The 288,358-nt window shown below is 39.1% G+C and overlaps 1 protein-coding gene and 1 long non-coding RNA gene across 3 annotated transcripts; both read right to left on the bottom strand.

Annotated features, from left to right (window-relative positions):
• Positions 1–4,341: 4,341 nt before the first annotated feature.
• LOC108868544 (secreted RxLR effector protein 161-like) lies at positions 4,342–4,965 on the bottom strand. The gene has a single exon (XM_018651896.2). It carries the CDS (start codon positions 4,963–4,965, stop codon positions 4,342–4,344), a length of 624 nt encoding a protein of 207 aa, XP_018507412.2.
• A 15,913-nt stretch (positions 4,966–20,878) lies between these two features.
• Positions 20,879–22,510, bottom strand: LOC125473468. 2 transcript variants are annotated; one of them, XR_007255344.1, is made up of 5 exons: positions 22,151–22,510; positions 21,858–22,055; positions 21,639–21,722; positions 21,445–21,507; positions 20,879–21,358 (listed from the first exon to the last, which is right to left on the bottom strand). It is a non-coding gene; the product is annotated as an uncharacterized LOC125473468 (long non-coding RNA). The 2 variants fall into 2 exon arrangements; XR_007255343.1 differs by having other exon boundaries at positions 21,858–22,047; positions 22,151–22,506.
• Between the last annotated feature and the right edge of the window lie 265,848 nt (positions 22,511–288,358).

Here is a 288,358-nt window from a genome sequence, read left to right as displayed (position 1 = left end):
TAGCTTGTTTTCGTGCATTTATGTTGTTGTTTCTTAGTTCTTTAAGTGTTTTAAATCATTTTCGTATAATTTCAGGTTCTAAGGGCTAAAGGAGCAAAGAAGTGCATTTTGGAGCCTTTTGGAGCATTTTTGGGCCAAGAATGGATAGCTTATGCTTGGAGCCAAAGTGTTGGACAAAATTGAAGCTTTGTGTGCACTTTAGAACATAAAACAAAGGGCCTAGCCCAATCAAACAAAGCCTTAGAACCAGAAATTCCCATGCCAACACATAAACAAAGCCCTTTGACATGCATCACATGCATTTTCATCACATTCTCACACATGCATTCACACACATTTACACAAACAATGAGTAAATGCCGTGACTTCCCCTTCATTCCACCTAACACACATGCATTCACACACATTTACACCTAACACACATGCATTCACACACATTTACACCTAACACACATGCATTCACAGACCAACAACAATTCCTTGCCGTGAGTTCCTTACAATTTCAGCATGCATTCACATACATTTTCAGCTACATATTCACCCACTTACACTTTAAATCATTTAACACATGCATTCACACACCAACAACCATTTTGTGCCGTGCATTTCATTACCTTTCCAGCTTCTTTACACAAAACAACATGCATTCACACACAAAACAGCATGCATTCACACTCATTGCCGTGCATTTCATTACCTTTCCAGCTGCCCATTCATTTCCAGCTCTAACTCTTCATCATTGCAGCCACAAACACATTAAACAAACATCCATTCACATCTCCACTCCTCCTATAAATACCCTTGCATTCCATTCACCAAATCATCTCATTTTCCATTGCAATACACAAACACTTCCCCTTCCATTTCTGTGCAGTTTTTCTCCTCCATTGCAGCCACTATCCAACCACTTCCCATCCCTCAAAAACACTTCATACCATCACACAACCTATCCTTAAACCTTGTGCTACAACAACGAGGAAGAGAAGAGTGCCTAAACGTTCATACAATTCAAGTTTTGAGTTGTTGGAATGTTTAGGTGTTTCTTTGATTTCAAAGTTTCATTTTAATTCTCTTTGTTTTGTACGTATAAGGAATGGAAGAGAAGAGTGCTTAAACGTTCATACAATTCAAGTTTTGAGTTGTTGGAATGTTTAGGTGTTTCTTTGATTTCAAAGTTATGAGGAACTAAACCCCCTTTAGCTAGGGGGTGATTCGAAACTATGTTTATATTTGCAATATGAATTGATTAACTTTCGTTGGAATTTCATAAGTTGTGGATTCAATTTGTTTAACCGTTTGATTGATAACTTATTTATGAATGTTTATTAAGAATGCGCGCTTAATTTTCATGCATAAATATGACACTAGAATATAAGTGAATTTCACCTAATCGTTATGAACTTATATTCACAAGTAGTGGAGGTTGCTTATAAACAATCGCGTTAAATGAATTCTTGGCATGAGTTTCATGCTCATCATAGTAACGAATGCCTCGTCAACACTTATAGTTTTCATAATGCTTAATGATCTTTGATTGTATCTTTATTGTGATGTTCACGTAAAGGACTTTTGGAGAATGTTGTGAATTGCGTTGCGCAAACCCATCCAATTCATTAACTTAAGGAAAACTTGACGGTTAATTTAAGCGGACCTAATTAATCCGGAGTGTTGAGTTTCATAATTTATCGAAAGACCAACTGAGAATCAATCTTGTATGCATGTATAACATGTGTGGAGAAGAACCCCTTAGCTAGCCTTCATTCCATTCATTCCATCACAAATTCATATTTACATTCCGCTTAGTTTATTAACTTGTTTTGTTATTTCAATTTTCGTCAAATCAAAACTTCCCCCCCCTTTACTTTCTTGTTCTTTAGTGCTTAGAATCTGTTTAGTTTATGTTTTAAAGTATTTTGAATCAAGCCATAATCTTAAATTCGTCCAAAATTAGTTTTGAGTCTTTTGGTTTGTCTTAATGTTTTAAATTTTAGTTTTGCATTCTTTGAGTCTAGTTTAGTGTTTTATATTGTTTTTATGTTCTTAAGTCAATTTAGAAGGTTTTAGCAAGCCCTCCTAATCCCCGGTCTAGAACGATCCCTCACTTATCCATTCTACTACATTGTCAAACGAGGGTTTAATTTGAGTGTCAAGTAAATCTCGCATCAGCCAGGGCATAGTCCTTCACGTGATGTTCACCTCCCACACCTTATGCTCACCTTGGATCCAAGGTGGGTGCATAGTTCTGTCGTACAGACCAGTACAGGTGGTTCCGACTCGTAGGTAACCCGCGATTATTCACATAGTCTTCACATGATCGTAGCACTTGAGCGTACTTATTTACACCCAGTCCTGTTGTACAAACCACTAGAAGTGGTTCCAACTCATGTGTAGGGACATGTGATGAGCTATGGGTCCAGCCGTATAGGCCACGAGAGGTGGATCCAGCTGACATATTATTTGGATATGTGATGCACTATGGGTTTAGCCGTACAGGCCACGAGAGGTGGATCCGGTTGACATATTACTTGGATATGTGATGAGCTATGGGTTTAGCCATACAGGCCATGAGATGTGGATTCGGCTGACATATTACTTGGATATGTGATGAGCTATGGGTTTAGCCATACAGGCCATAAGAGGTGGATCCGGCTGACATATTACTTGGATATTGATTGATGAGATATGGATGAGTCGTACAAATCACTACAAGTGACTCCAACTTATGTACTAGCCTTGATTGATGAGATATAGGTGCAGTCGTACAGGTCACCATAGGTGACTCCGACTTACGTGCTAGTATAGGTTATTAAGCACATGATTATTTATATTGCTAATGAGATGTTGTGTCGTGGTATACTTCTGGATTTGCTATTAGTATACTTTTGATTTCATACTTATACGTAGTATGATTTTCTAGAAACTATATAGGTTTTACAGCGAGGGGTTACTACCTTTGATAATTGAAATGATTTTGAAAATCTTTGTGTTTCTCACTCACACTTTCTATTTTTGCACCCCTCCAGGTTCTAGTAGCAAAGTTTTGTATCGATGAGGAATTGTGACACTCCCCAGTTCAGGTGGCTCCTTATGATAGTATAATTATTATCTTACCTCACTGTACTTTTCTTATGCTCTGTATCACGCGTGAAATGGGTCCAAAACCGCTCACCACGCACTCGTGTATATAGGCACTTTTAGGTTTAAATTTATTCGCATTTTACACATTATCACACTTTATGGCTTCGTCACCTTCCAGGTGTCGGCCAGCACAGCTCGATTCGGAGTCCTAGTGGACATTCCGGGTCGGGGTGTGTCATATTTAAATTGAAAAATGTTGTTAAGATTAAGAAAACTTGCCAAATTATTTCCTATATCAACTTAGAAGAAAATTTTATGGAGTGAGAGAAACATGAATCAACCAAATTAATTACAAAACGTGGAAATTCTGAATTCTCATATAACAAGCGATGCATTTAGAATATTAGTCCCTTTTTTATTTTTTTTATTTTTGTAAAATCATTAATCCTCCTTCAAATCTACATATGTTTAATTAATTATGCACATTAAACATGATAGAGTTTATGTTTTTGTATGGGCATGTAGTTTTTATATTCGCAGATATCTGTATGTACTATGGGTATGTAGTTTTTATGAAGTATCAGAGCACAAATCAAAAGAAATCAATAAGATTATGATTTTTTCTCAGAAAGCATGAAGAAATGAAGGTGCGAAGAAGACGGAGAAATTTCTCCTTTTTGATTCTATTCAGCTATAACTGAATTGATACATCTAGAAGCATAGAGTTGGGGGGGGGGGGGGTGAGATATAGCCGTTTGAAGGCGCACTCACTCATCCACCTCACACACTCATGTGCACAACACATGCTCATTTATAAGTGAGTTGTTATACCATGTGACACACATCTAGCCTATTAGCTTTGATTTAATCTGAGCCCTACATTACAAACTAAGAACAACTATTTTGAATTACAAAGGAAAACAAGAAACTTGAATCAGAAGGCAGCTGTAAAGCTTAAACATCAACACTCGCATCTAAGCCGGCAGCTAATTTGACTCCTAGCATCTCTTTGAAATAATTGAACTTTTCCTTTGGTAGGGCCTTAGTCAAGATATCTGCCATTTGTTCTTCAGATTCGCAATAAATAAGCTCAATCTCATTTTCTTGTATTGCATCTCTGATGAAGTGAAATTTTCTGCTGATGTATCTTGTTTTCTAATGAAACATAGGATTCTTAGCAATAACTATTACTGAAGTGTTATCACACATTAGCACAGTAGGTTCAACCTGTTCTTCCCCGAAATCTTCCAAAACAAATCTCAATCACTTGGCCTTAGATGTTGCTTCAGCAGCGCTTACATATTCAGCTTCTGCAGTGGACAATGCCACTGTGTTTTGTTTGATTGATGCCCAAGAAAACACATCTGAACCAAGATTGAAAGCATACCCTGATGTGTTTTTCATGTCATCAATACTCCTAACCCAGTCACTGTCACAATATCCAATAAGAAGTGCTGACTTTCCTTTTACATATTCAATGCCAAAGTCCATAGTACCTTGAATGTATCTCAATACTCTTTTTGTTGTTCCCATATACTTCTTACTTAGACCATGCATGAATCTTGCCAAGAGACTAACACCAAACATTATGTTTGGTCTAGTGGCAGTAAGGTATAGAAGGCTTCCCACCAATTTCCTATACTTAGACTCATTTGCAGCTTCACTTCTATCATTCTTGCACAGCCTTTCATTTGCTACAAGTGGTGTTCCCACAGATTTACAACCCTTTAGTCCAAATTTCTCCAGCAACTTCATTGCATATTTCTTCTGATGTATGAAAATGCTCTTCTTGGTTTGTACAACTCCCATACCAAGAAAATGGTGCAGCAATCCCAAATCAGTCATCTCATAATGCTGCATCATGTCATTTTTAAATTTGTCAAGCATTGTGTCACTATTTCCAGTGTACACAATATCATCAACATACACAGAAACTATGAGAATCCCTGAGTTTTCACCCTGATAGAAGCATATTTAGGCGACTTACTTAGCTTGTTTTCGTGCATTTATATTGTTAATTCCTAGTTGTTTTAGTAGTTTAAGCCATTTTCGTGTGTTTTTAGGTTCATATGGCTAAGGAAGCAAAAAGATGCATTTTGGAGCATTTTGGAGCAAAATTGGGCTTGGAATGGATAGCATATGCTTGGAGCCAAAGTGTTGGACGAATTTGAAAGCCTTGTATGCACTTTGGACATAAAACAAAGGGCCTAGCCCAATCAAACAATCCTTTGAGCCATGCAAAACCTCTAGCCCAATCAAACAATCCATCAAAGCCATGCAAAACCACCATCCACACACACTTCACACAATTAACAACCATTGCCGGGCATTACATGCATTTTTAGCATTCCCCCTTTGAAATTCCACCTTCCCACTTCATCATTGCACCACATTCTCCCTCTTTTAATCCACATGCATTCATCATCATTCACCCTAGCTTCAGTTCACATGCAAACACATGCATTTCTAGCACAAAGAATCCCATTGCCGTGCTCTTCACTCCCATTTCCAGCTTTTCCCTTTGCATTTCCCTTTCATTTCAGCCACATGTATTCATCATTGCAGCCACCATTCACTCTTTAATCCACATGCATTCACACACACTTCACACAAACAACATTCACATGCAAACACATGCATTTCCAACCACAAACACATCCTAGCCGTGACTTCACATTGCATTTCCAGCTTTCCTTCTCTTTGCAGCCACACTTCCACATGCATTCCCTCTTTTCCTAGCTGTTTTTCCATCATTATTTCAGCCACATGCACTCTCAATCATAACAACCACATTCACTCTTAAACAATCATCCACATATTCTCCTATTCCCCCTATAAAAACCCATGCATTCATACACAAAAACACACCTCAAACCAACAAAAAAACTCATCCAATCATCCATTGCCGTGCACTTCCTTTCAATTTCAGCATTTCTCTTCCATTTCAACCACTCCCCAACCCTCCAAAACACTATCCAACCATTCCTCCATACAAACACCAATCCAAAACCTATCCTTACACCTTGTGCCGCAACAAAGAGGAGGAGAAGGGCCTAAACGTTCATACAATTCAAGTTTGAGTTGTTGGAATTTTTAGGTGTTTTTCTTTTCCTTGATTTCAATGATTAAATTTATGTATCTTTGTTTTGTACGTATGAGGAACTAAACCCGCCTTGGCTAAGGGTGTATTCGAAACCATGATTATATATGTGAAATAAGTTGATTACTTCCAGTTATCGTTGCATAAGTCGTGAATATAATTTGCTTAACCGTTTGACTTAGAACTTATTCTTGTTTGTTGATTGAGAGTGCACGCTTAATTTGCATGCTTGAATTTGGTGCTAGGATATAAGTTTGTTTCACCTAATCATTATGAATTTATATTCACAAGTAGTGAAGGTCGCTAGTCACGATCATGTTAAATAGATTCCTGGCAAGAGTATCATGCTTTTCATAGTTACAAATGCCTTGTCGATGCTTATGATTTCCAAAGAACGTAATGATTCTAACTTGTATCTTTATAATGCTGTTCATATAAAGAACTTGTTAGGAATAATTTGTTTGCGATGCATATTCATCCAATTCAATGATTCTAGGGAAATCTGAAGGTTAATTTAAGCGGACCTAATTAACTTGGAGTGTCGAGGTTCATAACTCAATGAATTGATAACTGGAAAGTGATTTGCGTTGCATATATTTCATGTGTGGAGAAGAACCCCTTAGCCATTCCATCATCCATTGGTCTATCATAATTTGTCTTACAATTTGTTTTCTTTACAATTTGTCCATTTAAATCAATTTCATCCAAACACAATCCCCCTATATTTTGTTTAGTCTTAGTCTTAATCTATCTTATTTTGAGTTTTGCATTCTTTGAGTCTAGTATAGTGTTTTAAACTTGTTTTTACGTTTTTGAGTCAAATCCAAGTGATTAACAATCCCTCCTAATCCCCGGTCCAGAACGATCCCTACTTACATACTTACTACAATTGACAAAAAGAGGGTTTAATTTGTGTGCGTATAATTCTCTCATCAAATTTTGGCGCCGTTGCCGGGGATTAGCAACTTTGCTATCTCTTGGATTGTTTTATTTTCTTTTGTTTTTATTTTATTCCAGATTCTTAATCTTGTTTTGTTTCTTGTTTTAGGTATTAGTTTATGACTCGGAGTTCTCATCCGATTCGTGAACATATCTCGGGCTTTGACGCCGATTTCGAGCGAGAATTGAGACGAAAGAGAAAGAACCCAGAACCTAGCGAATCAAGTGAAAGCTCCGAGTCCGTTTCTGAATCTGAAGAAGAGAAACCCAAGACAACAGTGGGTGAAGAAGAGATGGCAGCGGACAACCGAACAATCAAGGAGCTTTCCGCTTCGGGATTGGACAATGCCGCACCCCTATGTATTCAATATCCTAGGGCGGCTCTAGACAAGACCGATGAGTTCGAATTGAAGTCAAGCTTGCTGCATCATATTCCTAAGTACCATGGGCTGTCCATGGAAGATCCAAACAAGCATTTGAAGGAGTTTGAAGTTGTATGCTCAAGCATGACACCCATTAATGTTGATGGGAATATTTTGAAGATGAAAGCTTTTCCGTTCTCTCTTGTGGAAAAGGCTAAGGATTGGCTTTATGAATTGGCACCCGGGACAGTGACTTCTTGGGAAAGCATGAAGAGAGCGTTCTTGGAGAAGTTTTTCCCTACTTCAAGAGTCATTCTCTTGAGGAAGAAAATTAGCGGAACCCAACAAAGTCAAGGAGAATCTTTTCTGGCATACTATGAGCGTTTTAAAGCCCTTGTTGCATCATGTCCTCAACACCAAATGAAGGAGGAGCTTCTCTTTCAATACTTCTATGAGGGCCTTCTTCCCATTGAAAGGCAAATGCTCGATGCTTCGGCGGGAGGTGCATTGGTGGACAAAACTCCTATGGCAGCCAAGACCCTAATTGCAAACCGTGCTCTAAATGCACAACAATATGAAGGACTTGGGCAAAGGGACCCCCCACGGCAACAAGTGAATGAGGTAAGTTCTCTGCCCGAAATTCAATCCCAATTAGCTAACCTTACTTCTATTGTTTCTCAGTTGGCCGAGGGAATGAAGATTCATGGACCAAGTGTGTGTGGCGTGTGCTCTATGCAAGGACATGCCAACGATCAATGGCCTAAACTCATCGAGAATGGAGGATGGGAAAGCGCCAATGCCATAGGTTATCAAGGCCAAAATCAGCAAAGAAATGATCCGTACTCAAATACATACAATCCGGGTTGGAGAGACCACCCAAATTTCAGATGGAGAGATGCACAACAACCTGGCCAACAAAGTGGATTCCGACAACCCCCGGGTTTCTTTCCGAGTTTGATGGGGACATTATTAATTTTAATCTTTCTGAAACCAATAAATATCCAATTGAGGACCATTCTTGTTTTGCTATTGACATTGTGGATTCGTTGGCACAGATGCATTTGGATCAAATGAACGAAGATGCACTCGAGGTAGCCTTAGTGAACGAAGAAACCCGGGGGTTGTCGGAATCCACTTTGTTGGCCAAGTTGTTGTGCCTCTCTCCACCTGAAATTTGGGTGGTCTCTCCAACCCGGATTGTATGTATTTGAGTACGGATCATTTCTTTACTGATTTTGGCCTTGATAACCTATGGCATTGGCGCTTTCCCATCCTCCATTCTCGATGAGTTTAGGGCATTGATCGTTGGCATGTCCTTGCATAGAGCACACGCCACACACACTTGGTCCATGAATCTTCATTCCCTCGGCCAACTGAGAAACAATAGAAGTAAGGTTAGCTAATTGGGATTGAATTTCGGGCATAGAACTTACCTCATTCACTTGTTGCCGTGGGGGGTCCCTTTACCCAAGTCCTTCATATTGTTGTGCATTTAGAGCACGGTTTGCAATTAGGGTCTTGGCTGCCATAGGAGTTTTGTCCACCAATGCACCTCCCGCCGAAGCATCGAGCATTTGCCTTTCAATGGGAAGAAGGCCCTCATAGAAGTATTGAAGGAGAAGCTCCTCCTTCATTTGGTGTTGAGGACATGATGCAACAAGGGCTTTAAAACGCTCATAGTATGCCGAAAAAGATTCTCCTTGACTTTGTTGGGTTCCGCTAATTTTCTTCCTCAAGAGAATGACTCTTGAAGTAGGGAAAAACTTCTCCAAGAACGCTCTCTTCATGCTTTCCCAAGAAGTCACTGTCCCGGGTGCCAATTCATAAAGCCAATCCTTAGCCTTTTCCACAAGAGAGAATGGAAAAGCTTTCATCTTCAAAATATTCCCATCAACATTAATGGGTGTCATGCTTGAGCATACAACTTCAAACTCCTTCAAATGCTTGTTTGGATCTTCCATGGACAGCCCATGGTACTTAGGAATATGATGCAGCAAGCTTGACTTCAATTCGAACTCATCGGTCTTGTCTAGAGCCGCCCTAGGATATGGAATACATAGGGGTGCGGCATTGTCCAATCCCGAAGCGGAAAGCTCCTTGATTGTTCGGTTGTCCGCTGCCATCTCTTCTTCACCCACTGTTGTCTTGGGTTTCTCTTATTCAGATTCAGAAATGGACTCGGAGCTTTCACTTGATTCGCTAGGTTCTGGGTTCTTTCTCTTTCGTCTCAATTCTCGCTCGAAATCGGCGTCAAAGCCCGAGATATGTTCACGAATCGGATGAGAACTCCGAGTCATAAACTAATACCTAAAACAAGAAACAAAACAAGATTAAGAATTTGGAATAAAATAAAAACAAACGAAAATAAAACAATCCAAGAGATTAGCAAAGTTGCTAATCCCCGGCAACGGCGCCAAAATTTGATGCGAACATTATGCGCACACAAATTAAACCCTCTTTTTGTCAATTGTAGTAAGTATGTAAGTAGGGATCGTTCTGGACCGGGGATTAGGAGGGATTGTTAATCACTTGGATTTGACTCAAAAACGTAAAAACAAGTTTAAAACACTATACTAGACTCAAAGAATGCAAAACTCAAAATAAGATAGATTAAGACTAAGACTAAACAAAATATGGGGGGATTGTGTTTGGACGAAATTAATTTAAATGGACAGATTGTAAAGAAAACAAATTGTAAGACAAATTATGATAGACCAATGGATGATGGAATGGCTAAGGGGTTCTTCTCCACACATGAAATATATGCAACGCAAATCACTTTCCAGTTATCAATTCATTGAGTTATGAACCTCGACACTCCAAGTTAATTAGGTCCGCTTAAATTAACCTTCAGATTTCCCTAGAATCATTGAATTGGATGAATATGCATCGCAAACAAATTATTCCTAACAAGTTCTTTATATGAACAGCATTATAAAGATACAAGTTAGAATCATTACGTTCTTTGGAAATCATAAGCATCGACAAGGCATTTGTAACTATGAAAAACATGATACTCTTGCCAGGAATCTACTTAACATGATCGTGACTAGCGACCTTCATGATAGGAGCATATTTAGGCGACTTACTTAGCTTGTTTTCGTGCATCTATGTTGTTAATTCATAGTTGTTTTAGTAGTTTAAGCCATTTTCGTGTGTTTTTAGGTTCATATGGCTAAGGAAGCAAAAAGATGCATTTTGGAGCAAAATTGGGCTTGGAATGGATAGCATATGATTGGAGCCAAAGTGTTGGACGAATTTGAAGGCCTTGTATTCATTTTGGACATAAAACAAAGGGCCTAGCCCATTCTCTCTTAAACCAACCCCAAGGCCATGCATTTCCTTCCAATTCCAAAGCCCACAATCACTTCAAAAGCCATGCAAAGAACCATCCATTCCATAAAAAACAATCCATCAATTCACATGCAAAACCACCATTAACACACATGCACCCAAACAAAGCCAACCTAGCTAACCCTACATGCATTCTTTATGCAACTCTTCATCATTCCACCATTCATTCTTTATTCCACAAACAAGTCACATGCATTTCCACCTTCCTACTTCATCATTTCACCACATTCTCCCTCTTTAACTCATTTCATTATTCATTCACTTTGCATTCATTCAATTCCACCCCACATGCACCCTTTATTCTTCATCATTGCAACCATGGCACATTTACACCAACAAAACAACTCCCATGCCATGGCCTACTCATATTCCCATTTCCTTTCCAACATCTCACATGCATTTCCACCTTCCTACTTCATCATTTCACCACATTTTCCCTTTTATTTCCACATGCAATTCTTCATCATTGTAGCCACAAACACCTTAAACAAATAGCCATATACATCTCCACTCCTCCTATAAATACCCTTGCATTCATTCATTCAAAAATCATCGCATCTCATTCACAACACAACACTCCTCAAAATCATCCATTCTCCTCCCTAGCCGTGAGTCTCCCTTAGAATCCAAAAACCATTCTTCCAATTCCCCTCCATTTCATCCATTTCCATAATCCCCCAATCCATTCAACACACCAACAACATCCCTTAGTCCTTGTGCCACAATAAAGAGGAAGATAAGAGGGCCTAAACGTTCATACAATTCAAGATTGAGTTGTTGGAATGTTTAGGCGTTTCTTTGATTTCAATGTTTAATTTCAATTCTCTTTGTTTTGTACGAATAAGGAATGGAAGAGAAGAGGGCCTAAACGTTCATACAATTCAAGTTTGAGTTGTTGGAATGTTTAGGTGTTTCTTTGATTCTCTTTGTTTTGTAAGTATGAGGAACTAAACCCCCCTTGGCTAGGGGGTGATTCGAAATATATGTTTATGCTTGCAATATGATTTGAGTACTTCTAATTACGTTTCATAAGTTGTGAATTCAATTTGTTTAACTATTTGATTGATAACCTATTTATGTATGTTTATTAAGAATGAACGCTTAATTTTCATGCATGAATTTGACGCTAGAATATAAGTGAGTTTCACATAATTGTCACACACTTATATTCACAAGTAGTGAAGGTTGCTAGTCACAATCGCATTAAGTTCAATTCTTAGCATAAGTGTCATGATGTCATAGTCACAAGTGCTTTGTCAATGCTTATAGTTTTCATTGAACGTAATGATCTTTGATTGTATCTTTATTATGATGTCATGTAAGGAACTTTTGAAGAATGCTTTGGGTTGTCGTATGCAATCATCCAATTCATTAACTTAAGGAAAACTTGACGGTTAATTTAAGCGGACCTAATTAACCCGGAGCGTTGAGAATTCATAGTTTATTGAAAAGCAATTAGAAATCATTTTGTATGCAAGTATAACATGTGTGGAGATGAACCCCTTAGCTAGCTTCCCATCCATTCATTTCCGTCAAATCCATATTTACAATTTGTTTTATTTCCAAGTTTCCATTTTTAGTTTAAATTCGTCCAAATCCAATCCCCCTTTACTTAATTGTTCAATTTAGTTAGAAATCAATTTAGTTTGTGTTTTTAAAGCATTTTTAGTCTTTTGGTTTGTCTTAGTGTTTTAACGTTTAGTTTCACATTCTTTGAGTCTAGTTTAGTGTTTTATCTTGTTTTTACGTTTTTGAGTCAGTTTCCAAGAGATTAACAATCCCTCCTAATCCCCGGTCCAGAACGATCCCTACTTACATACTTACTACAATTGACGAAAAGAGGGTTTAATTTGTGCGCGTATAATTCTCGCATCACTTCACTACTTGTGAATATAAATTCATAATGATTAGGTGAAACAAACTTATATCCTAGCACTGATAGGAGCATATTTAGGCGACTTACTTAGCTTGTTTTCGTGCATCTATGTTGTTAATTCATAGTTGTTTTAGTAGTTTAAGCCATTTTCGTGTGTTTTTAGGTTCATATGGCTAAGGAAGCAAAAAGATGCATTTTGGAGCATTTTGGAGCAAAATTGGGCTTGGAATGGATAGCATATTTTTGGAGCCAAAGTGTTGGACGAATTTGAAAGCCTTGTATGCACTTTGGACATAAAACAAAGGGCCTAGCCCAATCAAACAATCCTTTGAGCCATGCAAAACCTCTAGCCCAATCAACAAGCCTTAGCCACATGCATTCACATGCATCACAACCCCAAAACCATCAAGAAACACCCATTCACACACACATGCACTCACATGCATTCACATGCATTTCCACCTTCCTACTTCATCATTTCACCACATTCTCCCTCTTTAACTCACATGCACCCAAACAAAGCCAACCTAGCTAACCCTACATGCATTATTTATTCACTCTTCATCATTGCATTCATCACCAAAGAACTCCCCATCATTGACATGCATTCCCCCTAATTCCATCCATCTTCCACACCTTTCCAACCTAGCCACATCCTTTAATCATCCCCCCTTTAAGTTATGATTTTATTTCCTAACCCTACATGCATTATTTATTAACTTTTCATCATGCATCCACATTCATTCCAACACAAAACACACACATGCACTTATTCTTTCATCATTGCACCACCAATTCACCCACATGCATTTCCAACCATTCACACCCCTTTAATCATTCTCCTAGCTATCATTCACATGCTCTCCCATCCATTCTCTCCCTATATGTTCCCTCCACTACTCCTATAAATACCCTTGCATTCATTCATTCATTCATCATCTCATTTCATACACAACACACCACAAACACTTCCATCTTCTCCCTAGCCGTGAGTTTTTCTTCCATTTTTCCTCCATTTCTTCCATTTCCATAATCCCCCAATCCATTCAACACACCTACAACATCCCTTAGTTCTTGTGCCACAATAAAGAGGAAGATAAGAGGGCCTAAACGTTCATACAATTCACGTTTGAGTTGTTGGAATGTTTACGCGTTTCTTTGATTTCAAAGTTTAAATTCAATTCTCTTTGTTTTGTAATATGAGGAATGGAAGATAAGAGGGCCTAAACGTTCATACAATTCACGTTTGAGTTGTTGGAATGTTTAGGTGTTTCTTTGATTTCAAAGTTATGAGGAACTAAACCCTTTTTAGCTAGGGGTGATTTCAATACCATGATTATTTATGTAATATGAATTGATGAATTCCGGTTATGAACTCTTGATTCGTGAATGCAATTGGCTTAACTATTTGATGATTAACTTATTTGTGTTTGTTGATTGAGGGTTGACACTTAATTAGCATGCATGAATATGTGGCTAAAGTTTAAGAAGGTTTCACATAATCGTTACTAACTTATACTTGAAAGTAGTGAAGGTCGCTTGTCACGATCGCGTTAAGTTTAATTCTTAGCATGAGTAACATGATGTCATAGTTGCAAGTGCTTTGTCAATGCTTATGGTTTTCATTATTCTTAATGATCTTCGATTGTATCTCTATTATGATGACATGTAGGGAACTTTTGAGAATGTTTTGGGTTGTCGAATGATGCCATCCAATCCAATAATATAAGGAAAATCTGAGGGTTAACTAGTGATGTCACGGTTAATTTGGGGCATTGTCGTTCATAATTCAATGAAGGAATAACTGGAAATTGATTCATATGCATAAATATCATGTGTGGAGAAAGAACCTCTAGCTAATTCACCAACCATCTTATTTCATCAATTACATTCTTGTTTCGTTATTTCAATTTTCATCAAACCTCAATCCCCCTTTTGCTTTAATGTGCAATATAGTTAGAAATCAATTTAGTTTGTGTTTTTAAAGCATTTTGATTCTTTTGGTTTGTCTTAGTGTTTTAACGTTTAGTTTCACATTCTTTGAGTCTAGTTTAACGTTTTATATTGTTTTTACGTTTTAGTTTAAATTCGTCCAAATCCAATTCCCCCCTATTTCGTTGAAGTCTTAGTCTTAATCTTTCTTATTTTTAGTTTTGCTTTCTTCGAGCATTAAATAGTGTTTTATATTGTGTTTTTATGTTTTTAAGTCAATTTAGAAGGTTTTAGCAAGCCCTCCTAATCCCCGGTCTAGAACGATCCCTCACTTATCCATTCTACTACAATTGTCAAACGAGGGTTTAATTTGAGTGTCAAGTAATTCTCGCATCAAGCACCAAATTCAAGCATGCAAATTAAGCGTGCACTCTCAATCAACAAACAAGAATAAGTTCTAAATCAAACGGTTAAGCAAATTATATTCACGACTTATGCAACGATAACTGGAAGTAATCAACTTATTTCACATATATAATCATGGTTTCGAATACACCCTTAGCCAAGGCGGGTTTAGTTCCTCATACTTACAAAACAAAGATACATAAATTTAATCATTGAAATCAAGGAAAAGAAAAACACCTAAAAATTCCAACAACTCAAACTTGAATTGTATGAACGTTTAGGCCCTTCTCCTCCTCTTTGTTGCGACACAAGGTCTAAGGATAGGTTTTGGATTGGTGTTTGTATGGAGGGATGGTTGGATAGTGTTTTGGAGGGTTGGGGAGTGGTTGAAATGGAAGAGAAATGCTGAAATTGAAAGGAAGTGCACGGCAATGGATGATTGGATGAGTTTTTGTGTTGGTTTGAGGTATGTTTTTGTGTATGAATGCATGGGTTTTTATAGGGGGAATGGGAGAATATGTGGATGATTGTTTAAGAGTGAATGTGGCTGTTATGATTGAGAGTGCATGTGGATGAAATAATGATGGAAAAACAGCTAGGAAAAGAGGGAATGCATGTGGAAGTGTGGCTGCAAAGAGAAGGAGAAAAGCTGGAAAATGGAATGGGATGCACGGCAAGGTGTGTTTGGGGTTGGAAATGCATGTGTTTGCATGTGAATTAAAACTAGAGTGAATGATGATGAATGCATGTGGATTAAAGAGGGAGAATGTGGTGTAATGATGAAGTGGAATGCTGAAAATGTAAGGGGATGCACCGCAAAGTAGGGAAGTGATTGTTGTTTGTGTGAAGTGTGTGTGAATGCATGTGAGTGGCAACTAGGTTGAATGAAAGGTGAATGAATAATGAAATGGGGAAGCATGTGAGTGACAACTAGGTTGAATGATGATGAGTGCATGTGGTTGAATGAAAACATGTGAATGAATGAAAATGTGCTAGGGTGTTGAAAGGTTTTGCATGGCTTTAAAGTGATTGTGGATGTTGGAATTGGAAGGGAATGCATGGCCTTGGGGTTGGTTTAAGAGAGAATGGGCTAGGCCCTTTGTTGTATGTCCTAAAGTGCATACAAGGCCTTCAATTTCGTCCAACATTTTGGCTCCAAGCATAAGCCATCCATTCCAAGCCCAATTTTGCTCCAAAATGCTCCAAAATGCATCTTTTTGCTTCCTTAGCCATATGAACCTAAAAACACACGAAAATGGCTTAAACTACTAAAACAACTAGGAATTAACAATATAAATGCACGAAAACAAGCTAAGTAAGTTGTCTAAATATGCTCCTATCAGTTTTTGAGTTTGATGATACATGCTCCACGGCATTCAAGCACTTAAAAGAGGCTCTCACTTCGGCTCCCATTATCACACCTCTAGATTGGAGCCTTCCATTCGAGTTGATGTGCGATGCTTTGGACTATGCAATTGGTGCTGTTTTGGGGCAGCGAAAGAACAAACAACCTCATGTTATTTATTATCCATCTAGGACACTAAATGATGCTCAACTAAATTACTCAACCACTGAAAAAGAATTACTTGCTGTGGTATTTGCATTAGATAAGTTCCGATCCTACTTACTTGGTACTAAAGTTATTATCTTTACTGATCATGCAGCTCTCAAATATTTGCTCACGAAAAAGGAGGCCAAGCCTAGACTAATTCGATGGCTGTTGTGAAGGAAAATTTATGTCCTTACTAAGAGCATGTAAAGAACATTTGAATACATAGGCAAACTATTAACAAATTAAAGTAGGCATGCATCCAAAAACAATTCATAAAACCCATGACTTTCAAAGCCTAGTATATGGTGAACCATAACTCTTTAACAACATTAAAGAGAAGAAAGGATTTAGAGAATCATTACCCTTGTAGCTCATCCTCGATTACACAAGGGATTCACCCAAGTGGAGGGCCTTCAAGTCACCTCCTTTGCTTCCTGAGGATTTAAGGATATGTTCTCCAAAACACCAAAAGCTTGATGTCTCCAAGTCTCTACACCAAAGATTAATTGTGAAGATAAAAGTGGATGACTTAGGGGAGAGGAAATTGCTAGATATCCCTCCCTAAGTGGCCGGCCTCCCTTGTTGAAAATAGAGAGAATAATTTCATCAAGAAAAACCCTAACAAAATAAAGTTATAATTTTGAATTTATACTTCATTTCTTGTGAGTGGCAAACTTGTAATTAACACAAGTTTGGTATCCCTCACTATTAATGGCCGGCCTCTCTAAGTGTTTGGGCTAATTGCCCATTTTGTTTTAGTTGTCATACAACTTAAACATAATGGGCCTTGTGGACCAAAACACTTTTGGGCCCCTAAACCCAAAACCAACTTAGAAGTCCAATACGAACGTTTCGTATAATTAATTAACTAATTAATTAACTTTGACCATACTTCAATTAACCATTTAATTGCTTATCCATTTCATTTAATTACCTCACTTTCATCCTTACTCGGTGTACGATCCATTAGGTTCCAATTAGTGAGGCAGTGGGCGATGTTACTCTTAACTATCGATTGTGAATTTAAACCATATTTCAATTCTCCCTTAAGATTAGTGTTTGCTAATCTTTAGGGCTTCCACAAACCATGAGTGACACCTAGCAGCATGTCATGGTTACCCAAGCTAAGTAGAAGTGGTTGGAGAACCTATCCAGTTACAACTACAATGCAATACGGTCATTCTCTAATACAATACTCTTAATCACATTGTTGAAGTGATAGTTTGTTTCATGTCTACTATCCAATGTGATACTTCCCTATATGATTCGCTTGAATAAGATTTGGAACAAACTTCCTAAGTCATATTCATATGCTTTGGCCAAAGACTCTCGAATCATATCTTAGAGTATTCTCCTTCCACCATGGAAGGTTAAAGATCCCTTGTTGTGCATTCATATGCCTACATGACTAGATAGCTTGACCCCAACCATGCCGTGGACACTCCAAAGGAATGCCATTTGACACGATCAAAGATCAAGGACCTAACCATTAGACATCTATGATGCCTCAGGTCAAAGGACTACTTTGCATATTGTAACCATCGAGTTCTTACATGACATGTATGTTTGAACTCTCTTTTGATCATAGTTCAGTGTACTCGATTACTCTTTCGAGCACCTATGTGTTTGTCTTAGTGTCCAACACTAAATGACTTGAGACTTGTCATATCCCATACTTGAGTCGACATAACACATACTAACCTTAGCGGATTGTCAATGCCCAATTGGCAACCCTATGGCTAGGAACGTTTTAGGAATGAACATAAGAGAAAGGTCTCGAAAATCTAACTTACTTAGATCACTTATATCTTAGATCAAATACATTCCTTGGATTCCCTTATTGCTTAAACACAAGATACAATAAATAGTGATTAACAATAAGTTTTGCCCTCCATTAAACATATAAAAGTTTAATACATTAAGTATTCCAAAAAGCTATTACATCAAATGAGTGGCTTTGTGGGCATACTTCCAACAATCTCACACTTGCACTCAAAGCCATCCTCCCATGTATCTAATACCCATCTTTTCCATATGGCGGTCAAGTTGGATTTGAGACATTGGCTTCGTTAGTGGATCTGCTACGTTATCGGCTGAAGCAACTTTGAGGATGTTGACTTTCCCCTCGGCAACATATCTTCTAATGATATTAAAGCGCCTATCAAAATGCTTGTTCTTTTGATGTGCTCTGGGTTCCTTGGCTTGAGCTATCGCCCCACTATTATCACAGTACAAAGTTACTGGTGATGTAATGGTTGGAACCACTCCAAGTTCAGTGATGAACTTCTTCATCCAGAATGCTTCTTTGCCGGCTTCAGCTGCAGCGACATATTCAGCCTCTGTCGTGGAATCAGCAATTACACTTTGTTTCTTGCTTTTATAGCTGACAGCCCCACCATTCAGAGTGAATACATATCCGAAGTTGGAACTTCTATCATCGACGTCAGATTGGAAATCTGCGTCTATATAGCCTTCCACTCGCAACTTTGTCGCTCCTCCATAAACGAGGAACATGTCCTTAGTTCTTCTTAAGTACTTAAGGACCGTCTTAACAGCTGCCTAGTGTTCTGATCCTGGATTAGATTGATATCGACTAGTAATGCTCACAGCATATGCGATATCAGGCCTTGTGCATATCATAGCATACATGAGACTTCCTATGGCGGAAGCATAAGGAATAGTATTCATTTGCCGTATCTCTTCAGGAGTCTTAGGTCCCATGGACTTAGAAACGTGAATTCCATGTCTCACAGGAAGAAAACCTTTCTTAGATTGTTCCATCTGGAACCTACTTAGCACCTTATCAATGTACATAGATTGGGATAATGCAATTAGTCTTCTGGTTCTATCACGATAGAGCTTTATCCAAAGTACATAAGATGCATCTCCTAGATCTTTCATGTGGAAGGTTTTGGACAACCACACTTTTACAGAAGAAAGTACTGCAGTGTCATTCCCGAATAGTAATATGTCATCTACATATAATACTAGAAATACCACTGCATCCCCTACGACCTTTTGATAAACACAATTGTCGTCTTCGTTTTGAGTAAAATCAAACGATTTGATTTCAGTATCAAAACGAATGTTCCAGCTCCTTGAGGCTTGCTTAAGTCCATAAATGGACCTCAGAAGCTTGCATACCTTAGTCTTTGCAGACTTGGACACGAAACCTTCTGGTTGAGCCATATAAAGCTCTTCCTCTAGGTAGCCGTTCAGAAAGGCCGTCTTCACGTCCATTTGCCAGATTTCATAATCATGGTACGCAGCTATAGCAAGCAAAATCCGAATGGACTTAATCATGGCTACAGGAGAGAAAGTTTCTTCATAGTCAATCCCTTCTCGTTGCCTGTAACCCTTGGCTACAAGTCTAGCCTTATAAGTCTCCACGTTCCCATCAACGCCTATCTTCCTCTTGAAGACCCATTTGTTTCCAACAGGTACTATACCTTCTGGAGGGTCTACAAGAGTCCAGACCTGATTTTGATACATGGAATCCATCTCGGATTTCATGGCCTCTTGCCATCTCTTTGAATCAATGTCGGACATTGCTTCTTTGTAGTCCCTAGGGTCCTCCTTTGTGTCATTGTCACCCAGAAGGTACAATTCCGCAAAGTCATTGTCTAAGCCATACCTCTTAGGTGGCTTACTAACCCTTTCAGATCTACGTAGAGCTTGGGGTCCAGGAACAGGGTTGTCAATATGTCTTGTGCTTGTTTGTGTTTCATCTTTAATCTCATTAATTTCCATCGTTTTACTTATAGTTCCTTTGAGAACAAATTCGTCCTCTAGAAACTTAGCAGTTTTGGCGACAAAGACTTTCTGGTCGTCAGGATGGTAGAACTCATATCCCATAGTTTCTCTAGGATATCCCACAAAATAGCACCTTACTGATCTCGCTTCAAGCTTAGTAGCTTCAAGCTTCTTGACATATGCTTCACAACCCCAAATCTTAGGGCTGGTTTGGTATTGCTGTGCTTTGAAAAAAAGCTGCTTCTGTTGTGCTGTGAAAAAAAGCGGCTGTGAAAAAAAGCCAGCAGAGTGTTTGGTAAACTTTTTTGTGAAAGTGCTTTTGGAAAAAAAAGTAGTATGATAGTGTTTGGTAAACTTTTATGTAAAACAGCTGTGACTGTGTAAAATGACCAAAAAGGGTATAATACTAGATGTGTCATTAATTTAATTTTCTTAACCAATAAAGGTGAATTACTAAATATACTTTATTTGTAAAACAAACATATTTATAAACTTTATCTTAAATATTAATTAGTATGACAAACTACTTCAATTGAAATATTTTAGACTGAATAGTTAGAATTCATTACTACAATATTGTTAATGTACTTAATAGTAATCTAATTAGATGCATTCATCAAACTTACCGCTATTCTATTTCTTAATAACGAGCTCAACTCGCAAATACAAATAACGAGCTCAACTCGCAAATACAAATCATCCAAAATTACAGGGGAATAAAGAGAAACTGAAACAAGTGTGGCTTCCATCTGCACTACTTTGGCTGTAGAGGCACAAGGACGATCCCTCTCTCTCCCTATCTACAGATAAATATATCTTATAACTGCTGTTCAATGCTTGGTAAACTTCCTGAGGACTTCAAAGTAATCGGGGAATGTTTTTCTGGTACAACCGGGATCCTTGATAGTAACTGGAACGTCTCCACAGGCAGCAAGAGAAGTAATAAGCATATGAAGGTGTGGGAATGGCTGTACCAAATACTAGTACAACAGTAGAGGTGCTTATGCCTGTTCAAGTATTATCGCCAAAGGATTAACCATTATGTTCATCAAAACAGTACTGGAAATCAAACACTAGTCAAATATCGACTTACTCTTCTCGACAGCAACTCCATTGCTCTTGAGACTCTCAGCAATTGTGATCAGAGTAGGAATGGCTGTACCAAATAACTTTCACAAATTAGAACAAAATGCTGAAACTTGATGCAAATTAAAACCATGGCTGCTCTAATTAACACTAAGAAATCTGCAGTCAATATTGTCGGAAAAATAACATAAACAAATATACATGGAAAGGAGGAAGATCGAACAAGTTGTCGGTACCCATTCCCAATGCAGAGAGCTCAACTGCATTGTACTGCTTGATGTACCTCTGCAACCGAATAACAGATTCAAGAAAGCTCCTTTAGAAACATCCAAACCCACCAAATATATGCATCAAAACTTAATACAAGCAAGAACTTAATACAAATATATGCATGTGTTTGCTCAGTCAGTAGGTGCCCACTTTCTAGTTTCTGCTCTTGGGCTTCCATTTAAATCTCGAATTTTGATCTGGGTCTGAATCCGATTTTGCTTTCTCTGTCTCTGTGACCCGGTTAGGTCGTATTCGGATCTCCGGTGGTTGTTCACGATGCTTCGTTTGTACGGACAGGCATGGATCTCGTCGTCTACATCGATTTCGCACTCTGTTTCCGCTGATTCGCTGAAAGTTTATTAGTTTTGTGCAGAGAGCAGCCAAACCCTAACCTAAAAATTAAATTAATAGCAAAAATTGAAAGCAAGTCGAGTAGTTGGTACCTGGAAGGCGACGGCGGTGTGGCGTTGAGAGTGACGGAGAGAAACGAAAAAGAGGAGGAGGAAGAGGTGCAACGGCGGGAGGGAAGAGGGTTTTTTGTGATAGAGAAAGAGAGAGTGCAGAGTGTAGGATCGGGAGAAGGAGAAAGGAGAAAGGAGGGGGCAGTTTTGGTAAATTGAAAAAATTCATTAATGGGGTACTGTAGCTCCGCGTTTTGGAAAAATAAGCGGCTTCTGGAAGCTGCAAAACGCAGCTTCCACTTTTTGGCTTTTTTTCATGTGAAACTTTGAAATTAAGCTGTTTTGAGATGTTTACCAAACACCAAAATCCTTACCAGCTTTTTTTCATGGTAGCTTTTTTAAAAAGCACCTCAACCCCAAACTGGGGCTTAATGTGATTAAGACTTGGCTTTCTTCCATGCCATATCTCATAGGGCGTTTATGAAACTGATTTGGAAGGTACTCTATTAAGCAAGTAAGCTGCTGTATATAGAGCGTATCCCCAGAATGTTACTGGCAGATCAGCGGAACTCATCATAGAACGAACCATGTTCATCAAGGTTCGATTTCTCCTTTCAGAAACTCCATTAAGTTGTGGAGTTCCCGGTGGAGTCCACTGTGATATTATTCCATACTCTTTGAGATAATCTAGGAATTCATTACTCAGATATTCACCCCCTCGATCTGATCTTAGGATTTTTATCTGTTTCCCAGTTTGCTTCTCAACTTCATTCTTGAATTCTTTGAACCTTTCAAAGGATTCTGACTTGTACTTTATAAGATACACATAGCCAAACCGAGAGTGATCGTCGGTGAATGTGATATAGTAGGAGAAACCTCCTCTTGACGTAGTAGACATAGGTCCACATACGTCAGTGTGGATTAACCCTAGAATTTCAGTGGCACGCTCTCCTTTCCCAGTGAATGGAGATTTGGTCATCTTCCCTTTCAAACAGCATTCACAAGTACCCATCTGGTCATTACCTAATGGGCGGACATATCCGTCTTTCGACATCTTGCGAATCTTTTCAAGGTTCACATGTCCAAGTTTAAGATGCCACATCCTTTCTTGGTTAACTTCTTCTCTAGCCCTTTTGGGTTTTGAGGTATTCCCGCTTTCAATACAGTGCATCCCACTATTCGTCTCTAGGTGAAAAAGTCCCTCTATCATATTACCAAGAGAGATAATACGACCGTTCAAGTATAAAGTGCAACTCATTTTGTCAAACAATACTGAGTGCCCATCTCGTAAAAGCTTAGAGATAGAAATCAAATTCTTTATACATGAAGGAAAATATAAACAATTTTTAAGTTCCAGGACTTCCCCAGAGGGTAGGTTAAGCATGTAGGTGCCTATTACTTTTGCAGAGATTTTAGCGCCGTTCCCAACTCGCACAACCATCTCCCCATTGCGCAGTGCCTTGCTCCCTGCTAGTCCCTGTATCGTATTACAGATATGTTGACTAGCACCTGAATCAAATATCCAGGAATTAGAGCTCACTGTAAAAGCACTCTCTATGACAGAAATAGTCTCTTCAAAAGTTCGTGTCATAAGGCTCGCAATGCGCACCCTGTATTTCTTCTTCCAACGTCCATCTTTTCCACAATGAAAGCATGTTCCTTTGGATTTTCTTGCCTTCTTCTTATTTAACCTTTTCCTTGTGTTTTCATTCACATTCCCACTGTCCCTTTTGAAACCTTTTTCAAATTTACAGCACATGTCAATCATCTCGTTAAAAGTATGATCGAATCTATTCACTTTATAGTTTACAAAACTTTCAAGATCTTGAAAGATCTTTCCATCTTTTGTCCATGTTTATGGACCGATGCCCCTTTTGCCATTTTGGCATTTAATAGATTACAAACAGTTGAGAATCGTACTTTACTAGTCTCAATGTCATGCATCTTATGCAAACTTTCAACCATGGCACATGAAGTGTCCATGTGCTTATGTAGCTTCATAAGCTCCTCACTAAGTGAAGTGAAGATTAAGCATTTGGCTTGTAAGTCATCCTCATAGCGTCTTGCATAATCATGACACTCTTCCTTCGAAGCTAGTTTCTTAGGAGGTACATGAGGAGGGGATTGCTTAAGCACATACAATATGTCTTTCACCTTTGAGACATTCTCAATGTGGCGATACCAAGCAAGGAAACGTTGGCCCCTAAGGCCCCTTTTGTCAAGTATAATGGTGGGTATAATTTTAGGCATGTCGTTCACTACATAACATAACAGAAATCGTATTAGATTGTTGATAAACTACTTGATTGGGTCTTGAATCAAATAGTACCACCCACTATTTTTGGCAAATTCCATATCCCTCAATAGAATCCGAGAGTTATATTTGAACTCTTAGCGGGGTATGGGAGACTCACCATTACCAAGCCCACCTCACGATGATACGATGTTGGTTAGCAAAAATAATGATGAGAGAATAACGCTTTATTCATTTACAACGTTTGTAATTTCCCATCTTGTTTGGCCTCTAGAGAATGTTTCCTCACGATGATACGATGTTGGCACCATTGCACTTAGTTAAGTTATTCCCACCATGCTTAGTTCGTGTAGGGGTTCAAGAATAACCTCACGATGATACGATGTTGGCTATCCTCGTTGCCTACCTCACCACATCATGTATGTACATATGGACTCCTCCTGAATGTAAGCACATACTTTGAACTTCCCCATGATAGGGTGAAGCCGGTGTAGGAGTCACAAACGATTGGAGTCCACCACGGTGGAAGGCTTACGAAGAGATGTTCAAAGCATCTCTCGCTTATCAACTTAATATCCATTTTATTTGAGGGAGTGATAGGAGCATATTCATGCAACTTAAATGGCTTGTTCTCGTGCATTTACGTTATGTTTCTTTAGTTATTTTAGTTCTTTATGCTTCTTTTGTGTGTTTTCAGGATTATAAGACGTGTTTGACGAAAGGATGCATTGTGGAGTGTTTTGGGCCCTTTTTGGAGCACTATGGGGCTAGGGATGGATAGCTTATTCTTGGAGCCCAAGTGATGGATAAAATGGAAGGCCTTGTATGCACTTGAGGACACAAAACAATGGCCCTAACCCAATTACAATCACATTGCCATGGGCTCAACACAAACACCATTCCTTGCCATGCAAGGGGGAGCAATTTGGGTCCATTTCATGCACTTAAACCCTAGCCCAATTACACACCATTGCAGCCAAATCCATTCTTTGTCATGCACATTCACCACCAATTCAACCACATGCACTTATTCCTCCATCATTACACACCATTGCAGCCACATGCACAAAACACCATCCTTGCCGTCCAAACACATTCATTTCCCTTGCCATTTTCAACCATCACACTTCATCATTGCAGCCACCATCCATCCTAGTTGTCAATCACATACTTTCCCATTATATAATTCATCCACATGCATCTTTAACCAACAAACAAATCAGCCACAATGCATCAAAACATCCCATGCCGTGACTTCCTAGCCAATTCCAGCTTTTCCCTTTACAATTCACATGCATTCCATACTTTTCCTAGCTGTTTTCCATCATTATTTCAGCCACCATTCACCCTTTATTTCACATACACTTCACACAAACAACATTCACATGCATTCACATGCATTTCCAACACAAAATACACTCAAAACCGTGGCCACCTTTGCATTTCAGATTCCCATTTGCATTTTCAGATTTCCAGCTTTCCAACCTAGCGAAGTCACATGCATTCATTCATAATCATTCACCAAACATTCAGCCACATTTCCACCCACCTCCTAGCTGTCATGTTCCCTCCATTACTCCTATAAATACCCTTGCATTCATTCATTCATTTTCGATTCCATTCACAATACAACACACAACACAAACACACATCCCTTGCCGTGCATAACCTCCCATTTTCTGTGCAGTTTTTCTCCTCCATTGCAGCCACTATCCAACCACTTCCCATCCCTCCAAAACACTTCATACCATCACACAACCTATCCTTAAACCTTGTGCTACAACGAGGAAGAGAAGAGTGCTTAAACGTTCATACAATTCAAGCTTGAGTTGTTGGAATGTTTAGGTGTTTCTTTGATTTCAAAGTTTCATTTTAATTCTCTTTGTTTTGTATGTATGGAAGAGAAGAGTGCTTAAACGTTCATACAATTCAAGTCTTGAGTTGTTGGAATGTTTAGGTGTTTCTTTGATTTCAAAGTTATGAGGAACTAAACCCCCTTTAGGTAGGGGGTGATTCGAAACTATGTTTATATTTGCAATATGAATTGATTAACTTTCGTTGGAATTTCATAAGTTGTGGATTCAATTTGTTTAAACCGTTTGATTGATAGCTTATTTATGAATGTTTATTAAGAATGCGCGCTTAATTTTCATGCATAAATATGACGCTAGAATATAAGTGAATTTCACCTAATCGTTATGAACTTATATTCACAAGTAGTGGAGGTTGCTTATAAACAATCGGGTTAAACATATTCTTGGCACGAGTTTCATGCTCATCATAGTAACGAATGCCTCGTCAACACTTATAGTTTTCATAATGCTTAATGATCTTTGATTGTATCTTTATTGTGCTGTTCACGTAAAGGACTTTTGGAGAATGTTGTGAATTGCGTTGCGCAAACCCATCCAATTCATTAACTTAAGGAAAACTTGACGGTTAATTTAAGCGGACCTAATTAATCCGGAGTGTTGAGTTTCATAATTTATCGAAAGACCAACTGAGAATCAATCTTGTATGCAAGTATAACATGTGTGGAGAAGAACCCCTTAGCTAGCCTTCATTACATTCATTCCATCACAATTTCATATTTACATTCCGCTCAGTTTATTAACTTGTTTTGTTATTTCAATTTTCAAAACTTTCCCCCCCTTTTACTTTCTTGTTCTTTAGTGCTTCGAATCTGTTTAGTTTGTGTTTTAAAGTATTCTGAATCAAGCCATAATCTTAAATTCGTCCAAAATTAGTTTTGAGTCTTTTGGTTTGTCTTAATGTTTTAAATTTTAGTTTTGCATTCTTTGAGTCTAGTTGAGTGTTTTATATTGTTTTTACGTTCTTAAGTCAATTTAGAAGGTTTTAGCAAGCCCTCCTAATCCCCGGTCCAGAACGATCCCTACTTACATCCATACTACAATTGTCAAAAAGAGGGTTTAATTTGTGCGCGTATAATTCTCGCACCAGGGAGTAGTGTTGGGCTACATAAAAAAAAAAACATTTTAATCATATTAAAAGAACATGGGCCTATCACAACTATTGGTCCAAGTTAATATGAATTAGTAGCATATAATACTCCCACTGTTTCGTTGAAATAAGCGAGACTATATGGAATGATGCGGGAATTATACGCACTCAAATTAAACCCTCTTTTTATCAATTGTAGTAAGTATGTAAGTAGGGATCGTTCTGGACCGAGGATTAGGAGGGATTGTTAATCACTTGGATTTGACTCAAAAACGTAAAAACAAGTTTCAAACACTATACTAGACTTCAAAGAATGCAAAACTCAAAATAAGATAGATTAAGACTAAGACTAAACAAAGTATGGGGGGGGGGGGGGGAATTTAGTTTGGACGAATTTAAACTAAAATGCACAAATTGTAAAGAAAACAAATTGTAAATACGAGTTTGACGGAAATGAATGGATGGGAAGCTAGCTAAGGGGTTCATCTCCACACATGTTATACTTGCATAAAATGATTTCTAATTGCTTTTCAATAAACCATGAATTCTCAACACCCCGGGTTAATTAGGTCCGTTTAAATTAACCGTCAAGTTTTCCTTAAGTTAATGAATTGGATGATTGCATACGACAACCCAAAGCATTTCCCACAAGTTCCCTACATGAATTGCATAATAGAGATAGAAGCAAGAATCATTAAATTCTTGAAAACCATAAGTGTTGACGAGGCATTCGTTACTATGATTGCATGAAACTTATGCCAAGATTTTACTTAACGCGATTGTTTATAAGCAACCTTCACTACTTGTGAATATAAGTTCATAACTATTAGGTGAAACTCACTTATATTCTAGCGTCATATTTATGCATGAAAATTAAGCGTGCACTCTCAATAAACATACATAAATAGGTTATCAATCAAATAGTTAAACAAATTGAATCCCCAACTTATGAAACGCAATTAGAAGTAATCAAATCATATTACAAGCATAAACATGTATTTCGAATCCCCCCCTAGCCAAGGGGGGTTTAGTTCCTCATACGTACAAGATAAAGATAAGTAAATTTAAGCATTGAAATCGAGGAAAAGAAACACCTAAAAATTCCAACAACTCAAACTTGAATTGTATGAACGTTTAAGCATTCTTTTCCTCTTCTTTGTTGTCGCACAAGGTCTAAGGATAGTGTTGGTGTGTATTGTGTATGGATGGGAATGGTTGGGTAGTGTTTTGGAGGGTTGGGGAGTAGTGGAAATAGAAGAGAAGAATGATAGAAATGGAATGGGGAGGCACGGCACCAAGGTTTCAGGATGTGTTTGTGTTGTGTTGTGTATGAATGGAGGTGTGGAAGGAATGACAATTGAATGAATGTTTTGTGGCTGCAATGGATGCTTATTTATAGGTGGATGAATGATGAAAAGAGGGAATATGACAGCTAGGAGAGGATGTGGCTGCCATCATGAAGAGTGAAGCTGGAAATGCAAAAAGGAAAGCTGGAAATGGAAGGATGCACGGCAAGGGTGTGGATGTGTGCATGTGACGTTGTTTTGCATGTGAATTAAGGCTAAGGTGAATGATGAAGAATGATGTGGATTAAAGAGGGAAAATGTGGTGCAATGATGGTGTGGGAATGGAATAATGTGGCTGCAATGGTGGTGTGCAATGCTGGAATTGAAAGGATACACGGCAAGGGTGTGGATGTGTGCATGTGACTTTGTTTTGCATGTGAATTAAGGCTAAGGTGAATGATGAAGAATGATGTGGATTAAAGAGGGAAAATGTGGTGTAATGATGGTGTGGGAATGGAATAATGTGGCTGCAATGATGGTGTGCAATGCTGGAATTGAAAGGATGCACGGCAAGGGTGTGTTTGGTGATGAGTGCATGTGTTGGCAGATTTTTGCATGGCTTTGATGGATTGTTTTGATTGGGCTAGGCCCTTTGCATGGCTCAAAGGATTGTTTGATTGGGTTAGGTCCTTTGTTTTATATCCTAAGTGCATACAAGGCCTTCAATTTCGTCCATCCTCTTGGCTCCATGGTTAAGCTATCCAATCCATGCCCAAAAACGCTCCAAATAGCCTCAAAATGCACTTTCTTGCTCCCTTTGCCATTAGGACCTAAAAACAAACGAAAATAGCTTAAACTACTAAAACAACTATGAATTAACAACATAAATGCACGAAAACAAGCTAAGTAAGTCGCCTAAATATGCTCCTATCAAATTCCCCCACACTTAGCTTTTGCTAGTCCTCGAGCAAAACAAAACAACAAAAGAACACGAAACTAGACAAAACGAACAAAACACAACCTACACCTTCCAACATTTGCCTCAGGGATTTCCAATGCACATGACATGTTAAAAATCATCATTCCCACAGATTTTAGCCATCTTTACACTCGAGTACATGCTTAATCATAGTCACTACTTACTGGTTCACAAATAACCACTTAAAACGATGTTTTGAATGTAGTAACATGCCTTAGTGAATTTGCTCAATTCCTTACAAGATATGCACTCAATTTTCACTCAGATTTTCTAACTACACACCCTAATCTCGTCATATGTGAGAAGATTGATGTAAACATGAAAACGAACACTCACATATATGTATCACAAAGAAAGCACTTTCTGGAGTTAATAAGCATGTTTAGATATGATCTCATGAATGGAATGCTACTACTTAGATGCGAGAACCAGTGACACCATATGCTCATACCAAGTTCAAACTCCACAAATTGAAACACATAACACTCAAGATTGAAGTCACGGGTTGTAATGGGGCTTGGGGTGTTTGCTAACAACGAAAGGATAGGGAAAACAAACGTTCTTTAAAGCAATAGTAAGCAACATAATGAAATTGAACTTAGAATTCCCCTTAGAATGCAGAAATCAACTTTTAATCTTAAAGGGAAGGTTCAAGCAATCAATTAGGGCCGAATTCAACGTTTTGGACCCTTCCTTCAACAAACAACACTTGAGAATTCCCCAACACATCTTTTCAACTCTTTTTTTTTTTTTTTTTTTTTTTTTTTTTTTTTTTTTTTGCAATGCCTCATTCAAGACTTTTGGCACACCCATATATCAAGAATCCTTCCCCCACACTTGTTTTCTGCAATGCAATGATCAAAAGGAATTCATCTTGAGTTATGCTTTTACTACGCTTCAAGAACAAAGGTATGGGTGGTCCTACTTTAGGCTAGGTGAGGATAATTGTGGGTTAACAAAGAAAGTAGGCTACACAAGGCTCAACGGGGTTAAATCCTACAAAAAAATGAAATAGGGAAATATGGCAATTTGGCAATTTGGCTTTGGTGGTGGTCACTACACAACTTCTTCTTGAATATGTGTTATGTAAATCAATAACATACTTTGAATGAAATGGGCATGAGTTCTAGCATTTGGAACTATATGATGAAACGCCTTCTAAGTAGTAACCAAGCAAAGAATAATGAGATCATGCAACGACTTTGGAAAACAATAATGCACAGATTTTAACTCTCCAAATAACGTTTAGGCTCAAGCCTCACAAGGTTGTAGCGTTTGTTTGAGTTCCTTCCTTCAAGCATGTTACAAAAACCAATTTTTCTTTTATGATTGCATGTGAAGTCATACATTATAACCATAACCAAGCATATACCAAGAGTAAATCAAACTTTTCTCCATGTTTATAACTCTTTTTAACAGTCATGCAATTAAAAACCAAATCCTCATCATTGTGTTGGAAGGTGACCTACGACACAAACACACAAAAACGACTCAAAACACTCTTTTTAGGCTTTTCAAAACATGTTTTTCAAATTTTTTTATGTGATTTTCGGAGTTATAAAAAAAAACACACTAAAACATTCCAAATCAGTTTAAAAACATTTTAAAACAGCAAGGAACAACACTTGAAGTTATGGGTGATAAAATCCAACGAATTTGCATCAACATACTTAGTTACCCCCCCCCCCCCCCCACACTTCAATCAAACATTGTCCTCAATGTTTTAAGCTTAAAACACACCAAACAAAAGTAAACATATAAAAAGCAACTAAACATACTCAACATGGCAGAATGTATCTAACAAAGAGAAGAGTTTAGGGATGCAAATCTGGAATTGGAGTGCTTTCTCGGCCTTCCTTTGTTGAATGCATGGGCATGATCTTGGTGATTCTACAAGCTTACTCTTGAACTGGGCTGAAGATTCTTTTGGTTTCCTCCAATCGTTGATTTTCCTTTGTGCTACTCTTGAACTGAGCTAGAGGATTCTGACACATGGCAGGCAAGCACGAGGTGGAGGTGATGACCTGTTTCTTTGTTCAATCTTTCCAATTCGTATTGAAGAGGGTTAGAGGATAACTCAGCATATGCAGTTGTTGCGTTTGCTGACTATCCACAAGATTGATGTTTCCTCGTCACTCGTCTTAGCTGTTCTCCAAGCCGATGTGGACCCTTCTCTGGAAATGTATCAACCTTTGAAGATGACTACTCGAGAGCAACGCTAGGTAAGCAACCAGGGAATAGATTCCAGGTAGTTGGTTCCAGATCAGAAGACTGACTCCAAGTGCTGGCTGATTGCTCACTTTACCTTGCCATGCGAGTAATAACAAGGACAAAGGAAAGGACAGGGAAAGAACATGATATGAGATACCTTTGCTTTCGCCCTTGATTATATGAGATACTTTTGCTTTTGCAAAAGCAGCGAATGTCTCCACATGCTTCGATCCACCGTTTCCTCTTGCCTCCTTTGTACTCCAGGCATTTGGTATCTTCTTTGGGGGATACATCCATGGTTGAAAATGTGTTCTCAAGAGAAGGAGAAAACTGAGCATGTTTGAGAGGGTTGGTTGCAGCTTACATTTTCGGCCGAGAAGGAAAGTTGGGTGTATGCCTTGCCATGAATGTTGATGTATATAAGAATTGTAATGGCAAATGGCAGTGCGGATGCGGCAATGTCCTCCACGCGTCTTCTGAAAAGCCGGGAGCTTTTGACAAAGTGGCACGCGTCTTCTGAAAAGCCGGGAGCTTTTGAGAAAGTGGCATGCGTCTTCTGAAAAGCCGGGAGCTTTTGACAAAGTGGCACGCGCTTTCTGAAAAGTCGGGAGCTTTCGGCTTTGTCACCCACGTTTGTCAGCAAAAGTGTGTAGCTGCTTTCTCGGCCTCCACGCGTCTTCTGAAAAGCCGGGAGCTTTTGACAAAGTTACACACGCTTTCTGAAAAGCCGGGATTGCGTCTGAAGAGCTGGCGATCTTTACGCCGGAAAATCCGGCTTTGAAGAGTGGAGTCTCTTCATTTCTGAATCGGTGAATGCCTCTTCTTTAATAGAGGTGATCGATCACCTCTTGCATGCACACTTTGAAGATTGCCCAAAAATCGTCTCCGGCCCGTCGAAATTTTACTCCATCCTTCTCTTTTAACTTCTTGAAAAATGGCCAGCTCATCTAACCCATCGAACATTTGCTTAGATTTGAGTCTAAGCAGTGATCCGGTCGCGCCTCGTCAGGGTAAGGTATGGTGCCCGTCTTTCTTATCTTCTCATGGCCCTCTTACAGGTGAGGACTCTGTGATGACGGATGCAACAACGGCTACGATAGTAGCTCAGAACCTCCTCACTCCAAAGATAGTCAGCTGCTTTCAGGACGGTCCGATGAGTTGGCCGTTCAAGAGTCCCTGGCTCTCAGTGTTCAGTGCGCTGGCTCTGTGTCCAACATGGGCCAACGCCTACTTGCTTGCTTCCGTCAGGTTGAATCATTGATCGCGGAGGTGGAGAGTCTTAAGCAAGAAATCAAACAACTTAAGTACGAGAATCGAAGTTTGCACGTGCTTGCCAACAATTATTCGACAGGCATGAAGAGGAAGCTTGATGAGCTTGATGACCGTCAAAGGCTTGCGGCTTTCTTCCAGAGGCACCTCTTTCCTGCATCATCTAGCATTCCACCAAGGATTGGGAGCTTGAATGATCTATCTTCGGTGCCTCCCGCTCCTATGCCTCTTGCTCTGATGCCTTCTGCTCCGATGCCTCCTGCTCCGAGAGACCCTTGTGAAGGCTCCATCTTTCTGCCATTTTTTTTTTTTTTTTTTCACTTGTAATCTCTCGGAAATCAATGAACAAGCTTTGTTTTATTCACTGTATTGGGTTGCCTCCCAAGTAGCGCTTTCTTTTACGTCTTGCAGCCGGACGGTACCTCCGTTTAAGCTTGACTAGGTTCCACGGCATCGAGGGGTACCTCCTCCACGACATGCTCCTCAAACGTCTCGTAATAGGGCTTTAATCGATGCCCATTCACTTTGAATTCTTGCTGCGTCCTTGAACTTTTGATTTGCACTGCACCATGAGGGAACACATTAGTGACAATAAAAGGACCAACCCACTTAGAACGTAACTTACCGGGGAATAATCGAAGACGAGAATTGAATAACAACACTTTCTGCCCGATTGAGAAGGTTTTGCTTCTAATCATCTTGTCATGGACGGCCTTGGTCTTCTCCTTGTAAATCCGGGCATTCTCATACGCTTCATGCCTAATCTCTTCAAGCTCGCTCAATTGTAGCTTCCTAAGGTTTCCAGCCGCGTCCACATCCATATTGAAGGTCTTGACCGCCCAATGTGCCTTGTGCTCAAGCTCTACGGGTAGATGGCACGGCTTGCCATAGACTAGCCGAAATGGGGACATACCAATGGGCGTTTTGTACGCCGTTCGATAGGCCCATAGTGCATCCTCCAAGCGCAAGCTCCAATCTTTTCTATTCGGCCCAACGGTCTTTTCCAGGATTTGCTTGATTTCTCGATTTGAAACTTCGGCTTGGCCACTAGTTTGGGGGTGATAAGGTGTGGAAACCTTATGCATCACGTTGTACTTCTTGAGCAATGCTACAATGGTACGGTTGCAAAAATGAGTCCCACCATCGCTTATGAGCACTCGAGGCATCCTAAATCTAGAGAAAATGTTAGATTTTACAAAGTCTGCAACAACTCTAGAATTGTTAGTTCGGGTGGCTTTAGCTTCCACCCATTTTGACACATAATCAACGGCAAGTAAAATGTACGTAAAACCAAAAGACATAGGGAATGGACCCATAAAATCAATACCCCAAACATCAAAGATTTCAACAACAAGGATTGGGGTTTACGGCATTTGGTCTCTTTGGCCTATACTTCCGGTCTTTTGACATCTATCACATGTTAAGCAAAAAGCCCTAGCATCTCTAAACAATGTAGGCCAATAAAAACCACTTTCAAGAACCTTAAACGCTGTGCGTTGTGTGCCAAAGTGTCCACCACATGCATATGTATGGCAAAAACTCAAAATGGAATTAAATTCAGATTCATGCACACAACGACGCACAATTTGGTCCGGGCATATTTTCCACAAATAAGGGTCATCCCAAACATAAAAATGTGCATCCTTTTTTAATTTATCACGTTGAGCCTTGCTTAAGGTGTTAGGAACTTGCTTAGACACCAAAAAATTAACTAAATCAGCATACCAAGGGTTACTTACCTCAACGGACAGAAGTTGTTCATCCGGAAACGTTTCTAAAATGGGAAGGTCTTCTTCTTCACGCACCATTCGACTTAGGTGGTCAGCCACAACGTTCTCACTCCCTTTCTTGTCTCGAATTTCAATATCAAACTCTTGGAGAAGAATGATTTGAGAATTAATTGACACTCAAATTAAACCCTCGTTTGACAATTGTAGTAGAATGGATAAGTGAGGGATCGTTCTAGACCGGGGATTAGGAGGGCTTGCTAAAACCTTCTAAATTGCCTTAAAAACATAAAAACTAAATTAAAACAGATTTAAGACACTTGGGAACAAGGAAATAAAAAAAAGGGTTTTAGTTTTGACGAAGTTGAAATAAACAAACAAAATGCAAAAATGGACAGATTGTAAACAAGTGTTGTGAAACAAGATGGTTGGTGAATTAGCTAGAGGTTCTTTCTCCACACATGATATTTATGCATATGAATCAATTTCCAGTTATTCCTTCATTGAATTATGAACGACAATGCCCCAAATTAACCGTGACATCACTAGTTAACCCTCAGATTTTCCTTATATTATTGGATTGGATGGCATCATTCGACAACCCAAAACATTCTCAAAAGTTCCCTACATGTCATCATAATAGAGATACAATCGAAGATCATTAAGAAAAATGAAAACCATAAGCATTGACAAAGCATTTGCAACTATGACATCATGTTGCTCATGCTAAGAATTTAAACTTAACGCGATCGTGACAAGCGACCTTCACTACTTTCAAGTATAAGTTAGTAACGATTATGTGAAACCTTCTTAAACTTTAGCCACATATTCATGCATGCTAATTAAGTGTCGACCCTCAATCAACAAACACAAATAAGTTAATCATCAAATAGTTAAGCCAATTGCATTCACGAATCAAGAGTTCATAACCGGAATTCATCAATTCATATCACATAAATAATCATGGTATTGAAATCACCCCTAGCCAAAAAGGGTTTAGTTCCTCATACGTACAAAACAAAGAGAATTGAAATTAAACATTGAAATCAAAGAAACACCTAAACATTCCAACAACTCAAACTTGAATTGTATGAACGTTTAGGCACTCTTCTCTTCCTCGTTGTTGTAGCACAAGGTCTAAGGATAGGTTGTGTGATGGTGTGAAGTGTTTTGGAGGGATGGGAAGTGGTTGGATAGTGGCTGCAATGGAGGAGAAAAACTGCACAGAACTGGAAGGATATGCACGGCAAGGGATGTGTGTTTGTGTTATGTGTTGTGTTGTGAATGGAATGATGCATGAATGAATGAATGCAAGGGTATTTATAGGAGTAGTGGAGGGAACATATGGCTGTTTGTTTAAGCATTTGTGTGGAATAATGATGGAAATACAGCTAGGACAACATGTGAAAGCTGGAAGTGCAGAAGGGGAGCAAAGGGAACCCACGACATTGAATGTTTTGGTGCATGTGTTGCTGATTTGTTTGTTGGGGAAGCATGTGTTTGCATGTGAATGTTGTTTGTGTGAAGTGTGTGTGAATGCATGTGAATTAAAGAATGAATGGTGACTGAAATGATGAAGTAGGAAGGTGGAAATGCATGTGAAATGTAAAGGGAAAAGCTGGAAATGCTAAAGGAGTGCCACGGCATGGAGTGTTTGTTTGATGATGATGCATGTGATGGGTGGGAACAAAGGAGGAAACATGGCACAAAGGTGCTTGAGTGAATGATTGAATGTGCATGTGGATTAAAGAATGAGTGGTGGTGTAATGATGAAGTGAATGCATGTGGAATTGCAAGGGCCACGGCAATTGTGAAATGTGTATGAATGGAGTTGTGTTGTGTAGGGTTTTAATTGAATTAAAAGCCACAGCAAAGGGAGAATGGGAGTGTGGTTGAATGATGAAGGAATTAGTGGTGCATGTGCATGTGTTTTAGGTTGTGAAAGCATGTGGATTAGGTGGAAAGAGGTGGGTGTGCATGTGAGTTGAAATGCATATGTTTAAATGGTTGAAATGTGGAGATGATTATGAGTATGATAAGTGATAAGTGAATGATATGTTAAGTGATAAATGAATGATATGTTAAGTGATAAATGAATGATATGTGGTGAGTGATAAGTGAATGGAAGTGATAAGTGATAAATGGACTAGTTTAAAGGGCTAGGGTTTAAGTACATAGAATGGGCCTAAAATAGGTTGGTTTGCATGGCATAATATGTTTGATTGGGCTAGAGGTTCCATGGCTCAAAGGATTTGTTTGATTGGGCTAGGCCCTTTGTTTGATGTCCCCAAAGAGCATACAAGGCTTCAATTTCGTCCATCCTCTTTGCTCCATGATTAAGCTATCCAATCCATGCCCAAAAGTGCCCCAAATAGCCTCAAAATGCACTTTCTTGCTCCCTAAGCCCTTAGAACCTGAAAACACACAAAAGAAGCATAAAGGACTAAAATAACTAGAGAAACATAACGTAAATGCACGAGAACAAGCCATTTAAGTCGCATGAATATGCTCCTATCAAACCCCCCCACACTTATCTTTTGCTAGTCCTCGAGCAAAACAGAATAAAAACAAATAAACAAAACGACACTAAACTCGTAAAACACAACCTACACCTTCCAACAATCGTTTCAGGGATTTCCAATGCACATGACAAGTTAAAAATCATTATTCCCACAGAATTTAGCCATCTTTACCCTTAAGTACATTCTTAATCATAGTCACCACATACTAGTTCGCAATTAAGCATTTAAAACCATGTTTTGAATGTAGTAACATGCCTTAGAGAATTTGCTCAATTCCTTTTAAGATATGCACTCAATTTTCACTCAGATTTTCTAACTACACACCCTAATCTAGTTATATGTGAGAAGATTGATGTAAACATGAAAACGAACACTCACATATATGTATCACAAAGAACACAATTTTTGGAGTTAATAAGCATGTTTAGATATGATCTCATGAATGGAATGCTACTACTTAGACGCGAGAACCAGTGACACCATATGCTCATACCAAGTTCAAACTCCACAAATTGAAACACATAACACTCAAGATTGAAGTCACGGGTTGTAATGGGGCTTGGGGCGTGCGGATAACAAAGAAGGGATATGGAAAACAAAGGTTCTTAAAGAAATAGTGAGCAAGGCAATTGAATCAACTTAGAATTCACTTTTGAATGAAAACTCAACTTTGGAACAAAAAAGGAGACAATTTAGGGCCAGAATTGGTGTTTTGAGCCCTTTCTTCAATCACTCATTCTTTCAATTTTTTTTTTTTTTTTTTTTTCAGCTCTTTTCTTTCTTTCTTTCTTTTCTTTTCTGTTTTTCTTTTCTTTTGAAACTCAAAACATACTTAAGAACAAGCATTCCTTCCCCCACACTCATTTTCTTGCATAATGTAACTCAAAAGGAATTCATTTTAAGTTATGCTCACTATCTTTTAAGAACAAGGGTGTGGATTGTCCTAAACTAGGCTAGGTGAGGATAATGTGGGTTGACAAAGAATAAAGGCTAAACAAAGCTCAACGAGGGTAAAACTTACAACATATACGAAATATGGGAAGTGAGGTTATTTGGATATGGTGGCAACTACACAACTTCATCTTGATATATGTTATGTAAATCAATAACATGCTTTGAATGAAATGGGCATGAGTTCTAGCATTTGGAACTATATGATGAAACGCCTTCTAAGTAGTAACCAAGCAAAGAATAATGAGATCATGCAACAACTTTGGAAAACAAGAAATCACATATTATACTCTCCAAAGAACGTTATAGGCTCAAGTCTCTCAGGGTTGTAGCGTTTGTTTGAGTTCGTTCCTTCAAGCATGTTACAAAAATGAATTTTTCTTTTATGATTGCATGTGAAGTCATACATTATAACCATAACCAAGCCTATACCAAGAGTAAATCAAACTTTTCCCCATGTTTCTAACTCTTTTTAACAGTCATGCAATTAGAAATCAAATCCTTATCATTGTGTTGGAAGGTGACCTACGACACAAAAACGACTCAAAACACCCTTTTTAGGCTTTTCAAAACATGTTTTTCAAATTTTTATGTGATTTTCGAATTTTTAAGTCAAAACACACTAAACACACTTAAAAACAGCAAGAAACAACATTTGAAGTTATGGTGGATAAAACCCTACGAATTTGCATCAAAACACTTTAGTAACTCCCCCACACTTAAATCAAACATTGTCCTCAATGTTTAAAACATAGATTCACACAAACATAAGTAAACACACAAAAAACAACTAAACATACTAAACATGGCAGAATGTAGTTAACAAAGAGAAGAGTTTAGAGACGCAAATCTGGTTATAGAGTGTAAATTCCATCTTCTCCTTGGTAATTGCATTGAGGCTTGGATCTTTATGATTCCACAGGCTTACCCTTGAACTGCGCTGATCTTCCCATCGTTGATTTTCCTTTGTGCTACTCTTGAACTGGGCAGCAGGCTTCCTTTGGTCTCCCCCGAAGGTCTGAGCTTACTCCTTTTATCTGTTTCTTTGTTCAATCTCTCCAATTCGTATTGAAGATGGTTAGAGGATAGCTCAGCAAAGCTAGGTAAGCAACCAGGGAATAGAGTCCAGATAGACTCCAAGTGCCGGCTGATTGCTTCTTTCACTTTGCCATGCAAGTAATATCAAGGACAAAGGAAAAGACAGGGAAAGAGCATGATATGAGATACCTTTGCTTTCGCCCTTGATGATATGAGATACCTTTGCTTTTGAAGAGGCAGCGAATGAATCGACATACTTCGATCCACCGTTTCCTCTTGCCTCCTTTGTTCTCCGGGCCTTTGGTATCTTCTTTGGGGGATACATCCATGGTTGAAGGTGTGTTCTCAAGAGAAGGAGAAAACTGAGCATGTTTGAGAGGGTTGGTTGCAGCTTACATTTTCGGCCGAGAAGGAAAGTTATGCGTTTGTGGGTGTATGCCTTGCCATGAATGTTGATGTATATAGGAATTGTAATGGCAAATGGCAGTGCGGATGCGGCAATGTCTTCCACGCGTCTTCTGAAAAGCTGGGAGCTTTTGACAAAGTTGCACTCGCTTTCTGGAAAGCCGGGAGCTTTCGGCTTTGTCACCCACGTTTGTCGGCTAAAGTGTGCAGCTGATTTCTCGCCTTCCACGCGTCTTCTGAAAAGCTGGGAGCTTTTGACAAAGTTACACACGCTTTCTGAAAAGCCGGGATTGCGTCTGAAGAGCTGGCGATCTTTACGCCAGTAATTCCGGTTTTGAAGAGCGATGTCTCTTCAATTCTGAATTGGTGAACGCCTCTCCTTTAATAGAGGTGATCGATCACCTCTATCTGCACACTTTGAAGACTTCCCAAAAAATCATCTTCGGCCCATCGAGATTTTCCTTCATCCAACCCTTCTCTTTTAACTTCTTGAACAATGGCTAGCTCATCCAACCCATCGAACATTTGCTTAGATTTGAGTCTAAGCAGTGATCCTGTTGCGCCTCGTCAGGGTAAGGTATGGTGCCCGTCTTTCTTATCTCCTCATGGCCCTCTTACAGATGAGGACTCTGTGATGACGGATCCAACAACGGCTACGATAGTGGCTCAGAACCTCCTCACTCCCAAAGATAGTCAGCTGCTTTCAGGACGGTCTGATGAGTTGGCTGTTCAAGAATCCCTGGCCCTGAGTGTTCAGTGCGCTGGCTCTGTGTCCAACATGGGCCAACGCCTTCTTGCTCGCTCCCGTCAGGTTGAATCCTTCATGGCGGAGGTGGAGAGTCTTAAGCAGGAGATCAAACAGCTTAAGTACGAGAACCGAAGTTTGCACGTGCTTGCCAACAATTATTCGTCAGGCATGAAGAGGAAGCTTGATAAGCTTGATGACCGTCAAAAGCTTGCAGCTTTCTTCCAGAGGCACCTCTTTCCTGGGTCATCCAGCGTTCCACCAAGGTTTGGGGCCTTGAATGATCTATCTTCGGTGCCTCCCGCTCCTATGCCTCCTGCTCCGATGCCTCCTGCTCCGATGCCTTCTGCTCCGATGCCTCTTGCTCCGAGAGTGTTGCCACGTAGTGGGGCCTCACGTACACAACCTTTGTAAAGGCTCCATCTTTCTGCCATTTTTTTTTTTTTTTTTTTTTTTTTTTTTTTTTGTAATCACTCGGAAATCAATAAACAAGCTTTATTCACTGTATTGGGTTGCCTCCCACGAAGCGCTTGCTTTTACGTCGTGCAGCCGGACGAGTACTCTCTTCAATCTTCATTTGAGCCCACGGAATGGAAAGGAATGTCTTCCACCACTTGCCCCACACCATGCTCGTAATATGGCTTCAACCGATGCCCGTTCACCTTGAATTCTACGCCATTCCTTAAGCTTTTTATGTGGACTGCACCTATGAACTCCCGCTGCATCTATGTCCATGTTAAAAGTCTTCACGGCCCAATGTGCCTTGTGCTCTAACTCTACGGGCAAATGACATGGCTTACCATAGACGAGCCGAAAAGGTGACATCCCAATGGGTGTTTTGTACGCCGTAGGATATGCCCACAGTGCATCATCTAAACGTAAGCTCCAATCCCTCCTTGTTGGTCCAACGGTCTTCTCCAAAATTTGTTTGATTTCTCGGTTAGACACCTCGGCTTGGCCATTTGTTTGAGGATGGTAAGGTGTGGAGACCTTATGGTTGACATGGTACTTTCTTAGCGACGCCTCAATGGTCCGATTGCAAAAGTGAGACCCTCCATCACTTATGATTACTCTCGGCATTCCAAACCTAGCAAAAATGTTAGTTTTCACGAAATCTGCAACCACCTTAGAATCGTTAGTACGGGTGGCTTTTGCTTCCACCCATTTAGAAACATAATCAACGGCTAGCAAGATATAACCATAAGATGGAGGGAAACGCCCATGAAATCAATGCCCCAAACATCAAAAATTTCAACATTAAAGACAGGGGTTTGCGGCATTTGGTCCTTGGTACCTATGTTACCCATTCGTTGGCAACGATCACAAGACATACAAAAGGTTCTAGCATCCCTAAATATAGTCGGCCAATAAAAACCACACTCTAGAACCTTGAGGGCAGTGCGTTGTGTGCCAAAATGACCACCACATGCATATGTGTGACAAAAACTTAGAATTGAGTGAAATTCAAAATCATGCACACATCTACGTACAATTTGATCCGAGCAATACTTCCACAATAAGGGTCATCCCAAACATAGAAACGTGCATCATTTTTAAGCTTATCACGTTGGTGCTTGTTTAGTTCATTTGGAAATTGTTTAGCCACCAAGTAATTCACTAAATCTGCATACCATGGTTCACTTACCTCAATGGATAGCAGCTGCTCATCGGGAAAAGTTTCAGGGATAGGTACGGCATGTTCATGCTCCTCGTGGATCATTCGGCTTAAATGGTCAGCCACTACATTCTCGCTTCCTTTCTTATCCCGGATTTCAATATCAAATTCTTGAAGAAGAAGAATCCAACGGATAAGCCTCGGCTTTGCTTCCTTTTTCGTGAGCAAGTACCTCAAAGCTGCATGATCAGAATAAACGATTACTTTAGTACCAATTAAATATGAACGAAATTTATCTAAAGCAAAAACCACAGCTAGAAGTTCTTTTTCCGTCGTGGAGTAGTTCAATTGGGCATCATCAAGAGTCCGAGAGGCATAGTATATGACATGCGGCCGCTTGTCTCTTCTTTGTCCTAGAACAGCTCCTAATGCATAGTCAGATGCATCGCACATGAGCTCGAACGGAAGGCTCCAATCTGGAGGTACAATAATGGGGGCCGAGACTAGCTTCTCCTTGAGTTGGTTAAATGCCGAATTACACTCTTCATCAAACTTGAATGGCACATCTTTTTGAAGCAATCGGCAAAGAGGGTTGGACATCTTGGAGAAGTCCTTGATAAAACGCCTATAGAACCCTGCATGGCCAAGAAACGAACGTACCTCTCTAACCGAAGTAGAAGAGGGTAAGTGACGTACAAGGTCTATTTTCAATTTATCTACTTCAATTCCTTTTTCTGAAACAATATGTCCTAAAACTATACCTTGTTTCACCATAAAGTGACATTTCTCCCAATTCAAGACAAGGTTAGTTTCAACACATCGTTTCAAAATTAAGGTCAGATTATCCAAGCAATTATCAAATGAACTCCCAAACACACTGAAATCATCCATGAAAACCTCAATGATCTTTTCAACAAAATCGGAAAATATACTTACCATACACCTTTGGAAAGTGGCCGGTGCGTTGCATAAGCCAAATGGCATGCGACGATAAGCAAATGTTCCAAAGGGACATGTGAATGTGGTCTTCTCTTGATCATCCGGGGCTATCACAATTTGGTTATATCCAGAGTATCCATCAAGAAAACAGTAAAAAGCATGACCGGCTAACCTTTCGAGCATCTGGTCGATGAATGGCAGAGGAAAGTGATCTTTCCTAGTCATGGCATTTAGCTTCCGGTAATCGATACATACTCGCCATCCAGTCTGAATGCGTGTAGGCACGAGCTCATTCTCATCATTCTTGATAACAGTTACTCCGGACTTCTTGGGAACGACTTGAATTGGAAAGACCCAACGGCTATCGGAGATAGGGTAGATCACTCCGCAATCCAAAAGCTTGATTATTTCCTTCTTCACCACTTCCATCATCAGAGGGTTGAGACGGCATTGAGCCTCTCGGGATGGCTTAGTCCCCTCCTCAAGAAGTATACGGTGCATGCATGTGGTAGGGCTTATTCCTTTAATGTCGACCAAAGTCCACCCTATGGCCGTTTTGTGTTCTCGCGGCACCCTCACAAGCTTCTCCTCCTCCATTGCCGTGAGACTTGATGAAATGATGACGGGCAATGTTTCGCCTTCTCCCAAAAACACATACTTCAAATGGTCCGGCAACGGCTTAAGTTCAAGTGATGGTGCCTGAACAACAGAAGGTAGCATCTTAGTGGAAACTGAATTTGAAAGTGAGAGTGGAACCTTACCATATTGTTGTGGCAATGACTCAAGGGCTGCCACAACCTCAATTATTTCTTCACTAGAACCCATGGCAAAGAATTCCTCCTCCTTGCCGTGACCTTGCATTGGCCCAAATCCGTCATTTTTGCACTCTATGGCCTTAGTGATGGTTGTTTCCAGGGCGTCCTCGTTCAATTCTTCAAGGTATACCTGCGCCAAAGAATCGATAACATCAATGGAAAAACAAGAATGGTCATCAACGGGATATCTCATAGTTTCAGAAATATTAAAATCAATCACTTCCCCATCGAATTCCATTGTCAAGGTGCCTTTGTATACATCAATCTTCGTTCGGGCCATCTTCATGAATGGCCTACCAAGGAGAATCGGCAAAGATGTAGAATGGGCTGAATCCTCCATGTCTAAGACGTAGAAATCAGCCGGAAAAATTAAATGGTTCACCTGCACAAGCACATCTTCCAAAACTCCTTTTGGATACGCGTTAGAACGATCGGCCAGTTGTATAATTACACCATCTTGTTTTAATTCACGCAAATTCATAGATGCATAAATAGAATAAGGCATGACATTTATGGATGCACCTAAATCAAGCATGGCATGTTCAAAACGATTATGTCCAATCACACAAGGAATCGTGAAACTACCGGGGTCTTTGCACTTGGTAGGCAGTTTACGTTGCAAAACAGCGGACACATTCTCGCTTACCTTCACTACCTCTTTGTTTGCCTTTCTTCTCTTTGTATTGCATAGGTCCTTGAGGAATTTAGCATACTTTGGAACCTGTTTGATTGCATCGAGAAGCGGTATGTTCACTTGCACCTTCCAGAACGTTTCAAGAATGTCCTTCTCGTTTTCTTCCTTTTTTTCTTGCATGAACCTGCGAGGAAAAGGTACATTGGGCAGATTAGGACGTGAAGTACATGAATTTGAACTTAAATTACCTGATTTGGCCGAGTTAGGGTGATTGGGGGCCTGCGGCATTGGGTTTTTCACCCTTGCCGTGGGTGAGCTAGACACTTCCTCAGGTTGTGTCGTCTCTTCATCTACTTTCTGGGCAGATTTGGGATTGTTGGGCTCGGTCCCAACTTCTTTTCCACCCCTTAGGGTGATGGCCTTGGCGGATTCGAATCCTCCCTTTGGATTGACTGTGGTTGAGCTAGAAAGCTTTCCTTGCTCTCTAATCTGTCCAAGGAACTCAGAAATCTGCCCTATTTGTTTCTTCATATCCATCATCTCCTTTTCCTTATTTGCTATCTGGTTGTTTTGATTTTGCAACCCCTGCGAAATAGAGGTTAGTAATTGCATAGCTTGATCACTTTCCAAGGACGTACCTGAATGAGATGATGCCGAAGGTTGTTGGGGTTGTTGGGGTGCATACGGCTTGGAATAAAAACCAGGGGGGTTTGGCCTAAATCCTCCTTGTTGGGCAGCTTGTTGTGGCTCCCTCCATTTGAAGTTTGGATGGTCCCTCCATCTGGCATTGTAAGTGTTCGAGTATGGGTTGTTTTGATTTTGTCCTTGGAAACCAATTGCATTGGCAGATTCCCACCCACCATTCTCGATTAGTTGAGGGCACTTGTCGGATGGATGCCCTTGAATTGAGCACACGCCACAAACTTGGTGTTCTTGTGCTTTTGGACCAATCACAACCTGAGAAACAAGAGAAGTAAGATTAGCAAGTTGTGATTGAATTTCAGAAATAGCACTCACCTCATTTACACTTTGTTGCCGTGGGGCTTCCCTTTGGCCCACTCCTTCATATTGTTGAGCGTTGAGCGCTCGGTTGGCTATGAGAATCTTGGCATCCCTTGGTGTTTTGTCCACCAATGCTCCTCCCGCTGATGCATCAAGCATTTGACGTTCGATAGGAAGAAGGCCCTCATAGAAATATTGAAGGAGAAGTTCCTCCTTTATTTGATGTTGAGGACATGAAGCTACAAGGCCCTTGAAGCGCTCATAATAAGTCGGGAATGTCTCACCATGATTCTGTTGAATACCACTAATTTTCTTCCGTAGGAGAATCACTCTCGAAGTAGGGAAGAATTTCTCCAAGAAAGCACGCTTCATACTCTCCCACGAAGTCACAGTTCCTGGGGCTAGTTCGTAGAGCCAATCTTTGGCCTTGTCCATAAGTGAAAATGGAAAGGCCTTCATCTTCAATATACTCTCATCCACAGTGACGGGGGTCATGCTCGAACAAACCACCTCGAACTCCTTCAAGTGTTTGTTGGGGTCTTCCATAGACAAGCCATGGAACTTCGGAATATGGTGTAACAAACTGGATTTGAGTTCAAACACCTCAGTCTTCCCCTCTGCAGCCGTGGGGTATTGGATACAAAGAGGCAATGCATTATCCAAACCTGAGGCCGAAAGCTCCTTGATGGTTCTATTATCTGCTGCCATGGCTTGTTCTTCTTCAAAAATCTGATCCGTGGGCTCTTCTTCTACACCTACTTTGTCTTCTTCAAGCCCAGGTTGTGGTGGAGGTTGTGGTGGCTCTTGTTGACTCCTCGTTCTCCTCAAAGTGCGTTCAAAATCACCGTCAAAGCTCGAGATATGTTCACGAATCGGATGAGAACTCCGAGTCATAAACTAGTACCTAAAACAAGAAACAAAACAAGATTAAGAATTTGGAATAAAATAAAAACAAAAGAAAATAAAACAATCCAAGAGATTAGCAAAGTTGCTAATCCCCGGCAACGGCGCCAAAATTTGATGTGAGAATTAATTGACACTCAAATTAAACCCTCGTTTGACAATTGTAGTAGAATGGATAAGTGAGGGATCGTTCTAGACCGGGGATTAGGAGGGCTTGCTAAAACCTTCTAAATTGCCTTAAAAACATAAAAACTAAATTAAAACAGATTTAAGACACTTGGGAACAAGGAAATAAAAAAAAGGGTTTTAGTTTTGACGAAGTTGAAATAAACAAACAAAATGCAAAAATGGACAGATTGTAAACAAGTGTTGTGAAACAAGATGGTTGGTGAATTAGCTAGAGGTTCTTTCTCCACACATGATATTTGTGCATATGAATCAATTTCCAGTTATTCCTTCATTGAATTATGAACGACAATGCCCCAAATTAACCGTGACATCACTAGTTAACGCTCAGATTTTCCTTATATTATGGGATTGGATGGCATCATTTGACAACCCAAAACATTCTCAAAAGTTCCCTACATGTCATCATAATAGAGATACAATCGAAGATCATTAAGAAAAATGAAAACCATAAGCATTGACAAAGCATTTGCAACTATGACATCATGTTGCTCATGCTAAGAATTTAAACTTAACGCGATCGTGACAAGCGACCTTCACTACTTTCAAGTATAAGTTAGTAACGATTATGTGAAACCTTCTTAAACTTTAGCCACATATTCATGCATGCTAATTAAGTGTCGACCCTTGATGCGAACTAAGTAAGCACACAAATTAAAACCCTCTTGTGACAATTGTAGTAAAGATGCAAGTAGGGATCGTTCTAGACCGGGGATTAGGAGGGATTACTAAATCACTTGGAAACTGACTCAAAAACGTAAAACAAACGTTGAAAACACTAAACTAGACTCAAAGAATGCAAAGCTAAACAATAAAACACTAAAACAAATCAAAAGACTCAAAGAATACAAAACGCTTATAAACACAAACTAAGACACTTTCTAACTAAATTAGACACTAAGGTAAAGGGGGATTGTGGTTTTTACGAAAATAAACTAAATGCAACGATTGTAATTTAAAGGCAGAATGTAAATATGAATGTGATGAAAATATGGATGAATGCTAGCTAGAAGGTTCTTCTCCACACATGTCACACTTGCATACACTTTGATTTTCAGTTGGTCTTTCGATAAATTATGAAACTCAACACCCCGAGTTAATTAGGTCCGCTTAAATTAACCGTCAAGTTTTCCTTAAGTTAGTGAATTGGATGGGTTAGCGCAACGCAATTCAAAACATTCTCCAAAAGTCCTTTACGTGAAAAGCACAATAAAGATACAATCAAAGATCATTAAGCATCATGAAAACTATAAGTGTCGACGAGGCATTCGTTACTATGGTGAGCATGAAACTAGTGCCAAGAATTCATTTAACGCGATTGTTTATAAGCAACCTCCACTACTTGTGAATATAAGTTCATAACTATTAGGTGAAACTCACTTATATTCTAGCGTCAAATTCATGTATGAACATTAAGCGTGCACTCTCAATAAACATACACAAACAAGTTATCAATCAAACAGTTAAACGAATTGAATCCAACATTCATGAAATTCCAACCAAAAGTAATCAATTCATATTGCAAGCATAAACATGGTTTCGAATCACCCCCTAGCTAACTAGGGGGATTTAGCCTCTCATGTTCACAACAAGAAAAATACAATTGAATTTAAACATAAAGAACAAAGGATGGATTACACCTAGAACGCCCAATGAATCCACTTGAATTTCTGCGCGTCGAAGCTCCTCTTTCCTCTTCTCCTTGCTGCGACAGTGAGGTTAAATGGTGTTTTTGGTTGATTTTCTGGTTTGGGAATGGGTTTAAGGTAGTGTGGTGGTGCGGCAAGGTGGTGGAGTGATGGAGGAGGTGTGGAATGGAGGGAGAATGTGGAGGAAGGCTGCGGCAGGTTATGAAAATCTGTGGAAGTGGCTTGCGGCTGGAAATGAAAAATATGTGGAATATGCGGCTGTTTGAGGAAAAAAAATGGAAGAAGAAAAATGTAATGGTGGCTGCGGGATCAAGTAGGGTTATTAGGGTGAGAATGGCTGTGTGTATGCACGGGATGATGGCAGGAAAGATGGGAAAAAGTGGCTGATTAAAAACTGGAATCAATGGGATTTTGCGGCTAAGTTAATTAGGGTGAACTGCCATCTTTTTGGGGAAAGGCACAGACTGGTAGGTGTAGAATTATGGAATGCACGGGTTTTTGGGTTTAATGGGATGGTGGCGGCTGATTGTAAAAATATATGGAAGCCATGTTTTGGGATTAAAATTAGGTTAAATGATGAATGCGGCTAAAAGCCAAAAAGTGGGATAATATGTTGCGGCTGTTTTCTTTTTGGTTTATTAGGTCATTGATAGAATAGAAAATATGAATGAATCAATTAGGGTGAATGTTGATTATTCATGGGGAAGGCACGGATTAGAGGGGAAGAATTAGGGTGAATATTAGGTGCGGCTAGGTAGGGAAATAGGGCTAGGGCCTTGGTTTTGTGTCCTAAAGTGCATACGAGGCCTATAAAGTGGCTAGAAAATATGGACGTTTAGAATTAGGAAAGGTTACCAAAACGGGAAACTTAGGGTCAACTTTCCTAAAATAGGAAGCCTTGTTTGAGTAGGATTCTTCGTTTTGGTAAGAATTCATCGTTGGCGTAGGAATTCGTCGTTTCTTCAAGTCTTCAACTCATTCATTCCTCTTTCGCTCCAAAAGACTCCAATTTGCATCTTCTTGCACACTTTGGCCTTATAATCTGAAAATACACAAAAGTGGCCTTAAACACTAAAACAACTAAGTAAACACAACATAAATGCACGAGAACAAGCTAATTAAGTCGCATGAATATGCTCCTATCAAATTCCCCCACACTTAACTTTTGCTAGTCCTCGAGCAAAACAAAACAACTAAATTAAACAAGACGAAACAAAACAAACAAAACATAACCTAAACCTTCCAACGTTTGCCTCAGGGATTTCCAATGAAACATGACATGTCTAAGATCATTACACACATAGCTTTTAGTCTTCCTTCCCCTCGAGCACATACTTAATCATAGTCACCATTCACTAGTTCGCATTTAATCAATTAAAACACATTTTGAAAGTCGTAACATGCCTTAGAGAATTCCCTCAATTCCTCACTAGTTATGCACTCAATTTTCACTCAGATTTTCTGACTACACACCCTACACTAGTTATATGTGAGAAGATTGATGTAAACATGAAAGACTATTACTCACATATGTTATAACAAAGAACGCAATTTCTGGAGTAATTAAACGTGTTTAGATATGATCTCATGAATGGAATGCTACTACTTAGATGCGAGAACCAGTGACACCATATGCTCATACCAAATTCAAACTCCACAATTGAAATGCACAACACTCAAGATAGAAGTCAAGGGTTGTAACGGGGCTTGGGGTATTGGCTCACAAGGAAAGGTAGGGATACACAAAAGTTCTTTAAGCAATAGTAAGTAAAGTAATGAAATTAAGACCTAGAATTCCCTTAGAATGCAGAAATCAACTTTTAAACAAATAGGGGAGATTCAAACAACTCTTAGGGCCTAATTCATTGTTTTGGGCCCTTACTTCAACAACCAATACTTTGAAACTCTTTTTTTTTTTTTACTTCTTTTCAACTCTTTTTCATTCATTTTTTTTTCTTTTCTTTTCTTTTTTTTTTTTTTTTTTTTTTTTTTTTTTTTTTTTTTTTTCTCGTGCCTATGGCACATAACTCACATCAATAATCCTTCCCCCACACTTATTTCCTGCAACACATTAATCAAAAGGAATTCATTACTTACTATGCTTCAAGAACAAGGGTAAGGATGGTCCTAATCTAGGCTAGGTGAGGATAATGCGGGTTAACAAAGAATATGGGCTAACACGGCTCAATGGGGTTAAACTTAAACACAAATGAGTGAAGGGCACATGGCTGTTTGGCTTTGATGGTGGTCACTACACAACTTCATCTTGAATATGTGGTATGCAAATCAATGACATGCTTTGAATGAAATGGGCATGAGTTCTAGCATTTGGAACTAAGTGATGAAACGCCTTCTAAGTAGTAACCAAGCAATGAATAATGAGATCATACAACGACTTAGAAAACAATGATGCATAGATTTTAACTCTCCAAATAACGTTTAGGCTCAAGTCTCACAGGGATGTAGCGTTTGTTTAAGTTCCTTCCTTCAAGCATGTTACAAAAACTGATTTTTATCATTTGTGATTACATGTGAATTCGTAAACTATAACTACAACCAAGCATAAACCAAAGAGTATATCAAACGTCCAACCATGTTTGTAACTTTCTTTAACCATCATGCAATTAAAAACCAAATCCTCATCATTGCGTTGGAAGGTACCCTACGACAAAAACAACTCTTTTTGGGTTTTTTCAAAACAATTTTTCAAATTTTTATGGGATTTTCGGATTTTTAAAACAACACACTCTAAAACACTCTAAAATAGCTTAAAAACACTTAAAAACAGTGGGAAACAAGTTTAGACATGCTAGGTGGTAAAACCCTACGAATTTCATGCACAAAGTCTCAAAACAGAATGTTACCCCCCCCACACTTAAACTAAACATTGTCCTCAATGTTTTAGACACAATTAAAAACACAATACACATAACATAAAGTAAGCAACAAAGGAAAGGGTTTAGGGACGCAAATCTGAGTGTGGAGCGATTCCCAAGTTCTTCCTTTGTTGATTGCATGGGTTGCCTCCCACGAAGCGCTTGCTTTAACGTCTTCCAGCCGGACGAAACCTTCTTCACTCCTTACTAGGGCTCACGGAATGGAGGGTTATGTCCTCCACGGTATACTCCTTGACATTTCTCATAGTACGGCTCGATGAATGGGAGGGGATAATGATCCTCCCTGCTGGTGGTATTTCGGTTCCGACACTCCATGTAACTGCTCCCACCACCTTTATATCGATTGGGCTCCTGCATCAACGAAGGTAACAACCTATTAGTTGAAATAGGAATTGAGACTGGAATTGAAGACTTACAAAAATAATGTGGTGAGGGCTCAAAAGTGGCCGCCCTATCAACAATGTTTCTATTTGAAGTTTCGGCCATATTTGGTGGTTGTAGGGCAATCACTCCAAGTTCTTCTCCAACGGTAGTTCTCAATACATCCTTCGTGGTAAGTGTGGATCCTTTCGGCCCTTTGTCCTTAGACACATCTACAACAAAACAAGAATGGCTATCATTAGGAATCTTAACAGAATCATAAACATTGAATTTAATTATGTCACCACCAAACTCCATTGTTAGTGCTCCCTTGGCCACATCAATCTTCGTTTGAGCCGTTTTCATGAACGGACGGCCTAGCAAGAGTGGCAATGATGGAGCATGGCTCGAATCCTCCATTTCTAAGACATAAAAATCTGCAGGAAAGATGAGATGATTGACCTGCACTAAAACATCCTCAAGGACTCCCTTGGGATAAACATTAGAACGATCGGCCAGTTGAATTATAACGCCATCTTGTTTTAACTCACCAAGGTTCATCGATGCATAAATGGAATATGGCATGACATTAATAGAAGCACCTAAATCTAACATGCATTGTTTAAATCTCGTGTTTCCAATTGTGCATGGGATAGTAAAGCTCCCTGGATCCTTACACTTTGGGGGCAACTTTCGTTGCAAAACCGCTGATACATTTTCACTCACTTTCACAACTTCTTTGTTTGCAATTCTTTTCCTAGTTGTGCATAACTCTTTTAAAAACTTTGCATACCTGGGCACTTGCTTAATGGCATCAAGTAAAGGAATGTTTACTTGGACTTTCCGAAACGTCTCCAGAATGTCTTTTTCCTGCTCCTCCTTCTTTGTTTGCATAAATCTGCTAGGAAAAGGAACATCGGGTGGAACAAAGTTAGAATTAATCAATTTTGAACCCAAATTACCTTTGGTAGCCGAATGGGATGAGTTAGGTGCATTAATGTCCCTAGGTAGTTGCGGCAAGGGTGTTTGTACCCTTGCCGTGGGCTTGCTTGCATCTTCCTCTTCATGTTGCAGCTTTTCATTCTCGTTATGACCTGTTTTTGATGTAGGACCTGCCCCAACTTCCTTACCACTTCTTAGGGTGATTGCTTTAGCTGATTCGAAACCTCCCTTCGGATTTGGAATGGTGGAACTAGGGAGTTGTCCGGGATCTCGAAACTTACCTACAAACTCGGCAATCTGCCCAATTTGTTTCTCAAGTTGATCCACCCTCTTATCTTGGTTTTGCATAGCCTTCGCTTGATCTTCCTGCCCATTAGACAACTTAGTTAGTATCTTAATAAGTGTATCATTGTCTAAAGAGTTACCTGAACTTGTTTGGGCAGATTGTGGAGGTGCTTGTGTGGGTGCGAATGGCTTGGTGAAGAAGCCCGGAGGTTGTTGCCTAAAGCCCCCTTGTTGTGGTGGTTGTTGGGGCTCTCTCCATTTGAAGTTTGGGTGGTCTCTCCAACCCGGATTGTAAGTGTTCGAGTACGGGTCGTTCATTGGTTGGTTTTGACCCTGAAATCCAATCGCATTGGCGCTTTCCCATCCACCATTTTCTATGAGCTGTGGGCACTTCTCCGACGCATGTCCTTGGATCGAACACACCCCGCATACAACTGGTCCTTGCATCCTCATGCCTTCGGCCATCTGAGACACAATGGAGGTAAGATTAGCTAACTGGGAATGAATGTCAGGTGTGGAACTTACCTCATGAGCTTGCTGCCGTGGTGGTCCTCTTTGGCCTACTCCCTCATATTGTTGAGCGTTCAACGCTCGGTTCGCGATCAAGACCTTGGCCGCCATGGGTGTCTTGTCCACCAATGCTCCACCCGCCGATGCGTCAAGCATTTGTCGTTCAATTGGCAGGAGCCCCTCGTAGAAGTATTGCAGAAGCAACTCCTCCTTCATCTGGTGCTGTGGACAAGAAGCAACAAGAGATTTAAAACGTTCATAGTACGTAGGAAAAGACTCACCATCTTCTTGCTGGATTCCACTTATCCTTTTTCGTAAAAGGATGATTCGAGAAGTTGGGAAAAACTTCTCCAGAAAGGCCCTCTTCATGCTCTCCCACGATGTGACGGTTCCGGGAGCTAAATCGTACAACCAATCCTTGGCTTTGTCCATCAAAGAAAATGGAAAAGCCTTCATCTTCAATATACTTCCGTCAACGTTGACGGGAGTCATACTTGAGCACACCACCTCAAATTCCTTTAGGTGCTTGTTCGGATCCTCCATGGACAACCCATGGTACTTCGGAATATGATGGAGCAAACTTGACTTCAACTCAAACTCTTCGGTCTTCCCTTCGGCCGGTGGGGGATATTGGATGCACAAGGGTGCTGCATTAGCCAATCCCGAAGCGGAAAGTTCCTTAAGTGTCCGGTTGTCTACGGCCATGTCTTGTGGCTCCTCAAAGATCCCTGCCGTGGCCTCTTCTTCCTCTTCTAGGCCTTGTTCGTCAAACTCAGGTTCCGGGCTTGGCGGATTTGATTCGTGATGCTTCTTCCTTCGTCTCAAAGTCCTCTCAAAGTCACTGTCAAAGTCCGAGATACGCTCACGAATCGGTTGAGAACTCCGAGTCATGCACTAGTACCTAAAACAAGCAAAACAAAACAAAATCAAAAACTTTAACAAAATAAATAAATAAACAGAAATTAAACAATCCAAGGGATTAGCAAAGTTGCTAATCCCCGGCAACGGCGCCAAAAATTTGATGCGAACTAAGTAAGCACACAAATTAAAACCCTCTTGTGACAATTGTAGTAAAGATGCAAGTAGGGATCGTTCTAGACCGGGGATTAGGAGGGATTACTAAATCACTTGGAAACTGACTCAAAAACGTAAAACAAACGTTGAAAACACTAAACTAGACTCAAAGAATGCAAAGCTAAACAATAAAACACTAAAACAAATCAAAAGACTCAAAGAATACAAAACGCTTATAAACACAAACTAAGACACTTTCTAACTAAATTAGACACTAAGGTAAAGGGGGATTGTGGTTTTTACGAAAATAAACTAAATGCAACGATTGTAATTTAAAGGCAGAATGTAAATATGAATGTGATGAAAATATGGATGAATGCTAGCTAGAAGGTTCTTCTCCACACATGTCACACTTGCATACACTTTGATTTTCAGTTGGTCTTTCGATAAATTATGAAACTCAACACCCCGAGTTAATTAGGTCCGCTTAAATTAACCGTCAAGTTTTCCTTAAGTTAGTGAATTGGATGGGTTAGCGCAACGCAATTCAAAACATTCTCCAAAAGTCCTTTACGTGAAAAGCACAATAAAGATACAATCAAAGATCATTAAGCATCATGAAAACTATAAGTGTCGACGAGGCATTCGTTACTATGGTGAGCATGAAACTAGTGCCAAGAATTCATTTAACGCGATTGTTTATAAGCAACCTCCACTACTTGTGAATATAAGTTCATAACTATTAGGTGAAACTCACTTATATTCTAGCGTCAAATTCATGTATGAACATTAAGCGTGCACTCTCAATAAACATACACAAACAAGTTATCAATCAAACAGTTAAACGAATTGAATCCAACATTCATGAAATTCCAACCAAAAGTAATCAATTCATATTGCAAGCATAAACATGGTTTCGAATCACCCCCTAGCTAACTAGGGGGATTTAGCCTCTCATGTTCACAACAAGAAAAATACAATTGAATTTAAACATAAAGAACAAAGGATGGATTACACCTAGAACGCCCAATGAATCCACTTGAATTTCTGCGCGTCGAAGCTCCTCTTTCCTCTTCTCCTTGCTGCGACAGTGAGGTTAAATGGTGTTTTTGGTTGATTTTCTGGTTTGGGAATGGGTTTAAGGTAGTGTGGTGGTGCGGCAAGGTGGTGGAGTGATGGAGGAGGTGTGGAATGGAGGGAGAATGTGGAGGAAGGCTGCGGCAGGTTATGAAAATCTGTGGAAGTGGCTTGCGGCTGGAAATGAAAAATATGTGGAATATGCGGCTGTTTGAGGAAAAAAAATGGAAGAAGAAAAATGTAATGGTGGCTGCGGGATCAAGTAGGGTTATTAGGGTGAGAATGGCTGTGTGTATGCACGGGATGATGGCAGGAAAGATGGGAAAAAGTGGCTGATTAAAAACTGGAATCAATGGGATTTTGCGGCTAAGTTAATTAGGGTGAACTGCCATCTTTTTGGGGAAAGGCACAGACTGGTAGGTGTAGAATTATGGAATGCACGGGTTTTTGGGTTTAATGGGATGGTGGCGGCTGATTGTAAAAATATATGGAAGCCATGTTTTGGGATTAAAATTAGGTTAAATGATGAATGCGGCTAAAAGCCAAAAAGTGGGATAATATGTTGCGGCTGTTTTCTTTTTGGTTTATTAGGTCATTGATAGAATAGAAAATATGAATGAATCAATTAGGGTGAATGTTGATTATTCATGGGGAAGGCACGGATTAGAGGGGAAGAATTAGGGTGAATATTAGGTGCGGCTAGGTAGGGAAATAGGGCTAGGGCCTTGGTTTTGTGTCCTAAAGTGCATACGAGGCCTATAAAGTGGCTAGAAAATATGGACGTTTAGAATTAGGAAAGGTTACCAAAACGGGAAACTTAGGGTCAACTTTCCTAAAATAGGAAGCCTTGTTTGAGTAGGATTCTTCGTTTTGGTAAGAATTCATCGTTGGCGTAGGAATTCGTCGTTTCTTCAAGTCTTCAACTCATTCATTCCTCTTTCGCTCCAAAAGACTCCAATTTGCATCTTCTTGCACACTTTGGCCTTATAATCTGAAAATACACAAAAGTGGCCTTAAACACTAAAACAACTAAGTAAACACAACATAAATGCACGAGAACAAGCTAATTAAGTCGCATGAATATGCTCCTATCAACCCTCAATCAACAAACACAAATAAGTTAATCATCAAATAGTTAAGCCAATTGCATTAACGAATCAAGAGTTCATAACCGGAATTCATCAATTCATATCACATAAATAATCATGGTATTGAAATCACCCCTAGCCAAAAAGGGTTTAGTTCCTCATACGTACAAAACAAAGAGAATTGAAATTAAACATTGAAATCAAAGAAACACCTAAACATTCCAACAACTCAAACTTGAATTGTATGAACGTTTAGGCACTCTTCTCTTCCTCGTTGTTGTATCACAAGGTCTAAGGATAGGTTGTGTGATGGTGTGAAGTGTTTTGGAGGGATGGGAAGTGGTTGGATAATGGCTGCAATGGAGGAGAAAAACTGCACAGAAATGGAAGGATATGCATGGCAAGGGATGTGTGTTTGTGTTGTGTGTTGTGTTGTGAATGGAATGATGCATGAATGAATGAATGCAAGGGTATTTATAGGAGTAGTGGAGGGAACATATGGCTGTTTGTTTAAGCATTTGTGTGGAATAATGATGGAAAAACAGCTAGGACAACATGTGAAAGCTGGAATTGCACAAGGGGAGCAAAGGGAACCCACGACATTGAATGTTTTGGTGCATGTGTTGCTGATTTGTTTGTTGGGGAAGCATGTGTTTGCATGTGAATGTTGTTTGTGTGAAGTGTGTGTGAATGCATGTGAATTAAAGAATGAATGGTGACTGAAATGATGAAGTAGGAAGGTGGAAATGCATGTGAAATGTAAAGGGAAAAGCTGGAAATGCTAAAGGAGTGCCACGGCATGGAGTGTTTGTTTGATGATGATGCATGTGATGGGTGGGAACAAAGGGGGAAACATGGCACAAGGGTGCTTGAGTGAATGATTGAATGTGGATGTGGATTAAAGAATGAGTGGTGGTGTAATGATGAAGTGAATGCATGTGGAATTGCAAGGGCCACGGCAATTGTGAAATGTGTATGAATGGAGTTGTGTTGTGTAGGGTTTTAATTGAATTAAAAGCCACGGCAAAGGGAGAATGGGAGTGTGGTTGAATGATGAAGGAATTAGTGGTGCATGTGCATGTGTTTTAGGTTGTGAAAGCATGTGGATTAGGTGGAAAGAGGTGGGTGTGCATGTGAGTTGAAATGCATATGTTTAAATGGTTGAAATGTGGAGATGATTATGAGTATGATAAGTGATAAGTGAATGATATGTTAAGTGATAAATGAATGATATGTTAAGTGATAAATGAATGATATGTGGTGAGTGATAAGTGAATGGAAGTGATAAGTGATAAATGGACTAGTTTAAAGGGCTAGGGTTTAAGTACATAGAATGGGCCTAAAATAGGTTGGTTTGCATGGCATAATATGTTTGATTGGGCTAGAGGTTTTCCATGGCTCAAAGGATTTGTTTGATTGGGCTAGGCCCTTTGTTTGATGTCCCCAAAGAACATACAAGGCTTCAATTTCGTCCATCCTCTTTGCTCCATGATTAAGCTATCCAATCCATGCCCAAAAGTGCCCCAAATAGCCTCAAAATGCACTTTCTTGCTCCCTAAGCCCTTAGAACCTGAAAACACACAAAAGAAGCATAAAGGACTAAAATAACTAGAGAAACATAACGTAAATGCACGAGAACAAGCCATTTAAGTCGCATGAATATGGTCCTATCAAAGAAGCATCCATCTAATTAGCCATGGTTTAGCCTCCTTTTTAGTGAATAAGTACCTAAGAGCTGCATGGTCAGAAAATACAATCACTTTAGTGCGAAGTAAATATGAACGAAACTTATCTAAAGCAAACACAACGGCAAGAAGTTCTTTTTCCGTGGTAGAATAGTTTAGTTGAGCATCATTGAAGGTCCTAGAAGCATAGTAGATGGCGTGGGATTGCTTATTCTTCCTTTGACCCAAAACAGCCCCTATTGCATAATCGGATGCATCACACATGAGCTCAAAAGGCAACGTCCAATCAGGCGGAAGGATGATAGGTGCTGTGGTAAGCTTGTTCTTGAGAAGTTTGAATGCCTTCTCACACTCCTCGTTGAACTCAAACGTCACTTTTTTTTGCAGGAGACGGCATAAGCGTTGTGCAATCTTGGAGAAATCTTTGATAAATTGCCTATAGAATCCTGCATGTGTTGGAAATATGCCCTGAAAGTCAATCTTTGGAAGAAACCTTTCAGGACAATGAATTGATGTATATATGACTCTTATACATCGGAAGGCAAAGATACTAATTAGGACTATCTCAAAGAACAAAATATGTCCTAAATAGTGAATCCATGGACAATGGATCGATGGAAGAAGTAACCTAATGACGTTAGATTACAGAGACCTTCTTCTCATAACCATCATGTCCAAAAAGGTTCCTGGTCATAAGGATTGTCGAAGGGATACTGACAATCCATAGACTGGTACATACTATGTCCGCTTCAATTGGAAGGATGGAAAGTCTCATCCCATTTGTGTAGCGACACTAAGACAAGCATGTAGGTGCTCATTAAGGGAATGAGTTCACTGAACACAATCGAACGAGAGTACTTGCATGGAGGTCTACTCACATGTCAAGCAAGTAACTCTAATGGTTGGAATAATGTAAGTAATCCTTTGACCTGAGGCATCGTCGTTGTCTTGTGGTTAAGTACTTAATCTTTGATTATGTTAAAGTCATTCCATTCGCGAGTGTCCAAGGCATCGTTGGGGTTAAGCCACTTAGCCATGAAGGCAAGTGAATGCGCAACAAGGAATCTCTAATCCTCGATAAGAGAGGATGAATACTCTAAGATATGATTCGGGAATCTTCGGCCGAAGTATCAAGCGTAATAAAGGAAAGCGTTCCTATACGTCTCAAATGAATCGTATAAGAAGGAATAATCACATTAGGGGTTTGACATTATAAATCCATACCCTAGTAATGTGATTGAGAGTATTGTTTTAGAGAAGGATCGAATTACATTGTAATTCCAACTGAATAGGTTCTCCGAATAACTTCTACATTAGCTTGGGTAGCCATGATATATGGTTAGATGTCACTCATGGCTTGTGAGTTCTTCTAGATGATTAAATGTAGTCATTAGAAGGAAGGTGAATTAAAAGTAAGTTTTAATTCACTAAGTGATTGGATAATCAATTGGATTGGTGCCAATCACCTCACTGGCTTGCTAATTAGAACCTAAAAGATTGTTCACCAATACACTCTTGTAGTGAGTAACTAATGGATGAAGGAAATAATTAATTGGATTAATTAAGTGTTTTGATTAAATTAGAAAGTCTAAAGAAATCATAAAAGCGATAAAGATCGTCTTGGGCTTAAAGAAACGTTCGGGTTTAATTAGGCCCATTTGGGCCAAAACCCATTGGGCTTTTATTCAAGCATTGGATGACTTGAAATAATTAAAAGCCCAAAGCCCAAACCAAACACAAAGGGCCGGCCACTAAGGGAGAGATAGGTTAAAATGTTGACTTGTTTCTTTTGTCTATAAAAGGAACTTTATAACATTTTGATCATGATGGTTTTTGTGTTCTAAAATAACAAAAAGGAAAAAAAAGAAAAGCTCTCTCTCTTGAACACAAAGGGCCGGCCACCAAGGGAGTGATTTAGCTAATCATCTATACACTCTTTTGGTTATTCCTTCATCTTTCTCATTACAAAGTGGGTGAGGATCTTTAGAGGTTTTCATATCTTTGGAAACTTGAAGAGAACCTAGGAGCACTCATTCTCAACAAAGTGGAGGAGGCAAGGAGGGAGGTTGGGCTCAAGGAGTTCAAGGAGCCAAGAGCTTGGAGGTGGTCAATCCTTGGTCTAAGATCTAGATCAAGAGGTATAAAACTACTCCTAAACTTTGTTCTTCAATAAATTGTTTTTGATGCATCATATATAAACCTATGCATCTTGAAGGGGATTTGAATGACTATAGCTTTGATAAAATGTATGACATGCTTCCGTTGCTTTCGTATATTGATGCGAGAATTATACGCACACAAATTAAACCCTCTTTTTGTCAATTGTAGTATAAGTATAAGTAGGGATCGTTCTGGACCGGGGATTAGGAGGGATTGTTAATCTCTTGGAAACTGACTCAAAAACGTAAAAACAAGATAAAACACTAAACTAGACTCAAAGAATGTGAAACTAAACGTTAAAACACTAAGACAAACCAAAAGACTCAAAATGCTTTAAAAACACAAACTAAATTGATTTCTAACTAAATTGAACAATAAAGTAAAGGGGGATTGGATTTGGACGACTTTAAACTAAAAATGGAAACTTGGAAACAAAACAAATTGTAAATATGGATTTGACGGAAATGAATGGATGGGAAGCTAGCTAAGGGGTTCATCTCCACAAATGTTATACTTGCATACAAAACGATGTCTAATTGCTTTTCAATAAACCATGAATTCTCAACGCCCCGGGTTAATTAGGTCCGCTTAAATTAACCGTCAAGTTTTCCTTAAGTTAATGAATTGGATGACATCATACGACAATCCAAAGCATTCCTCACAAGTTCCCTACATGAATTGCATAATAGAGATACAAGCAAGAATCATTAAGCATCATGAAAACTATAAGTGTTGACGAGGCATTCGTTACTATGATTGCATGAAACTTATGCCAAGAATATGTTTAACACGATTGTTTATAAGCAACCTCCACTACTTGTGAATATAAGTTCATAACTATTACGTGAAACTCACTTATATTCTAGCGTCAAATTCATGCATGAAAATTGAGCGTTCATTCTTAATAAACATACATAAATAGGTTATCAATCAAACAGTTAAACAAATTGAATTCACAACTTATGAAACGTAATTAAAAGTAATCAAATCATATTACAAACATAAACATAGTTTCGAATCACCCCCTAGCTAAAGGGGGTTTAGTTCCTCATAACTTTGAAATCAAAGAAACACCTAAACATTCCAACAACTCAAAACTTGAATTGTATGAACGTTTAAGCACTCTTTTCTTCCATTTCTCATACGTACAAAACAAAGAGAATTAAAATGAAACTTTGAAATCAAAGAAACACCTAAACATTCCAACAACTCAAAACTTGAATTGTATGAACGTTTAGGCACTCTTCTCTTCCTCGTTGTTGTAGCACAAGGTTTAAGGATAGGTTGGTTGGGGGGATGGAAGTGTTGGGAAATTATGGAAATGGATGAGGAGTGGTGGAAATGGAAGATGGTTTTTGGATTCTAAGGGAGAAAGGAATGTGTTTGTGGTGTGTTGTTGTGTTGTGAATGAGATGATTTTTGAATGAATGCAAGGGTATTTATAGGAGGAGTGGAGATGTATATGGCTATTTGTTTAAGGTGTTTGTGGTTGCAATGATGAAGAATTGCATGTGGAAATAAAAGGGAAAATGTGGTGAAATGATGAAGTAGGAAGGTGGAAATGCATGTGAGATGTTTGTGGAATAAAGAATGAATGGTGGAAATGTGAGTGAATGATGTGCATGTGTGTGAATGCATGTGTTGATTTAAAGAATAGGTATGCATGTGAATTAGTTTGGAAAGAGGTGGGTGTGCATGTGAGATGAAATGCATATGTTTGAAATGTGTAGATGATTATGAGTATGATAAGTGATAAATGAATGATATGTGGTGAGTGATAAGTGAATGGAAATGATAAGTGATAAGTGAATGGAAGTGATAAGTGAAAGGTTTGATAAGTGATAAATGGACTAGTTTAAAGGGCTACGGTTTAAGTACATAGAATGGGCCTAAAATAGGTTGGTTTGCATGGCATAATATGTTTGATTGGGCTAGAGGTTTTCCATGGCTCAAAGGATTTGTTTGATTGGGCTAGGCCCTTTGTTTGATGTCCCCAAAGAGCATACAAGGCTTCAATTTCGTCCATCCTCTTTGCTCCATGATTAAGCTATCCAATCCATGCCCAAAAGTGCCCCAAATAGCCTCAAAATTCACTTTTTTGCTCCCTAAGCCCTTAGAACCTGAAAACACACAAAAGAAGCATAAAGGACTAAAATAACTATGAATTACCAACATAGATGCACGAAAACAAGCTAAGTAAGTCGCCTAAATATGCTCCTATCAAACTCCCCCACACTTAACTTTTGCTAGTCCTCGAGCAAAACAGAATAAAAACAAATAAACAAAACGACACTAAACACTTAAAACACAACCTAAACCTTCCAACACCCGTCTTAGGGATTTCCAATGCACATGACATGTTAGAAATCATCATTCTCACAGATTTTAGTCATCTTCACACTTAAGTACATTCTTAATCATAGTCACCATATACTAGTTCACATTTAAGCATTTAAAACCATGTTTTGAATGTAGTAACATGCCTTAGAGAATTTGCTCAATTCCTTACAAGATATGCACTCGATTTTCACTCAGAATTTCTAACTACACACCCTAATCTAGTCATATGTGAGAAGATTGATGTAAACATGAAAACGAACACTCACATATATGTATCACAAAGAACGCAATTTCTGGAGTTAATAAGCATGTTTAGATATGATCTCATGAATGGAATGCTACTACTTAGACGTGAGAACCAGTGACACCATATGCTCATACCAAGTTCAAACTCCACAAATTGAAACACATAACACTCAAGATTGAAGTCACGGGTTGTAATGGGGCTTGGGGCGTGTGGATAACAAAGAAGGGATATGGAAAACAAAGGTTCTTAAAGAAATAGTGAGCAAGGCAATTGAATCAACTTAGAATTCACTTTTGAATGAAAACTCAACTTTGGAACCAAAAAAAAACGGAGACAATTTAGGGCCAGAATTGGTGTTTTGAGCCCTTACTTCAATCACTCATTCTTTCATTTTTTTTCAAGCTCTTTTTTCTTTCTTTCTTTTCTTTTCTGTTTTTCTTTTCTTTTGAAACTCAAAACATACTTAAGAACAAGCATTCCTTCTCCCACACTCATTTTCTTGCATAATGTAACTCAAAAGGAATTCATTTAAGTGATGCTCACTATCTTCTAAGAACAAAGGTGTGGATTGTCCTAAACTAGGCTAGGTGAGGATAATGTGGGTTGACAAAGAATAAAGGCTAAACAAAGCTCAACGGGGGTAAAACTTACAACATATACGAAATATGGGAAGTGAGGTTATTTGGCTATGGTGGCAATTACACAACTTCATCTTGAATATGTTATGTAAATCAATAACATGCTTTGAATGAAATGGGCATGAGTTCTAGCATTTGGAACTATATGATGAAACGCCTTCTAAGTAGTAACCAAGCAAAGGATAATGAGATCATGCAACAACTTTAGAAAACAAGAAATCACATACTATACTCTCCAAAGAACGTTATAAGCTCAAGTCTCTCAGGGTTGTAGCGTTTGTTTGAGTTCCTTCCTTCAAGCATGTTACATAACTAATTTTTTTCTTTTATGATTGCATGTGAAGTCATACATTATAACCATAACCAAGCATATACCAAGAGTAAATCAAACTTTTCTCCATGTTTATAACTCCTTTTCAACAGTCATGCAATTAGAAACCAAATCCTTATCATTGTGTTGGAAGGTGACCTACGACACAAAAACGACTCAAAACACTCTTTTTAGGCTTTTCAAAACATGTTTTTCAAATTTTTATGTGATTTTTGAATTTTTAAGTCAAAACACACTAAACACACTTAAAAACAGCAAGAAACAACATTTGAAGTTATGGTGGATAAAACCCTACGAATTTGCATCAAAACACTTTAGTAACTCCCCCACACTTAAATCAAACATTGTCCTCAATGTTAAAAATCACACTAAACACAAACAAACATATAAACAGCAATTAAACATACTAAACATGGCAGAATGTATCTAACAAAGAGAAGAGTTTAGAGATGCAAATCTGGTTGTGGAGTGTTCGTTCCATCTTTTCCTTGGTGATTGTAGTGAGGCTTGGATCTTTGTGATTCCACAGGCTTACTCTTGAACTGCGCTGCTTCCATCGTTGATTTTCCTTTGTGCTACTCTTGAACTGGGCAGCAGGCTTCCTTTGGTCTCCCCCGAAGGTCTGAGCTTCCTCCTCTTATCTGTTTCTTTGTCCAATCTCTCCAATTCGTATTGAAGAGGGTTAGAGGATAGCTCAGCAAAGCTAGGTAAGCAACCAGGGAATAGAGTCCAGATAGACTCCAAGTGCCGGCTGATTGCTTCTTTCACTTTGCCATGCAAGTAATATCAAGGACAAAGGAAAAGACAGGGAAAGAGCATGATATGAGATACCTTTGCTTTTGCCCTTGATGATATGAGATACCTTTGCTTTTGAAGAAGCGGTGAATGAATCAGCACATGTATTTGTGGTGCTGTTTCCTCCTGGGTCATCTGTACTCCAGGCATCTGGTATCATCTTTGGGGAAGAAGAAAGAATGGAGTATTTCAAAAGGCTTTGCTGGGAGTACGCCCTCAGAGGTGAGGAAGAGTTGGGCATTTTCTTCAGTTCTGTCTTGCCATAAAAGATGAAGGTCGACATATATAGGGAATTCAATAGCAAGTGATGATACTGTTCTTTTACCGTTGTCGACAACCATTTTGATCCCGCAAATCCGGCTTTTTGGAATAGTGACGACTCCTCGATCTTTGAAAACGCCTCTTTGATAAAGCTCCACGCGTTTTCTGAAAAGCAGATAAAGCGTCGCCGAACTTTGCGCTTGTCGGCTAAAGACGTGTAGTTGCGATGATGGCCTCCACGTGTTGAACGCGTTTTCTGAAAAGCCGAGGAAGCGTCGCCGAACTTTACGCATGAACTTCCGGCTTTTTGAATCGGTGGACGCGTTTCCTTGGCTTTTTATAGAGCTATCGATCACCGCCAACTTACACACTCTGAAGATTTCCCATTCTTGAAACTCGTCTCCGGCCCTTTGAAAATCTACTTCGTCCACCCCTTCTCTTTTAACTTCGTGAACAATGGCTAGCTCATCCAACCCATCAAACCTTTGCTTAGATTTGAGTCTAAGCAGTGATCCGGTCGCGTCTCGTCAGGGTAAGGTATGGTGCCCGTCTTTCTTATCTTCCCATGGCCCTCTTACAGATGAGGACTCTGTGATGACGGATCCCACAACGGCTACGATAGTGGCTCGGAACCTCCTCACTCCCAAAGACAGTCAGCTGCTTTCAGGACGGTTCGATGAGTTGGCCGTTCAAGAATCCCTGGCTCTGAGTGTTCAGTGTGCTGGCTCTGTGTCCAACATGGGCCAACGCATTCTTGCTCGCTCCCGTCAGGTTGAATCCTTGATGGCAGAGGTGGAGAGTCTTAAACAGGAGATCAAACAACTTAAGTACGAGAACCGAAGTTTGCACGTGCTTGCCAATAATTATTCAACAGGCATGAAGAGGAAGCTTGATGAGCTTGATGACCGTCAACGGTTTGCAGCTTTCTTCCAGAGGCACCTCTTTCCTGGGTCATCCAGCGTTCCACCAAGGTTTGGGGCCTTGAATGATCTATCTTCGGTGCCTCCTACTCCTATGCCTCCTGCTCCGATGCCTCCTGCTCCGATGCCTCTTGCTCCGATGCCTCCTGCTCCGATGCCTCTTGCTTCGAAAGTGTTGCCACGTAGTGGGGCCTCACGTACACAACCTTTGTAAAGGCTCCATCTTTCTGCCATGTTTAGACACAATTGTAATTTATCGAAAAAAAATCAATGAACAAGCAAAAGTTTTATTTACTGTATTGGGTTGCCTCCCAAGTAGCGCTTGCTTTAACGTCGTACAGCCGGACGAAGAACCCAATCACTCCAGGATATGTTCACGAATCGGATGAGAACTTCGAGTCATGAACTAGTACCTAAAACAAGAAACAAAACAAATTTAAGAATCTGGAAAAATAAAAACAAACGAAAATAAAACAATCCAAGGGATTAGCAAAGTTGCTAATCCCCGGCAACGGCGCCAAAATTTGATGCGAGAATTATACGCACACAAATTAAACCCTCTTTTTGTCAATTGTAGTATAAGTATAAGTAGGGATCGTTCTGGACCGGGGATTAGGAGGGATTGTTAATCTCTTGGAAACTGACTCAAAAACGTAAAAACAAGATAAAACACTAAACTAGACTCAAAGAATGTGAAACTAAACGTTAAAACACTAAGACAAACCAAAAGACTCAAAATGCTTTAAAAACACAAACTAAATTGATTTCTAACTAAATTGAACAATAAAGTAAAGGGGGATTGGATTTGGACGACTTTAAACTAAAAATGGAAACTTGGAAACAAAACAAATTGTAAATATGGATTTGACGGAAATGAATGGATGGGAAGCTAGCTAAGGGGTTCATCTCCACAAATGTTATACTTGCATACAAAACGATGTCTAATTGCTTTTCAATAAACCATGAATTCTCAACGCCCCGGGTTAATTAGGTCCGCTTAAATTAACCGTCAAGTTTTCCTTAAGTTAATGAATTGGATGACATCATACGACAATCCAAAGCATTCCTCACAAGTTCCCTACATGAATTGCATAATAGAGATACAAGCAAGAATCATTAAGCATCATGAAAACTATAAGTGTTGACGAGGCATTCGTTACTATGATTGCATGAAACTTATGCCAAGAATATGTTTAACACGATTGTTTATAAGCAACCTCCACTACTTGTGAATATAAGTTCATAACTATTACGTGAAACTCACTTATATTCTAGCGTCAAATTCATGCATGAAAATTGAGCGTTCATTCTTAATAAACATACATAAATAGGTTATCAATCAAACAGTTAAACAAATTGAATTCACAACTTATGAAACGTAATTAAAAGTAATCAAATCATATTACAAACATAAACATAGTTTCGAATCACCCCCTAGCTAAAGGGGGTTTAGTTCCTCATAACTTTGAAATCAAAGAAACACCTAAACATTCCAACAACTCAAAACTTGAATTGTATGAACGTTTAGGCACTCTTCTCTTCCTCGTTGTTGTAGCACAAGGTTTAAGGATAGGTTGGTTGGGGGGATGGAAGTGTTGGGAAATTATGGAAATGGATGAGGAGTGGTGGAAATGGAAGATGGTTTTTGGATTCTAAGGGAGAAAGGAATGTGTTTGTGGTGTGTTGTTGTGTTGTGAATGAGATGATTTTTGAATGAATGCAAGGGTATTTATAGGAGGAGTGGAGATGTATATGGCTATTTGTTTAAGGTGTTTGTGGTTGCAATGATGAAGAATTGCATGTGGAAATAAAAGGGAAAATGTGGTGAAATGATGAAGTAGGAAGGTGGAAATGCATGTGAGATGTTTGTGGAATAAAGAATGAATGGTGGAAATGTGAGTGAATGATGTGCATGTGTGTGAATGCATGTGTTGATTTAAAGAATAGGTATGCATGTGAATTAGTTTGGAAAGAGGTGGGTGTGCATGTGAGATGAAATGCATATGTTTGAAATGTGTAGATGATTATGAGTATGATAAGTGATAAATGAATGATATGTGGTGAGTGATAAGTGAATGGAAATGATAAGTGATAAGTGAATGGAAGTGATAAGTGAAAGGTTTGATAAGTGATAAATGGACTAGTTTAAAGGGCTACGGTTTAAGTACATAGAATGGGCCTAAAATAGGTTGGTTTGCATGGCATAATATGTTTGATTGGGCTAGAGGTTTTCCATGGCTCAAAGGATTTGTTTGATTGGGCTAGGCCCTTTGTTTGATGTCCCCAAAGAGCATACAAGGCTTCAATTTCGTCCATCCTCTTTGCTCCATGATTAAGCTATCCAATCCATGCCCAAAAGTGCCCCAAATAGCCTCAAAATGCACTTTTTTGCTCCCTAAGCCCTTAGAACCTGAAAACACACAAAAGAAGCATAAAGGACTAAAATAACTATGAATTACCAACATAGATGCACGAAAACAAGCTAAGTAAGTCGCCTAAATATGCTCCTATCATATATAAATTTTGAATTGTATATGCATGCTAGTCACTAGAAATCCCACATAAATCTCATATTTTCCCTTCAAGTGGTATCAAGAGCCAAAGGTTTATGTATGATGTGTCCTTTTAGATTTTATGCATATGGGTTTTAATTTTATGTATGTCATATTATTGCTTCATTCAAAATATGTTTATCTTTTGTTTTTTCAAAGTGTTGAAAAATTGTAAATCAAAAGTTGAAAAGGATATGCAAGAAAAAGTGTTTTTGATGCATGAATGAAGTGTGAGTTTAAATTGTTTTTCATTCAAAATATGTTTATCTTTTGTCTTTTCAAATGTTGAAAAAGGTGTATCAATAGTTGAGAAAGATATGTATGCAAAAATGTTTTGGATGCATGAATGAAAAGAGGGTTTAGAAACAAAAATTTTGGGGTTTTATTCCTCAAAGGGGGTTCGGCTAAATGGGGATTTTTGTTAGTGTTTGTGTTTTGTTTTGAACCTCACACACACACTTTGAAGCTAGAAAGTAGTGATCTTGTCACTTTTGTTTTTTGGGTTTGAAAAATCACCAAGAACATACAAATCTTGAAAATATGTTCATGGTTTTGTTCTTGGTGTTCATGGTTTGGTTTTTTGGTGAAAATGGTTTTACATGCATTGTTTTGTGGTTATGGATGATGTACATACCATCCATAGCCTACACCAAAATTTAAATTAATACCTAGAATTGTCTAGATATATATTTCCATCATTCTTTTTCCCTAAAGTCCTTAAAGCAAAAATAAGTGACAAACAAGATATATTCTTTTTCTTCTTTATGTTGAAATAATGTAAGGTGGGTGAGACCTACCCACCTTCTCCTTAATATGGCCGGCCATTCTTAATGGATTACCCACTTGAGGGTCCTTTTGTAATCATGAAAAGTTTGGTTTTACTTTTAGTATTTATGGTTTGACCCCTAACTTTTTCATATTTGCATTTAGACCCCTACTATTTAAAAATTGAAATGTTTGATTTTAATTTTGTTTAATGTTTAAACTCATCATTGAATTATGCCCATGTGCACTAAATCTAATTGTTTATATGTTGCATTCCATTTGATTATTTAATATGATTAAGTAATTAGAAAATGGGTGACTATGGACTTATGCCTTAAACGATAATTGAGCTATGAGATAAGGCGCTAAAATCAAATTGTTTGAACCTTGGGAATGTGTTTTAATTACTGTTTCAATTGGACCTTGTCACGTTTCGACATTAATCTATCTCTCCCTCTTAGTATGTGTAATTTGTAGGAATTTGTACAAATCGGTTTGTAATTCTTATTACTTCTTAATCTCTTTTAGTTAGTTGATTCCCTCTAGTGCTAGACTAGAGTTTCTTTAACTATTGGTAAGGAGACATAACTAAAAGAGGGTTTTGACATGAGATTCAAGATTAAATGGGTCCAACGCCCTAATAAGCAATGAATGATTGTCTTTCATTTCTAATGGCTCAATGAAAATGTTTTAATTGGATTGAAAAGCACGTAATTAAAATGACACAACCTCCCCGAGATCTTATTCAACAATGTTGGCTCGTTGTTGCAATAACCCAATAAGTCCATGGTCATCCAAGAGCCTAAGATAACTATAAAGTCCAATTTCAAAGGATTGCAAAAACCGTAGTAGTAGTAGTTACTTTCAATATTTGAAAAATTCGTTTTTGATATTGATTTGTTTTTCTCAAAACAAATAGTGGGAGTATCATACGCTACTAAACTATAATGATTTCAATTAGTAGTTATATATATCTCCAATATTTTGAAAAATGTTTTGATATTGATTTGTTTTATGAAAACGAATAGTGGGGATATCATATGCTACTAATTTCATTAACTTTGGACTAGTAGTTGTAATAGGACAATTTATTTGAATATGTTTAAATAAATAAAATTGATGAGACCTTAAAATCCCTCAACCAACAAAGAATATTAAGTTGATAAACGAGAAATGTTTTGAACATTTCTTCGTAGGCCTTCCACCGTGGTGGGCTCCAATCGTTTGTGACTCATGCACCGGCTTCACCCTATAATGGGGAGGTACAAAGTATGGGCTTACATCCAGGAGGAGTCCATAAACATATGATGAGGTGAGTGTAGACAACGAGTATGACCAACATGATATAATTCTGAGGTTGTGCTTGAACCTCTACATAAACTAAGCATGGTGGGAATAACTTAACTAAGTGCAATGGTGCCAACATGATATAATTCTGAGGCATACATTCTCTAGAGGCCAAACTAGATGGGTAATTACAAGAGTTGTAAATGAATAAAGTGTTATTCTCTCATCATTATTTTTGCTAACCAACATGATATAATTCTGAGGTGGGCTTGGTAATAGTGAGCCTCCTATAACCTGCTAGGAGCTTTCTTTGAAATCTCCTGGATTCCATCTTGAGGGATATGGAATTTGCCAAAAATGGTGGGTGGTGTCATTCGGTTTAAAGACCCAAATCGTGTGACTTAATCAACAATCAAACTAATTTATTTTATTGTTTATGTATTTAGATATGGTTGGAAGCACGTTCGTGAAAATACTCGACAAACATTGCCTAGAGGGGCATAATTTCCCAACCTGGTATCGTAATGTCAAGATTCTCCTAACATTGGAGAAGATTATTTACGTACTTGACAAGCCTCTTCCTGACATACCTCTTGGCCCTGAGGCCACAGAGGATGAATGTGCTAAGTATGACAAGCACGTTGAGGATGATACACAAGCCAAGTGCTATCTGTTGGCTTCCATGAATGAGGAGCTACAGAGACAGCACGAGGGCATGGACAGTGCATTTTCCATAATACTCCATCTTACAGAGTTATATGGTGAAGGGACGCGCAACCGTCGCTTTAGCACTGTCTGTGAACTTGTGAAGACCAAGATGGTCAAGGGGGCTCCAGTGCATCTACATGCACTGAAGATGATAGGATTCATTGAACAACTGGAGAACCTAGGTACTCCACTTGACGGGGAATTGGCCTAGGACTTTATATTGGCTTCTCTTTCTGATTCATTCTCACAGTTCGTAATGAACTACAATATGAATAAAATGGATAGTACTCTCTCTGAGTTACTAAACATGTTAGTAACTGCTGAGAAGACTATGAAAGAGAACGTTGTAGGGACTGTTGCAGTAGCCTACAACAAGTCATCCTCTTCCAATCCTAAGCCGTATGGCAAAGGAAAGGGGAAGGAGATAAAGTCTCCCACTCCTAAGCTGAAAGGAGGAGTGAAGAAAAAGAAAAAGGCAATGGAGCCCAAGGGGACTTGCCACCACTGTGGAAAAGAGGGGCATTGGAGGAGGAATTGCAGGTTTTACCTTGCAACTCTTAAGGACAAGCCACAAGGTATGGTTTATGTTCTCATCTTCAATTCTAATTGTTAGATCTTCTAAATATTTATATTTGATATAAAGTGCTAATCACTTGTATAATTGTATATAGGTGGAGGAGCTAAGTAGAAGAGGAACAAGCAAATAAAAGAGTGGAGAAGGGTTCGGTCACCATGATTTTGCTTACTACTTGGGAAGTTTGTTTAGGCATTTAAAGATTGTCTTTAAACTTTCTTATTGTGTTAAGAACTTATTATGTGGCTTCATATGATGGAAGACCACTATTAATGCCTAAATGTTTGAAGGTACTTAAATAAGTCTCTAAATGTGTAGAGCTAATTCCTTTTAAGTTAAACATTGTGAATGTTTGTGTTATCATATTAATGTAATGTGATGAATGCCTTCTAATATATTATTTCCTTAAAGTAGTGTTATGAATTGAATATTGTCTTGTTGTATCCTAGTTGAGATACAAGATTTATATCACATTATAATGATATAAGTAATAAGAAAAACGTTTTCTATGGTTATCACTTAAACTACAATAATCAAGGTCACTCTTGATTCAATTAGTAGTTTTGAACAACTAATTGGGCATTCTTAAAATTGTTTTAAAATGTTAAGTGTGTTAGTGATTAAAACCAAGAAAGAAGTGTCTAAATCTATAAAAAGTTTAAAGATTTTAATCACTTAATAACAAGGCATCAACTTAATGAAGGTTGAAACAGATGAGGTTGAAAGGTTTTAAAGCTACTACACAATGTCCTCTACTCGTATATTTCACGTTTATACATTTTTGAATGTATGAAATTATTTCTCATTAAAGTCATAAGAAATAGTGGGAGGTGTTAAAATGGATATAAACTTGAATATGATTGGTTTATAGTTGTCTAAATAATAATAATATTTGATTATTATTAAGAGTTTGAAATTTTAATTGTTAAAAGACTCAAGCTCTTCAAAAACGTTAAAAATCTATGTTGTGTAACATTCTAAAGAATAGTCTTTGAATGTTGGTTTCGTCAACCTAGCATAAAATGGTTATATGTTGGAAGTTGTCCATCATTCTCTTTTATGAGAACAAGCTAATAACAAAGCATATGGACAAGTTGATGAAACAAAAGGGAATAGTTTCAAAATGAGTCACAACATATAGTTTAACAACAAGACAATCCAAATTCGTCACCTCATGGTTCAAATTCGTCACCTTATGGTTCAAATCATAAAATTTAATTTAAGAAAGCATTTTCCTATATGATAGAAAATTATTTTCATATGTGTCATAAAATCACTAAAGGGACACATGTATGGACTTGTGAGTAGATATCCAAAAGTGAAAGACCATGGGTTATCACTTTAAGATATTACTATATCCCAGGATTAGAACCAAAGCAACTGATAGAGTATTATTGCCTTTAAGAAAGGAACATCAAAGTGGGACTTTGGAAGCGTGCATTCACTTAGGTTACGAACCAAAGTGAAAATAACCCATTTTAACAAATGGAACTTCATAATGGATGAAGTACTAATCATATGAATGTATTGTTAGTATCGTACTACAATGGTCTCAAGGTTGGAGCAAAGTTTGTATAAAGTATACAAACGAAATATATGTCGATATATTGTTTTAGAAACTGCTTCAAAAAGGTGTTTTGAAAGGAAGGGGTTCTTTTAGAACCAATGATTGAATCCAAACCATAAGGTCGTTAGTAGGATACTACGACATAATGGGGCGATAGCTCAAGCCATGGAATCAAGGTCTCATCAAAGTATTCAAACACAAGAAACAGACATCATCAAAATGTTTTTGGAAACATTTGATAAGTAAATCCCTTTTAAATTAAAAGGTGATTAATACATAACCAAGTTAACCTACGAGCATAAGCTCACTCAACTAGCATGTATAAGATACACTAGTGATTGACTTTAGTGCAAGTGGGAGATTGTTGGAAATATGCCCTGAAAGTCAATCTTTGGAAGAAACCTTTCAGGACAATGAATTGATGTATATATGACTCTTATACATCGGAAGGCAAAGATACTAATTAGGACTATCTCAAAGAACAAAATATGTCCTAAATAGTGAATCCATGGACAATGGATCGATGGAAGAAGTAACCTAATGATGTTAGATTACAGAGACCTTCTTCTCATAACCATCATGTCCAAAAAGGTTCCTGGTCATAAGGATTGTCGGAGGGATACTGACAATCCATAGACTGGTACATACTATGTCCGCTTCAATTGGAAGGATGGAAAGTCTCATCCCATTTGTGTAGCGACACTAAGACAAGCATGTAGGTGCTCATTAAGGGAATGAGTTCACTGAACACAATCGAACGAGAGTACTTGCATGGAGGTCTACTCACATGTCAAGCAAGTAACTCTAATGGTTGGAATAATGTAAGTAATCCTTTGACCTGAGGCATCGTCGTTGTCTTGTGGTTAAGTACTTAATCTTTGATTATGTTAAAGTCATTCCATTCGCGAGTGTCCAAGGCATCGTTGGGGTTAAGCCACTTAGCCATGAAGGCAAGTGAATGCGCAACAAGGAATCTCTAATCCTCGATAAGAGAGGATGAATACTCTAAGATATGATTCGGGAATCTTCGGCCGAAGTATCAAGCGTAATAAAGGAAAGTGTTCCTATACGTCTCAAATGAATCGTATAAGAAGGAATAATCACATTAGGGGTTTGACATTATAAATCCATACCCTAGTAATGTGATTGAGAGTATTGTTTTAGAGAAGGATCGAATTACATTGTAATTCCAACTGAATAGGTTCTCCGAATAACTTCTACATTAGCTTGGGTAGCCATGATATATGGTTAGATGTCACTCATGGCTTGTGAGTTCTTCTAGATGATTAAATGTAGTCATTAGAAGGAAGGTGAATTAAAAGTAAGTTTTAATTCACTAAGTGATTGGATAATCAATTGGATTGGTGCCAATCACCTCACTGGCTTGCTAATTAGAACCTAAAAGATTGTTCACCAATACACTCTTGTAGTGAGTAACTAATGGATGAAGGAAATAATTAATTGGATTAATTAAGTGTTTTGATTAATTTAGAAAGTCTAAAGAAATCATAAAAGCGATAAAGATCGTCTTGGGCTTAAAGAAACGTTCGGGTTTAATTAGGCCCATTTGGGCCAAAACCCATTGGGCTTTTATTCAAGCATTGGATGACTTGAAATAATTAAAAGCCCAAAGCCCAAACCAAACACAAAGGGCCGGCCACTAAGGGAGAGATAGGTTAAAATGTTGACTTGTTTCTTTTGTCTATAAAAGGAACTTTATAACATTTTGATCATGTTGGTTTTTGTGTTCTAAAATAACAAAAAGGAAAAAAAAGAAAAGCTCTCTCTCTTGAACACAAAGGGCCGGCCACCAAGGGAGTGATTTAGCTAATCATCTATACACTCTTTTGGTTATTCCTTCATCTTTCTCATTACAAAGTGGGTGAGGATCTTTAAAGGTTTTCATATCTTTGGAAACTTGAAGAGAACCTAGGAGCACTCATTCTCAACAAAGTGGAGGAGGCAAGGAGGGAGGCTGGGCTCAAGGAGTTCAAGGAGCAAAGAGCTTGGAGGTGGTCAATCCTTGGTCTAAGATCTAGATCAAGAGGTATAAAACTACTCCTAAACTTTGTTCTTCAATAAATTGTTTTTGATGCATCATATATAAACCTATGCATCTTGAAGGGGATTTGAATGACTATAGCTTTGATAAAATGTATGACATGCTTCCGTTGCTTTCGTATATAAATTTTGAATTGTATATGCATGCTAGTCACTAGAAATCCCACATAAATCTCATATTTTCCCTTCAGCATGGCCAAGGAAAGAACGAACCTCTCTAACAGAAGTAGGAGAGGGTAAGTAACGTACAAGATCTATTTTAGACTTATCAACTTCAATTCCTTTTTCAGAGATGATATGAGCCAAAACTATGCCTTGTTTAACCATAAAATGACATTTTTCCCAATTTAAAACAAGGTTAGTTTCCACGCATCTTTTCAAGATTAAAGTAAGATTATGCAAGCAATCATCAAATGAGTCCCCAAAGACACTAAAATCATCCATAAATACTTCAATTATCTTTTCAACATAATCTGAGAATATAATTATCATGCATCGTTGAAAAGTGGCTGGTGCATTGCATAAACCAAATGGCATACGACGATATGCAAAAGTACCAAATGGACAAGTAAAGGTGGTCTTTTCTTGATCATCCGGCGCTATGACAATTTGATTATATCCCGAATAACCATCAAGAAAGCAATAAAAAGAATGACCGGCTAACCTTTCAAGCATTTGATCAATGAATGGCAAAGGGAAGTGATCTTTCCTTGTTGCGGTATTTAGCTTCTTGTAATCAATACAGACACGCCAACCTGTTTGGATACGGGTTGGCACAAGCTCATTCTCGGCATTCTTCACCACTGTCACTCCGGACTTCTTTGGAACACATTGCACCGGTGATACCCAACGGCTATCAGAGATCGGATAAATCACTCCACAATCAAGAAGTTTGATAATCTCATTTTTCACAACTTCCATCATTGGAGGGTTGAGACGGCGCTGAGCCTTTCGAGTTGGTTTAGCCCCCTCCTCTAGAAGTATGCGATGCATGCACGTAGTCGGGCTAATTCCCCTAATATCGGCCAAAGTCCACCCAATGGCCGTCTTGTGCTCTTTCAACACTCGGATCAACTTCTCCTCCTCTATGGCCGTGAGTGATGAGGAGACAATGACGGGCAATGTCTCGTTGTCTCCCAGAAAGACGTACTTTAAATGATCGGGCACTGGTTTAAGCTCAAGTACGGGTGCCTGAATCACTGAGGGTAACAACTTATTAGTGGAAACTGAAATTGAAATTGGGTTAGAAGGCTTACCATGGTGTTGAGGTAGTGACTCAAGGGCAGCCACTATCTCGGCCTCCTCCATACTTCTAGGCACGGCAAAACTAGATTTTTGCCCAATTCCTTGTGCAATTGTTGTTTCAAGTGTATCCCTCTCCAAAGAATCGAGAAAATCCTGCGCCAAATCATCAATTATATCAATAGAAAAGCAAGAATGATCGTCCTTAGGAAATTTAATACTTTCAGAAAGATTGAAGTCAATGACTTCCCCATCAAATTCCATCGTTAAAGTTCCTTTAAACACATCTACCTTGGTGCAAACTGTTTTCATGAAGGGTCTCCCTAATAGAATCGGCAATGGGGTGGAATAGGGTGAATCCTCCATGTCAAGCACGTAGAAATCCGCTGGAAAAATCAAGTTACCAACCTGCACCAAAACATCTTCCAAAACACCCTTTGGATATGCATTAGAACGATCGGCTAATTGAATTATCACACCATCATTTTTAAGCTCACCTAAGTTCATAGATGCATAAATAGAGTATGGCATAACATTAATCGAAGCCCCTATGTCTAACATGCATTGTTCAAACTTAGTATTACCAATAACGCACGGAATTATAAAACTACCCAGATCTTTGCATTTAGGGGGTAATTTCCTTTGTAACACAGCAGAGACATTTTCACTTACTTGAACCACCTCTTTGTTCGAAATCCTTCTCCTTGTTGTACAAAGTTCTTTTAAAAACTTAGCATACCTCGGGACTTGCTTAATCGCATCAAGGAGCTGGATATTAACTTGAACTTTTCGAAAGGTCTCTAGAATGTCCTTCTCGGCTTCTTCCTTCTTTGATTGCCTAAACCTGCCAGGAAAAGGCACATTTAGTGAAATAGAACTCGAAAAAGTCGAATTGGGACTTACCTTGGTGGTTTGGGACGGTTTAGGAGGACTAGATGAATTCGGCAAGGTTTGGTTATCCTTGGCCGTAGGCTTTGCTCCCTGTGCTTCTTCTTTCAGCAACTTGTCCTCCTCGTCTTGACTTGATTTGGATGTATTTGAGTCCGTTCCAACCTGTTTACCACTTCTCAACATGATGGCCTTAGCGGTTTCAAATCCTCCCTTTGGGTTCATATCGGTTGAACTGGGCAATCTGCCTTGTTCTCTAATTTGCCCCATAAATTCAGCAATTTGACCCATTTGCTTCTCCAAATTGTCCACCCGTTTGTCATGGATTTGTCTCTCCTTATTTTGAGTTTGTACTTCCTGCGTCAAAGTAGTAAGTAACTTAACAACTTGATCATTATCCAAAGACATACCTGAGGTTGTTGGGGGCGGATTCCACTTGGTTTTGATTAGGGACGAATGGCTTTGTATAAAAGCCCGGTGGTTGCTGCCTAAATCCTCCTTAGGGTTGTTGACCTTGTTGGGGGTCTCGCCATTTGAAATTCGGATGATCATGCCAACCGGGATTGTAAGTATTAGAAAACGGATCCCCACGTGATTGGTATTGGTTGCCATATCCCATGGCATTGAGTGTTTCCCACCCTCCATTCTCGATCAATTGTGGGCACGTGTCCGTAGGGTGTCCTTGCATGGAGCATACGCCACAAGAAGCTACGGTTTTGACTTTTGGACCTTCCACCACCTGAGAAATCAACGTAGTAAGGTTAGCCATTTGATTTTGAAGTTCGGTTATGGCACTTACCTCATTGACTTGGTGTTGCCGTGGGGGGTCTCTTTATCCAACACCTTCATATTGTTGTGCATTATGTGCTCGGTTGGCAATTAGAACTTTTGCAGCCCCCGAAGTTTTATCCACCAATGCACCTCCCGCCGAGGCATCAAGCATTTGGCGTTCCATGGGAAGGAGTCCTTCGTAGAAGTACTGAATGAGTAGTTCCTCCTTCATTTGATGTTGTGGACAAGAAGCAACAAGTGATTTAAAACATTCATAATAAGACGGAAACGATTCACCTTGATTTTGCTAGATACCACTAATCCGTTTTCTCAAGAGAATGATTCTTGAAGTTGGGAAAAACTTCTCCAAGAAAGCTCTTTTCATACTATCCCAAGATGTAACCGTTCCGGGTGCTAATTCGAAAAGCCAATCCTTCGCTTTTTCCAAAAGTGAGAATGGAAAAGCCTTTATCATCAGAATGTTCCCGTCGACATTTATGGGTGTCATGCTGAAGGAAAAATTTTGTCCTAGCTAAGAACATGTAAGAACATTTGAATACATATGCAAACTAATAACACTTTAAAGTAGGCATGCATTCAAAAACAATTCATAAAACCCATGACTTTCAAAGCCTAGTATATGGTGAACCATAAGACTCTGTAACAATATTAAAGAGAATAAGAATTTAGAGATTCTTTACCCTTGAAGCTCATCCTTGATTGCACAAGGGATTCACCCAAGTGGAGGGCCTTCAAGTCACCTCCTTGCTCCTTGGATCTTCCTTGTGATTTTCTCCCTTTTAGTGCTCCTTTTCTTCTTTGAGGATTTGAGGATTTGTTCTCCAAAACACCAAAAGTTTGGTGTCTCTAAGTCTCCACACCAAAGATGTTGTGTGAAGATGAAATGGATGACTTAGGGAAGAAAGATTGCTAGATGTTGCTCACCTAAGGTGGCCGGCCTCTATGTAGAAAATGAGAGAATAATTTTTGAAGGAAAATTTGTGAAAAACATGTTCATTTAAGCAACATCAATAGCATGCAATTAACAATTAAAGGCGGAATCATGCTTGTATGCACTTAAAACAAAACATTTACCCATGAAATTCAAAGCCTAGTAGATAGGTGAACCAAGACTCAACTCAAAACAAAGTGAGTTGAGAAGTCAATACCTTTGTAGATTCCTCTTTGCATAAGCAAAGGCTAATCACCCAAAGAGAGGGCCTTCATTCCTTGCATCTTGGATCCATGGATTTGGATGGATGAAAAGGTTTCTCCAAGTTCCCAAAATTGAGAACCTCTAAGTCTCCACACCAAGGTATATTGAAGAAGAAATGAGTGACCTAGAGGAAGTAAGATTGCTAGCTATTCCCCTCTAGATTGGCCAAAATTTTAGAGAGAAAGGAGAGCTTGTGTTCTCATCCTTTCCCCCAAAAATAACCCTTAGTAAATTTTAGGCTATAAAGTCCTTTATATAGTCCCTTCAAATAAGTGACCTAATGGACCAAAAGCCCTATTCTTTTACACATGGCTAACCTATAGGTTTATTGGGCTTTCAAGCCCTTTGTTTTATTCAAGTTGTCATACAACTTAAGTTAATGGGCTTGACATTCAAATCCCATTGGGCCTTGCGGCCCAAAACTAACCCGAGGTCTTTAACGAACTTATTCGTTTGATTAATTAACATATTAATTAATCCTTGCCATAAATAATTAAACCATTTAATTATTCTTACTCATCTCCGTTGAATCTTCAAACTCTACCTTACACGGTGTACGATCCATTAGGTTCCTTTTAGCGAGGCAGTGGGCGATTCAAACTCTTTCAAATCGATTGTGAATTGAAACTTACTTTCAATTCTCCCGTTAATGATAATACACTTTTAGGGCTTCCACAAACCATGAGTGACACCTAGCAGCATATCATGGTTACCCAAGCTAATCAGAAGAGGTGGAGAACCTATTCAGTTTAGGATTACAAATGCAATACGGTCTTTCTCTAATACAATACTCTTGACCACATTGTTTGGTTTGATAGTTTATTCATGTCTACTATCCAATGTGAATCTTGTGCTTATATGATTACCTTGAATGTGATCTGGAACGCATTCCAACATTTCATTCATACTCTGGCCAGAGATTCCAAATCATATCATAGAGTATTCTCCCTCATACAGTTTGAAGGTTAGAGATCCCTTGTTGCGCATTCACTTGCCTCCATGGCTAAGTGGCTTAACCCCAACGATGCCGTGGACACCCTGATAGAGTGACGTTGACATAATCAAAGATTAAGGACCTAACCACAAGACAACTGTGATGCCTCAGGTCAAAAGACTAATTTGCATTATCCCAACCATGAGTTCTCATGTGACATGAATATGAGAACTCTTCGTTGATCGTGTTCAGTGAACTCATTCTCTATTGAGCACCTACGTACTTGTCTTGATGTCACACACACCAATGACTCGAGACTAGTCACTCTCCCTGAAAGAAGACATAGCACGTACTGATCTTAACGGACTGTCAATGCCCAATTGACAATCCTATGATCAGGAACGTTTAGGATGTGTCAACGAAAGAATGGTCTCATGAATCTAACTTCTTTAGATCGCATTCTTCCAATCACATATTCCTTGGACTTATCGTTTAAGCATATAACATTTATATTAGACGGCTCAAACAATAATCTTTGCCCTTTAAACTACATTAGTTTGAAATGTCCGTAAAGTATCATCATATGATTGGTTTTAGGGCACATTTCCAACAATCTCCCACTTGCACTAGAGCTAATCAGCTTAGTCATCATTGATGATACCTCTTCTGTAATTCATTTCATAAATGGCTGAGTAGTAGGCCTAGACAATGGATATCTATATGTTATCCATAGAAGCAACCTTGAGAATAACGACGTCACCATTATACATGATTCTCAATCATGTGGTTCAGTCTCTCATTTGAGTTCGGACCTTGATGAGACCTTGATTCCCTGGCTTGAGCTATCGCCCCATTAGTGTCATACACTTTCTGGTTGGAACCGAATGAAGAGTTCATGAATGAACTTTCCCATCCAAACAACAATGTTGTAAGCTTCTATATGGCAATATATTTAGCATACATGATGGAACACATTAAAGTCATTTACTTTTAACGTTTCCACCCAAATATCTCTTTAGTCATAATAAAGAGATATCTCATTATCACTTCATTCATAATGAAGAGATATTCTATGATGAATTAGATTCATAATCTATTTCATTTACGCTTCCATTACGTTACTCTAATTCTTCCTCATTCTTGAGGAATCCATCCTTAGTATTTCTCAAATACCTAAGGATTCACTTGACAGTTGCCATGGTTCTGATCCTGGGCTTGCACTGATATCATCTTGTACCGTTCTAGGTACGACTTATATCAATGTTTTCATACAATATGAAATACATAAATCACCTTTCTGCGTATGCATAAAGGATTCTATTTACGCATTATTTCTTTGGGAGTCAAAGGGTACATTCCCTTTGAGAAGAACAACTTCCTAGTCTCACTAGAATTGTCATTCTAATTGAAGTTTATCATCATATGAGAAACTTCCTAGCATCTTTTGTCTATTTTAGGGATTGATATAATCCAATTATATCTTGAAATCTATCATTATAGATTTCCATCCCATGTATATAGACTATGTCTCCCATATACATTCTATCATTATAGAATGTTTAAAGTCATAACTTTAACGATGAAGAATTCCTTTCATTTTCAAAATTAATATATATCATGTATATATATATTCTAATTTAGGAATATGATCAACTCCCACTAATCTTTTGTAAACCTAGTAAACAAAAGATTCATTTACATCTTTATGAGAAATCAAACAATTGATCTTTTCTCATAAGACGCTTATAGCTCCCACTAGCTTGCTAAGATCCATGATGGATGGATCTTCTTACAACTAACATGTCTTAGAAGTATATATCATATATATGGGTAATTGATAATGTCCAACGAACTAAATCTTATTTATGTTCATTCTCTTCCTAATGGAGAAATTCATTATCTTATGATGCTACTTTCCTTGATATTTTTCAAGGAAATTAATCTAAAGTGTTACTTTTTCCTTGGATCAAATCTAAGGAGGTAAATACTTTAGACGTCTTACTCATCTACTTACATTTCTTGAATTCTTTGAAACCTTTTGCAAAGTATTCGGACTTATGTTTATTCAAAATAAACTATAGTCCAACCGAGAGTGATCTTCGGTGAATGTCATACAACATGAGTAGTATTATGTTATGGACAAGTGCCACTAACATCTAAGTGAATTAACCTCAACAACTTTGTGATTCTTTCTTCTTTCCAAAAGAATAAAGATTCGAACATTTCGCCTCTATGCAATTTTTAACAAGAAGGTCTTGGATCCGGATCTAACGATCCAAAGCATCCATCTATGACCAACTCGTAACTTATGTTTTAGAGGTATCACAACTCAGTTGGGATTAGTCACTACCTTGCAACCTTTTGGGTTTTAAGCATCATCGTATTCTAAACAGTTAAACTACCACATCATCTCTACTATAGAGACAACCAATTAAATTACAATAATCTAATTATTGATTAATAAAGAACAATGTTTTTGTCAAACAAAACATTTATCCATCTCTACTATAGTGACGGATTTAAGTTCCTTAAAATTGGAATGTAAAGACAATCTTTAGTATTTTCCAATTTCTTTGGTAGTTCATATGAGGAAGTAAGTACAATCCGCTTTCGCAGAGATCTATATTCGATTCACGTTTGGAATGTGAAGTACTTTCTCTTCTCTCATTAATCTTCTACTTCTTATTAGCACACTTTTACAACAATTGTAAAACATAGTTACTAATACGGAATCAAGCATTCAAGTAGAAGAACCAACTGTTTTGAACTATTTCAAGAACATATTACAACACCTTCGAAAGGTGTGTTCTTGACACTTGCAAGACATTTCTTGCAAATACCCCTTCCAATGTCCATCCTTTCATAAAGAAAGTTTGTTCCCTTGGAGTTATTTTGCTTTCTTCATTTGACTTCCCTTTTGATTACAATAGTCATGGTCCCTCAACTCCCACTATCTCTCTTGAAACTCATTTCAAATGTGTTATACACATCAAACGATTTGGAGAGCGTGCGGTTATTGTTCACTATATAGTTTACAATAAACTTAGTGAACCATTAGGATAGGGACACAAAGGTGAAGTCCTTGCCTAGTTTCCGTCTCGTTAAGTGGTTTAACACTTCAACACTCAATGATTCAAAATCATCATAAGTCCATATAAATGGACTATTTTTGTCAACCAACTATTATGTTCTAATCATAATAACAAACTCTCAAGAGTTGTTCAAGGCAACTCTCATTTCTTCATACAACAATTTGTAAGTGAAGAATCATGGCACATAAAGTGTCCATGCCCTTGTGCTTACTTCTCAAGTTCCTTATTCGTGTAACAAAGAGACAAGCACTAAAGTTTGTGTTGATTAAGGGTTGTTCAAAGCAACTCTTATTTCTTCATACAACAATTTGTATTTGAAGAATTATGACATTAAAAGTGTTGTCCTTCTCATGTTAGACTTATCTAACATATTCTTCCAATGATACATTATCAATAGGAAGATTGTGAGGATGAGACTACTTAGTTACATCTACAAGCCATTAAAGACAATCTATGGGATTGTAGAACTAAGTCCGGAAATTAAAGCGTTCGGTTTTTCTTTGTCAAGTTTTGGATAGCGTTTGCAAATATATTGGTAAACAAATACATAACGAATATAAATTGATTGATTTTAAGCCATTTGATTCGGGTCTTTAAATCAAATAGCACCACCCACTATTTTTGGCAAATTCCATATCCCTCATCGGAATTCGAGAGTTTTGGAGGAAACTCTTAGTAGGGTATGGGAGGCTCACTATTACCAAGCCCACCTCACGATGATACGATATCGGCTAGCATTAATAATAATGAGAGAGTACGCTTACTCATTTGCATCTCATGCAAGTACCCATCTTATTTGGCCTCTAGAGAATGTTGCCTCACAATGATATGATATCGGCGCCATTGCACTTAGTTAAGTTATTCCCACCATGCTTAGTTCATGAAGGGGTTCAAGAATAGCCTCACAATGATATGATATTGGCCATCCTCGTTGCCTACACTCACCTCATCATATGCGTATAGACTCCTCCTGAGTGTAAGCATGCACTTTGTACTCCCCCATGATAGGGTGAAGCCGGTGTACAAGTCACAAACGATTGGAGCCTACCACGGTGGAAGGCCACGAAGAGATATTCAAAGCATCTCTCGCTTATCAACTTAATATTGGTTTGTTGAGGGTTTTAGGTCTCATCACATATAAACATACATTTTAATCCAATTAAAACATTTTGATCCTATTACAACTATTGGTCCATTTGATTGATTTAGTTGTATATAATACTCCCACTAAGCTTTTAAAACGGTTTTTAAAGCAAGAGTATATGATACTACTAACATAAGGTTTGCATTCATTGATGGACTATATAGTTGCCTTAGGGCCTTAGGATGACTATGAACCTTTGATTCGATTCAAACACGAGCCTAGTGTTGAATCTCGGTCTAGGGATGGAGATTGATTTTAGTTACGCGTTTAATCACATTAAGGCGTGTTGTCTTATTGAGCGTTGGACCCAACTACTCCAATTTCATGCATATCAAATAAAACAAGAAAGGAGTACTTCAAAGTAAATAAGAGCTTATGCTCTTTTACAACAATTGATCAAATCAAATTACTTTAAAGTAAAGAAGAGCTTATGCTCTTTTACAACAATTGATCATATCAAATTACAACCAAAATTTAATCTACACATTCCCATGGTTCAAACAAATTTGAAACGGCCTTTCACATAGCTCAATTATCGTAGGCTAAGGTTCATAATCACCCTTTCTTTAATTAATTAACGCTTTAACTAATTAAACTTGAATGCAACATTTTCATTTGGTTTTTGTATCCATAGAATTGATTTAAATGGAGCTAAATGAAATGAAAATCCAATTCTCATTTAATGAGACAAAACAATTTTGTTCTCTACCTAATTTGGGCCAAAATGCTATGACCTCAACTTGTTTGGGCCATAGTGCAATTAACCTCAACTTTTGGGCTATTTTGCAAAAACTTAAACTTTTGGGGTCACTTTGTAAAAACACAAAAGTCCACTACTTCATGTAATTACAACTAGAACCCAAAATTTTCCACAAAAAATAAAACTTCATTAAAGGAGCAAAACAATTTGTCCTTTTAGTGATTTTGGACCTTTACGTAAAAACGTAAACTTTTGGGTCAAAATGCAAATACACAAAAGTATCAAAACTTTATATAATTGCATGAAAGCCCCACAAGGACCCTAATTGAGTAGGGTGGCTGATTTTGAAGCAAAGTAATAAAAAAAAATTTCAAAGTTTTTGTAAGTGGGGTGTGTTTAATGGAATAAATCATTACACACCAACCCACTAAAATTTCTTTAATTTTTTTAAAATAAATATCTAATATATTTAAACATAAGAAATATTTCAAAACAAAAACTTTATGAAATAAATCAAAACTTTGAATCAAAACACCAAACCTTTTGTTCTTGGCAAGAACATATCAAGAACAATGAAGAACATTCATGAAAACCCATAAGAGCTCCATGAACATTCTTCACCCAAAAACATACCAAAACCACTCAAACTTAAGGGAAATAACATACAACCATACTAGGGTACATAGGGGTTCCAAAAGTCACTTTAAAACACTTTTAACAAGTCAAACAAGAACCCAAAATTCCACCCTTTGGATTTGGCCGAATTTCCCAAAAAACATGGCACCAAATTTTAGCTCCAAAATTCATGCTCATATGAACTACATCTACAACATTTGAGATGGCAAATTTTCTAACAAAATTTACATTCAAAGAAGCAAGAATAAAGCTTGTAACAATTACAACATTCAAATCATAAACTATGAACTACAAAACCCAAAAGGATTCACCAACTACTAGACTTAGGCTCTGATACCACTTGAAGGAAAATTTGTGAAAAACATGTTCATTTAAGCAACATCAATAGCATGCAATTAACAATTAAAGGCGGAATCATGCTTGTATGCACTTAAAACAAAACATTTACCCATGAAATTCAAAGCCTAGTAGATAGGTGAACCAAGACTCAACTCAAAACAAAGTGAGTTGAGAAGTCAATACCTTTGTAGATTCCTCTTTGCATAAGCAAAGGCTAATCACCCAAAGAGAGGGCCTTCATTCCTTGCATCTTGGATCCATGGATTTGGATGGATGAAAAGGTTTCTCCAAGTTCCCAAAATTGAGAACCTCTAAGTCTCCACACCAAGGTATATTGAAGAAGAAATGAGTGACCTAGAGGAAGTAAGATTGCTAGCTATTCCCCTCTAGATTGGCCAAAATTTTAGAGAGAAAGGAGAGCTTGTGTTCTCATCCTTTCCCCCAAAAATAACCCTTAGTAAATTTTAGGCTATAAAGTCCTTTATATAGTCCCTTCAAATAAGTGACCTAATGGACCAAAAGCCCTATTCTTTTACACATGGCTAGCCTATAGGTTTATTGGGCTTTCAAGCCCTTTGTTTTATTCAAGTTGTCATACAACTTAAGTTAATGGGCTTGACATTCAAATCCCATTGGGCCTTGCGGCCCAAAACTAACCCGAGGTCTTTAACGAACTTATTCGTTTGATTAATTAACATATTAATTAATCCTTGCCATAAATAATTAAACCATTTAATTATTCTTACTCATCTCCGTTGAATCTTCAAACTCTACCTTACACGGTGTACGATCCATTAGGTTCCTTTTAGCGAGGCAGTGGGCGATTCAAACTCTTTCAAATCGATTGTGAATTGAAACTTACTTTCAATTCTCCCGTTAATGATAATACACTTTTAGGGCTTCCACAAACCATGAGTGACACCTAGCAGCATATCATGGTTACCCAAGCTAATCAGAAGAGGTGGAGAACCTATTCAGTTTAGGATTACAAATGCAATACGGTCTTTCTCTAATACAATACTCTTGACCACATTGTTTGGTTTGATAGTTTATTCATGTCTACTATCCAATGTGAATCTTGTGCTTATATGATTACCTTGAATGTGATCTGGAACGCATTCCAACATTTCATTCATACTCTGGCCAGAGATTCCAAATCATATCATAGAGTATTCTCCCTCATACAGTTTGAAGGTTAGAGATCCCTTGTTGCGCATTCACTTGCCTCCATGGCTAAGTGGCTTAACCCCAACGATGCCGTGGACACCCTGATAGAGTGACGTTGACATAATCAAAGATTAAGGACCTAACCACAAGACAACTGTGATGCCTCAGGTCAAAAGACTAATTTGCATTATCCCAACCATGAGTTCTCATGTGACATGAATATGAGAACTCTTCGTTGATCGTGTTCAGTGAACTCATTCTCTATTGAGCACCTACGTACTTGTCTTGATGTCACACACACCAATGACTCGAGACTAGTCACTCTCCCTGAAAGAAGACATAGCACGTACTGATCTTAACGGACTGTCAATGCCCAATTGACAATCCTATGATCAGGAACGTTTAGGATGTGTCAACGAAAGAATGGTCTCATGAATCTAACTTCTTTAGATCGCATTCTTCCAATCACATATTCCTTGGACTTATCGTTTAAGCATATAACATTTATATTAGACGGCTCAAACAATAATCTTTGCCCTTTAAACTACATTAGTTTGAAATGTCCGTAAAGTATCATCATATGATTGGTTTTAGGGCACATTTCCAACAATTTTCACCCAAATTCAATTAGAAAACCCCTAGGATGAAATGGCTATAAAGATGTCTTTATACCACCTCACAATGGAGTGGCAAACTTGCAATTAAGCCAAGTTCACTACCCTCCACCCTTATGGCCGGCCTCTATGTAGTTATTGGGCTTAATTGCCCATTTTGTTTTAGTTGTCATACAACTTAAACATAATGGGCCTTGTGGACCAAAACGTTTTTGTGCCCCGAAGCCCAAAACTAACTTAAACGCCCAATACGAACGTTTCGTATAATTAATTAACTATTTAATTAATCTTGACCATCCTTCAATTAAACCATTTAATTGCTTATCCATTTCATATAATTTCTTCACTTATATCTTTACTCGGTGTACGATCCATTAGGTTCCAATTAGCGAGGTAGTGGGCGATGTTACTCTTAACGATCAATTGTGAATTTGAAACCACATTTCAATTCTCCCTTAAAATTAGTGTTTGCTAATCTTTAGGGCTTCCACAAACCATGGGTGACGCCTAGCAGCATGTCATGGTTACCCAAGCTAAGTAGAAGTGGTTGGAGAACCTATCCAGTTACAACTACAATGCAATACGGTCATTCTCTAATACAATACTCTTAATCACATTGTTTAAGTGATAGTTTGTTTCATGTCTACTATCCAATGTGATACTTCTCTATATGATTCACTTGAATAAGATTTGGAACATCTTCCTTAGTCATATTCATATGCTTTGGCCAAAGACTCTCGAATCATATTTTAGAGTATTCTCCTTCCACCATGGAAGGTTAGAGATCCCTTGTTGTGCATTCATATGCCTACATGACTAGATAGCTTGACCCCAACAATGCCGTGGACACTCCAATAGAATGCCGTTGACATAATCAAAGATCAAGGACCTAACCATTAGACATCAATGATGCCTCAGGTCAAAGGACTACTTTGCATATTGCAACTATTGAGTTCTCACATGACATGTATGTTCGAACTCTCGTTTGATCGTTGTTCAGTGTACTCGATTACTCTTTCAAGCACCTATGTGTTTGCCTTAGTGTCCAACACCAAATGACTTGAGACTAGTTCATACTCACGCTTGAGTCGACATAACACATACTAACCTTAGCGGATTGTCAATGCCCAATTGGCAATCCTATGGCTCGGAACGTTTTAGGAATGAACATAAGAGAAAGGTCTCATTAATTTAACTAACTTAAATCACTTGTCTCTTAGATCAAATACATTCCTTGGATTCCCTTATTGCTTAAACACAAGATACTATAAATAGTGATTAACAATAAGCTTTGCCCTCTATTAAACATATAAAAGTTTAACACAATAAGTATTCCAAAAAGCTATTACATCAAATGAGTGGCTTTGTGGGCATACTTCCAACAATCTCCCACTTGCACTCAAAGCCATCTTCCCATGTATCTAATACCCATCTTTTCCATATGACGGTCAAGCTGGATTTGAGACATTGGCTTTGTTAGTGGATCTGCTACGTTATCGGCTGAAGCAACTTTGAGGATGTTAACTTTCCCCTCGGCAGCATATCTTCTAATGATATTAAAGCGCCTATCAAAATGCTTGTTCTTTTGATGTGCCCTGGGTTCCTTGGCTTGAGCTATCGCCCCATTATTATTACAGTACAAAGTTACTGGTGATGTAATGGTTGGAACCACTCCAAGTTCAGTGATGAACTTCTTCATCTAGAACGCTTCTTTGCCGGCTTCAACTGCAGCGACATATTCAGCCTTTGTCGTGGAATCAGCAATTACACTTTGTTTCTTGCTTTTCCAGCTGACAGCCCCACCATTCAGAGTGAATACATATCCGGAGTTGGAACTTCTATCATCGACGTCAGATTGGAAATCTGCGTCTGTATAGCCTTCCACTCGCAACTCTGTCGCTCCTCCATAAACGAGGAACATGTCCTTAGTTCTTCTTAAGTACTTAAAGACCATCTTGACAGCTGCCCAGTGTTCTGATCCTGGGTTAGATTGATATCGACTAGTAATGCTCACAGCATATGCGATATCAGGCCTTGTGCATATCATGGCATACATGAGACTTCCTATGGTAGAAGCATAAGGAATAGTATTCATTTGCCGTATCTCTTCAGGAGTCTTAGGTCCCATGGACTTAGAAAGGTGAATTCCATGTCCTACAGGAAGAATACCTTTCTTAGATTGTTCCATCTGGAACCTACTTAGTACCTTATCTATGTACATAGATTGGGATAATCCAATTAATTTTCTGGATCTATCACGATAGAGCTTTATCCCAAGTACATAAGATGCATCTCCTAAATCTTTCATGTGGAAAGTTTTAGACAACCACACTTTTACAGAAGAAAGTACTGCAGTGTCATTCCCGAATAGTAATATGTCATCTACATATAACACTAGGAATACAACTGCTTCCCCAACGACCTTTTGATAAACACAATTGTCGTCTTCGTTTTGAGTAAAACCAAACGATTTGATTTCAGTATCAAAACGAATGTTCCAGCTCCTGGAGGCTTGCTTAAGTCCATAAATGGACCTCTGAAGTTTGCATACCTTAGTCTTTTCAGACTTGGACACGAAACCTTCGGGTTGAGCCATATAAAGCTCTTCCTCTAGGTAGCCATTCAGAAAGGCTGTTTTCACGTCCATTTGCCATATTTCATAATCATGGTACGCAGCTATAGCAAGCAAAATCCGAATGGACTTAATCATGGCTACAGGAGAGAAAGTTTCTTCATAGTCAATCCCTTCTCGTTGCCTGTAACCCTTGGCTACTAGTCTAGCCTTATAAGTCTCCACGTTCCCATCAACGCCTATCTTCCTCTTGAATACCCATTTATTTCCAACAGGTACTATACCTTCTGGAGGGTCTACAAGAGTCCAGACCTGATTTTGATACATGGAATCCATCTCAGATTTCATGGCCTCATGCCATCTCTTTGAATCAATGTCGGACATTGCTTCATTGTAGTCTCTAGGGTCCTCCTTTGTGTCATTGTCACCTAGAAGGTGCAATTCCGCAAAGTCATTGTCTAAGCCATACCTCCTAGGTGGCTTACTAACCCGTTCAGATCTACGTGGAGCTAGGGGTTCAGGAACAGGGTTGTCAACTTGTCGAGTGCTTGTTTGTGGTTCATCATTAATCTCATTAATTTCCATCGTTTTACTTATAGTTTCTTTGAGAACAAATTCGTCCTCTAGAAACTTAGCAGTTCTGGCGACAAAGACTTTTTGGTCGTCAGGATGGTAGAACTCATATCCCATAGTTTCTCTAGGATATCCCACAAAATAACACCTTTCTGATCTCGCTTCAAGCTTAGTAGCTTCAAGCTTCTTGACATATGCTTCACAACCCCAAATCTTAATGTGATTAAGACTTGGCTTTCTTCCATGCCATATCTCATAGGGCGTTTGTGAAACTGATTTGGAAGGTACTCTATTAAGCAAGTAAGCTGCTGTATATAGAGCGTATCCCCAGAATGTTACTGGCAGATCAGCGGAACTCATCATAGAACGAACCATGTTCATTAAGGTTCGATTTCTCCTTTCAGAAACTCCATTAAGTTGTGGAGTTCCCGGTGGAGTCCACTGTGATTTTATTCCACACTCTTTGAGATAATCTAGGAATTCATTACTCAGATATTCACCCCCTCAATCTGATCTTAGGATTTTTATCTGTTTCCCAGTTTGCTTCTCAACTTCATTCTTGAATTCTTTGAACCTTTCAAAGGATTCTGACTTGTACTTTATAAGATACACATAGCCAAACCGAGAGTGATCGTCGGTGAATGTGATATAGTAGGAGAAACCTCCTCTCGACGTAGTAGACATAGGTCTACATACGTCAGTGTGGATTAACCCTAGAATTTCAGTGGCACGCTCTCCTTTCCCAGTGAATGGAGATTTGGTCATCTTCCCTTTCAAACAGCATTCACAAGTACCCATCTGGTCATTACCTAATGGGCGGACATATCCGTCTTTCGACATCTTGCGAATCTTTTCAAGGTTCACATGTCCAAGTTTAAGATGCCACATCCTTTCTTGGTTAACTTCTTCTCTAGCCCTTTTGGGTTTTGAGGTATTCCCGCTTTCAATACAGTGCATCCCACTATTCATCTCTAGGTGAAAAAGTCCCTCTATCATATTACCATGAGAGATAATACGACCGTTCAAGTATAAAGTGCAACTCATTTTGTCAAACAATACTGAGTGCCCATCTCGTAAAAGCTTAGAGATAGAAATCAAATTCTTTATACATGAAGGAAAATATAAACAATTTTTAAGTTCCAGGACTTCCCCAGAGGGTAGGTTAAGCATGTAGGTGCCTATTGCTTTTGCAGAGATTTTAGCGCCGTTCCCAACTCGCACAACCATCTCCCCATTGCGTAGTGTCTTGCTCCCTACTAGTCCCTGCATCGTATTACAGATATGTTGACTAGCGCCTGAATCAAATATCCAGGAATTGGAGCTCACTGTAAAAGCACTTTCTATGACCGAAATAGTCTCTTCAAAAGTTCGTGTCATAAGGCTCGCAATGCGCACCCTGTATTTCTTCTTCCAACGTTCATCATTTCCACAATGAAAGCATGTTCCTTTGGATTTCTTTGCCTTCTTCTTACGTAACCTTTTCCTTGTTTTTGCATTCTCACTCCCACTGTCCTTTTTGAAACCTTTTTCAAATTTACAGCACATGTCAATCATCTCGTTAAAAGTATGATCGAATCTATTCACTTTATAGTTTACAATAAACTTAGTGAAATCATCCGAGAGATATGCAAGGAAAAAGTCTTGGGCCATTGATGCGAGATTTACTTGACACTCAAATTAAACCCTCGTTTGACAATTGTAGTAGAATGGATAAGTGAGGGATCGTTCTAGACCGGGGATTAGGAGGGCTTGCTAAAACCTTCTAAATTGACTTAAAAACATAAAAACTAAATTAAAACAGATTTAAGACACTTGGGAACAAGGAAATAAAAAAGGGGGTTTTAGTTTTTTGACGAAGTTGAAATAAACAAACAAAATGCAAAAATGGACAGATTGTAAACAAGTGTTGTGAAACAAGATGGTTGGTGAATTCGCTAGAGGTTCTTTCTCCACACATGATATTTATGCATATGAATCAATTTCCAGTTATTCCTTCATTGAATTATGAACGACAATGCCCCAAATTAACCGTGACATCACTAGTTAATCCTCAGATTTTCCTTATATTATTGGATTGGATGGCATCATTCGACAACCCAAAACATTCTCAAAAGTTCCCTACATGTCATCATAATAGAGATACAATCGAAGATCATTAAGAAAAATGAAAACCATAAGCATTGACAAAGCATTTGCAACTATGACATCATGTTACTCATGCTAAGAATTAAACTTAACGCGATCGTGACAAGCGACCTTCACTACTTTCAAGTATAAGTTAGTAACGATTATGTGAAACCTTCTTAAACTTTAGCCACATATTCATGCATGCTAATTAAGTGTCGACCCTCAATCAACAAACACAAATAAGTTAATCATCAAATAGTTAAGCCAATTGCATTCACGAATCAAGAGTTCATAACCGGAATTCATCAATTCATATTACATAGATAATCATGGTATTGAAATCACCCCTAGCCAAAAAGGGTTTAGTTCCTCATAACTTTGAAATCAAAGAAACAACTAAACATTCCAACAACTCAATCTTGAATTGTATGAACGTTTAGGCACTCTTCTCTTCCATTCCTCATATTACAAAACAAAGAGAATTGAATTTAAACATTGAAATCAAAGAAACGCGTAAACATTCCAACAACTCAAACGTGAATTGTATGAACGTTTAGGCCCTCTTATCTTCCTCTTTATTGTGGCACAAGCACTAAGGGATGTTGTTGGTGTGTTGAATGGATTGGGGGATTATGGAAATGGATGAGGAGTGGTGGAGAAAATGGAGAGACACTCACGGCTAAGGAAGAAAATGGAAGTGTTTTGGTGTGTTGTGTTGTGAATGAGATGATGAATGAATGAATGAATGCAAGGGTATTTATAGGAGTAGTGGAGGGAACATATAGGGAGAGAATGGATGGGAGAGCATGTGAATGATAGCTAGGAGAATGATTAAAGGGGTGTGAATGGTTGGAAATGCATGTGGGTGAATTGGTGGTGCAATGATGAAAGAATAAGTGCATGTGTGTGTTTTGTGTTGGAATGAATGTGGATGCATGATGAAAAGTTAATAAATAATGCATGTAGGGTTAGGAAATAAAATCATAACTTAAAGGGGGGATGATTAAAGGATGTGGCTAGGTTGGAAAGGTGTGGAAGATGGATGGAATTAGGGGGAATGCATGGCAATGATGGGGAGTTCTTTGGTGATGAATGCAATGATGAAGAGTGAATAAATAATGCATGTAGGGTTAGCTAGGTTGGCTTTGTTTGGGTGCATGTGAGTTAAAGAGGGAGAATGTGGTGAAATGATGAAGTAGGAAGGTGGAAATGCATGTGAATGCATGTGAGTGCATGTGTGTGTGAATGGGTGTTTCTTGATGGTTTTGGGGTTGTGATGCATGTGAATGCATGTGGCTAAGGCTTGTTGATTGGGCTAGAGGTTTTGCATGGCTCAAAGGATTGTTTGATTGGGCTAGGCCCTTTGTTTTATGTCCAAAGTGCATACAAGGCTTTCAAATTCGTCCAACACTTTGGCTCCAAAAATATGCTATCCATTCCAAGCCCAATTTTGCTCCAAAATGCTCCCTAATGCATCTTTTTGCTTCCTTAGCCATATGAACCTAAAAACACACGAAAATGGCTTAAACTACTAAAACAACTATGAATTAACAACATAGATGCACGAAAACAAGCTAAGTAAGTCGCCTAAATATGCTCCTATCAAATTCCCCCACACTTAGTTTTTGCTAGTCCTCGAGCAAAACAAAATAATAACAAACAAACAAAACGACACTAAACAAGTAAAACACAACCTAAACCTTCCAACAACCGTCTTAGGGATTTCCAATGCACATGACATGTTAAAAATCATCATTCCCACAGATTTTAGTCATCTTCACACTTAAGTACATTCTTAATCATAGTCACCACATACTATTTCACAATTAAGCATTTAAAACCATGTTTTGAATGTAGTAACATGCCTTAGAGAATTTGCTCAATTCCTTACAAGATATGCACTCGATTTTCACTCAGATTTTCTAACTACACACCCTAATCTAGTCATATGTGAGAAGATTGATGTAAACATGAAAACGAACACTCACATATATGTATCACAAAGAACGCAATTTCTGGAGTTAATAAGCATGTTTAGATATGATCTCATGAATGGAATGCTACTACTTAGACGCGAGAACCAGTGACACCATATGCTCATACCAAATTCAAACTCCACAATTGAAATGCACAACACTCAAGATAGAAGTCAAGGGTTGTAACGGGGCTTGGGATATTGGCTCACAAGGAAAGGTAGGGATAAACAAAAGTTCTTTAAACAATAGCAAGCAAAGTAATGAAATTAAGGCTTAGAATTCACTTGGCATGCAGAAATCAACTTTTAGACATAAGGGGGAGATTCAACAACTCTTAGGGCCTAATTTATTGTTTTGGGCCCTTACTTCAACCAACAATACTTTTCAACTCATTTTTTTTTTTTTTTTTTTTATCTTTTATCTTTTTTCTTTCTTTCTTTTTGGCCGTGCCTATGGCACATCAACTCACATAAACACTCTTTCCCCCACACTTATTTTCTGCAATACCTTAATCAAAAGGAATTCATTGCTTACTATGCTTCAAGAACAAGGGTAAGGATGGTCATATTCTAGGTTAGGTGAGGATAAAGTGGGTTAACAAAGAACATGGGCTAACATGGCTCAACGGGGGTAAAACTTACAACATATACGAAATATGGGAAGTGAGGCTATTTGGCTATGGTGGCAACTACACAACTTCATCTTGATATATGTTATGCAAATCAATAACATGCTTTGAATGAAATGGGCATGAGTTCTAGCATTTGGAACTATATGATGAAAGGCCTTCTAAGTAGTAACCAAGCAAAGAATAATGAGATCATGCAACAACTTTGGAAAACAAGAAATCACAGATTATACTCTCCAAAGAACGTTATAGGCTCAAGTCTCTTAGGGTTGTAGCGTTTGTTTGAGTTCCTTCCTTCAAGCATGTTACATAACTAATTTTTTTCTTTTATGATTGCATGTGAAGTCATACATTATAACCATAACCAAGCATATACCAAGAGTAAATCAAACTTTTCTCCATGTTTATAACTCTTTTTAACAGTCATGCAATTAGAAACCAAATCCTTATCATTGTGTTGGAAGGTGACCTACGACACAAAAATGACTCAAAACACTCTTTTTAGGCTTTTCAAAACATGTTTTTCAAATTTTTATGTGATTTTTGAATTTTTAAGTCAAAACACACTAAACACACTTAAAAACAGCAAGAAACAACATTTGAAGTTATGGTGGATAAAACCCTACGAATTTGCATCAAAACACTTTAGTAACTCCCCCACACTTAAATCAAACATTGTCCTCAATGTTAAAAACCACACTAAACACAAACAAACATATAAACAGCAATTAAACATACTAAACATGGCAGAATGTATCTAACAAAGAGAAAAGTTTAGAGACGCAAATCTGGTTATAGAGTGTAAATTCCATCTTCTCTTTGGTAATTGCATTGAGGCTTGGATCTTTGTGATTCCACAGGCTTACTCTTGAACTGCGCTGCTCCATCGTTGATTTTCCTTTGTGCTATTCTTGAACTGGGCAACAGGCTTCCTTTGGTCTCCCCCGAAAGTCTGAGCTTCCTCCTCTTATCTGTTTCTTTGTTCAATCTCTCCAATTCGTATTGAAGAGGGTTAGAGGATAGCTCAGCAAAGCTAGGTAAGCAACCAGGGAATAGAGTCCAAATAAACTCCAAGTGCCGGCTGATTGCTTCTTTCACTTTGCCATGCAAGTAATATCAAGCACAAAGGAAAAGACAGGGAAAGAGCATGATATGAGATACCTTTGCTTTCGCCCTTGATGATATGAGATACCTTTGCTTTCGAAGAGGCAGCGAATGAATCAGCACATATATTTGTTGCGCTTATCTCCACATGCTTTGATCCACCGTTTCCTCTTGCCTCCTTTGTACTCCAAGCATTTGGTATCTTCTTTGGGGGATACATCCATGGTTGAAAGTGTGTTCTCAAGAGAAGGAGAAAACTGAGCATGTTTGAGAGGGTTGGTTACAGCTTACATTTTTCGGCCGAGAAGGAAAATTATGCATTTGTGGGTGTATGCCTTGCCATGAAGGTTGATGTATATAGGAATTGTAATGGCAAATGGCAGTGCGGATGCGGCAATCTCCTCCACGCGTCTTCTGAAAAGCTGGGAGCTTTTGACAAAGTGGCACGCGCTTTCTGAAAAAGCCGGGAGCTTTTGACAAATTTGCACTCGCTTTCTGGAAAGCCGGGAGCTTTTGGCTTTGTCACCCACGTTTGTCGGCTAAAGTGTGCAGCTGATTTCTCGCCTTCCACGCGTCTTCTGAAAAGCTGGGAGCTTTTGACAAATTTGCACATGCTTTCTGAAAAGCCTGGATTGCGTCTGAAGAGCTGGCGATCTTTACGCCGGGAAATCCGGTTTTGAAGAGTGGTGTCTCTTCATTTCTGAATCGGTGAACGCCTCTCCTTTAATAGAGGTCATCGATCACCTCTATCTGCACACTTTGAAGACTTCCCAAAATTCATCTTCGGCCCGTCGAGATTTTCCTCCATCCAACCCTTCTCTTTTAACTTCTTGAATAATGGCTAGCTCATCCAACCCATCGAACATTTGCTTAGATTTAAGTCTAAGCAGTGATCCTGTTGCGCCTCGTCAAGGTAAGGTATGGTGCCCGTCTTTCTTATCTTCCCATGGCCCTCTTACAGATGAGGACTCTGTGATGACGGATCCCACAACGGCTACGATAGTGGCTCGAAACCTCCTCACTCCCAAAGACAGTCAGCTGCTTTCAGGACGGTCCGATGAGTTGGCCATTCAAGAATCCCTGGCTCTGAGTGTTCAGTGCGCTGGCTCTGTGTCCAACATGGGCCAACACCTTCTTGCTTGCTCCCGTCAGGTTGAATCGTTGATGGCGGAGGTGGAGAGTCTTAAGCAGGAGATCAAACAGCTTAAGTACGAGAACCGAAGTTTGCACGCTCTTGCCAACAATTATTCGTCAGGCATGAAGAGGAAGCTTGATGAGCTTGATGACCGTCAAAGGCTTGCAGCTTTCTTCCAGAGACACCTCTTTCCTGGGTCATCCAGCGTTCTACCAAGGTTTGGGGCCTTGAATGATCTATCTTCGGTGCCTCCCGCTCCTATGCCTCCTGCTCTGATGCCTCTTGCTCCGATGCCTTCCGTTCCTAGTCCAATGCCTTCTGCTCCGAGACCTCCTGCTCCAAGACCTCTTGCTCCGAGAGTGTTGCCACGTAGTGGGGCCTCACGTACACAACCTTTGTAAAGGCTCCATCTTTCTGCCATGTTTAGATACAATTGTAATTTATCGAAAAAAACAATGAACAAGCAAAAGTTTTATTTACTGTATTGGGTTGCCTCCCAAGTAGCGCTAAGACACAAACAAACACCAAAATGACGCAAATGACTCTAAAAACACATCTTTTTGGGTTTTTCAAAAGAATTTTTTCAAATTTTTATCAAATTTTCGGAGTTTTATGCCAAGACACTATAAAACACACTAAAACACTCTAAAAATGCTTAAAACAGCAAGAAACAACATTCTAAGTGATAGGTGAATAAATCCCACGAAATTCATGCAAAAACAAATTGTTTACCCCCCCACACTTAAATCAAACATTGTCTTCAATGTTTTAAGCAGAAAGTCACAAAAGAGCAAGCAAATAAACAAATACGATAAAGAAAGCAAAGTAAAGGCAGTAAAGAAAAGGAAAGGAATAAAAATAAGTCTCTTAAAGGGGTTTCCAAGTTCTTCTCTATTCGGATGCATGGCTTGCCTCCCACGAAGCGCTTTCTTTTACGTCTTGTAGCCGGACGAGTACTCTCTTCAATCTTCATTTGAGCCCACGGAATGGAAAGGAATGTCTTCCACCACTTGCCCCACACCATGCTCGTAATATGGCTTCAACCGATGCCCGTTCACCTTGAATTCTACGCCATTCCTTAAGCTTTTTATATGGACTGCACCATAAGGTAAAACGTTAGTAACAACAAACGGGCCAATCCATTTAGAACGCAACTTACCAGGAAACAAACGTAGGCGAGAGTTGAAAAGTAACACTTTCTGCCCAACTGTGAAAGTCTTGGTTCGAATCATTTTATCATGGAATGCTTTGGTCTTGGCTTTGTACATCCGGGCATTCTCATAGGCTTCATTCCGAATCTCCTCAAGTTCATTCAATTGGAGCTTCCTATGAACTCCCGCTGCATCTATGTCCATGTTGAAAGTCTTCACGGCCCAATGTGCCTTGTGCTCTAACTCTACGGGCAAATGACATGGCTTACCATAGACGAGCCGAAAAGGTGACATCCCAATGGGTGTTTTGTACGCCGTACGATATGCCCACAGTGCATCATCTAAACGTAAGCTCCAATCCCTCCATGTTGGTCCAACGGTCTTCTCCAAAATTTGTTTGATTTCTCGGTTAGACACCTCGGCTTGGCCATTTATTTGAGGATGGTAAGGTGTGGAGACCTTATGGTTGACATGGTACTTTCTTAGCAACGCCTCAAAGGTCCGATTGCAAAAGTGAGACCCTCCATCACTTATGATTACTCTCGGCATTCCAAACCTAGCAAAAATGTTAGTTTTCACGAAATCTGCAACCACCTTAGAATCGTTAGTACGGGTGGCTTTTGCTTCCACCCATTTAGAAACATAATCAACGGCTAGCAAGATATAAGTGAAACCATAAGATGGAGGGAAAGGGCCCATGAATTCAATGCCCAAACATCAAAAATTTCAACATTAAAGACAGGGGTTTGCGGCATTTGGTCCTTGGTACCTATGTTACCCATTCGTTGGCAACGATCACAAGACATACAAAAGGTTCTAGCATCCCTAAATATAGTCGGCCAATAAAAACCACACTCTAGAACCTTGAGGGCAGTGCGTTGTGTGCCAAAATGACCACCACATGCATATGTGTGACAAAAGCTTAGAATTGAGTGAAATTCAGAATCATGCACACATTTACGTACAATTTGATCTGAGCAATACTTCCACAAATAAGGGTCATCCCAAACATAGAAACGTGCATCATTTTTAAGCTTATCACGTTGGTGCTTGTTTAGTTCATTTGGAAATTGTTTAGCCACCAAGTAATTCACTAAATCTGCATACCATGGTTCACTTACCTCAATGGATAGTAGCTGCTCATCGTGAAAAGTTTCAGGGATAGGTACGGCATGTTCATGCTCCTCGTGGATCATTCGGCTTAAATGGTCAGCCACTACATTCTCGCTTCCTTTCTTATCCCGGATTTCAATATCAAATTCTTGAAGAAGAAGAATCCAACGGATAAGCCTCGGCTTTGCTTCCTTTTTCGTGAGCAAGTACCTCAAAGCTGCATGATCAGAATAAACGATTACTTTAGTACCAATTAAATATGAACGGAATTTATCTAAAGCAAAAACCACAGCTAGAAGTTCTTTTTCCATCGTGGAGTAGTTCAATTGGGCATCATCGAGAGTCCGAGAGGCATAGTATATAACATGCGGCCGCTTGTCTCTTCTTTGTCCTAGAACAGCTCCTAATGCATAGTCGGATGCATCGCACATGAGCTCGAACGGAAGGCTCCAATCTGGAGGTACAATAATGGGGGCCGAGACTAGCTTCTCCTTGAGTTGGTTAAATGCCGAATTACACTCTTCATCAAACTTGAATGGCACATCTTTTTGAAGCAATCGGCAAAGAGGGTTGGACATCTTGGAGAAGTCCTTGATAAAACGCCTATAGAACCCTGCATGGCCAAGAAACAAACGTACCTCTCTAACCGAAGTAGGAGAGGGTAAGTGACGTACAAGGTCTATTTTCGATTTATCTACTTCAATTCCTTTTTCTGAAACAATATGTCCTAAAACTATACCTTGTTTCACCATAAAGTGACATTTCTCCCAATTCAAGACAAGGTTAGTTTCAACACATCGTTTCAAAATTAAGGTCAGATTATCCAAGCAATTATTAAATGAACTCCCAAACACACTGAAATCATCCATGAAAACCTCAATGATCTTTTCAACAAAATTGGAAAATATACTTACCATACACCTTTGGAAAGTGGCCGGTGCGTTGCATAAGCCAAATGGCATGCGACGATAAGCAAATGTTCCAAAGGGACATGTAAATGTGGTCTTCTCTTGATCATCCGGGGCTATCACAATTTGGTTATATCCAGAGTATCCATCAAGAAAACAGTAAAAAGCATGACCGGCTAACCTTTCGAGCATCTGGTCGATGAATGGCAAAGGAAAGTGATCTTTCCTAGTCATGGCATTTAGCTTCCGGTAATCGATACATACTCGCCATCCAGTCTGAATGCGTGTAGGCACGAGCTCATTCTCATCATTCTTGATAACAGTTACTCCGGACTTCTTGGGAACGACTTGAACTGGAGAGACCCAACGGCTATCGGAGATAGGGTAGATCACTCCGCAATCCAAAAGCTTGATTATTTCCTTCTTCACCACTTCCATCATCGGAGGGTTGAGACGGCGTTGAGCCTCTCGGGATGGCTTAGTCCCCTCCTCGAGAAGTATACGGTGCATGCATGTGGTAGGGCTTATTCCTTTAATGTCGGCCAAAGTCCACCCTATGGCCGTTTTGTGTTCTCACAGCACCCTCACAAGCTTCTCCTCCTCCATTGCCGTGAGACTTGATGAAATGATGACGGGCAATGTTTCGCCTTCTCCCAAAAACACATACTTCAAATGGTCCGGCAACGGCTTAAGTTCAAGCGATGGTGCCTGAACAACAGAAGGTAGCATCTTAGTGGAAACTGAATTTGAAAGTGAGAGTGGAACCTTACCATATTGTTGTGGCAATGACTCAAGGGCTGCCACAACCTCAATTATTTCTTCACTAGAACCCATGGCAAAGAATTCCTCCTCCTTGCCGTGGCCTTGCATTGGCCCAAATCTTTCATTTTTGCACTCTATGGCTTTAGTGATGGTTGTTTCCAGGGCGTCCTCGTTCAATTCTTCAAGGTATACCTGCGCCAAAGAATCGATAACATCAATGGAAAAACAAGAATGGTCATCAACGGGATATCTCATAGTTTCAGAAATATTAAAATCAATCACTTCCCCATCGAATTCCATTGTCAAGGTGCCTTTGTATACATCAATCTTCGTTCGGGCCGTCTTCATGAATGGCCTACCAAGGAGAATCGGCAAAGATGTAGAATGGGCTGAATCCTCCATGTCTAGGACGTAGAAATCAGCCGGAAAAATTAAATGGTTCACCTGCACAAGCACATCTTCCAAAACTCCTTTTGGATACGCGTTAGAACGATCGGCCAGTTGTATAATTACACCATCTTGTTTTAATTCACCCAAATTCATAGATGCATAAATAGAATAAGGCATGACATTTATGGATGCACCTAAATCAAGCATGGCATGTTCAAAACGATTATGTCCAATCACACAAGGAATCGTGAAACTACCGGGGTCTTTGCACTTGGTAGGCAGTTTACGTTGCAAAACAGCGGACACATTCTCGCTTACCTTCACTACCTCTTTGTTTGCCCTTCTTCTCTTTGTATTGCATAGGTCCTTGAGGAATTTAGCATACTTTGGAACCTGTTTGATTGCATCGAGAAGCGGTATGTTCACTTGCACCTTCCAGAACGTTTCAAGAATGTCCTTCTCGCTTTCTTCCTTTTTTTCTTGCATGAACCTGCGAGGAAAAGGTACATTGGGCAGATTAGGATGTGAAGTACATGAATTTGAATTTAAATTACCTGATTTGGCCGAGTTAGGGTGATTGGGGGCCTGCGGCATTGGGTTTTTCACTCTTTCCGTGGGTAAGCTAGACACTTCCTCAGGTTATGTCGTCTCTTCATCTACTTTCTGGGCAGATTTGGGATTGTTTGGTTCGGTCCCAACTTCTTTTCCACCCCTTAGGGTGATGGCCTTGGCGGATTCGAATCCTCATTTTGGATTGACTGTGGTTGAGCTAGGAAGCTTTCCTTGCTCTCTAATCTGTCCAAGGAACTCAGAAATCTGCCCTATTTGTTTCTTCATATCCATCATCTCCTTCTCGTTATTTTCTATCCGGTTATTTTGATTTTGCAACCCCTGCGAAATAGAGGTTAGTAATTGCATAGCTTGATTACTTTCCAAGGACGTACCTGAATGAGATGATGCCGAAGGTTGTTGGGATTGTTGGGGAGCATACGGCTTGGAATAAAAACCAGGGGGGTTTGGCCTAAATCCTCCTTGTTGGGCAGCTTGTTGTGGTTCCCTCCATTTGAAGTTTGGATGGTCCCTCCATCCGGCATTGTAAGTGTTCGAGTATGGGTTGTTTTGATTTTGTCCTTGGAAACCAATTGCATTGGCAGATTCCCACCCACCATTCTCGATTAGTTGAGGGCACTTGTCGGATGGATGCCCTTGAATTGAGCACACGCCACAAACTTGGTGTTCTTGTGCTTTTGGACCAATCACAACCTGAGAAACAAGAGAAGTAAGATTAGCAAGTTGTGATTGAATTTCAGAAATAGCACTAACCTCATTTACACTTTGTTGCCGTGGGGCTTCCCTTTGGCCCACTCCTTCATATTGTTGAGCGTTGAGCGCTCGGTTGGCTATGAGCATCTTGGCATCCCTTGGTGTTTTGTCTACCAATGCTCCTCCCGCTGATGCATCAAGCATTTGACGTTCGATAGGAAGGAGGCCCTCATAGAAATATTGAAGGAGAAGTTCCTCCTTCATTTGATGTTGAGGACATGAAGCTACATGGCCCTTGAAGTGCTCATAATAAGCCGGGAATGTCTCACCATGATTCTGTAGAATACCACTAATTTTCTTCCGTAGGAGAATCACTCTCGAAGTGGGGAAGAATTTCTCCAAGAAAGCACGCTTCATACTCTCCCACGAAGTCACAGTTCCCGGGGCTAGTTCGTAGAGCCAATCTTTGGCCTTGTCCATAAGTGAAAATGGAAAGGCCTTCATCTTCAATATACTCCCATCCACAGTGACGGGGGTCATGCTCGAACAAACCACCTCGAACTCCTTCAAGTGTTTATTGGGGTCTTCCATAGACAAGCCATGGAACTTCGGAATATGGTGTAACAAACTGGATTTGAGTTCAAACACCTCAGTCGTCCCCTCTGCAGCCGTGGGGTATTGGATACAAAGAGGCAATGCATTATCCAAACCCGAGGCCGAAAGCTCCTTGATGGTTCTATTATCTGCTGCCATAGCTTGTTCTTCTTCAAAAATCTGATTCGTGGGCTTTTCTTCTACACCTACTTCGTCCTCTTCAAGCCCAGGTTGTGGTGGCTCTTGTTGACTCCTCGTTCTCCTCAAAGTGCGTTCAAAATCACCGTCAAAGTTGGAGATGTTCTCTATAATAGGCCGAGAGCTACGAGTCATACATAGTACCTGAAAAACAAGAAAACAAACAAACTAAGAATCTGAAATAAGAATGCACGAAAAACAAAAAAAATAAAAATAAAAAATAAAAAATAAAAATAAAAATAAAGATAAGGGATTAGCAAAGTTGCTAATCCCCGGCAACGGCGCCAAAATTTGATGCGAGATTTACTTGACACTCAAATTAAACCCTCGTTTAACAATTGTAGTAGAATGGATAAGTGAGGGATCGTTCTAGACCGGGGATTAGGAGGGCTTGCTAAAACCTTCTAAATTGACTTAAAAACATAAAAACTAAATAAAAACAGATTTAAGACACTTGGGAACAAGGAAATAAAAAAAGGGGGTTTTAGTTTTTTGACGAAGTTGAAATAAACAAACAAAATGCAAAAATGGACAGATTGTAAACAAGTGTTGTGAAACAAGATGGTTGGTGAATTAGCTAGAGGTTCTTTCTCCACACATGATATTTATGCATATGGATCAATTTCCAGTTATTCCTTCATTGAATTATGAACGACAATGCCCCAAATTAACCGTGACATCACTAGTTAATCCTCAGATTTTCCTTATATTATTGGATTGGATGGCATCATTCGACAACCCAAAACATTCTCAAAAGTTCCCTACATGTCATCATATTAGAGATACAATCGAAGATCATTAAGAAAAATGAAAACCATAAGCATTGACAAAGCATTTGCAACTATGACATCATGTTACTCATGCTAAGAATTAAACTTAACGCGATCGTGACAAGCGACCTTCACTACTTTCAAGTATAAGTTAGTAACGATTATGTGAAACCTTCTTAAACTTTAGCCACATATTCATGCATGCTAATTAAGTGTCGACCCTCAATCAACAAACACAAATAAGTTAATCATCAAATAGTTAAGCCAATTGCATTCACGAATCAAGAGTTCATAACCGGAATTCATCAATTCATATTACATAGATAATCATGGTATTGAAATCACCCCTAGCCAAAAAGGGTTTAGTTCCTCATAACTTTGAAATCAAAGAAACAACTAAACATTCCAACAACTCAATCTTGAATTGTATGAACGTTTAGGCACTCTTCTCTTCCATTCCTCATATTACAAAACAAAGAGAATTGAATTTAAACATTGAAATCAAAGAAACGCGTAAACATTCCAACAACTCAAACGTGAATTGTATGAACATTTAGGCCCTCTTATCTTCCTCTTTATTGTGGCACAAGGACTAAGGGATGTTGTTGGTGTGTTGAATGGATTGGGGGATTATGGAAATGGATGAGGAGTGGTGGAGAAAATGGAGAGACACTCACGGCTAAGGAAGAAAATGGAAGTGTTTTGGTGTGTTGTGTTGTGAATGAGATGATGAATGAATGAATGAATGCAAGGGTATTTATAGGAGTAGTGGAGGGAACATATAGGGAGAGAATGGATGGGAGAGCATGTGAATGATAGCTAGGAGAATGATTAAAGGGGTGTGAATGGTTGGAAATGCATGTGGGTGAATTGGTGGTGCAATGATGAAAGAATAAGTGCATGTGTGTGTTTTGTGTTGGAATGAATGTGGATGCATGATGAAAAGTTAATAAATAATGCATGTAGGGTTAGGAAATAAAATCATAACTTAAAGGGGGGATGATTAAAGGATGTGGCTAGGTTGGAAAGGTGTGGAAGTGATAGGAGCATATTCATGCGACTTAAATGGCTTGTTCTCGTGCATTTACGTTATGTTTCTCTAGTTATTTTAGTCCTTTATGCTTCTTTTGTGTGTTTTCAGGTTCTAAGGGCTTAAGGAAGAAAAAAGATGCATTTTGGAGCATTTTGGAGCAAAATTGGGCTTGGAATGGATGGCATATGATTGGAGCCAAAATGTTGGACGAATTTGAAGGCCTTGTATTCACTTTGGACATAAAACAAACGGCCTAGCCCATTCTCTCTTAAACCAAGCCCTTTGCCATGCATTTCCTTCCAATTCCAAAGCCCACAATCAATTCAAATGCCATGCAAATCCATATTCAACACCCTAAACTACAAGCATGCATCATCTCACCAAGCAATCAAACAAGCCACATGCATGTCCCTTTAATCATTCAACCACATTCCCACTTTCCTAGCTAACCCTACATGCATTCTTTATTCACTCTTCATCATTGCACCACAAATCATTCACCCACATGCACTCATATTCCCATTTCCTTTCCAACATCTCACATGCATTTCCACCTTCCTACTTCATCATTTCACCACATTCTCCCTCTTTAATTCCACATGCATTCACTTCATCATTACACCACCACTCATTCTTTAATTCCACATGCAATTCTTCATCATTCCTTCACACAAATGCTTAAACAAACATCCATATGTTCCCTCCACTCCTCCTATAAATACCCTTGCATTCCCATTCAATCATATCATCTCATTCACAACACAACAACACACCACAAACACATTCCTTTCTCCCTTAGAATCCATAAACCATCTTCCATTTCCACCAATCCTCATCCATTTCCATAATTCCCCAACACTTCCATCCCCCCAACCAACCTATCCTAAAACCTTGTGCTACAACAACGAGGAAGAGAAGAGTGCCTAAACGTTCATACAATTCAAGTTTTGAGTTGTTGGAATGTTTAGGTGTTTCTTTGATTTCAAAGTTTCATTTTAATTCTCTTTGTTTTGTACGTATGAGAAATGGAAGAAAAGAGTGCTTAAACGTTCATACAATTCAAAGTTTTGAGTTGTTGGAATGTTTAGGTGTTTCTTTGATTTCAAAGTTATGAGGAACTAAACCCCCTTTAGCTAGGGGGTGATTCGAAACTATGTTTATGTTTGTAATATGATTTGATTACTTTTAATTACGTTTCATAAGTTGTGAATTCAATTTGTTTAACTGTTTGATTGATAACCTATTTATGTATGTTTATTAAGAATGAACGCTTAATTTTCATGCATGAATTTGACGCTAGAATATAAGTGAGTTTCACATAATAGTTATGAACTTATATTCACAAGTAGTGGAGGTTGCTTATAAACAATCGTGTTAAACATATTCTTGGCATAAATTTCATGCAATCATAGTAACGAATGCCTCGTCAACACTTATAGTTTTCATGATGCTTAATGATTCTTGCTTGTATCTCTATTATGCAATTCATGTAGGGAACTTGTGAGGAATGCTTTGGATTGTCGTATGCAATCATCCAATTCATTAACTTAAGGAAAACTTGACGGTTAATTTAAGCGGACCTAATTAACCCGGGGCGTTGAGAATTCATGGTTTATTGAAATGCAATTAGAAATCTTTTTATTATGCAAGTGTAACACGTGTGGAGATAAACCCCTTGGCTAGCATCCATTCATTCCATTTCATTAATTTCATATTTACATTATGTTTTAATTGCAATTTGTTCATTTAGTTTAATTCCGTCCAAAACTCAATCCCCCTTTACTTTATTGTTCAATTTAGTTAGAAATCATTTTAGTTTGTGTTTTTAAAGCATTTTGAGTCTTTTGTTTTGTCTTAGTGTTTTAACGTTTAGTTTCACATTCTTTGAGTCTAGTTTAGTGTTTTATCTTGTTTTTACGTTTTTGAAGTCAAATCCAAGTGGTTAACAATCCCTCCTAATCCCCGGTCCAGAACGATCCCTACTTACATCCATACTACAATTGTCAAAAAGAGGGTTTAATTTGTGCGCGTATAATTCTCGCATCAAATTTTGGCGCCGTTGCCGGGGATTAGCAACTTTGCTAATCCCTTGGATTGTTTTATTTTCGTTTGTGTGTATATATTTTTAGTTTTATTTTGTTGATTTTAGAAGCACAACATGGCATTTGATAATGCTTATCTTTTGTCACAGCTCATGGAAAGGTCCCAAATGCAAAACGTTGATATAGTTGATCTTCAATCAAGGAATAACGTGTTTTCCAATACTTACAATTCGGATTGGAGTGATCAATCAACTTCTATGTGGTGGGAACCTCAAAATGTTCAACAAGAAAGATATTGGGAGCCACCTTATATTCAATATGCCCAACCAAACTCAAATTCGTCAATAGATTATAATCAAATTCTTAATGAATTAAACTCTTTGGTGCAGGGTTCACAAAATCAAGCTAAGGAGACTCACCAAGAAACATATTGGCAACCATATGAGGATTCATATGCACCACCACAGCCTTCCCCTCAATCTTCACATCCAAATTCAGGTATATCAAATTATTATAATGAAGTTATTCAACAACTGAATTCTGTGGAGCAGGGCAGGGAAGCTCAACCATTTCAACAAGACGTATTTTGGCGACCAATTGAGGATTTCTATCAAGCAAAAAAGTTGGCTGAGTGGAACAGTCAATTTAGGCAGAATGCAGAATGCATGGAACAAATTCAAGAACAAATGGTTGAAGATGAGCCCATGGATGAATTGCTACTGCTCGAAGAGGAGGAGGATGCACAAGGCACGGCAAGGGAAGAACAACCCTTGCCGCAACCTCCCAATATTCCTACACCACCCCATTCAAGTAAGGTTGTTCCAAATTTAATTATTTCTAACTTTGTTCCCCCAAATGCACCCTTCCCTGGCAGGTTCATGCAATCCATGAAAGATGAGGGGAAGAAAGACATCTTGGACACCTTTCCAACAATTCACGAGGAAAAAGTGGTTGAGGAGCATCTTGAATTCATCAAGGAGGAAATTGGAGTGGATCACACAGCCACAACCTTCAAAATGTCCAATCTGAATGAAAACATCCCTTGTGCATTTGTTGAATGTGCTGCGACTTTAGAGCCAATATTGCAGCCCATAGGTAAGCCACCAACTCAAAATCCAAAGTCGTTTTTGACTAATATGTTGTTGATGTCAATGATTAGGGCACCCACTCTTGAAATTCAACCATTGCCGGAACATTTCAAGTATCATCATCCATTCAATGATCAACTCCATGCCGTGGGTTCCATTAAGGCATGATTGTGTTCTTCGTCCGGCTACAAGACGTTAAAGAAAGCGCTATTTGGGAGGCAACCCAATACAGTAAATAAAACTTTTGCTTGTTCATTGATTTTTTTCGATAAATTACAATTGTATCTAAACATGGCAGAAAGATGGAGCCTTTACAAAGGTTGTGTACGTGAGGCCCCACTACGTGGCAACACTCTCGGAGCAAGAGGTCTCGGAGCAGGAGGCATCGGAGCAGGAGGCATCGGAGCAGGAGGCATAGGAGCGGGAGGCACCGAGGATAGATCATTCAAGGCCCCAAACCTTGGTGGAACGCTGGATGACCCAGGAAAGAGGTGCCTCTGGAAGAAAGCTGCAAACCGTTGACGGTCATCAAGCTCATCAAGCTTCCTCTTCATGCCTGATGAATAATTATTTGCAAGCACGTGCAAAGTTCTATTCTCGTGCTTAAGTTGTTTTATCTCTTGCTTCAGGTTCTCCACCTCCGCCATCAATGATTCAACCTGACGGGAGCGAGCAAGGAGGCGTTGGCCCATGTTTGACACAGAACCAGCGCACTGAACGCTGAGAGCCAGGGACTCTTGAACGGCCAACTCATCGGACCGTCCTGAAAGCAGCTGACTATCTCTGGGAGTGAGGAGGTTCCGAGCTACTATCGTAGCTGTTGTGGCGTCCTGCATCACGGAATCTTCACCTGTAAGAGGACCGTTAGAAGATAAGAAAGAAGGGCGCCATACGTTACCTTGAAGCGGCACGCCCGTATCACTGCGGAGACTCAATTCTAAGCTAAGGTTTGATGGGTTTGCCATTTTTTAAAAAAAAGTGTTCAAAGAGAAGGGGTGGACGGAGTAAATTTTCAAAGGGCCGGAAACGAGTTTCAAGAATGGGAAATCTTCAGAGTGTGTAAGTTGGCGGTGATCGATAGCTCTATAAAAAGCCAAGGCAACGCGTCCACCGATTCAAAAAGCCGGAATTTGAGGCGTAAAGTTCGGCGACGCTCCCTCAGCTTTTCAGAAAACGCGTTCAACACGTGGAGGCCATCATCGTAGCTACACGTCTTTAGCCGACAAGCGCAAAGTTTGGCGACGCTTTCTCTGCTTTTCAGAAAGCGCCTGCTCAGAAATCGAAGAGGCGTCTTCAAATATCGAAGAGTCGTCACTATTTCAAAAGGCCGGATTTGCGGGATCAAAACGTTTGTCGACAAGGGTAAGAGAACAGTACCACCACTTGCTATCCCTATATTTGTCGACTTTCATCTTTTATGGCAAGGCAAACCTGAAGAAAATGCCCAACTCTTTCTCACCTCTGAGGGCGCACTCCCAGCAAAGCCTTTCGAAACACTCACTTCTTTCTTCTTCCCCAAAGATGATACCAGATGCCTGGAGTACAGATGACCCAGGAGGAAGCAGCACAACAAATACATGTGATGATTCATTCACCGCTTCTTCAAAAGCAAAGGTATCTCATATCATCAAGGTCAAAAGCAAAAGTATCCCATATCATGCTCTTTCCCTGTCTTTTCCTTTGTCTTTGTTATTAATCGCATAGCAAAGTGAAAGAAGCAATCAGCCGGCACTTGGAGTCTATCTAGACTCTATTCCCTGGTTGCTTACCTAGCTTTGCTGAGCTATCCTCTAACCCTCTTCAATACGAATTGGAGAGATTGAACAAAGAAACAGATAAGAGAAGGAAGCTCAGACCTTCGGGGGAGACCAAAGGAAGCCTGCTGCCCAGTTCAAGAGTAGCACAAAGGAAAATCAACGATGGGAGCAGCGCAGTTCAAGAGTAAGCCTGTGGAATCACAAAGATCCAAGCCTCACTGCAATCACCAAGGAGAAGATGGAACGAAAACTCCATAACCAGATTTGCATCTCTAAACTCTTCTCTTTGTTAGATACATTCTGCCATGTTTAGTATGTTTAATTGCTGTTTATATGTTTGTTTGTGTTTAGTGTGGTTTTTAACATTGAGGACAATGTTTGATTTAAGTGTGGGGGAGATACTAAAGTGTTTTGATGCAAATTCGTAGGGTTTTATCCACCATAACTTCAAATGTTGTTTCTTGCTGTTTTTAAGTGTGTTTAGTGTGTTTTGACTTAAAAATTCGAAAATCACATAAAAATTTGAAAAACATGTTTTGAAAAGCCTAAAAAGAGTGTTTTGAGTCGTTTTTGTGTCGTAGGTACCTTCCAACACAATGATAAGGATTTGGTTTGTAAGTGCATGACTGTTAAAAAGAGTTATAAACATAGAGAAAAGTTTGATTTACTCTTGGTATATGCTTGGTTATGGTTATAATGTATGACTTCACATGCAATCATAAAAGAAAAATTCGTTTTTGTAACATGCTTGAAGGAAGGAACTCAAACAAACGCTACAACCCTGAGAGACTTGAGCCTATAACGTTCTTTGGAGAGTATAATCTGTGATTTCTTGTTTTCTAAAGTCGTTGCATGATCTCATTATTCTTTGCTTGGTTACTACTTAGAAGGCGTTTCATCATATAGTTCCAAATGCTAGAACTCATGCCCATTTCATTCAAAGCATATTATTGATTTGCATAACACATATTCAAGATGAAGTTGTGTAGTGACCACCATCAAAGCCAAAAAGCCATGTGCCCTTAACTCATTTTGTGTCTAAGTTTAACCCCATTGAGCCGTGTTAGCCCATGTTCTTTGTTAACCCACTTTATCCTCACCTAACCTAGAATATGACCGTCCTTACCCTTGTTCTTGAAGCATAGTAAGCAATGAATTCCTTTTGATTAAGGTATTGCAAGAAAATGAGTGTGGGGGAAGGAATGCTTGTTCTTACGTTTATATGTATGTTTTGAGATTCAAAAAAAAAAAAAAAAAAAAAAAAAAAAAAAGTGAAAATAAGTAAGAATGAACTCACGAGCGTTGATGGTTGAAGAAAGGGTCCAAAAAGTGAATATGGCCCTAAAGTTTTGTGTGACTTTCCCTTGGGTGTTCAAAGTTGACTTCTGCGTTCTTAAGGGAATTCTAAGTGCCTGATTCAATACTTTGCTCACTATTGCTTTAAGAATGTTTGTTTACCCTTCACCTTTCATTGTTAGCCAATACCCTAGCCCCGTTACAACCCTTTGACTTCTATCTTGAGTGTTATGTATTTCAATTGTGGAGTTTGAATTTGGTATGAGCATATGGTGTCACTGGTTCTCGCGTCTAAGTAGTAGCATTCCATTCATGAGATCATATCTAAACATGCTTATTAACTCCAGAAATTGCGTTCTTTGTGATACATATATGTGAGTGTCGTTTTCATGTTTACATCAATCTTCTCACATATGACTAGATTAGGGTGTGTAGTTAGAAATTCTGAGTGAAAATCGAGTGCATATCTTGTAAGGAATTGAGCAAATTCTCTAAGGCATGTTACTACATTCAAAACATGGTTTTAAATGCTTAATTGTGAACTAGTATATGGTGACTATGATTAAGAATGTACTTAAGTGTGAAGATGACTAAAATCTGTGGGAATGATGATTTTTAACTTGTCATGTGCATTGGAAATCCCTAAGACGGTTGTTGGAAGGTTTAGGTGTGTTTTACTTGTTTTGTTTCGTTTCGTTTTGTTTTGTTTTTCTTTCTGTTTTGCTCGAGGACTAGCAAAAGATAAGTGTGGGGGAGTTTGATAGGAGCATATTCATGCGACTTAAATGGCTTGTTCTCGTGCATTTACGTTATGTTTCTCTAGTTATTTTAGTCCTTTATGCTTCTTTTGTGTGTTTTCAGGTTCTAAGGGCTTAAGGAAGAAAAAAGATGCATTTTGGAGCATTTTGGAGCAAAATTGGGCTTGGAATGGATGGCATATGATTGGAGCCAAAATGTTGGACGAATTTGAAGGCCTTGTATTCACTTTGGACATAAAACAAACGGCCTAGCCCATTCTCTCTTAAACCAAGCCCTTTGCCATGCATTTCCTTCCAATTCCAAAGCCCACAATCAATTCAAATGCCATGCAAATCCATATTCAACACCCTAAACTACAAGCATGCATCATCTCACCAAGCAATCAAACAAGCCACATGCATGTCCCTTTAATCATTCAACCACATTCCCACTTTCCTAGCTAACCCTACATGCATTCTTTATTCACTCTTCATCATTGCACCACAAATCATTCACCCACATGCACTCATATTCCCATTTCCTTTCCAACATCTCACATGCATTTCCACCTTCCTACTTCATCATTTCACCACATTCTCCCTCTTTAATTCCACATGCATTCACTTCATCATTACACCACCACTCATTCTTTAATTCCACATGCAATTCTTCATCATTCCTTCACACAAATGCTTAAACAAACATCCATATGTTCCCTCCACTCCTCCTATAAATACCCTTGCATTCCCATTCAATCATATCATCTCATTCACAACACAACAACACACCACAAACACATTCCTTTCTCCCTTAGAATCCATAAACCATCTTCCATTTCCACCAATCCTCATCCATTTCCATAATTCCCCAACACTTCCATCCCCCCAACCAACCTATCCTAAAACCTTGTGCTACAACAACGAGGAAGAGAAGAGTGCCTAAACGTTCATACAATTCAAGTTTTGAGTTGTTGGAATGTTTAGGTGTTTCTTTGATTTCAAAGTTTCATTTTAATTCTCTTTGTTTTGTACGTATGAGAAATGGAAGAAAAGAGTGCTTAAACGTTCATACAATTCAAAGTTTTGAGTTGTTGGAATGTTTAGGTGTTTCTTTGATTTCAAAGTTATGAGGAACTAAACCCCCTTTAGCTAGGGGGTGATTCGAAACTATGTTTATGTTTGTAATATGATTTGATTACTTTTAATTACGTTTCATAAGTTGTGAATTCAATTTGTTTAACTGTTTGATTGATAACCTATTTATGTATGTTTATTAAGAATGAACGCTTAATTTTCATGCATGAATTTGACGCTAGAATATAAGTGAGTTTCACATAATAGTTATGAACTTATATTCACAAGTAGTGGAGGTTGCTTATAAACAATCGTGTTAAACATATTCTTGGCATAAATTTCATGCAATCATAGTAACGAATGCCTCGTCAACACTTATAGTTTTCATGATGCTTAATGATTCTTGCTTGTATCTCTATTATGCAATTCATGTAGGGAACTTGTGAGGAATGCTTTGGATTGTCGTATGCAATCATCCAATTCATTAACTTAAGGAAAACTTGACGGTTAATTTAAGCGGACCTAATTAACCCGGGGCGTTGAGAATTCATGGTTTATTGAAATGCAATTAGAAATCTTTTTATTATGCAAGTGTAACACGTGTGGAGATAAACCCCTTGGCTAGCATCCATTCATTCCATTTCATTAATTTCATATTTACATTATGTTTTAATTGCAATTTGTTCATTTAGTTTAATTCCGTCCAAAACTCAATCCCCCTTTACTTTATTGTTCAATTTAGTTAGAAATCATTTTAGTTTGTGTTTTTAAAGCATTTTGAGTCTTTTGTTTTGTCTTAGTGTTTTAACGTTTAGTTTCACATTCTTTGAGTCTAGTTTAGTGTTTTATCTTGTTTTTACGTTTTTGAAGTCAAATCCAAGTGGTTAACAATCCCTCCTAATCCCCGGTCCAGAACGATCCCTACTTACATCCATACTACAATTGTCAAAAAGAGGGTTTAATTTGTGCGCGTATAATTCTCGCATCAGGAAGATGGATGGAATTAGGGGGAATGCATGGCAATGATGGGGAGTTCTTTGGTGATGAATGCAATGATGAAGAGTGAATAAATAATGCATGTAGGGTTAGCTAGGTTGGCTTTGTTTGGGTGCATGTGAGTTAAAGAGGGAGAATGTGGTGAAATGATGAAGTAGGAAGGTGGAAATGCATGTGAATGCATGTGAGTGCATGTGTGTGTGAATGGGTGTTTCTTGATGGTTTTGGGGTTGTGATGCATGTGAATGCATGTGGCTAAGGCTTGTTGATTGGGCTAGAGGTTTTGCATGGCTCAAAGGATTGTTTGATTGGGCTAGGCCCTTTGTTTTATGTCCAAAGTGCATACAAGGCTTTCAAATTCGTCCAACACTTTGGCTCCAAAAATATGCTATCCATTCCAAGCCCAATTTTGCTCCAAAATGCTCCAAAATGCATCTTTTTGCTTCCTTAGCCATATGAACCTAAAAACACACGAAAATGGCTTAAACTACTAAAACAACTATGAATTAACAACATAGATGCACGAAAACAAGCTAAGTAAGTCGCCTAAATATGCTCCTATCAGCCATTTTGTCAAGTATAATGGTGGGTAGTATTTTAGGCATGTCGTTAACTACATAACATAACAGAAATCGTATTAGATTGTTGATTAACTACTTGATTGGGTCTTGAATCAAGTAGTACCACCCACTATTTTTGGCAAACTCCACATCCCTCAATGGAATTCGAGAGTTATATTGAACTCTTAGCGGGGCATGGGAGACTCACCATTACCAAGCCCACCTCACGATGATACGATGTTGGTTAGCAAAAATAATGATGAGAGAATAACGCTTTACTCATTTACAACGTTTGTAATTACCCATCTTGTTTGGCCTCTAGAGAATGTTGCCTCACGATGATACGATGTTGGCACTATTGCACTTAGTTAAGTTATTCCCACCATGCTTAGTTCGTGTAGGGGTTCAAGAATAACCTCACGATGATACGATGTTGGCTATCCTCGTTGCCTACACTTACCTCATCATATGTTTATGGACTCCTCCTGAGTGTAAGCATGCACTTTGTACTCCCCCATGATAGGGTGAAGCCGGTGTACAAGTCACAAACGATTGGAGCCCACCACGGTGGAAGGCCTACGAAGAAATGTTCAAAACATCTCTCGTTTATCAACTTAATATTCGTTTGTTGAGGGAGTAGTTTTGGGCTACATCAAAAACATTTTAGTCATATTAAAAGAACATGGCCCTATCATAACTATTGGTCCAAGTTAATATGATTTAGTAGCATATAATACTCCCACTGTTTCGTTGAAACAAGCGAGACTATATGGAACTACTAACGAACGCATTGCATCCTCATATGGACTATATAGTCATATTAGGTTTTAGGATGATTATGAACCGTTTGATTTGATCCAACACGAGCCTTGTGTTGGACCTTGGGTTTAAGGTAGATAGTTGTTGATTTTAGTTACGCGTTTAATCCAATTAAACCGTTATTTCCTATTGGGCGTTGGACCCAACTATTCCAATTTGCATACATATAAACAAAGAGGAATACATGAAATAATAAGAAGGGCTTATGCCCTTTTACAACACAAATAATGGGCTTATGCCCTTTACAACAACTTGAATTAATCAAATTACATTCAAATCTACATTACTTAAAAAACCCAAGCATTCATAATGTAGATCGGCCAATCACATAGCTCAATTATCGAGGCCTTTGGTTCATAATCACCCTTTTCTTAATTAACTAAATTAACTAAGAAAGCAACTTTAAACAATTGGTTTTTGGATCCATAGAATTGATTTAAATGGAACTAAATATAATGAAAATCCAATTCTCATTAAAGAGACAAAACAATTTTTGTTCTCATTTTATTTGGGCCATTTTGCAAAAACACAAACTTTTGGGCCAAAATACAAATACAAAAAAGTATCAAAACTTTATTTAATTGCACAAAAGCACCCCACTAGAGGGGTGGCTGGCCAAGGATAGTATCATAGAGATTTTTGATAAAAAGAATTTTGTAAGTGGATTTTGGTGGGTGAGATTAAAGATGGTGGGGATGGTTTGAAAAGAAAATATATCTTTGATATAATTAAAACCATTTAATCATTTCTTACCAACAATCATCATCCATCAACTAATATTCAAAAATATATCTTTGACATAATTAAAGTCATTTAATCATTTCTCACCAATAATCATCACCCATCAACTAATAATCAAAACTTTATGTAAAACATAAAACTTTTGAATCAAAACTTCAAAACTTTTTGTTCTTGATAAGAACTTCAAGAAATATGAAGAACATACATGAAAACTCATAATAGCTCCATGGATGTTTTCTTTCACCAAAAACTCAAATTTTCACAACTCAAAAGAGGGTTAATATCCTAGGGTACTTAGGGGTTCCAAAAAGCACTTTAAAACCATTTTAACAAGCCTAACATGAACCCAAAAAATCACCCTTTGGATTTGGCCGAAAATCCCAAAACACTTGGCACCAACTTTTAGTTCCATTATTCATGCTTTAATGAAATACATCTACAACATTTGAGATGCTAAATTTTCAAGTAAAATTTATATTCAAAGCAAGAACAAAGCTTGTAACATTTACAACACTTAAATCACAAAATATGAAAAATCACAAAACCCAAAAGGATCCACCATAAACTAGGCCTAGGCTCTGATACCACTTGAAGGAAAAATTTTGTCCTAGCTAAGAACATGTAAGAACATTTGAATACATATGCAAACTAATAACACTTTAAAGTAGGCATGCATTCAAAAACAATTCATAAAACCCATGACTTTCAAAGCCTAGTATATGGTGAACCATAAGACTCTGTAACAATATTAAAGAGAATAAGAATTTAGAGATTCTTTACCCTTGAAGCTCATCCTTGATTGCACAAGGGATTCACCCAAGTGGAGGGCCTTCAAGTCACCTCCTTGCTCCTTGGATCTTCCTTGTGATTTTCTCCCTTTTAGTGCTCCTTTTCTTCTTTGAGGATTTGAGGATTTGTTCTCCAAAACACCAAAAGTTTGGTGTCTCTAAGTCTCCACACCAAAGATGTTGTGTGAAGATGAAATGGATGACTTAGGGAAGAAAGATTGCTAGATGTTGCTCACCTAAGGTGGCCGGCCTCTATGAAGAAAATGAGAGAATAATTTTCACCCAAATTCAATTAGAAAACCCCTAGGATGAAATGGCTATAAAGATGTCTTTATACCACCTCACAATGGAGTGGCAAACTTGCAATTAAGCCAAGTTCACTACCCTCCACCCTTATGGCCGGCCTCTATGTAGTTATTGGGCTTAATTGCCCATTTTGTTTTAGTTGTCATACAACTTAAACATAATGGGCCTTGTGGACCAAAACGTTTTTGTGCCCCGAAGCCCAAAACTAACTTAAACGCCCAATACGAACGTTTCGTATAATTAATTAACTATTTAATTAATCTTGACCATCCTTCAATTAAACCATTTAATTGCTTATCCATTTCATATAATTTCTTCACTTATATCTTTACTCGGTGTACGATCCATTAGGTTCCAATTAGCGAGGTAGTGGGCGATGTTACTCTTAACGATCGATTGTGAATTGAAACCACATTTCAATTCTCCCTTAAAATTAGTGTTTGCTAATCTTTAGGGCTTCCACAAACCATGGGTGACGCCTAGCAGCATGTCATGGTTACCCAAGCTAAGTAGAAGTGGTTGGAGAACCTATCCAGTTACAACTACAATGCAATACGGTCATTCTCTAATACAATACTCTTAATCACATTGTTTAAGTGATAGTTTGTTTCATGTCTACTATCCAATGTGATACTTCTCTATATGATTCACTTGAATAAGATTTGGAACATCTTCCTTAGTCATATTCATATGCTTTGGCCAAAGACTCTCGAATCATATTTTAGAGTATTCTCCTTCCACCATGGAAGGTTAGAGATCCCTTGTTGTGCATTCATATGCCTACATGACTAGATAGCTTGACCCCAACAATGCCGTGGACACTCCAATGGAATGCCGTTGACATAATCAAAGATCAAGGACCTAACCATTAGACATCAATGATGCCTCAGGTCAAAGGACTACTTTGCATATTGCAACTATTGAGTTCTCACATGACATGTATGTTCGAACTCTCGTTTGATCGTTGTTCAGTGTACTCGATTACTCTTTCGAGCACCTATGTGTTTGCCTTGGTGTCCAACACCAAATGACTTGAGACTAGTTCATACTCACGCTTGAGTCAACATAACACATACTAACCTTAGCGGATTGTCAATGCCCAATTGGCAATCCTATGGCTAGGAACGTTTTAGGAATGAACATAAGAGAAAGGCCTCGTTAATTTAACTAACTTAAATCACTTGTCTCTTAGATCAAATACATTCCTTGGATTCCCTTATTGCTTAAACACAAGATACTATAAATAGTGATTAACAATAAGCTTTGCCCTCTATTAAACATATAAAAGTTTAACACAATAAGTATTCCAAAAAGCTATTACATCAAATGAGTGGCTTTGTGGGCATACTTCCAACACATGCTTGAACAAACAACCTCGAACTCCTTGAGATGCTTGTTGGGATCTTCCATGGAAAGCCCATGGTATTTCGGAATGTGGTGCAACAAGCTTGACTTCAACTCGAATTCATTGGTCTTGCCTTGGGCAGCCGCGGGGTATTGAATGCATAATGGTGCGGCATTGGCCAATCCCGAAGCGGAAAGCTCCTTGATTGTTCGGTTGTCTGCTGCCATGTCTTCTTCACCCACTGTTGTCTTGGGTTTCTCTTCTTCAGATTCAGAAACGGACTCGGAGCTTTCACTTGATTCGCTAGGTTCTGGGTTCTTTCTCTTCCGTCTTAATTCTCGTTCGAAATCGGCGTCAAAGACCACGATAGGTTCACGAATCGGATGAGAACTCCGAGTCATAAACTAGTACCTAAAACAAGAAACAAAACAAGATTAAGAATTTGGAATAAAATAAAAACAAAAGAAAATAAAATAATCCAAGAGATTAGCAAAGTTGCTAATCCCCGGCAACGGCGCCAAAATTTGATGCGGGAATTATACGCACTCAAATTAAACCCTCTTTTTATCAATTGTAGTAAGTATGTAAGTAGGGATCGTTCTGGACCGGGGATTAGGAGGGATTGTTAATCACGTGGATTTGACTCAAAAATGTAAAAACAAGTTTCAAACACTATACTAGACTTCAAAGAATGCAAAACTCAAAATAAGATAGATTAAGACTAAGACTAAACAAAGTATGGGGGGGGGGGAATTTAGTTTGGACGAATTTAAACTAAAATGCACAAATTGTAAAGAAAACAAATTGTAAATACGAATTTGACGGAAATGAATGGATGGGAAGCTAGCTAAGGGGTTCATCTCCACACATGTTATACTTGCATAAAATGATTTCTAATTGCTTTTCAATAAACCATGAATTCTCAACACCCCGGGTTAATTAGGTCCGTTTAAATTAACCGTCAAGTTTTCCTTAAGTTATTGAATTGGATGATTGCATACGACAACCCAAAGCATTTCCCACAAGTTCCCTACATGAATTGCATAATAGAGATACAAGCAAGAATCATTAAGTTCTTGAAAACCATAAGTGTTGACGAGGCATTCGTTACTATGATTGCATGAAACTTATGCCAAGATTTTACTTAACGCGATTGTTTATAAGCAACCTTCACTACTTGTGAATATAAGTTCATAACTATTAGGTGAAACTCACTTATATTCTAGCGTCATATTTATGCATGAAAATTAAGCGTGCACTATCAATAAACATACATAAATAGGTTATCAATCAAATAGTTAAACAAATTGAATCCCTAACTTATGAAACGCAATTAGAAGTAATCAAATCATATTGCAAGCATAAACATGTATTTTGAATCCCCCCCCTAGCCAAGGGGGGTTTAGTTCCTCATACGTACAAGATAAAGATAAGTAAATTTAAGCATTGAAATCGAGGAAAAGAAACACCTAAAAATTCCAACAACTCAAACTTGAATTGTATGAACGTTTAAGCACTCTTCTCCTTTTCTTTGTTGTCGCACAAGGTCTAAGGATAGTGTTGGTGTGTATTGTGTATGGATGGGAATGGTTGGGTAGTGTTTCGGAGGGTTGAGGAGTAGTGGAAATAGAAGAGAAGAATGATAGAAATGGAATGGGGAGGCACGGCACCAAGGTTTCAGGATGTGTTTGTGTTGTGTTGTGTATGAATGGAGGTGTGGAAGGAATGACAATTGAATGAATGTTTTGTGGCTGCAATGGATGCTTATTTATAGGTGGATGAATGATGAAAAGAGGGAATATGACAGCTAGGAGAGGATGTGGCTGCCATTATGAAGAGTGAAGCTGGAAATGCAAAAAGGAAAGATGGAAATGGAAGGATGCACGGCAAGGGTGTGGATGTGTGCATGTGACTTTGTTTTGCATGTGAATTAAGGCTAAGGTGAATGATGAAGAATGATGTGGATTAAAGAGGGAAAATGTGGTGCAATGATGGTGTGGGAATGGAATAATGTGGCTGCAATGATGGTGTGCAATGCTGGAATTGAAAGGATACACGGCAAGGGTGTGGATGTGTGCATGTGAATTAAGGCTAAGGTGAATGATGAAGAATGATGTGGATTAAAGAGGGAAAATGTGGTGTAATGATGGTGTGGGAATGGAATAATGTGGCTGCAATGATGGTGTGCAATGCTGGAATTGAAAGGATGCACGACAAGGGTGTGTTTGGTGATGAGTGCATGTGTTGGCAAATTTTTGCATGGCTTTGATGGATTGTTTTGATTGGGCTAGGCCCTTTGCATGGCTCAAAGGATTGTTTGATTGGGTTAGGCCCTTTGTTTTATATCCTAAGTGCATACAAGGCCTTCAATTTCGTCCATCCTCTTGGCTCCATGGTTAAGCTATCCAATCCATGCCCAAAAACGCTCCAAATAGCCTCAAAATGATCTTTCTTGCTCCCTTTGCCATTAGGACCTAAAAACAAACGAAAATCGCTTAAACTACTAAAACAACTATGAATTAACAACATAAATGCACGAAAACAAGCTAAGTAAGTCGCCTAAATATGCTCCTATCATGGAACTATTAACGAACGCATTGCATCCTCATATGGACTACATAGTCGTTTTAGGTTTTAGGATGATTATGAACCGATTGATTTGATCCAACACGAGCCTTGTGTTGGACCTTGGGTTTTAGGTAGATAGTTTGTTGATTTTAGTTACGCGTTTAATCTAATTAAACCGTTAATTCCTATTGGGCGTTGGACCCAACTATTCCAATTTGCATACAATTAAACAAATAGGAATACATGAAATAAAGAGAAGGGCTTATGCCCTTTTACAACACATTGGAGGACTTATGCCCTTTACAACAAACTTGAATTAATCAAATTGCATTCAAATCTATACTACTAAACCCAAACATTCATAACGTTAAGCGGCCAATCACATAGCTCAATTATCGAGGCATTTGGTTCATAATCACCCTTTTTTTAATCAATCAAATTAACTAAGAAAGCAACTTTAAACAATTGGTTTTTGGATCCATAGAATTGATTTAAATGGAACTAAATATAATGAAAATCCAATTCTCATTAAAGAGACAAAACAATTTTTGTTCTCATTTTATTTGGGCCATTTTGCAAAAAACACAAACTTTTGGGCCAAAATACAAATACACAAAAGTATCAAAACTTTATATAATTGCACAAAAGTACCCCACTAGAGGGGTGGCCAGCCAAGGATAGAATCATTGAGATTTTTGATAAAAAAAAATTTTGTAAGTGGATTTTGGTGGGTGAGATTAAAGATGGTGGGGATGGTTTGAAAAGAAAAAATATCTTTGACATAATTAAAGCCATTTAATCATTTCTCACCAATAATCATCACCCATCAACTAATAATCAAAACATTTTTTTTTTTTTTTCTTGGCAAGAACTTCAAGAACATTGAAGAACACTCATGAAAACTCATAATAGCTCCATGAATGTTTTCACTTACCAAAACTCAATTTTTCACAACTCAAAAGAGGGTTAATATCCTAGGGTACTTAGGGGTTCCAAAAAACACTTTAAAACCATTTTAACAAGCCTAACATGAACCCAAAAAATCACCCTTTGGATTTGGCCGAAAATCCCAAAATACTTGGCACTAAATTTTAGTTCCAATATTCATGCTTATATGAACTACATCTACAACATTTGAGATGCTAAATTTTCAAACAAAATTTATATTCAAAGCAAGAACAAAGCTTGTAACATTTACAACATTTAAATCACATATTATGAAAAATCACAAAACCCAAAAGGATCCACCATGAACTAGGCCTAGGCTCTGATACCACTTGAAGGAAAATTTATGTCCTTACCAAGAACATGTAAAGAACATTTGAATACATAGGCAAACTATTAACAAATTAAAGTAGGCATGCATCCAAAAACAATTCATAAAACCCATGACTTTCAAAGCCTAGTATGTGGTGAACCATAACTCTTTAACAACATTAAAGAGAAGAAAGGATTTAGAGAATCATTACCCTTGTAGCTCATCCTTGATTACACAAGGGATTCACCCAAGTGGAGGGCCTTCAAGTCACCTCCTTTGCTTCCTTGACGATTTGAGGATATGTTCTCCAAAACACCAAAAGCTTGATGTCTCCAAGTCTCTACACCAAAGATTAATTGTGAAGATAAAAGTGGATGACTTAGGGGAGAGGAAATTGCTAGATATCCCTCCTAAGTGGCCGGCCTCCCTTGTTGAAATAGAGAGAATAATTTCATCAAGAAAAACCCTTAACTAAATAAAGTTATAATTTTGAATTTATACTTCATTTCTTGTGAGTGGCAAACTTGTAATTAACACAAGTTTGGTATCCCTCACCATTAATGGCCGGCCTCTCTAAGTGTTTGGGCTAATTGCCCATTTTGTTTTAGTTGTCATACAACTTAAAAATAATGGGCCTTGTGGACCAAAACACTTTTGGGCCCCTAAACCCAAAACCCACTTAGAAGTCCAATACGAACGTTTCGTATAATTAATTAACTAATTAATTAACTTTGACCATACTTCAATTAACCATTTAATTGCTTATCCATTTCATTTAATTACCTCACTTTCATCCTTACTCGGTGTACGATCCATTAGGTTCCAATTAGCGAGGCAGTGGGCGATGTTACTCTTAACTATCGATTGTGAATTTAAACCATATTTCAATTCTCCCTTAAGATTAGTGTTTGCTAATCTTTAGGGCTTCCACAAACCATGAGTGACACCTAGCAGCATGTCATGGTTACCCAAGCTAAGTAGAAGTGGTTGGAGAACCTATCCAGTTACAACTACAATGCAATACGGTCCTTCTCTAATACAATACTCTTAATCACATTGTTGAAGTGATAGTTTGTTTCATGTCTACTATCCAATGTGATACTTCCCTATATGATTCGCTTGAATAAGATTTGGAACAAACTTCCTAAGTCATATTCATATGCTTTGGCCAAAGACTCTCGAATCATATCTTAGAGTATTCTCCTTCCACCATGGAAGGTTAGAGATCCCTTGTTGTGCATTCATATGCCTACATGACTAGATAACTTGACCCCAACCATGCCGTGGACACTCCAAAGGAATGCCATTTGACACGATCAAAGATCAAGGACCTAACCATTAGACATCTATGATGCCTCAGGTCAAAGGACTACTTTGCATATTGTAACCATCGAGTTCTTACATGACATGTATGTTTGAACTCTCTTTTGATCATAGTTCAGTGTACTCGATTACTCTTTCGAGCACCTATGTGTTTGTCTTAGTGTCCAACACTAAATGACTTGAGACTTGTCATATCCATACTTGAGTCGACATAACACATACTAACCTTAACGGATTGTCAATGCCCAATTGGCAACCCTATGGCTAGGAACGTTTTAGGAATGAACATAAGAGAAAGGTCTCGAAAATCTAACTTACTTAGATCACTTATCTCTTAGATCAAATACATTCCTTGGATTCCCTTATTGCTTAAACACAAGATACAATAAATAGTGGTTAACAATAAGCTTTGCCCTCCATTAAACATATAAAAGTTTAATACATTAAGTATTCCAAAAAGCTATTACATCAAATGAGTGGCTTTGTGGGCATACTTCCAACACAATCCCCCCCCATACTTTGTTTAGTCTTAGTCTTAATCTATCTTATTTTGAGTTTTGCATTCTTTGAGTCTAGTATAGTGTTTTAAACTTGTTTTTACATTTTTGAAGTCAAATCCAAGTGGTTAACAATTCCTTCTAATCCCCGATCTAGAACGATCCCTACTTACATACTTACTACAATTGACAAAAAGAGGGTTTAATTTGTGTGCGTATAATTTTCGCATCACTAGGTAAGGATGAGAATATAAATATAAGGATCACTCCCTTGGGTGATGTGGGATGTCACACATACTCTAGCCAGAGATTCTTAATCATATCATAGAGTATTCTCCCTTAAATGGTTTGAAGGTTAAAGATCCCTTGTAGCGCATTCACTTGTCTTCATGGCTAGACCTGGCATTCGTGTTGTGTTTTCCATGTTCTTGTCGTTTTCGTGTCATACCCGATATTTTAACGGGTCGTGTCGTGTAACAGTCGTTAAAATAAACGGGTAAAATGACCCGATCTGAAATCAACCCGATAATATTAATAGGTAATATGACCTGACCCGTTACCCGTTAAGGAAAATATATTTAAAACCAATAAATAATCAAATGAAAAACATAATACTAAATAATTATATACATACCATATTGTCACATCCAAAACATTAAAACGCAATTTTCTTTTAAGTATATTTTCGCTTACCTAAATTGATTGCTCTAGCCTTTTTCTTTGCAAGACTCGTATTTGTATTTTCTATACTTTCGCTTCCAAGATCTTGTTATGTTCGCATTATAATCTCCACAGACTCCTCATCACTAAGGTTTACTGAATCTGAATCTCTAATATCCATTGCTTTTGAAACAAAATGGATATAAATTAATTAATAGCGTAATTAATTAAGTAAAGTCTTTAATAGTTTTTAATTAATGTAGAAGTGTAAAAAATATAGAAAAAAATATATAAACGCTCGTAATGACAAGTTTTATAACTTTCATGAAGAGCTTAAATTCGAAACTCGCCACTATAATCATATAAATCATAGATCAAAATATAACCGTTTTGTTTACATTTATGCTTCATTATTCTCATCAAATTTTGTTTTTTGAAAACATGATCTGTTAGAGGATGTAGAAAGATGAACGGTTTGGATCTTTGATATTATATTCAGAGCTTTATGGTTAGTGAAAATATTTCTTGATGTTTATAAAGTTTCTACAAACTATATGACATCGACTCATATTTCAATTAACTGTAAATATCGAAACATGATATCAAAGATCTAAACCGTTCATCTTCTTACATCTGCCAAATGATCATGTTTTCAAAAAAGAAAATTTAAAAAAAGAAATTCAATAAGAAGAATAAAGCGTAGATGACAATCGACGGTTAAATATAAATTTAAGGTTTATGGATTATAGTGTTGGATTTTGAAGTTGACCCCTTCATGAAAGTTGTAAAGTTTGTCACTATGAGTGATTGTATATTTTTTTCTTTTTTTTTTTTACATTTTTTACACTTCTACAATAATTATTATTAATTTTTCCTTCAAATAAAAAACATTATTCATGAGGGTTTGGAGGATTTTAAAAATCTAAATGATAATGTAAGTATAACCATGATGCGAGAATTATACGCACACAAATTAAACCCTCTTTTTGTCAATTGTAGTATAAGTATAAGTAGGGATCGTTCTGGACCGGGGATTAGGAGGGATTGTTAACCACTTGGATTTGACTTCAAAAACGTAAAAACAAGTTTAAAACACTATACTAAACTCGAAGAATGCAAAACTAAAAGTAAGAAAGATTAAGACTAAAATTTAAACAAAATATGGGGGGGGGGGATTTAGGTTTGGACGAGATTAAACTAAAGTGGATAGATTGCAAAGAAAACAAATTGTAAATACGAAATTGACAGAAATGAATGGATGGGAAAGCTAGCTAAGGGGTTCATCTCCACACATGTTATACTTGCATACAAACCGATTTCTAATTGCTTTTCAATAAACCATGAATTCTCAACGCCCCGGGTTAATTAGGTCCGCTTAAATTAACCGTCAAGTTTTCCTTAAGTTAATGAATTGGATGATTGCATACGACAATCCAAAGCATTCCTCACAAGTTCCCTACATGAATTGCATAATAGAGATACAAGCAAGAATCATTAAGCATCATGAAAACTATAAGTGTTGACGAGGCATTCGTTACTATGATTGCATGAAACTTATGCCAAGAATATGTTTAACGCGATTGTTTATAAGCAACCTCCACTACTTGTGAATATAAGTTCATAACTATTACGTGAAACTCACTTATATTCTAGCGTCAAATTCATGCATGAAAATTAAGCGTTCATTCTTAATAAACATACATAAATAGGATATCAATCAAATAGTTAAACAAATTGAATTCACAACTTATGAAACGTAATTAAAAGTAATCAAATCATATTGCAAGCATAAACATATATTTCGAATCACCCCCTAGCTAAAGGGGGTTTAGTTCCTCATAACTTTGAAATCAAAGAAACACCTAAACATTCCAACAACTCAAAACTTGAATTGTATGAACGTTTAAGCACTCTTTTCTTCCATTTCTCATACGTACAAAACAAAGAGAATTAAAATGAAACTTTGAAATCAAAGAAACACCTAAACATTCCAACAACTCAAAACTTGAATTGTATGAACGTTTAGGCACTCTTCTCTTCCTCGTTGTTGTAGCACAAGGTTTAAGGATAGGTTGGTTGGGGGGATGGAAGTGTTGGGGAATTATGGAAATGGATGAGGATTGGTGGAAATGGAAGATGGTTTTTGGATTCTAAGGGAGAAAGGAATGTGTTTGTGGTGTGTTGTTGTGTTGTGAATGAGATGATATGCATGAATGAATGAATGCAAAGGTATTTATAGGAGTAGTGGAGGGGACATATGGCTATTTGTTTAAGCATTTGTGTGGAGGAATGATGGAAAAATAGCTAGGACACATGTGAAAACTGAAATTGCACAAGGGGAGCAAAGGGAACCCACGGCATGGATGGATTTGTGCATGTGTTGGCTGATTTGTTTGTTGGGGAAACATGTGTTTGCATGTGGATGTTGTTTGTGTGAAGTGTGTGTGAATGCAAGTGGATTAAAAAAATGAATGGTGGTTGAAATGATGAAGTAGGAATGTAGAGATGCATGTGAAATGAAAAGGGAAAAAACTGGAAATGCTCAAGGAGTGCACGGCATGGAGTGTATGGGAAGATTTGTGGTGCAATGATGAAGGATAATCTGAAAATGCATGTGTTGAATGATTAAATGGACATGTGGGGTGTATATGTTGCTGAAATGATGAAGTATGAGTGGTGAAAATGCAAGGGAAAGCTGGAAAGTTGAAGGGATGCACGGCATGGACAGTTTTGGTGCATGTGTTGGCTGATTTGTATGATTGTTTTGTGGTGAATTGGAATGCAAATTGAATGAATAATGAAATGGGAAAGCATGTGGATTAGGTGGAATGTAGGGGGAATAATGATGGAGAAAAACTTAAAATGCAAAGGAATGTTGGAAAGGCATGTGCAATTGCATGTGTGTGTGTTGGAAATGGGATGATAGCCACGGCACTTGGAGTGTTTGTTTGATGATGATGCATGTGATGGGTGGAAACAAAGGGGGAAACATGGCACAAGGGTGCTTGAGTGAATGATTGAATGTGCATGTGGAATAAAAGAATGAGTGGTGGTGTAATGATGAAGTGAATGCATGTGGAAATTGCAAGGAGGAAAGCTGAAATTGTGATGGAGAGTGCACGGTTTTGGTGTGGAGAAAAGTGTGAATGTGCATGTGGCTTTGTGGTTGAATGATTAAAGGGTGCATGTGGGTGATTGTTGTTGTGATAAGTGATAAGTGATAGGTGTATGGTTATGATAAGGAGATGAATGAATGATATGTTAAGTGATAAATGAATGATATGTGGTGAGTGATAAGTAAATGGTAGTGATAAGTGAATGGTTTGATAAGGAGATGAATGAATGATATGTTAAGTGATAAATGAATGATATGTGGTGAGTGATAAGTAAATGGTAGTGATAAGTGAATGGTTTGATAAGTGAGTGATATGATAAGTGAATGATATGATAAGTGAATGATATGATAAGTGAATGAGTGTATGGTTTTAAAATAGGAAACAAGGCCCTTCCTTGCATGGCAAGGAAGGGAAACACCAAGGGACACACGGCAAGGGTAACAATGTTGGAAGGGACATTGTTTTGTGACCTAGAATAGGTAGGATTCCTTGATTTTTGCTCAAACAAAAGGTCTTTAGGTCTTCAATTTCGTCCATTCCTTTTGCTCCGAGCATATGCTATCCATTCCAAACCCAATTTTGCTCCAAAATGCTCCAAAATGCATCTTTTTGCTTCCTTAGCCATATGAACCTAAAAACACACGAAAATGGCTTAAACTACTAAAACAAATATGAATTAACAACATAGATGCACGAAAACAAGCTAAGTAAGTCGCCTAAATATGCTCCTATCAAACCATTATCACTCGCGGAGGAATAATGATGAATCACGAGTGTTTATATATTCTTTCATATTTTTCATACTTGTATGTATGTCTTCTTAGTTCTTGCCTATGCAAATACTATACTAGTTTATTTTAATTTTGGACAACAACATGTTAAATAAAATTTATCCTGGTAATGATAATAAGGAACTGTCACATCCCGGCCCGGGGCGGATCACTGTCCGGGCCCGTTCCACCACTGTAGCACGATATTGTCCGCTTTGGGCTTACCATTCCCTCACGGTTTTGTTTTCGGGAACTCACGAGCAACTTCCCAGTGGGTCACCCATCATGGGATTGCTCTAGCCCCCTTCTCGCTTAACTTCGGAGTTCCTACGGAACCTGAAGCCAGTGAGTTCCCAAAAGGCCTCGTGCTAGGTAAGGATGGGAATATACATATAAGGATCACTCCCCTGGGCGATGTGGGATGTTACAATCCACCCCCCTTAGGGGCCCGACGTCCTCGTCGGCACACCACGGCCAGGGTTAGACTCTGATACCAAATTGTCACATCCCGGCCCAGGGCGGATCACTTCTCGGGCCCGCTCCACCACCGTAGCACGATATTGTCCGCTTTGGGCTTACCATTCCCTCACAGTTTTGTTTTTGGGAACTCATGAGCAACTTCCCAGTGGGTCACCCATCATGGGATTGCTCTAGCCCCCTTCTTAACTTTGAAGTTCCTACAGAACCCGAAGCCAGTGAGCTCCCAAAAGGCCTCGTGTTAGGTAAGGATGGGAATATACATCAGGATCACTCCCTTGGGTGATGTGGGATGTTACAGGAACTCTCATAACAAAATTAAATAATGACTAAAACCTTTTTTTTTTTTTTTTTTTTTTACTTATATAGAATAATAACACAAAACTATATATTTTATATAGAATATATTGTATATATTGATATGACTATTGTATTTTATAATAAATCTTTTGGTACTTAAACTTTAAAATTATCAAAATTTTTTTTTCTTAACGGGTCGATGGGTTACCCACGTGTTACCCGTTTGTATACTCGTTAAGAACCCGTTATTAACAGGTTCTTAACGGGTAACTCGATAATGACCCAATTAGTTATCGTGTTGACCTAAAACCCATTATTTTCGTGTCATGTCAGAGATTGTCTGGTCTATCCATGGCTAAGTGGCTTAACCTCAACTATGTCGTGGACATCCTCTGATAGAGTGACTTTGACATAGTCAAAGATCAAACCTAACCATAAGACAACTATGACGCCTCAGGTCAAGGGTCTACTTTGTATTATCCCAACCATGAGTTCTCATGTGACATAAGTATGAGAACTCCTTGTTGATTGTGTTCAGTGGACTTATACTCTATTGAGCACCTACATGCTTGTCTTGGTGTCAGTCACACCAATGACTCGAGACTAGTCACTCTCCTTAAGACAAGACATAACACGTACTGATCTTAACGGACTGTCAATGCCCAATTGGCAATCCTATGATCAGGAACGTGTAAGATATATATACGAAAGAGAATGGCTTCATGAATCTAACTTCTTTAGATTACATTCTCCCAATTACATATTCCTTGGACTTCTCGTTTAAGCATATAACATTTATATGAGACGGCTTAAAACAATAATCTTTGCCCTTTATATTAAACTAGATTAGTTTAACATGTGAAATGTCCATAAAGTATCATCATATGATTGGTTTTAGGGCACATTTCCAACAATCTCCCACTTGCACTAAAGCCAATCAACTTGGTCCTCAGTGATGAAACATCTTGTGTAGTCATTTCAACAAGGGCTAAGTAGTAGGCCTAGACAATGGATATCTATATGTTATCCATAGAAGCAATTTTGAGAACACTGACGTCGCCATTATACATGATTCTCAATCATGTAGTTCAATCTCTCATTTGAGTTTGGATCTTGTATGCACTCAAAAATAAAATTTTACCCATGAAATTCAAGGCCTATTGAGTGTGGTGAACCAAGACTCAAATCAAGAACAAAGTGAGTTGAGAAATATTATACCTTTGTTGATTCCTCTTTGCATAAGCAAAGGCTAATCACCCAAGAGATAGGGCCTTCATTCCTTACTTCTTAGCTCCATGGATTTCTTGGATGAGGATGGTAGAATGGATTCTCCAAGTTCCCAACATAGAGAACCTCTAAGTCTCCACACCAAAGAGAGACTAGAAGAAGAGATAAGTAACCTTGGAGGAGGGAAGATTGCTAGCTAATCTTCTCCAAAGGGCCGGCCTCCGAGAGAGAAAGGGAGAGACTTGGTCTATCCAATTTCCTCTAAAAGAACCCTTAATGAATTTCGGCTATAAAGTTCTTTATATAGTCACTTCACTTAAGTGACCAAAAGAACCAAAACCCTATTTCATCAATATGGTCAGCCTTCTATGGTCTTTGGGCTGTTTGGGCCCTCTTGAATCTTTATTCATTAAGTTGTCATACAACTTGAGTGAATGGGCTTGACATTCGAAGCCCATTGGGCCTTGAGGCCCAAAACTAACCCGAGGTCTAAGACGAACTTATTCGTTTGATTAATCAAAATATTAATTAATCCTAGCCATAAATAATTAAACCATTTAATTATCCTTACTCATCTTTGTTTCTTCAATCTCTACCTTACACGGTGTATGATCCATTAGGTTCCTTTTAGGGAGGCAGTGAACGATTATAACTCTTCAAATCGATTGTGAATTGAAACATACTTTCAATTTTCCCTTTAGTGATTATACACCTTTAGGGCTTCCACAAACCATGAGTGACACATAGCAGTATGTCATGGTTACCCAAGCTAATTAGAAGAGGTGAAGAACCTATTCAGTTTAGGATTACAATGCAATACGGTCTTTCTCTAATACAATACTCTTGACCACATTATTTATTCATGTCTACTATCCAATGTGATTGTCTTAGTTATATGATTACCTTGAATGTAATTTGGAACGACTTCCTAAATCTCATTCGTACTCTGACTAGAGATTCTTAATCATATCATAGAGTATTCTCCCTCAAACGGTTTGAAGGTTAGAGATCCCATGTTTTGCATTCACTTGCCTCCATGGCTAAGTGGATTAACCCCAACTATGCCGTGGACATATATTCCTTGCCACTTGGGGAATATGATATAGTGCTTGGAGAAGAATGACTATCTTTTGTAAGCCTTGTGTTGTGGGATTTCCAGTACCTTATAATGGAATTCAAGGTGAGGAGGTAAACTTACAAGTTCACCAATAGTGTAACTCATGCACTTATGAATGTCAAGAAAGTGATGGAGGGAGTTTGATGTCACAAATCGTGTTTAGTGGAAAACAGAAAAGGCTTACTGCCCCCTTCTTCCGGGTCATGTGGATGAGAAAAGTTTTCCAAAGAAAAGAAGGAAAATAGATGATGCAAGGAGTAAAAGTGTAAATTTTGATATTAGTGATCATATGACTCTTGTCCAATTTGATGGGATGACTCTTGCATGTTTTCATCGAGCACACTGAGCCTCCTGCTAAGTTAGAGGTGGTGGAATGCAGCTTATTAGAGTGGAACAAAATGTAGGATATCCTTAGTATCAAATTGGAAGAAAATGGTGGAAATTGAATGTAGCTCCCAGATTTTCAGCTTCACCCTTGAGGACAAGGTTGTTTTAACGGGGAATAATGATAGGATAAGTGATTATCTTAATCACTAATATGAATTTTTAGTGGTAATCCTTTCTTTTTCCCCTTAGTCAATTAGTTTGTTAGACTTTTCCACCTGGCAGAACCTTTGGGCCAGTGGCTTTAAAGGGAGCAATAGCTCTTTCTCCTTTGTAACGATTAATTCAGAAGATATATTAAAAAAAATATTGGAAGCCCTCGCTTCTTCTTCGTCATTCTTCCATATCTTCCTCCATTGTTGCACATATTAAGGTTGAATAAGGCCCTCGAATTTGGATCACATCAACGAGTCGACCAGGAGGTTCAGTCGATTGGACGCTCCCGTCGATGATTTGAATAGAGTGAAGGGTTGGGTTAGTGATTCAACGTGAAGGTGGGCTTACGGATAGATGGGAACTGTGGAAAATATGGAAGAAAATGCTTTTTCTCATTATATTTCTCTACAAGATTACAAGGATATATATACATGAAAAAAGGGAAGACTTATGTCCAATCACCCTAAATTAAGGGATCGAAGTGTGTAGGTAGGACGGCTTATAGGACGGCTTATAGGACGGCTATAGGACGGCTTATACTTCCAATAGGAACAGAGGAGTTTGCAAATTAATGAGGAAGGATGGCTCGACAGATAGGTGGCGACGGAGGCTCGAATATGGAAGAGGTGGCCGGCGGGAGTTGATTAATGTCGAAGTATGACAAAGATGTGGAGGAGAAGAAGATGATATTATCCTTTTTTATAGAAAAAAATCTAAATTATTTGAGTCTTAATTTTATTTTAAAACATTTTAAAAATGTAGTTTTTGTAAAGGCTAATGCTAGAGAGGCTAAATTTGTAGACTAAAAGTTGTAAACTAAATCACATAAAGTGTTGATTAAAGTGCTTATTTCTTATTGGTGACAATCATTTAGTTTGCAAATTTAGTCTCTTTAGCATTACTTTTTTTTGTTTTTATTTTTTATTTTTTTTAAGAATACTACTATGTGGCATCATTTATTGTATCATGGAATCCCACTTGGGTGTCATGTCAACATATTAACAGAACTTCTAACAGTATTGTAACAAAAATGCTACATTGATTTTGGACAACCAATTCCACGAACGGCATTGATTGCATTTGAATTGAAAGTCAAAGTTAGGAATTAGACCAATTACAGAGATCATTTGTGGAGGAAAGAAATAAAAAAAAATAAAAATAAAAATAAAAACTCTAAAAATTTATTGAATTTTAGAACAACAACAATAATGGAACCAATTTGCACATGTTGTCGATGTTGAAGTTCAAACACCAAATTGTTTCACCAGTGACATCCTTGATGTGACAACCCGTCTCGAAACATAATCTATTTTATCTTTGCTAGCATGGAATGACAATTTTGCCCTTAGACGATGGTTGGTGTCGTGGGTGATATGTTTTGGTTGTGGTCCAATTCCTAACATTCCAATACTTTTGGAACCACTTAGGACTTAGGTTTTATTTTTTATTTTTTTGGTTGGCTGCCATCTAGACCACACACACTAACACACACCTATACCCTTACCCGTTGACCCTCTCTTTCCTTCCTTCTCGGATTCCTTTCCATTTCCGTACAATTGTACGGACAACTTCTCAAACCACTTGAGCATTCACGGATCAAGGTTTTGGAAGCCATCTTCGTGTTCCTTGTGAGCTTAGGAACACATCCATACTATTTTAAGAACGTGAATTCTTCGAAAACACGAGAACCCAGAAATCCCAAATTTTGAGCACTGTTCATGTGATCGTGATCATGGAATTTTCAAGGAGTTTTGAGGTCCTAAGAAGCTTTAGAACATCTTTACGAAGCTCGGGGAAGAAAGTTGGAGTGTTTTGGACGTTGGGAAACTTAATTTTGGAGAGTTGCAGTGGTGGTTGGATTATCGTGGGTTTTTCCGACGAGATCCCCTGAGTTTTGAGGACCTAAAAGTTGTAAGGTTTTTTTCCTTTCATCCTAAGCTTTATTTTGGTTTAAATTTCGTGAAGTTTGGTTAAAAAATGAACAAGATACGACGATTAAAAGTTTTTCCAGTTTTCAGCGACGGCTCCAGCAAGGATTACTGGAGAAAACGAAGAATATTCCGTCAACTTTGACGGAGTATACTAACAGCGTCAGGTATATTTAACGGTATATTCCATTTTTAGATGAAATATTCGCTAACGCCGCTAGGGTTTCCGTACCTGTGCCAAGCATGTGCCGGCGCGTAGCGGCGCGTGGGTGGTAGGAAAATTTTTCTAAAAATACGGGGATGTTTGTGGTGTCGAGGAGATCACGTTGGTATATTCAAACACCCCATTTGAGCAATGTATGAGAAGTTATTAGCTAGTTTCTTTTATGTGCTTTAAATTAACATTTATATAGTTGTTTAGCATATAGGTGAGACCTATCCTCAGAACGAGCGCAGTCAATCGAGGCTTGGGGGCTACGGCCCTTTCACATACCAGTGAGTGGGCTTTTGGTTTTTCGTATATACCTATATACTTGAGATTTTTCCCAGAAAATCGATTTAAATGAAATTATGTTTGAAATGCCATGTTTATTGATTTATGCTTAGACTATGAATTTGTATGAGATATGCATATTGTGATTTGGCATGATGGACACTCAAGTAAGTACCAGGTGAGTTGTAGACTATTTATGTGAATTGATGATTATGTGAGATGCGTTGAGAGCTCATAAACCTGCACCTCGGTGTTAGTGCTCTCGCATGTGGTTAGGGTACAGTCCTTCACGTGATGTTCACCTCCTGCACCATACAGTCGCCTTGGATCCAAGTAAGGGGACAATCTTGTCTTACAAACCACTATAGGTGGTTTCGACTCATAGGTGACCAGTGATTATTTGCACAGTCTTCACGTGATCGTAGCACTTAAGCGTATTTATTTACACCCAGCCCTGTCATACAGACCACTTTAGGTGGTTCCGACTCGTGTGCATGTATATTTAATGAGATGTGGATTTGAGCTGTACAAGTCACGTTAGCTGACTCCAGCTAGATGGATGAGCTCTAGATTCAGCCGTACAGGTGATGCGAGAATTATACGCACACAAATTAAACCCTCTTTTTGTCAATTGTAGTAAGTATGTAAGTAGAGATCGTTCTGGATCGGGGATTAGGAAGGATTGTTAATCACTTGGATTTGACTTCAAAAATGTAAAAACAAGTTTAAAACACTATTTGATGCGAAGAATGCAAAACTAAATATAAGAAAGATTAAGACTAAGACTTAAACAAAATATGGGGGGGGGGGGGATGTAGGTTTGGACGAGATTAAACTAAAATGGATAGATTGCAAAGAAAACAAATTGTAAATATGAATTTGACGGAAATGAATGGATGGGAAGCTAGCTAAGGGGTTCATCTCCACACATGTTATACTTACATACAAAACGATTTCTAATTGCTTGTCAATAAACCATGAATTCTCAACACCGCGGGTTAATTAGGTCCGCTTAAATTAACCGTCAAGTTTTCCTTAAGTTAATGAATTGGATGATTACATACGACAACCCAAGCATTCCCCATAAGTTCCCTACATGAATTGCATAATAGAGATACAAGCAAGAATCATTAAGTTTTTTGAAAACTATAAGTGTTGACGAGGCATTCGTTACTATGATTGCATGAAACTTATGCCAAGAATTTATTTAATGCGATTGTTTATAAGCAACCTCCACTACTTGTGAATATAAGTTCATAACTAATAGGTGAAACTCACTTATATTCTAGCGTCATATTCATGCATGAAAATTAAGCGTGCACTCTCAATAAACATACATAAATAGGTTATCAATCAAATAGTTAAACAAATTGAATTCACAACTTATGAAACACAATTAGAAGTAATCAAATCATATTGCAAGCATAAACATGTATTTCGAATCCCCCCCTAGCCAAAGGGGGTTTAGTTCCTCATACGTACAAGACAAAGAGAATTGAAATTAAACATTGGAATCGAGGAAAAGCAACACCTAAAAATTCCAACTACTCAAACTTGAATTGTATGAACGTTTAGGCACTCTTCTCCTCCTCTTTGTTGTAGCATAAGGTCTAAGGATATGTTGATTGTTGGATAGTGTTTTAGAGGGATGGGAAGTGATGGAAATGGAAGAGAAGATGCAGGAAATGGAAGTGGGACTCACGGCAATGGAAGAATGGATGTGTTTGTGGTGTGTTGTGTATGAAAAATGAGATCGCATGTGGCTTTATGGTTGAATGATTAAAGGGTGCATGTGGGTGAATGTGTGGCTGATTTGTGGTTTAATTAATGAAAGAATAAAGGGTGCATGTTTGAAGGATTAAAGGGACATGTGGGGTGTAATGCATGTGGCTTGTTTGTGGTGAGTGAATGTGCACGGCAAGGAATGGGTGTTTGTTGGAATGGATGTTTCTTTGCATGGCTATAAGGGAGAGAATAAGAGAGAATGGGCTAGGCCCTTTGTTGTATGTCCTGATGCGAACTAAGTAAGCACACAAATTAAAACCCTCTTGTGACAATTGTAGTAAAGATGCAAGTAGGGATCGTTCTAAACCGGGGATTAGGAGGGATTACTAAATCACTTGGACATTGAATCAAAAACGTAAAACAAACGTTAAAAACACTAAACTAGACTCAAAGAATGCAAAACTAAACAATAAAACACTAAAACAAACCAAAAGACTCAAAGAATACAAAACACTTAAAAACACAAATTAAGACACTTTCTAACTAAATTAGACACTAAGGTAAAGGGGGATTGAGGTTTTGACGAAAATAAATTAAATGCACAGATTGTAATTTAAAGGCAGAATTTAAATATGAATGTGATGAAATATGGAATGAATGCTAGCTAGAAGGTTCTTCTCCACACATGTTACACTTGCATACAAAATGATTTTCAATTGGTCTTTCGATAAATTATGAAACTCAACACCCCGGGTTAATTAGGTCCGCTTAAATTAACCGTCAAGTTTTCCTTAAGTTAATGAATTGGATGATTGCATGCAACAACCCAAAGCATTCCCCACAAGTTCCCTACATGAATTGCATAATAGAGATACAAGCAAGAATCATTAAGCATCATGAAAACTATAAGTATTGACGAGGCATTCGTTACTATGATTGCATGAAACTTATGCCAAGAATTTATTTAACGCGATTGTTTATAAGCAACCTCCACTACTTGTGAAAATAAGTTCATAACTATTAGGTGAAATTCACTTATATTCTAGCGTCATATTCATGCATGAAAATTAAGCGTGCACTCTCAATCAACATACATAAATAAGTTATCGATCAAACAGTTAAACAAATTGAATCCACAACTTATGAAATTCCAACCAAATATAATCAATTCATATTGCAAGCATAAACATGGTTTCGAATCACCCCCTAGCTAACTAGGGGGATTTAGCCTCTCATGGTCACAAAAAGAGAATTACAAATGAATTTAAACATAAAGCACAAAGGATTGATTACACCTAGAACGCCCAACGAATCCACGTGAATTGGTGCGCGTCGAAGCTCCTCTTTCCTCTTCTCCTTGCTGCGGCAGATTGGTTGTGGGTGGTTTTTGGATGTGTTTCTGGTTTAGGGATGGTTTAATGGTGGTTTAATGGTGCGGCAAGGTTGTGTGGTGGTGTAGGAAGGTGTGTAAGGTGGTGGAGAGTGGTGGAATGGTTGCGGCAGTGATGGGGGACGGCTGGAAATTGGCTAGAATGGAAGGGATATGCACGGCTTAGAAGAATAATGGGATATTGGCTTATGGTGGCTGCGGCACTTTGTGAATTAGGTTATGGTGTTGGAAAGTGTATGAATGAATCAGAGGAATATGTGTATGTAGGGCCACGGTTTGTGAAAAAAATTGGAGAGAATGATCCACCAGTTTTAAGAATGAATGCGGAACAAAATCTGGTGGATGGTGGCTGATTAATAATGGAATGGGAAAAAGGGTGAATGCGGATGGATTAGAATATTAGGGTTAATGGCTAATGGGAGGCCACGGCTGAAGTGGATAGAAATTAAGGTTAACTTTGATAAATGGGGGGGGCCACGGCCTTGTAAGACTAATGGGATTTTTGTGGCTGTTTTGTTTTATTATAAAAATGAAAATAAAATGGAAGGCTACGGATTAAAGGGGAGGATATGGAAAGGTGCGGCTAAGTATGTAAATCCTAGAGTTTTAAATATGTTTGGTTCCTAGCTTATTTTTATTAACGAAAATAAATTCAAAGGCTTCTAGAATTTAGGAAATAAAATCAGAAATTAAAGAAGGAAAGATTAAAGGGTGCGGCTAGGGTTAGGTTAGGAGAGGGAAATGCACGGCTTAGGCTAGAATTTGGGTTAGGGCCTTCGTTTTGTATCCTAAAGCGGCTACAAGGACTTCAAAGTGGCTAGAAAATGCGGACGTTTAAGATTAGGAAAGGTTACCAAAACGGGAAACTTAGGGTCAACTTTCCTAAAATAGGAAGCCTTGTTTGAGTAGGATTCTTCGTTTTGGTAAGAATTCATCGTTGGCGTAGGAATTCGTCGTTTCTTCAAGTCTTCACCTCATTCATTCCTCTTTCGCTCCAAAAGACTCCAATTTGCATCTTCTTGCACACTTTGGCCTTATAATCTGAAAATACACAAAAGTGGCCTTAAACACTGAAATAGATAAGTAAACACAACATAAATGCACGAGAACAAGCTAATTAAGTCGCATGAATATGCGCCTATCATGTCCTAAAGTGCATAAATGGCCTTCAATTTCGTCCATCCTCTTGGCTCCATGGATAAGCTATCCAATCCATGCCCAAAAATGCTCCAAATAGCCTTAAAATGCACTTTCTTGCTCCCTAAGCCCTTAGAACCTGAAAACACACAAAAGAAGCATAAAGGACTAAAATAACTAGAGAAACATAACGTAAATGCACGAGAACAAGCCATTTAAGTTGCACGAATATGCTCCTATCAAATTCCCCCACACTTAGCTTTTGCTAGTCCTCGAGCAAAACAGAAAAAAAACAAAACAAAACGAAACGAAACAAAACAAGTAAAACACAACCTAAACCTTCCAACAATCGTCTTAGGGATTTCCAATGCACATGACATGTTAAAAATCATCATTCCCACAGATTTTAGTCATCTTCACACTTAAGTACATTCTTAATCATAGTCACCACATACTATTTCACAATTAAGCATTTAAAACCATGTTTTGAATGTAGTAACATGCCTTAGAGAATTTGCTCAATTCCTCACAAGATATGCACTCAATTTTCACTCATATTTTCTGACTACACACCCTACACTAAGTATATGTGAGAAGATTGATGTAAACATGAAAACGAACACTCACATATATGTATCACAAAGAACGCAATTTCTGGAGTTAATAAGCATGTTTAGATATGATCTCATGAATGAAATGCTACTACTTAGACGTAAGAACTAGTGACACCATATGCTCATACCAAGTTCAAACTCTACAAATTGAAATGCACAACACTCAAGATAGAAGACAAGGGTTGTAATGGGACTTGGGGTGTTTGGCTAACAAAGAAGGGATATGGAAAACAAAGGTTCTTAAAGAAATAGTGAGCAAAGCATTCGAATCGACTTAGAATTCACTTTTGAATGCAGAAATCAACTTTTAATCTCAAAGGGAAGTTTCAAGCAATCAATTAGGGCCGAATTCAACGTTTTGGACCCTTCCTTCAACAAACAACACTTGAGAATACTTTTTCACATCTTTTCAACTCCTATTTTTTTTTTTCTCTTCTTTTTTTTTTTTTTTTTTTTTTTTTTTTATCTTTTCTTTCTTTTCTTTGCCGTGCCTCATTCAAGACTTTTGGCATACCCATATATCAAGAATCCTTCCCCCACACTTGTTTTCTGCAATGCAATGATCAAAAGGAATTCATCTTGAGTTATGCTTTTACTATGCTTCAAGAACAAAGGTATGGGTGGTCCTACTCTAGGCTAGGTGAGGATAATTGTGGGTTAACAAAGAAAGTAGGCTACACAAGGCTCAACGGGGTTAAATCCTACAAAACAAATAAAATAGGGAAATATGGCAATTTGGCTTTGGTGGTGGTCACTACACAACTTCTTCTTGAATATGTGTTATGCAAATCAATAACATGCTTTGAATGAAATGGGCATGAGTTCTAGCATTTGGAACTATATGATGAAACGCCTTCTAAGTAGTAACCAAGCAAAGAATAATGAGATCATGCAACGACTTTGGAAGACAGATTTTTACTCTCCAAATAACGTTTAGGCTCAAGTCTCACAAGGTTGTAGCGTTTGTTTGAGTTCCTTCCTTCAAGCATGTTACAAAAACCAATTTTTCTTTTATGATTGCATGTGAAGTCATACATTATAACCATAACCAAGCATATACCAAGAGTATATCAAACTTTTCTCCATGTTTATAACTCTTTTTAACAGTCATGCAATTAAAAACCAAATCCTCATCATTGTGTTGGAAGGTGACCTACGACACAAACACACAAAAACGACTCAAAACACTCTTTTTAGGCTTTTCAAAACATGTTATTCAAATTTTTATGTGATTTTCGGAGTTATAAAAACAAAACATACTAAAACACTCTAAATCAGTTTAAAAACATTTTAAAACAGCAAGGAACAACACTTGAAGTTATGGGTGATAAAATCCAACGAATTTGCATCAACATACTTAGTTACCCCCCCACACTTCAATCAAACATTGTCCTCAATGTTTTAAGCTTAGAACACACCAAACGAAAGTAAACACATAACCAGCAACTAAACATACTAAACATGGCAAAATGTATCTAACAAAGAGAAGAGTTTAGGGATGCAAATCTGGAATTGGAGTGCTTTCTCGGCCTTCCTTTGTTAAATGCATGGGCATGATCTTGGTGATTCCACAGGCTTACTCTTGAACTGGGCTGAAGATTCTTTTGGTTTCCTCCAATCGTTGATTTTCCTTTGTGCTACTCTTGAACTGGGCAGCAGGATTCTTTTGGTCTCCCCCGAAGGTCTGAGCTTACTCCTTTTATCTGTTTCTTTGTTCAATTTCTCCAATTCGTATTGAAGAGGGTTAGAGGATAGCTCAGCATATGCAGTTGTTGCTTGTCTCCACATGCTTCAAAGTATCATTTTCACTTGCCTCACTTGCTCCCCTTTGCAGAAGTGGTCCCTTATATGGAAGTGTATCAACCGTTGAAGATGACTACTCGAGAGCAACGCTAGGTAAGCAACCAGGGAATAGAGTCCAGGTAGACTCCAAGTGCCAGCTGATTGCTTCTTTCACTTTGCCATGCAAGTAATATCAAGGACAAAGGAAAAGACAGGGAAAGAGCATGATATGAGATACCTTTGCTTTCGCCCTTGATGATATGAGATACCTTTGTTTTCGAAGAGGCAGCGAATGAATCAGCACATATATTTGTTGCGCTTGTCTCTACATGCTTCGATCCACCGTTTCCTCTTGCCTCATTCGTACTCCAGGCATCTGGTATCTTCTTTGGGGGATACATGAATGGTAGAATAGGTGCTCGCAAGGGAAGAAGAAAACTGAGCATGTTTGAGAGGGTTGGTTGCAGCTTACATTTTCGGCCGAGAAGGAAAGTTATGCGTTTTTGGGTGTATGCCTTGCCATGAATGTTGATGTATATAGGAATTGTAATGGCAAGTGGCAGTGCGGATGCGGCAATGTCCTCCACGCGTCTTCTGAAAAGCCGGGAGCTTTTGACAAAGTGGCACGCGTTTTTTGAAAAGCCGGGAGCTTTTGACAAAGTTACACACGCTTTCTGAAAAGCCGGGAGCTTTCGGCTTTGTCACCCACGCTTGTCGGCAAAAGTGTGTAGCTGCTTTCTCGGCCTCCACGCGTCTTCTGAAAAGCCGGGAGCTTTTGACAAAGTTACACACGCTTTCTGAAAAGCCGGGATTGCGTCTGAAGAGCTGGCGATCTTTACGCCAGAAAATCCGGCTTTGAAGCGTGGTGTCTCTTCAATTCTGAATTGGTGATTGTGTCGCCTCTCCTTTAATAGAGGTGATCGATCACCTCTATCTAGCACACTTTGAAAATTGCCCAGAAATCGTCTCCGGCCCGTCGAGATTTTACTCCATCCAACCCTTCTCTTTTAACTTCTTGAAAAATGGCTAGCTCATCTAACCCATCGAACATTTGCTTAGATTTGAGTCTAAGTAGTGATCCGGTTGCGCCGCGTCAGGATAAGGTATGGTGCCCGTCTTTCTTATCTTCTCATGGCCCTTTTACAGGTGAGGACTATGTGATGACGGATGCAACAACAACTACGATAGTAGCTCGGAACCTCCTTACTCCCAAAGATAGTCAGCTGCTTTCAGGACGGTCCGATGAGTTGGCCGTTCAAGAGTCCCTGGCTCTCAGTGTTCAGTGCGCGGGCTCTGTGTCCAACATGGGCCAATGCCTACTTGCTCGCTCCCGTCAGGTTGAATCATTGATGGCGGAGGTGGAAAGTCTTAAGCAAGAGATCAAACAGCTTAAGCACGAGAATCAAAGTTTGCACGTGCTTGCCAACAATTATTCGACAGGCATGAAGAAGAAGCTTGATGAGCTGCAAGAATCTGAAGGTCGAATTCAAAATGACCGTCAAAGGCTTGCGGCTTTCTTCCAAAGGCACCTCTTTCCTGCATCATCTAGCGTTCCACCAAGGATTGGGGCCTTGAATGATCTATCTTCGGTGCCTCCCGCTCCTATGCCTCTTGCTCTGATGCCTTCTGCTCCGATGCCTCCCGCTCCGAGAGTGTTGCCACGTAGTGGGGCTTCACGTACACAACCTTTGTGAAGGCTCCATCTCTCGGAAATCAATGAACAAGCTTTGTTTTATTCACTGTATTGGGTTGCCTCCCAAGTAGCGCTTTCTTTTACGTCTTGCAGCCGGACGAGACCTTCTTAGGCTCAATTGGAACCCATGGCATGGAATTGATCGGGTACCTGCACCAAAGAATCAAGAATATCAATAGAGAAACATGAGTGATTATCATTAGGAAATTTCATAGTTTCAAAAATATTGAAATCAATCACTTCCCCATCGAATTTCATCGTTAAAGTGCCTTTAAACACATCTATCTTTGTTCGGGCTGTCTTCATGAAGGGCCTCCCAAGAAGAATCGGCAAAGATGGAGCCTGGCTAGTTTCTTCCATTTCAAGAACGTAGAAATCCGCCTGAAATATCAAATTATTTACCTGCACCAAGACATCTTCCAATACGCCCTTTGGATAGACATTAGATCTATCGGCCAACTAAATAATTACACCATCTTGTTTTAACTCACCAAGATTCATAGATGCATAAATGGAATATGGCATGACATTAATAGAAGCACCTAGATCTAACATGCATTGTTCAAACTTAGTATTACCAATAACGCACGGAATTGTAAAACTACCCGGATCTTTGAATTTAGGGGGTAATTTCCTTTGTAACACAGCAGAGACATTTTCATTTACTTGAACCACCTCTTTGTTCGAGATCCTTCTCCTTGTTGTACAAAGTTCTTTTAAAAACTTAGCATACCTCGGGACTTGCTTAATCGCATCAAGGAGCGGGATATTGACTTGAACTTTCCGAAAGGTCTCTAGAATGTCCTTCTCGGCTTCTTCCTTCTTTGATTGCCTAAACCTGCCAGGAAAGGGCACGTTTAGTGGAATAGAACTAGAAAAAGTCGAATTGGGACTTACCTTGGTGGTTTGGGATGGTTTAGGAGGACTAGATGAATTCGGCAAGGTTTGATCATCCTTGGCCGTGGGCTTTGCTCCCTGTGCTTCTTCTTGCAACAACTTGTCCTCCTTGTCTTGACTTGATTTTGATGTATTTGAGTTCGTTCCAACCTGTGTACCACTTCTCAACATGATGGCTTTAGCGGTTTCAAATCCTCCCTTTGGGTTCATAACGGTTGAACTAGGCAATTTGCCTTGTTCTCTAAATTGCCCCATAAGTTCGGCGATTTGACCTATTTGCTTCTCCAAATTGTCCACCCGTTTGTCTTGGATTTGTCTCTCCTTATTTTGAGTTTGTACTTCCTGCGTCAAAGTAGTAAGTAACTTAACAACTTGATCATTATCCAAAGACACACCTGAGGTTGTTGGGGCAGATTGCACTTGGTTTTGATTGGGGACGAATGGCTTTGTAATAAAGCCCGGTGGTTGCTACCTAAATCCTCCTTGGGGTTGTTGAGGATCCCGCCATTTGAAATTTGGATGGTCCCTCCACCCCGGATTGTAGGTATTCGAGTATGGATCATGGCGTGGTTGATTTTGGTTCCCAAAACCCACGGAATTGGCAGATTCCCAACCCCCATTCTCAATTAACTTAGGGCATTGATCGTTGGCATGTCCTTGCATAGAGCACACGCCACACACACTTGGTCCATGAATCTTCATTCCCTCGGCCAACTGAGAAACAATAGAAGCAAGGTTAGCTAATTGGGATTGAATTTCGGCCATAGAACTTACCTCATTCACTTTGTGGCCGTGGGGGGTCTCTTTGTCCAACACCTTTATATTGTTGTGCATTATGTGCTCGGTTGGCAATTAGAACTTTTGCAGCCCCCGGAGTTTTATCCACCAACGCACCTCCCGCCGAGGCATCAAGCATTTGGCGTTCCATGGGCAGGAGTCCTTCGTAGAAATATTGAATTAGCAGCTCTTCCTTCATTTGATGCTGTGGACAAGAAGCAACAAGTGATTTAAAACGTTCATAATAAGAAGGAAACGATTCACCTTGATTTTGTTGGATACCACTAATCCGTTTCCTCAAGAGAATGATTCTTGAAGTTGGGAAAAACTTCTCCAAGAAAGCTCTTTTCATACTATCCCAAGATGTAACCGTTACGGGTGCTAATTCGAAAAGCCAATCCTTCGCTTTTTCAAAAAGTGAGAATGGAAAAGCCTTCATCATCAGAATGTTCCCGTCGACATTTATGGGTGTCATGCTTGAACAAACAACCTCGAACTCCTTGAGATGCTTGTTGGGATCTTCCATGGAAAGCCCATGGTATTTCGGAATGTGGTACAACAAGCTTGACTTCAACTCGAATTCATCGGTCTTGCCTTGGGCAGCCGTGGGGTATTGAATGCATAATGGTGCGGCATTGGCCAATCCCGAAGCGGAAAGCTCCTTGATTGTTCGGTTGTCTGCTGCCATGTCTTCTTCACCCACTGTTGTCTTGGGTTCTTCTTCAGATTCAGAAACGGACTCGAAACTTTCACTTGATTCGCTAGGTTCTGAGTTCTTTCTCTTTCGTCTCAATTCTCGCTCGAAATCGGCGTTAAAGCTCGAGATATGTTCACGAATCGGATGAGAACTCCGAGTCATAAACTAGTACCTAAAACAAGAAAGAAAACAAGATTAAGAATCTGGAATAAAATAAAAACAAAAGAAAATAAAACAATCCAAGAGATTAGCAAAGTTGCTAATCCCCGGCAACGGCGCCAAAATTTGATGCGAGAATTATACGCACACAAATTAAACCCTCTTTTTGTCAATTGTAGTAAGTATGTAAGTAGGGATCGTTCTGGACCGGGGATTAGGAGGGATTGTTAATCACTTGGATTTGACTTCAAAAATGTAAAAACAAGTTTAAAACACTATTTGATGCGAAGAATGCAAAACTAAAAATAAGAAAGATTAAGACTAAGAGAATTGAAATTAAACATTGGAATCGAGGAAAAGCAACACCTAAAAATTCCAACAACTCAAACTTGAATTGTATGAACGTTTAGGCACTCTTCTCCTCCTCTTCGTTGTAGCATAAGGTCTAAGGATATGTTGATTGTTGGATAGTGTTTTAGAGGGATGGGAAGTGATGGAAATGGAAGAGAAGATGCAGGAAATGGAAGTGGGACTCACGGCAATGGAAGAATGGATGTGTTTGTGGTGTGTTGTGTATGAAAAATGAGATCGCATGTGGCTTTATGGTTGAATGATTAAAGGGTGCATGTGGGTGAATGTGTGGCTGATTTGTGGTTTAATTAATGAAAGAATAAAGGGTGCATGTTTGAAGGATTAAAGGGACATGTGGGGTGTAATGCATGTGGCTTGTTTGTGGTGAGTGAATGTGCACGACAAGGAATTGGTGTTTGTTGGAATGGATGGTTCTTTGCATGGCTATAAGGGAGAGAATAAGAGAGAATGGGCTAGGCCCTTTGTTGTATGTCCTAAAGTGCATAAATGGCCTTCAATTTCGTCCATCCTCTTGGCTCCATGGATAAGCTATCCAATCCATGCCCAAAAATGCTCCAAATAGCCTTAAAATGCACTTTCTTGCTCCCTAAGCCCTTAGAACCTGAAAACACACAAAAGAAGCATAAAGGACTAAAATAACTAGAGAAACATAACGTAAATGCACGAGAACAAGCCATTTAAGTTGCATGAATATGCTCCTATCAACAGGTCACGTTAGGTGACTCCGGATGACATTTCATTTGCATTGATTTATATCACATGGCTTACATATTTTTATGCTGAAATATTCAACATGGCATAGTTGTAAATTTTGTTATTCTGAGCATGGTTGTGGTATAGATGCATATATTCTATTTTTTGAAAAATTATACTGGTTTTACGACAAGGGGTTACTATCTTTGGTAATTGAAATGGTTTTGAAAAGCTTTGTTTTTGCCCACTCACACTTTCTGTTTTGCGCACCTCCAGGTTCTAGTTAGGAGTGTTTTTTTGGTGGCTTACGAGGAATCCACGGCAACTCTGACAGATTACCACCATTGTATGGTCATCTTTGGGTGTTATGTAATTAGTATTCGTCCTGCTGGACTATACTTAGGCTACTTATGCTTTAGTTGTGAATTCACACTTATTTCATCTTGCACCTTAACTTACTTAGTGCTCTAGTTAGTTTGGTTTTTATTTATTCACATGTCTTATATTATTATTGCTTCCGCACTGTGCACAAGGCTAGGTCATCCTCACGTGACGGCCAGCACGCCTTGATTTCTGTCGGGGTGTGTCAGTTTAGTATCAGAGCCTAGGTTTGGCAGTCCTACATATTTGGTGAGTATTGTAATTATTTTGTTAGAACCATGCCGCCTCGTAGAGAGCCACGTCATTCAACTATGCCTAGTTTTCTCGATGTAGCTCAGTTGGGGGAAGCTATAGCTCATACGATTTAGTCTTTGCTTCGCCCTCCTCAGAAGAATCCCCTAGAGACTATGTAAACTTAAAGTTGGATAAGTTTGAGGTCATGAAAGACATGAAGGAGCAGAGCGGTGGCCTGAGCATCTTGAAAAGAGTTTCCGAGTGATGCAAAGTCAATGGAATCTTCCTTCTGAAAGGTGGGTCGAGATGACTACATGGTTCTTAGGATAAGAACCAGCATCCTGGTGGGAACATGAGGTTTATTAGTTGACCCTAGAGGAAATTGGTAACTGGGAAATGTTTAAACGGTTGTTTCAGAAAAGGTTTATTCCCCCTAAGTATATTGATCGCAAGAAGCAAAAATTTACTTAATTGAGACAGGGGAAGATGATGGCGAATGAGTATTATAGGAGATTCATTGACTTGTCTCGTTATCATCCAGATGTTGCTGCTAATCCGGTTGAGATGCTCATTCGTTTCAGATTGGGCATTAAGAAGAAGTGGCGTTCTATGGCGACCACTACTCTTTGTGCTTCTTACCAAGAGTTCTATGAGATTTTGTTGAGGATTGAGGATTTAGAGAATATGCCTAATGAAAGTGAGTTAGAAAAAAAGGACAGCAATCAGATGAGAGATGATAAAGGTAAAGGTCAATCATCTCAAGGACCTCGCAAGACTCAGAGCTTTAAGCGAAGTGGAGCTAGTTCCAGTTCTTCTAGCTGGGGTTTTAGTGCCACTGGTCAGGGAAGAGGTGGTAGATTTTCTAGGGGTCCTAGATTCTAGAGACAAGGGGATGCTAGTAGAGAAAGGGCTCCGTTGTGCCGCAGATGTAATAATAGGCATTTTGGAGAGTGTAGGCGGGACAGCAGTGGATGTTTTACTTATGGGCAGATGGGCTATAGAGCTATAAATTGTCCTCAGAATCAACAAAGGCCTCAGCAGCCTTCCTTGCCACCACCAGCGCCGATCTAGCAAGTTCCAAGGTCTAGTAATTATGGTCAGATGGGTTTTGGTGGTGCTTACCATTATCAGGGTGACGTCGTTCCTTATACTTCAGGGCAGTATCAGTATTCCCCAGATCCTTATTATTAGAGTGGGTATCCTCAGTATTCTGGAGGTTATACGCCGTATCCTCCCATTTCAGCTAATGGATCTCAGTGGTATCAGGGAGGACAGCCCCAGCAAGGAAAGATTGCTTCCAGTAGTGCAAGATCTTCGAGGCAACCTGGTCAGCCAAGTCAAGGCCGTGGTGTGCAGGGGTGAAATAATCAAGATAGTAGAGGTCGTGGGGGCCGACAATAAGCCCAGAGACGTGTTAACAATATATCTGTGAACACGAAAAATTCCTGAAAACAAGAGACAAGAATAACGTGTACAAAATAATATTTTTTGTGTTTAATGATTTTGGGGTTACGATCTCTTTGTAATTTGATCCTCTGATTCTATCTTCGTAGGGTGTAGGTTTGTGGATGAGTTGTTGATCCAAAGGGCCGTTGGGGCTTGATCTAAGGATGAACAGTTGATGAATGGATCTTCAAGGGGCGTCAGGCTTGATCTTGAAGAATGGGTGTATGGGTTTGTTGAGGTTGTTGATCCAAAGGGTCGTTGGGGCTTGATCTTAGGATGAACGGATGATGAATGATGAACACTTTCTTCAAGGAGTCGTCGGGGCTTGATCTTGAAGGTTGATGGATGAGCGGATCTTCAAGTGCTTTTGAGCTTGATCTTGAAGAACGGTTGGATGTGTGGATTTGTTGATGTTGTTGATCCAAAGGGCCGTTGGGGCTTGATCTTAGGATGAACGGATGATGAATGATGAACACTTTCTTCAAGGGCCGTCGGGGCTTGATCTTGAGTTAGTGGAAGTTCTTCAAGGGCCGTTGGGGCTTGATCTTAAAGGAGGATGGATGTTTCTTCAAGGGCCTTCGGGGCTTGATCTTGAAGGTTGATGGATGTTCTTTAAGGGCCGTTGGGGCTTGATCTTGAAGGAGGATTTGACGAAGAACGAAGAGTGCTTTCTTGATCCTTCGGGATTTTCTTGAGAGCTTTAGACCTTTAAGGCTTCAAGGTTTTGGTGTGTGGGTTGATCTAAAAGGCTGTTGGGGCTTGATCTTAGGATGAACGAGGAACACTTTCTTCAAGGGCCGTCGGGGCTTGATCTTGAGTTGGTGGAAGTTCTTCAAGGGCCGTCGGGGCTTGATCTTGAAGGAGGATTTGACGAAGAATGAAGAGTGTTTTCTCCATTCTTCGGGATTCTTGGGAATTTGGGGGTTGGATGCTTGAGAGCTTTAGAGTTTCAAAGCTTCAAGGATTTTGGATGTGTGGGGAGTATTCTCTTCCATTTTGGGAGTAGAGAAATGTATTTGTGAATTGGTTTTGGTGTGTGTATTGGTGTTTTTTCCTCTTGATGAAGAAGCCTATTTATAGGCTTTGAGAGTGAATCACCACCATCCATTTTTTTGGTGAAGTGAGTGGATGTTGTAGGTGAAGTAAATGAAGTTGGTAGGGTGAAGTAAATGGAGTTGGTAGGGTGAAGTAAGTGTGTGAGGTTGGTGAAGTAAATGGAGTTGGTAGGTGATAGGAGCATATTTAGGCAACTTACTTAGCTTGTTTTCGTGCATCTATGTTGTTAATTCATAGTTGTTTTAGTAGTTTAAGCTATTTTCGTTTGTTTTTAGGTCCTCATGGAAAAGGGAGCAAGAAAGTGCATTTTGAGGCTATTTGGAGCATTTTTGGGCATGGATTGGATAGCTTAATCATGGAGCAAAGAGGATGGACGAAATTGAAGCCTTGTATGCTCTTTGGGACATAAAACAAAGGGCCTAGCCCAATCAAACAATCCTTTGAGCCATGCAAAACCTCTAGCCCAATCAAACAATCCATCAAAGCCATGCAAAACCACCATTCACACACATTTCACACAAACAACATCCTAGCCGCACTCCCCCTTGCATTTCCAGCCATTCCACTTCATCATTACACCACATTCTCCCTCTTTAATCCACATGCATTCATCATCATTCACCCTAGCTGCCACTCACATGCATTCACACATACTTCACACAAACAACAATCACTTCAAACCGTGCATAACAATTCCAGCACCAACAACACTTCATTGCCGTGCATTTCACTCCACTTTCCAGCATTCCATTTCATTATTGCAGCCACCATTCACTCTTTAACTCACATGCATTCATCATCAACCAACCTAGCTGTTTTTCACAAGCATTCCCTTCATTAATTCAGCCAACACATGCACCTATCTCTTAGAACAAGCTTTGCCGAGCAACCCCCATTCATTTCCAGCTTTCCACCAACTTTCCTAGCTGTTTGTGTTGGAAATGTGCCCTAAAACCAATCATATGATGATACTTTACGGACATTTCAAACTAATGTAGTTTAAATGTAAAGGGCAAAGATGATTGTTTGAGCCGTCTCATATAAATGTTATATGCTTAAACGATAAGTCCAAGGAATATGTGATTGGAAGAATGCGATCTAAAGAAGTTAGATTCATGAGACCATTCTTTCGTTGACACATCCTAAACGTTGCTGATCATAGGATTGTCAATTGGGCATTGACAGTCCGTTAAGATCAGTACGTGCTATGTCTTCTCTCAGGGAGAGTGACTAGTCTCGAGTCATTGGTGTGTGTGACATCAAGACAAGTACGTAGGTGCTCAATAGAGAATGAGTTCACTGAACACGATCAACGAAGAGTTCTCATATTCATGTCACATGAGAACTCATGGTTGGGATAATGCAAATTAGTCTTTTGACCTGAGGCATCACAGTTGTCTTGTGGTTAGGTCCTTAATCTTTGATTATGTCAAAGTCACTCTATCAGGGTGTCCACGGCATCGTCGGGGTTAAGCCACTTAGCCATGGAGGCAAGTGAATGCACAACAAGGGATCTCTAACCTTCAAACTGTTTGAGGGAGAATACTCTATGATATGATTTAGAATCTCTGGCCAGAGTATGAATTAGATGTTGGAATGCGTTCCAGATCACATTCAAGGTAATCATATAAGTACAAGATTCACATTGGATAGTAGACATGAATAAACTATCAAACCAAACAATATGGTCAAGAGTATTGTATTAGAGAAAGACCGTATTCCATTTGTAATCCTAAAACTGAATAGGTTCTCCACCTCTTCTGATTAGCTTGGGTAACCATGACATGCTGCAAGGCGTCAACCATGGTTTGTGGAAGCCCTAAAAGTGTATTATCACTAACAGGAGAATTGAAAGTAAGTTTCAATTCACAATCGATTTGAAAGAGTTTGAATCGCCCACTGCCTCGCTAAAAGGAACCTAATGGATCGTACACCGTGTAAGGTAGAGTTTGAAGATTCAACGGAGATGAGTAAGAATAATTAAATGGTTTAATTATTTATGGCAAGGATTAATTAATATGATTATTAATCAAACGAATAAGTTCGTTGAAGACCTCGAGATAGTTTTGGACCTTAAGGCCCAATGGGCTTCGAACGTCAAGTCCATTGACTTAAGTTGTATGACAACTTAATGAATAATGATTCACAAAGGCCCAAATAGCCCAATAAATCCCTAAGGCCGGCCATGTTAGAGAAAGAGTGGGTTTTGACTTATTTACAAGTTTGCCACTCAAATGAATTAAGGTATAAGTGTGACTTAATAGCCAAAATTCATTAAGTGTTGTTTTTGGGGAAATTGGAGAAACACAAACTCTCCTTTCTCTCTAGAAATGGCCGGCCACCTTGAGGATAACATCTAGCAATCTTACTTCCTCAAGGTCACTCATTTCTTCTTCAATCTTACCTTGGTGTGGAGACTTAGAGGTTCTCAATTTTGGGAACTTGGAGAAACCTTTTCATCCAACCAAATCCATGGATCCAAGATGCAAGGAATGAAGGCCCTCTCTTTGGGTGATTAGCCTTTGCTTATGCAAAGAGGAATCTACAAAGGTATTGATTTCTCAACTCACTTTGTTTTGAGTTGAGTCTTGATTCACCTATCTACTAGGCTTTGAATTTCATGGGTAAATGTTTTGTTTTAAGTGCATACAAGCATGATTCCGCCTTTAATTGTTAATTGCATGCTATTGATGTTGCTTAAATGAACATGTTTTTCACAAATTTTCCTTCAAGTGGTATCAAGAGCCTAAGTCTAGTAGTTGGTGAATCCTTTTGGGTTTTGTAGTTCATAGTTTGTGATTTGAATGTTGTAATTGTTACAAGCTTTATTCTTGCTTCTTTGAATGTAAATTTTGTTAGAAAATTTGCCATCTCAAATGTTGTAGATGTAGTTCATATGAGCATGAATTTTGGAGCTAAAATTTGGTGCCATGTTTTTTGGGAAATTCGGCCAAATCCAAAGGGTGGAATTTTGGGTTCTTGTTTGACTTGTTAAAAGTGTTTTAAAGTAACTTTTGGAACCCCTATGTACCCTAGTATGGTTGTATGTTATTTCCCTTAAGTTTGAGTGGTTTTGGTATGTTTTTGGGTGAAGAATGTTCATGGAGCTCTTATGGGTTTTCATGAATGTTCTTCATTGTTCTTGATATGTTCTTGCCAAGAACAAAAGGTTTGGTGTTTTGATTCAAAGTTTTGATTTATTTCATAAAGTTTTTGTTTTGAAATATTTCTTATGTTTAAATATATTAGATATTTATTTTGAAAAATTAAAGAAATTTTAGTGGGTTTGGTGTGTAATGATTTATTCCATTACACACACCCCACTTACAAAACTTTGAAATTTTTTTATAAACTTTGCTTCAATGGCCGGCCACCCTACTCAATTAGGGTCCTTGTGGGGCTTTTATGCAATTATATAAAGTTTTGATACTTTTGTGTATTTGCATTTTGACCCAAAAGTTTACGTTTTTACGTAAAGGTCCAAAATCACTAAAAGGACAAATTGTTTTGCTCCTTTAATGAAGTTTTATTTTTTTGTGGAAATTTTGGGTTCTAGTTGTAATTACATGAAGTAGTGGACTTTTGTGTTTTTACAAAGTGACCCCAAAAGTTTAAGTTTTTGCAAAATAGCCCAAAAGTTGAGGTTAATTGCACTATGGCCCAAACAAGTTGAGGTCATAGCATTTTGGCCCAAATTAGGTAGAGAACAAAAATTGTTTTGTCTCTTTAAATGAGAATTGGATTTTCATTTCATTTAGCTCCATTTAAATCAATTCTATGGATACAAAAACCAAATGAAAATGTTGCATTCAAGTTTAATTAGTTAAAGCGTTAATTAATTAAAGAAAGGGTGATTATGAACCTTAGCCTACGATAATTGAGCTATGTGAAAGGCCGTTTCAAATTTGTTTGAACCATGGGAATGTGTAGATTAAATTTTGGTTGTAATTTGATATGATCAATTGTTGTAAAAGAGCATAAGCTCTTCTTTACTTTAAAGTAATTTGATTTGATCAATTGTTGTAAAAGAGCATAAGCTCTTATTTACTTTGAAGTACTCCTTTCTTGTTTTATTCGATATGCATGAAATTGGAGTCGTTGGGTCCAACGCCCTAAGACAACACGCCTTAATGTGATTAAACGCGTAACTAAAATCAATCACCATCCCTAGACCGAGATTCAACACAAGGCTCGTGTTGGATCTAATCAAAGGTTCATAGTCATCCTAAGGCCCTAAGGCAACTATATAGTCCATCAATGAATGCAAACCTTATGTTAGTAGTATCATATACTCTTGCTTTAAAAACCGTTTTAAAAGCTTAGTGGGAGTATTATATACAACTAAATCAATCAAATGGACCAATAGTTGTAATAGGATCAAAATGTTTTAATTGGATTAAAATGTATGTTTATATGTGATGAGACCTAAAAACCCTCAACCAAATTAATATTAAGTTGATAAGCGAGAGATGCTTTGAATATCTCTTCGTGGCCTTCCACCGTGGTAGGCTCCAATCGTTTGTGACTTGTACACCGGCTTCACCCTATAATGAGGGAGTACAAAGTGCATGCTTACATTCAGGAGGAGTCTATACGCATATGATGAGGTGAGTGTAGACAACGAGTATGACCAACATGATATAATTCTGAGGTTGTGCTTGAACCGCTACATAAACTAAGCATGGTGGGAATAACTTAACTAAGTGCAATGGTGCCAACATGATATAATTCTGAGGCATTCATTCTCTAGAGGCCAAACTAGATGGGTAATTACAAGAGTTGTAAATGAGTAAAGCGTTATTCTCTCATCATTATTTTTGCTAACCAACATCGTATAATCATGAGGTGGGCTTGGTAATGGTGAGCCTCCCATACCCTACTAAGAGTTTCCTCCAAAACTCTCGAATTCCGATGAGGGATATGGAATTTGCCAAAAATAGTGGGTGGTGCTATTTGATTTAAAGACCCGAATCAAATGGCTTAAAATCAATCAATTTATATTCGTTATGTATTTGTTTACCAATATATTTGCAAACGCTATCCAAAACTTGACAAAGAAAAACCGAACGCTTTAATTTCCGGACTTAGTTCTACAATCCCATAGATTGTCTTTAATGGCTTGTAGATGTAACTAAGTAGTCTCATCCTCACAATCTTCCAATTGATAATGTATCATTGGAAGAATATGTTAGATACGTCTAACATGAGAAGGACAACACTTTTAATGTCATAATTCTTCAAATACAAATTGTTGTATGAAGAAATAAGAGTTGCTTTGAACAACCCTTAATCAACACAAACTTTAGTGCTTGTCTCTTTGTTACACGAACAAGGAACTTGAGAAGTAAGCACAAGGGCATGGACACTTTATGTGCCATGATTCTTCACTTACAAATTGTTGTATGAAGAAATGAGAGTTGCCTTGAACAACTCTTGAAAGTTTGTTATTATGTTTAGAACATAATGGTTGGTTGACAAAAATAGTCCATTTATATGGACTTATGATGATTTTGAATCATTGAGTGTTGAAGTGTTAAACCACTTAACGAGACGGAAACTAGGCAAGGACTTCACCTTTGTGTTCCTATCCTAATGGTTCACTAAGTTTATTGTAAACTATATAGTGAACAATAACCGCACGCTCTCCAAATCGTTTGATGTGTATAACACATTTGAAATGAGTTTCAAGAGAGATAGTGGGAGTTTAGGGACCATGACTATTGTAGTCAAAAGGGAAGTCAAATGAAGAAGGCAAAATAACTCCAAGGGAACAAACTTTCTTTATGAAAGGATGGACATTGGAAGGGGTATTTGCAAGAAATGTCTTGCAAGTGTCAAGAACACACCTTTTGAAGGTGTTGTAAAACGTTCTTGAAAAGATCATAACAGTTGGTTCTTCTACTTGAATGCATGATTCTGTATTAGTAACTATGTTTTACAATTGTTGTAAAAGTGTGCTAATAAGAAGTAGAAGATATATGAGAGAAGAGAAAGAACTTCACATTCCAAACGTGAATCGAATATAGATCTCTGCGAAAGCGGATTGTACTTACTTCCTCATATGAACTACCAAAGAAATTGGAAAATACTAAAGATTGTCTTTACATTCCAATTTTAAGGAACTTAAATCCGTCACTATAGTAGAGATGGATAAATGTTTTGTTTGACAAAAACATTGTTCTTTATTAATCAATAATTAGATTATTGTAATTGGTTGTCTCTATAGTAGAGATGATGTGGTAGTTTAACTGTTTAGAATACGATGATGCTTAAAACCCAAAAAGGTTGCAGGGTAGTGACTAATCCCAACTGAGTTGTGATACCTCTAAAACATAAGTTACGAGTTGGTCATAGATGGATGCTTTGGATCGTTAGATCCAGATCCAATACCTTCTTGTTAAAATTGTATAGAGGCGAAATGTTCAAATCTTTATTCTTTTGGAAAGAAGAAAGAATCACAAAGTTGTTGAGGTTAATTCACTTAGATGTTAGTGGCACTTATCCACAACATAATACTACTCATGTTGTATGACATTCACCGAAGATCACTCTCGGTTGGACTATAGTTTATTTTGAATAAACACAAGTCCGAATACTTTGCAAAAGGTTTCAAAGAATTCAAGAAATGTAAGTAGATGAGTAAGACGTCTAAAGTATTTACCTCCTTAGATTTGATCAAAAAAAAAAAAAGTAACACTTTAGATTAATTTCCTTGAAAAATATCAAGGAAAGTAGCATCATAAGATAATGAATTTCTCCATTAGGAGAAGAATGAACATAAATAAAGATTTAGTTCGTTGGACATTATCAATTACCCATATATATATGATATATACTTCTAAGACATGTTAGTTGTAGAGATCCATCCATCATGGATCTTAGCAAGCTAGTGGGAGCTATAAGCGTCTTATGAGAAAAGATCAATTGTTTGATTTCTCATAAAGATGTAAATGAATCTTTTGTTTACTAGGTTAACAAAAGATTAGTGGGAGTTGATCATATTCCTAAATTAGAATATATATACATGATATATATTAATTTTGAAAATGAAAGGAATTCTTCATCGTTAAAGTTATGACTTTAAACATTCTATAATAATAGAATAATAGAATGTATATGGGAGACATAGTCTATATACATGGGATGGAAATCTATAATGATAGATTTCAAGATATAATTGGATTATCAATCCCTAAAATAGACAAGAGATGCTAGGAAGTTTCTCATATGATGATAAACTTCAATTAGAATGACAATTATAGTGAGACTAGGAAGTTGTTCTTCTCAAAGGGAATGTACCCTTTGACTCCCAAAGAAATAATGCGTAAATAGAATCCTTTATGCATACGCAGAAAGGTGATTTATGTAATTCATATTGTATGAAAACATTGATATAAGTCGTACCTAGAACGGTACAAGATGATATCAGTGCAAGCCCAGGATCAGAACCATGGCAACTGTCAAGTGAATCCTTAGGTATTTAAGAAATACTAAGGATGGATTCCTCAAGAATGAGGAAGAATTAGAGTAACGTAATAGAAGCGTAAATGTATTAGATTATGAATCTAATCCATCATAGAATATCTCTTCATTATGAATGAAGTGATAATGAGATATCTCTTTATTATGACTAAAGAGATATTTGGGTGGAAACGTTAAAAGTAAATGACTTTAATGTGTTCCATCATGTATGCAAAATATATTGCCATATAGAAGCTTACAACATTGTTGTTTGGATGGGAAAGTTCATTCATGAACTCTCCATTCGGTTCCAACCAGAAAGTGTATGACACTAATGGGGCGATAGCTCAAGCCAGGGAATCAAGGTCTCATCAAGGTCCGAACTCAAATGAGAGACTGAACCACATGATTGAGAATCATGTATAATGGTGACGTCGTTATTCTCAAGGTTGCTTCTATGGATAACATATAGATATCCATTGTTTAGGCCTACTACTCAGCCATTTATGAAATGAATTACAGAAGAGGTATCATCCATGATGACTAAGCTGATTGGCTCTAGTGCAAGTGGGAGATTGTTGGAAATGTGCCCTAAAACCAATCATATGATGATACTTTACGGACATTTCAAACTAATGTAGTTTAAATGTAAAGGGCAAAGATTATTGTTTGAGCCGTCTCATATAAATGTTATATGCTTAAACGATAAGTCCAAGGAATATGTGATTGGAAGAATGCGATCTAAAGAAGTTAGATTCATGAGACCATTCTTTCGTTGACACATCCTAAACGTTGCTGATCATAGGATTGTCAATTGGGCATTGACAGTCCGTTAAGATCAGTACGTGCTATGTCTTCTCTCAGGGAGAGTGACTAGTCTCGAGTCATTGGTGTGTGTGACATCAAGACAAGTACGTAGGTGCTCAATAGAGAATGAGTTCACTGAACACGATCAACGAAGAGTTCTCATATTCATGTCACATGAGAACTCATGGTTGGGATAATGCAAATTAGTCTTTTGACCTGAGGCATCACAGTTGTCTTGTGGTTAGGTCCTTAATCTTTGATTATGTCAAAGTCACTCTATCAGGGTGTCCACGGCATCGTCGGGGTTAAGCCACTTAGCCATGGAGGCAAGTGAATGCGCAACAAGGGATCTCTAACCTTCAAACTGTTTGAGGGAGAATACTCTATGATATGATTTAGAATCTCTGGCCAGAGTATGAATGAGATGTTGGAATGCGTTCCAGATCACATTCAAGGTAATCATATAAGTACAAGATTCACATTGGATAGTAGACATGAATAAACTATCAAACCAAACAATGTGGTCAAGAGTATTGTATTAGAGAAAGACCGTATTGCATTTGTAATCCTAAAACTGAATAGGTTCTCCACCTCTTCTGATTAGCTTGGGTAACCATGACATGCTGCTAGGCGTCAACCATGGTTTGTGGAAGCCCTAAAAGTGTATTATCACTAACGGGAGAATTGAAAGTAAGTTTCAATTCACAATCGATTTGAAAGAGTTTGAATCGCCCACTGCCTCGCTAAAAGGAACCTAATGGATCGTACACCGTGTAAGGTAAAGTTTGAAGATTCAACGGAGATGAGTAAGAATAATTAAATGGTTTAATTATTTATGGCAAGGATTAATTAATATGATTATTAATCAAACGAATAAGTTCGTTGAAGACCTCGAGATAGTTTTGGACCTTAAGGCCCAATAGGCTTCGAACGTCAAGTCCATTGACTTAAGTTGTATGACAACTTAATGAATAATGATTCACAAAGGCCCAAATAGCCCAATAAATCCCTAAGGCCGGCCATGTTAGAGAAATAGTGGGTTTTGACTTATTTACAAGTTTGCCACTCAAATGAATTAAGGTATAAGTGTGACTTAATAGCCAAAATTCATTAAGTGTTGTTTTTGGGGAAATTGGAGAAACACAAACTCTCCTTTCTCTCTAGAAATGGCCGGCCACCTTGAGGATAACATCTAGCAATCTTACTTCCTCAAGGTCACTCATTTCTTCTTCAATCTCACCTTGGTGTGGAGACTTAGAGGTTCTCAATTTTGGGAACTTGGAGAAACCTTTTCATCCATCCAAATCCATGGATCTAAGATGCAAGGAATGAAGGCCCTCTCTTTGGGTGATTAGCCTTTGCTTATGCAAAGAGGAATCTACAAAGGTATTGATTTCTCAACTCACTTTGTTTTGAGTTGAGTCTTGATTCACCTATCTACTAGGCTTTGAATTTCATGGGTAAATGTTTTGTTTTAAGTGCATACAAGCATGATTCTGCCTTTAATTGTTAATTGCATGCTACTGATGTTGCTTAAATGAACATGTTTTTCACAAATTTTCCTTTAGTTTGTCCATCATTATTTCAGCCACATGCACTCTCAATCATAAGAGCCACATGCATTCTTAAACAAACAGCCATATACACCTCCATTCCTGCTATAAAAACCCATTCACTCTCCATTCTCATTACACAAGAACAAACACAACAAGCTTGCCGTGGCCATCACTTCCAATTCCAGCATTCTTCCCCTCCTCTTTTGCACCATATCTCCTCCATTGCAGCCACTCCAACCACTCCCCATCCCTCCAAACCTATCCTTAGACCTTATGCCACAACAAAGAGGAGGAGAAGAGTGCCTAAACGTTCATACAATTCAAGTTTGAGTTGTTGGAATTTTTAGGTGTTGCTTTTCCTCGATTTCAATGTTTAATTTCAATTCTCTTTGTCTTGTACGTATGAGGAACTAAACCCCCCCTTGGCTAGGGGGGGATTCCAAATACATGTTTATGCTTGCAATATGATTTGATTACTTCCAATTGCGTTTCATAAGTTGTGGATTCAATTTGTTTAACTATTTGATTAATAACCTATTTATGTATGTTTATTGAGAGTGCACGCTTAATTTTCATGCATGAATATGACGCTAGAATATAAGTAAGTTTCACCTAATAGTTATGAACTTATATTCACAAGTAGTGGAGGTTGCTTATAAACAATCGCGTTAAGTAAATTCTTGGCATAAGTTTCATGAAATTCATAGTAACGAATGCCTCGTCAACACTTATGGTTTTCAAAGAACTTAATGATTCTTGCTTGTATCTCTATTATGCAATTCATGTAGGGAACTTGTGGGGAATGCTTTGGGTTGTCGTATGCAATCATCCAATTCATTAACTTAAGGAAAACTTGACGGTTAATTTAAGCGGACCTAATTAACCCGGGGTGTTGAGAATTCATGGTTTATTGAAAAGCAATTAGAAATCATTTTGTGTGCAAGTCCAACATGTGTGGAGATGAACCCCTAGCTAGCTTCCCATCCATTCAATTCCATCAAATTTGTATTTACAATTTGTTTTCTTTACAATCTATCCATTTTAGTTTAAATTCGTCCAAACCTCAATCCCCCCCATATTTTGTTTAGTCTTAGTCTTAATCTATCTTATTTTGAGTTTAGCATTCTTTGAGTCTAGTATAGTGTTTTAAACTTGTTTTTATGTTTTTGAGTCAAATCCAAGTGATTAACAATCCCTCCTAATCCCCGGTCCAAAACGATCCCTACTTACATACTTACTACAATTGACAAAAAAAGGGTTTATTTTGTGTGCGTATAATTCACGCATCAAAATTTTGGCGCCGTTGCCGGGGATTAGCAACTTTGCTAATCTCTTGGATTGTTTTATTTTCTTTTGTTTTTATTTTATTCCAGATTCTTAATCTTGTTTTGTTTCTTGTTTTAGGTACTAGTTTATGACTCGGAGTTCTCATCCAATTCATGAACATATCTCGGACTTTGACGCCGATTTCGAGCGAGAATTGAGACGAAAGAGAAAGAACCCAGAACCTAGCGAATCAAGTGAAAGTTCCGAGTCCGTTTCTGAATCTGAAGAAGAGAAACCCAAGACAACAGTGGGTGAAGTAGACATGGCAGCGGACAACCGAACAATCAAGGAGCTTTCCGCTTCAGGATTGGACAATGCCGCACCCCTATGTATTCAATATCCTAGGGCGGCTCTAGGCAAGACCGATGAGTTCGAATTGAAGTCAAGCTTGCTGCATCATATTCCTAAGTACCATGGGCTGTCCATGGAAGATCCAAACAAGCATTTGAAGGAGTTTGAAGTTGTATGCTCAAGCATGACACCCATTAATGTTGATGGGAATATTTTGAAGATGAAAGCTTTTCCATTCTCTCTTGTGGAAAAGGCTAAGGATTGGCTTTATGAATTGGCACCCGGGACAGTGACTTCTTGGGAAAGCATGAAGAGAGCGTTCTTGGAGAAGTTTTTCCCTACTTCAAGAGTCATTCTCTTGAGGAAGAAAATTAGCGGAATCCAACAAAGTCAAGGAGAATCTTTTCCGGCATACTATGAGCGTTTTAAAGCCCTTGTTGCATCATGTCCTCAACATCAAATGAAGGAAAAGCTTCTCCTTCAATACTTCTATGAGGGCCTTCTTCCCATTGAAAGGCAAATGCTCGATGCTTCGGCGGGAGGTGCATTGGTGGACAAAACTCCTATGGCAGCCAAGACCCTAATTGCAAACCGTGCTCTAAATGCACAACAATATGAAGGACTTGGGCAAAGGGACCCCCCACGGCAACAATTGAATGAGGTAAGTTCTCAATCCGATATTCAATCTCAATTAGCTAATCTTACTTCTATTATTTCTCAGTTGGCCGAGGGAATGAAGATTCATGGACCACGTGTGTGTGGTGTGTGCTCTATGCAAGGACATGCCAACGATCAATGCCCTAAATTAATTGAGAATGGAGGGTGGGAGACACTCAATGCCGTGGGATATGGCAACCAATACCAATCACGTGGTGATCCGTTTTCTAATACTTACAATCCCGGTTGGCGTGATCATCCGAATTTCAAATGGCAAGACCCCCAACAAGGTTAACAACAAAGCGAATTTAGGCAACAACCCCCGAGTTTCTATCAAAAGCCGTTGGCACCACCACAAGCCCAAGCACAACCTGCCCAAAGCAATGTAAGTAATTCAAGTGATAATGATAAGATTTTTCAATTACTTACTGCTTTGACGCAGGAAGTCCAAACTCAAAACAAAGAGAGGCAAATCCAAGACAAGAGGGTGGACAATTTGGAGAAGCAAATGGGTCAAATTGCTGAATTTATAGGGCAAATTAGAGAACAAGGCAGATTGCCTAGTTCAACCGTTATGAACCCAAAGGGAGGATTTGAAACCGCTAAAGCCATCATGTTGAGAAGTGGTACACAGGTTGGAACGAACTCAAATACATCCAAATCAAGTTAAGACGAGGAGGGCAAGTTGCTGCAAGAAGAAGCACAGGGAGCAAAGCCCACGGCCAAGGATGACCAAAGCTTGCTGAATTCATCTAGTCCTCCTAAACCATCCCAAACCACCAAGGTAAGTCCCAATTCGACTTTTCTAGTTCTATTCCACTAAATGTGCCCTTTCCTGGCAGGTTTAGGCAATCAAAGAAGGAAGAAGCCGAGAAGGACATTCTAGAGACCTTTCGGAAAGTTCAAGTCAATATCTCGCTCCTTGATGCGATTAAGCAAGTCCCGAGGTATGCTAAGTTTTTAAAAGAACTTTGTACAACAAGGAGAAGGATCTCGAACAAAGAGGTGGTTCAAGTAAGTGAAAATGTCTCTGCTGTGTTACAAAGGAAATTACCTCCTAAATGCAAAGATCCGGGTAGTTTTACAATTCCGTGCGTTATTGGTAATACTAAGTTTGAACAATGCATGTTAGATTTAGGTGCTTCTATTAATGTCATGCCATATTCCATTTATGCATCTATGAATCTTGGTGAGTTAAAACAAGATGGTGTTATAATTCAATTGGCCGATCGTTCTAATGTTTATCCCAAGGGAGTTCTTGAGGATGTTTTAGTGCAGGTCAATCATCTCATCTTTCCTGCAGATTTTTATGTCTTAGAAATGGAGGATTCGAGCCATGCTCTATCATTGCCACTCTTGCTAGGCCGTCCGTTCATGAAAATAGCTCAAACAAAGATTGATGTGGCCAAGGGAGCATTAACAATGGAGTTTGGTGGTGAAATAATTAAATTCAATGTTTATAACTCTATTAAGAATTCTAACGATAATCATTCTTGTTTTGTCGTAGGTGTGCATAAGGACAAAGGGCCGAAAGGATCCACACTTACCACGAAGGATGTATCAAGCACCACCATGGGAGAAACTTCAAATGGGGACATTGTTGATAGGGCTGCCGATTTTGAACCTTCACTACAATATGCTAGTAAGTCTCCAATCCCAATTCCGATTCCCATTTCAACTAATAGGTTGTTACCTTGTTTGGTGCAGGTACCCAATCAATTTCAAGGTGGTGGGAGCTTTTACAGAGACTTTAGGAATCCAAACGCCAGAATCAGGGAGGATCACTATCCCCTCCCATTCATTGAGCCGTACTACGAGGACTTGATTGAGCATGTTGTGGAGGAGATCCCATTGCATGCTGTGGGTCCTAAGTGAGAAAAGAAGGTCTCGTCCGGCTGCAAGACGTAAAAGAAAGCGCTACTTGGGAGGCAACCCAATACACTGAATAAAAGAAAGCATGTTCATTGATTTCTGAGAAATTATAAGTGCGTGAAAAAAAAAAATGTATCTAACAAAGAAACAGAAAGATGGAGCCTTCACAAAGGTTGTTTACGTGAAGCCCCACTACGTGGCAAAACTCTAGGAGCGGGAGGCATCGGAGCAGGAGGCATAGGAGCGGAAGGCATCGGAGCAGGAGGCATCAAAGATAGATCATTCGAGGCCCCAATACTTGGTGGAACGCTAGATGATGCAGGAAAGAGGTGCCTCTGGAAGAAAGCCGCAAGCCTTTGACGGTCACTTTGAATTCGACCTTCAGATTCTTGCAGCTCATCAAGCTTCCTCTTCATGCCTGTCGAATAATTATTGGCAAGCACGTGTAAACTTCTATTCTTATACTTAAGCTGTTTGATCTCTTACTTAAGACTTTCCACCTCCGCCATCAATGATTTAACTTGACGGGATCGAGCAAGTAGGCGTTGGCCCATGTTGGAAACAGAGCCCGCACACTGAACACTGAGAGCTAGGGACTCTTGAACGGCCAACTGATCAGACCGTCCTGAAAGCAGCCTACTGTCTTTAGGAGTGAGGAGGTTCTTAGCTATTATCGTAGCTGTTGTTGCATCCGTCATCACGGAGTCTTCACCTGTCAGAGGGCCATTAGAAGATAAGAAAGACGGGCACCATACCTGACCCTGGCGCGGCGCAACCGGATCACTGCTGAGACTCAAATCTAAGCAAATGTTAGACGGGGTAGATGGGTTAGCCATTTTTGAAGAAGTTAAAAGAGAGGGGTTGGATGGAGTAAAATCTCAATGGCCGGAGACGATTTTCACGGATGGGCAATATTCAAAGTGTGCATGTTAGAGGTGATCGATCACCTCTATAAAAGGAGAGGCGACACAATCACCAATTCAGAATTGAAGAGACACCACTCTTCAAGGCCGGATTTTCCTGCGTAAAGTTCGCCAACTCTTCAGACGAAATCCCGGCTTTTCAGATAAAACGTGTAACTTTGTCAAAAGCTCTCTGACAAAGTTGAAGACGCGTGAAGGCCGAGAATGCAGCTACACACTTTTGCCGACAAGCGTGGGTGACAAAGCCGAAATCCCGGCTTTTCAGAAAACGCGTGCAACTTTGTCAAAAGATCTCTGACAAAGTTGAAGACGCGTGGAGGTCATTGCCGCATCCGCACTACTACTTGCCATTACAATTCCTATATACATCAACATTCATGGCAAGGCATACACCCAAAAACGCATGACTTTCCTTCTCGGCCGAGAATGTAGCTGCAACCAAACCTCTCAAACATGCTCAGTTTTCTTCTTGTCTTAAGAACACATATTCAACCATTGATGTATCCCCCAAAGAAAATACCAGATGCCTGGAGTACAGATGAGGCAAGAGGAAATGGTGGATCGAAGCATGTGGAGACAAGCGCAACAAATATATGTGCTGATTCATTCGCTGCTTCTGCAAAAGAAAAAGTATCTCATATCATCAAGGGCGAAAGCAAAGGTATCTCATATCATGATCTTTCCCTGTCCTTTCCTTTGTCCTTGTTATTACTCGCATGGCAAAGTCAAGTAAGCAATCAGCCGGCACTTGGAGTCAGTCTTCCGATCTGGAACCAACTACTTGGAATCTATTCCCTGGTTGCTTACCTAGCGTTGCCCTCGAGTAATCATCTTCAAAGGTTGATACACTTCCAGAGAAGGGAGCACATCTGCTTGGAGAACAGCTAAGACGAGTGACGAGGAAACATCAATCTTGTGGATAGTCAGCAAACGCAACAACTGCATATGCTGATAGGAGCATATTCATGTGACTTAAATGGCTTGTTCTCGTGCATTTACGTTATGTTTCTCTCGTTATTTTAGTTCTTTATGCTTCTTTTGTGTGTTTTCAGGTTCTAAAGGCTTAGGGAGCAAGAAAGTGCATTTTGAGGCTATTTGGAGCATTTTTGTGCATGGATTGGATAGCTTATCCATGGAGCCAAGTAGATGGACGAAATTGAAGATCACTTATCAAACCAATCACTTATCACTATCATTCATTTATCACTTAACATATCATTCATTTATCACTTAACATATCATTCACTTATCACTTCCATTCACTTATCACTTATCACTTCCATACACTTATCACTTATCACTTATCATACTCATAATCATCTACACATTTCAACCATTTAAACATATACATTTCAACTCACATACACACCCACCTCTTTCCACCTAACCCACATGCACTTACTCTTCATCATTGCATCTAACACCAAAAACTCCCCAATTGCCGTGGCTACCATCCCATTTCCAGCACACACACATGCAATTGCACATGCATTTCCAACCTAGCATTACACCCCACATCCCTTTAATCCTTCAAACATGCACAAGAAATCATTCAACACATGCATACATAATCATTTCTTCAAGCCTAACCCGTGCATTCCCTTGCCTTTCCACAATCCCATTCATCAACACATGCACCCAAACAAAGCCAATCTAGCTAACCCTACATGCATTTCTTTATTCACTCTTCATCACATGCATATTTCAGCCGTGTATCCCATCCTACATTCCACAAACAAGTCACATGCATTACATCCCACATCCCTTTAATCATTCAAACATTCAGCCACTTAATCATTCAACCACAAAACAATCACACAACACACCAACACACATGTATCCTGAAATTCTTTGCCGTGCAAACACATGCATTTCCCTTGACATTTTCAGCCATCACACTTCATCATTACACCACCATTCATTCTTTAATCCATATACATTTATCATCATTCACCCTAAACTTCAATTCACATGCAAACAACACCCATTTCTGCACCAAAGAAGTCCATGCCGTGCACTTCCCTTGCCTTTCCAACATTCTTCACATGCTTTCCAGCTTTCCACCTTGCATTTCTAGATTATTCCTTCATCATTGCATCCATTCCACATGCATTCTTCATCATTGCACCACAAATCACTCATCCCACACTCAATGCCGTGCAAACACACCCCAATTCCAGCACATACACATGCCCACACATGCAATTCAAAGCACCAACAACAACTCAATGCCGTGGGATCCTTATGCTTTCCAGCTTTTCACATGTGTCCTAGCTGTTTTTCCATCATTCCTCCACACAAACACCATAAACAAACAACCATATAACCTCCACTCCTCCTATAAATACCCTTGCATTCCCATTCATTCACATCATCTCATTCACAACACAACACCCCTCAAACACTTCCATCCCCTCTCCTAGCCGTGGCTTCCCATCTCTCCCTTATAATCCAAACACCAATCCTATTCCATTGCAGCCACTCCAACCATTCCCTACTCCATTCCACATACACCTAAAAGCCCTAAACATCTCCTTAGACCTTGTGCCACAACGAAGAGGAAGAGAAGAGTGCCTAAACGTTCATACAATTCAAGTTTGAGTTGTTGGAATGTTTAGGTGTTTCTTTGATTTCAAAGTTATGAGGAACTAAACCCCCTTTAGCTAGGGGGTGATTCGAAACTATGTTTATGTTTGTTATATAATTTGATTACTTTTAATTACGTTTCATAAGTTGTGAATTCAATTTGTTTAACTATTTGATTGATATCCTATTTATGTATGTTTATTAAGAATGAACGCTTAATTTCCATGCATGAATTTGCCGCTAGAATATAAGTGAGTTTCACGTAATAGTTATGAACTTATATTCACAAGTAGTGGAGGTTGCTTATAAACAATCGCGTTAAACAAATTCTTGGCATAAGTTTCATGCAATCATAGTAATGAATGCCTCGTCAACACTTATAGTTTTCATGTTGCTTAATGATTCTTGCTTGTATCTCTATTATGCAATTCATGTAGGGAACTTGTGAGGAATGCTTTGGGTTGTCGTATGCAATCATCCAATTCATTAACTTAAGGAAAACTTGACGGTTAATTTAAGCGGACCTAATTAACCCGGAGCGTTGAGAATTCATGGTTTATTGAAATGCAATTAGAAATCTTTTTATTATGCAAGTATAACATGTGTGGCGATGAACCCCTTAGCTAGCCATTCCATCCATTCATTTCCGTAAAATTCGTATTTACAATTTGTTTTTTTTGCAAGTTTCCATTTTAGTTTAAATTCGTCCAAATCCAATCCCCCTTTATTTTGTTTAAGTTTTAGTCTTAATCTTTCTTACTTTTAGTTTTGCATTCTTCGAGTTTAGTATAGTGTTTTAAACTTGTTTTTACGTTTTTGAGTCAAAATCCAAGTGGTTAACAATCCCTCCTAATCCCCGGTCCAGAACGATCCCTACTTACGTACTTACTACAATTGTCAAAAAGAGGGTTTAATTTGTGTGCGCATAAATCTCGCATCAAATTTTGGCGCCGTTGCCGGGGATTAGCAAAGTTGCTAATCTCTTGGATTGTTTTAGTTTTGTTTGTGTGTATATATTTTTAGTTTTATTTTGTTGATTTTAGAAGCAAGACATGGCACTTGATAGTGCTTCTCTTTTGTCACAGCTTATGGAAGAGTACCAAACGCAAAGAGTTGGTACATTTGATCATAATCAATCAAGGAACGACGTGTTTTCCAATACTTACAATTCGGATTTGAGTGATCATTCAAACTCTATATGGTGGGAACCTCAACATATTCAACAAGAAGGATATTGGCAACCTTATGAGGAGTTCTATTCAACGTCTATGCATCCACCACAACATCATATTCAATATGCCCAACCAAACTCAAGTTCGTCAATAGATTATAATCAAAAGCTTAATGAATTACTTTGTTTGGTGCAGGGTTCACAAAACCAAGTCGAGGAGGCTCAACAAAGGGAATATTGGCAACCATCTGATGAGTTCTATACGACACCTATGCAGCCACCACAACCTGCCCAAAGCAATGTAAGTAATTCAAGTGATAATGATACGATTTTTCAATTACTTACTACTTTGACGCAGGAAGTCCAAACTCAAAACAAAGAGAGGCAAATCCAAGACAAGAGGGTGGACAACTTGGAGAAGCAAATTGGGCAGATAGCGGAGTTCGTAGGACAATTTCAAGACCAAGGCAAACTCCCTATTTCAACCATTGCAAATCCGAAGGGAGGATTTGAAACTGCCAAGGTAATCATGTTGAAAAGTGACAAGGAGATTGGAACGGACCCTAAACCATCCAAATCAAATTACAAGGAAGATGAAAGGTTGCAATTTGAGGAAGAGGAACACACGCAACCTATGGCAAGGGTGGAAACAACTTTGCCGCAGGCACCTATTGCTCCTACGCCATCCAATTCAGGTAAGGTTGTTCCAAAGTTAATTATTTCTAACCCCGTTCCACTGAATGTCCCTATTCCTTGCAGGATCATGCAATCCAAGGAAGAAGAGGGTGAGAAAGGCATCTTCGAATCCTTTCCAAAGAATCAAGAGCAAGATGTGACGGGGGAATTCGTCAAAGAGGACATATTTGAAACCATAAAACCCAAAGAAGTTGATTTTGATGACATTGGACAAGTCATAACCATCACATGCAATCTGGCCAAGTCCAATATCCCTGAAACTTTCAAGGGAGTGGTGTTTGTCATTGAGTTCTTGTTGGAGCACACAGGTAAGCCGCCTCCCCGAATTTTAAGTTTGTTTTATACTGATATGCTGTTAATGATCCAGGCACCCACTCTAGAATTTAAACCATTACCGGATCATCTCAAGTATCACCCCCCATTCAAAGATAAATTCTATGTCGTGGGTCCTAAGTGAGAAAAGAAGTTCTTCGTCTGGCTGCAAGACGTAAAAGAAAGCGCTACTTGGGAGGCAACCCAATACAGTAAATAAAACAAAGCTTGTTCATTGATTTTTCGATAAATTACAATTGTATCTAAACATGGCAGAAAGATGGAGCCTTCACAAAGGTTGTGTACGTGAGGCCCCACTACGTGGCAACACTCTCGGAGCAGGAGGTCTCGGAGCAGGAGGCATTGGAGCAAGAGGCATCGGAGCGGGAGGCACCGAAGATAGATCATTCAAGGCCCCAAACCTTGGTGGAACGCTGGATGACTCAGGAAAAAAGTGCCTCTGGAAGAAAGCCGCAAGCTTTTGACGGTCATGAAGCTCATCAAGTTTCCTCTTCATACCTGTCAAATAATTGTTGGCAAACACGTGCAAACTTCGGTTCTCGTACTTAAGTTGTTTGATCTCCTGCTTAAGACTTTCCACCTCTGCCATCAAGGATTCAACCTGACGGGAGCGAGCAAGAAGGCGTTGGCCCATGTTGGACACAGAGCCAGCGCACTGAACACTCAGAGCCAGGGATTCTTGAACGGCCAACTCATCGGACCGTCCTGAAAGCAGCTGACTGTCTTTGGGAGTGAGGAGGTTTCGAGCCACTATCATAGCCGTTGTGGGATCTGTCATCACAGAGTCCTCATCTGTAAGAGGGCCATGGGAAGATAAGAATGACGGGCACCATACCTTACCCTGACGAGGCGCGACCGGATCACTGCTTAGACTCAAATCTAAGCAAAGGTTTGATGGGTTGGATGAGCTAGCCATTGTTCACGAAGTTAAAAGAGAAGGGTTGGATGGAGTGAAATCTCGACGGGCCGGAGACGATTTCTGGGCAATTTTCAAGTGTGCATGCTAGAGGTGATCGATCACCTCTATTAAAGGAGAGGCGTTCACTGATTTAGAAATGAAGAGACACCATTCTTCAAAACCAGAATTTCCGGCCTAAAGATCGCCAGCTCGTCAGACGCAATCCTGGTTTTTCAGAAAGCGTGTGTAACTTTGTCAAAAGCTCCCAGCTTTTTAGAAGACGCGTGGAAGGCGAGAAATCAGCTGCACACTTTTGCCGACAAGCGTGGGAGACAAAGCCGAAAGCTCCCGACTTTTCAGAAAGCGTGTGCCATTTTGTCGAAAGCTCCCGGCTTTTCAGAAAGCGTGTGCCATTTTGTCGAAAGCTCCCGGCTTTTCAGAAAGAGCGTGCCATTTTGTCAAAAGCTCTCTGACAAAGATGAAGACGCGTGGAGGTAATTTCCGCATCCGCATTGCCACTTGCCATTACAATTCCTATATACATCAACATTCATGGCATACACCCAGAAGCGCATGACTTTCCTTCTCGGCCGAGAATGTAAATGCAACCAACCCTCTCAAACATGCTCAGTTTTCTCCTTCTCTTGAGAACACACTTTCAACCATGGATGTATCCCCCAAAGAAGATACCAAATGCCTGGAGTACAAAGGAGGCAAGAGGAAACGGTGGATCGAAGCATGTGGATTCATTTGCTGCCTCTTCGAAAGCAAAGGTATCTCATATCATCAAGGGCGAAAGCAAAGGTATCTCATATCATGCTCTTTCCCTGTCTTTTCCTTTGTCCTTGATATTACTTGCATGGCAAAGTGAAAGAAGCAATCAGCCGGTACTTGGAGTCTACCTGGACTCTATTCCCTGGTTGCTTACCTAGCGTATGCTGAGCTATCCTCTAACCCTCTTCAATACGAATTGGAGAGATTGAACAAAGAAACAGATAAAAGGAGTAAGCTCAGACCTTCGGGGGAGACCAAAAGAATCCTGCTGCCCAGTTCAAGAGTAGCACAAAGGAAAATCAACGATCGGAGGAAACCAAAAGAATCTCCAGCTCAGTTTAAGAGTAGCCTGTGGAAAAACTCAAGATGAAGCCTCACTGCAATCACCAAGGAGAAGATGGAATTTACACTCCATAACCAGATTTGCATCCTTAAACTCTTCTCTTTGTTAGATACATTCTGCTATGTTAGTATGTTTAATTGCTGTTTATATGTTTGCTTGTGTTTAGTGTGGCTTTAAGCTTAAAACATTGAGGACAATGTTTGATTTAAGTGTGGGGGAGTTACTAAAGTGTTTTGATGCAAATTCGTAGGGTTTTATCCACCATAACTTCAAATGTTATTTCTTGCTGTTTTTAAGTGTGTTTAGTGTGTTTTGACTTAAAAATTCAAAAATCACATAAAAATTTGAAAAACATGTTTTGAAAAGCCTAAAAACAGTGTTTTGAGTCGTTTTTGTGTCGTAGGTCACCTTCCAACACAATGATAAGGATTTGGTTTCTAATTGCATGACTGTTAAAAAGAGTTATAAACATGGAGAAAAGTTTGATTTACTCTTGGTATATGCTTGGTTATGGTTATAATGTATGACTTCACATGCAATCATAAAAGAAAAATTCGTTTTTGTAACATGCTTGAAGGAAGGAACTCAAACAAACGCTACAACCCTGAGAGACCTGAGCCTATAACGTTCTTTGGAGAGTATAATCTGTGATTTCTTGTTTTCTAAAGTCGTTGCATGATCTCATTATTCTTTGCTTGGTTACTACTTAGAAGGCGTTTCATCATATAGTTCCAAATGCTAGAACTCATGCCCATTTCATTCAAAGCATGTTATTGATTTGCATAACATATATCAAGATGAAGTTATGTAGTTGCCACCATAGCCAAATAGCCTCACTTCCCATATTTCGTATATGTTGTAATTTTTACCCCCGTTGAGCTTTGTTTAGCCTTTATTCTTTGTTAACCCACATTATCCTCACCTAGCCTAGTTTAGGACAATCCACACTCTTGTTCTTAAAAGATATTGAGCATGACTTAAATGAATTCCTTTTGAGTTACATTATGCAAGAAAATGAGTGTGGGGGAAGGAATGCTTGTTCTTAAGTATGTTTTAGATTCAAAAGAAAAGAAAAACAGAAAAGAAAAGAAAGAAAGAAAGAAAAAAGAGCTTGAAAAAAATGAAAGAATGAGTGATTGAAGAAAGGGTTCAAAACACCAATTCTGGCCGTAAATTGTCTAAATTCTCCCTTTTTGTTCAAAAGTTGAGTTTTCATTCAAAAGTGAATTCTAAGTTGATTCAATTGCCTTGCTCACTATTTCTTTAAGAACCTTTGTTTTCCATATCCCTTCTTTGTTATCCACATACCCCAAGCCCCGTTACAACCCTTGACTTCTATCTTGAGTGTTGTGTATTTCAATTGTGGAGTTTGAACTTGGTATGAGCATATGGTGTCCCTGGTTCTCGCGTCTAAGTAGTAGCATTCCATTCATGAGATCATATCTAAACATGCTTATTAACTCCAGAAATTGCGTTCTTTGTGATGCATATATGTGAGTGTTCGTTTTCATGTTTACATCAATCTTCTCACATATGACTAGATTAGGGTGTGTAGTTAGAAAATCTGAGTGAAAATCGAGTGCATATCTTGTAAGGAATTGAGCAAATTCTCTAAGGCATGTTACTACATTCAAAACATGGTTTTAAAAGCTTAATTGTGAAATAGTATGTGGTGACTATGATTAAGAATGTACTTAAGTGTGAAGATGACTAAAATCTGTGAGAATGATGATTTTTAACATGTCATGTGCATTGGAAATCCCTAAGACGGTTGTTGGAAGGTTTAGGTTGTGTTGTACGTGTTTAGTGTCGTTTTATTTATTTGTTTTTATTCTGTTTTGCTAGAGGACTAGCAAAAGATAAGTGTGGGGGAGTTTGATAGGAGCATATTCATGCGACTTAAATGGCTTGTTCTCGTGCATTTACGTTATGTTTCTCTCGTTATTTTAGTCCTTTATGCTTCTTTTGTGTGTTTTCAGGTTCTAAGGGCTTAGGGAGCAAGAAAGTGCATTTTGAGGCTATTTGGAGCATTTTTGTGCATGGATTGGATAGCTTATCCATGGAGCCAAGTAGATGGACGAAATTGAAGATCACTTATCAAACCAATCACTTATCACTATCATTCATTTATCACTTAACATATCATTCATTTATCACTTAACATATCATTCACTTATCACTTCCATTCACTTATCACTTATCACTTCCATTCACTTATCACTTATCACTTCCATTCACTTATCACTTATCACTTCCATACACTTATCACTTATCATACTCATAATCATCTACACATTTCAACCATTTAAACATATGCATTTCAACTCACATGCACACCCACCTCTTTCCACCTAACCCACATGCACTTACTCTTCATCATTGCATCTAACACCAAAAACTCCCCAATTGCCGTGGCTACCATCCCATTTCCAACACACACACATGCAATTGCACATGCATTTCCAACCTAGCATTACACCCCACATCCCTTTAATCCTTCAAACATGCACAAGAAATCATTCAACACATGCATACATAATCATTTCTTCAAGCCTAACCCGTGCATTCCCTTGCCTTTCCACAATCCCATTCATCAACACATGCACCCAAACAAAGCCAATCTAGCTAACCCTTGATGCGAGAATTACTTGACACTCAAATTAAACCCTCGTTTGACAATTGTAGTAGAATGGATAAGTGAGGGATCGTTCTAGACCGGGGATTAGGAGGGCTTGCTAAAACCTTCTAAATTGACTTAAAAACGTAAAAACAATATAAAACACTAAACTAGACTCAAAGAATGTGAAACTAAACGTTAAAACACTAAGACAAACCAAAAGAAACCAAAAGAATCAAAATGCTTTAAAAACACAAACTAAATTGATTTCTAACTATATTGAACATTAAAGCAAAAGGGGGATTGAGGTTTGACGAAAATTGAAATAACGAAACAAGTTAATAACTAGACAGAATGTATTTGATGAAATAAGATGGTTGGTGAATTAGCTAGAGGTTCTTTCTCCACACATGATATTTATGCATATGAATCAATTTCCAGTTATTCCTTCATTGAATTATGAACGACAATGCCCCAAATTAACCGTGACATCACTAGTTAACCCTCAGATTTTCCTTATATTATTGGATTGGATGGCATCATTCGACAACCCAAAACATTCTCAAAAGTTCCCTACATGTCATCATAATAGAGATACAATCGAAGATCATTAAGAATAATGAAAACCATAAGCATTGACAAAGCATTTGCAACTATGACATCATGTTACTCATGCTAAGAATTAAACTTAACGCGATCGTGACAAGCGACCTTCACTACTTTCAAGTATAAGTTAGTAACGATTATGTGAAACCTTCTTAAACTTTAGCCACATACTCATGCATGCTAATTAAGTGTCGACCCTCAATCAACAAACACAAATAAGTTAATCATCAAATAGTTAAGCCAATTGCATTCACGAATCAAGAGTTCATATTCGGAATTCATCAATTCATATTACATAAATAATCATGGTATTGAAATCACCCCTAGCCAAAAAGGGTTTAGTTCCTCATAACTTTGAAATCAAAGAAACACCTAAACATTCCAACAACTCAAACGTGAATTGTATGAACGTTTAGGCACTCTTCTCGTCCATTCCTCATATTACAAAACAAAGAGAATTGAATGTAAACATTGAAATCAAAGAAACGCATAAACATTCCAACAACTGAAACGTGAATTGTATGAACGTTTAGGCCCTCTTATCTTCCTCTTTATTGTGGCACAAGGACTAAGGGATGTTGTTGGTGTGTTGAACGGATTGGGGGATTATGGAAATGGAAGAAATGGAGGAGAAATGGAAGGGAATGGTGCAGAAAATGGAGAGGAACTCACGGCTAGGGAGAAGATGGAAGTGTTTGTGGTGTGTTGTGTATGAAATGAGATGATTTATGAATGAATGAATGCAAGGGTATTTATAGGAGGAGTGGAGGGAACATGACAGCTAGGAGGTGGGTGGAAATGTGGCTGCAAGGTGGGTGAATGATTATGGGTGAATGCATGTGAAGGTGGCTGATTTGGAAAGCTGGAAATATGTGGTGATTTGCACGACATGGTTGGAGAAAAGGTGTGTGAATGTGGCTGATTTATGAAGGGCATTCATGTGCATTAAAGGGGTAAATGTTAGGTGGGAAATGCATGTGAAGGTGCTTGTAATGATGAAGAATGAAAGCTGGAAAATAAAAGGGAAAGCTGGAAAGGCATTGAGAGCCCACGGCAAAGGGGTTTTTGGTGGTGTAAATGAATGTGAATGCATGGCATTTGAAGTGATTGTTGTTTGGAAATGAAGTGTGTGTGAATGCATGTGAAATAAAGGGTGAATGGTGGCTGAAATAATGATGGAAAAGAGCTAGGAAAAGTATGGAATGCATGTGAATTGTAAAGGGAAAAGCTGGAAATGGCTAGGAAGGTCACGGCAAGGGATGTGTTGGTGCATTGTGGTTGATTTGTTTGTTGGTTAAAGATGCATGTGGATGAATTATACAATGGGAAAGTATGTGATTGACAACTAGGATGAATGGTGGCTGCAATGATGAAGTGTGATAGCTGAAAATGGCAAGGGAAATGCATGTGTTTGGACGGCAAGGATGGTGTTTTGTGCATGTGGCTGCAATGGTGTGTAATGATGGAGGAATAAGTGCATGTGGTTGAATTGGTGGTAAATGTGCATGACAAAGAATGGATTTGGCTGCAATGGTGTGTAATTGGGCTAGGGTTTAAGTGCATGAAATGGACCCAAATTGCTCCCCCTTGCATGGCAAGGAATGGTGTTTGTGTTAAGCCCATGGCAATGTGATTGTAATTGGGTTAGGGCCATTGTTTTGTGTCCTCAAGTGCATACAAGGCCTTCAATTTCATCCAACACTTGGGCTCCAAGAATAAGCTATCCATCCTTAGCCCAATAGTGCTCCAAAAAGGCCCCAAAACACTCCACAATGCATCCTTTCGTCAAACACGTCTTATAATCCTGAAAACACACAAAAGAAGCATAAAGAACTAAAATAACTAAAGAAACTTAACGTAAATGTACGAGAACAAGCTAAGTAAGTCGCCTAAGTATGCTCCTATCAAACTCCCCCACACTTAACTTTTGCTAGTCCTCGAGCAAAACAGAATAAAAACAAATAAACAAAACGACACTAAACATGTAAAACACAACCTAAACCTTCCAACAACCTTCTTAGGGATTTCCAATGCACATGACATGTTAAAAATCATCATTCTCACAGATTTTAGTCATCTTCACACTTAAGTACATTCTTAATCATAGTCACCACATACTATTTCACAATTAAGCATTTAAAACCATGTTTTGAATGTAGTAACATGCCTTAGAGAATTTGCTCAATTCCTTACAAGATATGCACTCGATTTTCACTCAGATTTTATAACTACACACCCTAATCTAATCATATGTGAGAAGATTGATGTAAACATGAAAACGAACACTCACATATATGTATCACAAAGAACGCAATTTATGGAGTTAATAAGCATGTTTAGATATGATCTCATGAATGGAATGCTATTACTTAGACGCGAGAACCAGTGACACCATATGCTCATACCAAATTCAAACTCCACAATTGAAATGCACAACACTCAAGATAGAAGTCAAGGGTTGTAACGGGGCTTGGGATATTGGCTCACAAGGAAAGTAGGGATAAACAAAAAGTTCTTTAAACAATAGCAAGCAAAGTAATGAAATTAAGGCTTAGAATTCACTTGGCATGCAGAAATCAACTTTTAGACATAAGGGGGAGATTCAACAACTCTTAGGGCCTAATTTATTGTTTTGGGCCTTTACTTCAACCAACAATAGTTTTCAATTTTTTTTTTTTTTTTCCTTTTTGGCCGTGCCTATGGCACATCAACTTACATAAACACTTTAGTAACTCCCCCACACTTATTTTCTGCATTACCTTAATCAAAAGGAATTCATTGCTTACTATGCTTCAAGAACAAGGGTAAGGACGGTCATATTCTAGGTTAGGTGAGGATAAAGTGGGTTAACAAAGAACATGGGCTAACACGGCTCAACGGGGGTAAAACTTACAACATATACGAAATATGGGAAGTGAGGCTATTTGGCTATGGTGGCAACTACACAACTTCATCTTGATATATGTTATGCAAATCAATAACATGCTTTGAATGAAATGGGCATGAGTTCTAGCATTTGGAACTATATGATGAAACGCATTCTAAGTAGTAACCAAGCAAAGAATAATGAGATCATGCAACGACTTTAGAAAACAAGAAATCACAGATTATACTCTCCAAAGAACGTTATAGGCTCAAGTCTCTCAGGGTTGTAGCGTTTGTTTGAGTTCCTTCCTTCAAGCATGTTACATAACTAATTTTTTCTTTTATGATTGCATGTGAAGTCATACATTATGACCATAACCAAGCACATACCAAGAGTAAATCAAACTTTTCTCCATGTTTCTAACTCTTTTTAACAGTCATGCAATTAGAAACCAAATCCTTATCATTGTGTTGGAAGGTGACCTACGACACAAAAACGACTCAAAACACTCTTTTTAGGCTTTTCAAAACATGTTTTTCAAAATTTTATGTGATTTTCGAACTTTTAAGTCAAAACACACTAAACACACTTAAAAACAGCAAGAAACAACATTTGAAGTTATGGTGGATAAAACCCTACGAATTTGCATCAAAACACTTTAGTAACTCCCCCACACTTAAATCAAACATTGTCCTCAATGTTAAAAACCACACTAAACACAAACAAACATATAAACAGCAATTAAACATACTAAACATGGCAGAATGTATCTAACAAAGAGAAGAGTTTAGAGATGCAAATCTGGTTATGGAGTGTTCGTTCCATCTTCTCCTTGGTGATTGCAGTGAGGCTTGGATCTTTGTGATTCCACAGGCTTACTCTTGAACTGCGCTGCTCCCATCGTTGATTTTCCTCTGTGCTACTCTTGAACTGGGCAGCAGGCTTCCTTTGGTCTCCCCCGAAGGTCTGAGCTTCCTCCTCTTATCTATTTCTTTGTTCAATCTCTCCAATTCGTATTGAAGAGGGTTAGAGGATAGCTCGGCAAAGCTAGGTAAGCAACCAGGGAATAGAGTCCAGATAGACTCCAAGTGCCGGCTGATTGTGATGCGAACTAAGTAAGCACACAAATTAAAACCCTCTTGTGACAATTGTAGTAAAGATGCAAGTAGGGATCGTTCTAGACCGGGGATTAGGAGGGATTACTAAATCACTTGGAAACTGACTCAAAAACGTAAAACAAACGTTAAAAACACTAAACTAGACTCAAAGAATGCAAAGCTAAACAATAAAACACTAAAGCAAATCAAAAGACTCAAAGAATACAAAACGCTTATAAACACAAACTAAGACACTTTCTAACTAAATTGGACACTAAGGTAAAGGGGGATTGAGGTTTTGACGAAAATAAATCAAATGCACAAATTGTAATTTAAAGGCAGAATTTAAATATGAATGTGATGAAATATGGAATGAATGCTAGCTAGAAGGTTCTTCTCCACACATGTTACACTTGCATACAAAATGATTTTCAGTTGGTCTTTCGATAAATTATGAAACTCAACACTCCGGGTTAATTAGGTCCGCTTAAATTAACCGTCAAGTCTTCCTTAAGTTAATGAATTGGATGGGTTAGCGCAACGCAATTCACAACATTCTCCAAAAGTCCTTTACGTGAAAAGCACAATAAAGATACAATCAAAGATCATTAAGCATCATGAAAACTATAAGTGTTGACGAGGCATTCGTTACTATGATGAGCATGAAACTAGTGCCAAGAATTCATTTAACGCGATTGTTTATAAGCAACCTCCACTACTTGTGAATATAAGTTCATAACTATTAGGTGAAATTCACTTATATTCTAGCATCATATTCATGCATGAAAATTAAGCGTGCACTCTCAATCAACATACATAAATAAGTTATCGATCAAGTAGTTAAACAAATTGAATCCACAACTTATGAAATTCCAACCAAATATAATCAATTCATATTGCAAGCATAAACATGGTTTCAAATCACCCCCTAGCTAACTAGGGGGATTTAGCCTCTCATGTTCACAACAAGAAAAATAAAATTGAATTTAAACATAAAGAACAAAGGATGGATTACACCTAGAACGCCCAACGAATCCACTTGAATTTCTGCGCGATTTTAAGTCCTCTTCCTCCTTTCTTCTTGCTGCGGCAGAGAAGGTTTATTGTGTTTTTGGGTGATTTTCTGGTTTAGGAATGGGTTTAGGGAAGTGTGGTGGTGCGGCAAGGTGGTGGAATGATGGAGGAAAGGTTGTATGGTGGCTGGAATTTTTGGTGTTTGCTGCGGCAAATTAGGAAATATGTGGAAGTGCTGCGGCTGGAATGAAATGTGTAATATGGCTGTTTTGGAATGGAAGATGCGCTGGCTAGGGAAAGGATTTATTAGGGTGTATGGCTGCGTGAAAAATATATGTGAAGGGGGCTGGAAAATATGGGGAAAGGCACGGCAGAAAATGGGATTGTGGATGCTGCGGCAGATTTTGATAATGGGAGAATGTGGCTGCGGCAGGATTGAATTATGGGAAAGAATTAGGTTGTGAATGATAAATGGGATGCACGGCAGGTTAGAATAAATGGGATAGAATATTAGGTTTTGGTGGAATGAATCAAAAGTTGCGGCTAGGTTCAAAAGAAAAGGGTTAAATGGCTGAATAATTAAATGGGATGAATGGGATCATGGGCTACGGTTTTTGAATGGATGGGGAAGAATGGTAATGGAATGGAATTAGGGTGAAAAATCATGGAATGCACCGCCGTGGTCAGAACATAAAATGGGATAATTCCATGGGGGAGCCACGGCTTAGGGAATTAGGGTTATGTGTGTGAATGGCTGAGATTGTTTTATCAAATAAATGGATGGGAATGTGACGGCTAAAGATGTAAAACCTAGGGTTTTAAATATGTTTGGTTCCTAGCTTATTTTTATTAACGAAAATAAATTCAAAGGCTTCTAGAATTAGGAAATAAAATCAGAAATTAAAGAGGGAAAGATTAAAGGGTGTGGCTAGGGCCTTGGTTTTGTGTCCTAAAGCGCCTACAAGGACTTCAAAGTGGCAAGAAAATACGGACGTTTAAGATTAGGAAAGGTTACCAAAACGGGAAACTTAGGGTTAACTTTCCTAAAATAGGAAACCTTGTTTGAGTAGGATTCCTCGTTTTGGTAAGAATTCATCGTTGGCGTAGGAATTTGTCGTTTCTTCACGTCTTCAACTCATTCATTCCTCTTTTGTTCCAAAAGGCTCCAATTTGCATCTTCTTGCACACTTTGGCCTTATAATCTGAAAATACACAAAAGTGGCCTTAAACACTAAAACAACTAAGTAAACACAACGTAAATGCACGAGAACAAGCTAATTAAGTCGCATGAATATGCGCCTATCAAATTGCTTCTTTCACTTTGCCATGCAAGTAATATCAAGGACAAAGGAAAAGATAGGGAAAGAGCATGATATGAGATACCTTTGCCTTTGCCCTTGATGATATGAGATACCTTTGCTTTCGAAGAGGCAGTGAATGAATCAGCACATGTATTTGTGGTGCTGTTTCCTCCTGGGTCATCTGTACTCCAGGCATCTGGTATCATCTTTGGGGAAGAAGAAAGAATGGAGTATTTCGAAAGGCTTTGCTGGGAGTGCGCCCTCAGAGGTGAGGAAGAGTTGGGCATTTTCTTCAGTTCTGTCTTGCCATAAAAGATGAAGGTCGACATATATAGGGAATTCAATAGCAAGTGGTGATACTGTTCTTTTACCGTTGTCGACAAACATTTTGATCCCGCAAATCCGGCTTTTTGGAATAGTGACGACTCTTCGATCTTTGAAGACGCCTCTTCGATCTTTGAAAACGCCTCTTCGATAAAGCTGCACGCGTTTTCTGAAAAGCAGATAAAGCGTCGCCGAACTTTGCGCTTGTCAGCTAAAGACGTGTAGTTGCGATGATGGCCTCCACGTGTTGAACACGTTTTCTGAAAAGCAGATAAAGCGTCGCCGAAGTTTGCGCATGAACTTCCGGCTTTTTGAATCGGTGGACGCGTTGCCTTGGCTTTTTATAGAGCTATCGATCATCGCCAACTTACACACTCTGAAGATTTTCCATTCTTGAAACTCGTCTCCGGCCCTTTGAAAATCTACTCCGTCCACCCCTTCTCTTTTAACTTCGTGAACAATGGCTAGCTCATCCAACCCATCGAACCTTTGCTTAGATTTGAGTCTAAGCAGTGATCCGGTCGCGTCTCGTCAGGGTAAGGTATGGTGCCCGTCTTTCTTATCTTCCCATGGCCCTCTTACAGATGAGGACTCTGTGATGACGGATCCCACAACGGTTACGATAGTGGCTCGGAACCTCCTCACTCCCAAAGACAGTCAGCTGTTTTCAGGACGGTCCGATGAGTTGGCCGTTCAAGAATCCCTGGCTCTGAGTGTTCAGTGCGCTGGCTCTGTGTCCAACATGGGCCAACGCCTTCTTGCTCGCTCCCGTCAGGTTGAATCCTTGATGGCAGAGGTGGAGAGTCTTAAACAGGAGATCAAACAACTTAAGTACGAGAACCGAAGTTTGCACGTGCTTGCCAACAATTATTCAACAGGCATGAAGAGGAAGCTTGATGAGCTTGATGACCGTCAACGGTTTGCAGCTTTCTTCCAGAGGCACCTCTTTCCTGGGTCATCCAGCGTTCCACCAAGGTTTGGGGCCTTGAATGATCTATCTTCGGTGCCTCCCGCTCCTATACCTCCTGCTCCGATGCCTCTTGCTCCGATGCCTCCTGCTCCGAGAGTGTTGCCACGTAGTGGGGCCTCACGTACACAACCTTTGTAAAGGCTCCATCTTTCTGCCATGTTTAGACACAATTGTAATTTATCGAAAAAAAATCAATGAACAAGCAAAAAGTTTTATTTACTGTATTGGGTTGCCTCCCAAGTAGCGCTTTCTTTTACGTCTTGCAGCCGGACGAGTACTCTCTTCAATCTTCATTTGAGCCCACGGAATGGAAAGGAATGTCTTCCACCACTTGCCCCACACCATGCTCGTAATATGGCTTCAACCGATGCCCGTTCACCTTGAATTCTACGCCATTCGTTAAGCTTTTTATGTGGACTGCACCATAAGGTAAAACGTTAGTAACAACAAACGGGCCAATCCATTTAGTAACAACAAACGGGCCAATCCATTTAGAACGCAACTTACCAGGAAACAAACGTAGACGAGAGTTGAAAAGTAACACTTTCTGCCCAACTGTGAAGGTCTTGGTTCGAATCATTTTATCATGGAATGCTTTGGTCTTGGCTTTGTACATCCGGGCATTCTCATAGGCTTCATTCCGAATCTCCTCAAGTTCATTCAATTGGAGCTTCCTATGAACTCCCGCTGCATCTATGTCTATGTTGAAAGTCTTCACGGCCCAATGTGCCTTGTGCTCTAACTCTACGGGCAAATGACATGGTTTACCATAGACGAGCCGAAAAGGTGACATCCCAATGGGTGTTTTGTGCGCCGTACGATATGCCCACAGTGCATCATCTAAACGTAAGCTCCAATCCCTCCTTGTTGGTCCAACGGTCTTCTCCAAAATTTGTTTGATTTCTCAGTTAGACACCTCGGCTTGGCCATTTGTTTGAGGATGGTAAGGTGTGGAGACCTTATGGTTGACATGGTACTTTCTTAGCAACGCCTCAATGGTCCGATTGCAAAAGTGAGACCCTCCATCACTTATGATTACTCTCGGCATTCCAAACCTAGCAAAAATGTTAGTTTTCACGAAATCTGCAACCACCTTAGAATCGTTAGTACGGGTGGCTGTTGCTTCCACCCATTTAGAAACATAATCAACGGCTAGCAAGATATAAGTGAAACCATAAGATGGAGGGAAAGGGCCCATGAAATCAATGCCCCAAACATCAAAAATTTCAACATTAAAGACAGGGGTTTGCGGCATTTGGTCCTTGGTACCTATGTTACCCATTCGTTGGCAACGATCACAAGACATACAAAAGGTTCTAGCATCCCTAAATATAGTCGGCCAATAAAAACCACACTCTAGAACCTTGAGGGCAGTGCGTTGTGTGCCAAAATGACCACCACATGCATATGTGTGACAAAAGCTTAGAATTGAGTGCAATTCAGAATCATGCACACATCTACGTACAATTTGATCTGAGCAATACTTCCACAAATAAGGGTCATCCCAAACATAGAAACGTGCATCATTTTTAAGCTTATCACGTTGGTGCTTGTTTAGTTCATTTGGAAATTGTTTAACCACCAAGTAATTCACTAAATCTGCATACCATGGTTCACTTACCTCAATGGATAGCAGCTGCTCATCGGGAAAAGTTTCAGGGATAGGTACGGCATGTTCATGCTCCTCGTGGATCATTCGGCTTAAATGGTCAGCCACTACATTCTCGCTTCCTTTCTTATCCCGGATTTCAATATCAAATTCTTGAAGAAGAAGAATCCAACGGATAAGCCTCGGCTTTGCTTCCTTTTTCGTGAGCAAGTACCTCAAAGCTGCATGATCAGAATAAACGATTACTTTAGTACCAATTAAATATGAACAGAATTTATGTAAAGCAAAAACCACAGCTAGAAGTTCTTTTTCCGTCGTGGAGTAGTTCAATTAGGCATCATCGAGAGTCCGAGAGGCATAGTAAATGACATGCGGCCGCTTGTCTCTTCTTTGTCCTAGAACAGCTCCTAATGCATACTCGGATGCATCGCACATGAGCTCGAACGGAAGGCTCCAATCTGGAGGTACAATAATGGGGGCCGAGACTAGCTTCTCCTTGAGTTGGTTAAATGCCGAATTACACTCTTCATCAAACTTGAATGGCACATCTTTTTGAAGCAATCGGCAAAGAGGGTTGGACATCTTGGAGAAGTCCTTGATAAAACGCCTATAGAACCCTGCATGGCCAAGAAACGAACGTACCTCTCTAACCGAAGTAGGAGAGGGTAAGTGACGTATAAGGTCTATTTTCGATTTATCTACTTCAATTCCTTTTTCTGAAACAATATGTCCTAAAACTATACCTTGTTTCACCATAAAGTGACATTTCTCCCAATTCAAGACAAGGTTAGTTTCAACACATCGTTTTAAAATTAAGGTCAGATTATCCAAGCAATTATCAAATGAACTCCCAAACACACTGAAATCATCCATGAAAACCTCAATGATCTTTTCAACAAAATCGGAAAATATACTTACCATACACCTTTGGAAAGTGGCCGGTGCATTGCATAAGCCAAATGGCATGCGACGATAAGCAAATGTTCCAAAGGGACATGTGAATGTGGTCTTCTCTTGATCATCCGGGGCTATCACAATTTGGTTATATCCAGAGTATTGATAGGAGCATATTCATGCGACTTAAATGGCTTGTTCTCGTGCATTTACGTTATGTTTCTCTCGTTATTTTAGTCCTTTATGCTTCTTTTGTGTGTTTTCAGGTTCTAAGGGCTTAGGGAGCAAGAAAGTGCATTTTGAGGCTATTTGGAGCATTTTTGTGCATGGATTGGATAGCTTATCCATGGAGCCAAGTAGATGGACGAAATTGACTTTCACTTATCAAACCATTCACTTATCACTTCCATTCACTTATCACTCACCACATATCATTCATTTATCACTTAACATATCATTCATTTATCACTTAACATATCATTCATTTATCACTTAACATATCATTCACTTATCACTTATCATAACCATACACTTATCACTTATCATATTCATAATCATCTACACATTTAAACCATTTAAACATATGCATTTCAACTCACATGCACACCCACCTCTTTCCAACCTAATTCACATGCATACCTATTCTTTAAATCAACACATGCATTCACATGCTTTCACAACCTTTCCACATGCAATTTCTTCCACATGCATTCCCACTTTCCTAGTTAACATCCACATGCAAACACTTCACACACTCAAGCACCCTTGTGCCATGTTTCCCCCTTTGTTCCCACCCATTCACACACACATGCACTCACATGCATTCACATGCATTTCCATCTTCCTACTTCATCATTTCACCACATTCTCCCTCTTTAACTCACATGCACCCAAACAAAGCCAACCTAGCTAACCCTACATGCATTATTTATTCCCTCTTCATCATTGCATTCATCACCAAAGAACTCCCCATCATTGCCATGCATTCCCCCTAATTCCATCCATCTTCCACACCTTTCCAACCTAGCCACACCCTATAATCATCCCCCCCTTAAGTTATGATTTTATTTCCTAACCCTACATGCATTATTTATTAACTCTTCATCATGCATCCACATTCATTCCAACACAAAACACACACATGCACTTCCACCTTCCTACTTCATCATTTCACCACATTCTCCCTCTTAACTCACATGCATTTCCAACCATTCACACCCCTTTAATCATTCTCCTAGCTATCATTCACATGCTCTCCCATCCATTCTCTCCCTATATAAACCACACACACTTCATTCATTTGCATCATCTCATTCACAACACAACACTCCTCAAAATCATCCATTCTCCTCCCTAGCCGTGAGTCTCCCTTAGAATCCAAAAACCATTCTTCCATTTCCCCTCCATTTCATCCATTTCCATAATCCCCCAATCCATTCAACACACCAACAACATCCCTTAGTCCTTGTGCCACAATAAAGGAGGAAGATAAGAGGGCCTAAACGTTCATACAATTCAAGATTGAGTTGTTGGAATGTTTAGGCGTTTCTTTGATTTCAATGTTTAATTTCAATTCTCTTTGTTTTGTACGAATAAGGAATGGACGAGAAGAGGGCCTAAACGTTCATACAATTCAAGTTTGAGTTGTTGGAATGTTTAGGTGTTTCTTTGATTCTCTTTGTTTTGTAAGTATGAGGAACTAAACCCCCCTTGGCTAGGGGGTGATTCGAAATATATGTTTATGCTTGCAATATGATTTGAGTACTTCTAATTACGTTTCATAAGTTGTGAATTCAATTTGTTTAACTATTTGATTGATAACCTATTTATGTATGTTTATTAAGAATGAACGCTTAATTTTCATGCATGAATTTGACGCTAGAATATAAGTGAGTTTCACATAATTGTCACACACTTATATTCACAAGTAGTGAAGGTTGCTAGTCACAATCGCGTTAAGTTCAATTCTTAGCATAAGTGTCATGATGTCATAGTCACAAGTGCTTTGTCAATGCTTATAGTTTTCATTGAACGTAATGATCTTTGATTGTATCTTTATTATGATGTCATGTAAGGAACTTTTGAAGAATGCTTTGGGTTGTCGTATGCAATCATCCAATTCATTAACTTAAGGAAAACTTGACGGTTAATTTAAGCGGACCTAATTAACCCGGAGCGTTGAGAATTCATAGTTTATTGAAAAGCAATTAGAAATCGTTTTGTATGCAAGTATAACATGTGTGGAGATGAACCCCTTAGCTAGCTTCCCATCCATTCATTTCCGTCAAATCCATATTTACAATTTGTTTTGTTTCCAAGTATCCATTTTAGTTTAAATTCGTCTAAATCCAATTCCCCCCTATTTCGTTGAAGTCTTAGTCTTAATCTTTCTTATTTTTAGTTTTGCTTTCTTCAAGCATTAAATAGTGTTTTATATTGTGTTTTTACGTTTTTAAGTCAAATCCAAGTGATTAACAATCCCTCCTAATCCCCGGTCCAGAACGATCCCTACTTATACACTTCACTACAATTGACAAAAAGAGGGTTTAATTTGTGTGCGCATAAATCTCGCATCAAGTATCCATCAAGAAAACAGTAAAAAGCATGACCGGCTAACCTTTCGAGCATCTGGTCGATGAATGGCAAAGGAAAGTGATCTTTCCTAGTCATGGCATTTAGCTTCCGGTAATCGATACATACTCGCCATCCAGTCTGAATGCGTGTAGGCACGAGCTCATTCTCATCATTCTTGATAACAGTTACTCCGGACTTCTTGGGAACGACTTGAACTGGAGAGACCCAACGGCTATTGGATATAGGGTAGATTACTCCGCAATCCAAAAGCTTGATTATTTCCTTCTTCACCACTTCCATCATCAGAGGGTTGAGACGGCGTTAAGCCTCTCGGGATGGCTTAGTCCCCTCCTCAAGAAGTATACGGTGCATGCATGTGGTAGGGCTTATTCCTTTAATGTCGGCCAAAGTCCACCCTATGGCCGTTTTGTGTTTCTCGCAGCACCCTCACAAGCTTCTCCTCCTCCATTGCCGTGAGACTTGATGAAATGATGACGGGCAATGTTTCGCCTTCTCCCAAAAGCACATACTTCAAATGGTCCGGCAACGGCTTAAGTTCAAGCGATGGTGCCTGATCAACAGAAGGTAGCATCTTAGTGGAAACTGAATTTGAAAGTGAGAGTGGAACCTTACCATATTGTTGTGGCAATGACCCAAGGGCTGCCACAACCTCAATTATTTCTTCACTAGAACCCATGGCAAAGAATTCCTCCTCCTTTCCGTGGCCTTGCATTGGCCCAAATCCTTCATTTTTGCACTCTATGGCCTTAGTGATGGTTGTTTCCAGGGCGTCCTCGTTCAATTCTTCAAGGTATACCTGCGCCAAAGAATCGATAATATCAATGGAAAAACAAGAATGGTCATCAACGGGATATCTCATAGTTTCAGAAATATTAAAATCAATCACTTCCCCATCGAATTCCATTGTCAAGGTGCCTTTGTATACATCAATCTTCGTTCGGGCCGTCTTCATGAATGGCCTACCAAGGAGAATCGGCAAAGATGTAGAATGGGCTGAATCCTCCATGTCTAGGACGTAGAAATCAGCCGAAAAAATTAAATGGTTCACCTGCACAAGCACATCTTCCAAAACTCCTTTTGGATACGCGTTAGAACGATCGGCCAGTTGTATAATTACACCATCTTGTTTTAATTCACCCAAATTCATAGATGCATAAATAGAATAAGGCATGACATTTATGGATGCACCTAAATCAAGCATGGCATGTTCAAAACGATTATGTCCAATCACACAAGGAATCGTGAAACTACCGGGGTCTTTGCACTTGGTAGGCAGTTTACGTTGCAAAACAACGGACACATTCTCGCTTACCTTCACTACCTCTTTGTTTGCCCTTCTTCTCTTTGTATTGCATAGGTCCTTGAGGAATTTAGCATACTTTGGAACCTGTTTGATTGCATCGAGAAGCAGTATGTTCACTTGCACCTTCCGGAACGTTTCAAGAATGTCCTTCTCGCTTTCTTCCTTTTTTTCTTGCATGAACCTGCAAGGAAAAGGTACATTGGGCAGATTAGGATGTGAAGTACATGAATTTGAATTTAAATTACCTGATTTGGCCGAGTTAGGGTGATTGGGGGCCTGCGGCATTGGGTTTTTCACTCTTTCCGTGGGTGAGCTAGACACTTCCTCAGTTTGTGTCGTCTCTTCATCTACTTTCTGGGCAGATTTGGGATTGTTTGGCTCGGTCCCAACTTCTTTTCCACCCCTTAGGGTGATGGCCTTGGCGGATTCGAATCCTCCCTTTGGATTGACTGTGGTTGAGCTAGGAAGCTTTCCTTGCTCTCTAATCTGTCCAAGGAACTCATAAATTTGCCCTATTTGTTTCTTCATATCCATCATCTCCTTCTCGTTATTTTCTATCCGGTTGTTTTGATTTTGCAACCCCTGCGAAATAGAGGTTAGTAATTGCATAGCTTGATTACTTTCCAAGGACGTACCTGAATGAGATGATGTCGAAGGTTGTTGGGATTGTTGGGGTGCATACGGCTTGGAATAAAAACCAGGGGGGTTTGGCCTAAATCCTCCTTGTTGGGCAGCTTGTTGTGGTTCCCTCCATTTGAAGTTTGGATGGTCCCTCCATCCGGCATTGTAAGTGTTCGAGTATGGGTTGTTTTGATTTTGTCCTTGGAAACCAATTGCATTGGCAGATTCCCACCCACCATTCTCGATTAGTTGAGGGCACTTGTCGGATGGATGCCCTTGAATTGAGCACACGCCACAAACTTGGTGTTCTTGTGCTTTTGGACCAATCACAACCTGAGAAACAAGAGAAGTAAGATTAGCAAGTTGTGATTGAATTTCAGAAATAGCACTAACCTTATTTACACTTTGTTGCCGTGGGGCTTCCCTTTGGCCCACTCCTTCATATTGTTGAGTGTTGAGCGCTCGGTTGGCTATGAGAATCTTGGCATCCCTTGGTGTTTTGTCTACCAATGCTCCTCCCGCTGATGCATCAAGCATTTGACGTTCGATAGGAAGAAGGCCCTCATAGAAATATTGAAGGAGAAGTTCCTCCTTCATTTGATGTTGAGGACATGAAGCTACAAGGCCCTTGAAGCGCTCATAATAAGCCGGGAATGTCTCACCATGATTCTGTTGAATACCACTAATTTTCTTCCGTAGGAGAATCACTCTCGAAGTAGGGAAGAATTTCTCCAAGAAAGCACGCTTCATACTCTCCCACGAAGTCACAGTTCCCGGGGCTAGTTCGTAGAGCCAATCTTTGGCCTTGTCCATAAGTGAAAATGGAAAGGCCTTCATCATCATTATACTCCCATCCACAGTGACGGGGGTCATGCTCGAACAAACCACCTCGAACTCCTTCAAGTGTTTGTTGGGGTCTTCCATAGACAAGCCATGGAACTTCGGAATATGGTGTAACAAACTGGATTTGAGTTCAAACACCTCAGTCTTCCCCTCTGCAGCCGTGGGGTATTGGATACAAAGAGGCAATGCATTATCCAAACCCGAGGCCGAAAGCTCCTTGATGGTTCTATTATCTGCTGCCATGGCTTGTTTCTTCTTCAAAATCTGATCCGTGGGCTTTCTTCTACACCTACTTCGTCTTCTTCAAGCCCAGGTTGTGGTGGAGGTTGTGGTGGCTCTTGTTGACTCCTCGTTCTCCTCAAAGTGCGTTCAAAATCACCGTCAAAGTCGGAGATGTTCTCTATAATAGGCCGAGAGCTACGAGTCATACACAGTACCTGAAAAACAAGAAACAAACAAACTAAGAATCTGAAATAAGAATGCACGAAAAACAACAAAAAAAAAATAAAAATAAAGACAAGGGAACTAGCAAAATTGCTAATCCCAGCAACGGCGCCAAAATTGGATGCGAGAATTACTTGACACTCAAATTAAACCCTCGTTTGACAATTGTAGTAGAATGGATAAGTGAGGGATCGTTCTAGACCGGGGATTAGGAGGGCTTGCTAAAACCTTCTAAATTGACTTAAAAACGTAAAAACAATATAAAACACTAAACTAGACTCAAAGAATGTGAAACTAAACGTTAAAACACCTAAGACAAACCAAAAGAATCAAAATGCTTTAAAAACACAAACTAAATTGATTTCTAACTATATTGAACATTAAAGCAAAAGGGGGGATTGAGGTTTGATGAAATTGAAATAACGAAACAAGTTAATAACTAGACAGAATGTATTGATGAATAAGATGGTGGTGAATTAGCTAGAGGTTCTTTCTCCACACATGATATTTATGCATATGAATCAATTTCCAGTTATTCCTTCATTGAATTATGAACGACAATGCCCCAAATTAACCGTGACATCACTAGTTAACCCTCAGATTTTCCTTATATATTGGATTGGATGGCATCATTCGACAACCCAAAACATTCTCAAAAGTTCCCTACATGTCATCATAATAGAGATACAATCGAAGATCATTAAGAATAATGAAACCATAAGCATTGACAAAGCATTTGCAACTATGACATCATGTTACTCATGCTAAGAATTAAACTTACGCGATCGTGACAAGCGACCTTCACTACTTTCAAGTATAAGTTAGTAACGTGATGTGAAACCTTTTAAACTTTAGCCCATACTCATGCATGCTAATTAAGTGTCGACCCTCATCAACAAACACAATAAGTTAATCATCAATAGTTAAGCCAATTGCATTCACGAATCAAGAGTTCCATATTCGGAATTCATCAATTCATATTACATAAATAATCATGGTTATTGAAATCACCCCTAGCCAAAAAAGGGTTTAGTTCCTCATAACTTTGAAATCAAAGAAACACCTAAACATTCCAACAACTCAAAACGTGAATTGTATGAACGTTTAGGCACTCTTCATCGTCCATTCCTCATATTCAAAACAAAGAGAATTGAATGTAAACATTGAAATCAAGAAACGCATAAACATTCCAACAACTTAAACGTGAATTGTATGAACGTTAGGCCCTCTTATCTTCCTCTTTATTGTGGCACAAGGACTAAGGGATGTTGTTGGTGTGTTGAACGGATTGGGGGATTATGGAAATGGAAGAAATGGAGAAGAAATGGAAGGGCATGTGTGCAGAAAATGGAGAGGAACTCACGGCTAGGGAGAGATGGAAGTGTTTGTGGTGTGTTGTGTATGAAATGAGATTGATTTATGAATGAATGAATGCAAGGGTATTTATAGGAGGAGTGGAGGGAACATGACAGCTAGGAGGTGGGTGGAAATGTGGCTGCAAGGTGGGTGAATGATTATGGGTGAATGCATGTGAAGGTGGCTGATTTGGAAAGCTGGAAATATGTGGTGATTTGCACGACATGGTTGGAGAAAAGGTGTGTGAATGTGGCTGATTTATGAAGGGCATTCATGTGCATTAAAGGGGTAAATGTTAGGTGGGAAATGCATGTGAAGGTGCTTGTAATGATGAAGAATGAAAGCTGGAAAATAAAAGGGAAAGCTGGAAAGGCATTGAGAGCCCACGGCAAAGGGTTTTTGGTGGTGTAAATGAATGTGAATGCATGGCATTTGAAGTGATTGTTGTTTGGAAATGAAGTGTGTGTGAATGCATGTGAAATAAAGGGTGAATGGTGGCTGAAATAATGATGGAAAAGAGCTAGGAAAAGTATGGAATGCATGTGAATTGTAAAGGGAAAAGCTGGAAATGGCTAGGAAGGTCACGGCAAGGGATGTGTTTGGTGCATTGTGGTTGATTGTTTGTTGGTAAGATGCATGTGGGAGAATTATACAATGGGAAAGTATGTGATTGACAACTAGGATGAATGGTTGGCTGCAATGATGAAGTGTGATAGCTGAAAATGGCAAGGGAAATGCATGTGTTTGGACGGCAAGGATGGTGTTTTTTGGTGCATGTGGCTGCAGATGGTGTGTTATGATGGAGGAATAAGTGCATGTGTTTGAATTGGTGGTAAATGTGCATGACAAAGAATGGATTTGGCTGCAATGGTGTGTAATTGGGCTAGGGTTTTAAGTGCATGAAATGGACCCAAATTGCTCCCCCTTGCATGGCAAGGAATGGTGTTTGTGTTAAGCCCATGGCAATGTGATTGTAATTGGTTAGGGCCATTGTTTTGTGTCCATCAGTGCATACAAGGCCTTCAATTTCAATCCAACACTTGGGCTCAAGAATAAGCTATCCATCCTTAGCCCAATAGTGCTCCAAAAAGGCCCCAAAACACTCCCCAAATGCATCCTTTCGTCAAAACACGTCTTATAATCCTGAAAACACACAAAAGAAGCATAAAGAACTAAAATAACTAAAGAAACTTAACGTAAATGTACGAGAACAAGCTAAGTAAGTCGCCTAAGTATGCTCCTATCAAACTCCCCCACACTTAACTTTTGCTAGTCCTCGAGCAAAACAGAATAAAACAAATAAACAAAACGACACTAAACATGTAAAACACAACCTAAACCTTCCAACAACCTTCTTAGGATTTCCAATGCACATGACATGTTAAAAATCATCATTCTCACAGATTTTAGTCATCTTCACACTTAAGTACATTCTTAATCATAGTCACCACATACTATTTCACAATTAAGCATTTAAAACCATGTTTTGAATGTAGTAACATGCCTTAGAGAATTTGCTCAATTCCTTACAAGATATGCACTCGATTTTCACTCAGATTTATAACTACACACCCTAATCTAATCATATGTGAGAAGATTGATGTAAACATGAAAACGAACACTCACATATATGTATCACAAAGAACGCAATTTATGGAGTTAATAAGCATGTTTAGATATGATCTTCATGAATGGAATGCTATTACTTAGACGCGAGAACCCGTGACACCATATGCTCATACCAAATTCAAACTCCACAATTGAAATGCACAACACTCAAGATAGAAGTCAAGGGTTGTAACGGGGCTTGGGATATTGGCTCACAAGGAAAGTAGGGATAACAAAAAGTTCTTTAAACAATAGCAAGCAAAGTAATGAAATTAAGGCTTAGAATTCACTTGCATGCAGAAATCAACTTTTAGACATAAGGGGGAGATTCAACAACTCTTAGGGCCTAATTTATTGTTTTGGGCCTTTACGTCAACCAACAATAGTTTTCAATTTTTTTTTTTTTTTCCTTTTTGTGCCGTGCCTATGGCACATCAACTTACATAAACACTTTAGTAAACTCCCCCACACTTATTTTCTGCATTACCTAATCAAAAGGAATCATTGCTTACTATGCTTCAAGAACAAGGGTAAGGACGGTCATATTCTAGGTTAGGTGAGGATAAAGTGGGTTAACAAGAACATGGGCTAACACGGCTCAACGGGGGTAAAACTTACACATATACGAAATATGGGAAGTGAGGCTATTTGGCTATGGTGGCAACTACACAACTTCATCTTGATATATGTTATGCAAATCAATAACATGCTTTGAATGAAATGGGCATGAGTTCTAGCATTTGGAACTATATGATGAAACGCATTCTAAGTAGTAACCAAGCAAAGAATAATGAGATCATGCAACGACTTTAGAAAACAAGAAATCACAGATTATACTCTCCAAAGAACGTTATAGGCTCAAGTCTCTCAGGGTTGTAGCGTTTGTTTGAGTTCCTTCCTTCAAGCATGTTACATAACTAATTTTTTCTTTTATGATTGCATGTGAAGTCATACATTATGACCATAACCAAGCACATACCAAGAGTAAATCAAACTTTTCTCCATGTTTCTAACTCTTTTTAACAGTCATGCAATTAGAAACCAAATCCTTATCATTGTGTTGGAAGGTGACCTACGACACAAAAACGACTCAAACACTCTTTTTAGGCTTTTCAAAACATGTTTTTCAAAATTTTATGTGATTTTCGAACTTTTAAGTCAAAACACACTAAACACACTTAAAAACAGCAAGAAACAACATTTGAAGTTATGGTGGATAAAACCCTACGAATTTGCATCAAAACACTTTAGTAACTCCCCCACACTTAAATCAAACATTGTCCTCAATGTTAAAAACCACACTAAACACAAACAAACATATAAACAGCAATTAAACATACTAAACATGGCAGAATGTATCTAACAAAGAGAAGAGTTTAGAGATGCAAATCTGGTTATGGAGTGTTCGTCCATCTTCTCCTTGGTGATTGCAGTGAGGCTTGGATCTTTGTGATTCCACAGGCTTACTCTTGAACTGCGCTGCTCCCATCGTTGATTTTCCTCTGTGCTACTCTTGAACTGGGCAGCAGGCTTCCTTGGTCTCCCCCGAAGGTCTGAGCTTCCTCCTCTTATCTATTTCTTTGTTCAATCTCTCCAATTCGTATTGAAGAGGGTTAGAGGATAGCTCGGCAAAGCTAGGTAAGCAACCAGGGAATAGAGTCCAGATAGACTCCAAGTGCCGGCTGATTGTGATGCGAACTAAGTAAGCACACAAATTAAAACCCTCTTGTGACAATTGTAGTAAAGATGCAAGTAGGGATCGTTCTAGACCGGGGATTAGGAGGGATTACTAAATCACTTGGAAACTGACTCAAAAACGTAAAACAAACGTTAAAAACACTAAACTAGACTCAAAGAATGCAAAGCTAAACAATAAAACACTAAAGCAAATCAAAAGACTCAAAGAATACAAAACGCTTATAAACACAAACTAAGACACTTTCTAACTAAATTGGACACTAAGGTAAAGGGGGATTGAGGTTTTGACGAAAATAAATCAAATGCACAAATTGTAATTTAAAGGCAGAATTTAAATATGAATGTGATGAAATATGGAATGAATGCTAGCTAGAAGGTTCTTCTCCACACATGTTACACTTGCATACAAAATGATTTTCAGTTGGTCTTTCGATAAATTATGAAACTCAACACTCCGGGTTAATTAGGTCCGCTTAAATTAACCGTCAAGTCTTCCTTAAGTTAATGAATTGGATGGGTTAGCGCAACGCAATTCACAACATTCTCCAAAAGTCCTTTACGTGAAAAGCACAATAAAGATACAATCAAAGATCATTAAGCATCATGAAAACTATAAGTGTTGACGAGGCATTCGTTACTATGATGAGCATGAAACTAGTGCCAAGAATTCATTTAACGCGATTGTTTATAAGCAACCTCCACTACTTGTGAATATAAGTTCATAACTATTAGGTGAAATTCACTTATATTCTAGCATCATATTCATGCATGAAAATTAAGCGTGCACTCTCAATCAACATACATAAATAAGTTATCGATCAAGTAGTTAAACAAATTGAATCCACAACTTATGAAATTCCAACCAAATATAATCAATTCATATTGCAAGCATAAACATGGTTTCAAATCACCCCCTAGCTAACTAGGGGGATTTAGCCTCTCATGTTCACAACAAGAAAAATAAAATTGAATTTAAACATAAAGAACAAAGGATGGATTACACCTAGAACGCCCAACGAATCCACTTGAATTTCTGCGCGATTTTAAGTCCTCTTCCTCCTTTCTTCTTGCTGCGGCAGAGAAGGTTTATTGTGTTTTTGGGTGATTTTCTGGTTTAGGAATGGGTTTAGGGAAGTGTTGGTGGTGCGGCAAGGTGGTGGAATGATGGAGGAAAGGTTGTATGGTGGCTGGAATTTTTGGTGTTTGCTGCGGCAAATTAGGAAATATGTGGAAGTGCTGCGGCTGGAATGAAATGTGTAATATGGCTGTTTTGGAATGGAAGATGCGCTGGCTAGGGAAAGGATTTATTAGGGTGTATGGCTGCGTGAAAAATATATGTGAAGGGGGCTGGAAAATATGGGGAAAGGCACGGCAGAAAATGGGATTGTGGATGCTGCGGCAGATTTTGATAATGGGAGAATGTGGCTGCGGCAGGATTGAATTATGGGAAAGAATTAGGTTGTGAATGATAAATGGGATGCACGGCAGGTTAGAATAAATGGGATAGAATATTAGGTTTTGGTGGAATGAATCAAAAGTTGCGGCTAGGTTCAAAGAAAAGGGTTAAATGGCTGAATAATTAAATGGGATGAATGGGATCATGGGCTACGGTTTTTGAATGGATGGGGAAGAATGGTAATGGAATGGAATTAGGGTGAAAAATCATGGAATGCACCGCCGTGGTCAGAACATAAAATGGGATAATTCCATGGGGGAGCCACGGCTTAGGGAATTAGGGTTATGTGTGTGAATGGCTGAGATTGTTTTATCAAATAAATGGATGGGAATGTGACGGCTAAAGATGTAAAACCTAGGGTTTTAAATATGTTTGGTTCCTAGCTTATTTTTATTAACGAAAATAAATTCAAAGGCTTCTAGAATTAGGAAATAAAATCAGAAATTAAAGAGGGAAAGATTAAAGGGTGTGGCTAGGGCCTTGGTTTTGTGTCCTAAAGCGCCTACAAGGACTTCAAAGTGGCAAGAAAATACGGACGTTTAAGATTAGGAAGGTTACCAAAACGGGAAACTTAGGGTTAACTTTCCTAAAATAGGAAACCTTGTTTGAGTAGGATTCCTCGTTTTGGTAAGAATTCATCGTTGGCGTAGGAATTTGTCGTTTCTTCACGTCTTCAACTCATTCATTCCTCTTTTGTTCCAAAAGGCTCCAATTTGCATCTTCTTGCACACTTTGGCCTTATAATCTGAAAATACACAAAAGTGGCCTTAAACACTAAAACAACTAAGTAAACACAACGTAAATGCACGAGAACAAGCTAATTAAGTCGCATGAATATGCGCCTATCAAATTGCTTCTTTCACTTTGCCATGCAAGTAATATCAAGGACAAAGGAAAAGATAGGGAAAGAGCATGATATGAGATACCTTTGCCTTTGCCCTTGATGATATGAGATACCTTTGCTTTCGAAGAGGCAGTGAATGAATCAGCACATGTATTTGTGGTGCTGTTTCCTCCTGGGTCATCTGTACTCCAGGCATCTGGTATCATCTTTGGGGAAGAAGAAAGAATGGAGTATTTCGAAAGGCTTTGCTGGGAGTGCGCCCTCAGAGGTGAGGAAGAGTTGGGCATTTTCTTCAGTTCTGTCTTGCCATAAAAGATGAAGGTCGACATATATAGGGAATTCAATAGCAAGTGGTGATACTGTTCTTTTTACCGTTGTCGACAAACATTTTGATCCCGCAAATCCGGCTTTTTGGAATAGTGACGACTCTTCGATCTTTGAAGACGCCTCTTCGATCTTTGAAAACGCCTCTTCGATAAAGCTGCACGCGTTTTCTGAAAAGCAGATAAAGCGTCGCCGAACTTTGCGCTTGTCAGCTAAAGACGTGTAGTTGCGATGATGGCCTCCACGTGTTGAACACGTTTTCTGAAAAGCAGATAAAGCGTCGCCGAAGTTTGCGCATGAACTTCCGGCTTTTTGAATCGGTGGACGCGTTGCCTTGGCTTTTTATAGAGCTATCGATCATCGCCAACTTACACACTCTGAAGATTTTCCATTCTTGAAACTCGTCTCCGGCCCTTTGAAAATCTACTCCGTCCACCCCTTCTCTTTTAACTTCGTGAACAATGGCTAGCTCATCCAACCCATCGAACCTTTGCTTAGATTTGAGTCTAAGCAGTGATCCGGTCGCGTCTCGTCAGGGTAAGGTATGGTGCCCGTCTTTCTTATCTTCCCATGGCCCTCTTACAGATGAGGACTCTGTGATGACGGATCCCACAACGGTTACGATAGTGGCTCGGAACCTCCTCACTCCCAAAGACAGTCAGCTGTTTTCAGGACGGTCCGATGAGTTGGCCGTTCAAGAATCCCTGGCTCTGAGTGTTCAGTGCGCTGGCTCTGTGTCCAACATGGGCCAACGCCTTCTTGCTCGCTCCCGTCAGGTTGAATCCTTGATGGCAGAGGTGGAGAGTCTTAAACAGGAGATCAAACAACTTAAGTACGAGAACCGAAGTTTGCACGTGCTTGCCAACAATTATTCAACAGGCATGAAGAGGAAGCTTGATGAGCTTGATGACCGTCAACGGTTTGCAGCTTTCTTCCAGAGGCACCTCTTTCCTGGGTCATCCAGCGTTCCACCAAGGTTTGGGGCCTTGAATGATCCATCTTCGGTGCCTCCCGCTCCTATGCCTCCTGCTCCGATACCTCTTGCTCCGATGCCTCCTGCTCCGAGAGTGTTGCCACGTAGTGGGGCCTCACGTACACAACCTTTGTAAAGGCTCCATCTTTCTGCCATGTTTAGACACAATTGTAATTTATCGAAAAAAAAATCAATGAACAAGCAAAAAGTTTTATTTACTGTATTGGGTTGCCTCCCAAGTAGCGCTTTCTTTTACGTCTTGCAGCCGGACGAGTACTCTCTTCAATCTTCATTTGAGCCCACGGAATGGAAAGGAATGTCTTCCACCACTTGCCCCACACCATGCTCGTAATATGGCTTCAACCGATGCCCGTTCACCTTGAATTCTACGCCATTCGTTAAGCTTTTTATGTGGACTGCACCATAAGGTAAAACGTTAGTAACAACAAACGGGCCAATCCATTTAGTAACAACAAACGGGCCAATCCATTTAGAACGCAACTTACCAGGAAACAAACGTAGACGAGAGTTGAAAAGTAACACTTTCTGCCCAACTGTGAAGGTCTTGGTTCGAATCATTTTATCATGGAATGCTTTGGTCTTGGCTTTGTACATCCGGGCATTCTCATAGGCTTCATTCCGAATCTCCTCAAGTTCATTCAATTGGAGCTTCCTATGAACTCCCGCTGCATCTATGTCTATGTTGAAAGTCTTCACGGCCCAATGTGCCTTGTGCTCTAACTCTACGGGCAAATGACATGGTTTACCATAGACGAGCCGAAAAGGTGACATCCCAATGGGTGTTTTGTGCGCCGTACGATATGCCCACAGTGCATCATCTAAACGTAAGCTCCAATCCCTCCTTGTTGGTCCAACGGTCTTCTCCAAAATTTGTTTGATTTCTCAGTTAGACACCTCGGCTTGGCCATTTGTTTGAGGATGGTAAGGTGTGGAGACCTTATGGTTGACATGGTACTTTCTTAGCAACGCCTCAATGGTCCGATTGCAAAAGTGAGACCCTCCATCACTTATGATTACTCTCGGCATTCCAAACCTAGCAAAAATGTTAGTTTTCACGAAATCTGCAACCACCTTAGAATCGTTAGTACGGGTGGCTGTTGCTTCCACCCATTTAGAAACATAATCAACGGCTAGCAAGATATAAGTGAAACCATAAGATGGAGGGAAAGGGCCCATGAAATCAATGCCCCAAACATCAAAAATTTCAACATTAAAGACAGGGGTTTGCGGCATTTGGTCCTTGGTACCTATGTTACCCATTCGTTGGCAACGATCACAAGACATACAAAAGGTTCTAGCATCCCTAAATATAGTCGGCCAATAAAAACCACACTCTAGAACCTTGAGGGCAGTGCGTTGTGTGCCAAAATGACCACCACATGCATATGTGTGACAAAAGCTTAGAATTGAGTGCAATTCAGAATCATGCACACATCTACGTACAATTTGATCTGAGCAATACTTCCACAAATAAGGGTCATCCCAAACATAGAAACGTGCATCATTTTTAAGCTTATCACGTTGGTGCTTGTTTAGTTCATTTGGAAATTGTTTAACCACCAAGTAATTCACTAAATCTGCATACCATGGTTCACTTACCTCAATGGATAGCAGCTGCTCATCGGGAAAAGTTTCAGGGATAGGTACGGCATGTTCATGCTCCTCGTGGATCATTCGGCTTAAATGGTCAGCCACTACATTCTCGCTTCCTTTCTTATCCCGGATTTCAATATCAAATTCTTGAAGAAGAAGAATCCAACGGATAAGCCTCGGCTTTGCTTCCTTTTTCGTGAGCAAGTACCTCAAAGCTGCATGATCAGAATAAACGATTACTTTAGTACCAATTAAATATGAACAGAATTTATGTAAAGCAAAAACCACAGCTAGAAGTTCTTTTTCCGTCGTGGAGTAGTTCAATTAGGCATCATCGAGAGTCCGAGAGGCATAGTAAATGACATGCGGCCGCTTGTCTCTTCTTTGTCCTAGAACAGCTCCTAATGCATACTCGGATGCATCGCACATGAGCTCGAACGGAAGGCTCCAATCTGGAGGTACAATAATGGGGGCCGAGACTAGCTTCTCCTTGAGTTGGTTAAATGCCGAATTACACTCTTCATCAAACTTGAATGGCACATCTTTTTGAAGCAATCGGCAAAGAGGGTTGGACATCTTGGAGAAGTCCTTGATAAAACGCCTATAGAACCCTGCATGGCCAAGAAACGAACGTACCTCTCTAACCGAAGTAGGAGAGGGTAAGTGACGTATAAGGTCTATTTTCGATTTATCTACTTCAATTCCTTTTTCTGAAACAATATGTCCTAAAACTATACCTTGTTTCACCATAAAGTGACATTTCTCCCAATTCAAGACAAGGTTAGTTTCAACACATCGTTTTAAAATTAAGGTCAGATTATCCAAGCAATTATCAAATGAACTCCCAAACACACTGAAATCATCCATGAAAACCTCAATGATCTTTTCAACAAAATCGGAAAATATACTTACCATACACCTTTGGAAAGTGGCCGGTGCATTGCATAAGCCAAATGGCATGCGACGATAAGCAAATGTTCCAAAGGGACATGTGAATGTGGTCTTCTCTTGATCATCCGGGGCTATCACAATTTGGTTATATCCAGAGTATTGATAGGAGCATATTCATGCGACTTAAATGGCTTGTTCTCGTGCATTTACGTTATGTTTCTCTCGTTATTTTAGTCCTTTATGCTTCTTTTGTGTGTTTTCAGGTTCTAAGGGCTTAGGGAGCAAGAAAGTGCATTTTGAGGCTATTTGGAGCATTTTTGTGCATGGATTGGATAGCTTATCCATGGAGCCAAGTAGATGGACGAAATTGACTTTCACTTATCAAACCATTCACTTATCACTTCCATTCACTTATCACTCACCACATATCATTCATTTATCACTTAACATATCATTCATTTATCACTTAACATATCATTCATTTATCACTTAACATATCATTCACTTATCACTTATCATAACCATACACTTATCACTTATCATATTCATAATCATCTACACATTTAAACCATTTAAACATATGCATTTCAACTCACATGCACACCCACCTCTTTCCAACCTAATTCACATGCATACCTATTCTTTAAATCAACACATGCATTCACATGCTTTCACAACCTTTCCACATGCAATTTCTTCCACATGCATTCCCACTTTCCTAGTTAACATCCACATGCAAACACTTCACACACTCAAGCACCCTTGTGCCATGTTTCCCCCTTTGTTCCCACCCATTCACACACACATGCACTCACATGCATTCACATGCATTTCCATCTTCCTACTTCATCATTTCACCACATTCTCCCTCTTTAACTCACATGCACCCAAACAAAGCCAACCTAGCTAACCCTACATGCATTATTTATTCCCTCTTCATCATTGCATTCATCACCAAAGAACTCCCCATCATTGCCATGCATTCCCCCTAATTCCATCCATCTTCCACACCTTTCCAACCTAGCCACACCCTATAATCATCCCCCCCTTAAGTTATGATTTTATTTCCTAACCCTACATGCATTATTTATTAACTCTTCATCATGCATCCACATTCATTCCAACACAAAACACACACATGCACTTCCACCTTCCTACTTCATCATTTCACCACATTCTCCCTCTTTAACTCACATGCATTTCCAACCATTCACACCCCTTTAATCATTCTCCTAGCTATCATTCACATGCTCTCCCATCCATTCTCTCCCTATATAAACCACACACACTTCATTCATTTGCATCATCTCATTCACAACACAACACTCCTCAAAATCATCCATTCTCCTCCCTAGCCGTGAGTCTCCCTTAGAATCCAAAAACCATTCTTCCATTTCCCCTCCATTTCATCCATTTCCATAATCCCCCAATCCATTCAACACACCAACAACATCCCTTAGTCCTTGTGCCACAATAAAGGAGGAAGATAAGAGGGCCTAAACGTTCATACAATTCAAGATTGAGTTGTTGGAATGTTTAGGCGTTTCTTTGATTTCAATGTTTAATTTCAATTCTCTTTGTTTTGTACGAATAAGGAATGGACGAGAAGAGGGCCTAAACGTTCATACAATTCAAGTTTGAGTTGTTGGAATGTTTAGGTGTTTCTTTGATTCTCTTTGTTTTGTAAGTATGAGGAACTAAACCCCCCTTGGCTAGGGGGTGATTCGAAATATATGTTTATGCTTGCAATATGATTTGAGTACTTCTAATTACGTTTCATAAGTTGTGAATTCAATTTGTTTAACTATTTGATTGATAACCTATTTATGTATGTTTATTAAGAATGAACGCTTAATTTTCATGCATGAATTTGACGCTAGAATATAAGTGAGTTTCACATAATTGTCACACACTTATATTCACAAGTAGTGAAGGTTGCTAGTCACAATCGCGTTAAGTTCAATTCTTAGCATAAGTGTCATGATGTCATAGTCACAAGTGCTTTGTCAATGCTTATAGTTTTCATTGAACGTAATGATCTTTGATTGTATCTTTATTATGATGTCATGTAAGGAACTTTTGAAGAATGCTTTGGGTTGTCGTATGCAATCATCCAATTCATTAACTTAAGGAAAACTTGACGGTTAATTTAAGCGGACCTAATTAACCCGGAGCGTTGAGAATTCATAGTTTATTGAAAAGCAATTAGAAATCGTTTTGTATGCAAGTATAACATGTGTGGAGATGAACCCCTTAGCTAGCTTCCCATCCATTCATTTCCGTCAAATCCATATTTACAATTTGTTTTGTTTCCAAGTATCCATTTTAGTTTAAATTCGTCTAAATCCAATTCCCCCCTATTTCGTTGAAGTCTTAGTCTTAATCTTTCTTATTTTTAGTTTTGCTTTCTTCAAGCATTAAATAGTGTTTTATATTGTGTTTTTACGTTTTTAAGTCAAATCCAAGTGATTAACAATCCCTCCTAATCCCCGGTCCAGAACGATCCCTACTTATACACTTCACTACAATTGACAAAAAGAGGGTTTAATTTGTGTGCGCATAAATCTCGCATCAAGTATCCATCAAGAAAACAGTAAAAAGCATGACCGGCTAACCTTTCGAGCATCTGGTCGATGAATGGCAAAGGAAAGTGATCTTTCCTAGTCATGGCATTTAGCTTCCGGTAATCGATACATACTCGCCATCCAGTCTGAATGCGTGTAGGCACGAGCTCATTCTCATCATTCTTGATAACAGTTACTCCGGACTTCTTGGGAACGACTTGAACTGGAGAGACCCAACGGCTATTGGATATAGGGTAGATTACTCCGCAATCCAAAAGCTTGATTATTTCCTTCTTCACCACTTCCATCATCAGAGGGTTGAGACGGCGTTAAGCCTCTCGGGATGGCTTAGTCCCCTCCTCAAGAAGTATACGGTGCATGCATGTGGTAGGGCTTATTCCTTTAATGTCGGCCAAAGTCCACCCTATGGCCGTTTTGTGTTCTCGCAGCACCCTCACAAGCTTCTCCTCCTCCATTGCCGTGAGACTTGATGAAATGATGACGGGCAATGTTTCGCCTTCTCCCAAAAGCACATACTTCAAATGGTCCGGCAACGGCTTAAGTTCAAGCGATGGTGCCTGATCAACAGAAGGTAGCATCTTAGTGGAAACTGAATTTGAAAGTGAGAGTGGAACCTTACCATATTGTTGTGGCAATGACCCAAGGGCTGCCACAACCTCAATTATTTCTTCACTAGAACCCATGGCAAAGAATTCCTCCTCCTTTCCGTGGCCTTGCATTGGCCCAAATCCTTCATTTTTGCACTCTATGGCCTTAGTGATGGTTGTTTCCAGGGCGTCCTCGTTCAATTCTTCAAGGTATACCTGCGCCAAAGAATCGATAATATCAATGGAAAAACAAGAATGGTCATCAACGGGATATCTCATAGTTTCAGAAATATTAAAATCAATCACTTCCCCATCGAATTCCATTGTCAAGGTGCCTTTGTATACATCAATCTTCGTTCGGGCCGTCTTCATGAATGGCCTACCAAGGAGAATCGGCAAAGATGTAGAATGGGCTGAATCCTCCATGTCTAGGACGTAGAAATCAGCCGAAAAAATTAAATGGTTCACCTGCACAAGCACATCTTCCAAAACTCCTTTTGGATACGCGTTAGAACGATCGGCCAGTTGTATAATTACACCATCTTGTTTTAATTCACCCAAATTCATAGATGCATAAATAGAATAAGGCATGACATTTATGGATGCACCTAAATCAAGCATGGCATGTTCAAAACGATTATGTCCAATCACACAAGGAATCGTGAAACTACCGGGGTCTTTGCACTTGGTAGGCAGTTTACGTTGCAAAACAACGGACACATTCTCGCTTACCTTCACTACCTCTTTGTTTGCCCTTCTTCTCTTTGTATTGCATAGGTCCTTGAGGAATTTAGCATACTTTGGAACCTGTTTGATTGCATCGAGAAGCAGTATGTTCACTTGCACCTTCCGGAACGTTTCAAGAATGTCCTTCTCGCTTTCTTCCTTTTTTTCTTGCATGAACCTGCAAGGAAAAGGTACATTGGGCAGATTAGGATGTGAAGTACATGAATTTGAATTTAAATTACCTGATTTGGCCGAGTTAGGGTGATTGGGGGCCTGCGGCATTGGGTTTTTCACTCTTTCCGTGGGTGAGCTAGACACTTCCTCAGTTTGTGTCGTCTCTTCATCTACTTTCTGGGCAGATTTGGGATTGTTTGGCTCGGTCCCAACTTCTTTTCCACCCCTTAGGGTGATGGCCTTGGCGGATTCGAATCCTCCCTTTGGATTGACTGTGGTTGAGCTAGGAAGCTTTCCTTGCTCTCTAATCTGTCCAAGGAACTCATAAATTTGCCCTATTTGTTTCTTCATATCCATCATCTCCTTCTCGTTATTTTCTATCCGGTTGTTTTGATTTTGCAACCCCTGCGAAATAGAGGTTAGTAATTGCATAGCTTGATTACTTTCCAAGGACGTACCTGAATGAGATGATGTCGAAGGTTGTTGGGATTGTTGGGGTGCATACGGCTTGGAATAAAAACCAGGGGGGTTTGGCCTAAATCCTCCTTGTTGGGCAGCTTGTTGTGGTTCCCTCCATTTGAAGTTTGGATGGTCCCTCCATCCGGCATTGTAAGTGTTCGAGTATGGGTTGTTTTGATTTTGTCCTTGGAAACCAATTGCATTGGCAGATTCCCACCCACCATTCTCGATTAGTTGAGGGCACTTGTCGGATGGATGCCCTTGAATTGAGCACACGCCACAAACTTGGTGTTCTTGTGCTTTTGGACCAATCACAACCTGAGAAACAAGAGAAGTAAGATTAGCAAGTTGTGATTGAATTTCAGAAATAGCACTAACCTTATTTACACTTTGTTGCCGTGGGGCTTCCCTTTGGCCCACTCCTTCATATTGTTGAGTGTTGAGCGCTCGGTTGGCTATGAGAATCTTGGCATCCCTTGGTGTTTTGTCTACCAATGCTCCTCCCGCTGATGCATCAAGCATTTGACGTTCGATAGGAAGAAGGCCCTCATAGAAATATTGAAGGAGAAGTTCCTCCTTCATTTGATGTTGAGGACATGAAGCTACAAGGCCCTTGAAGCGCTCATAATAAGCCGGGAATGTCTCACCATGATTCTGTTGAATACCACTAATTTTCTTCCGTAGGAGAATCACTCTCGAAGTAGGGAAGAATTTCTCCAAGAAAGCACGCTTCATACTCTCCCACGAAGTCACAGTTCCCGGGGCTAGTTCGTAGAGCCAATCTTTGGCCTTGTCCATAAGTGAAAATGGAAAGGCCTTCATCATCATTATACTCCCATCCACAGTGACGGGGGTCATGCTCGAACAAACCACCTCGAACTCCTTCAAGTGTTTGTTGGGGTCTTCCATAGACAAGCCATGGAACTTCGGAATATGGTGTAACAAACTGGATTTGAGTTCAAACACCTCAGTCTTCCCCTCTGCAGCCGTGGGGTATTGGATACAAAGAGGCAATGCATTATCCAAACCCGAGGCCGAAAGCTCCTTGATGGTTCTATTATCTGCTGCCATGGCTTGTTCTTCTTCAAAAATCTGATCCGTGGGCTTTTCTTCTACACCTACTTCGTCTTCTTCAAGCCCAGGTTGTGGTGGAGGTTGTGGTGGCTCTTGTTGACTCCTCGTTCTCCTCAAAGTGCGTTCAAAATCACCGTCAAAGTCGGAGATGTTCTCTATAATAGGCCGAGAGCTACGAGTCATACACAGTACCTGAAAAACAAGAAAACAAACAAACTAAGAATCTGAAATAAGAATGCACGAAAAACAACAAAAAAAAATAAAAATAAAGACAAGGGACTAGCAAAATTGCTAATCCCCAGCAACGGCGCCAAAATTTGATGCGAGAATTACTTGACACTCAAATTAAACCCTCGTTTGACAATTGTAGTAGAATGGATAAGTGAGGGATCGTTCTAGACCGGGGATTAGGAGGGCTTGCTAAAACCTTCTAAATTGACTTAAAAACGTAAAAACAATATAAAACACTAAACTAGACTCAAAGAATGTGAAACTAAACGTTAAAACACTAAGACAAACCAAAAGAATCAAAATGCTTTAAAAACACAAACTAAATTGATTTCTAACTATATTGAACATTAAAGCAAAAGGGGGATTGAGGTTTGATGAAAATTGAAATAACGAAACAAGTTAATAACTAGACAGAATGTATTTGATGAAATAAGATGGTTGGTGAATTAGCTAGAGGTTCTTTCTCCACACATGATATTTATGCATATGAATCAATTTCCAGTTATTCCTTCATTGAATTATGAACGACAATGCCCCAAATTAACCGTGACATCACTAGTTAACCCTCAGATTTTCCTTATATTATTGGATTGGATGGCATCATTCGACAACCCAAAACATTCTCAAAAGTTCCCTACATGTCATCATAATAGAGATACAATCGAAGATCATTAAGAATAATGAAAACCATAAGCATTGACAAAGCATTTGCAACTATGACATCATGTTACTCATGCTAAGAATTAAACTTAACGCGATCGTGACAAGCGACCTTCACTACTTTCAAGTATAAGTTAGTAACGATTATGTGAAACCTTTTTAAACTTTAGCCACATACTCATGCATGCTAATTAAGTGTCGACCCTCAATCAACAAACACAAATAAGTTAATCATCAAATAGTTAAGCCAATTGCATTCACGAATCAAGAGTTCATATTCGGAATTCATCAATTCATATTACATAAATAATCATGGTATTGAAATCACCCCTAGCCAAAAAGGGTTTAGTTCCTCATAACTTTGAAATCAAAGAAACACCTAAACATTCCAACAACTCAAACGTGAATTGTATGAACGTTTAGGCACTCTTCTCGTCCATTCCTCATATTACAAAACAAAGAGAATTGAATTTAAACATTGAAATCAAAGAAACGCATAAACATTCCAACAACTTAAACGTGAATTGTATGAACGTTTAGGCCCTCTTATCTTCCTCTTTATTGTGGCACAAGGACTAAGGGATGTTGTTGGTGTGTTGAACGGATTGGGGGATTATGGAAATGGAAGAAATGGAGGAGAAATGGAAGGGAATGGTGCAGAAAATGGAGAGGAACTCACGGCTAGGGAGAAGATGGAAGTGTTTGTGGTGTGTTGTGTATGAAATGAGATGATTTATGAATGAATGAATGCAAGGGTATTTATAAGAGGAGTGGAGGGAACATGACAGCTAGGAGGTGGGTGGAAATGTGGCTGCAAGGTGGGTGAATGATTATGGGTGAATGCATGTGAAGGTGGCTGATTTGGAAAGCTGGAAATATGTGGTGATTTGCACGGCATGGTTGGAGAAAAGGTGTGTGAATGTGGCTGATTTATGAAGGGCATTCATGTGCATTAAAGGGGTAAATGTTAGGTGGGAAATGCATGTGAAGGTGCTTGTAATGATGAAGAATGAAAGCTGGAAAATAAAAGGGAAAGCTGGAAAGGCATTGAGAGCCCACGGCAAAGGGGTTTTTGGTGGTGTAAATGCATGTGAATGCATGGCATTTGAAGTGATTGTTGTTTGGAAATGAAGTGTGTGTGAATGCATGTGAAATAAAGGGTGAATGGTGGCTGAAATAATGATGGAAAAGAGCTAGGAAAAGTATGGAATGCATGTGAATTGTAAAGGGAAAAGCTGGAAATGGCTAGGAAGGTCACGGCAAGGGATGTGTTGGTGCATTGTGGTTGATTTGTTTGTTGGTTAAAGATGCATGTGGATGAATTATACAATGGGAAAGTATGTGATTGACAACTAGGATGAATGGTGGCTGCAATGATGAAGTGTGATGGCTGAAAATGGCAAGGGAAATGCATGTGTTTGGACGGCAAGGATGGTGTTCTGTGCATGTGGCTGCAATGGTGTGTAATGATGGAGGAATAAGTGCATGTGGTTGAATTGGTGGTAAATGTGCATGACAAAGAATGGATTTGGCTGCAATGGTGTGTAATTGGGCTAGGGTTTAAGTGCATGAAATGGACCCAAATTGCTCCCCCTTGCATGGCAAGGAATGGTGTTTGTGTTAAGCCCATGGCAATGTGATTGTAATTGGGTTAGGGCCATTGTTTTGTGTCCTCAAGTGCATACAAGGCCTTCAATTTCATCCAACACTTGGGCTCCAAGAATAAGCTATCCATCCTTAGCCCAATAGTGCTCCAAAAAGGCCCCAAAACACTCCACAATGCATCCTTTCGTCAAACACGTCTTATAATCCTGAAAACACACAAAAGAAGCATAAAGAACTAAAATAACTAAAGAAACTTAACGTAAATGTACGAGAACAAGCTAAGTAAGTCGCCTAAGTATGCTCCTATCAAACTCCCCCACACTTAACTTTTGCTAGTCCTCGAGCAAAACAGAATAAAAACAAATAAACAAAACGACACTAAACATGTAAAACACAACCTAAACCTTCCAACAACCTTCTTAGGGATTTCCAATGCACATGACATGTTAAAAATCATCATTCTCACAGATTTTAGTCATCTTCACACTTAAGTACATTCTTAATCATAGTCACCACATACTATTTCACAATTAAGCATTTAAAACCATGTTTTGAATGTAGTAACATGCCTTAGAGAATTTGCTCAATTCCTTACAAGATATGCACTCGATTTTCACTCAGATTTTATAACTACACACCCTAATCTAATCATATGTGAGAAGATTGATGTAAACATGAAAACGAACACTCACATATATGTATCACAAAGAACGCAATTTATGGAGTTAATAAGCATGTTTAGATATGATCTCATGAATGGAATGCTATTACTTAGACGCGAGAACCAGTGACACCATATGCTCATACCAAATTCAAACTCCACAATTGAAATGCACAACACTCAAGATAGAAGTCAAGGGTTGTAACGGGGCTTGGGATATTGGCTCACAAGGAAAGTAGGGATAAACAAAAAGTTCTTTAAACAATAGCAAGCAAAGTAATGAAATTAAGGCTTAGAATTCACTTGGCATGCAGAAATCAACTTTTAGACATAAGGGGGAGATTCAACAACTCTTAGGGCCTAATTTATTGTTTTGGGCCTTTACTTCAACCAACAATAGTTTTCAATTTTTTTTTTTTTTTTTTTTCCTTTTTGGCCGTGCCTATGGCACATCAACTTACATAAACACTTTAGTAACTCCCCCACACTTATTTTCTGCATTACCTTAATCAAAAGGAATTCATTGCTTACTATGCTTCAAGAACAAGGGTAAGGACGGTCATATTCTAGGTTAGGTGAGGATAAAGTGGGTTAACAAATAACATGGGCTAACACGGCTCAACGGGGGTAAAACTTACAACATATACGAAATATGGGAAGTGAGGCTATTTGGCTATGGTGGCAACTACACAACTTCATCTTGATATATGTTATGCAAATCAATAACATGCTTTGAATGAAATGGGCATGAGTTCTAGCATTTGGAACTATATGATGAAACGCATTCTAAGTAGTAACCAAGCAAAGAATAATGAGATCATGCAACGACTTTAGAAAACAAGAAATCACAGATTATACTCTCCAAAGAACGTTATAGGCTCAAGTCTCTCAGGTTGTAGCGTTTGTTTGAGTTCCTTGCATGGCAAGGAATGGTGTTTGTGTTAAGCCCATGGCAATGTGATTGTAATTGGGTTAGGGCCATTGTTTTGTGTCCTCAAGTGCATACAAGGCCTTCAATTTCATCCAACACTTGGGCTCCAAGAATAAGCTATCCATCCTTAGCCCAATAGTGCTCCAAAAAGGCCCCAAAACACTCCACAATGCATCCTTTCGTCAAACACGTCTTATAATCCTGAAAACACACAAAAGAAGCATAAAGAACTAAAATAACTAAAGAAACTTAACGTAAATGTACGAGAACAAGCTAAGTAAGTCGCCTAAATATGCTCCTATCAACCCTACATGCATTTCTTTATTCACTCTTCATCACATGCATATTTCAGCCGTGTATCCCATCCTACATTCCACAAACAAGTCACATGCATTACATCCCACATCCCTTTAATCATTCAAACATTCAGCCACTTAATCATTCAACCACAAAACAATCACACAACACACCAACACACATGCATCCTGAAATTCTTTGCCGTGCAAACACATGCATTTCCCTTGACATTTTCAGCCATCACACTTCATCATTACACCACCATTCATTCTTTAATCCATATACATTTGTCATCATTCACCTTAAACTTCAATTCACATGCAAACAACACCCATTTCTGCACCAAAGAAGTCCATGCCGTGCACTTCCCTTGCCTTTCCAGCATTCTTCACATGCTTTCCAGCTTTCCACCTTGCATTTCTAGATTATTCCTTCATCATTGCATCCATTCCACATGCATTCTTCATCATTGCACCACAAATCAATCATCCCACACTCAATGCCGTGCAAACACACCCCAATTCCAGCACATACACATGCCCACACATGCAATTCAAAGCACCAACAACAACTCAATGTCGTGGGATCCTTATGCTTTCCAGCTTTTCACATGTGTCCTAGCTGTTTTTCCATCATTCCTCCACACAAACACCTTAAACAAACAGCCATATAACCTCCACTCCTCCTATAAATACCCTTGCATTCCCATTCATTCACATCATCTCATTCACAACACAACACCCCTCAAACACTTCCATCCCCTCTCCTAGCCGTGGCTTCCCATCTCTCCCTTATAATCCAAACACCAATCCTATTCCATTGCAGCCACTCCAACCATTCCCCACTCCATTCCACATACACCTAAAAGCCCTAAACATCTCCTTAGACCTTGTGCCACAACGAAGAGGAAGAGAAGAGTGCCTAAACGTTCATACAATTCAAGTTTGAGTTGTTGGAATGTTTAGGTGTTTCTTTGATTTCAAAGTTATGAGGAACTAAACCCCCTTTAGCTAGGGGGTGATTCGAAACTATGTTTATGTTTGTAATATGATTTGATTACTTTTAATTACGTTTCATAAGTTGTGATTTCAATTTGTTTAACTATTTGATTGATATCCTATTTATGTATGTTTATTAAGAATGAACGCTTAATTTCCATGCATGAATTTGACGCTAGAATATAAGTGAGTTTCACGTAATAGTTATGAACTTATATTCACAAGTAGTGGAGGTTGCTTATAAACAATTGCGTTAAAAAAATTCTTGGCATAAGTTTCATGCAATCATAGTAACGAATGCCTCGTCAACACTTATAGTTTTCATGTTGCTTAATGATTCTTGCTTGTATCTCTATTATGCAATTCATGTAGGGAACTTGTGAGGAATGCTTTGGGTTGTCGTATGCAATCATCCAATTCATTAACTTAAGGAAAACTTGACGGTTAATTTAAGCGGACCTAATAAACCCGGAGCGTTGAGAATTCATGGTTTATTGAAATGCAATTAGAAATCTTTTTATTATGCAAGTATAACATGTGTGGCGATGAACCCCTTAGCTAGCCATCCCATCCGTTCATTTCCGTAAAATTCGTATTTACAATTTGTTTTCTTTGCAAGTTTCCATTTTAGTTTAAATTCGTCCAAATCCAATCCCCCTTTATTTTGTTTAAGTTTTAGTCTTAATCTTTCTTACTTTTAGTTTTGCATTCTTCGAGTTTAGTATAGTGTTTTAAACTTGTTTTTATGTTTTTGAGTCAAAATCTAAGTGGTTAACAATCCCTCCTAATCCCCGGTCCAGAACGATCCCTACTTACGTACTTACTACAATTGTCAAAAAGAGGGTTTAATTTGTGTGCGCATAAATCTCGCATCATATGCTGAGTTATCCTCTAACCCTCTTCAATACGAATTGGAAAGATTGAACAAAGAAACAGGTCATCACCTCCACCTCGTGCTTGCCTGCCATGTGTCTGAATCCTCCAGCTCAGTTCAAGATTAGCCTGTGGAAAAACTCAAGATCAAGCCTCAATGCAATCACCAAGGAGAAGCTAGAATTTACACTCCATAACCAGATTTGCGTCCCTAAACTCTTCTCTTTGTTAGATACATTCTGCCATGTTTAATGAGTTTAGTTGCTATTTATGTGTTTGCTTGTGTTTAGTGTGGTTTTAAGCTTAAAACATTAAGGACAATGTTTGATTGAAGTGTTGGGGGGGGGGGGTAACTAAGTATGTTGATGCAAATTCGTTGGATTTTATCACCCATAACTTCAAGTGTTGTTCCTTGCTGTTTTAAAATGTTTTTAAGCTGATTTGGAGTGTTTTAGTGTGTTTTGTTTTGTAACTCCGAAAATCACATAAAAATTTGAAAAACATGTTTTGAAAAGCCTAAAAAGAGTGTTTTGAGTCGTTTTTGTGTGTTTGTGTCGTAGGTCACCTTCCAACACAATGATGAGGATTTGGTTTTTAATTGCATGACTCTTAAAAAGAGTTATAAACATGGCTGGAAGTTGATTTGTGCTTTGGTTTATGCTTGGTTATGGTTATAGCTTATGAATTCACATGTAATCACAAAGGAAAAAAATTCAGTTTTTGTAACATGCTTGAAGGAAGAAACTCAAACTAACGTTACAACCCTGAGAGACTTGAGCCTATAACGTTCTTTGGAAAGTATAATCTGTGATTTCTTGTTTTCTAAAGTCGTTGCATGATCTCATCATTCATTGCTTGGTTACTACTTGGAATGCATCTCATTATAGTTCCAAATAGTAGAACTCCCATTTCATTCAAAGCATGGTATTGATTGCATAACATACAATAAGATGAAGTTGTTAGTCAAGCCAGAGCCAAAAAGCCTATCCCTTTTCATATGTATTGTAGGATTAACCCTCTTGAGCCTTATCAAAGACTATTTTCTTTGTTAGCTACATTATCCTCACCTAGCCTAGATTAGGACTTTCCATACCTTTGTTCTTAAAGGATAGTGAAGCACGACCTAGAGTGAACTCCTTTGGTCAATATTTGGCAGAAAATGAGTGTGGGGGAAGATGATAGGGCACGATAAAAGAAGAAAAGAAAAAAAAATTCGTGGAAAAATCAAAAGAAAATAGAAAAGTGTTCAAAAGAAAGAAAAGGAGTTGAAAAATAAGTGAGAATGAACTCACAAGTGTTGGTTGTTGAAGGAAGGGTCCAAAAGAGTGAATTTGACCCTAAATGTTGCATGAATCTTCCCTTGTGTGTACTAATTGATTTCGGCCATTTGAAGAGAGTTTAAGTGTCAAATTCATTACTTTGCTTACTATTGCTTTAAGAACTTTTGTTTATCCTTACCTTTCTTTGTTAGCCAATACCTAAGCCTCCTTACAACCCTCAACTTCTATCTTGATGTTATGTGATCAATATGTGGAGTTTGAAGTTGGTATGAGCATATGGAATCACTGGTTCTCGTTCTAAGTAGTAGCATTCCATTCATGAGATCATATTCATGTCATTGTCGTAAATCCAGAAAATGCTTTCTTTGATATAACATATGTGAGTGTTAGTCTTCATATTTACATCAATCTTCTCACATATACCTAGTGCAGGGTGTGAAGTTAGCAAATCTGTGTGAAAATAGAGTGCATTCTAGTGAGGAATTGAGGGAATTCTCTAAGGCATGTTACTACATTCAAAACGTTGTTTTAATTGATTAAATGTGAACTAATAAGTAGTAACTATGATTAAGTGTTTGTGGAAGTATAAAGAAAGCAAAAAACCGTGGGAATGATGTTCCTTAATGTGTCATGTTCGTTGGAAATCCCTGAGGTACATGTTGGAAGGTCTAGAATGTGTTTTGTTTGTTTTGGTTATTTTGTTTTGCTCGAGGACTAGCAAAAGCTAAGTGTGGCGGAATTTGATAGGAGCATATTTAGGCAACTTACTTAGCTTGTTTTCGTGCATCTATGTTGTTAATTCATAGTTGTTTTAGTAGTTTAAGCTATTTTCGTTTGTTTTTAGGTCCTCATGGCAAAGGGAGCAAGAAAGTGCATTTTGAGGCTATTTGGAGCATTTTTGGGCATGGATTGGATAGCTTAATCATGGAGCAAAGAGGATGGACGAAATTGAAGCCTTGTATGCTCTTTGGGACATAAAACAAAGGGCCTAGCCCAATCAAACAATCCTTTGAGCCATGCAAAACCTCTAGCCCAATCAAACAATCCATCAAAGCCATGCAAAACCACCATTCACACACATTTCACACAAACAACATCCTAGCCGCACTCCCCCTTGCATTTCCAGCCATTTCACTTCATCATTACACCACATTCTCCCTCTTTAATCCACATGCATTCATCATCATTCACCCTAGCTGCCACTCACATGCATTCACACACACTTCACACAAACAACAATCACTTCAAACCGTGCATAACAATTCCAGCACCAACAACACTTCATTGTCGTGCATTGATGCGAACTAAGTAAGCACACAAATTAAAACCCTCTTGTGACAATTGTAGTAAAGATGCAAGTAGGGATCGTTCTAGACCGGGGATTAGGAGGGATTACTAAATCACTTGGACACTGACTCAAAAACTCAAAAACAAACGTTAAAACACTAAACTCGACTCAAAGAATGCAAACTAAACAATAAAACACTAAAACAAATCAAAAGACTCAAAGAATACAAAACACTTATAAACACAAACTAAGACACTTTCTAACTAAATTGGACACTAAAGTAAAGGGGGTTTGAGTTTTTGACGAAATTAATTAAAATGCACAAATTGTAATTTAAAGGCAGAATTTAAATATGAATGTGATGAAATATGGAATGAATGCTAGCTAGAAGGTTCTTCTCCACACATGTCACACTTGCATACAAAATGACTTTTAGTTGGTCTTTCGATAAATTATGGAACTCGACACTCCAAGTTAATTAGGTCCGCTTAAATTAACCTTCAAATTTCCCTAGAATCATTGAATTGGATGAATATGCATCGCAAACAAATTATTCCTAACAAGTTCTCTATATGAACAACATGATAAAGATACAAGTTGGAATCATTACGTTCTTTGGAAATTATAAGCATCGACAAGGCATTTGTAACTATGAAAAGCATGATACTCTTGCCAGGAATTCAATTAACGCGATTGTTTATAAGCAACCTCCACTACTTGTGAATATAAGTTCATAACTATTAGGTGAAACTCACTTATATTCTAGCGTCAAATTCATGCATGAACATTAAGCGTGCACTCTCAATAAACATACACAAACAAGTTATCAATCAAACAGTTAAATGAATTGAATCCAACATTCATGAAATTCCAACCAAAAGTAATTAATTCATATTGCAAGTATAACCATGGTTTCGAATCACCCCCTAGCTAACTAGGGGGATTTAGCCTCTCATGTTCACAAAAAGAGAATTACAAATGAATTTAAACATAAAGCACAAAGGATTGATTACACCTAGAACGCACGATGAATCCACGTGAATTGGTGCGCGTCGAAGCTAATCTTTCCTCTTCTCCTTGCTGCGGCAGAGATAGTGTAGGAAGGTGTGGAATGGTGGCTGCACGGTTTTGGTAGGAAAAATGGGAAGAATCTGTGATGGTGGCTGCACTGTTTTGGGAGGAAAAATGGCGGCTGTTAAGGGAAAAATAGGGTGGATGTGTGTGACGGCTTGGGAGTGGCAGGGAGAACAAAGTGCGGCTGAGAAGGTGATGCTGGAATGGATGGTGATTGGCGGCAGAGAAGAAAAATGGGTGAAGGTGGCTGCGGCAGAAATGAATGATGTGTGGGATGTTGGTATGGTGGCTGGAAGGGTGGAAGAAAGGTGCGGCTGTGTGATGGTGGTTGCGCTGGCTGGGGAAAGGCACGGGACTAATGGGAATTATGGGATGGTGGATGATTATTGTATTAGGGTTAATGTGTAGAATGATTAAGGTGGCAGCGGCTAGGGTAGATGATGCGGCTAAGAAGAATAAAAAATGATATATGGTGGCTGAAATAAGAAATGGCATGCATGGGATTTATGGGAGAATTTTGGAGAGTCTTTTTAGGAAGTCACGGCTGAGAAGAAAATATGGAATAAATGGGAAAATGGGGGGGGGGGGGGGGCCACGACTGAAATGGAATGGTGGGATTAATGAGCAGATATGGCTGAATGAATTTGCACGGTTTTAGGGAGGAAAAATGGGAAAGATTGGAGTGCACGGATTCAAGGAGGGTGGAGGGAATGGTGGCTACAGATAATTAGGGTGATTAGGGTTAGGGTTTAAGTGCATAAAAGGGGACCAAAGTGCCCCCCCTTGCACGGCAAGGGAAGGGAAAAGGGAAAAGTCACGGCTAAGGCTATGTAATTGGGCTAGGGCCATGATTTTGTGTCCTAAAGTGCATACGAGGCCTATAAAGTGGCTAGAAAATATGGACGTTTAGAATTAGGAAAGGTTACCAAAATGGGAAACTTAGGGTCAACTTTCCTAAAATAGGAAGCCTTGTTTGAGTAGTTCTTCGTTTTGGTAAGAATTCATCGTTGGCGTAGGAATTCGTCGTTTCTTCAAGTCTTCAACTCATTCATTCCTCTTTCGCTCCAAAAGACTCCAATTTGCATCTTCTTGCACACTTTGGCCTTATAATCTGAAAATACACAAAAGTGGCCTTAAACACTGAAATAGATAAGTAAACACAACATAAATGCACGAGAACAAGCTAATTAAGTCGCATGAATATACTCCTATCATGCATTTCACTCCACTTTCCAGCATTCCATTTCATTATTGCAGCCACCATTCACTCTTTAACTCACATGCATTCATCATCAACCAACCTAGCTGTTTTTCACATGCATTCCCTTCATTAATTCAGCCAACACATGCACCCATCACTTAGAACAAGCTTTGCCGTGCAACCCCATTCATTTCCAGCTTTCCACCAACTTTCCTAGCTATTTTTCCATCATTATTTCAGCCACATGCATTCTCAATCATAAGAGCCACATGCATTCTTAAACAAACAGCCATATACACCTCCATTCCTCCTATAAAAACCCATTCACTCTCCATTCTCATTACACAAGAACAAACACAACAAGCTTGCCGTGGCCATCACTTCCAATTCCAGCATTCTTCCCCTCCTCTTTTACACCATATCTCCTCCATTGCAGCCACTCCAACCACTCCCCATCCCTCCAAACCTATCCTTAGACCTTATGCCACAACAAAGAGGAGGAGAAGAGTGCCTAAACGTTCATACAATTCAAGTTTGAGTTGTTGGAATTTTTAGGTGTTGCTTTTCCTCGATTTCAATGTTTAATTTCAATTCTCTTTGTCTTGTACGTATGAGGAACTAAACCCCCCCTTGGCTAGGGGGGGATTCGAAATACATGTTTATGCTTGCAATATGAATTGATTACTTCCAATTGTGTTTCATAAGTTGTGGTTTCAATTTGTTTAACTATTTGATTGATAACCTATTTATGTATGTTTATTGAAAGTGCACGCTTAATTTTCATGCATGAATATGACGCTAGAATATAAGTAAGTTTCACCTAATAGTTATGAACTTATATTCACAAGTAGTGGAGGTTGCTTATAAACAATCGCGTTAAATAAATTCTTGGCATAAGTTTCATGCAATTCATAGTAACGAATGCCTCGTCAACACTTATGGTTTTCAAAGAACTTAATGATTCTTGCTTGTATCTCTATTATGCAATTCATGTAGGGAACTTGTGGGGAATGCTTTGGGTTGTCGTATGCAATCATCCAATTCATTAACTTAAGGAAAACTTGACGGTTAATTTAAGCGGACCTAATTAACCTGGGGTGTTGAGAATTCATGGTTTATTGAAAAGTAATTAGAAATCATTTTGTGTGCAAGTCCAACATGTGTGGAGATGAACCCCTTAGCTAGCTTCCCATCCATTCAATTCCATCAAATTCGTATTTACAATTTGTTTTCTTTACAATCTATCCATTTTAGTTTAAATTCATCCAAACCTCAATCCCCCCCATATTTTGATTAGTCTTAGTCTTAATCTATCTTATTTTGAGTTTAGCATTCTTTGAGTCTAGTATAGTGTTTTAAACTTGTTTTTACGTTTTTGAGTCAAATCCAAGTGATTAACAATCCCTCCTAATCCCCGGTCCAGAACGATCCCTACTTACATAATTACTACAATTGACAAAAAGAGGGTTTATTTTGTGTGCGTATAATTCACGCATCAATAGGGTGAAGTAAATGGAGTTGGTGGGTGAAGTAAATGGAGTTGGTAGGGTGAAGTAAATGGAGTTGGTAGGGTGAAGTAAGTGTGTGAGGTTGGTGAAGTAAATGGAGTTGGTGGGTGAAGTAAATGGTGAAGTAAATGGAGTTGGTGGGTGAAGTAAATGGAGTTGGTAGGGTGAAGTAAATGGAGTTGGTAGGGTGAAGTAAGTGTGTGAGGTTGGTGAAGTAAATGGAGTTGGTGGGTGAAGTAAGTGGATGTTGTAGGTGAAGTAAATGGAGTTGGTAGGCGAAGTAAATGGAGTTGGTAGGGTGAAGTAAATGGAGTTGGTAGGGTGAAGTAAGCGTGTTAGGTTGGTGAAGTAAATGGAAGTTGTAGGTGAAATGAGTGTGTGATGTAGGTGAAATAAATAAATGTTGTAATTTTAATACCTTGGTTAACATTTATTTCACTGAAATTTCGATGTCTACAAATGCCCCCACTTCAAGGCGCGTCGTAGACATGTGCTTGTCACGTGTAGAAGATGTGTTTTGAAGTCCCTTAATGTAGATGTCAACCCAAGGGCCGTCGAGGCTTGATCTTGAATTGGGCTGGAAATTTCTTCAAGGGCCATCGAGGCTTGATCTTGAGTTCGACTGGAAGTTCTTCTGGTTTCCTCCAATCGTTGATTTTCCACAGGCTTAGTCTTGAACTGGGCTGGGGGATTCTTTTGGTCTCCCCCGAAGGTCTGAACTTACTCCTTTTATCTGGAGTTGAATTTGATTCAAGGGTGGTGAATACTTGATTTTGAATCGGGCTTGTGATTTCTTCAAGGGCCATCGATGCTTAATCTTGAGTGAAAATAGGACCATGAGCAGTTTCAGGATTCAGACACATGGCAGGCAAGCACGAGGTGGCGGTGATGACTTGTTTCTTTGTTCAATCTTTCCAATTCATATTGAAGCGGGTTAGAGGATGACTCAGCATATGTAGTTGTTGCATTTGCTGACGATCCACAAGATTGAAGTTTCATTGTCACTCGTCTTAGCTGTTCTCCAAACAGATGTGGTTCCTTCTCTGGAAGTGTATCAACCGTTGAAGATGACTACTTGAGAGCAACGCTAGGTGATGCGAGATTTATACGCGCACAAATTAAACCCTCTTTTTGTCAATTGTAGTAAGTACGTAAGTAGGGATCGTTCTGGACCGGGGATTAGGAGGGATTGTTAACCACTTGGATTTGACTTCAAAAACGTAAAAACAAGTTTAAAACACTATAATAAACTCGAAGAATGCAAAACTAAAAGTAAGAAAGATTAAGACTAAAACTTAAACAAAATAAGGGGGGATTGGATTTGGACGACTTTAAACTAAAAATGGAAACTTGGAAACAAAACAAATTGTAAATATGGAATTGACGGAAATGAATGGATGGGAAGCTAGCTAAGGGGTTCATCTCCACATATGTTAATACTTGCATACAAAACGATGTCTAATTGCTTTTCAATAAACCATGAATTCTCAACGCCCCGGGTTAATTAGGTCCGCTTAAATTAACCGTCAAGTTTTCCTTAAGTTAATGAATTGGATGATTGCATACGACAATCCAAAGCATTCCTCACAAGTTCCCTACATGAATTGCATAATAGAGATACAAGCAAGAATCATTAAGCATCATGAAAACTATAAGTGTTGACGAGGCATTCGTTACTATGATTGCATGAAACTTATGCCAAGAATATGTTTAACACAATTGTTTATAAGCAACCTCCACTACTTGTGAATATAAGTTCATAACTATTACGTGAAACTCACTTATATTCTAGCGTCAAATTCATGCATGAAAATTAAGCGTTCATTCTTAATAAACATACATAAATAGGTTATCAATCAAACAGTTAAACAAATTGAATTCACAACTTATGAAACGTAATTAAAAGTAATCAAATCATATTACAAACATAAACATAGTTTCGAATTACCCCCTAGCTAAAGGGGGTTTAGTTCCTCATAACTTTGAAATCAAAGAAACACCTAAACATTCCAACAACTCAAAACTTTGAATTGTATGAACGTTTAAGCACTCTTTTCTTCCATTTCTCATACGTACAAAACAAAGAGAATTAAAATGAAACTTTGAAATCAAAGAAACACCTAAACATTCCAACAACTCAAAACTTGAATTGTATGAACGTTTAGGCACTCTTCTCTTCCTCGTTGTTGTAGCACAAGGTTTAAGGATAGGTTGGTTGGGGGGATGGAAGTGTTGGGGAATTATGGAAATGGATGAGGATTGGTGGAAATGGAAGATGGTTTTTGGATTCTAAGGGAGAAAGGAATGTGTTTGTGGTGTGTTGTTGTGTTGTGAATGAGATGATTTTTGAATGAATGAATGCAAGGGTATTTATAGGAGGAGTGGAGATGTATATGGCTATTTGTTTAAGGTGTTTGTGGTTGCAATGATGAAGAATTGCATGTGGAAATAAAAGGGAAAATGTGGTGAAATGATGAAGTAGGAAGGTGGAAATGCATGTGAGATGTTGGAAAGGAAATGGGAATATGAGTAGGCCATGGCATGGGAGTTGTTTTGTTGGTGTAAATGTGCCATGGTTGCAATGATGAAGAATAAAGGGTGCATGTGGGGTGGAAGTGATGAATGCAAAGTGAATGAATAATGAATGAGTTAAAGAGGGAGAATGTGGTGAAATGATGAAGTAGGAAGGTGGAAATGCATGTGACTTGTTTGTGGAATAAAGAATGAATGGTGGAATGATGAAGTGAATGCATGTGGAATTAAAGAGGGAGAATGTGGTGAAATGATGAAGTGGAAGGTGGAAATGCATGTGAGATGTTGGAAAGAGGTGGGTGTGCATGTGAGTTGAAATGCATATGTTTAAATGGTTGAATGTGTAGATAATTATGAGTATGATAAGTGAACTTTGTATGGTTATGATAAGTGAATGGTGAATGATATGTTAAGTGATAAATGAATGATATGTGGTGAGTGATAAGTGAATGGAAGTGATAAGTGATAAGTGATAAGTGTATGTTATGATAAGTGAATGGTTTGATAAGTGATAAATGAATGATATGTGGTGATAAATGAATGATATGTGGTGAGTGATAAGTGAATGGAAGTGATAAGTGATAAATGTATGATATGATAATTGAATGATATGTTAAGTGAATGATATGATAAGTGAATGCTTTAAGTGTTTAAAAATAGGGAACAAAACCCTTCCTTGCATGGCAAGGAACGGAGACACAAGGAAACACACGACAATGTCCTAAGGTTGCAAGGAATGTTGTTTTTGTGTTCTAAAATGCGTAGGAGTTTTCAATGATGCTTAAACATGAGGTCTTTTAGGATTTAACTTTCCTACTTCAAGTCTTTAATTTCGTCCATCCTCTTGGCTCCAAGCATATGATATCCATTCCAATCTCTAATTTGCTCCAAAAGGCTTCAAAAGGCATCCTTTTGCATACCTTGCCCTTAGAACCTGAAAACACACAAAAGAAGCATAAAGGACTAAAATAACTAGAGAAACATAACGTAAATGCACGAGAACAAGCCATTTAAGTCGCATGAATATGCTCCTATCAAATACCCCCACACTTATCTTTTGCTAGTCCTCGAGCAAAACAGAAAGAAAAACAAAACAACACGAAACGAAACAAAACAAGTAAAACACAACCTAAACCTTCCAACAACTGTCTTAGGGATTTCCAATGCACATGACATGTTAAAAATCATCATTCTCACAGATTTTAGTCATCTTCACACTTAAGTACATTCTTAATCATAGTCACCATATACTAGTTCACAATTAAGCATTTAAAACCATGTTTTGAATGTAGTAACATGCCTTAGAGAATTTGCTCAATTCCTTACAAGATATGCACTCGATTTTCACTCAGAATTTCTAACAACATACCCTAATCTAGTCATATGTGAGAAGATTGATGTAAACATGAAAACGAACACTCACATATATGTATCACAAAGAACGCAATTTCTGGAGTTAATAAGCATGTTTAGATATGATCTCATGAATGGAATGCTACTACTTAGACGCGAGAACCAGTGACACCATATGCTCATACCAAATTCAAACTCCACAATTGAAATGCACAACACTCAAGATAGAAGTCAAGGGTTGTAACGGGGTTTGGGGTATTGGCTCACAAGGAAAGGTAGGGATAAACAAAAGTTCTTTAAACAATAGCAAGCAAAGTAATGAAATTAAGGCTTAGAATTCACTTGGTATGCAGAAATCAACTTTTAGACATAAGGGGGAGATTCAACAACTCTTAGGGCCTAATTTATTGTTTTGGGCCCTTACTTCAACAAACAATACTTTTCAACTTTTTTTTTTTTTTTTTTTTCTTTTTTTTTTTTCTTTTTGGCCGTGCCTATGGCACATCAACTCACATAAAAACTCTTTCCCCCACACTTATTTTCTGCAATACCTTAATCAAAAGGAAATCATTGCTTATTATGCTTCAAGAACAAGGGTAAGGATGGTCATATTCTAGGCTAGGTGAGGATAATTGCGGGTTAACAAAGAAAATAGGCTACACAATGCTCAACGGGGTTAAATCCTACAAAACAAATAAAATTGGGAAATATGGCAATTTGGCTTTGGTGGTGGTCACTACACAACTTCTTCTTGAATATGTGTTATGCAAATCAATAACATGCTTTGAATGAAATGGGCATGAGTTCTAGCATTTGGAACTATATGATGAAACGCTTTCTAAGTAGTAACCAAGCAAAGAATAATGAGATCATGCAACGACTTTGGAAAACAATAATGCACAGATTTTAACTCTCCAAAGAACGTTATAGGCTCAAGTCTTTCAGGGCTGTAGCGTTTGTTTGAGTTCCTTCCTTCAGGCATGTTACAAAAACGAATTTTTCTTTTATGATTGCATGTGAAGTCATACATTATAACCATAACCAAGCATATACCAAGAGTAAATCAAACTTTTCTCTATGTTTATAACTCTTTTTAACAGTCATGCAATTAGAAACCAAATCCTTATCATCGTGTTGGAAGGTGACCTACGACACAAAAACGACTCAAAACACTCTTTTTAGGCTTTTCAAAACATGTTTTTCAAATTTTTATGTGATTTTCGAATTTTTAAGTCAAAACACACTAAACACACTTAAAAACAGCAAGAAACAACATTTGAAGTTTATGGTGGATAAAACCCTACGAATTTGCATCAAAACACTTTAGTAACTCCCCCACGCTTAAATCAAACATTGTCCTCAATGTTAAAAACCACACTAAACACAAACAAACATATAAACAACAATTAAACATACTAAACATGGCATAATGTATCTAACAAAGAGAAGAGTTTAGAGATGCAAATCTGGTTATGGAGTGTTCGTTCCATCTTCTCCTTGGTGATTGCAGTGAGACTTGGATCTTTGTGATTCCACAGGCTTACTCTTGAACTGCGCTGCTCCATCGTTGATTTTCCTTTGTGCTACTCTTGAACTGGGCAGCAGGCTTCTTTTGGTCTCCCCCGAAGGTCTGAGCTTCATTCTCTTATCTGTTTCTTTGTTCAATCTCTCCAATTCGTATTGAAGAGGGTTAGAGGATAGCTCAGCAAAGCTAGGTAAGCAACCAGGGAATAAAGTCTAGATAGACTCCAAGTGCCGGCTGATTGCTTCTTTCACTTTGCCATGCAAGTAATAACAAAGACAAAGGAAAAGACAGGGAAAGAGCATGATATGAGATACCTTTGCTTTTGACCTTGATGATATGAGATACCTTTGCTTTTGAAGAAGCGGTGAATGAATCAGCACATGTATTTGTTGTGCTGCTTCCTCCTGGGTCATCTGTACTCCAGGCATCTGGTATCATCTTTGGGGAAGAAGAAAGAATTGAGTGTTTCAAAAGGCTTTGCTGGGAGTGCGCCCTCAGAGGTGAGGAAGAGTCGGGCATTTTCTTCAGTTCTGTCTTGCCAAAAAAAAAATGAAGGTCGACATATATAGGGAATTCAATAGCAAGTGGTGATACTGTTCTTTTACCCTTGTCGACAAACGTTTTGATCCCGCAAATCCAGCTTTTTGAAATAGTGACGGCTCTTCGATCTTTGAAGACGCCTCTTCGATTTCTGAGCAGGCGCTTTCTGAAAAGCAGAGAAAGCGTCGCCGAACTTTGCGCTTGTCGGCTAAAGACGTGTAGTTGTGATGGTGGCCTCCACGTGTCGAACGCGTTTTCTGAAAAAGCCGAGGGAGCGTCGCTGAACTTTACGCCTCAAATTCCGGCTTTTTGAATCGGTGGACGCGTTGCCTTGGCTTTTTATAGAGCTATCGATCACTGCCAACTTACACACTCTGAAGATTTCCCATTCTTGATACTCGTCTCCGGCCCTTTTGAAAATTTACTCCGTCCACCCCTTCTCTTTGAACACTTTTGAAAAATGGCAAACCCATCGAACCTTAGCTTAGAATTGAGTCTCCGCAGTGATACAGGCGTGCCGCGTCAAGGTAACGTATGGCGCCCTTCTTTCTTATCTTCTAACGGTCCTCTTACAGGTGAAGACTCCGTGATGCAGGACGCCACAACAGCTACGATAGTAGCTCGGAACCTCCTCACTCCCAGAGATAGTCAGCTGCTTTCAGGACGGTCCGATGAGTTGGCCGTTCAAGAGTCCCTGGCTCTCAGCGTTCAGTGCGCTGGTTCTGTGTCAAACATGGGCCAACGCCTCCTTGCTCGCTCCCGTCAGGTTGAATCATTGATGGCGGAGGTGGAGAACCTGAAGCAAGAGATAAAACAACTTAAGCACGAGAATAGAACTTTGCACGTGCTTGCAAATAATTATTCATCAGGCATGAAGAGGAAGCTTGATGAGCTTGATGACCGTCAACGGTTTGCAGCTTTCTTCCAGAGGCACCTCTTTCCTGGGTCATCCAGCGTTCCACCAAGGTTTGGCGCCTTGAATGATCTATCCTCGGTGCCTCCCGCTCCTATGCCTCCTGCTCCGATGCCTCCTGCTCCTATGCCTCCTGCTCCGATGCCTCCTGCTCCGAGACCTCTTGCTCCGAGAGTGTTGCCACGTAGTGGGGCCTCACGTACACAACCTTTGTAAAGGCTCCATCTTTCTGCCATGTTTAGATACAATTGTAATTTATCGAAAAAAAATCAATGAACAAGCAAAAGTTTTATTTACTGTATTGGGTTGCCTCCCAAGTAGCGCTTGCTTTTACGTCTTGTAGCCGGACGAAGAACACAATCAAGCCTTAATGGAACCCACGGCATGGAGTTGATCATTGAATGGATGATGATACTTGAAATGTTCCGGCAATGGTTGAATTTCAAGAGTGGGTGCCCTAATCATTGACATCAACAACATATTAGTCAAAAACGACTTTGGATTTTGAGGTTGTGGCTTACCTATGGGCTGCAATATTGGCTCTAAATTCGCAGCACATTCAACAAATGCACAAGGGATGTTTTCATTCAGATTGGACATTTTGAAGGTTGTGGCTGTGTGATCCACTCCAATTTCCTCCTTGATGAATTCAAGATGCTCCTCAACCACTTTTTCCTCGTGAATTGTTGGAAAGGTGTCCAAGATGTCTTTCTTCCCCTCATCTTTCATGGATTGCATGAACCTGCCAGGGAAGGGTGCATTTGGGGGAACAAAGTTAGAAATAATTAAATTTGGAACAACCTTACTTGAATGGGGTGGTGTAGGAATATTGGGAGGTTGCGGCAAGGGTTGTTCTTCCCTTGCCGTGCCTTGTGCATCCTCCTCCTCTTCGAGCAATTCATCCATGGGCTCATCTTCAACCATTTGTTCTTGAATTTGTTCCATGCATTTTGCATTCTGCCTAAATTGACTGTTCCACTCAGCCAACTTTTTTGCTTGATAGAAATCCTCAATTGGTTACTATGATTGCATGAAACTTATGCCAAGAATATGTTTAACACGATTGTTTATAAGCAACCTCCACTACTTGTGAATATAAGTTCATAACTATTACGTGAAACTCACTTATATTCTAGCGTCAAATTCATGCATGAAAATTAAGCGTTCATTCTTAATAAACATACATAAATAGGTTATCAATCAAACAGTTAAACAAATTGAATTCACAACTTATGAAACGTAATTAAAAGTAATCAAATCATATTACAAACATAAACATAGTTTCGAATTACCCCCTAGCTAAAGGGGGTTTAGTTCCTCATAACTTTGAAATCAAAGAAACACCTAAACATTCCAACAACTCAAAACTTTGAATTGTATGAACGTTTAAGCACTCTTTTCTTCCATTTCTCATACGTACAAAACAAAGAGAATTAAAATGAAACTTTGAAATCAAAGAAACACCTAAACATTCCAACAACTCAAAACTTGAATTGTATGAACGTTTAGGCACTCTTCTCTTCCTCGTTGTTGTAGCACAAGGTTTAAGGATAGGTTGGTTGGGGGGATGGAAGTGTTGGGGAATTATGGAAATGGATGAGGATTGGTGGAAATGGAAGATGGTTTTTGGATTCTAAGGGAGAAAGGAATGTGTTTGTGGTGTGTTGTTGTGTTGTGAATGAGATGATTTTTGAATGAATGAATGCAAGGGTATTTATAGGAGGAGTGGAGATGTATATGGCTATTTGTTTAAGGTGTTTGTGGTTGCAATGATGAAGAATTGCATGTGGAAATAAAAGGGAAAATGTGGTGAAATGATGAAGTAGGAAGGTGGAAATGCATGTGAGATGTTGGAAAGGAAATGGGAATATGAGTAGGCCATGGCATGGGAGTTGTTTTGTTGGTGTAAATGTGCCATGGTTGCAATGATGAAGAATAAAGGGTGCATGTGGGGTGGAAGTGATGAATGCAAAGTGAATGAATAATGAAATGAGTTAAAGAGGGAGAATGTGGTGAAATGATGAAGTAGGAAGGTGGAAATGCATGTGACTTGTTTGTGGAATAAAGAATGAATGGTGGAATGATGAAGTGAATGCATGTGGAATTAAAGAGGGAGAATGTGGTGAAATGATGAAGTAGGAAGGTGGAAATGCATGTGAGATGTTGGAAAGAGGTGGGTGTGCATGTGAGTTGAAATGCATATGTTTAAATGGTTGAAATGTGTAGATAATTATGAGTATGATAAGTGAACTTTGTATGGTTATGATAAGTGAATGGTGAATGATATGTTAAGTGATAAATGAATGATATGTGGTGAGTGATAAGTGAATGGAAGTGATAAGTGATAAGTGATAAGTGTATGTTATGATAAGTGAATGGTTTGATAAGTGATAAATGAATGATATGTGGTGATAAATGAATGATATGTGGTGAGTGATAAGTGAATGGAAGTGATAAGTGATAAATGTATGATATGATAATTGAATGATATGTTAAGTGAATGATATGATAAGTGAATGCTTTAAGTGTTTAAAAATAGGGAACAAAACCCTTCCTTGCATGGCAAGGAACGGAGACACAAGGAAACACACGACAATGTCCTAAGGTTGCAAGGAATGTTGTTTTTGTGTTCTAAAATGCGTAGGAGTTTTCAATGATGCTTAAACATGAGGTCTTTTAGGATTTAACTTTCCTACTTCAAGTCTTTAATTTCGTCCATCCTCTTGGCTCCAAGCATATGATATCCATTCCAATCTCTAATTTGCTCCAAAAGGCTTCAAAAGGCATCCTTTTGCATACCTTGCCCTTAGAACCTGAAAACACACAAAAGAAGCATAAAGGACTAAAATAACTAGAGAAACATAACGTAAATGCACGAGAACAAGCCATTTAAGTCGCATGAATATGCTCCTATCACTAGGTAAGCAACCAGGGAATAGATTCCAGGTAGTCGGTTCCAGATCGGAAGACTGACTCCAAGTGCCGGCTGATTGCTCTCTTTCTCTTTGCCTTGCGAGTAAGAACAAGGACAAAGGAAAGGACATGGAGAAAGCATGATATGAGATACTTTTGCTTTTTGAAGAAGTGTTGACGATTTAACGGCGTAGCGCGACGAGGCTTTGCTCTTTGGTGACGGCGTCAGCGGAGGGTTGTTGAGGCTTCTCGAGCTCTTAGAACACTGATGTCGAGCTTGGATTTGTCTTAAACTCTTCTGTCTGGATGGTGCTGCAGGGGAAGGCGTCGTGCTCCAGCAGTTTGTTCCAGCTCCTTGTACCGCATTCTTCTCTGCTTGTTTCTTTTACATAGCCAAGGTGGTGCGCAACCCTTTGCCTTTAAATGGTCTTTCAAGGCATCACTTCTTAGCAATTCATCTATGCTTGGCAGCTTCAGTGTAAAGAGCCGACACTCCGTCACCTGTCCTGAAGTATGCGCTGAGGGAATTCAAGACTCACCAACAGTTGAAGACAAGCACTCAAGAGCAACGCTTTGCTTTCGCCCTTGATGATATGAGATACTTTTGCTTTTGAAGAAGCAGTGAATGAGTCAGCGCATATATTTGTTGTGCTTGTCTCCACATGCTTCGATGTATCATTTTCACTTGCCTTACTTACTCCCCTTGCAGAAGTGGTATTTCCTTATGCAGGTTTGGCATCTTCTCTTGTAGTATTTGTCCTCCGATACAGGAGTGGAATGCAAACCTTGCATTTGAATGGACCATCGCTTCTTGGTGGCAGCGCAAGTTTGAGTGGAGGTTCCCACATATTGCTTTCTCTGTCCTTGTCTTGGCAGGTGAGAACAAGGGCAAAGGAAAAGGCAGGGAAAAAGCATGATATGAGATACCTTTGCTTTCGCCCTTGATGATATGAGTGTAGACATCAAAATTTCGGTGAAATGAATGTTGACCAATAATGAAAATTTCAACGCTCACGTATCACATAAATTTTACATGTAGCGTGTGACTCAACGAAAAATCGAAATAAATTGGAAATGTCATCAAATAGGACACGTGTCAATACCTGGCAGAAATGATTTATTTCATCTGATTATTTAAATCCAAAAATCAAGTTTTGGAATTCTATAAATAGGAAGCCAAGGCAAACATTTGAAGGAGGAAGAAAGGAAGGGAAATTGATATCACACCCAAAACCTTGAAGCTTTGAAACTCTAAAGCTCTCAAGCAAATCCCGAAGGATCAAGAAAGCAATCTTCGTTCTTCGTCAAATCCACCTTCAAGATCAAGCCCCGACGGCCCTTGAGGAAAGTGTTCATCGTTCATCATCCACCTTCAAGATCAAGCCCCGACGGCCCTTGAAGAACTTCCACCAACTCAAGATCAAGCCCCGACGGCCCTTGAGGAAAGTGTTCATCGTTCATCATCCGTTCAATTCAAGATCAAGCCCCGACGGCCCTTGAAGAACTTCCACCAACTCAAGATCAAGCCCCGACGGCCCTTGAGGAAAGTGTTCATCGTTCATCATCCGTTCATCCTAAGATCAAGCCCCAACGGCCCTTTGGATCAACAACCTCAACAAATCCACACATCCAATCGTTCTTCAAGATTAAGCCCAAAAGCCCTTGAAGATCCGCTCATCCATCAACCTTCAAGATCAAGCCCCAACGGCCCTTAAAGAACTTCCACCAACTCAAGATCAAGCCCCGACGGCCCTTGAGGAAAGTGTTCATCGTTCATCATCCGTTCATCCTAAGATCAAGCCCCAACGGCCTTTTGGATCAACAACTCATTGATAGGAGCATATTTAGGCGACTTACTTAGCTTGTTTTCGTGCATCTATGTTGTTAATTCATAGTTGTTTTAGTAGTTTAAGCCATTTTCGTGTGTTTTTAGGTTCATATGGCTAAGGAAGCAAAAAGATGCATTTTGGAGCATTTTGGAGCAAAATTGGGCTTGGAATGGATAGCATATGATTGGAGCCAAAGTGTTGGACGAATTTGAAGGCCTTGTATTCATTTTGGACATAAAACAAAGGGCCTAGCCCATTCTCTCTTAAACCAACCCCAAGGCCATGCATTTCCTTCCAATTCCAAAGCCCACAATCACTTCAAAAGCCATGCAAAGAACCATCCATTCCATCAAAAACAATCCATCAATTCACATGCAAAACCACCATTAACACACATGCACGCAAACAAAGCCAACCTAGCTAACCCTACATGCATTCTTTATGCAACTCTTCATCATTCCACCATTCATTCTTTATTCCACAAACAAGTCACATGCATTTCCACCTTCCTACTTCATCATTTCACCACATTCTCCCTCTTTAACTCATTTCATTATTCATTCACTTTGCATTCATTCAATTCCACCCCACATGCACCCTTTATTCTTCATCATTGCAACCATGGCACATTTACACCAACAAAACAACTCCCATGCCATGGCCTACTCATATTCCCATTTCCTTTCCAACATCTCACATGCATTTCCACCTTCCTACTTCATCATTTAACCACATTTTCCCTTTTATTTCCACATGCAATTCTTCATCATTGCAACCACAAACACCTTAAACAAATAGCCATATACATCTCCACTCCTCCTATAAATACCCTTGCATTCATTCATTCAAAAATCATCTCATCTCATTCACAACACAACACAACACCACAAACACATCCACCTTCCTTAGCCGTGAGTCTCCCTTAGAATCCAAAAACCATCTTCCATTTCCACCACTCCTCATCCATTTCCATAATTTCCCAACACTTCCATCCCCCCAACCAACTATCCCTAGACCTTATGCTACAATAAAGAGGAAGATAAGAGGGCCTAAACGTTCATACAATTCAAGATTGAGTTGTTGGAATGTTTAGGCGTTTCTTTGACTTCAATGTTTAATTTCAATTCTCTTTGTTTTGTACGTATGAGGAAATAAACCCCCTTTAGCTAGGGGGTGATTCGAAACTATGTTTATGTTTGTAATATGATTTGATTACTTTTAATTACGTTTCATAAGTTGTGAATTCAATTTGTTTAACTGTTTAATTGATAACCTATTTATGTATGTTTATTAAGAATGAACGCTTAATTTTCATGCATGAATTTGACGCTAGAATATAAGTGAGTTTCACGTAATAGTTATGAACTTATATTCACAAGTAGTGGAGGTTGCTTATAAACAATCGTGTTAAACATATTCTTGGCATAAGTTTCATGCAATCATAGTAACGAATGCCTCGTCAACACTTATAGTTTTCATGATGCTAAATGATTCTTGCTTGTATCTCTATTATGCAATTCATGTAGGGAACTTGTGAGGAATGCTTTGGATTGTCGTATGCAATCATCCAATTCATTAACTTAAGGAAAACTTGACGGTTAATTTAAGCGGACCTAATTAACCCGGAGCGTTGAGAATTCATGGTTTATTGAAAAGCAATTAGACATCGTTTTGTATGCAAGTATAACATATGTGGAGATGAACCCCTTAGCTAGCTTCCCATCCATTCATTTCCGTCAAATCCATATTTACAATTTGTTTTATTTCCAAGTTTCCATTTTTAGTTTAAAGTCGTCCAAATCCAATCCCCCTTTACTTTATTATTCAATTTAGTTAGAAATCAATTTAGTTTGTGTTTTTAAAGCATTTTGAGTCTTTTGGTTTGTCTTAGTGTTTTAACGTTTAGTTTCACATTCTTTGAGTCTAGTTTAGTGTTTTATCTTGTTTTTACGTTTTTGAGTCAGTTTCCAAGGTTTTAGCAATCCCTCCTAATCCCCGGTCTAGAACGATCCCTACTTATACTTATACTACAATTGACAAAAAGAGGGTTTAATTTGTGTGCGTATAAATCTCGCATCACTCATCCACAAACCTACACCCTACGAAGATAGAATCAGAGGATCAAATTACAAAGAGATTGTAACCCCAAAATCATTAATACAAAAATATATTTTGTACACGTTATTCTTGTCTCTTGTTTCAGAAATTTTTCGTGTTTACAAATTTGGCACGCCCAGTGGGACATCTCTACCTCTCATCTCTATCCTCAAATCATCGAAAAACGCAAATGGCATCAAGAAAGGATCAAGCTGTTCCTGCAATCAAAGCAAAGAACAAGAACATCATCGCCGCAAGTGGTGATATTTCGGGCATCATAACCCGAAGTAAGGCAAGAGATCTTTGTGCCGCGGCTTCCGCCCCTGCATTAACTCTGTCAAAGGAACAAGAGCACCTGAGGTACGAGCATGTGATCACCCTAGCCTCGCTAAGGGCATCAAAAGGGGAGAGCCCAAGGAAATACTCAGAGTCCCTACTCTCCGACGCTGATTCGAGCGGCAGTACAACCATGCAAGTCATGACCACTGGAGCAACTTCAATCGAGGAGCAGCTAGCTCAGATGAATGAAGTAATCGCAAAGCTCACACGGACTGTGGAAGAGAAGGACTTGCAGATTGCCGCACTTGTCAACCAACTAGATGCGCTGCCCGACGTGAAAGTCGACCCAAATGTCGGCCTATTAAAGAAAGAAGTCGACGAAGAAGAGGAGCCACCAGCGGAGAAAGTCGAAGAGAAGCCGAAGCTAGACCAAGCAACGGCGTCCATGGGATCTCTCTCTATCCAGCAGCTACAGGAGATGATCGCAAGCACTATCAAGACACAGTACGAAGGAAGCTCGCATGACTCCGTACTGTACTCAAAGCCTTATTCCAAGAAGATTGATGCTTTGAAGATGCCAAGGGGTTATCAGCCCCCAAAATTCATGCAGTTCGATGGAAAAGGCAACCCGAAGCAACATGTCGCCCATTTCATTGAAACTTGAAACAATGCTGGGACAGAGGGGGACTACCTCGTCAAGAAGTTCGTGCGTTCGCTGAAAAGTAATGCTTTTGACTGGTACACTGACCTCGAACCTGAGTCTATCAACAGTTGGGACCAGCTAGAAAGGGAATTCCTCAACCGTTTCTACAGCACTCGTCGTATGATAGGAGCATATTCATGCGACTTAATTAGCTTGTTCTCATGCATTTATGTTGTGTTTACTTATCTATTTCAGTGTTTAAGGCCACTTTTGTGTATTTTCAGATTATAAGGCCAAAGTGTGCAAGAAGATGCAAATTGGAGTCGTTGGAGTGAAAGAGGAATGAATGAGTTGAAGACTTGAAGAAACGACGAATTCCTACGCCAACGATGAATTCTTACCAAAACGAAGAATCCTACTCAAACAAGGCTTCCTATTTTAGGAAAGTTGACCCTAAGTTTCCCGTTTTGGTAACCTTTCCTAATTCTAAACGTCCATATTTTCTAGCCACTTTATAGGCCTCGTATGCACTTTAGGACACAAAACCAAGGCCCTAGCCCTATTTCCCTTCCTAGCCGCACCTTTATATTTATGTTTTAATTTCCTATTTTCGTAAGCCTTTGAATTTATTTTCGTTAATAAAAATAAGCTAGAAACCAAACATATTTAAAACCCTAGGTTTTACATACTTAGCCGCACCTTTCCCATTATTCCACCCTAATTTCATTCTAATCCGTAGCACCCATTTATCCCATAATTCATCCATCTTCACGAAGCCACATTTTTACAACCTAATTCCACCCTTATTCCCCCCCAAAACCGAGCCACTTTTTCCCATATTCTATCCCATTTTTATTTTCTTAAAAACCGTACCCTAATTCACTCTAAACCTAATATTCTATCACAGCCGCACCATATCCCATTTTGATTACCATCCGCAAATTCCATACCCTAATATTCAATCCATGCATTCCATAACCTAAAAACCCTAACAGCCGCATATTTTCTCCCATTCTAATTCATGCTTGCCGCACCACCCAACTACCCTTTTCCCATTCCATTATTTTTCATTCAGCCACTAACATCCGCACCATAGGCCTTTCATCCAACAGCCGCAATCCATTCTCCCAGGATTCCAAATAGCGCAGCAGCAACCATTATCAAAGAAACTGTCCAGCCGCACCTTTTTCCTTCTCTGCAGCAGCCTTCCTCCACTTTCCACCACCATACAAACCTTCACACACCACCCCATAGCCTTGCCGCATCCCTAAACCACCTTAAATCTATCCCTAACCCAGAAAACCATCCAAAAACCACCCATAATCAAACTGTCGCAGCAAGGAGAAGAGGAAAGAGGACTTAGACGCGCAGAAATTCAAGTGGATTCGTTGGGCGTTCTAGGTGTAATCCATCCTTTGTTCTTTATGTTTAAATTCAATTTTATTTTTCTTGTTGTGACCATGAGAGGCTAAATCCCCCTAGTTAGCTAGGGGGTGATTCGAAACCATGTTTATACTTGCAATATGAATTGATTACTTTTGGTTGGAATTTCATGAATGTTGGATTCAATTCATTTAACTGTTTGATCGATAACTTATTTATGTATGTTGATTGAGAGTGCACGCTTAATTTTCATGCATGAATATGATGCTAGAGTATAAGTGAATTTCACCTAATAGTTATGAACTTATATTCACAAGTAGTGGAGGTTGCTTATAAACAATCGCGTCAAATGAATTCTTGGCACTAGTTTCATGCTCATCATAGTAACGAATGCCTCGTCAACACTTATAGTTTTCATGATGCTTAATGATCTTTGATTGTTTCTTTATTGTGCTTTTCACGTAAAGGACTTTTGGAGAATGTTTTGAATTGCGTTGCGCTAACCCATCCAATTCATTAACTTAAGGAAAACTTGACGGTTAATTTAAGCGGACCTAATTAACCCGGGGTGTTGAGTTTCATAATTTATCGAAAGACCAACTGAAAATCATTTTGTATGCAAGTGTAACATGTGTGGAGAAGAACCTTCTAGCTAGCATTCATTCCATATTTCATCACATTCATATTTACATTCTGCCTTTAAATTACAATCGTTGCATTTAGTTTAATTTCGTCAACACCTCAATCCCCCTTTACTTTAGTGTCCAATTTAGTTAGAAAGTGTCTTAGTTTGTGTTTATAAGCGTTTTGTATTCTTTGAGTCTTTTGATTTGTTTTAGTGTTTTATTGTTTAGCTTTGCATTCTTTGAATCTAGTTTAGTGTTTTTAATGTTTATTTCACGTTTTTGAGTCAATCTCCAAGTGATTTTGCAATCCCTCCTAATCCCCGGTTAAGAACGATCCCTACTTATTCATATACTACAATTGTCACAAGAGGGTTTTAATTTGTGTGCTTACTTAGTTCGCATCATCGTACTGTAAGCATGCTAGAGCTGACTAGCACGAAACAGTGGAAAGATGAACCTGTCGTCGACTACATAAATAGATGGCATTCTTTAAGTCTGGATTGCAAAGATCGGCTTTCTGAAACCTCTGCCATTGAGATGTGCGTTCAAGGCATGTAGTGGGGACTACACTACATCCTTCAAGGCATCAAACCACGAACATTTGAGGAGTTAGCCACCCGCGCCCATGATATGGAGTTAAGCATCACCCGTCATGGGAAGAAAGAACAGATCGCCGACTACAAGAATGACAAAGTTTTGGGGCCAAAGATGGATAAGGCTACGTGGAAACCCACCAAGGAAGCAATGACGGTCAACACAACTCCAGTCAAAATCCCTACACGAAGCAAGGCGATTCAAACCGAAGCTTTTCGTGATCAAGAGATACGTAGACGCACTTTGAAGGAGCTTGAGGAGAAGACTTATCCATTCCCCGACTCTGACGTGGTTGCCATGTTGAAAGACTTGCTTGACAAAAAGGTGATCGACCTACCTGAGTGCAAACGGCCAGAAGATATGAACCGTACTGACAATCCAAGGTACTGTAAATTTCACCGCTTCATTAGTCATCCGACGGAAAAGTGCTTTGTGCTAAAAGATCTCATCATGAAGTTGGCTCAGAAAGGGATCATCGAGCTAGATCTTAATGATGTGGTGAAGTCAAACTATACCACCGTCACTTCTGGCTCTTTGAACTCAAAATCTTCACCTCAACGCATGCTCCAAAACCATGTCAGTCAAGTCAAGTGAAGTGGAAGGATGGACTTATGTCACTCCAAAGAAAATGCACAAGAAACATAGGTCTCCTCCACAAGTTCACCAATCGGAAAGGGGGCAAAGCAGCCAACGTCAACCGTCAAAGCTACATGAAAGTGTTGAGGATGATGAAGTTGTGACACAAAGATCGTCCGTTGTCATCACGATGTGCGATTTCTTCCCCAAAGACTTCTTCAATCACTCAGTCAAGACTCCTTGCTATAAAGATTGCAAGGAATGCTTCTCTAAGATCATTTGACAAATTCACAAAAGCTCCTCGTTCGCACGAGCCTAAAAGGCGACAACCAAAGCTCCTTGTCCGCACCAGCATAAAAGGCGACAACAAACGCTCCTTGCCTGCACGAGCTGAAACTGTAAACGGCACCAAACGCTCCTGGCCCGCAAGAGCATAAACTGTGTACGGCAAAATCATCATCAAAACCATCACTCATTTGAACTACGTTATGACTTGATCTCTTCTTTGGAAGAGTACGTAGGCAACTTGAAACTTCAAAACTTCAAGTACAGTCACATCAAAATAAATAAATAAATGTTTCATTAAAGAAAGTCAATTTTATTACAAAAGAAAAGAAAAAAAAATATACATATGTTACTATGTATTAAAAAAGAAATATATATATATATATATATATATATATATATATTCTCTACTTAAAAAAAAAAAAAAAAAAAAAAAAAAAAGGAAATATATACAATATATATACAAATCCAGGCCCTCATCACATGCCCACATAACTTCCCTCACTCTCTCTAAAACGCTACCGTTTCCAAGCACAAAGCTTCAGAGTTCATCAATGGCCGAAGAAGCTCCCAGCAAACGCCCACTGAAAATCATAGCCGGCGCCGACTCCTTCGACTGCTCTCTTAAGGACGCCTGGGTGTCCCACCTCCACTCCCTCAACATCGACGTCGAAGACCTCGGCACCTCCTACTACTCCATCGCCGCTGACGTCGGCAGCCGCGTCTCTTCCTCCACCTCCGATTCCGAGGAGATCCGGGGCCTCGTCGCCTGTGGTACCGGCGTCGGAGTCTCAATCTTCGCCAACAAGTTCCCCGGCGTGTTCGCCGCCACGTGCCTCACTCCCTCCGACGCCCAGAGCGCCCGATCCCAACTCCCCGGCCTATTCCTCGACCCCACCGCATCCCAGTTCACTCTCCCACACAACTCTCTGCATTTCTGCTCAGCCCACCCACCGTATCACTCGACACACCCACAGACGCAATGGACCTCCTCCTCCTGGGAAAAGACCCTTCTGGGTCTCTTCGTCACGGTCATCGTTGCCATCACCATTTCAAAACTCCGCGGCAAGAAATTCAGGCTCCCGCCGGTTCCCTCACCCTCACCAGACTCGGCCGCGACTCGGCCCGAGTGAACTCGCTCCACACCAAGCTCCAGAAGTCCTCCCTCATCGACTCTCTCTCTCTCTCTCTCTTCGCAGTCACCTATCCCCCGCTCTCATGTCTTTTACTACACCCGCCGTTGGATTGCTTCGTTGCAGGTCTGTCGACTTCAGGGAAGCAAACATTATCAAAATTGTGTGTTTGAGCTGCAAAGATAGATTCGTCCAGGCATAAGCGTAAGAAAGCAGCTCCTTTGATCTGTGCATCAGGTCACACGGACAAGGACAAAGAAAAAAGGCAGGCTGCTCGAAAGACCATTAATGACAAAGATCGCTGCGCACAATGTAAGGGTGAGAAGGTTGTTCAGGAAAAGAAAGTCTTGGAAGTAATTATCGAGAAGGGCATGCAAAATGGGCAGAGGATAACATTCCCTGGTGAAGCTGATGAAGCGCCGGACACCGTTACAGCTTCCTTGCAGGACCGTTCCGTCCCGTCGTCGGCGGCTGTTGCTGTTGTATAGACTGGGAGGATCGACTGAGGTGCGTCTGCTGCTGCGGATCCAGCGAAACTAGGGAGTTCTCCGTCTATACTCGTCTTCTTCAGTGGCCATCGTCATGCTCTCTGCCCAAACTTCACAACTCCCGTGTCTTCAACCACATGTCACTCTAGGAACTCCCTCTTCTGTGCATGCAGCAGATCCTGATAGGAGCATATTTAGGCGACTTACTTAGCTTGTTTTCGTGCATCTATGTTGTTAATTCATAGTTGTTTTAGTAGTTTAAGCCATTTTCGTGTGTTTTTAGGTTCATATGGCTAAGGAAGCAAAAAGATGCATTTTGGAGCATTTTGGAGCAAAATTGGGCTTGGAATGGATAGCATATGATTGGAGCCAAAGTGTTGGACGAATTTGAAGGCCTTGTATTCATTTTGGACATAAAACAAAGGGCCTAGCCCATTCTCTCTTAAACCAACCCCAAGGCCATGCATTTCCTTCCAATTCCAAAGCCCACAATCACGTCAAAAGCCATGCAAAGAACCATCCATATCATCATAAACAATCATGCACTCCACATGCATTTCCACCCTTACAAGACCCTAAACATATCATCCACACAAATCTGCCATCATTCACACATTTCTCCACTCATTGCCGTGCACATTCACTCACCACTCCACATGCATTCATCAACATATCTAGTTGTCACTCACATGCATTTCTTTCATCATTTCCAACCCACATGTTCCTTTAATCATTCACATATACACCCATTCACCACCAGAAATCATCCTTGCTGTGAGTTCCCATCAGATTTCCATCATATTCACATGCATTCCATCCTTTAAAACATTGCACATGCATCCATAATCATTCATTTCAGCCATTCCACATGCATTTATCATCATCACTCTAGCTTTAATTCACATGCACATTCAACATTCCAGAAATTCTCCCATGCCGTGCACATTCTCCTTTCATTTCTGTCAAAGCACATGCATTCCCTTCATAAATAATTCACATGCATTCATCATCATTACCCCTTTAATCCACATGCTCTCCCATTTCAGATTCACCACAGAAAAACACCATCATGGCCGTGCACATGCATTCCCTTCCATTTTCTGCTTGCATTTCTAGCTTTGCACATGCATATATTCCTCCTCCTAGCTGTCATGTCCCCCCCATTTTACCTACCTATAAATAAGCATCCATTGCATTCATTCTCATTCACTCTCATTTCATACACATTTCAGTCACAACTTCTTCCATTTCAGAATGTAGACATCAAACCACCCTTGCCGTGCTCTCCCTTACAATCCAAAAAAACCATCTTCCATTTCCATCACTCCCCACTCCACTCCACACTTCCATCCCCCCAACCAACTATCCCTAGACCTTATGCTACAACGAAGAGGAAGAGAAGAGGGCCTAAACGTTCATACAATTCAAGTTTGAGTTGTTGGAATGTTTAGGTGTTTCTTTGATTTCAATGTTTAAATTCAATTCTCTTTGTTTTGTATGTTTGAGGAATGGAAGAAAAGAGTGCTTAAACGTTCATACAATTCACGTTTGAGTTGTTGGAATGTTTAGGTGTTTCTTTGATTTCAATGTTATAAAGAACTAAATCCCCCTTTGGCTAGGGGTGGATTCGATGTAGCCTTGCAAAACTATTCCATGTTATTAAGTTAAAGTATTTGATTCACCAATCTGTGTTCTTGTTTCATTCACTGATTTTATAGTTTAATTTGTTTGTTAATCTTAATGCTTGATCACCATTAGGGCTGCTTATGAATTATTTGATCAAGGTTATAGTACACATCATGCTTAATCTTGGTAGACATGTGAATGAATGAAGAAACTGCTATGCATACATCCTGCCATGTTATTTCTTTGATTCTTTGAAGTTTTCTTGTTCTTAATGGATTCTTACTTGCTAATCTAAGTTGAACATCACAACTAGGTTGCATATTAGGAGTACTTGATCACAACCACACATCAAATGGATGATCATAAATAAGTAAAACGAACCCTAGTTGCAGATTGGAGAGTTGAATATGTTTTGATTTAACAAACATGGACTTGGTTTAGCAATGGTGAAATCGAATCCCTAGCTTCATCTCCATTGATACTATCTCATTTTATTAGTTGTTGATTCATTTATTTGTGTTTACTTCATTTCCTTATGCTTTTAAGTTACAACAACAAATCTGCCTACATTGATTAGTTTTATTTCTCTAGTAAAAAGTTCTTGCAATCTATTTTGTTCCCAAGTATTTGTTTTGTTTTCAATTTCATCCAAAACCAATCCCCCTTTTCTTTGTTAAGTCATTTTAGTTAGAAAGTATCTTAGTTTGTGTTTTTAAGCATTTTGATTCATTCTATTACTCAATTTCGTCCAAAGTTACCAAAGTGCTCAAAACTGCCCAGAAAGTGATTTTAAGGCAGTTTTGAGTGTTTTGGGGCTGTTTTGAGTCTTTTGATTTGTTTGAGTGTTTTTATTGTTTAGTTTTGCATTCTTTGAGTCTAGTTTAGTGTTTCAAACTTTATTTTACGTTTTTGAGTCAGTTTCCAAGTGATTTTGCAATCCCTCCTAATCCCCGGTTAAGAACGATCCCTACTTACATTCTTCACTACAATTGACAAAAAGAGGGTTTAAATTGTGTGCGTATAATTCTCGCATCAGATCCCAAAAGGCCGGCAGCAACTAGGCATTGACTTGAACCTCCCCGCAAAGCCATCGCTGTCAAAAGTTCCTATCCACCATAATGAGGTCATTAAAAACTCGGTCTCTGTAGAAAGGTTACCAGGAAGAAGATCGTGGATGCCCAAAGCAACGCCAAAGTTGAAGTTGAAGGCTTGAACCCGTGCTTGGAAAGTACCACCACGTTTAGGCATGCTGAGCAACAAATCCACGCAACCTGCCCACTCTTCTCTGCTTCAAGCTCTGGCTGCTTCTGCACCTCCGCCATGGCTGCTGCCTTTGAATGTGATCAACAAAATCAAAGTTTGTCAACTCACGCCCAAAGATCTCATCCATCTGCTTGCCTCTGCTGCTGCCTTTGAATGTGATTGACAAAATCAAAGTTTGTCAACTCACACCCAAAGATCTCCTCCGTCTTCTCTTGGACTCGGCCTGGGTTTTCACCCACGAACTCAGCCTTGCAGATGGCCATATAAAGAAAAAAAAATGATGATGCCGGGAAGCATCTTTCAAAAGAATAATAAAAAAAAAATAGCAATGATGATGCTGGGAAGCATCTTTCAAAAGAATAATAAAAAAAAATTAAAAAGAAAAAAAAAAAAAAAAAAATATATATATATATATATATATAATAAAAACAATGATGGTGTTTCTGGAACCATGTGCAAAAAGAAAAAAAATATATATATATATATAATAAAAAGAAGGAAAAAAAACAATGGTGGTGCTTCTGGCACCATCTGAAATATATATATATATATATATATATATATATATATATATATATATATAAATGAATGGTGGATCAGTGCCACCGGAAAAAAAAAAAAAAAAAAAAAAAAAAATCTTGGTGATGTATATGTTTTCTCTGTATTTAGCACAATACACTAAATAAAACAAAGAATGTTCATTGATTTTCAAGAAATTACAAGTGCGAAAAAAAAAAAAAAAAAAAAGAAGAAATGTATCTAACAAAGAAAGAGAAAGATGGAGCTTTCACAAAGGTTGTTCACGTGAAGCCCCACTACTTGGCCAAACTCCAGGAGCGGGAGGCACCGAAGATAGATCATTCGAGGCCCCAATACTTGGTGGAACGCTAGATGACGCAGGAAAAAGGTGCCTCTGGAAGAAAGACGCAAGCCTTTGACGGTCACTTTGAATGCGACCTTGAGATTCTTGCATCTCATCAAGCTTCCTCTTCATGCCCGACGAATAGTTATTTGCAAGCACATGCAAACTTCTATTCTCGTACTTAAGCTATTTAATCTCCTGCTTAAGATCTTCCACCTCTGCCATCAATGATTCCACCTGACGGGACCGAGCAAGCAGGCGTTGGCCCATGTTGGACACAGAGCGCGCACAATGAACACTAGGAGCGAGGGACTCTTGAACGGCCAACTCATCGGACCGTCCTGACAGCAGCCTACTATCTTTTGGAGTGAGGAGGTTCCTAGCTACTATTGTAGCTGTTGTGGCGTCCTGCATCACGGAGTCTTCACCTGTAAGAGGACCGTTAGAAGATAAGAAAGAAGGGCGCCATACGTTACCTTGATGCGGCGCAGCCGTATCACTGCTGAGACTCAATTCTAAGCTAAGGTTCGATGGGTTAGCCATTTTTTCAAAGGTGTTAAAAGAGATGGGTGGATGGAGTTAAAACGCAAAAGGCCGGAGATGATTTTCAGGAATGAGCAACCTTCAAAGTGTGCATGTTAGAGGTGATCAATACCTCTATAAAAAGGAAGAGGCGCTTGCTCAGAAATCGAAGAGGCGTTGCTCAGAAATCAAAGAGGCGTTGGTTCAGAAATCGAAGGGCCGCTTATTCAAAAGTGAAGAGACATCGCTCTACAAATCTCAAAAGCTGGATTTTCCGGCGTAAGTTGGGCGACGCTTTCTCGGCTTTTCAGAAAACGCGTTCAACTTTATCAAAAGATCTCCGACAAAGTTGAAAACACGTGAAGGTAGGCGACGCTTTCTCGGCTTTTCAGAGCACGGGTGCCACTTTGTTAAAAGATCACGTGGAGGTCATCATCGCAGCTACACATCTTTAGCCGACAAGCGCAAAGTTCGGCGACGCTTTCTCTGCTTTTCAGAAAACACGTGCAGCTTTGTCAAAAGAGGCGCTCGTTCAGAAATCGAAGATGCGTCGTTCAGAAATCAAAGAGGCGTATTCAAAGATCGAAGAGTCGTCACTATTTCGAAAAGCCGGATTTGCGGGATCAAAACGTTTGTCGACAAAGGTAAAAGAACAGTACCACCACTTGCTATTGGGAAATCCCTATATATGTCGACCTTCATCTTTTATGGCAAGGCAGACCTGCAAACAAAAAAAAAAAATGCCCAACTCTTCCTCACCTCCGAGAGTACACTCCCAGCAAAGCATCTCAAAATGCTCAGTTTTCTTCCTCTTCGGGAATGCCCTTGCAAACAATTGACACCAAGGCAAAAATATCTCATATCATCAAGGGCGAAAGAAAAGGTATCTCATATCATGCTTTTCCCCTATCTTTTCCTTTGCCCTTGTTCTCACCTGCCAAGACAAGGACAGAGAAAGCAATATGTCGGAACCTCCACTCAAACTTGCGCTGCCACCAAGAAGTGATGGTCCATTCAAATGCAAGGTTTGCATTCAACTCCTGCATCAGGAACAAATACTACAAGAGAAGATGCCAAACCTGCATAAGGAAATACCACTTCTGCAAAGGGAGCAAGTAAGGCAAGTGAAAATGATACATCAAAGCATGTGGAGACAAGCACAACAAATATATATGCTGATTCATTCGCTGCTTCTTCAAAAGTAAAGGTATCTCATATCATGCTTTCTCCATGACTTTTCCTTTGTCCTTGTTCTTACTCGCATAGCAAAGTGAAAAGAGCAATCAGCCGGCACTTGGAGTCAGTCTTCCGATCTACCCTCTTCAATACGAATTGGAAAGATTGAACAAAGAAACAGGTCATCACTTCCACCTCGTGCTTGCCTGCCATGTGTCTGAATCCTGCTACCCAATTCAAGAGTAGTACAAAGGAAAATCAATGATAGGGAGAGACCAAAAGAATCCTCCAGCCCAGTTCAAGATCAAGCCTCGATGGCCCTTGAAGAAATCACAAGTCCGATTCAAAATCAAGTGTTCACCACCCTTGAATCAAATTCAACTCCAGATAAAAGGAGTAAGTTCAGACCTTCAGAGGAGACCAAAAGAATCCTCCAGCCCAGTTCAAGATCAAGCCTCGATGGCCCTTGAAGAAATCACAAGTCCGATTCAAAATCAAGTGTTCACCACCCTTGAATCAAATTCAACTCCAGATAAAAGGAGTAAGTTCAGACCTTCAGAGGAGACCAAAAGAATCCTCCAGCCCAGTTCAAGATCAAGCCTCGATGGCCCTTGAAGAAATCACAAGTCCGATTCAAAATCAAGTGTTCACCACCTTTGCATCAAATTCAACTCCAGATAAAAGGAGTAAGTTCAGACCTTCAGAGGAGACCAAAAGAATCCTCCAGCCCAGTTCAAGATTAAGCCTGCGGAAAATCAACGATTGGAGGAAATCAGAAAATCTTCCAGTCGAACTCAAGATCAAGCCTCGATGGCCCTTGAAGAAATTTCCAGCCCAATTCAAGATCAAGCCTCGACGGCCCTTGGGTTGACATCTACATTAAGGGACTTCAAAACGCATCTTCTACACGTGACAAGCACATATCTACGATGCGCCTTGAAGTGGGGGCATTTGTAGACATCAAAATTTCGGTGAAATGAATGTTGACTAATAATTAAAATTTCAACGCTCACGTATCACATAAATTTTACATGTAGCGTGTGACTCAACGAAAAATCGAAATAAATTGGAAAGGTCATCGAATAGGACACGTGTCAATACCTGGCAGAAATGATTTATTTCATCTGATTATTTAAATCCAAAAATCAAGTTTTGGAATTCTATAAATAGGAAGCCAAGGCAAACATTTGAAGGAGGAAGAAAGGAAGGGAAATTGATATCACACCCAAAACCTTGAAGCTTTGAAACTCTAAAGCTCTCAAGCAAATCCCGAAGGATCAAGAAAGCAATCTTCGTTCTTCGTCAAATCCACCTTCAAGATCAAGCCCCGACGGCCCTTGAGGAAAGTGTTCATCGTTCATCATCCGTTCATCCTAAGATCAAGCCCCAACGACCCTTTGGATCAACAACCTCAACAAATCCACACATCCAATCGTTCTTCAAGATTAAGCCCAAAAGCCCTTGAAGATCCGCTCATCCATCAACCTTCAAGATCAAGCCCCAACGGCCCTTGAAGAACTTCCACCAACTCAAGATCAAGCCCCGACGGCCCTTGAGGAAAGTGTTCATCGTTCATCATTCGTTCATCCTAAGATCAAGCCCCAACGGCCTTTTGGATCAACAACTCATCCACAAACCTACACCCTACGAAGATAGAATCAGAGGATCAAATTACAAAGAGATTGTAACCCCAAAATCATTAATACAAAAATATATTTTGTACACGTTATTCTTGTCTCTTGTTTCAGGAATTTTTCGTGTTTACAATGAGATACTTTTGCTTTTGAAGAAGTAGCGAACGAATCAGCACATATAGTTGTGCTTGTCTCCACATGCTTCGATCTACCGTTTCCTCCTGCCTCATCTGTACTCCAGGCATCTGGTATCTTCTTTGGGGGTACATCAATAGTTGAAGATGAGTACTTGAGAGCAGGGCTGGATAAGCAATCAGAGAAGGGATTCCAGGCAGTCGGCTCCAAACGGGAAGCTTGATTCTAAGCGCCGACTGATCTCTCTCTCTCTCTCCTTGTCTTTCAGGGAAGAAGAAAACTGAGCATGTTGAGAGGTTTGGTTGCAACTACATTCTCGGCCGAGAAGAAGAGTCATGCGTTTTTGGATGTATGCCTTGCCATGAATGTAGACGTATATAGGAATTTTAGTGGCAAGTAGTCGTGCGGATGCGGCTTTGTCACCCACGCTTGAAGGCAAAAGTGTGGTAGTTGGGATAATGACCTCCACGCATTTTCAACTTTGTCAGAGATCTTTTGACAAAGTTGCACGCGTTATCTGAAAAGCCGAGATTGTGTCTGAAGAGTGTTGACGAACTTTACGTAGGAAAATCCGGCTTTTAAGATTTGAAGAGTGGTGTCTCTTCATTTTTTTTGAATCGGTGGTTGTGTCGCCTCTCCTTTTATAGAGGTATCGATCACCTCCAACATGCACACTTTGGAGATTGCCCATTCGTGAAAATCGTCTCCGGTGTATTTTGTTTTAACGGCCCTTTGAGATTTTACTCTATCCAACCCTTCTCTTTTAACATCTTTGAAAATGGCTAACCCATCTAACATTTGCTTAGATTTAAGTCTCAGCAGGGATACGGGTGCGCCGCGTCAGGGTAATATATGGTGCCCGTCTTTCTTATCTTCTAATGACCCTCTTACAGGTGAAGACTCCGTGATGAAGGATGCAACAACAGCTACGATAGTAGCTAGGAACCTCCTCACTCCTAGAGATAGTAGGCTGCTTTCAAGACGATCCGATGAGTTGGCTGTTCAAGAGTCCCTAGCTCTCAGTGTTCAGTGTGCGGGCTCTGTGTCCAACATGGGCCAACGCCTACTTGCTCGATCCCGTCAAGTTGAATCATTGATGGCGGATGTGGAAAATCTTAAACAAGAGATCAAACAGCTTAAGCACGAGAATAGAGGTTTGCACGTGCTTGCAAATAATTATTCGACGAGCATGAAGAGGAAGCTTGATCAGCTGCAAGAATCTGAAGGTCGAATTCAAAGTGACCATCAAAGGCTTGCGGCTTTCTTCCAGAGGCACCTTTTTCCTTCGTCATCTAGCGTTCAACCAAGTATTGAGGCCTCGAATGATCCATCTTCGATGCCTCCCGCTCCTGGAGTTTTGCCAAGTAGTGAGGCTTCACGTGAACAACCTTTGTGAAAGCTTCATCTTTTTTTTTTTTTTTTTTTTTTGTACGCAATTGTAATTTCTCGGAGATCAATGGACATGCTTTATTTTATTCAGTGTATTGTGCTAAATACAGATAAAACATATATATCACCAAGATGTGTTATTTCCTTTCTTTTTTTTTTTTTTTTTTTTCACTTTTGCAAGTGGTGCCGTGCACCTTCCTTCCCTTATTTTCTTCTTTGCAATAATTTTGTTGCCCTTTTTTTTCTTTTTTTTTTTTTTTTTTTTTTTTGGTGATTTTGATGATGATTTTGCCGTACACAGTTTATGCTCTTGCGGGCCAGGAGCATTTGGTGCCGTTTGCAGTTTCAGCTCGTGCAGGCAAGGAGCGTGGTTGTCACCTTTTAGGCTCGTGCGAACGAGGAGCTTTGGTTGTTGTTGTGGATTTGTCAAGCGATCTGGGAGAGGCGTTCCTCGCAATCTTCATAGGAAGGAGCCTTGACCGAGGTAATTGAAGAAGTCTTCTGGGAAGAGGTCGCACATTGTGATGGGGATGGACGATCTTTGTGTCGAAATTTCATTATCTCCAACACTTTCACATTGTTCTGGAGGTTGATAAGAGCTGTTTTGCCCCCTTTTTGACTGATAAACTTGTGGACAAGATGGTTGCTACTTGTCCAATTTCTTCGAATCGATCTTCGAAAGGCATTCCTCACAATCTTCATAGCAAGGAGCCTTGATCGAGAAATTGAATAAGTCTTCGAGGAAGAAAAGATCCCGCATGAACGATCTTTGTGTTGAAATTTTCTTATCTTCAACATTTTCACATTGCTTTGGAGGTTGGCGAAAGCTGTTTTCCCTCCTTTCTGATTGGTGCACTTGTGGAGAAGACATATGTTTCTCGTGCAGTTTCTTCGAAGCGACATGAGTCCATCCTTCAATTTCACTTGACTTGGAGCATGCCCCCAACAGTCGAGGTGAAGACTTTGAGTCGAAAGAGCCAGAAGTGACATCTTTCTTAGGGATTTCATCTTCAGTGCCGTCCTCTTGGGTTTGTTGGCATGAAGATTTGCTAGTGTGGACGATGATGCGCCTCCTTACCTTCAGTGGTCCTTTTGTGTCGACCTCTAGGATTGCTTGGCGCTTTATCCTTGAAGGAATCAAGCTTCGAACGTCGCCTTTTTCTGCTAACCCATCGAACTTTTCTTCCTTTGGTGTTGTCTTCTTCTTTCCAAAAGGCTTCTCATTATCTTCAAATCTTTCCGAAGCTGATCATCGCAGAGGAGAGATAGCTGTGTTGCTTTAACAACCTTTAAAAAACAGAGCTTTGGGATGTTGGCGCGCTAAGCCTCTTGAAGACAGAGGTTCGGTCTTGACTACCAATGCGATTAAGCACTGAAATTCTGGAGCTTGAATGGCTCATCCTATCGAAGACCGACGTCCGAGGGGCGGGTTTAGGCTTTTTTTGGTCTTGTTCAATGCTCACGCTGATGTGTTGCGCGCTAGCTTTCTTCACTTTGCTTGAAATCTTCACGGGTGCATTTGGTGTGAAGCCAAGTCCGGCTTTGTTGTTGTCAACTCCGTAACCATGCTCCTTTAACTTCTTTTGAGTTTTGGTGAGGTTACGTTCTTTGTCATTGACAGTGTTTGAAACCTTCTTTCCAGCCGCCTCAGAAAAAACGAAGTCGTACCCGGCCTTTGACATGAGTTTGTAGGCGTTTGGGTTGAAACCTTCCTCGATCCTCTTGGTTGGAAGAAAGCTTGATTCCACCTTCTTTGGTAGAGCTTTTATGAAGCCTTGTGATAGTCTTGCAGCCTTAGCACCCTCTAGCTGTGTCAGAGGCAAAACTGCATTCGTCTTGAGCAACTTTACATTATCCGTGTGCCACTGTGTGTCGGCTTTTCTTGTTCCAGTTTCGAATGGAGATTGACCATTTTTTCTTCTTGACATCGGGATATACCGGAATATGGGTGCGTTCGGTCCTTTTGACGGCATCCTACTCCCTTTGGTTGTTGTAGGTTTAGCAAACTCGTCACCGTCTTTGCTTGAAGATGGCACGGCCTGCTCTTTTTGCTTTTTAGGCATGGCTTGCCACTCCTGCTTTTTAGGTGCTGCTTTGCCCGTGGATTTGATCTCTTCCGGAAGAGATTCGGGTACCATGTTTTCGTCCATGTAGAACTTGCCGTCTGCAAAGTGTGATTCGGCTTCGGTGAATGGCTTGGTGTCACCTTGGATCACCTTCACTCCTTCTCGGTAAAATTTTAGGCATTGGTGAAGGGTGGACGGCACTACCCCATTTGCGTGGATCCAAGGTCTTCCTAAGAGCAAGCTGTAGGAAGTTCTTGCATCAATCACGTGGAATATCGTGCTTGATTTGAGCTCACCAATGGTCATCTCTACTCGGATCATGCCTATCACCCTTTGTCCTCCTTGGTTAAAACCCTGGATCAGCAGATGGCTTAGGGATAGTTCATTCACCTTGATGCCGATTATGGTCATTGTTGATTTTGGCATGATGTTTATGGCCGACCCAGCATCCACAAGCATGCGGTTGACTTTGTATTCCCTTACGTACCCTGAGACGAAGAGAGGACGGTTGTGAGGCTTTGATCCCAGCAGTAGGTCTTCGTCAGTGAAGTTAATTGCGTCATAGGTGGCACAACATGTGGCACATTCATGTGGCTTAAGCTTCGAGCCTTCGTCATTACTTTCTTGCACTTCGTGGTCGCCGGGACCTGCCAGGACTGCTGCTAGTGCTCTTCGTATCTTTTTTGGCAATGGTAACGCTTCCTCGATGCTAAAGTGTGTTGGCTGACCTTCTTCGGGTGTGAGGGTCTTTTCTACCTCAGTGGCGATAGCTTTGCCTTTTGAGGGCTCTTCTATTTCTACTTCAACCATGTGACAGGCCACAGTAGTGCACTGTTGGAAAAAGTCATTCGGGAAGTGCTCATGCAAGGAAACGGGAATGCGTGGCTCCTGCTCCGTAGGTTCCTCAACATATGTTGTCTTATCATGCTTTATGTTTCTTTTAGGCTTCGCATTGTTGCGGCCGTGGTGATTTCTTCTTTGTTCCACCTTTGGCTGTATGACTCGTGGTCTTGGTTTCCTTGTCTTTTTGTAGGTTACCAATATCCATCCTTCTTCATCATCAGCATGTGCATCTTGGTCGCTTCCTGATAGGAGCATATTTATGCGCCTTAGTTTGCTTGTTTTCGTGCATTTACGTTGTGTTTCTTTAGTTATTTTAGTACTTTAAGCTATTTTCGTGTGTTTGTAGGTCAAAAGGGCTAAAGGAGCAAGAAAGTGTATTTTGGTGCATTTTGGAGTAGTTTAGGGCATTAAATGGATTGCATATGCTTAAAGCCAAGTAGATAGACGAAATTGAAGACCAAAGGAGGCTAGGAATAAATAAAGGGATGAAGAAATGAAAATGAAGAACAAAGAGTTCACATTCATCACAAACACAACCATGCAGCCACACATTCACCCACATGCACCCATAATCATTCAACCAACCTAGCCGTGCATTTCATGTTCATTCCAGCCATTTCACATGCATTTCCTTCATTATTTCACCCATATGCATTTCCCATTTCATTATTCATTCACTTTGCACCATCAATTCAGCCACTTGCACTTATTCCTTCATCATTGCACTATAATTCAGCCAACACATGCACCCATCACCTAACACACCGTCATTGCCATGCATTCCACAATTCCAGCACCTCCACACACCTTGCTACAGCTTTCCAGGTTGTCCACTTAATCATTAAGCCACATGTTCACCCACATGCACCCATAATCATTCAACACCAAAGGGAGAAAGCCAACCCGTGCATACACATGATAGGAGCATATTCATGCGACTTAAATGGCTTGTTCTCGTGCATTTACGTTATGTTTCTCTAGTTATTTTAGTCCTTTATGCTTCTTTTGTGTGTTTTCAGGTTCTAAGGGCTTAAGGAAGAAAAAAGATGCATTTTGGAGCATTTTGGAGCAAAATTGGGCTTGGAATGGATAGCATATGATTGGAGCCAAAATGTTGGACGAATTTGAAGGCCTTGCATTCACTTTGGACATAAAACAAAGGGCCTAGCCCATTCTCTTTTAAACCAACCCCAAGGCCATGCATTTCCTTCCAATTCCAAAGCCCACAATCACTTCAAAAGCCATGCAAATCCATATTCAACACCCTAAACTACAAGCATGCATCATTACACCACCTTCTCCATCTTTATTCCACATGCATTCATTATAATTCACCCCACTACCACCAATTCAACACATGCAATTACACACACCATTCACCCCTTTGTGCCGTGCATCATCTCACCAAGCAATCAAACAAGCCACATGCATGTCCCTTTAATCATTCAACCACATTCCCACTTTCCTAGCTAACCCTACATGCATTCTTTATTCATTCTTCATCATTGCACCACAAATCATTCACCCACATGCACTCATAAACCATCCACACCTTTGTGCCATGCACATTCATAGCCTTCCCAACATAATGCACATTCATCCCTTTCTCCATACCAAAACCGTGCATACACACTTCATTCCATTCATTCATCATTCCATCTCATGCATCACCATTTATTCCACCCTAGAGCCTCATTATTCAACCCATCATTCATCCATCTTCCACCCCCTTTAATTATTTAACCCACATACATTCACACACACTTCACATGTAAAACAACAACCATTCACACACAAAACATCACCATTCACCCTTGTGCCGTGTATCCTAATCCCTTTCCAGCTTTCCCTTTTATTTCCACCACTCATTATTCATCATTGCAGCCACCTACATGCATTACTCATTAACCTTTCATCATGTAGACAGAAAATAACACATTTCCACTCCTTTGCCGTGACACACATTGACTTTCCAACACCTTCACATGCAATTCCAGCTTGCATATGCTTTCTTAGCTGTTTGTTCATCATTAATTAGCCACTTGCATGCTTAAACAAACAGCCATTTACACCTTCATTCTCCTATAAAAGCCCTTGCATTCTCATCATTCAAGGCATTCCTCATTTCATACACAAACACACCACAAACACACCATTTCCCAAACCTTTGCCGTGCATATCCTTCCATTTCTGTGCAGTTTTTCTCCTCCATTGCAGCCACTATCCAACCACTTCCCATCCCTCCAAAACACTTCATACCATCACACAACCTATCCTTAAACCTTGTGCTACAACAACGAGGAAGAGAAGAGTGCCTAAACGTTCATACAATTCAAGTTTGAGTTGTTGGAATGTTTAGGTGTTTCTTTGATTTCAAAGTTTCATTTTAATTCTCTTTGTTTTGTATGTATGGAAGAGAAGAGTGCTTAAACGTTCATACAATTCAAGTTTTGAGTTGTTGGAATGTTTAGGTGTTTCTTTGATTTCAAAGTTATGAGGAACTAAACCCCCTTTAGCTAGGGGGTGATTCGAAACTATGTATATATTTGCAATATGAATTGATTAACTTTCGTTGGAATTTCATAAGTTGTGGATTCAATTTGTTTAACCGTTTGATTGATAGCTTATTTATGAATGTTTATTAAGAATGCGCGCTTAATTTTCATGCATAAATATGACGCTAGAATATAAGTGAATTTCACCTAATCGTTATGAACTTATATTCACAAGTAGTGGAGGTTGCTTCTAAACAATCGCGTTAAATGAATTCTTGGCACGAGTTTCATGCTCATCATAGTAACGAATGCCTCGTCAACACTTATAGTTTTCATAATGCTTAATGATCTTTGATTGTATCTTTATTGTGCTGTTCACGTAAAGGACTTTTGGAGAATGTTGTGAATTGCGTTGCGCAAACCCATCCAATTCATTAACTTAAGGAAAACTTGACGGTTAATTTAAGCGGACCTAATTAATCCGGAGTGTTGAGTTTCATAATTTATCGAAAGACCAACTGAGAATCAATCTTGTATGCAAGTATAACATGTGTGAGAAGAACCCCTTAGCTAGCCTTCATTCCATTCTTTCCATCACAAATTAATACTTACATTCCGCTTAGTTTATTAACTTGTTTTGTTATTTCAATTTTCGTCAAATCAAAACTTTCCCCCCCCCTTTACTTTCTTGTTCTTTAGTGCTTAGAATCTGTTTAGTTTGTGTTTTAAAGTATTTTGAATCAAGCCATAATCTTAAATTCGTCCAAAATTAGTTTTGAGTCTTTTGGTTTGTCTTAATGTTTTAAATTTTAGTTTTGCATTCTTTGAGTCTAGTTTAGTGTTTTATATTGTTTTTACGTTCTTAAGTCAATTTAGAAGGTTTTAGCAAGCCCTCCTAATCCCCGGTCTAGAACGATCCCTCACTTATCCATTCTACTACAATTGTCAAACGAGGGTTTAATTTGAGTGTCAAGTAAATTTCGCATCAACACACTTCATTCCAGCAATCAAATCCTTTTGTGCCGTGCCTAATTCCATGCATTCCATCCATATTTCAGCCATTCACCAAGAAATCATTCAGCCATCTTCCACCCCTTTAATCATTTAAGCCACATGCACTCCCATTAATTAATTCAACCATTCAGCCACATTTTCACCAACAACAAGCCCATGCCGTGCACTCCCATCCACATTTCCAGCTTTCCTCCTTGCAATTCCACAAGCATTTCCAACCTAGCAACACCCCTTTAATCATTCAAGCTAGCTGTCATATTCCCTCTTTTCTTCCTTGATTCACCTATAATTAAGCATCCATTGCAGCCACAAAAGGCATTCCCATTGACACACATAACTTCCCTTAGCCGTGCAAAAACCATTCACACTCCAGAAAATCCCCTTGTGCCGTGCCTTCTCCCTTACAATCCAAACACCATCCTTCCATTTCCACCACTCCCCAAAACATTCACACCATCAAACTATCCTTAGACCTTGTGCAACAACAAAGAGGACGAGAAAAGGGCCTAAACGTTCATACAATTCAAATTTGAGTTGTTGGAATGTTTAGGTGTTTCTTTTCCTTTGATTTCAATGTTTAATTTCAATTCTCTTTGTTTTGTGCGTATGAGGAACTAAACCCCCCTTGGCTAGGGGGGGATTCGAAATACATGTTTATGCTTGCAATATGATTTGATTACTTCCAATTGCGTTTCATAAGTTGTGAATTCAATTTACTTATCTATGTGAATTACATTGATTTGTGTGTGTTGGTTGAGAGTGCACGCTTAATTATCATGCATAAATTGGATGCTAGGATATAAGGAAATTTCACCTAATCGTTATGGAATTATATTCACAAGTAGTAAAGGTTGATGATCTCAATCGCGTTAAGTAAATTCTTGGCATAAGTTTCATGCAATCATAGTAACAAGTGCTTCGTCAACGCTTATGGTTTTCATAAAACTTAATGATTCTTGCTTGTATCTCTATTATGCAATCATGTAGGGGACTTGTGGGGAATGTTTTGGGTTGTCATATGCAATCATCCAATTCAATAACGTTAGGAAAATCTGAGGGTTAATTAGTGCAATTCACGATTAATCTGGGGCGTTGAGAATTCATGGGTTATTGAAAAGCAATTAGAAATCGTTTTGTGTGCAAGTACAACATGTGTGGAGATGAACCCCTTAGCTAGCTTCCCATCCATTCAATTCCATCAAATTCATCTTTAGAATCTGCCCTTTATTACAATCTGTGCATTTAGTTTAATTTCGTCAAAACCTCAATCCCCCTTTGCTTTAGTGTCCAACATAGTTAGAAAGTGTCTTAGTTTGTGTTTTTAAGTGTTTTGATTCATTTTATTACCCAATTTCGTCCAAAGTAGTCAAAGTGGTCAAAACTGCCCAGAAAGTGTTTTTAAGGCAGTTTTGAGTGTTTTGGGTGCTGTTTGAGTCTTTTGGTTTGTTTTAGTGTTTTAAGTGTTTAGTTTTGCATTCTTTGAGTCTAGTTTAGTGTTTTAAACTTTATTTTACGTTTTTGAGTCAGTTTCCAAGTGATTTTGCAATCCCTCCTAATCCCCGGTTAAGAACGATCCCTACTTATACTTATACTACAATTGTCACAAGAGGGTTTTAATTTGTGTGCGTATAATTCTCACATCACTTCCCTCCAGTGATGGTTGTGTAGGAGGTGCCGTGCAACTTGAGCATTCATGGGAATGGTCAGGTGTCGTTTGGAGAGGCACAGGATTAAACGATCCAAACGCAATTGTAGTGGTATGCGTTGTGGCCGTGTCCTCAAGGTCGAGCTCAATTTGCCCTTGTTGTGCTAGCTTCATGATGAGTTCTTTAAGAACGAAGCACTTGCCAACATGATGGCTCACAATACGATGGTACTTGCAGTACCTAGGATCGTTTGTGCGATTCATTTCTTCAGGACACTTGCATTCGGGTAGCTCAATCACCTTTTTTTCCAGCAAGTCATCTAACATGGCAGCTATATCAGAGTCAGGAAAAGGGCACGTTTTCTGTTCCAACTCTCTCAAGGTGTTCTTGTATCTGTCTTGGGTGCGAGAAGCCTCACTTGTCTTTATCTCCTTCGCTTTCTTCTTGGAGGAGATCTTGATGGGCGCTGAGGAGGTCTTGATGGGGGTAGTGTTGACGGTGAAAGCTTCCTTAGCGGGCTTCTTTCCGGTCTTGTCTACATTTGGGGCGAATACTTTATCCTTCTTGAAGTTAGTAATCGGCTCCTTTTCCCCGTGATTAGCGATACTCAGCTCCATGTCATGGGAACGAGCTGCTAGCTCTTCGAATGTTCTTGGTTTTATGCCTTGGAGGATGTAATGTAACCCCCAGTGCATGCCTTGAACGCACATCTCAATGGCAGAGGTTTCAGAAAGCCGATCTTTGCAATCCAGACTTAAGGAGCGCCATTTATTTATGTAGTCGACGACAGGTCCATCTCTCCACTGTTTCGTACTGGTTAGCTCTAGCATGCTTACAGTACGACGAGTGCTGTAGAAGCGGTTGAGGAATTCCCTTTCTGGCTGGTCCCAACTGTTGATAGACTCGGGTTCGAGGTCAGTGTACCAATCAAAAGCATTACTTTTCAGCGAACGCACGAACTGTTTGACGAGGTAGTCCCCCTCTGTCCCAGCATTGTTGCAAGCTTCAATGAAATGGGCGATATGTTGCTTTGGGTTGCCTTTTCCATCGAACTGCATGAATTTTGGGGGCTGATAACCTCTTGGCATCTTCAAAGCATCAATCTTCTTGGAGTAAGTCTTTGAGTACAGTACAGACTCATGTGAGCTTCCTTCGTACTGTGTCTTGATAGTGCTTGCAATCATCTCCTGTAGTTGCTGGATAGAGAGAGATCCCATGAAAGCCGTTACTTGGTCTAGCTTTGGCTTCTCTTCAACTTTCTCCACTGGTGGCTCTTCTTTTTCGTCGACTTCTTTCTTTAATAGGCCAACATTTGGGTCGACTTTCACGTCAGGCAGCGCATCTAGTTGGTCAACAAGTGCGGAAATCTGCAAGTCCTTCTCTTCCACAGTCCGTGTGAGCTTTGCGATTGCTTCATTCATCTGAGCTAGCTGCTTCTCGATTGAAGTTGCTCCAGTGGTCATGACTTGCATGGTTGTACTGCCGCTCGAATCAGCGTCGGAGAGTAGGGACTCTGAGTATTTCCTCGGGCTCTCTCCTCTTGATGCCTTTAGCGAGGCTAGGGTGATCACAGGCTCGTGCCTCAGGTGCTCTTGTTCCTTTGACAGAGTTAATGCAGGGGTGGAAGCCGCGGCAAAAAGAGCTCTTGCCTTACTTCGGGTTATGATGCCCGAAATATCACCACTTGTGGCGATGATGTTCTTGTTTTTTGCTTTGATTGCAGGAACAACTTGATCCTTTCTTGATGCCATTTGCGTTTTTCGATGATTTGAGGATAGAGATGAGAGGTAGAGATGTCCCACCGGGCGTGCCAAATTTGTGAACACGAAAAATTCCTGAAAACAAGAGACAAGAATAATGTGTACAAAATAATATTTTTTGTGTTTAATGATTTTACGATCTCTTTGTAATTTGATCCTCTGATTCTATCTTCGTAGGGTGTAGGTTTGTGGATGAGTTGTTGATCCAAAGGGCCGTCGGGGCTTGATCTAAGGATGAACATTTGATGAATGGATCTTCAAGGGGCGTTGGGCTTTATCTTGAAGAATGGGTGTATGGGTTTGTTGAGGTTGTTGATCCAAAGGGCCGTTGGGGCTTGATCTTAGGATGAACGGATGATGAATGATGAACACTTTCTTCAAGGGCCGTCAGGGCTTGATCTTGAGTTGGTGGAAGTTCTTCAAGGGCCGTTGGGGCTTGATCTTGAAGGAGGATGGATGTTTCTTCAAGGGCCTTCGGGGCTTGATCTTGAAGGTTGATGGATGTTCTTCAAGGGCCGTTGGGGCTTGATCTTGAAGGAGGATTTGACGAAGAACGAAGAGTGCTTTCTTGATCCTTTGGGATTTTCTTGAGAGCTTTAGACCTTTAAGGCTTTAAGGTTTTGGTGTGTAGGTTGATCCAAAGGACCGTTGGGGCTTGATCTTAGGATGAATGATGAACCCTTTCTTCAAGGGCCATTGGGGCTTGATTTTGAAGGAAGATTTGACGAAGAATGAAGAGTGCTTTCTCCATTCTTCGGGATTCTTGGGAATTTGGGGGTTGGATGCTTGAGAGCTTTAGAGTTTCAAAGCTTCAAGGATTTTGGATGTGTGGGGAGTATTCTCTTCCATTTTGGTAGTAGAGAAATGTATTTGTGAATTGGTTTTGGTGTGTGTATTGGTGTTTTTTCCTCTTGATGGAGAAGCCTATTTATAGGCTTTGAGAGTGAATCACCACCATCCATTTTTTTGGTGAAGTGAGTGGATGTTGTAGGTGAAGTAAATGGAGTTGGTAGGGTGAAGTAAATGGAGTTGGTAGGGTGAAGTAAATGGAGTTGGTAGGGTGAAGTAAGTGTGTGAGGTTGGTGAAGTAAATGGAGTTGGTAGGGTGAAGTAAATGGAGTTGGTGGGTGAAGTAAATGGAGTTGGTAGGATGAAGTAAGTGTGTAAGGTTGGTGAAGTAAATGGAGTTGGTAGGGTGAAGTAAGTGTGTGAGGTTGGTGAAGTAAATGGAGTTGGTAGGGTGAAGTAAATGGAGTTGGTGAAGTAAATGGAGTTGGTAGGGTGAAGTAAATGGAGTTGGTAGGGTGAAGTAAGTGTGTGAGGTTGGTGAAGTAAATGGAAGTTGTAGGTGAAATGAGTGTGTGATGTAGGTGAAATAAATAAATGTTGTAATTTTAATACCTTGGTTAACATTTATTTCACTGAAATTTCGATGTCTACAATATCTTTGTAGGATGCTTAGAATCATCCAGACTTGATCATGGGTACGTTAAACATTCTTGGTCACTTTGCTAGAGTTTTAATTGATTGTGGTGCTACACATTCTGTCATTTCTCATACATTTGCTCAAGTGATGCAACCTCATTCTACACCTCTAAGGTATGATTTAGAGTTTGCTATGCCTAAAGGGGAGATATGTTATGTTGATTGTGTATATCCAGGCTGTCCAGTGATGGTGGAGGATATAGTTATGCCAGCTAAGTTTATCCCGTTAGATATTGTTGATTTTGATGTGGTTTTGGGCACAAATTGGTTGCATTATAATCGTGCCAATATAGATTGCTACCAGAAACAGTTACCTTCCATCGTCCTGGATTACTTATGGTTACTTTTGTGGGTGAGCAAAGTGGGGTGAGGCATGGCGTTATTTCTGCTATGAGAGTAAAAAGGTTATTATCAAAAGTTTGCTAGGGATATTTAGCTCATATGGTGTTGAATGATGTTGCTCCTAGTAGTGTGGAGGATGTGAAAGTGGTCAGGCATTTTCCTGATGTATTCCCTGATGATTTACCTAGATTGCCACCATACCGAGATGTGGAATTCATTATTGATTTGCTTCGAGGTATGGATCCTATATCTTTGACTCCTTATCAAATGACTCCTGCAAAATTGAGGGAATTGAAAATCCAGTTACAGGAATTAGTTGATAAAGGTTTTATTCGGCCTAGCACTTCACCTTGGGAAGCCCCAGTGTTATTTGTGAGGAAGAAAGACAGGACTTTGAGGCTATGCATTGATTATAGGCAATTGAATCGGGTAACAATTAAAAACCGTTATCCATTGTTGCGTATAGATGATTTATTTGATCAGTTTCGAGGTGCCTGCGTATTTTCTAAGATTGATTTGAGGTCTAGTTACTATCAGTTGAAGATTAAAAGTAAGGATGTTCCTAAGACGACTTTTACTATCATTATGAGTTTCTTGTGATGCCATTCGGATTAACTAATGCACCTGCAACTTTTATGGATTTGATGAATCGAGTATTCTAGCCATATTTAGACAGTTTGTCATTGTCTTTATTGACGATTTTCTAGTATACTCTAAGTCTAAATCAGAGCAGTTCGACATCTCACTTTGGTGTTGAAGAGATTAAGGGAACACCAATTGTATGCTAAGTTCAGAAAATGCCAATTTTGGTTACATCAAGTGGCATTTATTGGACATGTTATATTCGCCCAAGGTATTCTGATGGATCCTTAAAAGGTAACAGTTGTTGAGAATTGGGAGCAGCCACAAACCGTCACGGAGGTACGGAGTTTCCTTGGTCTAGCAGGTTATTATCGACGGTTTGTTAAAGATTTTTCTGTTATTGCTTTACCTCTGACGAGGTTGAAAAGGAAAGATGTTAAATTTGAGTGGGATGATAATTGTGAACGGAGCCTCCAGCAGTTGAAGTATTGTCTCACTCATGCACCTGTTTTGGCACTTCCAGATGATAGTGGTAATTTCAAGATCTATAGTGACGCTTCCTTGAATGGTCTGGGTTGTGTGTTGATGCAGCATGGTAGGGTGATTGCTTATGCTTCATGACAATTAAAGCCTTATGAGATGAATTACCATACTCATGATCTAGAATTAGCAGCCATTATCTTTGCTTTGAAGATTTGGAGGCATTATCTTTATGGTGAAAAATGTAAGATTTATACGGATCATAAAAGTCTTCAATATCTTTTTAATCAGAGGGATCTTAATCTTCGGCAGCGGAGGTGGATTGAGTTGCTAAGTGATTATGATTGCATGATTAAGTATCACCCTGGTCGTGCAAATGTGGTGGCTGATGCACTTAGTAGGAAGACTCCAGTTAGACTTAATGCTTTATATGCTTGTCATATTCCTCTTCTTGCTGATTTAAGGGCCACTGGAGTGAAGTTAGGGGTGGAAGCTCGAGAAGAAGCTTTACTTGCTAATTTCCAAGTTAGACCAATTTTAATTGATCGTGTGCTCGAGGCTCAAATGAATGATGAAGAAATCCAGGAGTTAATTGAAGCAAGAATTCAGGGGAAAAGGAAAGATCTCAGAGTTCGGGAGACTGATGGCATGCTTCTGCAGGAGAACAGAATGTACGTGCCAAATAATGCAGAATTAAAGAAAGAAATTTTGGATGAAGTGCACTGTTTGGCTTATGCAATGCATCCTGGAGGTACTAAAATGTATCATACCATTCGACCATTTTATCATTGGCCAGGTATGAAAAGAGAAATTGCTAAGTATGCGAGTAGGTGTGCCATTTGTTAGCAAGTTAAAGCTGAAAGGAAGAAGCCTTTTAGGTTGATGCAACCACTTCCCATTCCACAGTGGAAATGGGAAAACATAACTAGGGATTTTGTGTACAAGCTTCCTCATACACATAATGGTTATGACGGCATTTGGGTGATAGTTGATTAGCTTACTAAATCAGCACATTTTATTCCAGTGAGGGAGAAGTATTCTTTAAGCTGATTAGCTGAATTATTTATATCGAAGATTGTGAAGTATCATGGAGTTCCAGTTAGTATTGTCTCGGATCGTGATCTTAGATTTACTTCTAAGTTCTCGGTAGCATTCCAAGAAGCTCTTGGTTCGAGGTTACTTTACAATACAACATATCATCCTCAGACAGATGTGTTGGAAATGTGCCCTAAAACCAATCATATGATGATACTTTACGGACATTTCAAACTAATGTAGTTTAAATGTAAAGGGCAAAGATTATTGTTTGAGCCGTCTCATATAAATGTTATATGCTTAAACGATAAGTCCAAGGAATATGTGATTGGAAGAATGCGATCTAAAGAAGTTAGATTCATGAGACCATTCTTTCGTTGACACATCCTAAACGTTCCTGATCATAGGATTGTCAATTGGGCATTGACAGTCCGTTAAGATCAGTATGTGCTATGTCTTCTCTCAGGGAGAGTGACTAGTCTCGAGTCATTGGTGTGTGTGACATCAAGACAAGTACGTAGGTGCTCAATAGAGAATGAGTTCACTGAACACGATCAACGAAGAGTTCTCATATTCATGTCACATAAGAACTCATGGTTGGGATAATGCAAATTAGTCTTTTGACCTGAGGCATCACAGTTGTCTTGTGGTTAGGTCCTTAATCTTTTCTTATGTCAAAGTCACTCCATCAGGAAGGTGTCCACGGCATTGTTGGGGTTAAGCCATTTAGCCATGGAGGCAAGTGAATGCGCAACAAGGGATCTCTAACCTTCAAACTGTTTGAGGGAGAATACTCTATGATATGATTAAGAATCTTTGGCCAAAGTATGAATGAGATTTAGGAATGTGTTCCAAATCACAATCAAGCTAATCATATAAGCACAAGACTCACATTGGATAGTAGACATGAATAAACTATCAAACCAAACAATGTGGTCAAGAGTATTGTATTAGAGAAAGACCGTATTGCATTTGTAATCCTAAAACTGAATAGGTTCTCCACCTCTTCTGATTAGCTTGGGTAACCATGACATGCTGCTAGGCGTCAACCATGGTTTGTGGAAGCCCTAAAAGTGTATTATCACTAACGGGAGAATTGAAAGTAAGTTGCAATTCACAATCGATTTGAAAGAGTTTGAATCGCCCACTGCCTCGCTAAAAGGAACCTAATGGATCGTACACCGTGTAAGGTAGAGATTGAAGATTCAACGGAGATGAGTAAGAATAATTAAATGGTTTAATTATTTATGGCAAGGATTAATTAATGTGATTATTAATCAAACGAATAAGTTCGTTAAAGACCTCGGGATAGTTTTGGACCTTAAGGCCCAATGGGCTTCGAACGTCAAGTCCATTGACTTAAGTTGTATGACAACTTAATGAATAATGATTCACAAAGGCCCAAATAGCCTAATGAATACCCTAAGGCCAGCCATTTAGAGAAAGAGTGGGTTTTGGACTTATTTACAAGTTTGCCACTCAAATGAATTAAGGTATAAGTGTGACTTTATAGCCAAAATTCATTTAGGGGTTTTTTTGGGGAAATTGGAGAAACACAAACTCTCCTTTCTCTCTAGAAATGGCCGGCCACCCTTGAGGAAAACATCTAGCAATCTTACTTCCTCAAGGTCACTCATTTCTTCTACAATATGCCTTGGTGTGGAGACTTAGAGGTTCTCAATTTTGGGAACTTGGAGAAACCTTTTCATCCATCCAAATCCATGGATCTAAGATGCAAGGAATGAAGGCCCTCTCTTTGGGTGATTAGGCTTTGCTTATGCAAAGAGGAATCTACAAAGGTATTGATTTCTCAACTCACTTTGTTTTGAGTTGAGTCTTGGTTCACCTATCTACTAGGCTTTGAAGTTCATGGGTTAAGTTTTGTTTTTGAGTGCATATAAACATGATTCCGCCTTTTAATTGTTCATTGCATGTTGTTGATGTTGCTCAAATGAACTTGTTTTTCACAAATTTTCCTTCAAGTGGTATCAGAGCGAGGTTTAGTAGTTGGTGAATCCTTTTGGGTTTTGTAGTTCATAGTTTGTGATTTGAATGTTGTAATTGTTACAAGCTTTATTCTTGGTTCTTTGAATGTAAATTTTGCTTGAAAATTTAGCATCTCAAATGTTGTAGATGTATTTCATTAAAGCATGAATATTGGAACTAAAAGTTGGTGCCAAGTGTTTTGGGATTTTCGGCCAAATCCAAAGGGTGATTTTTTGGGTTCTTGTTAGTCTTGTTAAAATGGTTTTAAAGTGCTTTTTGGAACCCCTAAGTACCCTAGGATATTAACCCTCTTTTGAGTTGTGAAAATTTGAGTTTTTGGTGAAAGAAAACATCCATGGAGCTATTATGAGTTTTCATGTATGTTTGATAGGCGCATATTCATGCGACTTAATTAGCTTGTTCTCGTGCATTTATGTTGTGTTTACTTATCTATTTCAGTGTTTAAGGCCACTTTTGTGTATTTTCATATTATAAGGCCAAAGTGTGCAAGAAGATGCAAATTGGAGTCTTTTGGAGCGAAAGAGGAATGAATGAGTTGAAGACTTGAAGAAACGACGAATTCCTACGCCAACGATGAATTCTTACCAAAACGAAGAATCCTACTCAAACAAGGCTTCCTATTTTAGGAAAGTTGGCCCTAAGTTTCCCGTTTTGGTAATCTTTCCTAATCTTAAACGTCCGTATTTTCTAGCCACTTTGAAGTCCTTGTAGGCGCTTTAGGACACAAAACCAAGGCCCTAGCCGCACCATTTTAATCTTCCCCCTTTAATTTCTGATTTTTCCTAAATTCTAGAAGCCTTTGAATTTATTTTAGTTAATAAAAATAAGCTAGGGATTAATTTCTGGAACAAAAACATTTTTCAAACCCTAGGTTCTACCATTATAGCCGCATCTCCCATTGCTCCATTATTCATATTAGCCACCATAAAATAATTTCCATTTAAGCCGTCACCCTTTTTCCTCCCATTCAATTTTAAAACCGTAACCTAAAACCATCCCATATTTATTCCAGCCGTGGGTTTTCAATTCATGCCATTGATTATGCAGCCCATTATCCCATTAATCTAACCTAAGCCGCAAGCCATAACCCTAGTTCAACACATAACCCTACCATTCTCCCATTCAAACCTACAAGCCGCAAATCCCATTTTCATTCCATTTAATTATTCAGCCATTCTTTCCCATTTTTGTCTCCAACAGCCGTAACTTTGAATTCCATTCATCATTCTCTCATTTTTTTATTCCATAAGCCACAGCCATAACATTCCATTTCCCATCCATTCTACCATTCAACCTAATAAACCTAAAAAACATCCAGCCGCATATCCCTTGTATTCCACTAACCCTAAATAAATTATTCAGCCACTATACTTCCATTCTCCAAAAACAGCCGCAACACCATCCCATTCAACCTCCCTTCTCTGCCGTGCCATTCCCCTGCCATTCTAACCATTTTCCACAAAAAAATCCAACCTTGCCGCACCACTAATCCTCCCTAAATCCACCACACCAACACCATTCCACACCATCCTACATCTTCCACAACCAATCTGCCGCATAAGGAGAAGAGGAAAGAGGAGCTTCGACGCGCACCAATTCACGTGGATTCGTTGGGCGTTCTAGGTGTAATCGTTCCTTTGTGCTTTATGTTTAAATTCAATTGTAATTCTCTTTTTGTGACCATGAGAGGCTAAATCCCCCTAGTTAGCTAGGGGGTGATTCGAAACCATGTTTATGCTTGCAATATGAATTGATTACTTTTGGTTGGAATTTCATGAATGTTGGATTCAATTCATTTAACTGTTTGATTGATAACTTGTTTGTGTATGTTTATTGAGAGTGCACGCTTAATGTTCATGCATGAATTTGACGCTAGAATATAAGTGAGTTTCACCTAATAGTTATGAACTTATATTCACAAGTAGTGGAGGTTGCTTATAAACAATCGCGTTAATTGAATTCCTGGCAAGAGTATCATGCTTTTCATAGTTACAAATGCCTTGTCGATGCTTATAATTTCCAAAGAACGTAATGATTCTAACTTGTATCTTTATCATGCTGTTCATATAGAGAACTTGTTAGAAATAATTTGTTTGCGATGCATATTCATCCAATTCAATGATTCTAGGGAAATTTGAAGGTTAATTTAAGCGGACCTAATTAACTTGGAGTGTCGAGTTTCATAATTCATCGAAAGACCAACTGAAAATCATTTTGTATGCAAGTGTGACATGTGTGGAGAAGAACCTTCTAGCTAGCATTCATTCCATATTTCATCACATTCATATTTAAATTCTGCATTTAAATTACAATTTGTGCATTTAATTTATTTTCGTCAAAATCTCAATCCCCCTTTACCTTAGTGTCTAATTTAGTTAGAAAGTGTCTTAGTTTGTGTTTATAAGTGTTTTGTATTCTTTGAGTCCTTTGATTTGTTTTAGTATTTTATTGTTTAGTTTTACATTCTTTGAGTCTAGATGAGTGTTTTTAACGTTTGTTTTACGTTTTTGAGTCAGTTTCCAAGTGATTTAGTAATCCCTCCTAATCCCCGGTCTAGAACGATCCCTACTTGCATCTTTACTACAATTGTCACAAGAGGGTTTTAATTTGTGTGCTTACTTAGTTCGCATCAATGTTCTTCATAATTCTTGAAGTTCTTGCCAAGAACAAAAAGGTTTTGAAGTTTTGATTAAAAGTTTTATGTTTTTCATAAAGTTTTGTTTTTCAAATGGTGGGTGATAGTTATTGGTGAGATGTGACTAAAAGAATTTTAAAGTTTTATAAAAACATTTTCTTACAAACCATCAAAGTCACCTTTGTCTCACCTACCAAAAACCACTTTCAAAACTTTAGATTTTTTCAAATTTTCAACAATATGGCCGGCCACCTTTGGAAAAGGTGTTGGAGGGACTTTTGTGCAATTATATAAAGTTTTGATACTTTTGTGTATTTGCATTTTGACCCAAAAGTTTACGTTTTTACGTAAAGGTCCAAAATCACTAAAAGGACAAATTGTTTTGCTCCTTTAATGAAGTTTTAGCTTTTGTGGAAATTTTTGGGTTCTAGTTGTAATTACATGAAGTAGTGGACTTTTGTGTTTTTACAAAGTGACCCCAAAAGTTTAAGTTTTTGCAAAATAGCCCAAAAGTTGAGGTTAATTGCACTATGGCCCAAACAAGTTGAGGTCATAGCATTTTGGCCCAAATTAGGTAGAGAACAAAATTGTTTTGTCTCTTTAAATGAGAATTGGATTTTCATTTCATTTAGCTCCATTTAAATCAATTCTATGGATACAAAAACCAAATGAAAATGTTGCATTCAAGTTTAATTAGTTAAAGCGTTAATTAATTAAAGAAAGGGTGATTATGCACCTAAGCCTACTATAATTGAGCTATGTGAAAGGTCGTTTCAAATTTGTTTGAACCATGGGAATGTGTAGATTAAATTTTGGTTGTAATTTGATATGATCAATTGTTGTAAAAGAGCATAAGCTCTTCTTTACTTTAAAGTAATTTGATTTGATCAATTGTTGTAAAAGAGCATAAGCTCTTATTTACTTTGAAGTACTCCTTTCTTGTTTTATTCGATATGCATGAAATTGGAGTAGTTGGGTCCAACGCCCAATAAGACAACATGCCTTAATGTGATTAAACGCGTAACTAAAATCAATCTCCATCCCTAGACCGAGATTCAACACTAGGCTCGTGTTGAATCGAATCAAAGGTTCATAGTCATCCTAAGGCCCTAAGGCAACTATATAGTCCATCAATGAATGGAAATCTTATGTTAGTAGTACCATATAGTCTTGCTTTAAAAACCGTTTTAAAAGCATAGTGGGAGTATTATATACTACTAAATCAATCATATGGACCAATAGTTGTAATAGGACCAAAATGTTTTAATTGGATTAAAATGTATGTTTATATGTGATGAGACCTAAAAACCCTCAACTAAAACCATTATTAAGTTGATAAGCGAGAGATGCTTTGAATATCTCTTCGTGGCCTTCCACCGTGGTGGGCTCCAATCGTTTGTGACTTGTACACCGGCTTCACCCTATCATGGGGGAGTACAAAGTACATGCTTACACTCAGGAGGAGTCTATACGCATATGATGAGGTGAGTGTAGGCAACGAGGATGGCCAATATCATATCATTGTGAGGCTATTCTTGAACCCCTTCATGAACTAAGCATGGTGGGAATAACTTAACTAAGTGCAATGGTGCCGATATCATATCATTGTGAGGCAACATTCTCTAGAGGCCAAATAAGATGGGTACTTGCAAGAGATGCAAATGAGTAAGCGTACTCTCTCATTATTATTAATGCTAGCCGATATCGTATCATTGTGAGGTGGGCTTGGTAATAGTGAACCTCCTATACCCTACTAAGAGTTTCCTCCAAAACTCTCAAATTCCGATGAGGGATATGGAATTTGCCAAAAATAGTGGGTGGTGCTATTTGATTTAAAGACCCGAATCAAATGGCTTAAAATCAATCAATTTATATTCGTTATGTATTTGTTTACCAATATATTTGCAAACGCTATCCAAAACTTGACAAAGAAAAGCTGAATGCTTTAATTTCCGGACTTAGTTCTACAATCCCATAGATTGTCTTTAATGGCTTGTAGATGTAAGTAAGTAGTCTCATCCTCCCAATCTTCCTATTGATAATGTATCATTGGAAGAATATGTTAGATAAGTCTAAACATGAGAAGGACAACACTTTTAATGTCATAATTCTTCAAATACAAATTGTTGTATGAAGAAATAAGAGTTGCTTTGAACAACCCTTAATCAACACAAACTTTAGTGCTTGTTTCTTGGTTACATAAACAAGGAACTTTTGAAGTAAGCACAAGGGCATGGACACTTTATGTGCCATGATTCTTCACTTACAAATTGTTGTATGAAGAAATGAGAGTTGCCTTGAACAACTCTTGAAAGTTTGTTATTATGTTTAGAACATAATGGTTGGTTGACAAAAATAGTCCATTTATATGGACTTATGATGATTTTGAATCATTGAGTGTTGAAGTGTTAAACCACTTAACGAGACGGAAACTAGGCAAGGACTTCACTTTTGTGTCCCTATCCTAATGGTTCACTAAGTTTATAGTAAACGATATAGTGAACAATAACCGCACGCTCTCCAAATCGTTTGATGTGTATAACACATTTGAAATAAGTTTCAAGAGAGATAGTGGGAGTTTATGGACCATGACTATTGTAATCAAAAGGGAAGTCAAATGAAGAAGGCAAAATAACTCCAAGGGAACAAACTTTCTTTATGAAAGGATGAACATTGGAAGGGGTATTTGCAAGAAATGTCTTGCAAGTGTCAAGAACACACCTTTTGAAGGTGTTGTAAAATGTTCTTGAAAAGTTCATAACAGTTGGTTCTTCTACTTGAATGCATGATTCTGTATTAGTAACTATGTTTTACAATTGTTGTAAAAGTGTGCTAATAAGAAGTAGAAGATTAATGAGAGAGGAGAAAGTACTTCACATTCCAAACGTGAATCGAATATAGATCTCTGCGAAAGCGGATTGTACTTACTTCGTCATATGAACTACCAAAGAAATTGGAAAAACCAAAGATTGTCTTTACGTCCCAATTTTAAAGGAACATAATTCCGTCACAGTTGTAGAGATGGATGAATGTTTTGTTTGACAAAACATTGTTCTTTATTAATGAATGATTAGATTATGGTAATCTAATTAATTGTCTCTATAGTAGAGATGATGTGGTAGTTTAACTGTTTAGAATATGATGATGCTTAAAACCCAAAAGGTTGCAAGGTAGTGACTAATCCAAACTGAGTTGTGATACCTCTAAAACATAAGTTACGAGTTGGTCATAGATGGATGCTTTGGATCATTAGATCCGGATCCAATACCTTCTTGTTAAAATTGTATACAGGCGAAATGTTCGAATCTTTATTCTTTTGGAAAGAAGAAAGAATCACAAAGTTGTTGAGGTTAATTCAGTTAGATGTTAGTGGCACTTGTCCACAACATAATACTACTCATGTTGTATGACATTCACCGAAGATCACTCTCGGTTGGACTATAGTTTATTTTGAATAAACACAAGTCCAAATACTTTGCAAAAGGTTTCAAAGAATTCAAGAAATGTAAGTAGATGAGTAAGACGTCTAAAGTATTTACGTCCTTAGATTTGATCCAAGGAAAAAGTAACACTTTAGATTAATTTCCTTGAAAAATATCAAGGAAAGTAGCATCGTAAGATAATGAATTTCTCCATTAGGAGAAGAATGAACATAAATAAGATTTAGTTCGTTGGACATTATCAATTACCCATATATATATGATATATACTTCTAAGACATGTTAGTTGTAGAGATCCATCCATCATGGATCTTAGCAAGCTAGTGGGAGCTATAAGCGTCTTATGAGAAAAGATCAATTGTTTGATTTCTCATAAAGATGTAAATGAATCTTTTGTTTACTAGGTTTACAAAAGATTAGTGGGAGTTGATCATATTCCTAAATTTGAATATATATATACATGATATATATTAATTTTGAAAATGAAAGGAATTCTTCATCGTTAAAGTTATGACTTTAAACATTCTATAATGATAGAATGTATATGGGAGACATAGTCTATATACATGGGATGGAAATCTATAATGATAGATTTCAAGATATAATTGGATTATATCAATCCCTAAAATAGACAATGAGATGCTAGGAAGTTTCTCATATGATGATAAACTTCAATTAGAATGACAATTCTAGTGAGACTAGGAAGTTGTTCTTATCAAAGGGAATGTACCCTTTGACTCCCAAAGAAATAATGCGTAAATAGAATCCTTTATGCATACGCAGAAAGGTGATTTATGTATTTCATATTGTATGAAAACATTGATATAAGTTGTACCTAGAACGGTACAAGATGATATCAGTGCAAGCCCAGGATCAGAACCATGGCAACTGTCAAGTGAATCCTTAGGTATTTAAGAAATACTAAGGATGGATTCCTCAAGAATGAGGAAGAATTAGAGTAACGTAATGGAAGCGTAAATGTATTAGATTATGAATCTAATCCATCATAGAATATCTCTTCATTATGAATGAAGTGATAATGAGATATCTCTTTATTATGACTAAAGAGATATTTGGGTGGAAACGTTAAAAGTAAATGACTTTAATGTGTTCCATCATGTATTCAAAATATATTGCCATATACAATCTTACAACATTGTTGTTTGGATGGGAAAGTTCATTCATGAACTCTCCATTCGGTTTCAACCAGAAAGTGTATGACACTAATGGGGCGATAGCTCAAGCCAGGGAATCAAGGTCTCATCAAGGTCCGAACTCAAATGAGAGACTGAACCACATGATTGAGAATCATGTATAATGGTGACGTCGTTATTCTCAAGGTTGCTTCTATGGATAACATATAGATATCCATTGTTTAGGCCTACTACTCAGCCATTTATGAAATGAATTACAGAAGAGGTATCATCAATGATGACTAAGCTGATTGGCTCTAGTGCAAGTGGGAGATTGTTGGAAATGTGCCCTAAAACCAATCATATGATGATACTTTACGGACATTTCAAACTAATGTAGTTTAAATGTAAAGGGCAAAGATTATTGTTTGAGCCGTCTCATATAAATGTTATATGCTTAAACGATAAGTCCAAGGAATATGTGATTGGAAGAATGCGATCTAAAGAAGTTAGATTCATGAGACCATTCTTTCGTTGACACATCCTAAACGTTCCTGATCATAGGATTGTCAATTGGGCATTGATAGGAGCATATTTAGGCGACTTACTTAGCTTGTTTTCGTGCATCTATGTTGTTAATTCATAGTTGTTTTAGTAGTTTAAGCCATTTTCGTGTGTTTTTAGGTTCATATGGCTAAGGAAGCAAAAAGATGCATTTTGGAGCAAAATTGGGCTTGGAATGGATAGCATATTTTTGGAGCCAAAATGTTGGACGAATTTGAAAGCCTTGTATGCACTTTGGACATAAAACAAAGGGCCTAGCCCAATCAAACAATCCTTTGAGCCATGCAAAACCTCTAGCCCAATCAACAAGCCTTAGCCACATGCATTCACATGCATCACAACCCCAAAACCATCAAGAAACACCCATTCACACACACATGCACTCACATGCATTCACATGCATTTCCACCTTCCTACTTCATCATTTCACCACATTCTCCCTCTTTAACTCACATGCACCCAAACAAAGCCAACCTAGCTAACCCTACATGCATTATTTATTCACTCTTCATCATTGCATTCATCACCAAAGAACTCCCCATCATTGCCATGCATTCCCCCTAATTCCATCCATCTTCCACACCTTTCCAACCTAGCCACATCCTTTAATCATCCCCCCTTTAAGTTATGATTTTATTTCCTAACCCTACATGCATTATTTATTAACTTTTCATCATGCATCCACATTCATTCCAACACAAAACACACACATGCACTTATTCTTTCATCATTGCACCACCAATTCACCCACATGCATTTCCAACCATTCACACCCCTTTAATCATTCTCCTAGCTATCATTCACATGCTCTCCCATCCATTCTCTCCCTATATGTTCCCTCCACTACTCCTATAAATACCCTTGCATTCATTCATTCATTCATCATCTCATTCACAACACAACACTCTTCAAAATCATCCATTCTTCCCCCTTTGGCCGTGAGTTTCCCTTCCATTTCTCCTTCATTTCTTCCATTTCCATAATCCCCCAATCCATTCAACACACCAACAACATCCCTTAGTCCTTGTGCCACAATAAAGAGGAAGATAAGAGGGCCTAAACGTTCATACAATTCACGTTTGAGTTGTTGGAATGTTTACGCGTTTCTTTGATTTCAATGTTTAAATTCAATTCTCTTTGTTTTGTAATATGAGTAATGGAAGAGAAGAGTGCCTAAACGTTCATACAATTCAAGTTTGAGTTGTTGGAATGTTTAGGTGTTTCTTTGATTTCAAAGTTATGAGGAACTAAACCCCCTTTAGCTAGGGGGTGATTCGAAACTATGTTTATGTTTGCAATATGAATTGATTAACTTTCGTTGGAATTTCATAAGTTGTGGATTCAATTTGTTTAACTGTTTGATTGATAACTTATTTATGTATGTTTATTAAGAATGCGCGCTTAATTTTCATGCATGAATATGACGCTAGAATATAAGTGAATTTCACCTAATCGTTATGAACTTATATTCACAAGTAGTGGAGGTTGCTTATAAACAATCGCGTTAAACAAATTCTTGGCATAAGTTTCATGCAATCATAGTAACGAATGCCTCGTCAACACTTATAGTTTTCATTGAACGTAATGATCTTTGATTGTATCTTTATTATGATGTCATGTAAGGAACTTTTGAAGAATGCTTTGGGTTGTAGTATGATGTCATCCAATTCATTAACTTAAGGAAAACTTGACGGTTAATTTAAGCGGACCTAATTAACCCGGGGTGTTGAGAAATCATAATTTATCGAAAGACCAACTGAGAATCAATCTTGTATGCAAGTGTAACATGTGTGGAGAAGAACCCCTTGGCTATTCCATCATCCATATTTTCATCTCATTCATATTTACGTTTTTCCTTTAATTACAATTTGTCCATTTAATTTAATCTCGTCCAAACACAATCCCCCCTATTTCGTTGAAGTCTTAGTCTTAATCTTTCTTATTTTTAGTTTTGCTTTCTTCGAGCATTAAATAGTGTTTTATATTGTGTTTTTATGTTTTTAAGTCAATTTAGAAGGTTTTAGCAAGCCCTCCTAATCCCCGGTCTAGAACGATCCCTCACTTATCCATTCTACTACAATTGTCAAACGAGGGTTTAATTTGAGTGTCAAGTAATTCTCGCATCAGGCATTGACAGTCCGTTAAGATCAGTACGTGCTATGTCTTCTCTCAGGGAGAGTGACTAGTCTCGAGTCATTGGTGTGTGTGACATCAAGACAAGTACATAGGTGCTCAATAGAGAATGAGTTCACTGAACACGATCAACGAAGAGTTCTCATATTCATGTCACATGAGAACTCATGGTTGGGATAATGCAAATTAGTCTTTTGACTTGAGGCATCACAGTTGTCTTGTGGTTAGGTCCTTAATCTTTGATTATGTCAAAGTCACTCCATCAGGAGGGTGTCCACGGCATTGTTGGGGTTAAGCCACTTAGCCATGGAGGCAAGTGAATGCGCAACAAGGGATCTCTAACCTTCAAACTGTTTGAGGGAGAATACTCTATGATATGATTAAGAATCTTTGGCCAAAGTATGAATGAGATTTAGGAATGTGTTCCAAATCACATTCAAGCTAATCATATAAGCACAAGACTCACATTGGATAGTAGACATGAATAAACTATCAAACCAAACAATGTGGTCAAGAGTATTGTATTAGAGAAAGACCGTATTGCATTTGTAATCCTAAAACTGAATAGGTTCTCCACCTCTTCTGATTAGCTTGGGTAACCATGACATGCTGCTAGGCGTCAACCATGGTTTGTGAAAGCCCTAAAAGTGTATTATCACTAACGGGAGAATTGAAAGTAAGTTGCAATTCACAATCGATTTGAAAGAATTTGAATCGCCCACTGCCTCGCTAAAAGGAACCTAATGGATCGTACACTGTGTAAGGTAGAGATTGAAGAATCAACGGAGATGAGTAAGAATAATTAAATGGTTTAATTATTTATGGCAAGGATTAATTAATATGATTATTAATCAAACGAATAAGTTCGTTGAAGACCTCGGGATAGTTTTGGACCTTAAGGCCCAATGGGCTTCGAACGTCAAGTCCATTGACTTAAGTTGTATGACAACTTAATGAATAATGATTCACAAAGGCCCAAATAGCCCAATGAATACCCTAAGGCCGGCCATTTAGAGAAAGAGTGGGTTTTGGACTTATTTACAAGTTTGCCACTCAAATGAATTAAGGTATAAGTGTGACTTTATAGCCAAAATTCATTTAGGGGTTTTTTTTGGGGAAATTGGAGAAACACAAACTCTCCTTTCTCTCTAGAAATGGCCGGCCACCCTTGAGGAAAACATCTAGCAATCTTACTTCCTCAAGGTCACTCATTTCTTCTACAATATGCCTTGGTGTGGAGACTTAGAGGTTCTCAATTTTGGGAACTTGGAGAAACCTTTTCATCCATCCAAATCCATGGATCTAAGATGCAAGGAATGAAGGCCCTCTCTTTGGGTGATTAGCCTTTGCTTATGCAAAGAGGAATCTACAAAGGTATTGATTTCTCAACTCACTTTGTTTTGAGTTGAGTCTTGGTTCACCTATCTACTAGGCTTTGAAGTTCATGGGTTAAGTTTTGTTTTTGAGTGCATATAAACATGATTCCGCCTTTTAATTGTTCATTGCATGTTGTTGATGTTGCTCAAATGAACTTGTTTTTCACAAATTTTCCTTCAAGATGGACAATCAGAGAGGACTATTCAGACGTTAAAAGATATGTTGAGATTTTCAGTTTTACAGTTTGGTGACGGTTGGCATAAGCGGTTGGATTTAATGGAATTTGCCTACAACAAAATCTTTCATTCAAGTATTGGTATGTCACCATTTGAGGCACTTTATAGCCAATCTTGTCGTACACCTTTATGTTGCTCAGAGGTTGGCGAAAGAGTTTTGGAGGGCCCTGAGATAGTGAAGGAGACTACTCAGAATATTCAGGTGATTAAGTCTAACCTGAAAGCGGCCCAAGATCGATAGAAGATCTTAGCGAATAAACATGCCATTAGCAGGGTGTATAAAGTGGGTGACTGGGTATTTTTAAAGCTTTCACCATGGAGAGGTGTGGTACAGTTTGGGAAGAAAGGTAAGCTAAGTCCTAGGTACATCGGACCGTACGTGATCACTGAGAGAGTCGGTGACGTTTCTTACAAGCTTGAGTTGCCTCCAGAGTTGTCTAAAGTGCATGATGTGTTCCATGTTTCCATGCTTCATCATTATGTTTCAGATCCATCACATGTGATACCTCCTTAACCTTTGGAAATTAATCCAGATTTAACTTATGATGAGGAACCAGTGACTATTCTGGATTGGAAAGATAAAGTTAGGAGGAATAAGACAGTGCGTTTGGTGAAAGTTTTGTGGAGAAATCACTCGGTGGAAGAGGCTACTTGGGAGACAGAGTACTGGATGAGAGAAATGTATCCAGGCTTGTTTTATGATTACTAGTGGTTTGTATTTATTGTGTGAATTTCAAGGGGGTAGGTTGTGACAACCCGTCCCGAAACATAATTTATTTTAACCTTGCTAGCGTGGAATGACAATTTTTCCCTTGGACAATTGCTGGTGTCGTGGGTGATATGTTTTGGTTGTGGTCCAATTCCTAACTTTCCAATACTTTTGGAACTACTTAGGACTTAGGTTTTATTTCCTCTTTCTTTGGTTGACTGCCATCTGGACCACACACCCACACACATACCCATACCCTTACCCGTTGACCCTCTCTCTCTCCTTCCCTCTCGGATTCCTTTCCATTTTCGTACAATTGTACGGACAACTTCTCAAACCACTTGAGCATTCACGGATCAAGGTTTTGGAAGCCATCTTCGTGTTCCTTGTGAGCTTAGGAACACATCCATACTATTTTAAGAACGTGAATCCTTAGAAAACCTGAGAACACAGAAATCCCAGATTTTGAGCACTATTCATGTGATCGTGATCATGGAATTTTCAAGGAGCTTCGAGGTGCTAAGAAGCTTTAGAACATCTTCACGAAGCTTGGGAGTTTTAAGACCTAAAAGGGTAAGGTTTTGTTCCTCTCATCCTAAGCTTTATTTTGGTTTAAATTTCGTGAAGTTTGGTTGAAAAATGAAGAAGATATGACGATTAGAAATTTTTCCAGTTTCCGGCACCGTAGACGGCGGTCGGCGGAGGCTCCGGCAAGGATCACAGGAGAAGACGAAGAATATTCCATCAACTTTGACAGAATATACTAATGACGTCAGGTATATTTAACGGTATATTCCATTTTTGGACAAAATATTCCCTAACGCCATTAGGGTTTCCATACGTGTGCCAGGCACTTGCCTGTGCGTGGCAGCGTGTGGGTGGTCAGAAAATTTTTCTAAAAATATGGGGATGTTTGTGGTGTTGAGTAGATCACGTTGGTATATTTAAACACCCCATTTGAGCAATGTATGAGAAGTTATTAGCTAGTTTCGTTTATGTGCTTTAGATTAACGTTTATATAGTTGTTTCGCACATGGGTGAGACCTATCCTTAGGATGAGCACAGTTAATCGATGCTTGGGGGCTATGGCCCTTCTACATACCAGTGAGTGGGCTTTTGGTTTTCTGTATATACCTATATACTTGAGATTTTTCCCAGAAAATTGATTTAAATGAAATTATGTTTGAAATGCCATGTCTATTGATTTATGCTTAGACTATGAATTTGTATGAGATGTGCATATTGTGATTTGACACAGTGGGCGCTCAGGTAAGTACCAGGTGAGTTGTAGACTGTTTATGTGAATTGATGATTATGTGAGATGCGTTGAGAGCTCATAAACCTGCACCCCGGTGTTAGTGCTCTCGCCGGTGGTTAGGGCACAGTCCTTCACGTGATGTTCACCTCCTGCACCATACGCTCACCTTGGATCCAAGTTAGGTGCACAGTCTTGTCGTACAAACCACTATAGGTGGTTCCGACTCGTAGATGACCAGCGATTATTCGCACAGTCTTCATGTGATCGTAGCACTTGAGCGTATTTATTTACACCCAATCCTATCGTACATACCACTTTAGGTGGTTCCGACTCGTGTGCAGGTATATTTAATGAGATGTGGATTTAAGCCGTATAGGTTACGTTAGGTGATTCCAGCTAGATCGATGAGCTCTAGATTCAGCCGTACAGGTCACGTTAGGAGACTCCGGATGACATATCATTTGCATTGTTTTATATCACCTGGCTTACATATTTTTATGCTGAGATATTCAACATGGCATATTTGTAAATTTTGCTATTCTGAGCATGGTTGTGGTATAGATGTATATATTCTATTTTTTGGGAAATTATACAGGTTTTACGGCGAGGGGTTACTATCTTTGGTAATTAAAATGGTTTTGAAAAGCTTTGTTTTTGCCCACTCACACTTTCTGTTTTGCACCCCTCCAAGTTCTAGTTAGGAGTGTTCTTTTGGTGGCTTGCAAGGAATCCACGGTAGCGCTGACAGATTACCACCATTGTATGGTCATCTTTGGGTGTTGTATAATTAGTATTTCGTCTTGCACCTATTAGTTTGGTTTTTATTTATTCACATTTCTTATATTATTATTGCTTCCGCACCGTGCACATGGCTATGTCACCCTCACATGACGGGCTTCTCTTTAAAGATGGTGTGCAAAATTTATAAACGGGCTTGTCTTTAAAATATATATATATATATATATATATATATATTGTATTGATCAATGATGCTAGAAACAATAACTTATTTCAAAACAAACGTTTACAAATGTCATTAAATAATAAGTAACAAGAGCTATGAACATAACCTTCACTAAATGGTAAAAAGCAATTCAATCTTAAAATTGAAAAAAAAAAAAAAATTATTTTTCGGATGTTGTTATTGGCACTCACAATCATTGTGAACTCCAAATTTTTATGTTCAGAAGAAAAAAAAATGCACAATGATATTTATGTAATATAGCATTATTACACAAAGATGCACATTTCGCTCCCCAAAGTCGTCACTGGTCGTCACCCACGTCTTTGGAAATACTTTTAAATTGATTACTAGTGTTTTTAAGTTTCAAAAGCACTTGAAGTGCATTTTGGAAGAATTACCAGTTATGTTTTTGTTTTGGCAGGAAGCACTTCAAATGTTTTTTCAATATTCACTTATATTTTTACTAAAGATTGATTTTAAAATCACATCAAAGTCAAATATTTTAAAGGTACTTTCAAACACAACTTTAGAAAGAACCAAATTGTGCTAGCATAATTGTCACATCTCGACGCGGATGGGTGACCCACTAGGAAGTTCTTATGTGAGTTCCTAGAAACAAAACCATGAGGGCGTGGTTGGGGCCCAAAGCGGCTCATATTTGTTAAATTAATTAGCATATTAATTAATCCTAGCCATAAATAATTAAACCATTTAATTATCCTTACTCATCTTCGTTGTTTTTTCAATCTCTACCTTACTCGGTGTTCGATCCATTAGGTTCCTTTTAACGAAGCTATGGGCGATTAGAACTCTTCAAATCGATTGTGAATTGAAACTTACTTTTAATTCTCCCTTTAGTGATTACTCACCTCTAGGGCTTCCACAAATCATGAGTGACACCTAGCAATTTGTCATGGCTACCCAAGTTAATCAAAAGAGGTGGAGAACCTATTTAGCTTATGATTACAATGTAATATGGTCTATCTCTAATACAATACTTTTGACCACGTTGTTTGGTTTGATAGTTTATTCATGTCTACTATCCAATGTGATTTTGTTACTTATATGATTACCTTGAATGTAATTTGGAATGACTTCCTAAATCTCATTCATACTCTGGCCAGAGATTCTTAATCATATCATAGAGTATTCTCTCTCAAATGGTTTGAAGGTTAGAGATCCCTTGTTGCGCATTCAGTTGCCTCTATGATTAAGTGGCTTAACCCCAACTATGCTGTGGACACCCTAACTTTTCATTATCCCAACTATGAGTTCTCATTTGACATGAGTATGAGAACTCCTTGTTGATCACGTTCAGTGTACTCATTCTCTATTGAGCACCTACATGCTTGTCTTGGTGTCAATCACACCAATGACTTGAGACCCGTCACTCTCTTTAAGAGAAAACATTGCACATACTGATCTTAATGGACTGTCAATGCCCAATTGATAATCCCATGATCAGGAATGTTTATGATATGTATATGAAAGAGAATGGTCTCATGAATCTAACTTCTTTAGATCACATTCTCCCAATTACATATTCCTTGGACTTATCGTTTAAGCATATAACATTTATATGAGACGGCTTTAAACAATAATATTTGCCCTTTATAGTAAACTAAATTAGTTTAGTATGTGAAACGTTCGTAAAGTATCATCATATGATTGGTTTTAGGGCACATTTCCAACAATCTCCCACTTACACTAGAGCCAATTAGCTTGGTCATCAGTGATGATACCTCTTTTGAATTCATTTCAAAAATGGCTGAGTAGTAAGCCTAGACAATGGATATCTATATGTTATCCATAGAAGCAACCTTAAGAATAACGACGTAACCATTATGCATGATCCTCAATCATGTGGTTTAGTCTCTCATTTGAGTTCAGATCTTGATGATACCTTGATTCCCTAGCTTGAGCTATCGCCCCATTAGGGTCGTAGTGTCAGTACACTAGAGACACTTTCTGGTTGGAACCGAATAGAGAGTTCATAAATGAACTTTCCCATCCAAACAACATTGTTATAAGCTTCTATATGGCGATATATTTTGCATGCACGATGGACCACACTAAAGTCATTACTTTTAATGTTTCCACCCAAATATCTCTTTAGTAATAATAAAGAGATATCCAATTATTTCTTCATTCAAAATGAAGAGACATCCAATAATGGATACGATATTAGATTTATAATCTAATACATTTACGCTTCCATTGTGTTACTCTAATTCTTCCTCATTCTTGAGGAATCTATCATTTAGTATTTCTTACATACATAAGGACTCACTTGACAGTTGCCATGGTTCTTGATAGGAGCATATTTAGGCGACTTACTTAGCTTGTTTTCGTGCATCTATGATGTTAATTCATAGTTGTTTTAGTAGTTTAAGCCATTTTCATGTGTTTTTAGGTTCATATGGCTAAGGAAGCAAAAAGATGCATTTTGGAGCATTTTGGAGCAAAATTGGGCTTGGAATGGATAGCATATGATTGGAGCCAAAGTGTTGGACGAATTTGAAGGCCTTGTATTCATTTTGGACATAAAACAAAGGGCCTAGCCCATTCTCTCTTAAACCAACCCCAAGGCCATGCATTTCCTTCCAATTCCAAAGCCCACAATCACTTCAAAAGCCATGCAAAGAACCATCCATTCCATCAAAAACAATCCATCAATTCACATGCAAAACCACCATTAACACACATGCACCCAAACAAAGCCAACCTAGCTAACCCTACATGCATTTCTTTATTCATTCTTCATCACATGCATTCATCATAATTTCCAACACAAAACAGCCAACACATGCAACAAAACAACTCCTTTGCCATGAGCTTCCTAATTCCTTTCCAACATCTCACATGCATTTCCACCTTCCTACTTCATCATTTCACCACATTCTCCCTCTTTAACTCACATGCATTCATTATTCATTCACTTTGCATTCCCTTTGCAATTACACCCCACATGTCCATTTAATCATTCAACCACATTCCCATTAACCACAAAACAAATCACACAACATTACCCAATGCCATGCACTCTCCATCACAATTTCAGCTTTCCTCCTTGCAATTCCACATGCATTCACTTCATCATTACACCACCACTCATTCTTTAATCCACATGCACATTCAATCATTCACTCAAGCACCCTTGTGCCATGTTTCCCCCTTTGTTCCCACCCACCACATGCATCATCATCAAACAAACAAGCCTTTGCCGTGGGCTTTCCATACATTTCCAGCTTTCCCTTTTATTTCCACATGCAATTCTTCATCATTGCAGCCACAAACACCTTAAACAAACAGCCATATACATCTCCACTCCTCCTATAAATACCCTTGCATTCATTCATTCAAAAAATCATCTCATTCACAACACAACACACCACAAACACTTCCATTTTCTTCCTTAGCCGTGAGTGTCTCTCCATTTTCTGCACCATTTTCTCCACCACTCCTCATCCATTTCCATAATCCCCCAATCCATTCAACACACCAACAACATCCCTTAGTCCTTGTGCCACAATAAAGAGGAAGATAAGAGGGCCTAAACGTTTCACGTTTGAGTTGTTGGAATGTTTACGCGTTTCTTTGATTTCAATGTTTAAATTCAATTCTCTTGTTTTGTAATATGAGGAATGGAAGAGAAGAGTGCCTAAACGTTCATACAATTCAAGTTTGAGTTGTTGGAATGTTTAGGTGTTTCTTTGATTTCAAAGTTATGAGGAACTAAACCCTTTTTGGCTAGGGGTGATTTCAATACCATGATTATTTATGTAATATGAATTGATGAATTCCGGTTATGAACTCTTGATTCGTGAATGCAATTGGCTTAACTATTTGATGATTAACTTATTTGTGTTTGTTGATTGAGGGTCGACACTTAATTAGCATGCATGAATATGTGGCTAAAGTTTAAGAAGGTTTCACATAATCGTTACTAACTTATACTTGAAAGTAGTGAAGGTCGCTTGTCACGATCGCGTTAAGTTTAATTCTTAGCATGAGTAACATGATGTCATAGTTGCAAATGCTTTGTCAATGCTTATGGTTTTCATTATTCTTAATGATCTTCGATTGTATCTCTATTATGATGACATGTAGGGAACTTTTGAGAATGTTTTGGGTTGCCGAATGATGCCATCCAATCCAATAATATAAGGAAAATCTGAGGGTTAACTAGTGATGTCACGGTTAATTTGGGGCATTGTCGTTCATAATTCAATGAAGGAATAACTGGAAATTGATTCATATGCATAAATATCATGTGTGGAGAAAGAACCTCTAGCTAATTCACCAACCATCTTATTTCATCAAATACATTCTGTCTAGTTATTAACTTGTTTCGTTATTTCAATTTTCGTCAAACCTCAATCCCCCTTTTGCTTTAATGTTCAATATAGTTAGAAATCAATTTAGTTTGTGTTTTTAAAGCATTTTGATTCTTTTGGTTTGTCTTAGTGTTTTAACGTTTAGTTTCACATTCTTTGAGTCTAGTTTAGTGTTTTATATTGTTTTTACGTTTTTAAGTCAATTTAGAAGGTTTTAGCAAGCCCTCCTAATCCCCGGTCTAGAACGATCCCTCACTTATCCATTCTACTACAATTGTCAAACGAGGGTTTAATTTGAGTGTCAAGTAATTCTCACATCAAATTTTGGCGCCGCTGCCGGGGATTAGCAACTTTGCTAATCCCTTATCTTTATCTTTATTTTTTTTGTTTTTCATGCATTCTTATTTCAGATTCTTAGTTTGTTTGTTTTCTTGTTTTTCAGGTACTATGTATGACACGTAGCTCTCGGCCTATTATAGAGAACACCTCCGACTTTAACGGTGATTTTGAACGCACTTTGAGGAGAACGAGGAGTCAACAAGAGCCACCACAACCTCCACCACAACCTGGGCTTGAAGAAGACGAAGTAGGTGAAGAAGAAAAGCCCACGGATCAGATTTTTGAAGAAGAACAAGCCATGGCAGGAGATAATAGAACCATCAAGGAGCTTTCGGCCTCGGGTTTGGATAATGCATTGCCTCTTTGTATCCAATACCCCACGGCTGCAGAGGGGAAGACTGAGGTGTTTGAACTCAAATCCAGTTTGTTACACCATATTCCGAAGTTCCATGGCTTGTCTATGGAAGACCCCAACAAACACTTGAAGGAGTTCGAGGTGGTTTGTTCGAGCATGACCCCCGTCACTGTGGATGGGAGTATATTGAAGATGAAGGCCTTTCCATTTTCACTTATGGACAAGGCCAAAGATTGGCTCTACGAACTAGCCCCGGGAACTGTGACTTCGTGGGAGAGTATGAAGCGTGCTTTCTTGGAGAAATTCTTCCCTACTTCGAGAGTGATTCTCCTACGGAAGAAAATTGGTGGTATTCAACAGAATCATGGTGAGACATTCCCGGCTTATTATGAGCGCTTCAAAGGCCTTGTAGCTTCATGTCCTCAACATCAAATGAAGGAGGAACTTCTCCTTCAATATTTCTATGAGGGCCTCCTTCCTATCGAACGTCAAATGCTTGATGCATCAGCGGGAGGAGCATTGGTGGACAAAACACCAAGGGATGCCAAGATTCTCATAGCCAACCGAGCGCTCAACGCTCAACAATATGGAGGAGTGGGCCAAAGGGAAGCCCCACGGCAACAAAGTGTAAATGAGGTGAGTGCTATTTCTCAGGTTGTGATTGGTCCAAAAGCACAAGAACACCAAGTTTGTGGCGTGTGCTCAATTCAAGGGCATCCATCCGACAATTGCCCTCAACTAATCGAGAATGGTGGGTGGGAATCTGCCAATGCAATTGGTTTCCAAGGACAAAATCAAAACAACCCATACTCGAACACTTACAATGCCGGATGGAGGGACCATCCAAACTTCAAATGGAGGGAACCACAACAAGCTGCCCAACAAGGAGGATTTAGGCCAAACCCCCCTGGTTTTTATTCCAAGCCGTACGCACCCCAACAATCCCAACAACCTTCGGCATCATCTCATTCAGGTACGTCCTTGGAAAGTAATCAAGCTATGCAATTACTAACCTCTATTTCGCAGGGGTTGCAAAATCAAAACAACCGGATAGAAAATAACGAGAAGGAGATGATGGATATGAAGAAACAAATAGGGCAGATTTCTGAGTTCCTTGGACAGATTAGAGAACAAGGAAAGCTTCCTAGCTCAACCACAGTCAATCCAAAGGGAGGATTCGAATCCGCCAAGGCCATCACCCTAAGGGGTGGAAAAGAAGTTGGGACCGAGCCAAACAATCCCAAATCTGCCCAGAAAGTAGATGAAGAGACGACACAACCTGAGGAAGTGTCTAGCTCACCCACGAAAAGAGTGAAAAACCCAATGCCGTAGGCCCCCAATCACCCTAACTCGGCCAAATCAGGTAATTTAAGTTCAAATTCATGTACTTCACGTTCTAATCTGCCCAATGTACCTTTTCCTCGCAGGTTCATGCAAGAAAAAAAGGAAGAAAGCGAGAAGGACATTCTTGAAACGTTCCGGAAGGTGCAAGTGAACATACCGCTTCTCGATGCAATCAAACAGGTTCCAAAGTATGCTAAATTCCTCAAGGACCTATGCAATACAAAGAGAAGAAGGGCAAACAAAGAGGTAGTGGAGGTAAGCGAGAATGTGTCCGCTGTTTTGCAACGTAAACTGCCTACCAAGTGCAAAGACCCCGGTAGTTTCACGATTCCTTGTGTGATTGGACATAATCGTTTTGAACATGCCATGCTTGATTTAGGTGCATCCATAAATGTCATGCCTTATTCTATTTATGCATCTATGAATTTGGGTGAATTAAAACAAGATGGTGTAATTATACAACTGGCCGATCGTTCTAACGCGTATCCAAAAGGAGTTTTGGAAGATGTGCTTGTGCAGGTGAACCATTTAATTTTTCCGGCTGATTTCTACGTCCTAGACATGGAGGATTCAGCCCATTCTACCTCTTTGCCGATTCTCCTTGGTAGGCCATTCATGAAGACGGCCCGAACGAAGATTGATGTATACAAAGGCACCTTGACAATGGAATTCGATGGGGAAGTGATTGATTTTAATATTTCTGAAACTATGAGATATCCCGTTGATGACCATTCTTGTTTTTCCATTGATGTTATCGATTCTTTGGCGCAGGTATACCTTGAAGAATTGAACGAGGACGCCCTGGAAACAACCATTACTAAGGCCATAGAGTGCAAAAATGACGGATTTGGGCCAATGCAAGGTCACAGCAAGGAGGAGGAATTCTTTGCCATGGGTTCTAGTGAAGAAATAATTGAGGTTGTGGTAGCCCTTGAGTCATTGCCACAACAATATGGTAAGGTTCCACTCTCACTTTCAAATTCAGTTTCCACTAAGATGCTACCTTCTGTTGTTCAGGCACCATCACTTGAACTTAAGCCGTTGCCGGACCATTTGAAGTATGTGTTTTGGGAGAAGGCGAAACATTGCCCGTCATCATTTCATCAAGTCTCACGGCAATGGAGGAGGAGAAGCTTGTGAGGGTGCTGCGAGAACACAAAACGGCCATAGGGTGGACTTTGGCCGACATTAAAGGAATAAGCCCTACCACATGCATGCACCGTATACTTCTCGAGGAGGGGACTAAGCCATCCCGAGAGGCTCAACGCCGTCTCAACCCTCCGATGATGGAAGTGGTGAAGAAGGAAATAATCAAGCTTTTGGATTGCGGAGTGATCTACCCTATCTCCGATAGCCGTTGGGTCTCTCCAGTTCAAGTCGTTCCCAAGAAGTCCGGAGTAACTGTTATCAAGAATGATGAGAATGAGCTCGTGCCTACACGCATTCAGACTGGATGGCGAGTATGTATCGATTATCGGAAGCTAAATGCCATGACTAGGAAAGATCACTTTCCTTTGCCATTCATCGACCAGATGCTCGAAAGGTTAGCCGGTCATGCTTTTTACTGTTTTCTTGATGGATACTCTGGATATAACCAAATTGTGATAGCCCAGAATGATCAAGAGAAGACCACATTCACATGTCCCTTTGGAACATTTGCTTATCGTCGCATGCCATTTGGCTTATGCAACGCACCGGCCACTTTCCAAAGGTGTATGGTAAGTATATTTTCCGATTTTGTTGAAAGGATCATTGAGGTTTTCATGGATGATTTCAGTGTGTTTGGGAGTTCATTTGATAATTGCTTGGATAATCTGACCTTAATTTTGAAACGATGTGTTGAAACTAACCTTGTCTTGAATTGGGAGAAATGTCACTTTATGGTGAAACAAGGTATAGTTTTAGGACATATTGTTTCAGAAAAAGGAATTGAAGTAGATAAATCGAAAATAGACCTTATACGTCACTTACCCTCTCCTACTTCGGTTAGAGAGGTACGTTCGTTTCTTGGCCATGCAGGGTTCTATAGGCGTTTTATCAAGGACTTCTCCAAGATGTCCAACCCTCTTTGCTGATTGCTTCAAAAAGATGTGCCATTTAAGTTTGATGAAGAGTGTAATTCGGCATTTAACCAACTCAAGGAGAAGCTAGTCTCGGCCCCCATTATTGTACCTCCAGATTGGAGCCTTCCGTTCGAGCTCATGTGCGACGCATCCGACTATGCATTAGGAGCTGTTCTAGGACAAAGAAGAGACAAGCGGCCGCATGTCATATACTATGCCTCTCGGACTCTCGATGATGCCCAATTGAACTACTCCACGACGGAAAAAGAACTTCTAGCTGTGGTTTTTGCTTTAGATAAATTCCGTTCATATTTAATTGGTACTAAAGTAATCGTTTATTCTGATCATGCAGCTTTGAGGTACTTGCTCACGAAAAAGGAAGCAAAGCCGAGGCTTATCCGTTGGATTCTTCTTCTTCAAGAATTTGATATTGAAATCCGGGATAAG

The sequence above is a fragment of a genome, unplaced genomic scaffold (assembly GCF_019419815.1).
Source record: "Pyrus x bretschneideri cultivar Hongxiangsu unplaced genomic scaffold, Pyrus_bretschneideri_v1 Contig89, whole genome shotgun sequence".
Classification (NCBI taxonomy): domain Eukaryota; kingdom Viridiplantae; phylum Streptophyta; class Magnoliopsida; order Rosales; family Rosaceae; genus Pyrus; species Pyrus x bretschneideri.
Note: the sequence above shows the minus strand (reverse complement) of the source record. Positions and strands in the feature narration are given on the sequence as shown.

What these genes read in the sequence shown, in the direction of transcription:
- LOC108868544 (XM_018651896.2), bottom strand. Translation starts at nt 4,965, where the DNA reads ATGCTTGACAAATTTAAAAATGACATGATGCAGCATTATGAGATGACT.